Raw genomic sequence first — 288358 nt, 5'->3', positions numbered from 1 at the left:
TGATGCTGGGAGGGATTGTGGGCAGGAGAAGAAGGGGACAACAGAGGATGAGATGCTGGATGGCATCACCAACTCGATGGACATGTGTTTGTGTGAACTCCGGGAGTTGGTGATGGACAGGGAGGCCTGGCGTGCTGTGATTCATGGGGTCGCAAAGAGTCGGACACAACTGAGCAACTGAACTGAACTGAACTGAACTCCTGAACAAAATTTTGTCATTTTCTTGCAAAAAAAAAAAGTCTTTCCTCTTATCTAACCCTCACCCTCACGCTTGGAACCTGCTTAACAACAAAGCTAAGTTCTTCTTTACTGTTCCTCAGGGTTAATCTTTCACAGATATTTTGGTAAGAAGTTGGGGATTTCTCTCTGAAAGTCCATCCAAAGATAAACAGTACTGCTTTGTTCCTTCCTATGATTTCCCTCCTCACAAACAGTTTTTTTTTTTTAATAGATCAAGTGCATTTCTTTTTATCATATGAGGTTATATAGCCTGGACTAGATGATAAAGCTTCAGAAAGTCTCTTTAGCCACTGTGACTCAGATTCCCTTGAATTCTGAGGCCCCCTGATAAGATATTTGCCACTGAGATCAGTTGTATTGTCCTTTTTTTTCCTTCTTGAAATGAAAAGAACTTTATTTTTTGTCTTTATTATTAAGCTTTGTAACAATCCTCCTTTTTGTTGCCGTGGTTTTGGTTGGTTATGCCAAAGATCAAAGCTTATGCATCCTTTAGCCTTCTGGGATTCTTCCTTTTTTGGTTACCAGGCAAAACCTGCACTGATCCATCCCCTCTGCCATTTTATTCTCTTGTTTGGAAATCTTGGGCTGATCTTTCTCCTTATTATCAGAACATAGCTTTTTTTTTTTTTTCCTACAAATGTACTGAGCTGAACTGATTGTCTCTCCCTGAAGTACTTTGGGACTCTCTCTTCTGCTTTTCCACCAATAACATGAACATTTAGCACATAGTCTACAAAGTAAAAATATAAAAAAGAATTGAATTCATCAGATATCAGTAAACTTTTGAAGAAGAATTACTTCTAATTTTCTAATAAATAAGCTTGGAATTAAAACACAACGAGTATTTTTCAGAGTGATTGTTTGTTAACTTCAATTTATTTTTGATTGAATTCATTTTAGATTTTTTAAAAATTCCCTTTTCATTTTAGTCTTTGAATAGGCAGTGTTTATATGGTTCAAAACAGAAAAGTATATTAAAAACACATATTCAGAGAAGTCTCACTATCATTTACTCATTTCCACATACATGCATATTTAACCTTTGCCAATAGTTTCTGGTTTATTTTTCCAGAAATTTTTGTCTCTTTTTGCAAAAGTAGAAAAAAATGTGTTTGCTGCTGCTGTTGCTGCTGCTGCTGCTAAGTCGCTTCAGTCGTGTCCGACTCTGTGCGACCCCATAGACGGCAGCCCACCAGGCTCCCCTATCCCTGGGATTCTCCAGGCAAGAACCCTGGAGTGGGTTGCCATTTCCTTCTCCAATGCATGAAAGTGAAAAGTGAAAGTGAAGCCACTCAGTCGTGTCCGACTCTTAGCGATCCCATGGACTACAGCCTACCAGGCTCCTCTGTCCATGGGATTTTCCAGGCAAAGTACTGGAGTGGGGTGCCATTGTCTTCTCCAAAAAATGTGTTTATGTATTATTATATATATAATCTTTCTTTTTTCTTATACAAAAGGTAACAGTGTATACATTCTTTTATTCTTTTTATATTTATTCATTCCAGTGGGATAAACACCTAGGTCTAGAGTTACTGTTTCAAAAGGAACACACATTTATAAAGTGGACAGATCATGCTACAGTACTACCCGAAACCAGAGCAGACACATCTACACGGGGAATGATGACCAGCCTCCTGTTTTCCACACTGATACAGGTATGGCATATTAACCAGGTTAGACTTTAATCCATCTGAGAGTCAATGTTTGTTATAAATTTCTAATTGTCTGACCAGTGGGGTTAAGAACCTAAGACACTTTCTTTACTCGAGTTCTTCAAGCATGACACACCTGTTGGTATGCACCGCCTGTGTGCCTGGCTGCTTTGTGTGTGTCATAGCACTCTGTTCTTAAACGACGTGTGTGTTCATACCAGTTGTGATTTTCTGCCGGTTATCTGTTACATCTTTTTGGCAGCTTTTGTCATACTGAAGTTTATTTAAGTCTTTGTAGGGCCAGGTTCACTCTCTTCATGTCTTCCAGGACTCCATGTCCTACTCAGTAAAGTCTTCCTCCTTTCTGTGTTTGTCTCTAACATTCCTTCATAATTAGAGCTGCTAATAAAAATAATTGTCTCATATTTCTTTGTAAGGTCTAGGTATGCTTTCTTTTCTTTCTTTTTTTGGAGAGTGGACAGCCAATTGTTAAAAATTTCCCCAGTGATGAAAGACTAATCTTATTACATGTTGTTTATTCACTAAGTCGTGTCTGACTCTTTGGGACCCTCTGGACTGTAGCAGCCAGGCTCCTCTGTCTGTGGGATTTCCCAGGCAAGAATAATACTGGAGTAGGTTGCCATTTCCTTCTCCAGGCATTCTTTTATTCTTTAACAGTAATAGTAGTTCATACAGATCTTTTTGGCTTTTTGTTTGTTTCTGCATATTACTGCATTATATAAATATTATAATAAATATTTTGGATAAAATTATTACCAAATAAAACTTTGTTGTTCAGTCGTTAAATCATGTCCAACTCTTTGTGACCCCATGGACTGCAGCATGCCAGGCTTCCTTGTACTTCACTGTCTCCCAGAGTTTGCTCAAACTCATGTCCTTTGAGTCAGTGATGCTATTTAACCGTCTCATCATCAGCCACTCCCTTCTCCTTTTGCCCTCAGTCTTTCCCAGCATCAGGATCTTCTCCAGTGAGTCAACTCTTCACATCAGATGGTCAAAGTATTGGAGCTTCAGCTTCAACATCAGTCTTTCCGATGAACATTCATGATTGATTTCCTTTAGGATTGACTGGTTTGATCTCCTAGGAGTCCAAGGGACTCTCAAGAGTCATCTCCAGCACCACAGTTTGAAAGCATCACTTCTTCAGTGCTCCATTTTGTTTATGGTCCAACTCTTTCATCTGTATATGACTACTGGAAAAACTGGAGCTTACAGTGAAGAAAATGAAACATTATAAAATTTGTTAAAGATTAAAAATCTGTGGAAAAAGAATATTGGGGTAGATGAAATTAGAATTTGTAAAAATACTTCTCATAAAATAAAAGAGCTAGAATTTTACATGATGAAGTTTATTAGTCACTAAGATCTGATAACCAGAATCAAATATTTTTGACATTTAAATATATCAAATTTGACATAGAGAAATTGGTCTTGTTAGAAGAGCTGCCAGAGAAAGTCACAATGGGGAAGCTATAATTGGGAAAATACAATGTTCTCAATAAACTCAGCAGAATAGTCATAACTTCTGAGTACTACATAAATTAGAAAGAGTCAATCTCAACAAAAGTGATTTTAGTTATATTAAAGATAAAAATGAAAAAACTACACTGTTATAAAATTCACCAAAGAATCAAGTCGGTTTAATGGAATAGCTCTAGAAAATATTTTCTTGATGAAAATCAATTGTGTTTTTAAAATTCTGTTTAAAATACTATACTTACTACCTAGGATCGAATTACCTGCTGGTGCATAAAGTGGTCTCAAAACAAACTATACTACCCTGACCTGGACTTTTGCTCTGTAAGTTCTGCCCTTAGTTTTTTTTTCATCTCCCTCTGTCTTTGCGAGTCTTTGAAGTTTCACTTCAGAGCTGCTTAGCTGCTTAATCTTTTCTTTGAGGCAGTTCTTTCTCTCTCCTGCATCCTAACAACTCAAAGCTGCTTTGCTTTTCAAGCCCTTGGTGTCATCAGGTGGGTTAGATGCTCCCTCCTTCCTCCTGTCCCCATCAGGAGTCACAGCTCATCTTGGCTGACATTTGCATACTTAAATATTCATTAGCATGTTGAAGGCAGCAACCAGCCTTCCCTGCAAGTGCCCTTACTGACTTCCATTAAACCTCATCATGACATTTCTGGTTCCTTTCCCCTCTCTTTCTCCTAACCTGAATTCTTGATTCCTCAAGGCATGTTTTGTGTGGCTCTCACTGGGTCCAATCCTATTCTTGGCTAGGGGAACTCTAGAAGCCCTTGGTGAGGAATTCCATCCTCATCAAGCATCCTCACTAAGAATCTCACTAATTCTGCTGCCATTTCCAAATTGGCACTGTGCCCTGCCTTGGTGGTCATATTTAGGATTATGCTTTGATAGACCTCCACCTTGTACCCCAATTCCAGACTGTATTCCCATCTTCTCATTTGTGCCTGAATTTCTGTTTTGATAACCCGTTACTCTTGTTTCACGATGACTTCATTGTCAGTCTTTGTAGGGGTGTGGAATTCTACCTTTGAACTTGAGCTTCGAGATTTCATTTCCTGTTTCCAGAACTACCTGATGCCCATCAGCTACCTACCAGACTAAACCTCTGAGTATTACCTGCTTCAGACTACCCATCTCCAGGTCCTCCTATCTACTGCAACACTCATCTTGTATCTCATGTTGAGACTCTCATGGAATTGATCACTTGACTAGAGTCCTCCCCTCATCCCCACACAGTTTTCTTCAGGTAGGATGTAGGTCAGCTTACACTTCTTTCCATTACTGATAACTGGTTTTATACTGTAGCATCTGCTTAATTCTAGGAAGTAATTTCTTATCCAAGTCTCAGGTTAAGACTTCATTCCAAATTCTCATTTTGAAAAAATGTTTAACATATTTAAATACCTAGATTAACATTTTATTATGTCATTCTCCACTGTTTTTGGGGGTTTATCCATTAATGCTTATTCCTTTTTGGGAGAAGTTTTTTTTTTTTTTAAAATATTTTGTTCATTCTACAATGCTCCTAAATATTCTTAAAGTAACAAATCATTCACCTACTGTATACATTTGTCCAAAGTTTTCATGTCATCACTTTTCTTAAAATATAAAAATGGTCCATTATTTATTAAAAACTTGCTCTGTGCCAGAGCATATGGAAGCAAAGATAATAAAGTATAATCCTTCTCCTTAGGAAGTTTGCACACCCCACAATTAAAATATAGTATGATAAAATTTCCATCAGGTGGGATATGTGAAAAAAAAAACAAAACAAAAACCCAAGAGGTAAGCTTGACTTACCTCCCTTTGAGTAAGAGCCTCAAGGATTGCTTCACAGATTATTTAAGCTGGTTCCTGATGGATGAGTAAGAATTTACCATAGAGAACAAGGCTATGCCTGGCAAAAGAAACAGGACCAGAGCACGGCCAATTCCACTGGAGGAAGTATGAATAATTTGGGCGGCCCCATAGTAAACTCTGCTGAAGGGCAAGGGGCAGGAAATATGGCTGGAGCAACAGGTTGTGGGGACTGCTGGTGAAAAGATCTTACAATCTATGCTAAGGAGTTGGAACTTGATTATGCTGGTGATAAGGACCTATCCCTAATAACTGAGCAGTATCTCAGCTGCCTTATGGGTTAATCCAATCCTTCTAGCCTGCTAAAAAATATATTCACAGAATTTTAAAGAATCAGCTTTGGAAGTTATACTGGGTTGGCCAAAATGTTTGTTCAATACTTTCATAAGATGGTACAGAAAAACCTGAATGAACTTTTTGGCCAGCCCAGTGTGTTGGTATGATTCTTGCAAAAGGTAGGTACCACTGTAGACTTTATCCCTACAAATCGTTTCTCACATTTTATATACAAATATTATTCCTCACTTTGTGAACACCTTGTAGAAAACTACCTTGATACTGGTTTGTTTATTTAAATGTGAATTTTATGTTGAATGTAGAAATTTTTTAATGGAAATAGTAACCATTCATGGGTGTATATGTTTGAGAAAGAGGGGGAAAGAGAGAGAAAGTGTTTCCTGGTTTGGCAATACATGTTTTGTGTTTCTCAATGTAAGACTTCTTCCCTGTATTATTATTAGGACAAGCTCTCAAAATTTTGTGACAAAAGACTAAGAATTTTAATTTTATCATATAGTTCTATGAAAGGAATTATCTGTCAAATAACCATGAAGATATTTTAAAAACTCTTCCTTTTCACAGATATTTTTCAACAGCTGTGCTTTAGAGAAGCATCAGAAAAGATCTCCTGAGAATGGTTGATTTTCTGCCTTGTTTGTTTATTCATGTGAATCTTAGTGAAATACAGCAGGAGAGATCATTTATTTGTTCCACATATTTTTTAGCATTGGAGAAGGAAATGGCAACCCACTCCAGTGTTCTTGCCTGGAGAATCCCATCGATGAGGGAGCCTGGTGGGCTATAGTCCATGGGGTCGTAAAGAGTAAGAAACGGCTGAGCGACTGACACTTTTTTTAAGCATTCAGTGTACACCAGGCATTTGGTTAGGTGCTAGGGGTGAGGTTTACAAAGATAAAGGGTGATTCCCATTTTTATGGTGCTGGCTTGATCTCTACTAGTCACTTCCTTCTCTGTCCTCACAGCTTGAGCCTGCTTCATTCCTGTGGACTTGGCCCTGTATGCTTCCTCAGAAGACAGTGTTTGAGCCATTGACATCTATAGCTAGGACCAACCCGGAACAGAGTCCTTCCAGGAAGGCTGTAGGACTTCAGCTGAAATTGCTTCTTGCCTGGCTTCCCATTCTCTCTCTTGCTTCCCCCACTCCCTACCAGTTTCTCCTTGGAACACCAGAAACAATTCATTACCTGAGACAGTTGCCATGTGCATCAGAGTTCTCCAGAGAAAGAGAATCAATAGAAGATAGATAGATAGATTATACATATGTATGTACACATATATGTGTATACAGCCAGTTATTTTTGTCCACAATCCACAGTAGTTATGTTCTGTTAAATTGCTGTGAATGCTGAATTAGCAAACTCTTTTTTTTTTTTTTTTTTTTGAATTAGCAAACTCTTAACCATGCATCCTAAAGGAAGTACAAGGATGAGTTCCTGGAGTCACTGGTCCCAACATTTTCATCACCTGATCAATATGTAACTTTGTTTTATGTGTGTTTCTGTTTGAGGAAAACGTGTGTGTGTGTGTGTGTGAGAGAGAGAGAGAGAGAGAGACAGAGAGAGAGACAGAGAGAGAGACAGAGAGAGATTCATTAACATTGAACTCATGGCCAACAGAACTGTAATTCAAGCCTGAATAAAGCTTACTTCACAGGCTTCTTTCACTTAGAAACATAGACAGCACTTCAAGTCTATGCTGGGGGCATTTTAAATGGTAAAATCAACAAAAATACAGAAAAAGCAACCCTAAATATAAGAAAGGGAAACTTGTTTACAGTATGAGAGCTGAAACAAAAAAGATTTGACTGTTTGACCTCAGATGGGAATGTGCACACTGGACAACTCAAATTTTTTGCTATTACATGCATGTCAGTGAACGACTGCAAATCACCACAAGTATTGGTTTTGGGGTTACTAATAAATTTTGGTGGATTGGCAAATTATCAACTACATAATTCATGAATAGTGAGGATATATATCTATATATATATATATATATATACAGTTGACCCTCATTTTATATATATATATATATATATGTCTTATATATATCAGTTCAGTTCAGTCGCTCAGTTGAGTCCAACTCTTTGCAACCCCATGAATTGCAGCACACCAGGCCTCCCTGTCCATCACCAACTCCTGGAGTTCACTGAGACTCACATCCATCTAGTTGGTGATGCCATCCAGCCATCTCATCCTCTGTCGTCCACTTCTCCTCCTGCCCCCAATCCCTCCCAGCATCAGAGTCTTTTACAATGAGTTAAATCTTCGCATGAAGTGGCCAAAGTATTGGAGTTTCAGCTTTAGCATCATTCCTTCCAAAGAAATCCCAGGCTTGATCTCCTTCAGAATGGACTGGTTGGATCTCCTTGCAGTCCAAGGGACTCTCAGGAGTCTTCTCCAACACCACAGTTCAAAACCATCAATTCTTCAGCGCTCAGCTTTCTTCACAGTTCAACTTTCACATCCATACATGACCACAGGAAAAACCATAACTTTGACTAGACGGACCTTTGTTGGTAAAGTAATGTCTCTGCTTTTGAATATGCTATCTAGCTTGGTCATAACTTTCCTTCAAGGAGTAAGTGTCTTTTAATTTCATGGCTGCAGTCACTGTCTGCAGTGATTTTGGAGCCCCCCAAAATAAAGTCTGACACTGTTTCCACTGTTTTCCCATCTATTTCCCATGAAGTGATGGGACCGGATGCCATGATCTTTGTTTTCTGAGTGTTGAGTTTTAAGCCAACTTTTTCACTCTCCTCTTTCACTTTCATCAAGAGGCTTTTTAGTTCCTCTTCACTTTCTGCCATAAGGGTGGTGTCATCTGCATATCTGAGGTGATTGATATTTCTTCCTGCAATCTTGATTCCAGCTTGTGCTTCTTCCAGTCCAGCGTTTCTCATGATGTACTCTGCATAGAAGTTAAATAAGCAGGGTGACAATATACAGCCTTGACGTACTCCTTTTCCTATTTGGAACCAGTCTGTTGTTCCATGTACAGTTCTAACTGTTGTTTCCTGACTTGCATACATATTTCTCAAGAGGCAGGTCAGGTGGTCTGGTATTCCCATCTCTTTCAGAATTTTCCACAGTTTATTGTGATCCACACAGTTGAAGGCTTTGGCATAGTCAATAAAGCAGAAATAGATGTTTTTCTGGAACTCTCTTGCTTTTTCTATGATCCAGCAGATGTTGGCAATTTGATCTCTGGTTGCTCTGCCTTTTCTAAAACCAGCTTGAATATCTGGAAGTTCATGGTTCACGTATTGCTGAAGCCTGGCTTGGAGAATTTTGAGCATTACTTTACTAGCGTGTGAGATGAGTGCAACTGTGCGGTAGTTTGAGCATTCTTTGGCATTGCCTTTCTTTGGGATTGGAATGAAAACGGACCTTTTCCAGTCCTGTGGTCACTGCTGAGTTTTCCAAATTTGCTGGCATATTGAGTGCAGCACTTTCACAGCATCATCTTCCAGGATTTGAAATAGCTCAACTGGAATTCCATCACCTCCACTAGCTTTGTTTGTAGTCATGGTTTTTAAGGCCCACTTGACTTCACATTCCAAGATATCTGGCTCTAGGTGAGTGATCACACCATTGTGATTATCTTGGTCGTGAAGATCTGTTTTGTACAGTTCTTCTGTGTATTCTTGCCACCTCTTTTTAATATCTTCTGCTTCTGTTAGGTCCATACCATTTCTGTCCTTTATTGTGCCCATCTTTGCATGAAATGTTCCCTTGGTATATCTAATTTTCCTGAAGAGATCTCTAGTCTTTCCCATTCTGTTGTTTTCCTCTATTTCTTTGCATTGACCACCGAGGAAGGCTTTCTTATCTCTCCTTGCTATTCTTTGGAACTCTGCATTCAGATGCTTATATCTTTCCTTTTCTCCTTTGCTTTTTGCTTCTCTTCTTTTCAGAGTTCTTTGTAGGGCCTCCCCAGACAGCCATTTTGCATTTTTTGCATTTCTTTTCCATGGGGATGGTCTTGATCCTTGTCTCCTGTACAATGTCATGAACCTCCATCCGTAATTCATCAGGTACTCTATCAGTGTAGTCGCTTAAATCTATTTCTTACTTCCACTGTATAATCATAAGGAATTTGATTTAGATCATACCTGAATGGTCTAGTGGTTTACCTACTTTCTTCAATTTAAGTCTGAATTTGGCAATAAGGAGTTCAAATCAATTCTTTGGCGCTCAGCTTTCTTTATGGTCCAACTCTCACATCTGTACATGACTGCTGGAAAAAAACATAGCTTCGACTAGATGGACCTTTGTTGACAAAGTAATGTCTGCTTTTAATGTGCTGTCTAGGTTTGTGATAGCTTTTCTTCCAAGAAGCAAACATCATTTAATTTCATGGCCACAGTCACAGTCCACGGTGATTGTGGTACCCAAGAAAATAGAATCTACTGCTGTTTCCAGTTTTCTCCCCATCTGTTTTCCATGAAGTAATGGACCACATGCCATGATTTTAGTTTTTTTAATGTTGAGTTTTAAGCTAGTTTTTTCACTCTCCTTTTTCACCTTCATCAAGAGGCTCTTTAGTTCCTCTTCACTTTCTGCTGTTAGGGTGGTATCATCTGCATATCTGAGGTTGTTGATATTTCTCCTGGCAATCTTGATTCCAGTTAGTGATTCATCCAGCCCTATATTTCACATGATGTACTCTGCATATAAGCCCAATACTATATGAAAGTGAAAGGTTTAATCGCTCAGTTGTGTCCAACTCTTTGCAACCCCATGGACTGTACCCTGCCAGGCTCCCATGTCCATGGAATTCTCCAGGCAAGAATATTGGAGTAGGTTGACATGACCTCCTCCAGGGGATCTTCCTGACTCAGGGATCGAACCCATGTCACTTGTGTCTCCTGCATTGGCAGCCAGATTCTTTACCACTAGTGCCACCTAGGAAGCCCAATATTATGTGAAAGTGAAAGTGTTAGTTGTTTAGTTGTGTCCCAGTCTTTGCAATGCCTTGGACTGAAGCCCTCCAGGCTACTCTGTCCATAGGATTTCCCAGGCAAGAATACTGGAGTGAGTAGCCATTCCCTTTTCACGGTATCTTCCTTATCCAGGGATTGAATCCAGGTCTCCTGCATTACAGGTGGATTCCTTACCCTCTGAGCCACCGGAGAATCCCATGGACAGAGGGCCTGGCAGTCTATGGTCCCCAGGGTTGCAAAGAGTTGGACACAACTGAAGTGACTTAGCATGCTTGAAGAATGAATAGGATTGGAGGGGGCTGAGATAGACTGGGCATGATCCAAGGGAAGGGACAAGTGTGACTAAAAGTACAGGAGTAAGTAAAGTGCAGAGGATAATTATGGAAGAGAAATTGGTCTGGACTGACTAGACATTAAAACTCATGTGTGTGAGTGGTGGGAGCTGGAAAGGTCGGAATGGTCCATACTGCAGAGATTCTTCAATGAAATGATGAGTTATGAGAAGTTAATTGTATAAACACAGCAGCACAAACATTGTGTTTTTATTTTCATTTTCACCTACCCTTGCCAGGGATCATCCCCCTCCTCCCTCCTTAAAGAATTCCCTGCATGTTCAGCCATAAATTCTTTGAATGCAGACTTCTGCTATGCTGCTGCTACTGCTGCTAACTTGCTTCAGTCGTGTCTGACTCTGTGTGATCCCATAGACAGCAGCCAACCAGGCTCTGCCGTCCTTGGGATTCTCCAGGCAAGAATACCGGAGTGGGTTGCCATTTCCATCTCCAGTGCAGGAAAAGTGAAAAGTGAAAGTGAAGTCGCTCAGTCGTGTCCAACTCAGACCCCACAGACTGCAGCCTTCCAGGCTCCTCTGTCCATGGGATTTTAGTGCAGGCTAAGTGTCTAGGAACCCTAGATGTAAAGGAAGAAAAAGATAATAAAACTGAAAAAGAGGATTTGGGGCCTAGACATTTAATAAGTTACTAAAGATATTTACTCCACTTGTCACACCATTTGAGTGAAAAACTGGGAGAAACTCTTACACCTGCAAATCTGGCTGTCAGGAAAAGTTGCAGCAGACTGAAGGGAAAAGCACTTGAAAATGTAAAAAACAGCCTTTTTCTCCCCATTTCAGAGAGTGACCCCAAAGAGAGCTGAGTGCATCCTCTGTTCTATTCTCCAGCTTGTGAAATACGAAATCACAAAGCGCTGGCTGAAAATGGCTGTTGCCTTTGTTCTCCCTGGTACAGCTAAGGGACTTTGGGAGGTATTTACAGGCAGTTCAAGTGCAAATGGATGTTGAGTAGTTCTCACTTTCCAGAAAAAAACCTCAAACAAGTTGCCTCCAGGTGCATCCCAAATGGCGTGTTGATTGACTTGGTTCAAAAAGAAATTAGGGATATAAATGTGTTTAAGAAATTATTATCCAAATCACAACATCCTCTTCAGACAGTTGTTTGATTGAATACTGAACAGAACATTAAAAATTTTCCAGCAAAAGCCTTTGCCTAAGTATTAAGTGATAAACTGGTATGAATTCTCTTCTTGCCCTCTGAGAGAAAGATCCTCCTTGCCTTTGATATTAATTCAGGTTGTTTGCATGTATAATTCAGACACATTTGTAGGTGGCCTTCTATCAAAATGTCATGAGATCTCATATTTAAAATTACTAGTACTTGAAGTGATATAATGAGTATCAAACTTATTGGCCAAGACAGCTGTCACTAGTGTCTTAAAGCAGATGGGTATAGATACTCCCAAGTGAATATCCTCAGCCTAAACTGACAATAACAAAAATATTTTTCATTTGTGTATTAACCTTTTCAAAAAGGTTTTACTCTTATTGTCTTTTCTATGGAGACCTGAAGTTTCCCTTGATCAAAGGTTTCTGCCTTATTAATCGACTCTCTCCTACAATAAAGGTCAGTTATGGTCAGACGCTAGAGATATGGGGGTGAACGCAACAGTCAAGACAGGGTGCTGTTTTTGTTTGAATTCCACTGTGGAGAGACAGACAGTATGAATTAAACAAATGTGTAAGGATGTTTCAGAACCTGAGTTTCAGTTCTCCCCTTCTATCATTAAATCTGCCATTGAAGAGTCATTTCATTAAAAAAAAAAATCCATCATTTTAAATTATTGCTGTTTATTTGATGGAGTTGCAGCAGTAATTCTGTAACATGCATGTGTGGAGTTAGGAAGAATATTTTCTGATGTTGACCTTTATAAGCATCTAGTAAGTTGGACTTTCCTGTTCTCTCTCAAGGATGGTTAATGGATAATTCTGGAAAGATAATGCTGTTATTTTACTATTACGTGAGTGGCCCTTTTATGATACTTTGTTCTTGAGACTTCTAGGGACTACAGAGCATGTATAGAAGTCCATAAACAACAACAAAAAACCTATATCAATCTGCAATGCATTAATTTGGTTAGTGAACCAAAATTATTTATCGCAAACCTTTCTAAACAACATCCTGTAACCAATAACTGTAGTTTTCTCTACTCAACCAAGTGAAAAAAATCCATTATCAGTTCTTATTTGGACTGAGTCTCTCTCTCTCTTTCTCTCTCTCCCCCTCACCTTTGTTGTTCAGCAGTCTCTCAAGAACTGCAAGATAAAGGCAGGAGGTCAGCATCTACAGGGCAGGGCCATCTCTGGCCTTAAGCCATTATTCCTTTTGTTGGGACTTTGCACTCTTTCCAGGAACAGTACATAATTTATTTTTGGAAGAATGAATAATTGCATACCAAGAACTGACATTGGGTTGCACAATGAATTTAACAGTTTGAGGTTAGAGGGCAAATCTTCTTAGAGCAAGCCATGCAGCAACCCACTTAACTGAAGAACCTGCAATGTCCTCCTGTATGTAAACGTCACACTAAGTGCATGTTTTTTATTTGGTCTTTGTGCTGGTGTAACTTTTCAGCTACTAGAGGTGAGAGAGAGACAGCCTGTCTGAGAAATAATAATGGATTTTTTTTTCATTTGACTGAGTTCCGAATATTACCAAATTATGGTTGCTAGTAACAGGACACTATTTAGAACAAATTGCATTTTAATGACATTTTCAAATGTACACCTGCTCCCCCCCCCGCCCCGCCCACTATATCATAGTGTTTGAACTGTACATTTTGGTCTATATTCCTTCTCCGCTTTGGAAAGAATAGCAAAGTGTACTTTTGTAGGGAAAACAAAAAACAAAAAACAAAAAAAACCCAAACCAAAAGCACTGCATTTGGCAACAAAAGATTAAGTTATAAAATTTAATAATTCTGCGGCTTCTGGCAAGTCACTTCACATCTCTGGGCCATAGTTTTCTCATCTGTTAAACAATAGAGATCCTTCGATGATCTCTGAGCTGTTTCAATCTTACTAAGTTGAGCTATGCTAGCCTCCCAGATTCTGTCTCCATCTGAAATCCACGTCCTCTGCTGGGGGCCAGCGTGAGGAACTCCGCCCATGGCAAAGGCCATGAGGAAGGAGGCTTGGCATACGCAAAGGTGTGATCAAGCCTCAGGAAACCCCCTGTTCCCAAGCATCTACCCCAAAACCAGAGTCTGTTTTATGCTCTCACCTACACCTCTGACTTTACGGGGGGCTCTCCCCCATCACCATTTCTCTCAGAGAAGGAGTTAACGTGCAGCTCCAAGGCAATAAAAATTCCTGGGCGTGACAAGAGTGTTTCAGCTTACAGACTCCTCTGAAGGTTATCTAGCCCGCCTGTATAGGTTTGTCTGGCCACATGTGATTGTTTACAGCCTCCCAACCTGAGAGGCACGAGATGTTTTAGACTTATTAAAGGCAAATTCTTTTGGGAAATTGTCAGTATAGTGGGTTGGTTAGGAATTATATTGGTGAAGGGTTTTTCATTTGTTGTGCCAATAATTGCTGCTGATTCCCTGCCCTGGGTGTGACAAGGGTGTCTCAGGTCAAACCTCTCTGCTGACAGACTAGCTTGTGTGACAGGATTATCCATACTCCTGCCACTACGCACATGACTGTTTACTACCTCTCAACCATAAACAGCACAGAGAGTTTTGGAGTATTTTGAAAGTCTTAATTAGCATAGGGCTTTTCTCATTGTTGAGTCAATGATTGCCGCCAGGCCTCCATATCCTTAGGCACCTGGGAATATATTAATCAATGTATTTGGACTACAGGAAAGGAAATATAGCAGTTTTTAAGGTTAGCAATACTAGATTTTTTGAGTTAATGAATTTTCTCTTTTGTAATAGATCACTATACTTTGTTATAAATCACTGTGTCCTTGCTATGTAAAAATGTAACTCTATCACTATCTTAAGACTAAATAGATCTTAAGGGGAACATTGGTGAAAGGATTTTCATTTGTTGGGCTGATGTTTGCTGCTAAATCTCTATGTTCCCTGCCCTTATAATGAATATAACTAGCATATAGGAGAAATAAGTATTAACCTTTAAGATTAATCATGTTAACCTTGGGTTAAATAAATTCCTTTCTTAATTGTAACTCACTACACCCTCACCCTATAGGAATGTAACTTTATTTGGAGGGTGGTGCCTGGTTTAAGAAAAAACACCCTTGGAAAAAATAAGTTTTTTGGTTATCAGAAAGAAAGGATCATAAAATGTCAGCAGGTCTCATGGCCAGAAGATGATGTAATATTCCTAAGACCTTTTTTTTTACATTTATGTGAAGCACCTGATTTTGATAAAGGTCAGGACTGCTGACCCCCGCATGACTCTGTCTTCATCCCTATGTGTAACAAAAGGTATATAAGCAAACCCAAAAATAAAGAAATTGGATCAGGAAAGACTGATTCCCCCATGTCGCTTCTTTCTTGCTCCCTGTTTCTCTGGCTGAATTCCCATCTGGAGCATGGATGCCATTCCACATAAACCAAGTTATTCAGCCTCTTTTTCTCCACTAATTTTCCTACTACACTATCCATTTCTAATCTCTCTATATATCTGTAATTAAATATGTATTTTTCTAAGGACGCCGACTCCGTCCCCACCTTCGAATCACCTTGGATCCACCGGGGCTGGACCCCGGCAGTCCTCCTTGAAAATGAAAGTGTTAGTCACTCAGTCATGTCTGACTCTTTGTGACCCCATGGACTGTAGCCCACCAGGCTCCTCTGTCCGTGAAAGTCTCCAGGCAAGATTACTGGAGTGGGTTACCTTCTCGAGGGGATCTCCCCTACCTGGGGATTGAACCTGGATCTCTGTCATTGCAGGCAGACTCTTTACCAACTGAGCCACCAAGGAGGCCCACTTCTTCTTCCTTATCCTCTCTTGTTAGGTTTGACAGTTGTCCTCCAGTGAGTTACAGCATTATCCATACTGTGAGAGGGGAGAAGACATATTAATTAATTATTTGGCCTATTTCTGTGAATATATTGTGTTTATATATTTTTACTGAAAATTATTTTCATATGGAACAACTATATGAGAATGCTAGAGAAAATGCTAAGTTCATTTAAAATCAATACCAAGCACATTTTATTTTTCTTGTTGTCTCCACCTATTTGTTGCATGGAAAATTCTTTCTGTGATTGCTTTCCAGAGACAGAAATCAATGAGCAATTCTGAAATGATTTCTTAAAATAAATTAAAACTGATTCTCAAGTAAAGAAATGCTTCCTTTTTTTCATGACTGTACTCATGCCTAGCCTATATCATAGAGAATTCCCTTCTAATGATCTTTTCCTTGTGCCCTGCCTGATACCATGTTTCTTAGATCTGCTTGTCCTTGGTTCCTAACCAGTTTTGAGTCTAAATTCTCCTAGCTTTTCACATAAATTTAGACTGCTGACCTCTAGGTGAATCTGCCACTCTCTTCATTTTAAACAAATCTGGTTGTAAAGCTGTACATATTTTTACATTTTTTCAATTCACTTTTTTAAAATGTAGAGTTAAGTTCTAATAGATTCATAGCCATATATAACTAACACCACTATCAGGATACAGAACAGTGCCGTAAGACCAAAGATTTCCTTGAGCTGTCCCTTTGTTCTCAAATCCTTCCTTCAGTCCTAACCCTTGAAATTATGGATTTGTTTCTGCACTGTAAAGTATTGCATTTTCCAGAATGTCATATAATTGGAATAATATAGTATTAAGCTCATAATACATTTGAGATTCATTCCTTTTGGTTGGTGCATACCAATAGTTCGCCCCTTCTTATTGGTGAGAGGTATTCCACCACATAGATGTGCCATAGTTTGCTAAAAGAACATTTGGGTTACTTCTAATTTGGGGAAATTATAAATATATTATAAATATTAATTATAAATAATATGCTGTAAAATTCAGAAAAACATGTACTTCTGCTTCATTGACTATGCTAAAGCCTTTGACTGTGTGGATCACAACAAACTGTGGAAAATTCTTAAAGGGGTGGGAATACCAGACCACCTTACCTGCCTCCAGTGAAACCTATTTGCATATCAAAAAGCAACAGTTAGAATCAGACATGGAACAATGAACTGGTTCCAAACTGGGAAAGGAGTACATCAAGGCTGTGTATTGTTACCCTGCTTACTTAACTTATATGCAGAGTATATCATGCGAAATGCCAGGCTGGATGAAGCACAAGCTAGAGTCAAGATTGCTGGAAGAAATATCAATAACCTCAGATATGAAGATGACACCACCCTTAGGAAGGTAAAAGAGGAAAGTGAAAAAGATGGCTTAAAACTCCACATTCAAAAAACAAAGATCAAGGCATCCAATCCCATCGCTTAATGGCAAATACTTGGGGAAACAATAGAAATAGTGACAGACTTTATTTTCTTGGGCTCCAAAATCACTGCAGATGGTGGCTGCAGCCATGAAATTAAAAGACATTTGCTCCTTGGAAGAAAAGCTATGACAAATCTAGACAGTGTATTAAAAAGTGGAGACATCACTTTGCTGACAAAGGTCCATCTAGTCAAAGCTATGGTTTTTCCAGTAGTCATGTATCAATGTAAGAGTTGAACCATAAAGAAGGCTGAGTGCCAAAGAATTGGTGCTTTTGAACTGTGGTGTTGGAGAAGATTATTGAGAGTTCCTTGGACTGCAAGGAGATCAAACTAGTCCATCCTAAAGGAAATCAACCCTGAATATTCATTGGAAGGACTGATGCTGATGGGAGGGATTGGGGGCAGGAGGAGAAGGGGACGACCCAGGATGAGATGGCTGGATGGCATCACGGACTCGATGGATGTGAGTCTGAGTGAACTCCGGGAGATAGTGATGGACAGGGAGGCCTGGAGTGCTGCAATTCATGGGGTTGCAAAGAGTCAGACATGACTGAGCGACTGAACTGAACTGAACTGAACTGATGCTGAAGCTCCAATACTTTGGCCACCTTATATAAGGAGCTGACTCATTAGAAAAGACCCTGATGCTGGGAAAGATTGAAGACAAGAGAAGAAGAGGGTGACAGAGGATGAGATGGTTGGATGGCATCACCAACTCAATGACATGAGTTTGAGCAAGGTCCAGGAGATGGTGCTGGACAGGGAAACCTGGTGTGCTGCAGTCCAAAGAGATGCAAAGGGATGGACATGACTGAGTGACTGAACACCAACAACATAAAATTCATATACAGGTTTTTGTATTAATGTAAGTTTTTATTTCTCTTGAGTAAATATCTATGAATAGAATTGCTGGGTTGTGTGCTAAGTAGTATATGTTTAATTTTATTAGAAACTTTCAACCTTATTTTACAGAGTTGACTGTTTTGCATGTCCACCAGTGATAAGAGTTACAGAAACTCTTCTGATAACACTTAGTGTGAGCCAGGATTGGGTTTTATTTTAGGCATCCTAACAATTGTTTAGTGAGGTGTACCTTTTTTAACGATAAGAACATCTTTTACAGTATGAACAAAAATACTTACCAGTCCAGCTTGGTGTAAATCACCAGTATCTGGAGCAATCCCAAGGACCCTAACTGGGTATTTGACTTAAATCTCATCATTCAAGAGAATATATAAAACAGGTGCATCCCACAATAAAAATGGGCTCCAACAAAGATAAATTACATATCTTAAGCTATAGAAACCAGATGTACAGTAAATAGATAGCTTTAGACTAGCTTTCTTGTCCCTGTAGCCTATTACCAGGGATTCAGAACTGACTGAAAGCTCCTCAGATCATACCACTACACAATTTAGAGAATATTTAAGATAAGAAAAGAGACATTTATTTATAGCACAAGTTAAAATACAGGACTGCCAAGTTTAGTATCAGATACATGACACCTTTAGTTCTATTTTTGTAGTTTATTTTTTAATTGAAGGGTAATTGTTTTACAGAATTTTGTTGTTTTCTGTCAAACCTCAACATGAATCAGTCATAGGTATACATACATCCCCTCCCTTTTGAATCTCCCTCCCATCTCCCTCCCCATCCCACCCCTTTAGGTTGATACAGAGCCACTGTTTGAGTTTCCTGAGACATACAGCAAATTCCCATTGGCTATCTATTTTACATATGGTAATGTAAGTTTCCACGTTACTCTCTCCATACATTTCTTCCTCTCTTCCTCTCTTAATAAGGATTACATCTGCATTCTTTCTTGGAATTGTCCCCTCATCTACTATCTGTTGACTACACAGAACCCCTGGTCTTTGAAATGAGGGAGTCCTCACTTCAAATGTATCCCAGTTACACATTGGAATAGCTAATATCTTCCTCATGGCTTTTGTTCTCCTAGCATCTCAAAATCTTACTAACATCCTCAGTTAAGAAACTAGCCAGTCCTCTTAGATTGCCCTATCTAGAGGCTGCTGATTAGAACTTGGTATAGCTAGGTTTGTGCTCAGTTGCTCAGTTGTGTCTGATACTTTGCAACATCATGGACTGTAGCCCTCCAGGCTCCTCTGTCCATGGGATCTTCCAGGCAAGACTATTGGAGTGGGTTGCCATTTCCTACTCCAGGGGATCTTCCCGACCCTGGGATCAAACCCATGTCTCCTATGGTCTCCTGTGTCTCCCTCATTAGCAGGCAGATTCTTTACTAGCTGAGCTACCAGGGAAGCCCCATAACCTAGTTTATTAGAACCTGGGTTTGTCAGTGGCTCAGTGGTAAATAATCTGCCTGCAATGCAGGAGACCCCAGTTTGATTCCTAGGGTTGGGAAGATCCCCTGGAGAAGGGATAGGCTACCCTCTCCAGTATTCTTGGGCTTCCCTGGTGACTCAGACAGTAAGGAATTTGCCTGCAATGTGGGAGACCTGGGTTCGATCCCTGGATTGAGAAGATTCCCTGGAGGAGGGCATGGCAACCTACTTCGGTATTCTTGCCTGGAGAAATCCCCAAGGACAGAGGAGCCTGGCGAGCTACAGTCCATGGGGTAGCAAAGAGTCGGACCCAGCTGAGTACTAAGCATAGCACATAGCTAAGTTACATCTTAGCTCAAGGTTGGGTTCTCAAGTTGGCAAGAAAGGAAAAACTGCCGATTAGTTAGTTACTATCAAAACTCCTTTTAGAATGACGCCAACTGGAGGCCACCAAACCGTCTTGTGGTTGGGATTGGCTCAGCCAGTGTTTCCTTGTGGTTTGGAATACATTGCTTTATCTTCTGTTGAGCGCCAGATGAAGAAGTTGGCTTCTGTTTAGGGGCCATGTTGTAAGAAAACTATCTTGGTGTCTGAGTAGCAGAATTCTATTTAGTGCATCTGATTCTCACACTATGAGAAGCTCAGAGGAGCTAAGATAAACTGAGAGAACAGATTCATGTTTCTGCTTTTACTTATCTTGGGCTTACACACTCAGCATATTGAGAGAGATGGCAGGTGAGATTTCTGGCTCCATCTTATTATTTTTCTGTCTTTCTTGCTACCTTTTGCCCACGTTCCCAAAGTATATAGTTGGATTTCCACACACACACACACAAAATGTTAATAGGTATCTGTAATGCTCCTTTCCTGTACTGGCAGTGTAGTAACTGGCTACTGTATTTTTTTTTTCTCATTTCCCCACAATGAAATTGGAAAAAGTTGATGGATTTTACATATCTCTTAATGTCTAGTGGCAAATTTGGCGAACTCTATTCCCACCCCGGCTGGTGCCCCCTGCAAGTTGCCACAGTTGATGAGCTTGCCCTCAGAACAGCCATACCCAGCACTGTTGTTACACTAGTGAGAGACATTCTCTGCTGCTACTTTAGCCTAAAGCTCTAGAGTTCCCCTCCCAAGGTCTATAAATGCTCAGGCAGATTATAGAGCTGGGCTCATTAAAATCTGGCTTTCAAGCAGTGGTGGTAACAGAATATGATGCTATCACTTCTATTTTCATTTTCTGAAATGACTGTGGTATGACTCACTGGAGGCACATTGGACCTTTTGAACATGTTTTTATGCAATTAACTTCACAGACATTAAAAGTGCCAACAAGATTTTCAAAATACAGCAAAGCAAATTTCCAAATCTGGTTTAATAATACAAAATAACTGCTGTTTGTATGTAATAAACAACAGTATGTAAAAGAGGTAGACTTATAAATACATTAAATAAACAAACTATTTTTAAAATAGGTAGAGAAAAATTTTAAAATTGTTAGTACTGAGCCTTACATAAGTAGGCGTTCATTAAATATTATTCCCTTTCATTTGCTTTCATTTTTAATCCTCCATATTTAGAAGATGGGTTTTGATAAAGGACTTTGATGGTAGAAAGGAGAAAAACTGCTTAGATAAGAAGGGTTAGTCCTTGTATCACCCATTTCCTTGTTTATTCTGGGAAGGTAATGAGGCACAACAGAAATACTCTGAATCAGACAAACCTCTATTGACATTGAAGCTAGCTGTGTGACCTTAGGCAAACTATTAAATTTTCTGAGCATCAGCTTCTTATTCTTAGAATAAGAGAATATTCTGAATGTTTAAGGCAGTGAATAATTACACTGCCTTGCAGAATCATTGTAACAGTTTAGGATGAGGTCATTGAATTTGTTTACTTTTGGTTCCAAGCAACCTTCTTAACAGTGTAGATTTTGTGGCAAGTGCATGGGCTCTGAAACTTTCTAGCAGTTTCTCAGTGTAAGCCAGTGATTCTCATTTGCCTAACCATATTGCTTTCCCTTAGAAAAGGAATACACCATTTTTGCAGATACAGGCATCCTGGCTACCAGAGTGGTGAGGTCTCATCCTAATTATTATACCTCACCTCATGAGTGTGATTGAGTTTCACTCCTTCCAGAGATGAACCTGATTTTTATGTGCAGGCAAAATGAAGTTTTGAGCTTGCAAAGTCAGAGACTAGAAGCTGAAGGTTATATATTCCGCATGGTGAAGAATGTTACCCATGGAGACCTTGACAGAATGGGCAAACCTCTTTCCAGACTACTCTGCTTCTGTGTACCCATTAAAATTTAAATTTAATCTCTCCATATTAAAGTAATGACTGGACATAATTTAAACATAAAAAGTAGTACTTTACTTATAATGAAAAACTCCCAATTCCTGCTATTTCAACCACTTTCAACTCTTTAAGCTATTTCTTCTTCCTTTCATTGTCTGGTGGTTTCTAATTGTTCATTTGTAAAGAATACATTACTGGGAGCTCTGTTTCTGGACATGGTTGGCCAGTTTGTGGCCCTTGCCACAGGGTGATGGGATATGGAGCCTGGCTGTCACACTAGGATACTCTCAAAATAATTTCTGAAGGCTTTTCTTATTTTGAAATTTTTAACTTTTATTTTATATACAAAGAGCTAATATTATTTCTGTGTAAAGACTCTGCCTGCAATGCAGGAGACCTGGGTTTGATCCTTGGGTTAGGAAGATCCCCTGGAGAAAGAAGTGGAAACCCACTCCAGTACTCTTGCCTGGAGACTCCCATAGACAGAGGAGCCTGGCAGGCTACAGTCCATGAGGTCTCAAAGAGTTGAACATGACTGAACGACTAAGTACACAAGGTAGCTGTGCTGAATGATCCATTCAAGGAGGTTCACTTGGTCCAACTTAATGAAGCCAATGTCACTGTACTGGCAGAAAAACTGGTGACACATATTGAGGCCGTATTTCCAGATGAGATCGTGCTAGTGTGAGCATACTTGGCAGGAGCGAGAACCCTGGCTGAATTCTCTCAGATGGCTCCAGTAGAGCTGCTGGTGACCCATGTTGCTTTCTCGGCTACAAGGAGATGAAAGGAATGAAGGCTGAAGTCTTTTCTTTTGGGTGGATCTGTTTCTTCAGAAAGATAGTCTCCTATTTCCTACCTGATGATATAAAACTGGCTGCACGCATTTTGGGAGTCCAGCAGGGGAAAGGTGCTGGTGAAGGGAGTGGGTGGGGTGCATGGGCAACAGACATTTATCAGGGCTTGCGGTCAGAATCTGCCTACCAATGCAGGAGAGGTGGGTTGGGAAGATCTCCTGGAGAAGGAAATGGCAACCCACTCTACTTTTCTTGCCTGGGAAATCCCACGGACAGAGGATCCTGGTGAGCTACAGTCCATGAGGTCCTGAAGAGTCTGACATGGCTGACTCAACAGCAAAAGTTATGAAATCTTTGGAGAATGAGCTGGACCTTATTCATCTGGTATTCCTTGTGGCCCTGAGCTAGATGTCTTACACATCCTGACACAGAAATGTGTGAGCAGATTGGCTGGGATATTTGTCTCACTATTATTTGTTAGGAGCTGAGTTGAGTATTTGCTTGATACTCCATGTATATTCCTTTGAAAACTGGCTGCCCTTCCCAGCAGAGAAAGACTGCTCTTTGATCACAGTGAATACATTGCTGAGCTGCCAGCTATATCAGAAAATAAAGGAGTCAACATATGTATAAAGTGCTTAAAATAGTTTTTGGTATAAGAAGTATCATTACATTTATAGCTATCAATAAGTTGAAATAATTTATTAATTAAACAAATAATTCTTTTAAGCCCACAGTTTTGCTAAAGTGGTCCTTAATTTGAGTAATAGCCTATCCTCAGGTAGCATACATTCTAGGAGAGACACATGAAAAACTGATAAGCTAAATAATTAGATTCACAATAGCATTGAAAATAATAAAATACACAGGAATAAATTTAACCCAGGAGGTTAAATTTGATTTGTACATTAAATTTGTACATACATTTATTAAATTTTAACACTAAAAATTATGTCATTTATGAAAGAAATTGAAGACACAAATAAATGAAAAAAAAAAAAGTCCAGAATCAGAAGAATTAATGGACCCCAAGAATTAATATTGTTAAATGTCCATACTCCCCAAAGCCATTTGTAGGTTCAGTGCAATCCCTATCAAAATTCCAATGACATTTTTAACAGAAATAGGAAAAAATCCTAAAATTTATATGAAACCACAGAAGCCCCTGATAGTCAAAATTATCTTGAGAAAGAAGAACAAAGCTAGAGTCATTACACTTTCTGATTTCAATCTTTATTACAAGCTGTAGTAATTGAAATCATGATGGCATGAAGATAGACATATAGTCATCCAGTAGAACAAAACTGAAAGCCCAGAAGTAGAAACACACATATACAGTCAACTAATATTTGGCAGTGGAGCAAAGACAACTCAGTGGGGGAAAAGATAGTCTCTTTAAAGAATGGTTTTGGGAAAACTGGATAACCACCAGAAAATGCAGAAAACTGGATAACCACCAACCACATGCAGAAAATGAAACTGGACCCATATATTACACTCTTCACAAAAATTAACTTGAAATGGATAAATGACTTAAATGTAAGGCCAGAAACTATAAAACTACTAGAAGAAAAAATATCTAAAAATCTTCTTGATTTTGGTTCTAACAATAATTTTTTTAGATGTGATACTAAAAGCGTAAGTAACAGAAGCAAAAATAAAACAAGTGGGACTACATTAAACTATTGATTTAAAAAAAAAGCTTCAGCACAGTAAAAAGAAACAATTAGCAAAATAAAATGGCAACCTCAGAATGGAAGAAAATACTTGCAAACCATTTATCTGATAAGGGGTTAATGTTGAAAATATATAAGAAGCTTAGACAACTCAATGGCGAAAAACCAATCCAATTTAAAAATGGGCAGAGGAACTGAATAGACATTTTCCCAAAGAAGACATACCAATGACCAACAGATATATGAAAAGATGCTCAACTTCCCTAATCATCAAGGACATGCAAACTAAAGCCACAATTATACATCATCTCACACCTGTTAGAATGGCTGTTATTAAAAAGATAAGGGATAAAATAAGTGAGGTTGTGGAGAAAAGGAAACCCTTGTATATTGTTGATGGTAATGCTGATGCAGCTACTATGGAGAATAGTAAAGAAGTTCCTCAAAAAGTTAAAAGTAGAACTACTGTCTGATCCAGCAATCCCACTTCTGGGTGTATATCCAAAGGAAATGAACTATCTCAAAGAGATATCTGCACCCCCAGTTTATTGGAGCATTATTCTCAATAGCCACAATGACATCAGAACAACTTAAATGTCTGTCAGCAGGTGAATGGATAAAGAAAATGTGATATATATATACATACACACACACACTGAAATATTATTCAGCCAATAAAAAGACAGAAATCCTGCCATATGCAATAGCAGGGATGGACCTGAGGGCATTATGCTAAGTGACATAATTCAGACAGAGAAAGACAAATACTGTATGTTCTCACATATGGAATCTAAAAAAAGCCTAAACTCAAAGAAGCAGAGAGAAGAATGGTAGTCGCCAGAGGCTTGGAGATGGGAGAAATAGTGTTTGTCAAAAAGTACAACTTGTAGCTCCAAGATGAGTTAGTTCTGGGAATTTAGTGTAGAGCATGATGAGGGGATTGATCGAGGTGGTGGAGTAGGAGGACATGGAACTCACCTTCACCAACAAAGACTTAAAAAATGCATCCACTATGGGAGAATCCTCATGGAAGACCAACTGGAGACTGACAAATATTTGTACAGCAAAGGCTGTAAGACAGATCCACACGTAAGCAATCAGGTTGCCGTGGGAGTGAACTCAGAGGAAAAAGGAGGATACACAGGCACAGACCCACCCTGGAGAGTGAGTGGTAAGAGTCAAAGATTAGTTCCTTGAGTCCTGGGTCCTACACAAGGAAGATGAGCCCCCTTGGCTGGTTGGAGGACTGCAGGGACTAAAAGAAGGGCTGCAGGAAGCCTGGACTCCTCTTGTGAGGAGTGTGCTTGCACTGGCTTGACCCCAGGTGAGGCAGAAGGTGAACAGATGTTTCTTAGGATCACCTCAGTGAGCACCCCAGCCCAATCCTAGTGAACATTCCATAAAAGGTTATAGCCCTGAGGTACCCACAGTTTAAGGGTTAGAGCCCCTAACCCTGGGTTAAAGTGCCAGGCCTTTGGATCTCTTTGTCCATGTTTGTCTTTGTCTGGCTGTTTTATTTGTTAGTGTTGGCTAATAGGGGTTGGCTCTTGGTTGACTATAGCAAAATTTTATTAAACCTTATATGAGGGACTTCCCTGGTGGTCCAGTGGTTACAACTCCATGCTTTCACCGCAGGGGGGTCAAGTTTGATCCCTGGTTGGGGAACTAAGATTTCACTTACTGAGACATGCAGGCAAAAAATAAAATAAACCTGATATGAATGAGGATTCTCTGACTCAGGAGATAAAAGACATTGCTCTGTGACTAGAAAAATTGCCTTACAGAGGTGATGGGATTTTTTCACCCATGCCTGAGATGATTGTCTGGAGGTATTGATACAGGCATCAATTCTTCTGCACTCAGCTTTCTTTATAGTCCAACTCTCACATCCATACATGACTACTGGAAAAACCATAGCCTTGACTAGATGGACCTTTGTTGACAAAGTATTGTCTTTGCTTTTTAATATGCTGTCTAGGTTGGTCATAACTTTCCATCCAAGGAGTAAGCGTCTTTTAATTTCATGGCTGCAATCACCATCTGCAGTAATTTTGGAGCCCCCCAAATAAAGTCAGCCACTGTTTTCACTGTTTTCCTATCTCTTTCCCATGAAGTGATGGGACTGGATGCCATGATCTTAGTTTTCTGAATGTTGAGCTTTAAGCCAACTTTTTCACTCACCTCTTTCACTTTCATCAAGAGGCTCTTTAGTTGTTCTTCACTTTCTGCCATAAGGGTGGTGTCATCTGCATATCTGAGGTGATTGATATTTCTCCCGGCAATCTTGATTCCAGCTTGTGCTTCATCCAGCCCAGCATTTCTCATGATGTACTCTGCATAAAAGTTATATAACCAACCTAGACAGCATATTAAAAAGGAGAGACATTACTTTGCTGACAAAGATCCATCTAGTCAAAGCTATGGTTTTTCCAGTAGTCATGTATGGATGTGAGAGTTGGACTATAAAGATAGCTGATTGCTGAAGAATTGATGTTTTCGAACTGTGGTGTTGGAGAAGACTCTTGACAGTCCCTTACAAGGAGATCCAACCAGTCCATCCTGAAGGAAATCAATCATGAATATTCATTGGAAGGACTGATGCTGAAGCTGAATCTCCAATACTTTGGCCACCTGATGCGAAGAACTGACTCATTTGAAAAGACCCTGATGCGGGAAATATTGAAGGCAGTAGGAGAAGGGGGCAACAGATGAGATGGTTGGATGGCATCACTGACTTGATGAACATGAGTTTGAGCAAGTTCTGGGGAGTTGGTGATGGACAGGGAAGCATGGCATGCTGCATTCCATGGGGTCACAAAGAGTTGGACATAACTGAGTGACTGAACTGAACTGAACTGAATTGAAATCAGCTTCCAAGTTTGAAATTCCCCTTACTCCTTAAATTTTACCTGGGACCCTGGATGAGGAGACAAATTTGAGACCCTCACATCTTGTCTCCATGCTAGTTGGCTTCACAATAAAGTTCTTTTCTTTCTCAAAAGCCAATGCCGTATTATTGGCTTCTGTGCATGCCAGGCAGCGAATCCTTGATGCTTAACAGTGTTTATTAACCTTATTGTGGTCATTATTTCACAATGTATATCCACTTAAACTTTAATATGTTATATGCTAATAATATCTCAATAAAGCTGGAGATAATCTAAATAAATAATTAGGAAAAATCCCAGAGGATGAAACAGAATGCAAGATAAGTATTTCTATTGTTAAAGAAAATAACAGAGACCCAAAGAAATCATCTTGCTCAAGGATAGAACAAATCCTTTGTGTGCTCAGAGAGAATCCAGGGGTCCTTCTTTTCAGGTATCAGGGGTTTTAACCAACACACTTCTGCTCTTCTTTTTATTCTACTTCAGAGAGCTGCTCTGAAGTCCTTTCCTACATGTAACTCAACTATTTTCTTTAAGAGGTGGACTCACTCAAATGTTTGTTTCCTCCTTGATAGATTTATATTTTTAAAGATGTGCTGACATTTAAGGACAGGTTTTATTTTTATGGAAACGGGAAGCATATACTACCCAGGATACTTTTGATAATTTTATCTATTTTCTGTTGCCCTTAAAGAAACAAGAAGTCCAGAAGACTTTAGCAATAGGAAGCTGAAATAGTTAGCATTATCCCACAAGAAGATTAAAGAGGGCAGAAGAAAGCATTAGCACATAATGTAAAATGATGTCAATCTAGGTTAGACCTTTTAGCAGGCTGGACTGTTGTCTTTTGAGGGGTGACTCTGAGACCTACTTATGGGTTTCCACAATGGCTGCCGATCATCACTGCATTTCTACTCCTTACTGAGATCAAGGGCAGCTTGTGTTCTCAGTAAAGATGCCAAACTCAAAAAGAAGTTAGTTTTGCTGTTTTTTCTTAAATCTTATTTGAATAAAACTCATGCATAGCTATAGCATCAATATACTGCTTTCTTGTTTGTAATGTGAAGTTAGGTCATGCAAAAAGGGAGATTCACTTGACTTAACTTGACTACAAGGAGATCAAACCAGTCAATCCTAAAGGAAATTAGTCCTGAATGTTCATTGGAAGGACTGATGCTGAAATTGAAGCTCCAATACTTTGGCCACCTGATGTGAAGAACTGACTCATTGGAAAAGACTCTGATGCTGGGAAAGATTGAAGGCAGGAAGAGAAGGGGATAACAGAGAATGAGATGGTTGGATGGCATCACCAACTCAATGAACATCAGTTTGAGCAAGCTTTGGGAGTTGGTGATGGACAGGGAAACCTGGCATGCTGCAGTCTTTGGGGTTGCAAACTGTTGGACGCACTACTGAGCAACTGAACTGAGCTGACTGCCTTCAATTAAAGTAGTAATGATTTAAGTAAATACTATTCTTCAACAGAAGTTTATTGACAATCTCTTTTGGGTAAGGCACTGTGTAAGGCCTGGGACACAATGTGACCCAACACATCAAGGATTCCAATATGTTTAAAATCCAGTAAAGGATACGGAGTGATCAAAAAACCACACACAAAAATGTAAACTGCAGCAACAGTAAATGCTGTCAAGATCAGTGCAGTGCTATGGATGTTAGAATAGACATTTTTAAGAAAGCAACCAAAAAAAAAAAAAAAGAGGGGGTGGTGTAAGTAGGTACTAATTGGAAGAGGATAGGAGGTATGTGTAAGGCTCTGCCCCTGGGGTGGGAGCAAGCATGGTGATGAGGCACTGAAGGAAGATGGTGGAGAGAATTTGGGAGGGTAGTATGAAGGTAGGCCTCAGACCATAGTAGGTTTTGACCACAGCAGATTTTGTGGACCATTAAGGAGTTTGATCTTGGTCCTAAACCCAAAGGAAAGGCATTCAAGGGCTTTAAGAGGAGTATGTTATGACATTTTTACATGTGTGTTTCAAAAAGATCATTGTGGATACAATCTGGAGAACAATTTGGAAGGGCAAGAATGGATGACAGAGCACATATCACTGATCAGACCTTACTGAGAACTGTTTTATGAAAGCAGCATTCAGTTTATAAGAGAATAAAGCTGTAAAGGATGTCAAGAAATTTAATCCAAAATTCTCCTTTCAGACCAGTGAATGTTACAAACTTTCAGGACAAATGACTTCATAAAGTCTCCCAGAAGAGAAAAATCTACCATATCTCTGGGGAACAGATACTGACATTTGACTTTATTATAGAGGAACCCATTTCAGTGTTTTAGAATGCTGTGCCTCTTACTGGATAACCTTCACAACAACATTGAGAAGCAAGTCGGTATCATAATTTTGATTTTACAGACATGGATTTTAAGAATTCAGATGCAGAGAGTACTGACATATCCTGGGTCATGAAAAGAATTTAGTACCTGTGCTAACTGGTGTCTTTCCTCCTAACCTTCCAGTTCTCTAAGTTGTCTAGATGACTTCGCATTCATTAGAAATGTCCTGGAGCACATAAAGTTGGACAGAATTCAAGTTATAATGTTTTAGACTTGTTGGGTGTTTACCTTAAGTTATTCTAAGTGTGAAGCTATACTCTTGACCTCAGCTTATACTTTTTATGTACACGTGCATTTTCCACCAATCTCAATATGCTTGTTAACTTTTAAAGATAAGCTGATATACAGTAGTTTTATGAATTTATGAATGGTTTTGCTACGTTCTCAGCCCTACTCCATACAGACTCACAAAAACTGTGTGTTCAGTGTAGTGCAAGTGATGGGGTCTTCAAAGGGTTAATGCATGTTAATCTCAGGGAAAGTCATGTACATAGGCATTCTATGCTGAATTTCTCCTTTTATCCCCCATTAGGTAATAGCACATGAATTCTATGAACTGTTTTTAACTTAAGTCAAATTCTACTAATAACAGTAATATTCTTCCCTACTGTATCTTATTTGACCTAATTTGTGATATTTACTCCTCATTTTCTAGAGTTTCTAAGAAACTTTAAACGTGTGTTATGTTCTAAAATAATTCCTGGAGAATGTCAATGGGAACATGTTCCTAATTTCTTTCCCTTCCCAATGCAGGCACACTTCTAGCCTAGAATCTGAACTCAGGACTTTTCATTAGCTCCTTTTAAATTGCATTATGAAAAGTAGTTTGAATAGTTTGGTTATTCACAATGGTAAGGCATTATCAGAGAAGAAAATAATTCCCATCATAAAAGACATTTTAATAGATACTGAAATGCATCTTTGAAATGCTGGCAAAGCATATAATGCTACATCTAGGTCAATTAACTATAATTACCTAATTTAGGAAAAAGCTATTTATTTTTAACTAAAACTTTTGAGAACCAGAAAACCCTGGACTTTATCAAAATTATGTATATTTTTGCCTAAACCTCTATACTATGTTAGGCTAGTACTTCCTGAAAAGATTTCTAACTTTGCCATTACTTAGTCTCAAAGTAGTTTTAATTATTTGGATCTTTTAATTGGCTAAATAGAAGTCTAGAAGAGTGAATTTAGTGTGTAAAATTAGTAGACAATAGTAGAAGGAAGAGCAGTATAGTAACATAGCCGCAAAGTATCTCTCCCCAAATAGGAACTTTACTGGGTAGAAACCTAGCCGATTTGGTTCTCAGTGTTCATCTGTTCTGAATTCTAAGAATTCAGTTAGCATTCTTATTACTAATGCTTTGAATCCTTTATCTGATACACGTTGTTTGTTTCTGTTTCATTTATTTTTCGGGGGTTTTCTCTTGCTCTTTCAATTGAGAACAGTTCCCTTGGCTTTTTATTTTGCTTAACTTTCTCTGCTTTTATGAATTTAGGTTAAAATTTATCTAGTGCAGTCTTGAAAGTGTGTCCTTATGTGGGAGCATCACCTATACAGTGTGCGTACCTTTGGTAGGTGGGCTGGACTTAATATGAGCAGAAGTCACCTCTGTCTTCATGGTACGCTGGTGGCTATCACTGTGGTAGGGAGGGGAGCTGGAGACAAAGGAGCTAGAGCTGGAGCCAGTTGTGAGGTAGGATTTCCCCTCTGCTCAGTGGCTGTCACTGTCTTATCAGGGGTGGGGTTAGATCCCAGGTTGATGGAGCAGAAGCTCTGCAGATTGGGTCCAAGTTGACTCTGTTCCCTTTAAATATGTGTTCTCCCCTTTCCCAGCATTGGCACCCTTGCCACAGAGGGGAGCAGTGTTGGAGCAAGAGGGGCCCATGCAGACTCTAGGCTTGTGACCAGTCAGGGGCTATGGCAGGCCAGCCACAGAGCTCAAGTGGCCTCCAGTGTGCTGCCTGTGCCAGCGTCATCAGCAATGGCAGCCCCTGCTGTATCTGAGTTTCCTTTGCTCACCACAGCAATCAGCCTCCACAACCACCAGTCTGTTGTGGAGTCATGCTGCAGGGCAGGTGGGGCCCAGGTGGCTCTTGGAGAGTCCTGGGCATGCGTTCTGGAGGTCTGGCTGCCATCAGAGATCAAGACCACCCCTGGTGCACTGCCTGTGTAAATACCAGCTTTGGCTGCCCATGCCTGTGCAGATGAAGCCTGAGGTCTGAGTCACCTCTGTGTCCTGTGTTTGAACTCTCTTCCCAGCCAGTCACAGCAGCCTTCGCTCTTATGTGGAGCTGCAAGGTGAAGTAGGTGGGGCTGGCATGTTTGCTTGGCTCAGGCTGGGATGCATGCCAGGGTGGTCTCAGGAAAACAGGAGCAGTCCTCAGTCTGCCCTCTCCACCCTGCACTGGAAGCAAGCCAGCACTCACATACTCCTCACAAGCGGAGCTCAGTCAGGCTTCCCACAACCCTCCGCTTAGTCCCTGCAGCCCTTCAGCCAGCTGAGGGGGCTTCTCTTCTCTATGTGGGACCCAGGATTGGGACTCCTAAAATGTGGCTCAAACCACTCCTGTATTCTCCTCAGAGTGGATCTCCACTCATGTATTCTCCCTTTGTCTCTGAGTCTCCTCTCTTAGGGGAATAGATCCCAACCTGACTGCTTCTCTTCCGTTCCCTTCCTACCCAGTTACATGTGGATCTTTCTTATAGCCTTGTTTGTACAAAAGTCTCTCTGCCAGTTTCCAATTAGTTATCAATGAAACTTCTTCCACATATGGATGTATTTTTGATGTGTTTTTGGTAGAAAGTGAGTTCCACATCTTCCCACTCTACCATCTGGATTGATCTCCTACAAAGAAAGGTGGGTTCTATTAAGTATGGGAAGGTGCTACACAGAGGCATGAATACCAGGATATGAGACCCACTGGTCGCCATCCACACAGTCTGTGTAAAAACACAAACTTGTGCATTCTCTCTTAACACTCATATTAACTGTCAATCTATTTTCATAGTTACTTAAAGACTTCAAGGTTCTTAATAACTGTTTTTTTTTTTACATTGAATTAATAGCTTCCAAAGCACACCATTGTAGCAACATTTTACTCTAATAAATATATATATGTGTGTGTGTGTGTATGTGTGTGTGTGTTAATTGACACAGAATTTCAGTATGTAAGCCAGCACATAAATTTTTATTCCGAATGATATCTAGAAAATTTGCTAGTATTTAAAAAGAACAATGAAGATAATAATAATACATCCAAGTGACATTTATTACTGACCATGAAATTCTGGTTAGGTACAATGGTAACATACATGATGATATAATACAACCATTAATCACACTGGTTCAGGGATACCTGAAATGAGACTCAGTTAAGTATTCAATGCTTCATCTTACAATGGCTGAGACTGTGGGGCATATTTTAGTTAAATAATGAGACTAAAGCCACAGTTCAGGACAGTTCCACTACAAAAGACCTTGGTGAATTCTGATATGAAGCTCCATTTCCTCCTTATCAAAGAACTAATGCTAACTCTTAAAGGACTCTGGCTGTCTTAGGGGGTCAATCTTAATCAGTTGAGATCCCCTTTGTCTTTTCCTTCCTCCAAGCTTACTCTGTGCCAGAAGGTTTGATGTCTGAAAATGACTGAGGGTCTTAATTCCTGATTATAAATGACTCAACTTTTGTTTGACAGGAAAACCAATCTCATTCTTTTAATTTTATGCTACATTTTATCACCTACACAACAAGGAAATTTTGCTTGTACTCAGTGTTTAATGAAATCTCTTGTGAACATTTCCATCAGTTTTTGGTTCTCAACCCTAAAACCTCAATGATTCAAATTTAGTCCAAGTTATCTGAAAAGAAACAGATGTCACACATTCCATTCCATTGTCTTTCTATTCTAAGGCATCCTTTAATCTCTCTTGCTATAATTTTAAAACAAACAAACAAAAAATCCTTTAAGTATATGTGAAAGTGTTAGTAACTCAGTCTAACTCTTTGTGAGTCTGACTCTTTGTGACCCCATGGACTGTAGCTTGCCAGGCTCCTTTGTCCATGGAATTCTCCAGGCAAGAATACAGGAGTGAGTTGCCATTTCTCTCTGCATTTAAGTATATTCCTGAACACTATTCAAAGAGCAGGTTTTGGTAAATCTTTTGACATAGGTTACTACCTCAGTTCCAGTTATTTCAAGAAAAGAGCCCAGAATACTTATATTATGATGAAGTTGAAACTTTACTCATGCTGCTATTAAATGTGTAACTAAATTGCAGCTTCTTTTCTCTAATAGAATAGATCTTTATAGTATTTTAGTTCACTGGATAACATGGAGGGGAAAAAAATTCTACAAGCTTGCTGATAGGCAGTTTAACAGTCCTTTCCAGCTTAAATAATGTCTTTATGATGCTGCATGTGTTTGGAATAAAGCCTCAGTCTTTTAAATTTCTTCTCATTCCTTGTGATCGATCCTCTTCAAGATGATGAGGGGTTTATTGAGCATTGGTTTTATGATCTGGAAGTATGAAGAGCCAAGGTAATGGTGGGGTTTGGGAAATGGGAGGCTCACAGATCCACATTTGTTATGGATCCTTATTGGTTTCTACTAGAGTGATGATCTTGTCTGTTCTCTGGACTTGTAACCCCTGAGACAGTTCTCTCACAGTTTGGAAACTCATTCTTGTACCCACCGCTAATGGCTGTTTGCTAAAATTATCTCTTTAGTGTTAGTTTCCCTACACTGCAGTCTCTTTGCTGTTCATCCAATATAGTTTACAGTAATTGTCTGAAACTTACCCAGTTTTATGATCAATAATGCTTCTTCATAAGAAGTAGATACCATTTTTTTAAATTTACTGAAAGCAAGTTCTTTTTTTTTCTCTCAAGTATTTGAATATAAGCATAACTGTTTCAGAAACTTTTTTAAAAATCAAGGGTTTAAAAAAGAAAATATGTGAGAAGTTAGTTTTTAAATAACTACCAAGTTCTTTTGGATTTAAATTTTTATTTGATATTGATTCCTTATGATTGCTGAACATATACATGTCATCAGATTACTGGGGCACTGTATCACTTAGGGTTCTACCAGAAAAGCAGAACCAGCGGGAGATCTATGTTAAAAGATTTATTACAAGGAATTGCTTATGCAATTGTGGGAGTTGGCCAGGCAAGTCTGAAATCTGTAGTACAGGATGTCAGGAAGGACAGGCTGGAACTCTGTGCCTGAAGCTTCCATCCACAGGCTAAATCTCTTCTTTATTAGGGAAGCCTCAGTTTCACCCTTAGTCTTTTAATCATTGAATCAGACCCACCCAGATTATCTATTAATATCATACTCTTACTTAAAATTAAATGTTTATGGAATTTACTATTTACAAAAAAAAAAATACCTTCACAGCAACACCTAGATTAGACTTTGAATGAGTAACTGGAAATTGGGCCTAGACAAGTGACCCATATAGATCATCTCAGGTCCCAAAATGTCCATCTCCAGAGTTTCTCAATGTTGCTTATGATCTAATTTTCTGTCCTTCATACCTTTAATCATAGATGTTATGTCCATTTACCTGCTATTTTTTGATATTTAAGTGGATTGATTCTAACCAACAAAGAAGAGGCAGTATAGTCAGTACATTCAAAATGTAGGAAATGTGTGTTCATACAAACCATACATGATGGTATTAACTATTTTAAAGCTTTGAAGCTGTTAATTAATTAAAGCTTTTAATTATTTTAAAGCTTTGAACTAACTTTGCTAGCTCAGACTTTATATTTAATCAAAAGCCTTGAAAGACCAATATTCTCTGAATTTAAAGTATAACCAAGAAATCTTGGTTTATAGAGTGTCGTGAACAAGTCATTTCCTGCTAATTCTTTTGCTCTGTGCTGAAATTATAATTTTTAAAAAACATTTGTACATATTTGTTCAACATTATCATGAAAGTATAATTTCAGCATTAAATCTACTTCCACTTTTTCTTACTCACTGTAATTAGTCTTTTTATTTGCTTCACTATATCATGTTAAGGACTTAAAGCCTTAATGTATATCAGAAATAAAAAAAATTCAGTTATAAATATTGCCACAGAGTATTAATTTTACAATTTGAAAGGGAATTTAAAGATTCTTTTCAGTTTTAGTTATAATAAGAGATATGTGGTGATGGTGGTTTAGTTGCTAAGTCATGTCCAACTCTTGTGACCCCATGGACTGTAGCCTGCCAGGCTCCTCTGTCCATGAAACACTCCAGGCAAGAATATTGGAGTGGATTGATATTTCCTTCTCCAAGAGATATGTGATAATTGGCATTTTCACATTAGAAAAAGGATCTAGATAAGTTTATCAGTTCACTCAAAGGTTGAACATTTTTGTCATATCATTTGACACTTAATTGTTCATAAGATGGTCTTCCAGATAAGGTAGAATAAACTTACTTTAGCTTTTCAGAGTATCATAAATATGAAAGACCCAAGATATTAAATCTTCAAAAGGAATTCATGGGCCCGTGAGAATATGTCACAGATTCCAGAAGGGTCTACCCTTCTACTCAAACTCCCTTGGCCATAGGAAACAGAAAATGACAGTATCTCATATATTCTGCTTTATGATTGAATGTTACTTTGAATTTGAAATAACTGCTATGGAATTAGTCTCATTATATTCCATGATTGTCATTGTTCTGGAGGTTCCAAGTAATCAAGCATTATTTTAGCCAGTAATAATAGCAATCAACTGTAAGGAGTTTGTGAAATTTTCCCTTCTTCGGAAGCTACCAGAGTTTCTTATGGTGAGAAAATAGCCTTATTCTAGTGACTGGTAAGCTGGAGTGTCAATGCATCCCTCTAGCATCTGGAGGGAAGGAGGCATCCAGGCCTCAGAGGAGGAAGTAAGGCTACTCAGCGAGAGAGAGGGAAGACTTTAACTGTCCCAGAATAGGAGGAAGAGGAGTGGAATGGAGAAAACATGAAATGGGAGAGAAGAAAGGGTACATTGGTGAGACTGAGAGGTCACACACTCTCCAGTTTGTGAGCCACTCATCTCCGATAAGGGCAAGCTTTGTTTTTATTTTTCTATACATACCACCAATGGGTTGAATTTCTTATCTGGATTATGTAGGGTGTTATTTCAAGCCACAAATGCAGATGTAGGAACTGGGCTCAGGAAGGACCTAGTTAATATTTAGCTGTCTGCATTTGTTGGATCATTTAATTTAATTCCCCAACAAATCTGTGGGCTAAACATAACTCTTACCCCACTTTCTGGATAGAGCGTTGGAGCCTCCAGAATTGAGGAAAAGTGGCCTCAGTGTCTGTCTCCTCGCTAAACTCCCTCTGCTCTTTTCCTCCAAATGCCCTGCTTCCTTGTTTGTCCAAACAGGTCTTTTAAAATAAGCTCTTGTAGTATTCTCTCCTTTTACAATAAGTCAGTGTCTTCTCTTTCAACATAATTTGACACTTCTCACTCGGCCCCTAGTTTAGGGAATGAAGTTGCTATATCAAAGTGGCATCTTGCCAATGACCTCCCGAGGCTGCAGAACCATAGTATCAAAAGAACTCCATTTCAGGGGCCCCTGGTGCTACACAAAATGCTTGTTGTTTGCTCTAAGCAATGAACTTTCATTATTGAAGGCAGGCTGAAGATTTGAAGGTCAAGCTGTAGGTGAGAATGGGATTATGTTTCCCATAAGAGCCTTAGTTGTAAGAAAGTTTCTGCAAGCCTCTCAAAGAGTTTTGAACAAGTTTCTTCTTTATTGTGGCCTTTGTATAGATCATAACCAGCTTTTAAAACAGTTCCATGGTCCAAAGAGAAAGCCTGAGTAGTAGCAGAATGAGCAAGATTAGCTTCATTACAGTCATTCAAATTGTCATTTTAGATTGAGATATATGTATTTTGTGCTACGTGTGTTTCCCCTAGGAAGAAGTTTAACGTATAAACAATACAAAATTAACAAATGTTCAGTTATTGAATTTAAACTGGTTTTGAATTTGTGAGTTTAGAAAAATACTGTGGGTAAATCTAGATGCTACAAAATTTGGTTCAAAAGATCTGTCTGGTTCTCTGTAGCAAGACTTCACTGATATGCCATATGCTCCATTTGTCACATGCTATCATTAAAGCACTCATTAAAATGCAGGTCTGGAGGGCCAGATGTTTCATTTTTATTATACATCATTTTCTTCATATTTACAATCCATGTGTGCTTATATAATGCCTAAAATTTAGTGAATTTTTTAATATACTTATGCATATGCTTTTGTATCTGTAAAATCTATATGGGCATTTTTTATATCTATATACACACATACAGAAATAGATTTTTTGAGTATGGACCTGTGAATTTATTCCATTCTATTTAAAAAATACATTCTCTTGTTCAGAAGTCAAGCTATCATATATCAATATACATGAAAACAAATTACTCCCTTCCGTTTCTCTCTGTTATCTTTTCTTTTCCTTCATTCCAAATATGGCTTGTGGGGCACCCAATGAAAGGGAAATGCTGTTAAAGGAGCCACATGAAGGGGCATGAAAAGAGAGGCTTTAACTCTCCATATGTGACAATTAGTGCTTGAATCACCAGACTTTTAAACAAAAAAATTTTGTTTTTGGTTCCAATTGAAATCATTGACCAGTCCCTTCTCTAATCTAGGAGAAGTGTTCTCTCCTAGAGAGAGCAATAAAGAAGTAATACTAGATAAAAACACAGATTTGTCTTTTAAGCTGTCTTAGGTTTTTTTGTGGGGAAAGACACAAGTTGAGAAGAAAACAGTAATAGTATATTTCATTTTCACTTTTTCTTCTAAAATGGAGAATTGATTAAAACTTATATTGCAAAAAGTGAGTGTGGGGGGTTGGGAGGGAAACTGATAATATACATCAAATCTTCCCTTAAGTTTTAATGGGTTGACTAAAAAAGGAACAGTTAGCTTCTGTTTCTTATCCCCACAAGATTATAACATCATATGTAGTAAAATTAATTCAACACACTTTACCAGTTTGACCAAGTAAATTGCTACTCATCCTGGATGAGTGGGTGAGTAATTCTTTGCAAGATTGTTAATCACTCTATAATTCCCAGAGTCACATGGCTCAATGATAAGGTAATCATTAGTTATTAATATAAAAATTGTTCTTCTTACAAGACCATGTTGTTTGTGATGGGGCATTCTGTACCACTGTATCATCTTGAAGAGAGAAGCTGCCTTTTAACTTAGCTTGAAGTGAGTCTTGTGTAAACCTGCTTAAAATATGTTTTACTTCCTGATTTTGTGAATCAGATTTGTACCAGTTGCTTCTTGACTTCCCTGGTGGCTCAGACAGTAAAGAATCTGCCCTCAATGCAGGAGATGTGGGTTTGATCCCTGAGTCAAGAAGATCCCCTGGAGAAGGGAATGGGTATCCACTCCAGTATTCTTGCCTGGAGAATCCCATGGACAGAAGAGCCTGGTGGGCTACAGTCCATGGGGACACGGCTGAGTGATAACACTTCTTAACGCAATTCTAACCACATACTCATCAGCGTGTCTCAGTGTGGATAAAGCACCTGCAAATCCTGAATCTGATACCTTCCTCACACCTACCTGTTTCATAGCATTGTCTATCACCACCTTTCATCACAGGTCGATCTTAGGTAATGAGGTATTAGCAATTAGTGCCTCATTATCATAAGCCTCTGTTGGAACCCCACCCTCCTCATAGAAGGATGATGCTGTTATTTTTGCCATGAGTTGGCTTCAGTTTCCCAACTTATTTCACATTTCCACCTAGGTTGAATGCACACACTTGCCGTGTTTTCTTATCCATGCTTGCCTATTGGAGAACAGGTTTTGCAAACACAGAGACTTGGGTTCAAATCACTGTCCTTACACTCATTAGCTGTGTAACCCAGAAAAGCTACTTGACCTGTGCCTCCTTATCTATACAGCAGAGGCTATAATCTGACATCACAAGTTTATTATAAACATTAGATCCTAGGTGTGATGGGCAAATCATAGCATCTAATTGAAAAAGTCAGTGGTGAGGAAAAATATGTTGTTACTGATGCTATAAACAAAAACCAATTTGGAGGTGAAGGACTAAAATTATGGATCTGGTTCCCATAAAAATTCCTAAACTATTTCATTTCATCATTAACTCATTTCCACATTGTTTTCTCCCATTCAAAACAAGTTTCTGGTCTCAACCTGAATTTGTCATCCTGCTACCTTTTTTGTCTTCTCACAGCCTCAATTTCATCCCATCTGTTTCTTTAGAAGAGTTGCCAGAAACTTGCCGTTCTAAATCTTCAGTATGGCATCCTCTGATCTTCAATGTTAAGGTCCCCCACTCTACAAACTTTGTTGTCTACTACTTCAAACCAGCTCTTAGATTTAATCAGGCCAGAGTTCTCACCATTTTCCAGGGATGTAGAATTAATCTCTAACCCTTAGTTTTGATAGGGTGCAGTCCTTTTCTTCAAGGGGCTCAGAATATAGTTGAGGAGGTCAACTGACTGTGGCAAAGGCTAATTCAGGAGTTGACTCTGAACAGAGGTCTATGATAAAACAGATGAAGGAGTGATTAATTCAGCCAGGAGTGGCAGTGTGGTGGGTGGAGGGGCTGGGAAAGGCTTCAGAGAGAGTAACAGTTGAGTCAGTCATAAGGAGCATGATTTTATTTTGGGCAGAGGGAGACTAGTAACCAAAGCTTGAAAGTAGATAGTCCTCATCCAAGGCATTACAGCAGATGGCAGGAGGGGTGGCTGAGACTGGAGAGACGACACCTGATGAGGCTGGCAAGGACCAGGCTGAGAAGTTCTGTGATGCTCTACCAAGAAGCCTGAAAAGAGCAGTGTTCCTTTTTCCTGAATTCCTGGTGTAGTTATTCTTTGTATGCTTATTTTTGGCATTAAAAAAATTTAATCCATGTGATTTGTAGGCCCCTGGAGAACCAGAAAAAAACCCTGAAGCTCTCTGCATTTCTCCTCAGCTCTCCCCATGCAGTGCATTGCACAGGACTGGAGATAGTGAGACCCAGAGAGGAAAAATACAGACATAGAGTTTGGGTTCCCTTTCTGCTGTTTCCATCGACCCCACTTCTACCTGGGTGAACTTAGGCAAGTTAAAGCATCTCTGTGAATGTGACTTTCTTCCTCTGAACATGGGGATGATGCCAGTTTCTATATAATTGACCTCATATAATGATTCAACAAATGTGTCACAAATGTTTGCTACTCAGTTGTTCAGTAAACATTAATTGACCACCTACTGCAGGATGAGACCTGTGCTAGATGCATATTATATAGTGATTAGTTGACTATATACAAGATTTTAAGATCTAGTATTTATTATTATTATTACTGTAGACCTTTAACGTGTGTGTGTGTGTGTGTGTGTGTGTGTGTGCTCAGTCGCTCAGTCATATCCAGCTCTTTGTGACCCCATGGACATGGCTTGCCAGGCTTCTCAGTCCATGGAATTTTCCAGGCAAGAATACTGGAGTGGGTTGCCATTTCCTACTTCATGGTATCTTCCTGACTCAGGGATTAAACCCATGTCTCTTGAGTCTCCTGCACTGGCAGGTAGATTATTTACCACTGTGCCACCTGGAAAGTCCTTTAATAAATACTATTTTAAAATTAATGTATTTCTGCCACATTAATATCTTACCTGTGGTTGGATCAATTCCCTCTTGCCCTGGTCCTGGAGTGTGTTATTTGACTGTTTGACTGGCAAAAATGGCCACATCCAACATTTAATACAGCCCACCAGTTACATGATTGTATAGCTTTATCAGAACTCTTACCCTAATTAGGTTTAGTAGATTAAACCAACCTTAGGAGGACGACTATGCATGCTCAAATCTAATCCTCAGTATGGCTTAATTCTCCAAAACTTGGGCTTCCCAGGTGGCACTAGTGGTAAAGAACCTGTCTGCTAATGCAGGAGACAATAAAAGATGTGGGTTTGATCCCTGGGTCAGGAAGGTGCCCTGAGGAGGGCATGGTGACCCACTCTAGTATTCTTTCCTGGAGAATCCCCATGGACAGAGGAGCCTGGCAGGCTATAGTCCATAGAGCCACACAGAGTCAGATATGACTGAAGCGACATAGGATGCACACACACCGAAGGCAGAAGTCTAGAAACCTTGAAAAACTAATTTTGCACAAGCTATTCCACAATAAAGCTATAGTTTTATTTTTATTGCTGGAGAAGTGAGTGTAAGCACTGTGCAAGTTCTGGCAGGTGTGATGACCCCTTGCTTAATAAAGGGATGCACCTTTCAGTTCCAAAGACATAGAGTCACTAACAGCTGAAAAGGGTGGGGAGCAGATATTGTGGACCAAGAATTTAAAATCATGACTACTGGAAAAACAATAGCTTTGACTAGATGGACATTTGATAACAAAGTAATGTCTCTACTTTTTAATATGTTGTCTAAGTTGGTCTTAACTTTTCTTCCACAGAGCAAATGTCTTTTAATTTCATGGCTGCAGTCACCATCTGCGTGATTTTGGAGCCCCCCAAAATAAAGTCTGACACTGTTTCCATTGTTTCCCCATATATTTACCATGAAGTGATGGGACTAGATGCCATGATCTTAGTTTTCTGAACGTTGAGTTTTAAGACAAATTTTTCATTCTCTTCTTTCCCTTTCATTAAGAGGTTCTTTAGTTTTTCTTCTATTTCTGCCATAAGGGTGGTGTCATCTGCATATCTGAGGTTATTGATATTTCTTCTGGCAATCTTGACTCCTGCTTGTGCTTCATCCAGCCCACTGTTTCTCATGATGTACTCTGCATTAAGTTAAATAAGCAGGGTGACAATATAGAGCCTTGACGTACTCCTTTCCCAATTTGGAACCAGTCTTTTGTTCCGTGTCCAGTTCTAACTGTTGCTTCTTGACCTGCATACAGATTTCTCAAGAGGCAGGTCAGGTGATCAGGTATCCCCATCTCTTTAAGAATTTTCCAGAGATTGTTGTGGTCCACACAGTCAAAGGCTTTGGCATAGTAAATAAACCAGAAGTAGATGTTTTTCTGGAGCTCTCTTGCTTTTTTGATGATCCAATGCATAGACATCACCAGATGGTCAATACTAAAATCAGATTGATTATATTCTTTGCAGCCAAAGATGGAGAAGCTCTATACAGTCAGCAAAAACAAGACCGGGAGCTGACTGTGGCTTGGATCATGAACTCCTTATTGCCAAATTCAGAGTGAAATTGAAGAAAGTGGAGAAAACCACTAGACCATTCAGGTATGACCTAAATCAAATCTGTCATGACTACACAGTAGAAGTGAGAAATAGATTTAAGGGACTAGATCTGATAGACAGAGTGCCTGATGTTATGGATGGAGGTTCGTGACATTGTTCAGGAGACAGGAATCAAGACCATCTCCAAGAAAAAGAAATGCAAAAAAGCAAAATGGCTGTCTCAGGAGGCCTCACAAATAGCTGTGAAAATAAGGGAAGAGAAAAGCAAAGGAGAAAAGGAAAGGTATACTCACTTGAATATAGAGTTCCAAAGAATAGCAAGGAGAGATAAGAAAGCCTACCTCAGCAATCAATGCAAAGAAATAGAGAAAAACAATAGAATGGGAAAGACTGGAGATCTCTTCAAGAAAATTAAAGATACCAAGGGAATATTTCATGCAAAGATGGGTTCTATAAAGGACAGAAATGGTATGGACCTCACAGAAGCAGAAGATATTAAGAAGAGGTGGCAAGAATACACAGAAGAACTGTACAAAAAAGATGTTCATGACCCGGATAATCACGGTGATCTAGAGCCAAACATCCTGGAATGTGAAGTCAAGTGGGCCTTAGGAAGCATCACTATGAACAAAGCTAGTGGAAGCGATGGAATACCAGTTTCTATTTCAAATCCTGAAAGATGATGCTGTGAAAAAGTGTTGCACTCAATATGCCAGCAAATTTGGAAAACTCAGCAGAGGCCACAGAACTGGTCAGTTTTCATTCCAATCCCAAAGAAAGGCAATGCCAAAGAATGCTCAAACTACCACACAATTGCACTCATCTCACACGCTAGTAAAGTAATGCTCAAAATTCTCCAAGCCAGGCTTCAGCAATACATGAACTGTGAACTTCCAGATGTTCAAACTGGTTTTAGAAAAGGCAGAGGAATCAGAGATAAAATTGCCAACATCCTCTAGATCATCAAAAAAGCAAGAGAGTTCCAGAAACACATCTATTTCTGCTTTATTGACTATGCCAAAGCCTTTGACTGTGTGGATCACAATAAACTGTGGATAATTCTGAAAGAGATGGGAATCCCAGACCATCTGACCTATCTCTTGAGAAACCTGTATGCAGGTCAGGAAGCAACAGTTAGAACTGGACATGGAACAACAGACTGGTTCCAAATAGGAAAAGGAGTACGTCAAGGTTGCATATTGTCACCCTGCTTATTTAACTTATATGCAGAATACATCATGAGAAATGCTGGGCTGGAAGAAGCACAAGGTGGAATCAAGATTGCTCAGAAAAATATCTATAACTTCAGATATGCAGATGACACCACCCTTACGGCAGAAAGTGAAGAAGAACTAAAGAGCCTCTTGATAGTGAAAGAGTGAAAGAGCCTCTTGAAAGTGAAAGAGGAGAGTGAAAATGTTGGCTTAAAGCTCAACATTCAGAAAACGAAGATCATGGCATCTGGTCCCAACACTTCATGGCAAATAGATGGGGAAACAGTGGCAAAAGTGGCTGGCTTTATTTGGGGGGCTCCAAAATCACTGCAGATTGTGACTGCAGCCATGAAATTAAAAGACGCTTACTCCTTGGAAAGAAAGTTATAACCAACCTAGACAGCATATTAAAAAGCAGACGTTACTTTGCCAACAAAGGTCTGTCTAGTCAAGGCTATGGTTTTTCCAGTGGTCACATATGGATGTGAGAGTTGGAGTGTGAAGAAAGCTGAGTGCCAAAGAATTGATGCTTTTGAACTGTGATGTTGGAGAAGACTCTTGCGAGTCCCTTGGACTGCAAGGAGATCCAACCAGTCCATTCTAAACGAGATCAGTCCTGGTGTTCTTTGGAAGGACTGATGTTGATGCTAAACTCCAATACTTTGGCCCCCGATGCCAAAAGCTGACTCATTTCAAACGACCCTGATGCTGGGAAAGATTGAGGGCAGGAGGAGAAGGGGACAACGAGGATGAGATGGTTGGATGGCATCACCGACTTGATGGACATGGGTTTTGGTGGACTCCGGGAGTTGGTGATGGACAGGGAGGCCTGGTGTGCTGCGGTTCATGGGGTCACAAAGAGTCAGACACAACTGAGCGACTGAACTGAACTGAATGCATGTTGACAACTTGATCTTTGGCTCCTCTGCTTTTTCCAAAACCAGCTTGAACATCTGGAAGTTCACGGTTCAAGTAGTGTTGAAGCCTGGCTTGGAGAATTTTGAGCATTACTTTGCCAGCGTGTGAGATGAGTGCAATCGTGCCATAGTTTGAGCATTCTTTGGCATTGCCTTTCTTTGGAATTGGAATGAAAACTGACATTTTCCAGTCCTGTGGCCACTGCTGAGTTTTTGAAATTTGCTGATATTGAGTGCAGTACTTTCGCAGCATCATCTTTCAGGATTTGAAATAGCTCAACTGGAATTCCATCACCTCCACTAGCATTGTTCGTAGTGATGCTTCCTAAGGCCCACTTGACTTCACATTCCAGGATGTCTGGCTCTAGGTGAGTTTCACACCATTGTGATTATCTGGGTCATGAAAATCACTTTTGTATATTTCTTCTCTGTATTCTTGCCACCTGTTCTTAATAACTTCTACTTCTGTTACATCTATACCGTTTCTGTCCTTTATTGAGCCCGTCTTTGCATGAAAAATTCTCTTGGTATCTCTAATTTTCTTGAAGAGATCACTAGTCTTTCCCATTCTATTGTTTTCCTCTATTTGTTTGCACTGATCACTGAGGAAGGCTTTCTTATCTCTCCTTGCTATTCTTTGGAACTCTGTGTTCAAATGGGTATATCTTTCCTTTTCTCCTTTGCTTTTTGCTTTAGGCCTCCTCAGACAGCCATTTTGCATTTTTGCATTTCTTTTCCTTGGGGATGGTCTTGAGCCCTGCCTCCTGTACAATGTTATGAACCTCCTTCCATAGTTCTTCAGGCACTCTGTCTATCAGATCTAATCCTTTAAATCTATTTATCAATTCCACTGTATAATTGTAAGGGAGTTCATCTAGATCACACCTAAATGCTCTAATGGTTTTCTCTACTTTCTTAAATTTAAGTCTGAATTTGGCAATAAGGAATTCATGGTCTGTGCCATAGTCAGCTCCCCGTCTTGTTTTTGCTGACTGTATACAGCTTCTCCATCTTTGGCTGCAAAGAATATAATCAGTCAGATTTTGGTATTGACCATATGGTGATGTCCATGTGTAGCGTCTTCTCTTGTGTTTTGGAAGAGGGTGTTTCCTATGACCGATGTGTTCTCTTGGCAGAACTCTATTAGCCTTTTCCTTGCTTCATTCTGTACTCCAAGGCCAAATTTGCCTGTTATTCCAAGTATTTCTCGACTTCCTACTTTTGCATTCCGTCCTCTATAGTGAAAAGGACATCTTTTTGGGTGTTAGTTCTAGAAGGGTTTGTACATCTTCATAGAACTGTTCAACTTCAGCTTCTTCAGCATTACTGGTCAGGGCATAGACTTGGATTACTATGATATTGAATGGTTTGTCTTGGAAACGTGTTCTTTCATGTATTGTATTGTTCTAACTTTGTGTATTTGCTGCTCAGTTTAGTTTTTGCTTAAAAAATGTGTTTTTCATTAGCTGTGTGTCCTGGGTCCAGCATATTTCTGGTTGCCAAATTTTTCTTTCTTCCCTCAGGGGAAAACTTAAAGTATCTGTTAGTAACATCCCAGTCTACAGTCAGGAGTGAGGCACAAACCTATATCTTCCTCTATGCAAAAAATAAAACAAAATTCATTATCTTTCATCATCTTGTACATTTTCTCCAACATTTCCTTTTGGTTGGTCTAAACATTACTTAAATCTATTTTTTCTTTTTTGGACAGGAAGGTAGGATTTATTGGTGAGGATGATTAAGATGGGGACAGCCCCAAAACTCTCATGAGTGTAGGGCCCACCATTTGTCCAGAGGGCCACCATTACAGATACATTTGACCTCACAGCCATCTGGGATGAGCTGATTTTCTGCCACCATATTTTCAAATTCATCTACATTAAACTTAGTAAATCCCCACTTCTTGGAGATGTGGATCTTCTAGCGACCAGGGAACTTGAACATGGCCCTGCAGAGGGCCTCAATCACATGCTCCATGTTCTGCAACTCGGTGCAGATGGACATTACGACTCGGCCCATGTGGACACTGGCCACTGTGTACGCATACCTGTCTGAAGCCTAGGCTGGGGACAGCCTGCCAGTCATGAATGTCCACTGGAAACGTTCTCTCCAAGGTCCCTTGGCAACCAGTACAGGCATCAGGCTGTGTAAACTACCAAGGAGGCTGCTGTTTTCAGCCATTGCACACTGGGCCTCTGTGGGGAAAAGAGCGCTGTGGGCTTAATAGGCTGCAGATTCAAGTTCTATTTTGATCAGAGGTTATGATTCCTATTTATGTAAGATATAGATTCCAAGAGTAATGTTAAGCAAGGCTTTTTCCTCAATGGAATTTTAAAAGATGGTTTTAAATTCAAATTTAAAATGAAATCAGAAGATTGGGATTAACATATACACACTACTATATATAAAATAGATGATCAACAAGGACCTACTATATAGCACAGGGAACTCTACTTGATGTTCTGTAATAACCTATATGGGAAAAAAATCTGCAAAAGAATATATATATATATATATATACACACACACACATATATATATATACACACATATAATTGAATCACTTTGTTGTACACCTGAAACTAACACAACATTGTAAATCAACTATACTCCAATATAAAATAAAAATTAAAGAAATAAAAGGAGATTTGAAAAGCTTAAAGAAGATATAAATGCCAAAACACAGATATTCAGAGTGGGGCAAATTTTGGAGATGTGATTGTCTATGTCATCCTGCTTAAAGTATTTTGAATTATGTTTTGTGAAAGATTATCCCAGTCTTCAAGGAAATGTAGGTGATGTCAGGAGCTATTGACATTGTTTGCCATCAAGTATAAAGGGATGAGTGCTGAGTGCTAAGTCACTTCAGTCGTGTGCAACTCTTTGTGACCCCATGGACTGTAGCCTGCCAGGCTCCTCTGTCCAAGGGATTCTCCAGGCAAGAATACTGGAATGGGGTGCCATGCCCTCTTCTAGGGTATCTTCCCAACCCAGGGATCAAACCCACATCTCTTTATGTCTCTGCATTGGCAAGCGAGTTCTTTACCACTCGTGCCACCTGGGAAGTCCATATAAAGGAATATCTTACATATATTAAACACCTCGTATCATTTTGAGATCACTTTGAAGAAATAGATCTCCTGGGGGTCAGGGATCATAACAAGATACATTATCTTCATCAGAATATTAGAGGTAGTAGATGAAGGTATATGAGCAAGGGGACATCCCAAGAGAGAATCTTGAACTGAAGTTAAAAAAAAAATCTCTATGACTTCACTGAAGAGATCATGAGCAGCTGCTGGGAAAAACCATCTGGGACTCTCTGAGCTGACTTCTCATCTGCATCAGTGGCACAGTGAGTCAATGCTTTTTAACTTGAAATAAGCTGAATGAATAAACTGATTCTGTGTCTATAATGTCTCTCTCGATATATGGAGTCATATCCCCAGATCCCACCCTGTTTCTCAGCTGAGTAATGTTTATTTGTGAACCAAACCATCAGTGAGTCGTAAACTGTGACAGATGGCAGAGAAAGAATTCGGGGAAGCAGGAGCTCAAGTCATCAGCAAAGCTTGAGAGAGCCAGATAAATTCTGGACACTGCATCCCAGGAGTGGTGAAAAGGAGGGTATTTTTGCCACGGTCCTCAGCTGTCTGAAGAGCACCTTGTTTTTAATCTTGTCCAGAAAAGAATTAAAAGGCCAATTTCTATATATTCAAGACTGCCTGCCTCATGGAGATTGGGCTTAAAAGGGATTCATCACAGTAGGGAAAGAGCCAGAATTGGAATAGGCATGTGCCAAAATGGCTCCAGTCGGCCCTAGGCTGGCTGCCATCAATATAGCAGAGTTGGCATGGGGACCAGGAAGCTGAATCAGCACTTGCTCTGGGTTTGAAGGGAAAATTCAAACATTGCTTTAACTTATTTCAGAGTCTGGAGCAGTCATGGAAAGGCGTGAGGACCAAAGTGGAGTTTCCCTAGTCTTGGCTCAAATATTGTCTTCCATTAAATTCAGCAGCCATTATTGAGCATTGATCATGTGTAAAATATTGTGATATAAATTAGTCTATTCTCTCAAAGCATTTACAATCTAGTGTGGGGAAAAATGATTGTATAAAAATCACAATCAAGCAAAAATGCAAGTTCATTGAAAGAAATATGAACAAAAAACTATACTGGATTCAAAGATAGGAGAGAGGATATCCTCTGGGGTATACCTACAAAGCCTTCATGGAAGATGTCAATTTGGGGATAATTTTGAGAGGGAGGTGCTTTGAGAGGGAGGGATGCATCCCAAGTAGAGGAGTTAGCATGAGCAAGTCTGGATGGGAAAGCAGAGGTTATATTTGCATATTATGATATACACCAGTTTGGCACGTGGGCAGGCCTTTAATGATAGACTATTGGATTATAAAATTGGACTATACTGGCTACAGGCAGATAGTATAGGCATTGAATATCAGAGGGAATATGTTGTCATTAAGATGTTAAAGCAAAGTTATTCCTAAAAGTTTTTATGGCAGTCTTCTGGATTGTATATACCTTAAATCACAATTAAAATTTGTTATTTATAATAAAATTATATTTATAATATCATTAAGTATACGTAATTATAAAGTACCTTGAATAATACAAGCACAAGTCCTTTTTCTTTTTCCTTAATCACCAGTAAATTCCTTCTGCTGATTTAGAGATTTCAAGTGCAGTTAGAACTCACTCATTATATCATAGCCTCAGAGATATCCTGGGTCAGCCTATGTCTCCTTGGACCATGAAGTCTGAAACAACATGGCTCTCCTGTAAAAGACACATGAATCCCTGGCCCCCAGATGAGGGAATCCACTGTATGTCATTACTGTCACCTACAGGTTGCCTTTTATTTTCTGCATATTTTATAACCTAGCAAATTATGATAGAAGCCAGCATAGTTACTTTTGCCCAAATCAAAGCATTAACTTCACTTTAAACTAAACATTGAAACCTTCTCTAGGATATATCATGATGGGCTGAGCCTCAAAGTGTTTCAACTGAGCTCTGGCCTCATGGATGTAAAACATCTAATGAGACTTTATTATATTATGAGAGTCACTAGTCCCAGAGTCTGTAACATGCTCTCTGTGCCCTGCATCTGCCAGAGCAGGCACTATGTAGCGAAGAAGGTGAGAGAATGTAGGACAAGTCCTACTGGCCTGGCAAGGGTCCCACCTAATTCCTGTGACGTGTCCAGAGCAGGTGACACCTTCTCGAAGGTGTGGATAGGCAGTTAATTTTATGGAGAGTAGGAGGTGTGGGCTCAGCTTTTTTTCCAGTAGGGCATTATCTGTATGATATTCATTCTCTCTTGAGTCTGGACTTCATGCAACAGGCAGCTACTGGATGTTATTTTAAAATAAGCAAACACCACCAAAAGATCCTGGCCTGGATCATTGTTTGACGGGAAGAGCTGGTTGAGAAGTGCTCCTTGGGCAGGATTAACCCAAGAGAAAAATCCAGCAGGAAGAGAAGATCTGTGGGTTTCTTACCCCAGCTCCCAGGAAAGCTATGCCATGAATAGGCTTCTGACCCATTGACACACAGCAAGTTGGACGGGGAACCAATTCTTCTTTTGAGGGGTGGAGGAAAAAAGAGGAATTCTCTTGTTTGTGGCATCTTGAAGGATGGCTTCCCAGTTTCATCAGCTTCGGGTTCTGGTCTGGAAAAACTGGCTGGGTGTCAAAAGGCAGCCGGTGAGTAAAACAAGGGAATGGGGTCATGGGGGCAATGTTCCAGACCATTTTAAAATGTAGAGTTAATGAGAGGTAAAAAGAGAAGAGTTTTAAATCACTTTCTAAAGCAGGAATAAGACATTTAGAAATCATCTCTGCATCTGTTTTACAGCTCATGGGACGAGTCTAAACATGCTCCCAAATCTGCCTTTTGATTTCAGTAAATTAAAAGAATAAACCAGGACATGCCCCGGGGAAAGAAATGGATACATCTTGTTACTGGTTGAATTAGAACTTGTGCTGAATTTTAAATTTGGGGCCAAATGCTTTCAGGAATTTTCTTTACAAATTCTGTTAAAAATGAGATGAAGAAAAGTTTCAGATGAAAGTTTTCAATAAATGGGACTGAAATGTACTTGAAAACCAAAAGTAATAGAAATGTGGATTGATAAAAAACATATAGAAAGAAAGTAGTTTGAGGGCTGTTGGTATAGAAAATCATCTAAGAAATTTTGAGTATTTAAAAATTATTGACTTTAAATGCCAAAAAAGGGTCAATATATATGCCAAGCTTTAAGAGTGTTATTGACTCACTTTACTGCTTCAGTCTGCTTATTTTTTGAGCTCTTACATTCATGTTTGCTTTATAAATTATATAGCCAGCTGTGAAATCCTTACCAGATAGGGTGCCAGGAGAGACTGAGAAAGGACCTGACTTTAGTGAGGTATTGCATATTGAGAAGAATGTTAGAAAATTGGAGAAATCCAAAAAGGCACTCAGTATCCTTTACCCTAGCCTAAAATGAATAATATAAATATTTACAAATAATATGCCAAAGTTGTGTCTATATATCTTATCTCACTCTAGGTTTGCTTGCAGTGCCTGACACCTTACTAAAATGTTCTGATGTCTATATTAATAGGGAGAAGTTGATTTGCTTTTGTGAATTTGGTGGGTAGGATCTAAAATCACAAGGCATTCTGTGATTGTATGGGTGTGGGTATTGAATATAAAATTTTAAATCATTAATATTTTAATTTCAGTTTTTAAATTGGAAACAACACAAAAGTGAAACTTTATATAATTTTTCCATGGTAGGTTCTGTGTGAAATTTAGCAGGGAAAGAGTCTGGTGCTTGTGGTCAGAAGACAAGAATTAGCTTCCTGGTTCTGTTCTTCACCGGCCACATGACTTAAATGTCATATCACAATTTCTCTGAGCACTGGTTTTCCCATTTCTAAAATGAGCATCAGGTCTACCGTATCTAACTCATAGGATGGAAAGAACCAAATGTGCTATATAAATGGTGAAACATTTGGCAGATAAATTATAGATGGATTTGGGGAAATGTCCATGTCATATTTTATTTAAAGAAATGGTGAAAGGAAATTCAGGTGAAGAGAGTATGCGAGAGAGGAAGAAATTTATATACAGTAAAATTCCTAAGTGATGAAAACTCAGTAGCTAAAAGAATAGAGAAGTTGAAGACTTGTAACTGTTGCTGATAAGCTGAATGCTGAAGTGGTACATTTTCCTTACAACTCCATTTTACCTAAAAATTAAAAATCCCTCAGGTAAATAAACTTTTTCGTTGAGAAATTTTATCTTTAGAAGCTTTAATAAGTTCCTTCCTATTCTGTAAAGTAGCTGGCATATCAACATTCTACTTTAGTGCTTTTCTCCATTTTAGTCGATTTCTGCTGGGCATGGCACATTTAAAGAAGATGGACGTCAGGCATGCTAACATGTTTTCATTATGATGACTTATATTATTCCTATATAGCCAGAATCCTTGAAAGTCCCTAGTAATATACTTTGACTAGGGAAAGAGAATACATGAACTACTAGTTCATTTTGTGACATCAAATGATTCAGATCTTCAGTTCAGTTCAGTTCAGTCACTCAGTTGTGTCTGACTCTGCGATTCCATGGACTGCAGCACGCCAGGCCTCCCTGTCCATCACCAATTTCTGGAGTTTATTCAAACTCGTGTCTATTGAGTCGGTGATGCCATCCAACCATCTCATCCTCTGTCGTCCCCTTGTCCTCTGTCGTCCTCTTCTCCTCCCACCTTCAATCTTTCCCAGCATCAGGGTCTTTTCAAATGAGTCAGTTCTTTGCATCAGATGGCCAAAGTATTGGAGTTTCACCTTCAGCATCAGTCCTTCCAATGAATATTCAGGACCGATTTCCTTGAGCACTTTAAAAGAATGTGACCTAGGTCAGATAAGTCTTGGTTTGCAGAAAGTGAGATCATTAAAGTCTAAAATTTGGAACAGTACCAAAGGCCCACTTGAATCCATTATGAGCAACTAGAGGGACACATGAGACCTTTAGAAAATGGTGGTGCCAAAAGGAGAAGGAAGGACAATTCTAAGTGGAGGGCTAGAGGACAAATAAAGGTATACTTTCTCATAGCTTTTAGGGCTTCCCTGGTGGCTCAGATGGTAAAGCATCTGCCTGAAATGAGGGAGACCCAGGTTCAATCCCTGGATTGGGAAGATCCCCTGGAGAAGGAAATGGCAACCCATTCCAGTATTCTTGCCAGGAAAATTCCACGGACAGAGGACCCTGGTAGGCTATAGTCCATGGGGTCACAAAGAGTCAGACATGACTGAGTGACCTCACTTCACTTTCTCATAGTTTTACCTGGAGCCAATCTATCTTGGTATCGAAAAAGAAGCTTGATGATAAAATAGGTGGAAGGACATACATGGATCAGTGTCACTTATGAGGGAAGAAAGAGAAACTCAAAAGGTCGGAAAATTAGACTTGAAAAATATTGAAGGAGATAAGAGTTTTACAAACGTTAAAAGAGAAAATATAGACAAATTAGAAGACTGAACGTGAAAAGGAGTATATAACTTTGAGAGAGGACATAGTCTGTGTATAGGAACTGGACTTTTGTCATCTATCAAACAGTTATTTAAAGTGCAAGTATTTTTATCTCTACTTAGCAATTGTTCTGAATATGGCACTTTAAAAATATACTCTTAGGAAAATAGAAATTAAATTGTGTGCACTGGAGATGTATAGTCCTTGTGTGTGTGCATGCTCAGTCACGTCTGACTCTTTGCAACCCTATGGACTGTAGCCCTCCAGGCCCCTCTGTCCATGGGATTTTCCAGGCAAGAATACTGGGGTGGGTTGCCATGCCCTTCTCCAGGGGATCTTCTCAATCCAGGGATCAAACCCACTTCTCCTATGCCTTCTGCATTGCAGGTGGTTTCTTTACTGCTGAGCTACCAGGGAAGCCCATGTATACTCCTTAGTGAATGTTAAAGAAAAATGCTAGCATCACCTCCATGACATCCTCTTTCACTTTGTTTTCAAGCGAGTCTATCACAAAGCAAGGCAATGGGAAGGATAGTCTAGAGGAAGAAGTTAGGAATCTACAAATGGAGAAACAAATACAGGGAAAAAACAAGTAAAAATATAGTAAAGTTATTAAAGTTGAATGGTGATTAGTTAGGAAGTTTATTATAAAAGTATATATTAGACTAGAAACTGGAAGAACAATTTTAAAACACTGTACAGTCTCAGAGGTGAGCTGGCTGCAAAAAAGGGAAGACAGACTCTTTAATTTTTGAGGTGACTTCCATCACAATTATTCTTAGAGCTAATGTTTCTCTTTTGTAAAATCAAAAGTCAGAATTCTGAACTATTTGGAATTGTCTAACTGCCTTGATTTTACAGGATCCCCGATAGCTCAAGGGAAACTGTCCAGCGTCATACAGTGAATTTTAAAATGCAAAGTTAGATTTTACGAAAAACGGATCTCTTCTTTCGATTACCTCCTGCTGTTTCTCTGTTGCTCCTAAATTTAGTTTCCTTTCCCAATATTCTCTAATCCCTGCTCAGAGTTCAGCCCATCAGCAAAGAGATCATATTCACTAAGGGGACTTTAGATATTGCTGTTTTTTAACATTAGTGGTAATGTCAATTCTCAATTATATTGCAAAAAATGAATACTTGGAGGAGTGTGAAAAAAATACATTAGACTCCAACAGAAATGTTAGGTAATAGAGAAAATCAATTAGATGGAGTTGCTACCCTGCTGAGCTTGTAATTTAACTCTAAAAAATAATGGAAAAATGAGCATACATTCCACCGGGGATAGTTAGCAACATGGAGGCTCACCTAATAAGATGACAGTTAATGACAGGAAACAGAGTCCTGGGACAGCAAAGAGACTGGAGGCTTGAAGACTGGGTAGTGCAAGATAAGAATTTATCCTTCATTAAGAAGACGGGTTCTAAATAAGCATATCAAGAAGTGACTACAAGTCTCTATAGAAGTGGACTCTAATTCCAGACTCATGACCTGAAGAAAGAAAGTAACTACACCTATTTATTTTCTACTTTTGTAATTATTTAGCTGGCAGATCACATTTTAGCTCAGTTGATGACAGATCTAATTTTTCTATCATGGATATTCCCACAACTTGATAAACTTTTAACCTTGGATCAAATTTGACACTTCCTCCCTAATCCTCACCTTGCACATTTAACTTTCTCTCACAGTAGCTAAAGAAACAGGAAGACTTGAAAATTTTGAAACAGGTTGGTCCATGCATTAAAATAATGTTTGATTAAACAATTTAGAATTAAACTGAAATTCCAAATTGAATTCTAAATCAGATTAAAATGAATTTGATCTTGCACGATTCACTCAGCTACATGGTCAGATGTTCTAAGCCCTTTTATGTCTTTTGGATCCATACACATTTACTCCCTTAAGCCCTTTTAATTGTTCCAAACATTTGAATCTGCTTGTTCTTTATGGTGCCTGACACATAACAGACATGCACATTTTATTAGTGTCAGTTCAGTTCAGTTGCTCAGTCGTGTCCGACTCTCTGCCACCCCATGAACCGTAGCACTCCAGGCCTCCCTGTCTATCACCAACTCCTGGAGTCCACCCAAACCCATGTCCATTGAGTCAGTGATGCTTTTGTATTGTGGTGCTGGCGAAGACCCTTGAGAGTCCCTTGGACTGCAGGGAGGTTAAACCAGTCAATCCTAAAGGAAATCAATCTTGAATATTCATTGGAAAAACTGATGCTGAAGCTGAAATTCCAATACTTTGACCACCTCATGCAAGGAACGGACTCACTGGAAAAGACCCTGTTGCTGGGCAAGACTGAAGGCAAAAGGAGAAGAGGGCAACAGAGGATGAGATGACTGGATGGCATCACTGATTCAATAGACATGAATTTGAGCAAGCTCTGGGAGATAGTGAAGGATGGGGAATCCTGGCGTGCTGCAGTCCTTGGGTTGCAAAGAGTTGGACAGGACTTAACCTATGAACAACAGACAACAACATGATTAAGACTAGAGAGTGAATATCTGATTCACAGGCATTCAAATAATGGTAATTTTCTCAAATTTTTAAATATATAGTAATTCAGTAATTTAAAGTTTACTGTATCTTATTTTATTATTTACTTTTAATGAAAATAATAAAAATGGTGGCTACATACAGAATTAGGAGGATTAACAATAATTAAAATAAAAGGTTCTAACAAAGTAATGGAATGTGAATGACATAAAGTTGAAATTATGTGCTTTGCCAAGTTTTTTTTTAGAAAATTAGATTTGAAAGTTTTTCAAAGATTTGAAACAATAGTTCTCAGCAAATACAGAGGTAAATGTTTCTAGGTAATTCAATTGAGTTAAAAATTACTACAGATCAGCACTAAATGGAAAATTTAGAGTGAATTTACATTTGGTTTATTCAAGCAATTTATTAAGATTTAAACTTAGAATTTTCAGTGGATGGCCTCACTGATTTCAAGGCCACTGAAATATGTCCTGTTATCATCATTAATTCTCCAAACCTTACCATATGCATGCAAAAGATAGACATCCTTGGATATAAAGCATTTTGTTTTTTTAATCTCTTTTCTTGGTCCTTCATCCCTTCTCTTTTGCTGTCTTTAAAAAAGTGGTTCTGGATTTTCAGAAGGAAATACTTTTAAAATAATTTCATGTTTTTTAAATTTTAAAATAATTTCAAATTTAAAGTTGCAAGAACAGTACAAATATATATATTTTTTGAGAGCTTGTTGAGGTTGATGCCCTATTATCTCAGATAATTCGGTGTGCATACTTCATAAACAAGGACATCTTCCAACATAAGCCAGTCATTGTCCTTCAGTTGCTCAGTTGTGTCTGACTCTTTACAACCCCATGAACTGCTGCACGCCAGGCTTCTCTGTCCATCACTATCTCCCAGAACTTGCTCAAACTCATGTCCAATGAGTTGGTGATGCCATCCAACCATCTCATCCTCTGTTACTCCCTTCTCCTGCCTTCAGTCTTTCCCAGCATCAAGGTCTTTTCCAATGAGTCAGTACTTCACATCAGGTTGCCAAAGTATTGGAGTTTCAGCTTCAGTATCAGTCCTTCCAATGAAGAGTCAGGACTGATTTCCTTTAGGATTGACTGGTTTGATCTCCTTGCAGTCCAAGGACTCTCAAGAGTCTTCTCCAACACCACAGTTCACAAGTGTCAATTCTTCAGTGCTCAGCCTTCTTTGGGCTTCCCTGGTGTCTCAGTTGGTAAAGACAATTGCCTACAATGCGGGAGACCTGGGTTCAATCCCTGAGTTGGGAAGATCCCCTGGAGAAGGGAACAGCAACTCACTCCAGTATTCTGGCCTAGAGAATCCATGGATTATATAGTCCATGGGGTTGCAAAGAGTCAGACACTACTGAGCGGCTTTCACTTTCACAACCTTCTTTATGATCCAGCTCTCACATCCATACATGACTACTAGAAAACCATAGCTCTGACTGTACAGACCTTTGTTGCTAAAGTGATGACTTTGCAATTTAATACACTGTCTAGGTTTTTTTATAGCTTTTCTTCTGATGAGAAAGCTTCTTTTAATTTCATGGCTGCAGTTGCCATCTGAAGTGATTTTGGAGCCCAAGAAAATTAAGTCTGTCACTGTTTCTATTGTTTCCCCATCTATTTGCTATGAAGTGATGTGACCGGATGCCATGATCTTAGTTTCTTGAATGAATGTTGGTGGCACATAAGCCAGTGCCACCGTTAAATTCTTAGATCCAATTCAAGCATCACCAGTTCTCCCAATCATGTCCTTCATAGAAAAAAGACATGATTCAGAATCATGTTCTGTATCTAGTTTTCATGTCTTTAGTTTCCTTCAGTCTGTGATTGTTCAGTAGTCTTTCCTTGACTTTCATGACCCTGACACCTTTTGAACGTCTAAGACCAGTTGTTTTGTAGAGTTTCTGTTGCTTTGTAGCTGTGCTTAGTTGCTCAGTCATGTCCAACTCTTTATGACCCCATGGATTTTAGCCCACCAGGCTCCTCTGTCCATCAGGATTCTCCAGGCAAGAATACTGAAGTAGGTTGCCATGCCCTCCTCCAGGAGTTCTTCCTAACCCAGGGATCAAATCCAGGTCTCCGCATTGCAGGCCAATTCTTTACCCTCTGAGCCACCAGAGAAGCCCTGTTTTGTGGAGACTTGGGTTGTTTATCTCTGGAAGGAATACCACAGAATGATGCTCTGTTCTTCATATTTCAACCCATCAGGTGGTGCATGGTGTCAATTTGTCTCACTTTATGGTGGCTCAGAGGGTAAAGTGTCTGCCTTCAATGTGGGAGACACAGGTTCTGCTCAGAGAATCTCAGAGAATGTTGGAGACACATTAATGAAGCACATTCTCTGAGATTCTCTGAGCAGTGTGTCTGGCACCCTTCTATCTATTGATCTGCCTATCTGTTTCTTTAGATTTATGTATGCATGTATGTATCTAACTATCTCTGTATCTGTACACATTCTACATATATTTTATAGCTCTCTTCAGCCTGGAAAACAGTGATAGCCCAATAGCAACAAGCACACTTATCTTTCATCCTCTAAAAGAAGCTAGTCTTTCTTGAAGAAATAGGTATTCCCAGGACTGGGACACAGAAATTATACAATGAGGCAGAAACTACTTTTGGGACTGGAAAGAAACAAATAAGCTGTATACACATTTCTAGCTATAGTTCATGAACTAGTAATTCACAGCCTTTATGTCTTTCCTTCTAACCCAACATTACAGAGTTCATTCTAGTTTCCCCCTTTTCCATGTTTATAATTTCCCTGTTGGATAGTGAGAAGCCCAACTCCTCTAATGGGGGATATACTTACTTCCGATGAACCTTCCTATGTGAAACCAATCACCTGCTCCTTGCCCTGCACAGATACCCTCCTTACCCAACTTGGGTCCTGACACCCCAATGCCCAGCTGCTGTATTGTGGGTATCCTCTTCACCTTGGTAGGGATCCAGTTCCCTCACTGTGTCACCATGGTGCCCTGAGTCCTAGTGTGGACTGACCTTGCTTGCTCCATCTAAGGAATTTTGGGCACTGAATTTTTCAGAAAAAAAGAGTGAAGAGGGAAAAAACAGAAGGGAACATATCAATAGAAAATAAACTGTGGAGAGATAAAAAGAGACAAATGCCAGGGTCCACTGCTGCTGCTGCTGCTGCTACGTCGCTTCAGTCGTGTCCGACTCTGTGCGACCCCAAAGACGGCAGCCCACCAGGCTCCCCCGTCCCTGGGATTCTCCAGGCAAGAACACTGGCATGGGTTGCCATTTCCTTCTCCACATGGTCCACTAGAAAACTGTAAATTACTCAGTGTGCATATGCCATTAGATGTCAAGAAAGCAGGGGAGGTGGAATGCAAGTGAGGTATAGAGGCACATGAAATAAGATTAAAATGTTAGCAAAAGTATGAAACTCTTAAAAACTACTTTTCCCAGAGTTTTCAAGTAGCCCTGATGTATGTTTATGTAAAATCAATATTTCAGCATTTATTCCAAACAAACAAAGCTATGGCTCATTGGTTTAGTATTTAGATCCATGGCATTGCATTTGCTTCTAGGTTGTTTATGATAATATTTAGAATGGTGTTGCAAGCAATCCTGCTGGTATGAACATTTAAAATTTGCTTATTTCTTGGTTTTATGATTAACTTGTCAACCTTAACATTTCCAAGATCACAATGTGGAGGGCTTTGGATTTATTATCCCTCTATAGAGCTGTATGCAGAAATGTTCTCCAGACCTCTCTGACCTAAAATCCTGAGGGAAATCTTGTGATAATACATTGTTTATGGGCTTGCTGTGGATTTTACCTGTAACAAGGTCTAAATTACCTTAAATTACTCCAATACAGATTGCATTTTTTGTTTGGATTTAAATCATGTCTAAAATTAATCTCAGAATTTACTGAAACGTACTCATGAAACCATCAAATTAGATCAACCAAAGGATAACTTAAAGATAACCCATGACAAATGTCCCTTATTTGAATGTGAATGTACATTTGTGTTGGTGTATTTGATTTCAGTTGCTCACTGAATTCTCAAGAGGTTGCTATGGAAAATGAATAGATGTTCCTAAAAGTAGCTTTGGGGCACTAAACCTACTCAGATGAATAAATTTTTAAAAGAATAACTATGACTTTAAATATAAAACCAGTAAACCCACAAACATCAAATATTTTTAACCTTAATTCCTTATAGTCTACTTTTCAAATGAGTCACATAGGATAAAAATGGTAACTTGTATCTAGGATCTTCAAAGAATAGACTAATTTTTGAACATATCAGAGACTAGGCTAGAATAGTAACACATCTTATATTTTCATAGCACATATTATTCCTATACACTTCCTGTAGTACTTTCTTATTTGTTTCTTGGAGTGGTATGATTTTTTAAAATGCTAGTTTAAGTATCAGGTGTCCAGATCCTTGTCCCCTGCTCTGCTTCCCAACTGGGTATCTAACTTTGGATTAATTATGCTAACCTTCTGTGGCCAAAGAATAAAAAAGGGAGCTGGATCAGATCAAGGCTTCTTAACCATTTCTGTGCTATGAATGTCTTGGCCAACATGGCAAAGCCTATGGTCCTTCTAAGAATAATGTTTTTAAATTAAGAAAAAGATAGCATTACAAATAAAACCAATTATATAGAAATTCAGTTGTTAAGTATCAAAATGCAAGTTCATGATATGATAATATATGTTTCACTTCAGTTCAGTCAGTTCAGTCACTCAGTCGTGTCCGACTCCCTGCGACCCCGTGAATTGCAACACGCCAGGCCTCCCTGTCCATCACCAACTCCCGGAGTTCACTCAGACCCACGTCCATCGAGTCAGTGATGCCATCCAGCCATCTCATCCTTTGTCGTCCCCTTCTCTTCCTGCCCCCAATCCCTCCCAGGATCAGAGTCTTTTCCAATGAGTCAACTCTTTGCATGAGGTGGCCAAAGTACTGGCGTTTCAGCTTTAGCATCATTCCTTCCAAAGAAATCCCAGGGCTGATCTCCTTCAGAATGGACTGGTTGGATCTCCTTGCAGTACAAGGGACTCTCAAGAGTCTTCTCCAACACCACAGTTCAAAAGCATCAGTTTTTCGGTGCTCAGCCTTCTTCACAGTCCAACTCTCACATCCATACATGACTACTGGAAAAACCATAGCCTTGACTAGACAGACTTTAGTTGGCAAAGTAATGTCTCTGCTTTTGAATATGCTATCTAGGTTGGTCATAGCTTTCCTTCCAAGGAGTAAGCATCTTTTAATTTCATGGCTGCAGTCACTATATGCAGTGATTTTGGAGCCCCAAAAAATAAAGTCTGACACTGTTTCCACTGTTTCCCCATCTATTTCCCATGAAGTGATGGGACCGGATGCCATGATCTTTGTTTTCTGAATGTTGAGCTTCAAGCCAACCTTTTCACTCTCCTCTTTCACTTTCATCAAGAGGCTTTTTAGTTCCTCTTCACTTTCTGCCATAAGGGTGGTGTCATCTGCATATCTGAGGTGATTGATATTTCTCCCGGCAATCTTGATTCCAGCTTGTGCTTCTTCCAGTCCAGCGTTTCTCGTGATGTACTCTGCATAGAAGTTAAATAAGCAGGGTGACAATATACAGCCTTGACGTACTCCTTTTCCTATTTGGAACCAGTCTGTTGTTCCATGTCCAGTCCTAACTGTTGCTTCCTGACCTGCATATAGGTTTCTCAAGAGGCAGGTCAGGTGGTCTGGGATTCCCATCTCTCTCAGAATTTTTCACAGTTGATTGTGATCCACACACTCAAAGGCTTTGGCATAGTCAATAAAGCAGAAATAGATGTTTTTCTGGAACTCTCTTGCTTTTTTGATGATCCAGCAGATGTTGGCAATTTGATCTGTGGGTTCCTCTGCCTTTATAAAACCAGCTTGAACATCAGGAAGTTCATGGTTCACTTATTGTTGAAGCCTGGCTTGGAGAATTTTGAGCATTACTTTAGAAGCATGTGAGATGAGTGCAATTGTGCGGTAGTTTGAGCATTCTTTGGCATTGCCTTTCTTTGGGATTGGGATGAAAACTGACCTTTTCCAGTCCTGTGGCCACTGCTGAGTTTTCCAAATTTGCTGGCATATTGAGTGCAGCAGTTTCACAGCGTCATCTCTCAGGATTTGAAATAGCTCCACTGGAATTCCATCACCTCCACTAGCTTTGTTCGTAGTGATGCTTTCTAAGGCCCACTTGACTTCACATTCCAGGATGTCTGGCTCTAGATGAGTGATCACACCATCGTGATTATCCAGGTCGTGAAGCTCTTTTTTGTACAGTTCTTCCATGTATTCTTGCCACCTCTTCTTAATATCTTCTGCTTCTGTTAGGTCCATACCATTTCTGTCCTTTATCGAGCCCATCTTTGCATGAAATGTTCCCTTGGTATCTCTAATTTTCTTGAAGAGATCTCTAGTCTTTCCCATTCTGTTGTTTTCCTCTATGTTTTTGCATTGATCGCTGAAGAAGGCTTTCTTATCTCTTCTTGCTATTCTTTGGAACTCTGCATTCAAATGGGTATCTTTCCTAGTCTCCTTTGCTTTTTGCTTCTCTTATTTTCACAGCTATTTGTAAGGCCTCCTGAGACAGCCATTTTGCTTTTTTGCATTTCTTTTCCATGGGGATGGTCTTGATCCCTGTCTCCTGTACAATGTCACGAACCTCATTCCATAGTTCATCAGGCACTCTATCTATCAAATCTAGGCCCTTAAGTCTATTTCTCACTTCCACTATATAATCATAAGGGATTTGATTGAGGTCATACCTGAATGGTCTAGCGGTTTTCCCTACTTTCTTCAATTGAAGTCTGAATTTGGCAATAAGGAGTTCATGATCTGAGCCACAGTCAGCTCCCGGTCTTGTTTTTGCTGACTGTATAGAGCTTCTCCATCTTTGGCTGCAAAGAATATAATCAATCTGATTTCGGTGTTGACTATCTGGTGATGTCCACGTGTGGAGTCTTCTCTTGTGTTGTTGGGAGAGGGTGTTTGCTATGACCAGTGCATTTTCTTGGCAAAACTCTATTAGTCTTCGCCCTGCTTCATTCTGCATTCCAAGGCCAAATTTGCCTGTTACTCCAGGTGCTTCTTGACTTCCTATTTTTGCATTCCAGTCCCCTATAATGAAAAGGTCATCTTTTTTGGATGTTAGTTCTAAAAGGTCTTGTAGGTCTTCATAGAACCATTCAACTTCAGCTTCTTCATCATTACTGGTTGGGGCATACACTTGGATTACTGTGATATTGAATGGTTTGCCTTGGAAACAAACAGAGATCATTCTGTCATTTTTGAGATTGCATCCAAGTACTGCATTTCAGACTCTTTTGTTGACCATGATGGCTACTCCATTTCTTCTGAGGGATTCCTGCCCACAGTAGTAGATATAATGGTCATCTGAGTTAAATTCACCCATTCCACTCCATTGTAGTTCGCTGATTCCTAGAATGTCGATGTTCACTCTTGCCATCTCTTGTTTGACCACTTCCAATTTGCCTTGATTCATGGACCTGACATTCCAGGTTCCTATGCAATATTGCTCTTTATAGCATCGGACCTTGTTTCTATCACCAGTCACATCCACAGCTGGGTATTGTTTTTGCTTTGGCTCCATCCCTTCATTCTTTCTGGAGTTACTTCTCCACTGATCTTCAGTAGCATATTGGGCACCTACTGACCTGGGGAGTTCCTCTTTCAGTATCCTATCATTTTGCCTTTTCATACTGTTCATGGGGTTCCCAAGGCAAGAATACTGAAGTGGTTTGCCATTCCCTTCTCCAGTGGACCACATTCTGTCAGACCTCTCCACTATGACCCACCGTCTTGGGTTGCCCCCGCAGGCATGGCTTTGTTTCATTGAGTTAGACAAGACTGTGGTCCTAGTGTGATTAGACTGACTAGTTTTCTGTGAGTATGGTTTCAGTGTGTCTGCCCTCTGATGCCCTCTTGCAACACCTACCATCTTACTTGGGTTTCTCTTACCTTGGGTATGGGGTATCTCTTCACGGCTGCTCCAGCAAAGCACAGCCGCTGCTCCTTACCCTGGACGAAGGGTACCTTCTCACCACCGCCCTTCCTGGCCTTCAACATGGGATGGCTCCTCTATGCCCTCCTGCGCCAGCGTGGCCACCTCTCCTTGGACGTGTGTTGTTCTTCCCGGCCGCTGCCCCTGGCCTTGGGTGCGGGGTGGCTCTTCCCGGCTGCCTACCTTATATAGCATTAAATAAATAAAGGTGAATCCGTGACAATTCTAATTGTAATTCTGTGATGAGTATAAACAGTACTTTGAAGTATCTGTAATAGCGCTAATATGATTTGAAAATATCTGTGGTTTCTATAGGTGACAAGGTCACAGGTGCTTCTAATAATCTTGTAGTTCCTAGCCTACATTTGTCATTAATGGAAATACTACATTAATTTCCATTAATGGAAATATTATTTCAGTCATAAGCAGGAGAAATTAAAAATATAATTTTTTTTCTATCCAAGTTTACAAATGCCCAGAATTCTGTTCAGTAGGTGAGCTCAAAGGAACTTTCCAGCAAAAATATTCCAGCACTAAACAGTTCTGCTAGTTCAGTGGGGTAAGATGCATTTAGAATCACTCTATTCCAAAAGTGGTCCATGGACCACAGCAACAGCAGCATGTACCTGGAGCTTGTTAGAAAGAAATAAAGTATCTCTAGCCAGCCTTAGATCTACTGAATCTGAATCTATGTGTTTACAAGATCCTTAGGTGATTTTCCATGCATATTAATGCTTTGAGAAACACTGCTGTAGCTGTGAGCCTGTCTGCAAGCTTTTACATTGTGGTTAAACTTAGTACCTTAGGATTGACAGTCAACTTGCTCCATTTTTTAAAACGGCCCTTAAACCCAAAGCCTAAGAATTTGGTGACATATCTGCCAGCAAGGAGGTCAGTGCTAACGGAGACGCATGGAGATTTTCATGGAAAATTTAGGTTGAACATTACTTAAGGATTGGTAGCTGAATGGGTCTAGATTGTTTCGGAGAACTGAAGAGCCCCAGGCAGTACATTGAAATTTGGCAGAAGCACATCATCTCTGAAAAATGGGGGAGGAATGAAAATGCATCTGACTGCATAATCAGAAACATAGTTCAAGTTTGACTTACAGAAAAATGTTCTGTGCGGTTTGGTTCGAGCACTCTAACTGCTTGCATATCACAGTTAATGTTCTTGTGAAAAGAAAAGTGGAAATCACTCAGTTGTGTCTGACTCTTTGTGATCCCATGGACTACAGTCCATGGAATTCTCCAGGCCAGAATACTGGAGTGAGTAGACTTTCCATTCTCCAGGGGATCTTCCAAACCTAGGGATCGAACCCAGGTCTCCCACGTTGTGAACGGATTTTTTACCAGCTGAGCCACAAGGGAAGCCCAAGAATACTGGAGTGGGTAGGCTATCCCTTCTCCAGGGCATCTTCCCAACCTAAGGATCAAACTCAGGTCTCCTGCATTACAGGCAGATTCTTTACCAACTCAGTTATCTTGTGAATACATGTTTTTCACTGCTCTGGAACCAACTTTATAGGCATGTACAATATTAAGCTGATGGTGTCTTATGAACTGAATCATGTTTACATGGGGAGGAAAGCTGCTCCTTAAGTGTCTTACAGTGAAATTCTCTAACAGAAATTTCTCTAACATTCATTGAGGGCTTCCCTGGTGGCTCAGCAATCATTCATTCACTTGTTCAATAATATTTATTGAGTCATTATCCAATGTCACAAATTAATCTTTATACCTGGGCTTAGCATGCTAATACTGGAAGTGGTAAGATATGTCTTGGTAGAAATTAGGTTGGGTTTTGTATGCCTTGTTTATCATGTTAAGCCTTATTCAACAAATAACTGGGAAGCTCTAAAAGATTTTCAAGTTAGGAATTTCCTGATCATACTTGACTTTTAAGATCATCATTCTTGGGGTAGTTAAGAAAGGTCATTGGAAAGCAGGCTTCAGAAGATCATTTTAAGGTTTTAAACCTGGAAAATTCCTTCTTGAATTTATTTCAAGGTCTCTTACATTAAAAAAAAATCTCATTCCTTTCTTATTAATAACATTTATAGGCAAATATCTAGCTTGTATTGGAATTTTGTAGAATAATGTACTTGTCAGATGTTTTGGTTTAGCAATATAATTAACATTTTTTCTGTCATTACTTTGCAGCTTTGGACACTTGTCTTGATTTTATGGCCAGTTATGATTTTCATAATTTTGGCTATTACCCGGACCAAATTTCCTCCAAGACCAAAGCCAACTTGTAAGTAAATAACATTTATTTCTCTAACTTTTGGATTCTGGTTAAAATTTATTTTGCTACCACTTTAGTGCTTTATTCTAAAATTCATTTTTTAAGTAATTTTTCCAATTGGAAATATCAGTATTTGTATAAATACTTAATATGTCTTTTCCTCAGTCTTTTGAATTAAAAGAGTAAGGAGTTGAGCCTGTACCATTTATCTAGAAAAATATAATATGTAGAAGCCAGAATATATTTTAATCTTTATAAAATTTTAAATCACTTATCATTTGTCACAGATAACTCATAAATATCACCATGTTGTATGCAAGACAAACAGGCAGCCATCTCAAGCTAGATCATCCTTTGCTTTTGTATCATGGGAGAAGCCATAGACTGGAATTTAATCAACTGAATGATGAAATCCAGAGCATTATAAAAATCTCATCTCTCTTCTGGGCTATATTTGAATGGTGCATATGTATCAAAACATTTAGTTTAAAAGAAAATTGTTTTCCAATTAATATTGGTTAGTTACATTTAATAATTACCAAGTTATAAAACTGGCACAGTGCCCAACTCAGTTCATGATTTCTTTTGGATCTTGGATGAAACGTGGAAGAGATTCAGAAAAGTCTTCAGAATTGAGCAGGATGAGCTTTTAACCCCGCAGATTTGACCAAGGTTGTTTTTACTTTCGGAGAAGGCAATGGCACCCCACTCCAGTACTCTTGCCTGGAAAATCCCATGGATGGAGGAGCCTGGTGGGCTGCAGTCCATGGGGTTGCTGAGGGTCGGGCACGACTAAGCGACTTCACTTTCACTTTTCACTTTCCTGCATTGGAGAAGGAAATGGCAACCCACTCCAGTGTTCTTGCCTGGAGAATCCCAGGGACGGGGGAGCCTGGTGGGCTGCCCTCTATGGGGTTGCACAGAGTCGGACACGACTGAAGTGACTTAGCAGCAGCAGCAGTTCTTACTTTTGTTTTTAAACTTTGGAGTCAGTTTCTTGAAGAGGAGTAAAGTCAAGTCAGATGTCTCATGTTTCACAAAGCAGCCATCTCCTAGAAAGCTTGTAAATATGATTTCTGAGAAATCAAATTGCATTTCAGATAAATTACGGTAACTCACCAAATAAAAGAATACTGTGCTGAATTATTTGTAAAGAGAATAATGAGCTAGTGGCTTTTAAAAATAAGTACAGTGCTTTTCAATCACCTGATCTTAAGAAGATGAGAGCCATGGTGGAATCTATTTGAATCATACACAATATGATAATTCAAAAGAAAATATTGATTCAGTTAGTGTGAAGCATTTAAACTCTTGGTGCTAGAATAAATAATTCCTTACATTCGAATTGCACTTAATCATTTCTAAAGGACTTTTGCACAAATTTGTTATGTAGAGTTATTGATGAGATTTTATTAGGTTGTTTATAAAAACACTATAATTTTATTTTCTTCATATTGTGCATATATTAGTTCCTTATAACAGATTTATTCCATTGCATACTGTTGGAAGGGCTTCCCTGGTGGCTCAGATGGTAAAGAATCCACCTGCAATGTGGGAAATCTGGGTTTGAGCCCTGGATTAGGAAGATCCCCTGGAAGAGGACATAGCAGCCTGGAGAATCCCCACAGACAGATGAGCCCGGCAGGCTACAGTCCATGGGGTCGCAAAGAGTCCGACACGACTTAGCGACTAAACACAGCACAGTAAGATCTAGTGGAAAAGGAAATGACAACTCACTCCAGTACTCTTGCCTTGAAAAGCCCACGGACAGAGGAGCCTACAGACCACGGGGTCACAAGAGTCAGACACGACTTAGCGACTAAACCACCACCACCAATAGAATTTAGAGATTCATGGGGGAAAATCATGGAGAGCTCTTATTATCCCACTAACTTATGAAGAAAAGCTTGAAAAAAAAACTATGTGACAAGTGCTTCATAGACCAAATAAAAGGCTGTGCAAAACACACAGTCCAAAAGGAAATGAATGACCATTTTTAACTATGAATCTGTTATCATACTCTAATGATAATTGGTTTTGAGGTGATTGTTTGTGGGGAGGAGGGAACAAAATTATAGAAAAAATGAAACATTCAAAGTATTTTTATTGGTCTCTCAGACCTTATAAGACTAAGTAGAAAATAGTCAATTTGTTTTTTATTAGAGCTGAATGGGACCCTCTTAATTTACAGATGGGAACACTGGGACCTAAAGATGCTTTAATTTGCCAGAATTCAGTCATAAGCAATAAGAGAGAAAGGCCTTAAAAACTACTTTTACTAAATCATTTTCCATGAGATTTGTGTGGTATTTTATCCTCTTATGAGTGTTAGTTGCTCAGTCGTACCCGACTCTTTGCGACCCCATGGACTGCAGCCCTCTGTCCATGAGATTTTCCAGGCAAGAATACTGGAGTGGGTTGCCATTTCCTTCTCCATAGATTCAAATGTAAAGTATGTCCAAGATTTCAGCTCACCCTATAATCAATAGAGTATAAAATGTAATTTTATCACTGGAGGTACTATTCTGTAGAGTAATGTAGAGAATCTAAAACTGGTATTGATGCAGTTACTTTTTTTCCCTCCCTTGTTATAGAGAGGGATTAACTTCAAAATGACAGTTTGAATTTAGGTTTTTTAATTCTGTTTTTTCAAATTGTTGTTTTTCTTTGTTTCTTACATCTACTATACCAAAAGATGAAAATGAGCTAGTAATAATCATGATAAATACTTCCTGATTTTCTACTATGTAATGGCTGTGTCATTCATTTCACAGTCAAGAAACCCAAGGCACAGAGTGATGAAGTAACTCATCCAAGATTGCACAGTTAATAAGTGGTGGTGTCAGAATTTGAACCCAGACATTCTGGTTCCAGAATATGGTTTTAAGCTTGTGGATTGGCATTTTTTACATCTAGTAGTCAGTACTAATTTTTTCATGTTTCAATTAGTTAGGTTTTACAAAAGTAGACTAAAAATTAGAAATTAGGGATATAAATTCCTTCTCCATCTCTATCATGAAATGTAAAAATATGGAAAAGAAGATTCTGAGGTATGTATAGTTTTTAATGTGAAATGCTGCCTCTGTTTGACAAATTCTGCATGAATCATTGCAGTTCTAGTATCACAGAAATCAACTCCTGCTTCGCAAATTAAAAGTCCTCTTCAGGCTACAGTGACTTCCTCAGTACTAGTTGGGCAATAGAGGAATGAGGATGAAACTCCAGACTACACCCCAGTTGAAACTCAGCTGTGGTGAAAATGGGAGTTGTCATCCCGTGGGCATCTTCTGCTCCCAGATTAGCCAGGCAGGTATGTAGGACTGATAAATCATTCAGAGTAAATATCATCAACTCAAAGGACTCCCTCCATAGTCTTTCTGACTGAGGGCTCTGGAGAAGACTGGGTTTCTGGTGAGTAAGGGAGCTGCTGCAGTCCCTGCTGTGGTGATCGCCAGACAGGAGGAAAATGTGTACTTTCAGCATCATCTGCCTTCACTTATTCCCTTCTGCACTGACACCAACAGCTTAGGTAACTTGCTCATGCAAATAATAAGTTCCAAGTAAAGAAAACTTTCCATAGGCTGGCAGGAGTCCCAGATGCTTCTTGTTCACATGGAGAAGAAATGGGCTAAGGCGCCAAGTTTGAAATAGCTCTAACCTCTTGTAATCGCTACAGGCGGTGGCTTGTCAAGAGGCAAACATTAAAGCCAAAATGTTATGCTTAGGGAGCAAAAGCAAAAAAAACAAAACCAAACTCCCAAATCACATTTAGGCTAAGTCAAGCTATAATGTGCAGTGAGTTACTTCTGTCTCCCTTTAATACGTACATTCTCATGAAAGGGCAGGCAAACAGTTCCTCATCAGTGAGGAGCTGACTGCTTTTCAAGAGTAGTAAGACCCTGCCATAGTGAGATAAGTGGTCTTCAAAAAAAATGTAGTCTTGCCAACAAAAAGACACATTTTTATGAAGTTAATGAGAAGCATTATTTTTCTAATGGAAATATCACTAAAAGCATAATGGAAATTCTACAAATATGATCATGAGATGAATGAAACTCCCACTGTCTCAAGACTCAGTTTCGAATATCCCTGCCCCCTCAGAAGAGAAGAAGCCCAACCCATCCCACATCTAGAGACAGGGACTGTTGGAAGGCAAGGGAAAGTGCCAACTGGAATGATATCCAAAATTGTGTTATCAGAGGGTGATATTGATTACACCCATCCCGATGTGACTCAGTAGCTTTGGGTAAATGCAAGGTCATCATTCCTACCATGTCTTTTGGTTTCCAAAGCATACTTTTTGGCTTCATGAATGTGATAAAAATAATAATTAGAGTAAACTTTTATTGACAACATCAGCAAGTACCTTGCTAAGTTCTTTGCATGGATTTCCTGAATTAATACTTAACATCATCTCCTTGAATATGACTATTCCTATTTTAAAGATAAGCAAGGCATAGAAATGTTAAGTAATTTACTAATGTTCACATAGTTACTATGTGCCTGAGCCTTCATTTTAACCACAGTTCCCTCCCTTCTCCCAGCCCACACAGTGGGTTTTTCCAGGTTACAAAGGCCAACAATAGCAATCCTAGAGTTTGACTCATTAGAGTTTACAACCTCTCCATTTTCTTCTTCATACCACCTGTTAGTACTATCAGAGATAGAACATGGTTGTAAAAGTGAACTCAATTTGTCCACGGCTCTAGGGAAAAAACGTAAGAAGAAAGACTGGAATTATTGATTAATTGGCAGTTTGTGGGATACATGGATGTTGTTATACTTTTGGGATCTGAATTGGTAAGAGGAAAGAGCTTATGAGGGCTCTCACTGATGAAGGCTGTGAAGGCCAAAGAAGTGAGGTTTTTATCTGGCCCTGTTCTTACTGCTGACTTTTTGTGTGGTGTGTTTTTATGGAAATAAAAACAAGTGCATGAGGACAGAATTCCAGGGTGTATCATGCTCCCCATAACACTCATGATTTAATAGTAATAGTTGAGGGTCCTACAGTAAACAATATGCTTTTCTATGTTGCTTGGCTGAAATTAATGTAGGCTTTGTTCTGGGAAGCTCAGAACTCATCATCATTCATCTTCTGCTGAGGCTTGCCCCATCGAATTTCTCCATTCTCAGGTGTGCCAGCCACACTAGGCTGTCTCTCAGGTTAGAACCATCTGAGTCATCTTGACTCCTCCCTTTACTTCACCTCCCCAAACCACTATCCTTCAGTTCAGAACCCATCTTGTGAAATGCATCCTGGAGTTATCCCGTCCCTTCCATCCTTCCTGCCACCCTTTGGTTCAAGATCTCATTGCTTCATGCCTGGATTTCTTCAAAAGGTGTTTTTTGTTTTGCTTTGTGTTTTTCAGGGGTTGTATCTCTGGAAGCACTGCCTCTAACACTTCCCACATTTTGTCATCAGATAAATCCCTAAAATATTCTTCAGGTCAATCAAGTTTCAACTCTTCTTTGTCTCACTTTCAAGACCTTCATAATCAGGATTCATCCAACTTTCTGTTTTTTCTGTTGGGCAGTATGTTGCGTGTGCTTAAAGAAACCGTGTCTGAAAGTCTTCTGCATGTCCCATGTTCATAGCTCCTCCTCATCATCTATTAAATGACAAGCTCCCATCTATGGCCTACTTTTTCACCTTCCTGACCATTCAAAGCAGCTATTTCTCCTTTATGTCTTTCTCGTGAATGTATTAGCTAGTAGTGGTTTTTGAATGACTTATGCTTAATCTTGACTCACTGGACAGATAGTACATGTATAGCAGAAATCATATCATAGCTTCAAATTCTTCTCAGATACAGCATAATTCCCAACATAGGGAACAAAATAGGAGTGCAATATACTTTTCAGAATTTGATAGTTTGAAAAATTGATATGGATGCTTGGATTAGAAAACTCACCCAGAGATGGATAATAATAAAAAAATTATCATTGTAAATCAGGTGAGTTAAGGACAAGAAGTTAACTTGTTTAGGGTTTGATTTTTACTTCTCTCCAAAAAAATATGACCGTGCTATCAAAAATGTCTATATGGTTATATTAGGAAAAGAAAATAGATATAAAGCTCTGTCACTCCTCCCCAGGTAGATTCACCTGGGAATTTCCTTCACAGATTAATAAGTCCTTGTGAATGCATACAAGAGATTTTTGTGTGGGAGAGATTTACAGTCTACTTCTTGCTTAAGGTCCATAAAATGTTGGAAGTTTTTGAATTTCAAAGCCCAGAGTCCTGTCGTTTACTTCTTCCATCTGTAAATCAGTAGTTAACTTTTTTTTTCTGAAACATTACTGACCCTTTAGATGGTAATACGGAGATAAATTCTGGAAATTCATAGACATTGAGTCTGGGATTAGTCTGTGAGTTGTGCTTTTGGTATTCGGGCAGATCGTGTGGAGCAGAAGGAAGGGGGACGTGAATACAGCCCCACCACTCTGTGCACAGGGCCGGCCACAGCTCCTGCTGGCAGTGGCCCATCTCTCTGACTTGGAATTCTGCCAGTCTCTCACACAGTGCAGATGCACACCCTAATGCTACATAACATGACAAAAGGATTTCTCAACTAATCCCCTCTAAGGCTTGGTACCCAGAGTTGCTCCAGAGAACCGGAAATACCTTCAAGTACAGTAACACTTAATTTAACAAGTAGAAAGATAAAGAGTAAAGAATAGCTGTTGATTGCACAGTGGAAGAAGTGAGGAGGAGGAGGAGATTTTTTTTTTCTGGTCATTTCACACCAGCCCTACTTTTGATGATTCACCTGACAAGCTTCCCAGAGTTATTACCTCAATGAAAAGTGGCTCTGGGAGCCACATGTCTTCTTTTTCACTCCTTTCCCCTTTTCTCCCCTTTTCTTCTGAACCAGAGGAATTCCTATTATGATCACATAGGGACCTCAAATATCCAAGCCTGTATGATAAATACAAATAAACAAATGATTTCTGATAAAATTCTTACAAGTATAGTAATGTCATTTGCCGAGGTGACTACTATCAGTTGATGTTTCCATTATACCCTTGAAGCTCAGAGCCTGAGTTAACGAAGTGATTTCAGCCAATTGTTTGCACTTGTCAGAGGGTATCAAGCCCACACACAGGCTCACAGGTGAGGCTCTGGCTTCATGGTTGGCTGACTGTGTGTTTTCCTGAGTGACTGCTTTATTAAACCTTCCTTTAAGCATCACCCAGGAAACCTGGCTTACCAAACCTTATTCATTTTTATACTACTCTCACTATTCAAAATTTTCTCATTCTCTTTGATTAGGTCATATCATGTCCTTTGCTTAGATAAATGAACCAGTGTATTTTTAGAGTGAAAGTATCTCTCATGGAAGAAATGTCATAGAATACAATATTGTCTTGTCTCAGGTCAGTTAGAATCTCATTGTGGGTTAGAATTAGATGACTTATGGACTTCTCTGGTGGCTCAGATGGTAAAGCATCTGTCTACAATGCAGGAGACCCAGGTTCGAGCCCTGGATTGGGAAGATCCCCTAGAGAAGGAAATGGCAATCCATTCCAGTACTATTGCCTGGAAAATCCCATGGACAGAGGAGCCTGGCAGGCTGCAGTCTATGAGGTCGCAAAGAGTCAGACAGGACTGAGCGACTTCACTTCACTTCAATAGTATTTTCACATTTAGAAAATAAAATCTTTATTTCAATTATATATTTGCATATTTATACCTATATATAAAATCATTACTATTGTAAGAGGCAATGTAGGGGCTTAGAGCACAGACTAGAGATCCAAACTGCCTGGATTCAAACACAAGCTTTGAGTAAACCTCTTGAATACTTGGAGCCTTATTTTCCATATCTGTATATTGAAGTTAATGACAGCACCTACTTTACAGAGTTGTGAGAATTAAATGAATTAATACTTGTTAAATACTTAGAAAAGTTCCTGGGACATAATAAGAGCTACATTAGTGTTGGATATTATTTTTGTATTATTTATGATATAAAATATTGTTTATATTTTAATATATAGAGATAGTATAATATCAATAATTGAGTATCATTGAGACAATCTAGTTTTTCATTATTTGACTGATAAAGAAACCAGCTCAGAAAATTTAAGAGGTAATTAAAGTTTTACATTTATTCTTCTTATTGTCACGTATTTAAAATGTATCTCTTATGTCTGTGCTGATTCAAAACATCATGAGGACTCAGAGCAAAAAGTTTGCACCAGACTATACATTAGGAACTATAATCAATAAATATAAATGCAATAAATTCCACAGTGGAGCTAGGACCAAGACCAGAAGCAGCAGAGAAGATGGAGTCCAGAAAATTTTACCTGGAATCAAGGCTGGGGCTACAAGGAAGCATATCCAAGGCAAAATTTGAAAGATTAACAATAACTCATTGATCAAGTTCAGTCATATTTTATATTCTAAAATATCAATTAATTTTAAAATTCTGTATACAGAATACCAAAATTTTAAATAAAATCAAGGTCAATATTACTGCTCTTTCTTTTGCCTTTGGCTCCAGTGTGGCTCATATAGCACTGCCTGGGGTATCAGGAAAGGCTTCATAAGAATATCTGATGTCTTAGCATGGCTCTTGAGTAATGAGTAGGAGTTTGTCAACTAGACAGTGTCTTTGCATTCCTAACAGAGAGTGGTCAACATGATTGAGGGCACAGGACATGAAAGAGTTACATGTGCCAGGAATTTGGAGTTTGCTTTGTCTGAAAAAAAGAGAATGTTTATTGTGAGCATTGGGAGATGAGGCTTTTTCGTCAATATTTTGGACTTTATTTTGAAGAGGATGAACTTTTTAGTAGATTACTTTTGTTTAAATGTATTTTTTTCTGACCATAGAAATACACACTTACTGTTCAAAATTTAGTAACAGAAGTATTAATGTCTCAGAAAGAAGTAACACATAAGTTTCCTTCTAAAGATAACCATTGTTAACAGTTCAGCATACTTTTTCTTATACTTTTTTCTATGCATGTAACACAAAAATGTACACACAACTAAAATCTGAACATTGGGGTCAGATAACATTTTAGAAAAAGCTCCTGCAGCAGAATGAAAGATGGTTTAGTAGAAACTGGTAAGTGGTTTGAGCAGAGTTCTGGTTCTAAAACTTGCACTTCACTTTTCATTTTCATGATCTCTTGATTGCCCTGGAAATGGTAAAATTTTAAACACCTCCTCCTTCAATTCCTCACTTTCTTCCCAGATTTTCAAATCCAGATTTCTTTAGACATTCCATGGGATCGATAAGAGTTGGACATGACTGAGCAACTAAACCACCATCACCACTCTTTATAATATGGAGGTTTTCCATGCACAACTAGCTATAATCCTCTAATTTCATACTGTCCAGATGAGAGTAACACAATTTAGGGCAACTCTGGGGAGTGGAATTATAGCTAAAGAGAAAATGATATAGGAATCACAATACTGACAGTAGTTTTTATTATCTTTTCTCTACCTTCATGATTTGCAAACAGATACCCTTAACTACTCTACCTTAATCAAAATCATCTAAAGACACTTGATGAAAGATGTAGGTTTCAGGGGGTTGACTCTAGGCTTTCTGAACTGTCACCCGGTGATGGTGATGGAGAACGTGGTAGAGATGATGAGGTGATGAGGTGCCGAGTGTGGTGACTAGGGGTGGTGTTGGGGACCTGACAGTTTAAAGAACTCCTTAGATGATTCTTATGCAACCCAATGTTTGAGAGCTATCTTTTCCTTTCTTTTTAATTATCTTTTCTTATTTTAAGTCAGTTGCATTTTCTACTAGCTCCCTACTACTAAAGTGAATCAAAAAATGAATTTAATTCTTTGTGTAATCTTAAAGAAGAATCTGCTTTCACCTTCAGTTATCTTGCAGCCATTCCCAGCATTTTCTGCCTCATTTTAGCATTGAATCTCTTGCTGCAATCCTAAAGATGTCCACAGGTTTACCACTTTTCATGTCTCATGTTGAAGACAGCATTTTCAGGACAGTTGAAAAGAAGGCCTCATCTCAGAGAGTACTGTCTGATTGGTGACTAAGGAAGGAAGTACTCATAATTTCCTGAAGTTTTCTGCACAGGTGTTTCTCCAAGATGATTTCATGTTTAAGTTACATACCCTGGGGAATCCAGTTTCACTTAAACAAGTGCTTCACACTGTAACACTGCAACACTGTCCTGCTAGTTTCATAGATATTAGGAGAATGAGAAAACTGTCCAAAAAGTTGTTTCATTGTTTTGGAATTGCTGCCTTCTGTGGAGATGATACAAAAATGTTTCTGGAGATTCATATCTACATGGCATGCCTACATCTGTAACAAGCAGGTCGCTGTTGTTCAGTCACCGATTGTGTCCGATTCTTTACAACTCCATGGATGTAGCAAGCCAGGCTTCCCTGTCCCTCACCATCTCCCAAAGTTTACCCAAGTTCATGTTCATTGAGTCAGTGATGCCATCCAACCATCTCATCCTATGTCGTCCTCTTCTTCTGCCCTCAATCTTTCCCAGCATCAGGGTCTTTTCTAATGAACCAGCTGTTCACATCAGGTGGCCAAAGTATTGAAGTTTCAGCATCAGCTCTTCAAATGAGTATACAGGATTGACTTCCTGTAAGATTGACTGATTTGGCCAAAGTAGAGTGCTAAAGAGTAGAGGAGATCAACTTGGGAGTCATTCAATCATGTAAGGTTTGTGGTTTGTTTTTTTTCTTTTAACATTCAAATTTTCCTGGGTCACACTCAACTCTTTTTTTTTTTTTTTTAATAACTTTTTATTTTGTATTGAGTATAGCCAATTAATAATGCTATGATAGTTTCAGAGGAACAGCAAAGGGACTAAGCAATACATATGCATGCTCAGTCATTTATTCCCATTCAACTCTTTGAGACCCCATGTACTGTAGCCTGCCAGGCTCCTCTGTCCATGGGATTATTCAGGCAAGAATACTGGAGTGGGTTGCCATTTCCTCCTCCAGGGGACCTTTCCGACCCAGGGTTGGAACCTGCGTCTCCTGCATCTCTTGCATTGACAGGCAGATTCTTTTTTTTTATTTTATTATTATTATTATTTTTACTTTACAATATTGTATGGTTTCACAGCACTGTTTATAATAGCCAGGACATGGAAGCAACCTAGATGTCCATCAGCAGATGAATGGATAAGAAAACTGTGGTGTATATACACAGTGGAGTATTATTCAGCCGTTAAAAAGAATATGTTTGAATCAGGCAGATTCTTTATCACTATGCCACCTGGGAAGCCCAGCCATACATATACATGTATCCATTCTTCTCCAAACTCCTCTCGCATCCAGCCTGCCACATACATTGAGCAGAGTTCCATGTGCTATGCTGTAGTCCTTGTTGATTATCTGACAATCATGTACGGTTTTTAATACTAGACTTAGGAATTTGGATATTTTTCTGTAGTAATAGAAGCCTTGTGAAAGTGAAAATCACTCAGTCATGTCCTACTCTTTATAATCCCATGAACTATACAGTCTGTGGAATGATTTATACAGGCCAGAATCCTGGAGTGGGTAGCCTTTCCCTTCCCCAGGGGATCTTCCCAGCCCAGGGATAGAACCCAGGTATCCTGCATTGCAAGGGGATTCTTTACCAGCTGAGCCATAAGGGAATCTCAAGAATACTGGAATGGGTAGCCTATCCCTCTCCAGCAGATCTTCCCGATCCAGGAATCGAACAGGGGTCTCTTGCATTGCAGGCGGATTCTTTACCAACTGAGCTATCAGGAAATTGTGAGGAGGTATTTAATTTTTCTTTTTCCAATACAGAAGGTTCACTTAAGGGAAGTTTGAAAGATTTTCTGCTATAATTGTTTATCTTCATCCAGGTGTTTCTATCACAGGCTGTATTAGTTATCTATAACAAATTGCCTCCCCAAACTAGTGGCAACAGCAGTAAATATTTTTTTAATTTATTTATTGGCTGTGTTGAGTCTTTGTTGCTGCGCACAGGCTTTCTCTAGTTGCAGCAAGCAGGGGCTACTCCCTCGTTGTGGTGCCAGGGCTAAGGGCTTCTCATTGTAGTGGCTTCTCTTGTTGCAGAGCGTGGGCTCTAGGGCATGGGGACTTCAGTAGTCAGACTCCAGAGCATGGCTCAGTAGTTTGATGCACGGGCTTAGTTGCCTCACAGCATGGCAAATCTTCCTAGACCAGGGACTCAAACTCGTTTCTCGTACACTGCAAGGCGGATTCTTTACCATTGAACCACCGGGGAAATCCAACAGCTAACCTTTATTATCTTCCAGTTCCTATGGGTCAGAAATTTTGTTACTACTTAACTTTAAGTAATTACTTAACTTTAAAACAGACTCAGTTTTAGCTTTGAGTCTGTCATGAGATTGCAGTTAAAATTTGGCTAGGGTTGCCTTCACATGACAACTTGACTAGGGCTGGAATGTCTGTTTTCCAGGTAGATTGCTTACCTGACTAACGGGTGGGTACCAACTGTTGATGAGGAGCCTCAGCTTCTGTCTGTAAGTTGTTTCAGTGTCCTCTTGACATGGCAGCCGCTCCACCAGACCAAGCAATGAAAGAGACAGTCAAGTGAAAGCTGCCCTTTTTGTCATCTATCCTGGGAAGCCTCAGAGCATATTATCTACCAAGTTCTATTCGTTAGAAACAAGTCACTAAGTCTGACACATGTTCAGGGGCAAAGGAATTAGGTTCTGCCTTTTGAAGGGAAGAGTGTCAAATATTCTGTGAACACATTTAAAGACCATCACATGGAATAGCAAGAGCCAGTGGTACAATAATAACATGCACTTGACATGCTTGAAATATCCAGCCCCATCATGGCAGAGTCCTCATCTGCTGGAGGCTATGCTGCATTCCTTGCACCTGGCACAGATGTCCGCACGTGGAAGCTTCATTAAATATTTTTTGAACTGTTGATTTTGAAAGGTTGTTGTTGAATCATGACGCCGGGATTCTTAGCCCCCGGAGGAGAAGAATTCAATCAGGGGCCAGAGACGAGGCTTGATCGCTCAGAGCTTTTGTGTAATAAAGTTTTATTGAAGTATAAAGGAGATAGAGAAAGCTTCTGACATAGACATCAGAAGGGGGTAGAAAGAGTACCCCCTTGCTAGTGTTAACAATGGAGTTATATACTCTCCAAAGAATGTCTGGAGGTTGGAAAGACCTCATCAGACCTACTCCCATATTTTAAGATAACAGAATTAGCCAGAAGGTTTAATCCAGAGGCTGTCCTCAGGCAGAATACATTGTTGTTATATAATCCTTTTAAAAAGCAGGTCTACTCCCATAATTTACAGAATTAGCCAAAAGGTTTAATCCAGAGACTGTCCTCAGGCAGAATACATTGTTGTTATATAATCCTAAGGAATGTAGAGAAGGAAAAAAGTTTGTCCTTTCTTCCTCCTTGAGAATTCCAGACCCCTCTCTCCTTGGGGACCCCTAGACTTCTTATCAACCTGCCTAGGAAATGACTCTCTCAGTGTTTTGTAGATGAAGATATTCATTTTCAGATGTTTCAGTGACAGATCTCACTAAGTAAGTGTTGAAGCCAAGATGTAATTCGATCTTACTATTCAGTTTCTCTTTCTACTCACCTTGCTATCTGTCAAACAGAATCACTCATCTCTATTAGAAACACTCACTTTGCTCTTGGCAAAGCTAACAGAATCACTGTCTGGAATATTGCAGGGCATTTAGTAGTTACCCAACAAATATTTGTTGAACGAATGAACAAATTTGGTACAATAATACATGAAGACTTGAAATATGAAAAAATCCATTCAGATTTAATTACAAGTCAAAGAAAGACTGGGGAGAACAGGCCAAAATACTTATTTCTTGTGCAGGTTATTATTTTATCATATTCGTTGAAAGGACATTTTGTATAAAGGGTAGAAGTTATAGATATAAAAATTATAGGAGCTATGGAACTCCAGGATTCTGTGTAGAATGAACTTTATATCATTGTGCCAATATTTTGGATGTAGTCTTTTAAGAGTGAAAGTAGATTAGAGGGGAGAAATAAGTGTGGTTCAACTGGAATTTCTCTCCTATGAATAGTACTATGCTTTGATATTTAACCCACAGACAAAGGGAAACAAATGAATCCCAGAACAATATGGCATACCTAAGCCCTCATACACCTCTCTACAGAACTCTAACGCTATATACTGTGGCAAAATTTTGTACCAAAATTGAACTCAATCTCCACTGAAAACTTCACCCACCTCCACTGAATCCTATTACTTTCAATTAGCTGTTTTTAAGATTGCAAGCTTGACTTCCCTGGTGGCTAACTGGTAAAGAATCCACCTGCCAATGCAGGAGACAAGAGTTTGATTCCTTACCAGGAAGATCCCCTGGCAACCCACTCCAGTGTTCTTGTCTGGAAACCCCATGGACAGAGGAGCCTGGCGGGCTGCAGTCACAAAAAGTCAGACATGATTTAGCAACCAAAAAAAAAAAAAAAAAAAAAAAACCCAAACAAACAAGATTGCATGCTAAGCAGAGCTCTGGAAACCAGGGAAAAAACCCACAGAGCTTTGTTACACGGATTACATTCCTCTCAGCAACATGCCAAGGGCTGAAACTTAAGGTCTTTATTTTGGTGAATTATCTTTAGTTTTTTGTGGGAATTTAGCACTAAATATCCCTGGAGAAGGAAATGGCAATTCACTCCAGTTTTCTTGCCTGGAAAATCCCATGGATGGAGGAGCCTGGTAGGCTACAGTCCATGTGGTCGCAAAGAGTTGGACACTACTGAGCGACTTCCCTTTCACTTTCATTTTCAGCATTAAATATATAATCTGGAGAGTAAACGATAGAGACCAGTGAATTTCCTAGGCTGGCTCAGTTTTGGGGTTACTATAAATTCTGTGTTAACATTAGGTAACGTTGAACCAAACCTCCAGAACAATAGGTTGTCAGTTTTTCTGCAATGTTAATACAAAGATTATCAATTTTAAACTCAAATAAAACCTAAAGCAAATGAGCAAGAGTGAGTGACGTTTCTCAGTCGTGTCTGACTCTTTGCAACCCCATGGACTGTAGCCTACCATGCTCCTCTGTCCATGGGATTTTCCAGGCAAGAATACTGGAGTGGGTTCCCATTTCCTTCTCCAGAGGATCTTCCTGACCCAGGGATTGAACCCGGGTCTTCCACATTGTAGGCAGACGCTTTACCGTCTGAGTTTAGCTTAATCTCAAACATTAGGAAGGTTACTTAATGTATTAGAACCATGATTCTGGTGCCTACTTTTGTTACTTAGATTTTAGAAATCTAGCTGTGTACAGCTCCTGAATATTCAGCTATTCATTAAACAAACCCTCATTTATTATAACTCTATGTGGAATCTAGAAGAGAAGAACATGGGGTTTTTAGATATATGCATCTGTAATCAAGTTGTGGGAGCTGTTTGTTGTTTAGTCACCCACACCTCACCCTGAAACCCATAATCTACTGCATTATCAACAGATAGCAGGAATGAAGAACCACAAATGCATGAAGATTTGTTAAAAAGCTCAATCTTTGGAGGCTGGAGAAGTTAGCAAAGCTTAATATTTGCATTCTGAGGAAGACTAAAAGGATTGTTGGATTTGCTGGAAAGGATCAGAAGTTTTTCAAGGGAAGGAAGAGAAGAACTAAGTTCATGGTGGTAGGGAATGTGAGATGAATGGTCTTATTTTGTTTCAGGGAAATTTCCCTGAACCGCTATACTAGGTTAGCTTTCACACTCATACCGTTCTTTCTTTATCATTGTAATTTACTATGTGTGTATTTGTTTGGTGTGGGTCCTGGTGTCCCTTTCATGAGTTCTATGTCGAAGTCTGTGTTTTCCACCACAGAAGAGCAAGGCTTCACACAGGACAGATAATGTCCCCTCCCAATTCCATTAGATTCTCCTGAGAAATGAGTTTGAATACATAATATAAGACCAACGGACCCAGAGTTCTAAATATCAGGGTGATGATATTAGGATGTCTTTAGCTAATAAACAGTAAAGAGCGACACATGATAACGGAAATATGGTGCTTTGTGTATATTAATCAGATAGTGTGAGAAGACTATATCAGGGTGAGGAAAGCTTGAGCAAGAAAAATAACCACACAGTTACCAAAATTTTAAGAAGTGATGAGCACTCTCACTTGCATAGTTGGAGAAACAGAAATGGAGAAGAATGAATAACTCTTGAAGATATTAGGAAGAATGGGTCAGTAGGATGGGAGGGTATTGAATTTGGGGGACAAAAGAAAAAAAGCTTTCCCCTATCTTTCAATCTGGGAATCAGAGACTAGGACGACTATAACAGTAATCCCTTTTTAAAGTAATATTGTGTTTTATAATAATTCTTATAAAAATCCTGAGAGATTCATGACTATGATTTCTAGTTTACAGATGAGCAAATCAAAATTCTCAGAATCACAAATAGAGCCTAATGACCAAACCCATGGACCTTTGTTTGGGGTGCTCAATTCAAGTTCCAGTTTGATCTTGAGAAATCACTTAACTTCTCTGAGTCTATTTCTTCATCTGGAAAATGTGGATAATCATAGTATCTACCTCAGAGCATTTTGGGGGGAGTTAATATAGCACATCTAATATGATAGCATGTCATAAGATAGTTTGTGATATTATAGAGAAGGATGCCTATAGTCTATAGAAGTATACAGTAAATGCTCTAGAAAAGATTATTATGATTAGATGACTTTCCCAAGTTTATACAGCTGTTAAATGGAAGAGCTTCAGACTTGAACTCAGGTTCCATGATGTATTTGTTATACATATCATGTTGCTATTGGGGAAAAAATCAAGACACAGACTAGAGCTATGAAAATATCAGTCGTTTACTACCTACATGACACTACTTATTTATTACAGTCCATGCTGTAAGAATCTTTGATCCAGCATTTGAGACAAAAAGAAATCAATGATTCTTATCTTAGTTCTGGCATTCTAAATTATCCTGAGATCTGAGAAAGGATATAACTTGTTCATTGGTTTCTATATTTATGTACTAGATCATATATGTGAAGTTGTGTCAAGAAAAGCACACTGGATAAAGTCCTCTTAATGTGAGATTTGTCCTGTAATCTTTAGTGACAACCACTGTTAATGGAACTTTTCTCTTTTTGAGTCTGTACTTTAAAACTGCAGGCAATGAAGTTTGCTGCATCAACTGTTTATAGTTGTGAAGCCAAGTACATTTTAATAGAACCAACATTTGAAAGAATTCTACTCCCTCCAGTAGGCCCTAGATAGCAATCACACAGAATTAAATTGATGAAAAAATGTTTTCTGAGAGCAGAAATATTTGGAGGCTTTCTGGTCTGCGCACTGATCTGTAAAAGGGAGTCTTTGTTTTACTATCATATTTTTGCTAATATTTGTCTTGATTTTCTTAAACATAAAGATTCCTAATAGTTTTAGAGTAATAGCAGTCACTCTTCTCCTTTTGACGTGCTCTTTTCCCATTCTTAGAAGAAGGAATATGAGTATCATGAAAAAAATAAGCTATATATATATATGGTTTGCTGCTGCTGCTGCTGCTAAGTCGCTTCAGTTGTGTCTAACTCTGTGCGACCCCATAGATGGCAGCCCACCAGGCTCCCCCATCCCTCGGATCCTCCAGGCAAGAATACTGGAGTGGGTTGCCATTTTCTTCTCCAATGCACGAAAGTGAAAAGGGAAAGTGAAGTTGCTCAGTCGTGTCCGACTCCTAGTGACCCCATGGACTGCAGCCTACCAGGCTCCTCTGTCCATGGGATTTGCCAGGCAAGAGTACTGGAGTGGGTTGCCATTGCCTTCTCCAATATATATGGTTTATAAGGACCTTATTTGAACATAACTAAACCTTGAGAAAAAACAAAAAATGTGAGCCATAGCTAAAATAGTCCAGTCAAACCAGTGCTTGTGCTTAGTCGCTCAGTCATGTCTGACTCTCTGTGACCTTGTGGACTGTAGCCTGTCAGGCTCCTTTGCCCATGGAATTTTTTCAGGCAAGAATACTGGAGTGAGTTGCCATTTCCTCCTCCAGGGGATTTTCCTCCTCCAGGGGATTTTCCAGACCAAGGTGTAGAACCTGCATTTCCTGTTTGTCTCCTGCATTGGCAGGCAGATTCTTTACCCACTGAGCCACTGGGGAAGCCCCAGTCAACCCTGAGTAGGTGTTAATTCACTTTAATTATTCCTGTCATATCTCCGGATTCCGTATAGAATGGGGGTCTACATCTTTGAGTCTTCTGACCAAGATTTGTTGTTGCTTTTCTTTTAAAATTTGTCTAAACTCTCCCAACTCTTTCAGTATGTATGGCTCTTAGCAGATAGTCAATAAATATTTATTGGATGGATGGATATACCAGTGCTTTATGGAATGACTACATCAGCACACCACTGAAGTTTCCCCCAAAGCACCAAATCCCCATTTGCTCATTTGAGAGCCTCTGTGTTCCATCACCAGTGTTGTTCAGCATGACCAACGACAAATGCAAGACCATAACTAGGAGTTAACAGGCTTCTTTCAAGAGCACTCATCTTCACTCTTGTTTCCTTCTCCTTTAATGAAATAAATTTTGCCTTCTCCCACTTATTAAAATTCTACTTTTTTGTGATGACAGATATCCACAGACTAAGCTTCCGACAGCCCCATTTTCAAATCTCCCAGTCAATTCATGATAAATGAATCTAATCCCACTCAGTTCTAGCTATTGAAATCTAATGGTTTTTGCCATGTTAGACTAACCCAGTTGCAATACCCAAAGAGAGGTAATTAGGAAATGTGGCTTAGTTAAAATTGTTCAACAAATCTGTTACTAAACTCCCTACTAAACTCCTTTCAGACTAACCATTTCATAATGTGGGGAATGGATCTACTATCCTCCATGTCACTCAAAGTTGTAAAATGGTAACCATTTTTCCTCTTCACTCACATCCTTTAGTCACCAAGTGATCTCAGTTTTTTCTTCCAAATGTCTCTTGAAATTTTCTTTTCTCCATTTCCACCTCACTGCCTTAGTTTAGATCGTTATCCTGTTCCTTTGCTCTAACTACGATAGTTTTTTATCTGGTTTACATCTCCCTGTCTTAGCCCCTTCAGTTTATCATTTATCCTGATGCCAATTATTTTTCTAAATGGATATCTATACACACTGATTCCATGCTTTATATCCTTCTGACTCAACATTACTTTCAGGTTGATACCCAGACTGTCACATGCCACCCCAAGTCCTGTTATAATCATGCCCGGAACTAATTCTTCAGTGCCATCTCTGGCCATGAGCCTTTCCCCATCACTCACAGCCATGTACTTCACACTCTAACCGCTTTCAGTGAACTAAAAGAAATGCTGCCATATCATCATAAGTGGGGTCCGGAACATTCAGCCATGTGAAATGCAGAAGCCTGTTTTGCAGGGATAATGAAATGACCTGGTGAGCCAATGCTTTACATTTGAATTCAAGTTATTGCGTTATCATGAGGCTTTATTGTACTTCAGATTCCTCAAGGGCTTTCTTACATTTATGCCTTTGCATATATTATTCTTTCCCTATCTTGTCATTCTCTCTGCTAGCTTCAAGTTGTCCTTCAAAACTCATGGCAGGTAGCACTTCTCTAACCCCCACTTGTCCATATTACCCTCTGCCAACAAATGGTATTAAGAGTCCAAATTTCATACTTTAATAGATATGCAGTGCACGACCTCATTGTCATAGCAAACATTAGACCAATTGTAATTGTTCAGACACAAGCTTTTCTCTTTTCGATCTTCTTGAGCCCCTCAACACACAACACACATACATGTTCACTTGTGTGAGCACACACACAGAAAGCCTATATGCCCACTTTGGTTAAGAATTTTATTTTCCATATCTATATTTGCTCCTAATACCCAGCCCAGAGGCAGGCACAAAGAATAAATTTGTGGTCTAAATGGAACCTAAAGATTTGGATTTCTAGTCAACTATTTGAATAAATATTTGCTACTTTGTGCTTTCCTGTCTGTTTAGAATTTCCTAAGCCAATTTGGCCTTTCATAGTTGTTAGGATCTTCTTGGTAGACACCAGGAATAATTGTCTGATACCTTGAGAGAAATGAGTTCTATGGGTTCCCTCCCTGACAACCTTGCTGGCAACTAGTGTATTTATAATGAAAACAAGTTCGTGGTTTGCCATCCATAAAAACATTTATTAGCAAACATGCAAAAAAGAGGTCACACGAAACTGTTCATGAAGCTTAATGCGGTCCCAGCTCTTCATAGTTATAGGCACTCTGACAAGGACCTTGCCAGAAAGGTGCCCTGGAGACATATGCAGCACTCATTTAGCAGCAGTGGGCATTTGCCCCAGAATCATCTGGTTGGTGTTGGAGCACAAGGCTGAATGGAAATGCCAGCCTACCGCCTGGTGATTCTTACACCCTGTTCATGTAAACATGGAAGTGCATTTGCACTATTTCTAGCCAAGCCACATCAACTTGAAGAGCATTCATTACATTGACGAAAATGTACTTCTGATGTCCCTTATACTACCTGACACATTCTAGGACTGACTGAAGTTAAGGCCAGAGAAGCATTGCCCTTGCAAAATGCCACCTTGGCTCAGGTCCTCCTAAAGTTTTTCATTTAGATTTAAATATCCAAGGGCTGTGTGTTCCTGATTTGGGAACGGTTTGAATGAACTTCAAAAGTTAAAGATAGTTGCTAGGTTAAAATTAATGAACACACAACATACTGTATCCTGATGTATTTTAAAATATAAGCTGTATGTATCCGTTAACTTTTGGATCCTTTGATCAGACACAATGGTTTTTGCCAACCTCCTCCTAAAAATGGTGGACCAGCACTGGTGCACTGCTGACAGCACTGGATTCTGACCAGGATAGGTTAGCTGAACAAATGCTCTCCTTTCATAGCTTGAATCTTTCCCATTCCTTACTCTCTCCCTGTTTTACTGTCGCTTGTCTTGTCTTTAATCCTGGTGTCCTGATTCTTCTGCCACTGTTATTATCTTCTGTGTTTTATATTAATATTAAAATTACATATTTTTTTTCACTTACACTTGAGGTTTGTCAGTTACATATTTCTCGATTCTCCAAATGCCTATGTGCTTGAATTTCCTTGTGGAAGCAGAATGATGCTTCGTTAGACATTTCTGCCCTTCATCCTCCCTTCTAATTTCACCCTTCCTAGTAACTGTGCCCAGCAGGCACTCTAACTAGTGCTAAACTATCTATAGAATGAATAGTTATAGAAGGGAGAAACAGAAGGGAGAAACTTATGCTTGTGTATATAATATTAAAAGGAAGAAGACAGAATTGCTCCATATAAAAGCAATGAGCTTAGGCCAGGTTTTGCTGAAATAAATCCCATTATAAAAAATATTTATATATGAGGAATTGACATTTATTGCACCCAGGACTATGGATGAGCTTTTACATACAACATCTCTTTTGATCTTAACAATATCACTCAAGGTATATGCTGTTGCCTCCTTTTTGTCCCTGAAGAAAACAGGAGGTGAAGTCAACTCAGCTAAAGTCATGCAGTGACGAAACTGGAGCAGCATCATACAGATCCTCATTGTAACCTGTTGCCAAACAGATCTTGAAATCTTGATCTGGTTCCCTTCATTTCAGTTAGTGTTTACAACAGTGAAATCTGGCACATCTGAAATTCAGGGAGCTCATTGTAAAGCAAGTGTGGATATCACAGCGTTAGATTCTTCTATAGACGCCAAACACTGTGTTGTTCATTTGTCCATTCAGGTATAAGTTTTGAGCTCCTACTCTAGCCATCCTATATATGGCATGTATACACATAGAACTTTACCAGTAGGGCAAACTGACCTTCATGGAGTTTTAACTATCCATGCATTCCTGGGATCAAATTGGCACATTGCTCTTCATGCAGTTGGAATAATAGTTATGAAAAGTTTCTGGCCAAGCTCCCTCTTTTGAGAGTTAAAGATTTTAATTTGGCCTTGGTAGTTGAAGAGCTTTAATCTTGCAGCCATTTCAGATCCGCAGAAGACTGTCTTAGTTCCTTCTCTAATTTTCCATTTTTTATTTTAAAGAATTACAGGAAGACAACGGCAACCATTTTGTTTGAGTAGTAAGACAATAAACTATATAGTTGTAGCTCAGATTGACATTTAATAAATAAAGGATCATCACATTTTATGGTGTCTGAAAGAATCCTGTCTGTAAGCATAAGGTGTGATTCATATGTAAGGTACATATTGATGTTTTAGGCACTGATTGAAAATATTCTTTATAAGAAACATAAAATGTAAAAAGAGTAACTCCATAATAGTAAACATGAAAATCATAAAGACCAAGTTATACCAAAAATATTTCCATTTTGAAATGATGGCTTAAGGAGAAAATATGCATCACAGTTAAAACTAAGGCATTCGGCATGAAATCCCATTTACCCTAGTCACTAGATTGAATACATATTCTAAACCACTTGACATGCTACTTCTCTGCCTCAGTTTACCCATGTGACCTGTGGGTTTTAACCTCCTTGTCCTCAAGAGAGCACCAAGATTGGTAAAGTATATAGGACTTTTACTTAGCATACTCTAGAGAAATAATGAAAGGCTGTATTACACTTACCCAAAAGGACAACTGAGTGTGGTTAGTTTTTTTTTTTTTTCCCCCTTTCTCTCTTCTTGCAAATTCTTTCTGGTTGTAAAGGGACTTTCCAGTGTAAAGGGACTTTGACATATAATCGCTTTTGATTCCCAAAGACAATTAGTGTTTTCAGACCATGGGACACTCCCAGCCTCTCTCCCTAGCTTCCATGAATCATTCCAGCCCTCTCTGACACTTTTGTATTGAATCTAGAGCTATAATTCAAATGTCCTATTTAGGGACAGTTTCACGCTTAAGACAGTTCCCAGACTCCTTTCTCTGTCAAACTTTCACTTTGCACTATTCATTGGCACAGAGAGCTGTTCTCTGGTAGGTGACTCTACATGTTAACCATCTGAGCCCCCAGGGAAGCTCATGTTCATGACTAACAGACAGTAATCCCTGTGGATATGTCAGATACCCAGTGTCTCAGTCACATAATTCATTGATCTGGTTTAAAAGCACACATATCTAGAGAAATGCCTATAATAATAGGCAAGTTAGGAAGAGATTTAATTAGAGGTGGGTTATTCTATACTTCAATCAGCTCTCAGATCACACAATGTAAATGATATGGGAAAGAGTGTGAGATTTGGAACCACAACTTGCAGTTTTTAAGTTACTACTTTGTTTACTTACAAATACCACTGAGCTTTTAATACCCAATCCATAAAAGGGGAAATGATGTTTAGCTTCCATAGTCATGTGAATGAGGCTCAAATGTGATGTTATTTGTAAATGTACCTTTAAAGCTAAAGAGCATTAAAACACATAAGAGTTAAAAGTAGTTAACGTGTTGTGTGTGTGCTAAGTTGCTTCAGTCCTGTCTGACTCTTTGTTGTCCTATGAACTGTAGCCTACCAGGCTCCTCTGTCCATGGGTTCTCCAGGCAAGAATAATTGAGTAGGTGGTGATTTCCTTTTCCAGAGGCTCTTCCCAACCCAGGGATCAAAACCACATTTCTTATGTCTCCTGCATTAGCAGGTGGGTTCTTTACCACTAGCGCCACCTGAAAAAGACACCCTCTTGAGCCAACTCTTCGGGGATATATAACTGATTATATATTCTAAGAACTACAGGACTGGTGGTTAGCAAGGGGCTTGTGTGTGGAACAAACAGACCTGATATTTATGTGCAAGCCTCATCTTGACTCTTCATGGGTCATTGATCTTTATTTCCTCTCAGTTCATCAGTCTTAGGACCTTCAGGCTAGACACGGTGAAGAGAAAGAAGGCAAACAGTTAAACAAGGAATATTAACTTCCTTGAGCCTATATTCCTATAAACTCTGTGGCACAATTATAAAGTCTTATTGCAAAATAGAAACAAAACTATTTATCTTAGTTGGTGGGAGAGCCATCCTGCAGTTGGGAGTTAGTAGAGGGTGGGGGCTTGCAGCAGTTTTACTCAATGCTGAAGTTTAGACTTTATCCTGAAGATGAGAACCCTGCTCAGAAAAGATGGCATTAGACTGTTATTTAAGCATAATACCTATCTGCATTGTACTTGTTAAGAGGGAGTCTTTTCTTTATCTGAGGTCTACACAATTTGTGTAACACTCATAATGAGGACAGTTCCAGTCATCTAGTAACAGAAATGTATTCAGGGCCTTTTTGACACTGACTTTGTGTTAGAAACTTCAAGTTCCTCTACTGATTTCATGGAGGGACAAAACTCCATTCTGAAACTCTTCTTCCTAAATGCCTGCCTGTTCCCTGTGTCAGTATTCCCTCTTGCATTCTCTTGGGCTCTCCTAAAGACATGTGTGTTGTGTGGGTATGTAATATGTAAACACACAAATATACTTTCAAAATACTATTTAATAAATAATAATATATATACAAACATACATACACTTAAATGTATTAAGTTTTTAAATATTAAATTGAACATTCAGTTCAGTTCAGTTCAGCCACTTAGTCGTGTCCGACTCTTTGCGACCCCATGAATCACAGCACGCCAGGCCTCTCTGTCCATCACCAACTCCCTGAGTTCACTCAGACTCACTTTCAGCAAGTCAGTGATGCCATCCAGCCATCTCATCCTCTGTCGTCCCCTTCTCCTCCTGCCCCCAATCCCTCCCAGCATCAGAGTCTTTTCCAATGAGTCAACTCTTCGCATGAGGTGGCCAAAGTACTGGAGTTTCAGCTTTAGCATCATTCCTTCCAAAGAACACCCAGGGCTGATCTCCTTCAGAATGGACTGGTTGGATCTCCTTGCAGTCCAAGGGACTCTCAAGAGTCTTCTCCATCACCACAGCTCAAACACATCAATTCTTCGGTGCTCAGCCTTCTTCACAGTCCAACTCTCACATCCATACATGACCACTGGAAAAACCATAGCCTTGACTAGATGGACCTTAGTCGGCGAAGTAATGTCTCTGCTTTTGAATATGCTATCTAGGTTGGTCATAAATTTTAAGTTAACATCAAACTGTATTTAGTTCAGTCCAGTCGCTCAGTCATGTCTGACTCTTTGCGACCACATGGACTGCAGCATGCCAGGCTTCCCTGTCCATCACCAATTCCTGGAGCTTACTCAAACTCATGTCCATTGAGTCGGTGATGCCATTCAACAATCTCATCCTCTGTCGTCCCCTTTTCCTCCCTCCTTCAGTCTTTCCCAGCATCAGGGTCTTTTCCAATGAGTCAGTTCTTTGCATCAGGTGGCCAAAGTATTGGAGTTTCAGCTTCAACATCAGTCCTTCCAATGAGTATTCAGGACTGATTTCCTTTATTAAGTTGTATTAATGTATTTAAATGTATTAAATGTTGTTCAGTCAGTAAGTAGTATCTGACTTTGCAGTCCCACAGACTGCAGCATGCCAGGCTTCCCTGTCCATCACCAATTCCTGGAGCTTACTCAAACTCATGTCCATTGAGTCGGTGATGCCATCCAACAATCTCATCCTCTGTCGTCCCCTTTTCCTCCCTCCTTCAGTCTTTCCCAGCATCAGGGTCTTTTCCAATGAGTCAGTTCTTTGCATCAGGTGGCCAAAGTATTGGAGTTTCAGCTTCAACATCAGTCCTTCCAATGAGTATTCAGGACTGATTTCCTTTATTAAGTTGTATTAATGTATTTAAATGTATTAAATGTTGTTCAGTCAGTAAGTAGTATCTGACTTTGCAGTCCCATAGACTGCAGCGTGCCAGGCTTCCCTGTCCTTCACTGTCCCAAAGTTTGCTCAAACTCATGTCCGTCAAGTCAGTGATACCATGCAACCATCTCATCCTCTGCTGCCCTTTTCTCCTCCTGCCCTCAATCTTTCCCAGCATCAAGATCTTTTCCACTGAGTCAGCTCTTCACATCAGGTGTTCAAAGTACTGGAGCTTCAGCTTCAGCATCAGTCCTTCCAATGAATATTCAGGGTTGATTTCCTTTAGGATTGACTGGTTTGATCTCCTTACAGTCCGAGACAAATGCATATTTTTTCTCCAGTTCCATTCTTCTTTCTCAAGATTGCTTTGGCTATTCATGGTTTTTTTGTAATTCCATACAAATTGTGAAATTATTTGTTCTAATTCTCTAAAAAATACTGTTGGTAGCTTGATAGGGATTGCATTGACTCTATAGATTGGTTTGGGTAGTATACTCATTTTCACTATATTGATTCTTCTGATCCATGAACATGGTATATTTCTCCATCTATTTGTGTCCTCTTTGATTTCTTTCGTCAGTGTTTTGTAGTTTTCTAAATATAGGTCTTTTGTTTCTTTAGGTAGATTTATTCCTAAGTATTTTATTCTTTTCATTGCAATGGTGAATGGAAGGAATTGTTTCCTTAATTTCTCTTTCTGTTTTCTCATTGTTAGTGTATAGGAATGCAAGGGATTTATGTGTGTTAATTTTATGTTCTATAACTTTACTGTATTCATTGATTAGTAATTTTCTGGTGGTGTCTTTAGGGTTTTCTATGTAGAGGATCATGTCATAAGCAAACAGAGAGAGTTTTATTTCTTCTTTTCCAATCTGGATTCCTTTTATTTCTTTTTCTGCTCTGATTGCTGTGGCCAAAACTTCCAAAACTATGTTGAACAGTAGTGGTGAAAATCATCATCCTTGTCTCATTCCTAACTTTAGGGAAAATGCTTTCAGTTTTTCACCATTGAGGATAATATTTGCTGTGGGTTTATCATATATGGCTTTTATTAGGTTGAAGTATGTTCCTTCTATGCCTTCTTTCTGGAGAGTTTTTAACATAAATGGATGTTGAACTTTGTCAAAGGCTTTCTCTGCATCTGTTGAGATAATCATAAGGTTTCTATCTTTTTATTTGTTAATGTGATGTATCACATTAATTGATTTGCGAATATTGAAGAATCCTTGCATCCCTGGGATAAAGCCCACTTGGTCATGATGTATGATCTTTTTTAATATGTTGTTGGATTCTGTTTGCTAGAATTTTGTTAAGGATTTTTGCATCTATGTTCATCAGTGATATTGGCCTGTAGTTTTCTTTTTTTGTGGCATCTTTGTCAGGTTTTGGTATTAGGGTGGTGGTGGCCTCATAGAAGGAGTTTGGAAGTTTACCTTCCTCTGCAATTTTTTGGAAGAGTTTGAGTAGGATAGGTGTTAACTTTTGTCTGAATTTTGGGTATAATTCAGCTGTGAAGCCATCTGGTCCTGGGGTTTTGTTTGTTGGCAGATTTCTGATTATGGTTTTGACTTCTGTGTTTGTGATCAGTCTGTTAAGATTTTCTATTTCTTCCTGGTTCAGTTTTGGAAAGTTATACTTTTCTAAGAATTTGTCCATTTCTTCCAAGTTGTCCATTTTATTGGCATATAGTTGCTGATAGTAGTCTCTTATGATCCTTTGTATTTCTGTGTTGTCTGCTGTGATTTCTCCATTTTCATTTCTAATTTTGTTGATTTGATTCTTCTCCCTTTGTTTCTTGATGAGTCTGGCTAATGATTTGTCTATTTTATTTATCTTCTTGAGGAACCAGCTTCTAGCTTTGTTAATTTTTGCTATGGTCTCTTTTGTTTCTTTTGCATTTATTTCTGCCCTAATTTTTGTGATTTCTTTCCTTTTACTAACCCTGGGGTTCTTCATTTCTTCCTTTTCTAGTTCTTTTAGGTGTAGAGTTAGGTTATTTATTTGATTTCTCTCCTATTTCTTGAGGTAGTCTTGTATTGTTATGAAACTTCCCCTTAGCACTGCTTTTACTGAATCCCATAGATTTTAGGTTGTCATGTTTTCATTTTCATTCATTTCTATGCATATTTTGATCTCTTTTTTGATTTCTTCTGTGATTTGTTGGTTATTCAGAAGTGTGTTGTTTTGCCTCCATATGTTTGTATTTTTACTAGTTTTTTTTTCCTGTACTTCACATCTAATCTTACCACATTGTGATCAGAAAAAATGCTTGAGATGATTTCAATTTTTTTGAATTTATCACGGCTAGATTTATGGCCCAGGATGTGATCTATCCTGGAGATAGTTCCATGTGCACTTGAGAAAAAGATGAAATTGTTTTAGGGTGAAATGTCCTATAGATATCAATTAGGTCTAACTGGTCCATTGTCTCATTTAAAGTTTGTGTTTCCTTGCTAATTTTCTGTTTAGTTGATCTATTGATAGGTGTGGGTGGGGTATTAAAGTCTCCCACTATTATTGTGTTACTGTTAATTTCCCCTTTCATATTTTTAGCATTTACCTTACATATTTCAGTGCTCCTATGTTGGGTGCATATATATTTATAATTGTTATATCTTCTTCTTGGATTGATCCTTTGATCACTATGTAGTGCCTTTCTTTGTCTCTTTTCATGGCCTTTATTTCAAAATCTATTTCATCTGATATGAGTATTGCTGCTCCTGCTCTCTTTGGTTCTCCATTTGCATGAAATATCTTTTTCCAGCCCTTCATTTTCAGTCTGTTTGTGTCTCTAGGTTTGAGGTGGGTCTCTTGTAGACAGCATATATAGGGGTCTTATTTTTGTATCCATTCAGCCAGTCTTTTGTCTTTTGGTTGTGGCATTCAACCCATTTACATTTAAGGTAATTATTAATAAGTATGATCCCATTGCCATTTACTTTGTTGTTTTGGGTTCGAGTTTATAAACCTTTTCTGTGTTTCCTGTCTAGAGAAGATCCTTTAGCATTTGTTGAAGAGCTGGTTTGGTGGTGCTAAATTCTCTCACCTTTTGCTTGTCTGTAAAACTTGTGATTTCTCCTTCATATTTGAATGAGATCCTTGCTGGGTACAGTAATCTGTGTTGTAGGTTTTTCTCTTTCATCACTTTAAGTATGTCCTGCCATTCCCTTCTGGCCTGAACAATTTCTATTGAAAGATCAGCTGTTATCCTTATGGGAATCCCCTTGTAGGTTATTTGTTGTTTCTCCCTTGCTGTATTTAAAATTTGTTCTTTGTGTTTGATTTTTGTTAATTTGATTAATATGTGTCTTGGGGTGTTTCACCTTGGGTTTATCCTGTTTGGGACTCTCTGGGTTTCTTGGACTTGGGTGGCAATTTCCTTCCCTATTTTAGGGAAGTTTCAACTATTATCTCCTCAAGTATTTTCTCATGGCCTTTCTTCTTGTCTTCTTCTTCTGAGACTCCTATGATTCAAATTCTGGGGCGTTTAACACTGTCCCAGAGGTCTCTGAGGTTGTCCTCATTTCTTTTAATTCTTTTTTCTTTTTTCCTCTCTGCTTCATTTATTTCCACCATTCTATCTTCCACCTCACTTATACTATCTTCTGCCTCAGTTATTCTACAGGTGGTTCCCTCCAGAGTGCTTTTTATCTCAGTTACTGCATTATTCATTATTGATTGACTCTTTTTTATTTCTTCTAAGTGCTTGTTAAGCTTTTATTGCATCTTCTCAATTCTTGTCTCCAGACTATTTATCTGTAACTCCATTTTGTTTTCAAAATTTTGGATCATTTTTACTATCATTATTCTGAATTCTTTTTCAGGTAGACTCCCTATTTCCTCCTCTTTTGTTTGGTTTGGTGGGTTTTTATCATGTTCCTTTACCTGCTGAATGTTTCTCTGCCTTTTCATCTTGTTTAAGCTGCTGTATTTGGAGTGGTCTTTCTGTATGCTGAAAGTTAGTGGTTCCTCTTTATTGTGGCAGTTCCTCCCTGTGTGTGAGGTTGGACAAGTGTCTTGTCAAGGTTTCCTGGTTAGGGAAGCTTGCGTCAGTGTTCTGGTGGTGGAGCTGGGTCTCTTCTCTCTGGAGTGCAGTGAAGTGTCCAGCAGTGAGTTTTGAGGTGTCTATGGGTTTGGTGTGACTTTTGGCCACCTGTATTTTTGTGCTCAGTGTTATGTTCCTGCTTTACTGGAGAATTAGCTTGGTATGTCTTGTTCTGAAACTTGTTGGCTCTTGGGTGGAACTTGATTTCAGTGTAGGTATGGAAGCTTTTGGATGAGCTTTTGTTGATTAATGGTCCCTGGAGTCAGGAGTTTTCTGGTGTTCTCAAGTTTTGGATTTAGGTATCCTGCCTCTAGCTTTCAGTCTTATTCTTACAGTAGCCTCAAGACTTCTCCATCCGTACAGCACTGATGATAAAACATCTAGGTTAATGGTGAAAAGATTCTCCACAGTGAGGGATACCAAGAGAGGTTCACAGAGATATGTGAAGAAGAGAAGAGGGAGGAGGGAGATAGAGGTGACTAGGAGGAGAAGAGAGGGAATCAAAGGGGGAGAGAACAGTCTAGCCAGTAATCAATTCCCTGTTTGCTCTCCACAGTCTGGAATACTCAGAGAGGTTCATGGAGTTCCATAGAGAAGAGAAGAGGCAGGAAGGAGATAGAGGTGACCAGGAGGAGAGGAAGAGCAGTCAAAGAGGAGAGAAACCAATCTAGCTTGTGATCAGTTCCTTAAGTTTTCTCCATGGTCTGGAACACCCAAAGAGGTTCACAGAATTAAGTAGAGAAGAGAAGGGGGAGGGAGGAGATAGAGGTGACCTGGGGGAGAAAAAGGAGAGTCAAAAGGGGAGAGAGCAATCAAGCCAGTAATCACACGCCTAAGTAAAAATGGGTTCTGAAGATTGGATTCTTAAAGGTACAGAAATGATAACAAATACCAAAAAGTAAAGGTTAAAAATCTAGAATAGAGGTTAGACTCTCACAAATACAATATTAAAAAAAACAAAACAAAATCACAAAAGTTATATAAAAAATGAAATTTGCTTTAAAAGTAGGGTCTTTTTTCCCCCAAGGTAATAGTAGGTTTTAAAAATGAAAATTAAAGGAGTGATAAAGAACTTAAAATTTTAAAAAATTTAACAAATTAAAAATGATAATAGTGAAATATATCTAGGAATTTCTCTGGAGCTGTTGAGGGCAGTGTGTGGTCAGTCCAGTTTCAGATAGTTCCTTGTTCCACCTTATACTTCTACTCAATGTCTATAGGTCCCTTCCAATGGAGCCAGTGCTAACTACAGGGTTTTAACTGTTACACCTATCATTTCCAAAGCCATTCTCTCTTTGTTTGTTTTGGCTTCCTCTTTTTGCAAGTATCTTTAGTATCTAACTTGCTCCCTAACAAAAGGAGGTGAAGGTGGTCACTTACTTAGACTCACTTGTTCAGTTGTGCTGCAGGGAGGGAGGAACACTGCAAACAAATATCACTGGCGTGTGTGGGGAGTGCTCACGGTGACTGGGCCACACTGGGTTTGCTCCCACTCACGGCGTGTGTGTGCTTTCCCAGTCTACACTGCTCAGGCTCCAGGCTGCTCTGCTGGGGAACTGTCTAAAGCAGGCCCACAGTTGTGTGCAATTCCCAGATCTAGGGTGCTTGGGTTCAGGTTCTTGGGTACTTCACAAAGCCTCTGTTGGGCCTGCATTTTGTGACCTTCCCAGGTCCAAGCAGCTCAGGTGACCAGGTGTTTGGCGAGCGCACTCTTCCCAGCTGGTCAATGCATCTTATCACCTCCCTAGTCCGAGCTGCTCGGTTTCCTGGGTGCGCAGCGGGAGCTCCATCTCAGGTGTGCTGTGTGTCTCCTCTGGGGAGCTGATATCTGGCTGCAACCCTCCTGATGGATGTCAACCATCCAGAATCCCAGGAAGACTTGATTAGCAACTGGGATGCTATCTCTGGGGCTGAGTTTGCCCCTTGCCTTCCAGCTCTGGCTGTCGCTGGCCTGCTTCCCTGCCTCCAGCGGACGATGGGCTGGTCTGCAGCTGGCTAGCTCTCCTCTGGTATTCTCTCAGTCCTTTGTTTTGTGAGCGGGATGGGCAGTGCCTTCAGTTCAGTTCAGTTCAGTTCAGTCGCTCAGTTGTGTCTGACTCTTTGCGACCCCATGAATCGCAGCACGCCAGGCCTCCCTGTCCATCACCAACTCCCAGAGTTCACTCAGATTCATGTCCATTGAGTCAGTGATGCCATCCAGCCATCTCATCCTCTGTCGTCCCCTTCTCCTCCTGCCCCCAATCCCTCCCAGCGTCAAGGTCTTTTCCAATGAGTCAACTCTTCACATGAGGTGGCCAAAGTACTGGAGTTTCAGCCTCAGCATCATTCCTTCCAAAGAAATCCCAGGGCTGATCTCCTTCAGAATGGACTGCTTGGATCTCCTTGTAGTCCAAGGGACCCTCAAGAGTCTTCTCCAACACCACAGTTCAAAAGCATCAATTCTTCGGCGCTCAGCCTTCTTCACAGTCCAGCTCTCACATCCATACATGACTACTGGAAAAACCATAGCCTTGACTAGATGGACCTTAGTCGGCAAAGTAACGTCTCTGCTTTTGAATATGCTATCTAGGTTGGTCATAACTTTTTTTCCAAGAAGTAAGCATCTTTTAATTTCATGGCTGCAGTCACCATCTGCAGTGATTTTGGAGCCCCCCAAAATAAAGTCTGACACTGTTTCCACTGTTTCCCTATCTATTTCCCATGGAGTGATGGGACTGGATGCCATGATCTTCGTTTTCTGAATGTTGAGCTTTACGCCAACTTTTTCACTCTCCTCTTTCACTTTCATCAAGAGGCTTTTTAGTTCCTCTTCACTTTCTGCCATAAGGGTGGTGTCATCTGCATATCTGAGGTTATTGATATTTCTCCTGGCAATCTTGATTCCAGCCTGTGCTTCTTCCAGCCCATCATTTCTCATGATGTACTCTGCATAGAAGTTAAATAAGCAGGGTGACAATATACAGCCTTGATGTACTCCTTTTCCTATTTGGAACCAGTCTGTTGTTCCATGTCCAGTTCTAACTGTTGCTTCCTGACCTGCATACAGATTTCTCAAGAGGCAGGTCAGGTGGTCTGGTATTCCCATCTCTTTCAGAATTTTCCACAGTTTATTGTGATCCACACAGTCAAACAGAGCTTTTCACAGGAAAGTTCTCTCTCTCTCTCTTTCCTGTTTTTTTCCTCTCTGGCTATCCCATGGTTTGGGTTGCTATCTCACGTTAGCTCCCTCAGATTGCCCTTAGGGTATTCAGGCCTGGTCCTTGCCCTAAGCAATGCAGCCCATGCCTCCCTGTTGAGCCCCTGCTTGCTGGTGGCAGAAGCAAGCGAGTGTCTGGGCTACTTCTCTGCTGGGAGTTGCAATTAGGCATGCAATCTGTGGGTTTTATTTATTTGTTTTTTTCCTCCCGGTTATGTTGCTCTCTGAGATTTCAAAATTCCCCACAGACCCGCCGGTAAGAGGGTTTCCTGGTGTTTGGAAACTTCTCTATTAAGACTCCCTTCCCAGGACAGATCTCCATCCCTCACTGTTTTGTCTTTTTTTTATCTGTTATATTTTGTTCTACCTCCTTTTGAAGACAAATGGCTGCCTTTCTGGGTGCCTGGTGTCCTCTGCCAGCGTTCAGAAGTTGTTTTGTGGTATCTGCTCAGCGTTCAAATGATCTTTCGATGAATTTGTGGGGGAGGAAGTGGTCTCCCCATCTTATTCCTCTACCATCTTAGGACCGCTCCAGTCTCTGATGAATTATAAAGCAATAATGTATGCCAAAGCAATCCACTGTTTTAAATTCACTGTTATTTAGGGGGAAACTAAATCAAATCCTTCCCTCCTGAATTTTTGTTTGTTTTGTCAAGAAGTGAAGGGAGGGAGACTAAGGAAAGCTAATCAAGATGAATTTTAACTGGAGCTTTTGAAGATAAATATGCAAAACAAAAAAATTTAGACAAGATAATTGATATCTTCCTTTTCCTGGACTGAAATTGGCACCATAAAACCAAGCATAGTGTAGGAAGCGAAAATTAATGATAAGCCAAACAATTCTTGTCTTCAATCAACTAATTCTCTTTCTTCAATTAACTAATAGGAATAGGAACATCCTAGAACTGGTCCAGAACAGACTAAAAATGACATGATTCTGAGGGGAAAGGAAAGAAAAGCTTGATTTACAACTACTCCTTTTAAGGGTTACTGCGTACTTCTACTACTGTCTATATGAAACTTCAGTTACTGCAGCAAGTAGAAAAATGGAGCTTTGAGTGGAATAGGGCACTTAAAACAAAGTCTTGACTTCCCAATCGAGCATCCCACTGGACATGGGAAGGAATGGATATTCCAGGCCACTCACTGACTGGGCTGCCTCTGGCATGTCATTGACTCTGGCAGTGTCTCTCTTTTTTAATCTATAAAGTGTAAATAAGTAATGTTTCTCTTTTAAATAGCCCAGGGCAGTTGTTTTTTAGATTTATAAATGCTTTTGATAGTTAAGAATATGTCTTAGTCCTATGCTGCATGAATACTCAGTTGCTCAGCCATGTCCGACTCTTTGTGACCCTATGGACTGTGGCCCCCCAGGCTCCTATATCCATGGAATTTCCCAGGCATGAATACTGGTGTGGGTTTCCAATTCCTTCTCCAGTCTTAGTTTTGTGATAGATCCTTTTAAAGTTCATACTCATCTAGTTACATCTAAAAGAAGGGGTTCCACTTTAGTTTTTTAAAGGAGATTTTAAAAATCACACTAGAAGTTACTTATGATAGACCTCATTTTCCCATAAGCAAGCTGGAAAAATGTTTTGGGACTAAAAATGCAAAACAAGCCTTCCAAATACATGCAAAATTGTCCATCCAAGTTACTACATGTTATAAGGAAAAAGTCTCCACCCAGCAGAGCTGTTATGAAAATAAGAAACAATATATGTTACATGAAGAAACACATATTAGGAATACAATAAATGTAGCCATCCGGTTATCAATTAAAGAATCCTACCCCAGTCAGTATTTTGATGTTAATCCTTTTGGTACATCTGACTTATTTCTTCCTAATTTTTTATATTGTACCTGATTTCCTCACCTTTTAAAAATGTTGGCAGTCTCTTGCTTGGAGTTTAATTCCATTAATTTTTTTCCTATACATTTTATTAAGGAACACAAAATAAGATCTGTGCATTTTCCCAAAAAGTTATTTTTTTAAGTCTGATGCTTATGAAGAAATTTGTGCATGCCTAGTAGCATTAAGTAAAAGCTGGAAACTCATTTTGTTGACTTGAATGACATAAAACAACAGGGATAATGATCAGGAAAAACTAATGTTGAACTGGAAGAAATTAACTATTCCTTTAAGCATAGTAAGCAGTCAGTAAAATTTTATCAATCTTCAACTCAGTTCAGTCACTCAGTCTTGTCTGACTCTTTGCAACCCCATGGACTGCAGCATGCCAGGCATGCCTGTCCATCACCAACTCCCAGAGCTTGCTCAAACTCACGTCCATAGAGTCAGTGGTGCCGTCCAATCATCTCATCCTCTGTCATCCCATTCTTCTCCTGCCTTCAGTCTTTCCCAGCATCAAGGTCTTTTCAAATGAGTCAGTTCTTAACATCAGGTAGCCAAAGTATTGGAGCTTCAGTTTCAGCATCAGTCCTTCCAATGAATATTCAGGACTGATCTCCTTTAGGATTAACTGGTTTGATCTCCTTGTAGTCCAAGGGACTCTTGAGTCTTCTCCAACACCACAGTTCAAAAGCATCAGTTCTTTGGTGCTCAGCTTTCTTTATAGTCCAACTCTCACATCCATGCATAACTACAGGAAGCACCATAGCTTTTGACTAGATGGACCTTTGTCAGCAAAATAATGTCTCTGCTTTTTAATATGCTGTCTAGGTTGGTCATAGCTTTTCTTCCAAGGAGCAAGGGTCTTTTAAGTTCATGGCTGCACTCACCATCTGCAGTGATTTTGGAGCCCCCCAAAATAAAGTCTGTCAATGTTCCCATTGTTTCCCCATCTATTTGCCATGATGCTGAAGAAGCTGAAGTTCTGTGAAGACCTACAAGACCTTCTAGAGCTAACACCCAAAAAAGATGTCCTTTTCATCATAGGGGACTGGAATGCAAAAGTAGGAACTCAAGAGATACCTGGAGTAACAGACAAACTTGGCCATGGAGTACAAAATCAAGCAGAGCAAAGGCTTACAGAGTTTTGCCAAGAGAACACACTGGTCATAGCAAAATAGCAAACATCAATCTTGTTTAATGATCTTGGAGATCATTATGAACTTTTGGATATCTTCCCTGTTTTATTACTATTGTTTGTCAATATCCTCAGGCCTGGAGCTGAGTATTTGATATTGAATATTTAGTAAGGCTCCCTCATTTATACTTTATTGTCTCAGAGTCAGAAAGAAAGTGCTGTGATTTTCAAGTTTTAATTCTTCAGTTTCACATACTGTCACCTTTTTCTGGAAAGAAACCCACCACTGTCTACAGAAGGATTTTCTCATGTGTTATACAGCTGCATTGTGTTTCTTTCACCTTTTCCAGAAATTGAATTGGGAAGACAGGATAGTGTGAGGAAGGCAATTTTTATTATGTATCATTTCTGAAAGCACTTGAAGAATTTTCACATCCTTCTGTTTCTCTCTAAGTCCTTAGGCTAAGACAAAAAGCATCTGCTTGCCTCTGACACAAAAAGGGCTTCTTTGAAGTTCACTGAATATACCTAAGAAGGGACAAGGAGGAAGAAACATAATGCACTATAATACTCACCTAGTTCATGTGCTGATTCTCATCTCAGTTTATTTTAATTATTCAATTTATGAGAAGAATTTAATTTTATTGTTGCCTCAGAAAATCTAATCCTGGAAGGGCAGTTCCAAAATACAAAAGAAGGGATAAATTGCCTGGAGGTTACTGATTCAATTGGATATAATTCTCAGGTATTAAAGCCCCAAAATAAAGATGGGGGTGACCAGGGTTCATTTTGCTAAATGGTGAACTCTGTGCTTTTTTCATATCTCTCATTAGTCTCTCTAATGAGAGGGAATTAGGGTAGAGACAGTTACAGGTCTCTTGCCCACCAATAACATTTCCGTGTTATGTACATACAAGGTGTTTGCTGGTCATTTGCAGATTGATTGAGTGAATGAGTAACAATGTTGTATTGCTGATATAGAAATGCATATTAGAACAATATTACCCAAGAATGGATAGCAAAAAAGAAACTTATCATCTGGGGCTGCATAACCTTAAGGGGGGATTAAAAGACAAAATTTCCCACAGTTTAAAAGAGTAACAGGAATTCTCTGATAGCATCTGTGTGGTAAAATCTCTTAGGTCAGTTCTGCCTCAGACAGTCCAGGCTAAACACTGTGCTTCACGATCCTGCAATACTCTTGTCTGCATGATGGTGGAGACCACTGACCTGAGTGGTAGTGAAAGCTATAAGAGTCTGGGGAATTGAAATGGACTTGCTTAACTTGGTTATCATTTTAAAAAATCTGAAGAGATTGCAGAATGAAACTAACTCACTAATAAGTTATATCATTTACCAGTAATTGTGAGAATATCTTTAAAGAGCTGCCAGCTGGCTAATGGCTAACCTGTTTCTAAAATGCGAGGAAAGAGATCCTGGGAATTCACATTAGGTGTGAGCACATTTTTCTTTTAGCAAGAAAAAGAAATGACTTCCCAAGCAGCTCACTTGGTATAGTTTTAATAAGGTAAGTTATGTCTTTCTAACCTGCTGCAATTCCTTGAAAGGATTAACTGAAAATTTGCAGTTGGGAAAGCCAGTGGTTGGCACTCTGTTGTGATCTTCCCACAAGGCTCACCATGTAGGGTTCTTTAAATAAGTTGCAGTATAACTTAATAGTGAGGCTCCCTGGTGGCTGAGATGGTAAAGAATAGCCCACAAAGTAGAAGACTTAGATTTGACCCCTGGGTGGGGAAGATCCCCTGGAGTAGGGCATGGCAATCCACTCCAGTATTCTTGCCTGGAGAATCCCATGGAAAGAAGAGACTGGCAGAACCCAGTCCTTCAGGTTGCAAAGAGTCAGACACAACTGAGCGGCTAACACTGTCACTTTTCACTTTCATAACTTAATAGTAGATGAAAGGTTAGATCCCAGGAGAGTTTCAAAAACCAGATAAGGTAAGCAAAAATGTAGAGAGCATGGCAATCAGTTTAAAGAGTGAGATGAATTTTAGAAACCAAGAAACAATTTAAAAACATATTTATTAATAATTCAGAAGCAATGCAAATAAACGGTACGTATTTGCCAAACATGTTTGGAGGATTATGAGACACTCTTGAAGGACTTAATTAAGCTTGGTGATGGAGTAAACACAATAGCAGATGATGCTCAATGGAGAGAAGATGGAGGTAAAATATAATGAACAGTTTAAAGTCACGCATTTAATGAGTTATGAATTAGCCATGCCTCTCAGGAAGAGAGATTAATACACAGGGCAAGGACAGTAAGCAAAAAACCTAGGTCAGTGAGTTACAACATTCACAAAAAGTGGATGGAATTTATCAATTCAAAGAGGATTGCTTTAAGCTATTTTTAAACTGGCTTGTGGGTAAAATTGCATTTTAATGAGTTTTCTCTGGTATATTAGTAACTAAAGTTCAGTTCAGTTCAGTCGCTCAGTCGTTTCTCTTTGTGACCCCATGAATCGCAGCACGCCAGCCCTCCCTGTCCATCACCAACTCCCGGAGTTCACTCAAACTCTAGGTCCATCGAGTCAGTGATGCCATCCAGCCATCTCATCCTCTGTCGTCCCCTTCTCCTCCTGCCCCCAATCCCTCCCAGCATCAGAGTCTTTTCCAATGAGTCAACTCTTCACATGAGGTGGCCAAAGTACTGGAGTTTCAGCCTCAGCATCAGTCTTTCCAATGAACACCCAGGCTGGTCTCCTTCAGAGTGGACTGGTTTGATCTCCGTGCAGTCCAAGGGACCCTCAAGAGTCTTCTCCAACGCCACAGTTCAAAAGCATCAATTCTTCGGTGCTCAGCTTTCTTCACAGTCCAACTCTCACATCTATACATGACCACTGGAAAAACCATAGCCTTGACCAGATGGACCTTAGTCGGCAAAGTAATGTCTCTGCTTTTCAATATGCTATCTAGGTTGGTCATAGCTTTCCTTCCAAGGAGTAAGCGTCTTTTAATTTCATGGCTGCAATCACCATCTGCAGTGGTTTTGGAGCCCAAAAAAATAAAGTCTGACACTGTTTCCACTGTTTCCCCATCTATTTGCATGAAGTGGTGGTACTGGATGCCATGATCTTCATTTTCTGAATGTTGAGCTTTAAGCCAATTTTTTTACTCTCCCCTTTCACTTTCATCAAGAGGCTTTTTAGTTCCTCTTCACTTTCTGTCATAAGGGTGGTGTCATCTGCATATCTGAGGTTATTGATATTTCTCCTGGCAATCTTGATTCCAGCCTGTGCTTCTTCTAGCCCAGCATTTCTCATGATGTACTCTGCATAGAAGTTAAATAAGCAGGGTGACAATATACAGCCTTGATATATTCCTTTTCCGATTTGGAACCAGTCTGTTGTTCCATGTCCAGTTCTAACTGTTGCTTCCTGACCTGCATACAGATTTCTCAAGAGGCAGGTCAGGTGGTCTGGTATTCCCATCTCTCTCAGAATTTTCCACAGTTTATTGTGATCCACACAGTCAAATGCTTTGGCATAGTCAGTAAAGCAGAAATAGATGTTTTTCTGGAACTCTCTTGCTTTTTCCATGATCCAGCGGATGTTGGCAATTTGATCTCTGGTTCCTCTGCCTTTTCTAAAACCATCTTGAGCATCTGGAAGTTCATGGTTCATGTATTGCTGAAGCCTGGCTTGTAGAATTTTGAGCATTACTTTACTAGCGTGTGAGATTAGTGCAATTGTAACTAAAATCTCCTCCTTATTGTTGTTGTTTACGCTATGTTGTATTTGACTCTTTTGCAAGTCTTGTCTGACTCTTTTGCAATTCCATGGACAGTAGGCTGCCAGGCTCCTGTGTCCATGGGATTTCCCAGGCAAGAATAGTGGAGTGGGTTGCCATTTCCTTCTCCAGGGTGTCTTCCTGACCTAGAGATTGAACCTACATCTCCTGCTTGGTAGGTGAACTCTTTATCACTGTGCCACCTGGGAAACACCCCTAGTTCAACCCTAATGTGGTGGTGGTGGTGTTTTACTCTCTATGTAATATCTGAATCTAATGTAATTCCAGCATATTATCATTAAAATAAAGGTGTGAAGTATTTAAAACCCATTGGGAAGAAAAAAAATGACATATTTACATATCCACTACCTAACTTTATCAAACCCTAGCATTTTTATGTCATGTTTTTCAGAATTTTTTGGTTGTAGTTTAAAAGAGATCAAACCCTAAGGTACCATTGAGGCCCTGTGTAAACTTCCAGCATCATTTCCTCTCCCTTCCTTTCTGTCTCCCTCCTTCCCTTCCTAAAGGAAAGCTTTGTTGTTAACCCAGTGTGTAACATTCCCACGCTTATATTATATTTTCTACTATGTATTTTTTTCCCCTCACTACATTATATTATTTTCCTGCTTTTAAGAAAAAAAAAAGCTTTCATGATTTCTGGACTTCATTTAATTTTGTTGTTGAAAAATCTGACTTTGTTAATCCTTGGAACTAGGGAGAGTTCACACCATGAGGAACTGTGATTATGTCTCAGTGAGAGAGTGTTAAAGAGAACTTCTTGAAGGATTTACTTTGGGTGATAATTGAGGTCCTAGAAAGCAGGGCTTTGTTCTGAATGGACATTGTCAGGAATCAGGGACAATTCTACAATTCTTTGCAGAAAACTGTTTCTGCTAATTTCCTTCCTGGCATATTAAGTGGTTCTATTACTTCTTCTTCTGTTATGAACAGTGCTAAATGAACCTTTATCTTATATGTCTCCTGGCATAACTATTAGTGTTTTTCCAAGTGTTAAAGAGCTATAGTTGATATATAATATTAGTTTCAGTTATATAGCATAATGGCACAATATATGTTTATATTGCTAAATGATCACCACAAGGAGTTAACATCCCTTGCCTCACATGGTTACAAATTGTTTTTCTTGTGATAAGGACTTTTAAGATCTACTTAGCTGGAAACTTTCAGTTTTACAATAAAATACTGTTAACTGTAGTCACCATGCTATATATTATATCCCCAGGACTTGTTTATCTTATAACTGGAAGTTTATGCCTTTTGACCACAGGGTTTTAAAATGTACATAAATGGTACCCCACTCTAGTATCCTTTAGAGTCATAGTTTTGAAGCTGGATATTATGTTTTGCCTCAGTATTGTATTTTATATGTTTATTTCTGTTGATTTATACAACTTTACTGAATCCAGTTTGACCATGTGCTCCATGCATAGATATATTACAATCTACTTAACCTTGGACTTTGATGATATCAATTCTTCATGTTATTTATTTATGATGGTATTGTGATGCATATTCTTTTATGTCTTTGTGCATATGTGCACATGTGGTCTAGCGTATATACCTAGAGCTATGAGTATTTTCAGTGATGTTGAATGTGGCAAGATGCTTTCCACAGTGTGTGTGTGTGTGTTAATTGCTCAGTTGTGTCTGACTCTTTGTGACCCCACAAACTGTAGCCTGTGAAGCTTCTCTGTCCATGGGATTCTCCAGGCAAGATTACTGGAGTGGATTGCCATTCCCTTCTCCAGAGGATCTTCCCGACCCAGGGATCAAACCCTGGTCTCCTGCATTGATACACTTCCGCAGTGTAGCTTTACTAACATACTTCTTCCCCACCATGGGATGAGAGCTCCCACTGCTGCGTATCCTCTCCAGCACTTGATGTGGTCAGACTTTTTAAAGTTTGGCCTATCTGATAGGTGTAAAATGGCATTTCATGATTTCAATTCTATTTTTCTGAGGTACATTCTTTTCAGAAAAAAAGAACTTTTTTTCTTAGAAAAAATGGGAAATACTAATTGCTATGTTAATATTTTTGACTCTACAACTTAGGAAAATGCCACTGGGGAATTTTTCTCTTTTTCTCTCCTAATGAGACAGTGGCTTTGATGAAAAGTTGTTCTACAGAGAGGGAGGGGGAAGGCCAACAGAGCAAGCCATGGGTCACTTAAGTTGCCTCTGTGATTGGCAGAAGTCTTAGTAAGAGAATTGGCTTAGGAGAAAGTCAAGTTTGACAAGAAGATGAGACTGCTACTTGTCAGCAGCGCTGCTTGGAAGAAAAGGTTGTGACATACATTTTCCACTGGCAGGTTGTCACAAGAATCATTTGTAAATCTATGTAATATGAATACCAAAGATACGAATATTATACAAGCTGTTGAGGAATGATCAGATTTGGAACCCTGTGATCAGATCCTGTTCTTCCCAAGACCATCTATTGAATCAGAGAAGTTACTGTTCTGCCTTTATAAGACCTAAGTCTTTTCTATACAATGCTCCTAGCAATGCATTGCTCTGACTTTTATTCTTATACTGTAATGCACAAAATTCTCTGTGATCATAACTGAATCAGATTTCTGAATAAAAAAAAAAACCAGTTATTAGTAGCATACTTCTATAGGGATGACAACTGAAGTTCTTTTCTCCATGTCATAACTCTTAATGGGTTATTGAGATCACATTTTAATTTTCAAACATAATTTTCATCTTAAATGCTTAATGCTTCAACATGGCTAATCACATTTTATAGGAGATTCTTCTTGTTGTAATAGTTATGATGGATAGGTATCCAGATTTATTTTTCCTGCATAAGTGAGGAAAGTGAGGAAATGACTCATGGTAGAGGTCATGGTTACATAGTAAATCACTTGCAAAGCTAGGATTAAAAAGGGTAATTTTAAACTCTCGTTCCTGTCCTTTACTTCACTCACAAGAGTAATTCATAAAAGTTAACTCAGAACTTAACCCAGTTATCAGATAAGCAAAGATTTGGGGGAAAGTTTGCAGGGGATGTTTCTATCTAACACCAAACAGCTTTACGCTATTTTTATTGCCTTAATCAGTATTTTGTATACAAGTACTATGATGATGGTGCCCCAGCGTGGAAATGACCTCTGTTACTAAGTGGTACTTTGGCCACCTCATGCGAAGAGTTGACTCATTGGAAAAGACTCTGATGCTGGGAGGGATTGGGGGCAGGAGGAGAAGGGGACGACAGAGGATGAGATGGCTGGATGGCATCACTGACTCGATGGAGTGAGTCTGAGTGAACTCCGGGAGTTGGTGATGGACAGGGAGGCCTGGCATGCTGTGATTCATGGGGTCTCAAAGAGTCGGACATGACTGAGCAACTGAACTGAACTGAACTAAGTGGTAAGGGAGCTCAGTTCCTCAGTTTCTCCCTAGTCTTTGCTGCTTAGTGGCAAACACTCTCAGGGGCTCTCAGTCACTCACCATTAAGGATGGGTTACTGGACAGTTAGTCACTTTCAAAGATGCTCCTGTGCTGGGTGGGAGCAAATGCACTAGGACCTACTGAAGTATAGCTCTTGATGCCTGAGAGTTAGTATTTCTCTCAATATAGGGAAAGCTGTACCTCTCCCAAAGCATTTATTTATTTTTATTAATACTGTGAACTGGCTAAATGATCATTTCTTTCAGTTCCTTAGGACATTCAGGCTCAAATTTGTGGTCCACCTCTAATAATATACAGACATTTGGCACCTATTATGTGCTGATTCTGTTTTTTCTTGATCTTTGTTTGTTCTCATTCAGATTTCCTCATTACCTTATTTTTTTCCGTTATAGAGTGTGTACTTTTAAAAGCCTCCCTAAATCCTTCTGGAATGAAATTCCCTTCTCCAAACAGTGGCTTAGGTTTTGCTGAAGGACTCCCACGTTTGTAATGCACAGTTGTAATGGACTCCTACAAATAAATACTAGAGTATTTGCTGAATTACTCTATCTAAGCTAACTTGGTGAAGGGAATTTTAGTATGGTGAGACTCAAAGCCAATACATTTCATTATATAAAAATTATACTCTTGGAAGTGGCGGGTGGGGGTTAGGGGGAAATCTTTCCAGTTCCAGGTCACTTTTCAGCTGGGAGTTTGTGAGGAAATGGGTTAAGGCACTGTTTCCCCATGAAACATTCATTCGCAAGATAGAAGCCAGTGCTACCTTAAGAAACAAGAAAAAGAAAGGAAATCAATTCTTTTTCCTAAACTCATTTGGTCCCAGAGTTGATGGAAATCCTGATGCTCCCTTTCTTCCTACTCCCCCAATCCCAAACATCACATGGAGAGAGGAATCAGTTCCTCAGTTCATTCTTCCAGTGCAGGCTTTGTGGGTTAACTACCCACGTACCTGGCTGATATGCAGTGTAGGTAACAATTAGCACAGTCAGAACTCCTGCACAAGTCAGAACAGATGTGGTGGCACTGGGAGAAATATCGCTCTTCTGGAGTACCCCCTTTTTTTTGCTAAATTTTAGCTGATATTGCTGGATCTGTGTGGGAGGGGAGCTTATCTTAGGGGAGAGCCTGCAACTGATGTGGCTCAGCACAGTGGCTCTCAGCCCACGTCTCTATCAGGTCTTTTTGATATGACCAGTCCACACAGTCATACCAGTGTATACTCAGCTTCATATCAGCCCTGTCCCACAGGCCAGAAGGCTCTCTCTTGGTCAACCACATCCAGAGAGAATTAAGAAATTAAGCTTAATAGGAAGAATGTCCTGAAACGAAGTGAGGAGTCAGGATTAATTTTTTTTTTCTTTTAACTTTAACTTAGAAACAAATAAAACGGTTGCCAAGATTCTGTTTGTGAATGCCCATGGCAGGGAGTTTTTAAAAATGTAATTATGAGTCCCTCTGCATAAAAGACAAGTTTTAGAAAGGCAAAATACAGGTTATGGTTAGGCCATCTAACAGGACAAACAGACCCCACTCACCCAAGATGAATTGTAGAATTCAACATTCTTTGCCAAGTGGGAATATTTTTTAATAGTATTATGGAGATTCTTACTTTTAAGTTTCTCAAGTCAGTCCATATGGGAGTTTATTATCTAGCATATATGTGTTCCTGTTGTGTGTCCTAGCCTTGAATCAAATCATTTTGTTTATGATTTGAATAGATCAGACCATGCCCTTTGGAAGCCATCACCCAAAGGGTCCCCTTAATATTCAGAAAGGAGGGCTGTTCATTCTGTTCCAGAAACTTAGTAATGTGACTGAAGTAATGTGACTGACACTTAGTAACTTTTGACTGAACATCAACTCAAGTGTGTACTTTGAGGACTGAAGAGATAACATCCAAAGAGACTGCAAAATCCCTAGTCCAAACTGCCTCACCCTGTTATCTTAAAAAATATTAATAGTAATAAGCCAAAGATGCAAAGCAGGCAGGAATCATTCCCCACTTCCTCTCATGCCTGCAACTGCATAGCCAGAGCCCAAAATTGTCTCCACAGGGACATTTTTTGCATCTTTCAAAATCCATTGACTGTGGTTCTTAGAAGCAGCTCCAGAGAGAGTGGGAGATGTGGGAAGGATCCCAGCATGCAGAATGTCATCTCAGTCAGTTTGTTGTTGTTGTTCAGTTGCCAAGTCATGTCTGACTCTTTGAGACTCCATGGATTGCAGCACACCAGGCCTCCCTGTCCCTCATCATCTCTTGGAGTTTGCCCAAGTTCATGTCCATTAATTTGGTGATTCAGTTCAACTGATTGGTCATACAACCATCTCATCCTTTGCTACCTTCTTCTCCTTTTGCCTTCAATCTTTCCCAGCATCAGGGTCTTTTCCAATGAGTTGGCTATTTGCATCAGGTGGCCAAAGTATTAGAGCTCTAGCTGTTAGACATATACAGACGCCAACCTTTTGTGTATAGGACCTCCTTACCCACCGCTTTAAGGATTAGGCATTGTGCCTCAGCCCTCACTGCCAGGAACAGTCTACATTTGCCAATGGATTTGAACTTGGGAAAGCACTTGTGAAGCAAGACTTGTCTGGGGAGAATTAGGAAGGATGTGTCATGACACCACACCCACTGAGCATGCAGTAATTGAAACACTACACCAGCTGATACAGGTGCACATTATGAATTACTAGGGGAAGAAACATGTCATGCAATCCTCTTATCCACCCATTGGTTCACAGCACAGAGATGAGAGACCAGGCAGAACAACAGAGCCCTAGCCACTGTGTGTGAATTAGACAAATGTTGTAATAACAGTGAGCATTGGTAACTCATGATTCTGTGTGGCCTTTCCTTCCTCAGCTTTCATAGGACTTTACACAAGCTGTATCCAATTAATCTTCCTTGTACCCCATGAGGTGACAAGGCCCATTATCCTCAATTTGGTGGATGTGAAAATAGAGACATAGACAGATTAATTTGCCCTGGGAACTCAATGAATTAACAGCAAAACCAGAGGTGGTACCTGTTTGTCACAGTTTAAGTCTGTTCATTCCAAGATGTACTGAAACTTAACTGAACAAAATATTTTTTTCATTATTGTCCTATGTCATATAGCTCTAGATCCATCCCTGGCATCTTGTCTTTTACGTGACCTTGAGTAAAATTGTTTGGTCTCTCTGAGGTTATCTGTGAAATGGGTGTACACTAGCCTTACCTATCCTATAGAACTCTCATGGGGTTCACATGAAATAATAGCTGTTTAATTCTGTCAGATGTGAATCTTCTTTTTAAACCAATATTTTACTATGTATTTTCAATTGTATTTTATTCATAGTATTTCTGACATTTCAGAAAAACAAATGACTTCTATATACATTTTATTTACTAAAACCATGATGAGCTTTGAAATCAGACACTAATTTGCTTTCTTTCTAACACAGACACACACACATACACACATACAAATAACCCAGAGTTATATTTTAAAATGTAAACATGAAAGAAAATTTAATAGAAGAATGAACCTTACTTAGCACCTCCTCAGTGCCAGCCACACAGTATCTGCTCAGTAAACATTTATTTAATAGATGATGGATGAATTCACTTTGTGGATAATAAACTGAGCAGTTGGTGTTAGAGATGTCAATGTGTACTAGCTAGATTTTTACAGAAACCAAGAACTATAGGGCCTGCAACAATGAATGTTATTGATTTCATTAGTCAATATCAGTCTATCTACTTTTATAAGATACATGAATATAATGCAATATTATCCTTTGTACTTATCCCACTGAGCTTACTGTTAATATATTCATTGTTATCCTCTGAACTTACTATACTTGGGTGATAAAATTGGAAACTTTGCCTTACAAATAATAAGGATGTATATTATGCTAAAATTCTAAATCATTCTGTCTTACTGTGACCCTCAGGGGTTCATCTATTCATTGATTGATTTATTAATATAATTAATAATTGCTTACAATGTGCCAAGCATTGTGCTAAGAAATATGTTAGAACTTTTCTTTCTTTCACATGGCTTATTTTTCAGTCTTTCAAAAGGGCAATTTTATTGAGCTGATGTCTCTGAAGATTCTCAGTCCTATCAGTATTTAACCCCAAGCTAAGGCCTCTGTGGCTTCCCCGGTGGCTCAGGGGTAAAGACCTGCCTGCAATGCAGGAGATGTCAGCAGACTTGGGTTCAATCCTTGGGTCAGGAAGATCCCCTGGAGGAGATGGCAATCCACTCCAGTATTCTTGCCTGGGGAATTCCACGGACAGAGGAGGCTGGTGGGCCAGAGTCCATGGGGTCACAAAGAGTCAGACACAATTGAAATGACTTAGCATGTACGTATGCAAGGTCTCTCTGGGCTGTGAAGGTAAAAAAAATAAAAGAAGTTTCTCAGAAGGAATACAGTCAGAAAGATCCGCTGTATTTGATTTTACCTTGTGATGGGCAGGGAAACAGGATCAGGACAAGCTGATCCTCTAAGTGGAAAGTATGTGGGAAGGAGAACAAAGACAGTCCTGTAGTGCCTGACAATTTGAAATGTCAGGTTTTATGTTGTTCATAATTTTGAATATGTCTTTTACATGTAATTGAGAATAAAATTTGCTCAAAAACTAGAAGAAGAAAAGGACTTACTTAACTAAATTATTACATCTTTACTTCTGAGATTCATTTTCTTTCTCATATTTGTTTAATTCATATCAGGTTATTTGATCATTTGTAGGTAATGTTTCTAAAAATATTTGTCCTATTTTGTGTGCTTGTCATGATGACAGATTGTTGCTGTGATGTTTCACAAGGCAACTTACCATTCCTGCTTAGAAGGACTGATACTTTTTCTACAAATGTGACGCTGTATCCAAAAAGTTAAGAAAAACATAACCCCTCAAATGAATAACTCCATATTTTTAAAAGCCAGGATTTTATTCCAAAATTTATCATTCACCTCTTCACTAGGGTAAAGAACAAATTCCTTTCACCTGAAAACACAAAAAATCACCTAGGTTGGGTTCTGACCTGCTTTGAGAAAAACACAAAGAAACACAGTGGAAGTTCTCCAATTCTACCATTATTATAATATTTACAAATGTCACCAAGGCAGCCTACAGAATGCTTTCTGAGCCTAATGATGTCAAATGGAAGTAGCTTCATTACCAAAAAGGCTGTGACATTTCTTTCTCTAAAAATACAATAAGTAGAAAATAGTACTTCTATAGATAGTGCCTGTGAGCAACAGGCTCCTGAATTTATTATGGAAGTGGGCAAAAATCCTTCTGTAGTGATGAAAAAGAAAAAACGAATAAGAGAAGATGTTGGGGAAAATGCATTTGTGGCTATATCAGTGATAAAGAGATAGAGGGCTAGGTGAGAGAAAGGGCAGTAGCAGGAGGAGGAGAGCAGAGAAGAAATGGAAACAAGAAGGCGGTGTGTGGAAAGGAAAGACAGAAGACTGAGAAATAGAGAACAGGGAAGAGTAAATAGATTAGTTGAGACAAGGGAAGAGGAAAAGGAGTGAGGATGAGTGCAAGCAAGAAATGAACGAGGGACTTCCCTGGTGGTCCAGTGATTAAGAATCTACCTTCCAATGCAAGGGATGCAGGTTTGATCCCATTCAAAAAACTAAAATCATAGCATCTGGTCCCATGGCAAATAGGTGGGGAGAAAATGGAAACAGTGACAGAGTTTATTTTCTTGGGCAACAAAATCATTGCCAATGGTGACTGCAGCCATTATTAAAAGACACTTGCTCCTTGGAAGAAAAGCTATAACAAACCTAGACAGTGTATTCAAAAGCAGAGGCATCACTTTGCCAACAAATGTCCGTATAGTCAAAGCTATGGGGTTTCCAGTGTCATGTATGGATGTGAGAGTTGGACCATAAAGAAGGCTGAGCACTGAAGAATTGATGCTTTTGAACTGTGGTGCTAGAGAAGACTCTTGAGAGTCCCTTGGACTGCAAGGAGATCAAACCAGTCAACCCTAAAGGAAATCAACCCTGAATAGTCATTGGAAGGACTGATGCTGAAGCTGAAGCTAGCTCCAATACTTTGGCCACCTGATGTGAGGAGCTGACTCATTTGAAAAGATCTTGATGCTGGGAAAGACTGAGGACACTAGGAGAAGGAGGTGACAGAGGATGAAATGGTTGGATAGCATCATTGACTCAATGGACATGAGTTTAAGGAAACTCCGGAAGATAATAAAGGACAAGGAATTCTGGCATGCTTCAGGCCATGGGTTGCAGAGTCAGACACGACTGAGTGACTGAACAACAGGGAACTAGAATCCCACATGCTGTGGACAACTAAGGCCATGCATGACAGCTAGAGAGTCCCTCATGAAGAGCTGATGTAGCCAAATAAATAAAATAAATTTTTTTTTTAAAAGAAATGAATGAGGTGGGAGAGGGAGAAGGACATGTGTAAGAGGTTATCCTCCTGAGGGTTCAGCAAACTAAAGTCTATGGACCATATCGAGTCCATTGTCTTTTCTTATAAATTAAGCTGTATTGGAATACAAGCTGGCCCATTGATGTGTATATTGTCTATGGCTGCTTTCATGCTACAATGGCAGGGCTGAGTATTTGTGATGGAGCCACAGCTTAAAATATTTACTATCTAACTCTAATGGAAAAGTTTGCAATCTAATGTTCAGTTCAGTTTAGTCACTCAGTCGTGTCTGACTCTTTGCGACCCCATGGACTGCAGCAGGCCAGGCCTCCCTGTCCATCACCAACTCCTGGAGCTTGCTCAAGCTCATATCGATCAAGTCAGTGATGCCATCTAACCATCTCATCCTCTGTCATCCTGTTCTCTTCCTGCCTTCAATCTTTCCCAGCATCAGGGTCTTTTCAAATGAGTCAGCTCTTTGCATCAGGTGGCCAAATTACTGGAGTGTCAGCTTCAGCATCAGTCCTTACAATGAATATTCAGGATTGATTTCCTTTAGGAAGAACTGGTTGAATCTCCTTGCAGTCTAAGGGACTTGCAAGAGTCTTCTCCAACACCACAGTTCAAAAGCATCAGTTCTTTGGAACTCAGCTTTCGTTGTAGTCCAACTCTCTCATCCATACACGACTGCTGGAAAAACCATAGCCTTGACTAGATGCATCTTTGTCGGCAAAGTGATGTCTCTGCTTTTGAATACACTGTCTAGGTTGGTCATAACTTTTCTTCCAAGGAGCAAGCATCTTTTGATTTCTTGGCTGCAGTCACCATCTGCAGTGGTTTTGGAGCCCAAGCAAATAAAGCCTGTCAGTAATCTAATCTTATTGTTCTTAAACTTTAGTGTGCATCAGAATTTCCTGGAGGGCTTGTTAAAATAAAGATTGCTGAACCCCATTCCCAAAGGTTTTGGTTAAGTAGATCTGAGGTAGGATCTCAAATTTTGATTTCTAATAAGTTTCCAGGTGATGCTGGTTCTGTTGGGCCAGGGCTTGCACTTTGACAACTACTGCTTTTATTTGTACATAATGTCACACACCAATATTGTCCTGAATAAGGACATTTGTGCAGCTAGGGAAAGGAAAACCAAACTTGATCCTCTTTCTAGATAAACATAGATGTACAGATGGATATCATAATTCTTTACAAAGTATCTTTTTAAAAATTCTTAAACTGGATTTTTTTATAATGCCTATTTCATTCTTAAAACAATGACAACTGAATTTGATTTAGTTAAAAGCTTAGTTAACTGGTAGTTTACTACTAAAAATGTTTGGTTTGCATCCATTCCCTGTAATAACATTTCATGGCTACATGGGATACAATAGGTGCTTAATAAATCAGTGTTATTGTTGTTGCCACAGACTCTCTTATTTTAATGAGTATATGGTACTTGTTAAAAGGTGATGGTAAAATACACAATTCATGTTCTTCACAACACTGTGTTAACTTTGTACACACATCAGCCTGTTCCTCTTTTCCTTGAACCCGTTGTAACAGGTTAAACATCAATTATCAAAAAACTGTGAAATGTGAACTGTCTATATTTTTGAACACAATAGGGTCTTGTTTCTGAAGAGATTCCGTAATGAATTTTCCCATAAAATAGGCATATCTATTATTAATCACATCAAGGAATGTTGTAGGTTTAAATTCTTTCAAATCTTTCTTTAATAATTTACAAACTGTGATTAGTTCCAGAATAAGTAACACTGGCTGTAATCTTCCACCTCTTCCTAGATCTTTTTCCCCTGACATCTTTTCCTTTCTTTTTCTCAATTCCTCTTCCTCTATTCCTCTGTTCCTATGGCTGAACTGCCATTGTTTTAAGCACTAGGTCAGTCACACCATCTGCTTAATGAGTGCTTTAGGGGAGAGGGATCATCTGTAGCCCTTCTATCTGCCTTCCATTCTGATGACCCCCTGCACATGCTTGAGATGGACTAGGGATAACCCCATACCCCGAATGAGTGGTTCCAGGTGGGATCTGTGTAACAGGGTGACTTACCATTCATGGTGAAATTCCACTGCAGAACTGTAGAGGTCTGGTATGGCAGAATGTGACAGAGTGATGTGAATCGCAAACAGGCAGTTTGGTGCTCTTGAGCTTATTCAGGGAATTGTGCTACAATGAAAACAGTGAAGGTTCAGTCCCGGTATCACTTGTTTAATATTAGGGAAGACACTGGTCTTTCTGGTGTCAGACAAAGAAGCTTCTTAGAAGGTAATAATGAGTCAGTCAGTTCAGTTCAGTCGCTCAGTTGTGTCCGACTCTTTGCGACCCCATGAATCGCAGCATGCCAGGCCTCCCTGTCCATCAGCAACTCCCGGAGCTCACTCAAACTCACGGCCATCAAGTTGGCGATGCCATCCAGCCACCTCATCCTCTGTCATCCCCCTTTCCTCCTGCCCCCAGTCCCTCCCAGCATCAGAGTCTTTTACAATGAGTCAGCTCTTCGCATGAGGTGGCCAAAGTACTGGAGTTTCAGCTTTAGCATCATTCCCTCCAAAGAAATCCCAGGGCTGATCTCCTTTAGAATAGACTGGTTGGATCTCCTTGCAGTCCAAGGGACTCTCAAGAGTCTTCCCCAATACCACAGTTCAAAAGCATCAATACTTCAGACCTCAGCTGTCTTCACAGTCCAACTCTCACATCCATACATGACCACTGGAAAAACCATAGCCTTGACTAGATGGACCTTTGTTGGCCAAGTAATGTCTCTGCTTTTCAATATGCTGTCTAGGTTGGTCATAACTTTCCTTCCAAGGAGTAAGCGTCTTTTAATTTCATGGCTGCAGTCACCATCTGCAGTGATTTTGGAGCCCCCCAAAATAAAGTCTGACACTGTTTCCACTGTTTCCCCATCTATTTCCCATGAAGTGATGGGACCAGATGCCATGATCTTCGTTTTCTGAATGTTGAGCTTTAAGCCAACTTTTTCACTTTCCTCTTTCACTTTCATCAAGAGGCTTTTTAGCTCCTCTTCACTTTCTGCCGTAAGGGTCGTGTCACCTGTGTATCTGAGGTTATTGATATTTCTCCCTGCAATCATGATTCCAGCTAATGCTTCCTCCAGCCCAGCATTTCTCATGATGTACTCTGCATATAAGTTAAGTAAGCAGGGCGACAATATACAGCCTTGACGTTCTCCATTTCCTATTTGGAACCAGTCTGTTGTTCCATGTCCAGTTCTAACTGTTGCTTCCTGACCTGCATATAGGTTTCTCAAGAGGCAGGTTAGGTGGTCTGGTATTCCCATCTCTTTCAGAACTTTCCACAGTTGATTGTGATCCACACAGTCAAAGGCTTTGGCATAGTCAATAAAGCAGAAATAGATGTTTTTCTGGAACTCTCTTGCTTTTTTCGATGATCCAGCGGATGTTGGCAATTTGATCTCTGGTTCCTCTGCCTTTTCTAAAATCAGCTTAAACATCAGGAAGTTCATGGTTCACGTATTGCTGAAGCCTGGCTTGGAGAATTTTGAGCATTGTTTTACAAGTGAGTGAGATGAATGCAACTGTGCGATAGTTTGAGCGTTTTTTGGCATTGCCTTTCTTTGGGATTGGAATGAAAACGGACCTTTTCCAGTCCTGTGGCCACTGCTGAGTTTTCCAAATGTGCTGGCATATTGAGTGCAGCACTTTCACAGCATCATCTTTCAGGATTTGAAATAGCTCTACTGGAATTCCATCAGCCCTACTAGCTTTGTTCATAGTGATGCTTTCTAAGGCCCGCTTGACTTCACATTCCAGGATGTCTGGCTCTAGGTGAGTGATCACACCATCGTGATTATCTTGGTCATGAAGATCTTTTTTGTACAGTTCTTCTGTGTATTCTTGCCACCTCTTCTTAATAAGTTCTGCTTCTGTTAGGTCCATACCATTTCTATCCTTTATCAAGCCCATCTTTGCATGAAATGTTCCCTTGGTATCTCTAATTTTCTTGAAAAGATCTCTAGTCTTTCCCATTCTGTTGTTTTCTTGTATTTCTTTGCATTGATCGCCGAAGAAGGCTTTCTTATCTCTTCTTGCTATGGAAATCTGCATTCAGATGCTTATATCTTTCCTTGTAGTCTGGTGGATTTCTTTCCACTTCCGTTTGAATTTTCAAAACTTTAATCCATACTGGTGTTATTGTGTTAGTTTTTCCTGTAGTTGCTGTAACAAATTACCACAAACTTTGTGACTTAGAAAAAGCACTAACTTATCAAGTTACCGTTCTAGAGTTCAGAAGTCCAGGATTTATTTAATCTTTGTGAGTTAAAGGTGTTGGCAGGGCTGCATTCTTTCTGGAGGCTTTAGGAGGATCGTTTTCTGGCTTCTAGAGGGAGAAGGCAATGGCAACCCCATTCTAGCAGTCTTGCCTGGAAAATCCCATGGACGGAGGACCACGGTAGGCTGTGGTCCATGGGATCACGAAGAGTTGGACACGACTGGGTGACTTCACTTTCCCTTTTCACTTTCATGCATTGGAGAAGGAAATGGCAACCCACTCCAGTATTCTTGCCCTGGAGACTCCCAGGGACAGGGAGCCTAATGGGCTGCCGTCTATGGGGTCTCACAGAGTCGGACACCACTGAAGCAACTTAGCAGCAGCAGCAGAGGTTGCCCACTTTCCTTGGCTTTTGGCTCTTTCCTCCACGTTCAAAGTCTACAGTACTTCATCTTTCAGTCCCTCCGTTTTGTTTCCTCTTATTTCCTGGCCAATTTCCTACTACCTCTTCCTTTTTATTTTCAATTTTTAAAAAATATCTGTATTTTGTGTAAAAAATATCTGTTACTTAAATTTCTACTTATTATTCTTTCTATTAATAATGCATACTTAGCCTCATTGCTCTTACTATTTTTTTCTTTTTTAAAAAAAATTTCTTTATGTTTATAATGAAAACATCTGTACTGCCACTCATTTAATTGGTTCATGAGAAACTTAAGGTTTCGCTTTTTAGTCTTTTGTCAAAATTATCCTCATGATTTCTAAACCGTTTCTGAAAACTCATTGCATCTGTATTCCCCAAAGGGAGGAAGCCAGTGTTTTAGTACCAAACCTAATTTTGTGAAAAGATTTGTAATTCACAGCTTGCATATTGTCTTAACTCGTGTATGCTATCATCATATTTTATAAAGCAAATGTTAAAGGTTATAAAACTGGTTAACTGCTATAATAATTGTGTCTTTAATATTAGGGAAAATCTGCATATTCATTCATATCATTATTATTGATTTTTAAATGGGAAGAAAATATTGTGTGTATAGGATAATTTAAAATTTTGAGGACATCAAAGATATTTCCTGTATCTGGAAGATTGGCTGCATTTATAATGCCTTTGATTACAAAAGCAGATATGTATAGTGTAGGAAAAAATAGTTAATATAGAGTCAAATGAAAGTAAACAAGGTCATGTGAAATATACCACTAAGGAAAAATAATTCCTCCAATTCAAAAGAAATGATACAAATGAACTTATTTACAAAATAAAAACAAACTCACAGATTTAGAGAATGAACTTATTTTTTATTTTTATTATTAAAACTTATTTATTGTTTATTTGACCTTGCCACCTGGCATGTGGGAATCTTAGTTTCCTGACCAAGGATCAAACCACTCTGCTTGTAGTGGAAGCACAGTCTTAACCACTGGACCACGAGGGAGGTCCTGCTCCAGATTTTTTAGTATACTACATATATTTTTGAAAAAATTATGGCTATTCTGGTCATACTATTTTCTGATCTACTCTTTTAAATTAGCAATGTATTATAAATATCTGTATTATTTGACATTTTTATTGGTTGCATTGTATTTTATTATATGGATAATATAATATGGATTTATTGTTAACACTCTGGCAAACATTCTTGCAGCTAGTTCCTTAGAATAAATCCCAGGAAGAGAAATTTGTGGGGCAACAAGCATTTTAAAGTCTTTTGATCCATAGGGGACCCAAACAGTCATAATCCAGAAGATAATTTCACAGAATGGTTACTGCACTTCTTTCCCTTCCCAAGGAAACATCATAGTGATTTAATTACTGTTTTTTTGTTTTTTTTTTTACTTTCAGGTTACCTTGCACCTCGAAACCTTCCTAGTACTGGATTCTTCCCATTCCTGCAAACCCTACTCTGTGACACAGACTCCAAATGCAAAGACACACCCTATGGGCCACAAGACCTGCTTCGTAGGAAAGGAATTAACAGTGCACTGTTTAAAGACAGGTAGGGGCATTTCCCAAGTGTATTCAGTCACTTTGAGAGATCAAGTCTTGTTTCCTTATGAAATATATGGGAAGCCATCCTAGGTTAGGTATACAATTTTATTTTCTATATCTACAAATGTGATTGATCTAAATATGAAAGAACAAAGTGGTTACAAACTGGAATTACCATGTTTATGTGGAATTAGGCATAATCTACTTTGGATGAATTACTCAGTTTTTGCTTATGCTCCTGTAAGGGATAAGAGAGGGCTATAAAATAGATGGCTATAAGAACCTGCTGTATAGAACAGGGAACTCTACTCAATACTCTGTAATGGTCTATATGGGAAAAGAGTCTTTGAAATTGGTGATTATATGTATATACATCTGTACACCTTTGCTATACACCTGAAACTAACACAGCATTATAAATCAACTACTCTGGTAGTTTAGCTGCTAAGCTGTATCCAACTCTTGTGACTCCATGGACCAAAGCCAATTAGGCTCCTCTGTCCATGGAATTTTCCAGGCAAGAATACTGGAGTGGGTTGCCATTTCCTTCTTCAAGGGATCTTCTGGATCCATGGATCCAACCCAGGTCTCCTGCATCACAGATGGATTCTTTACCAACTGAGCTACCAGAGAAGCCCCCAAAAATTAACTATAAAAAAATCAACTATAGTCCAGTTAAAAAAAAAAAAAAACTGGATAGTCAAGGCAGTCATTCTTAACTTCCCTCAGGGATTCTCTATCCTACTTCAAATTGTCAGTGGCATTGCCCTAAGACTCGATCACAAACGTAAGATACAGGACAAAGTCAGGGATATTATCTTCTATGTGGTACTTCTGGATATAACAGAAACCAGGAAATGCAAATAAGGAAATTAGGGATCTAGAAATCAAAGTAATAAAGTTGGAAGTATACTTAATTGAAGAACCACCTTTAAATGAGGTTAATGTGTCCTATTTTATGGTATGAGAAGAAGCTGAAGAATAAAGATAGGGAATCTAGACCATTTGCAACCTCAGTTTTCCATCCTGAGATTTAAATCTAAAGAGTCAAGAGCCTAACCATTTGTAGAACTAATAACATTGTAATCTGAATCAACCATGAGATTATTTTGGTAGAGATTTTTTTCTGTGTTTCTCAAGAAAAGATTATATTTATCTGTAATCAGAGATATTTGGTCCCTCAAATTTTCATTTAAATTCACTGGCATGTAACACCATTTCTCCTTCAGTATTATCATCATGATTTTGATCATCAATTAGTATGGGTAATACTTTGAGAGAGTAAGTAACTGCAAGCTATTTAACATAAAATATCAACACGTCAAGGATTATCTTGGGAAATGACTTGAGATAAAATGTAATTGTTGGGTTGCTGATTCACTCCAGTTTTTATTGTGTCAATAAGTTATTTAGTCTTTATGCATAGAGCATTCTGATGTTCACTGATTTATTTATCAAGAAATTCAAGAAATAGTGGCTGAGAAATTTCTGTGTGCCAGGCATCATTCTAGGCACTATAATACAGAGATGAACCAAACAAATTCTCTACCCTTTTGTTACTTGTATTCTAATGGAAAAGCAAAAAAGCAGTCAAATGAATAAATAGCATAATCACCAATGATAGTAAATGTTCCAGCAAGAAAATAGAGCAAATTAAGAGGTAGAAACTGAAAGGTGAGAATTAAATAGCAAAAGAACGTCCTCTGTTGTAAGGTGACAAATGAGTGGAGACCACGAAGGACCGGGAGAAGCCAGCACTCGCATATGAACATCTAGAAGAGAAAGTCCCAGGCAGAGAAGCAGTCAGTGATCCTGAAATGGGGACACACTTGATCATTTAGAGGAATAGAAAGTTGCCTAATATGGATAGAACATAGTACAGGATGATGAAAGGGGCAGAGGATTTGTTGAAAAAATGAAAAACCCCAGACAAACAGCATGAAGCATCCAACAGGTAAGAAAACAGAAGGAATTTGCCTTCTGTTTTTAGTATAATGAGAAGCCATTGGAAATTTTTAAACAGGGAAATGGCATGACATATTGTCTGTGAGACTAATGTTCTAAGCATATACAAGCATTGCCTCAACTAGCCACTAGTTGTGTATCTCTGCAAGGATACCAAAAGATGACTAGAGCCTATTGTCCCCCTGGGTACTCAGTGTAGAGATAAAGTGAATGAATACTTTATTCATTCACCTAGTTCACAGTCTCTGTGTCCCTGTGTGAGTGATGAGTTAGGCATGATTTATGCCTGTGTTCTAGTAGGAGAAAAGTGAAAGTGAAAGTGTTAGTTGCTCAGTTGTGTCTGACTCTTTGCAACCCCATGGACTATAGCCCATCAGGCCCCTCTGTTCATGGGATTCTCCGGGCAAGAATACTGGAGTGGGTTGCCATTCTCTGCTTTCCGACCCAGGGATCCAACACAAGTCTCCTGCATTGTAGACGGATTCTTTACCATCTGGGCTAGCAGGAGAAGGTAAATGTTAAATGAGTGATAATAGGAGATAGTGCAAAAAAAGAATGCCAGGAGGAAATTGAAGCAAGACATCTCCATATTTAAAGTAGAAAGAGAGCTTTCAGCTGATGTAATCAGGTAAACCTTCATGGAGAAGTTGTACTTGAGATGGACATTTTGTGAACCAAGTGTTAGAGAAGATATGAGGAAAATTAATGTCCATTATTTACAAACTGGATCCACTTGGCACTCTTTTCTTTGTATCTTTTTTATTTTTCCTCATGAAGAACTAAGTAACAACAAGGAGAACAGCTATCAGTATTTAAGAAGTCTATCTATACATATTACCACCCCCAAAAAAGTATTTTTCTGTGTATTTCTATGTATATGGTCCTCAGTAACATAATAGAGGACCAAATTCATGGAGCCCCCTGAGATGAAGCATTGAGTTGATTTTAGAACTAAGATTAAAGTCCAAGTTTATTTTTACCCTCTGTTGGTTACTCTCTAGATCGCTGATCATATCTCTTTTTTCACTTTTATTCTAATCTCCAGGTATTATATTGAGCTCAAGCTGTATATTGCTGTATATTCAGTATTTTCTCTAAACTACCAAGTAATTGGAGCTTAATTTGGAAATTACATGCACTAATAAAATTGCATTAATGATATCTCCCACCATGCTATTAATTTTTATGTATTATATAGCCACACAATGAAACTGGGACGTGGTTACTAGGTAAGCCGTTCCATACTGGGTAAGGCATTTCACTAAATTGCTTCCCTTTGGTGAAGAAAAATTCACTAGCATAGCCACATTAAGAAACAAACCATCTTCCTTTTCTGTTTTCTAAGTGAGGGGAAACAATGCTATCTTTGGCCTTATCAAAGGAGGCCCAGCATGTTTATTTTAATAGAATGCTCTTCTGAAAGACATGATCACACTGAGGTCACTACTTGCTGGCCAGTTGCCAGGTGTTTTGATGCATTTTTGCATTAGCACCAGTCTTCTGTTATTAAATTCATACTTCTTTAAACATTAGCTTCAGGATGAGGTGGTTTAAAAAAAATTCAACCATCAACTCAGCATCAACTGTAACTAGCTGTCTGAAAGAAGAGATGATTACATTTATTGTTTTCTTGCTCTTTTGCACAAGGGATGATCCAACATCATGGGACTTACCCTTATGGTCCTTCCTCCCTGCACTGCCTCTAAGAATACGTCAGAACAGTGGGGGCTCTTGACTGTGCTGTTGCTCACACAGCTGGCAAATGGCAAAGATCATCTTGCAGAGCTCACAGGGTCATTATTTGGAGAAACAATTCAGCCTTCCTGCAGCTCCTGCTGGGGAATTGCCTCTATGGATTTACTCCTTGTCTCTGTCGTGTTGACACTCATCCATGACCCATGGTTTCCAAATTCATACCTTTGTTCGTAGTGTCGAATGGCTCCTATAGAACCTGAAACACAGCTAATCTGATTCTATTCAGAGGCATTTTTTTTTAAAGTACCACAGCTTTTGTTTAGTAGTGAAAAATATGGATGTGTTTAGAAAGTAAAGATATTATTGGGAATCTAGGGTAACTGGAAGTAGAACAGGTATGCATCCTCATTTGACTATAAACATGAAGTAAGATGTATTAGGTCTCATAACTGTATTAATTTCAGAGTAATGTATAACCATCTAGTAATCATTTTAGTGAGTATCTGTATAAAAATAAAGGTGAAAACATCATTTATCAAAAACAAAGTAGAAGGAAGTCTTTAACTGCCATGCAGGCAAAATTGTTAATTCATTGAGTTAGAATGTATTGAACATGTACCATGTGCTGGAGACTATCCAAGTTACTGTGGATACAGATGACCTTACATGCTAGATTCTCATAAAAACTTAAAATCTGGTGAGAAAAAGACAGAAACTACTAAACAGGTAAATTAATCTGTCAAATGGTAAATGTGATGACTATTTGTTTTGTTCTCACTGTGCCTAAAACACTAGACAACAGACGGTGAATAGTTATATAGGCACTCTGAGACATTGTTTCTGTCTGAAGAATATATATCTTACTATTGGATATTTTATTGGAGTGGAGAGAGGGTTGGGTGGGGAGATATCAGAAGAGTTCTCCAGAGACCTGTATGGGTGAGATCATGAAGGTCAGATAGGGTGGTAGTTACCAGACTAGAGGAAGGTGTGTTGGAGATAGAAAAAGAAGGGCTTTCCTGGTGGCTCAGTGGTAAAAAATCTGCCTGCGGATGCAGGAGATGTGGATTCAATCCCTGGGTCGAGAAGATCTCTTAGAGAAGTAAATGGCAACCCACTCCAGTATCCTTGCCTGGAAAATCCCATGGACAGTGGACCCTGGCGGGCTACAGCCCAAGGGGTTGCAAAAGAGCTGGAAACTACTTAGTGACTAAACAACAGCAACAAAATAGAGAATCTCAGAACCTAAGAAAGAAATTAATGGTGATCCTTGTATAGTCGGTTTAGAGGAATAGGCAGACAGCTTTACTACTGACTGTGATGGCAGAATTACAAATTCCTTTGTAATGTTGCCAGATTAATCTCTCTGTGTCAGGGCTAGGTAGAACACAGTATGTACAGGGTTATCTGAAAGCTACTGCAAAGTTGTCTCCTCCCCCATATTCTATGTGCTTCTGATGTACATCTGCCCCAAAGACATTTCCTCATCTGCCCCATCACGGTGCCTCTGAAAACTTTTAGAAATGTATTAGCTCAGATATAACATCTCCAAAGTCCCTCCAAAGAATATAAAAAGCCCTAGGACAGAGCAACATATTAAGGCATTTCTAAATCTTAACACCTTGACTGATTGTTGATTGGCAAGTGAGCCACCTAGAAGAGAGGTGCATGTTGAACATGGGCATGCAAGGATTATATCTGAATATGGAAGACCCTGAAGGAATGAACATGAGGATGAAATTCAAGAAATTATGAAAAAGTTAAACTTTTCCTGTGAATGACTTATGCTTGGGGGTAGTCAGGAAGGACGACTGTATAACCAAGGAGGCCTCAAGGCCGTTATAACATTCTTATTTGTCCCTAAAGTTAGTAATGCCTGTCATGGGAAGCTGGAGTCAGAACTGGGCCTGGGGCATATTTCACACCTTCTTTCCAGGTGTCACTGCATTACCTGTATAACTATATTTCAGGGGGAAAATGAAAAATAGAATAAGTTTAACTAATCCTTAGAGACAAAAAAAAAGTCAGAATTTTCTTTTTAGGATTTGCCATATGTGTCTTTCCTAGACACATATTCCTTTCAAAGACAGAATTACCATGGTGCACATTGATGCCACCCACACAAGTAGTCTTTCCCACTCACAGGAAATACAAAGACATTCGGTATAAGTGCATAAATCCTACCGCTATGATGGTATCTATAAATGTGACATTTCCCAAATGGAACTGTTGGTAGACATGTCTGAGAAGAAATAAAACTACTCAGCCTAGTTTCCCTCCCAATATCTTAAGTTTAACATTTTGAATCCAAGATGTTCCCCTTATTAAGTCCCTTTTGAAGTAGAGCACTATAAATGTGGTAGAGTCAGAATCTACTTCTTCAGCATCTTAGAGGCAATGCTCTTAACCATCTCCATGGTCCTGGACATGTGAGCTGGGTCTGGAAAAGTCAAAATGATGCCATGGGCCACTTGAAGATTTGACTCAGCCTTTCTTGCCTCACCCAGAAGATTGAATTTTCTGGATCCAGATGAGCTTACATGCTGGATTCAAGAGGCACCATAATATACCTCCCAGAGATATCTAGTATGAGAAAGATTCTCTCAGACTTCCTTACACCTATTCTGAATTCCTGAATAGGATTTTTAAATTTCCTGAGTTGGTCCTAGGGAGTTGATGGGGGCTGAGTTGTCACTGAATAAGTCCACTTCTCTGTCATAGCGTAGTACTTGGGGCCAGATAATTCTTTGTTGTGCTGTGCATTATAGAATGTTTAGTAGCATCCCTGGTCTCTACCCTCATCCCTGACCTCTAGATACAAGTAGCATCACTCCTATCCAGTGTAACAGCCAACATGTCTCCAGATATTGTGAAATATCCCCCAGGAGCAGGGGAGGGGCCAGAAATTGCCCCCAGTGGCAAACCACTAGTGTAGTGAAAGGATGAACAAAAAGATTTTAAGGTGGCAAGAGCCAAGAATTAGGTAATGATTCTAGGACCTTCTCTATACAAAATGCAAATGATAACTCTAATTTAGCACCCCCAGTCATGTGTAGTCATCATCCCCTGGCCATATCCTCCCTTAGCTATTACCATTAACATATTATAATCCCTGTTTAATTTTTTAAATTTGTCTTACCTGTATATGTCCTGGGAATTTAATAAGTGTTTTTGAGCTTATGAATAAATATGGTGGCTACAGTGAAGATTGATTATATGTTTATGCATGTGTTGCCATCTTTGAGTGCTTCCTCTTTCAAGGATCTTTGCAGAGCCAGGTGTGCAACAAGGGAGGCAGACCAGGCTATTTTAAAAAGTTGCTTTTTTCAGGCAAAACTATACAGCAGGGCAAAGACAGCCTCTTTAATAAATGGTGCTGGGAAAACTGGAAACTATAAGCAAGATGAAAAGACAGCCCTCAGAATGGGAGAAAATAATAGCAAATGAAACAACTGACAGAGGATTAATTTCCAAAATATACAAGCAGTTCATACAACTCAATGCCAGAAAAACAAACAACTTAATTAAAAAGTGGGGAAAAGACCTAAACAGACATTTCTCCAAAGAAGACATACAGATGGCTATCAAACACATGAAAAGATGTTCAGCATCCCTCATTACTAGAGAAATGCAAATCAAAACTACAGTGAGATATCACCTCACACGAGTCAGAATGGCCATCATCAAAAACTCTACAAACAATAAATGTAAGAGAGGGTGTGGAGAAAAGGGAACGCTCTTGCACTGTTGGTGGGAGTGGAAATTGATACAACCACTATGGAAGACGGTATAGAGATTCCTTAAAAAACTAAAAATAAACCCACCATATGACCCAGCAAGCCCACTCCTAGGCATATACCCTGAGGAAACCAAAATTGAAAAGACACATGTATCCCATTGCAGCACTATTTCCAATAGCTAGAACATGGAAGCAACCTAGATGTCCATTGACAGATGAATGGATAAAGAAGTTGTGGTACCTGTACACAATGGAATATTACTCAGCCATAAAAAGGAACACATCTGAGTAAGTTCTAATGAGGTGGATGAAACTAGAACCTATTTATTATACAGAGTGAAGTGGATCAGAAAGAGAAAGATAAATATCATATTCTAACCCACATATATGGAATCTAGAAAAATGGTACTGAAGGATTTATTTACAGGGCAGTAATGGAAAAACAGAGGATGAGATGGTTGGATGGCATAACCGACTCAATGGACATGAGTTTGAGTAAGCTCTGGGAGCTGGTGATGGACAGGGAAGCCTGGCATTCTTGAGTCCATGGGGTTGCAAAGAGTCAGACATGACTGAGCGACTGAACTAATGGAAAAACAGACATAGAGAATTGACTTACGGACATGGGAGAGGGCAGGAGAGGGTGAGATGTATGGAAAGAATAACACAGAAATTTATATTACCATATGTAAATTAGATAGCCAACAGAAATTTGCTGTATGGCTCAGGAAACTCAAGCAGGGGCTCTGTATCAACCTAGTGGGGTGGGATGGGGAGGGAGATGGGAGGGAGGTTCAAAAGGGAGGGGATATATGCTTATCTATGGCTGATTCATGTTGAGGTTTGACAGAAAACAACAAAATTCTATAAAGCAATTATCTGTCAATAAAAACAATAAATTAAAGTTTAAAAAGAACAAAAATAAATAAATAAAAACTTTGCCTCCTTAGCTATCCATTCTTCCAGACTATAGCCTTCATTATTAAATGTTTGTCATGTGCCATCTGCCAACAGAGTGCACTGTAGATAGACTCTTCCTAAGAGTTTTACCGCCCAAAGAGAAAATTGATCATTCCTCCAAATGGTAAATTCCTCTTATGAGTAAACTTATAAAGAAATTAAATTTGAAAATGAAGAAAGGGCTATAAAATTCTGGGTTAGGCCCTTTGCCTCTTCCCACCTCACCAGCCAGTGTGTGCAGGCCCCAGTTTATGAATAATAAGGGTGCATCCATTTGGTGTCCAGAGATCCTGAAGCTTCTAGTATTCTCGAAGGATCTTGTGAGGACGATAGATACATAAGTGTGGGGCTTCAACTGCATACTGATGGTGAAGCCTGTGTCTTTGTACATCTTTGTGGGCGCTTTGACAGTTAATGTTGGTGAGTATCTATGATGACAGGGCCCCAGTGAGAACTCGATCAGCACACCTCACACAATATTCACAATAGCTTTGCAACGTGGGTGTATCATTCTTAACTTATAGATGAGGCTGCAATTTTTTAGGAAGAGGCAGAGATGGAATTTGAAAGATACCTACTAACTCCAAAGTTCTTCTACACTCTGGCAATACCATCTATTTTTATTTAATCAGCTATTCAGTTTTATGGTTCAGAACCATACTAGATATTTCAAATAAAAAGATCATCATGGTGCCTACTTCCAAAGTTGTCACAGCCTAAAATGGAAAAGTGATAGGAATAGGTACACAAGCAAACATAGTACACTTAAAATCGATATAAACTAAGTATGTACAATGGGTGCAGGAGGGGAAGGGGACGACAGAGGATGAGATGGCTGGATGGCATCACTGACTCGATGGACATGGGTCTGAGTGAACTCCGGGAGTTGGTGATTGACAGGGAGGCCTGGCGTGCTGCGATTCATGGGGTTGCAAAGAGTCGAACACGACTGAGCGACTGAACTGACTGACTGACTGAAGTATGTACAAAGTGCTTCAGTTCAGTTCAGTTCAGTCGCCCAGTCATGTCTGACTCTTTGCGACCCCATGAATCGCAGCACGCCAGGCCTCCCTGTCCATCACCAACTCCCAGAGATCACTCAGACTCACGTCCATCGAGTCTGTGATGCCATCCAGCCATCTCATCCTCGTTGTCCCCTTCTCCTCCTGCCCCCAACCCCTCCCAGCATCAGAGTCTTTTCCAATGAGTCAACTCTTCTCATGAGGTGGCCAGAGTACTAGAGTTTCAGCTTTAGCATCATTCCTTCCAAAGAAATCCCAGGGCTGATCTCCTTCAGAATGGACTGGTTGGATCTCCTTGCAGTCCAAAGGACTCTCAAGAGTCTTCTCCAACATCACAGTTCAAAAGCATCAATTCTTCGGCGCTCAGCCTTCTTCACAGTCCAACTCTCACATCCATACATGACTACTGGAAAAACCATAGCCTTGACTAGATGGACCTTAGTCGGCAAAGTAATGTCTCTGCTTTTGAATATACTATCTAGGTTGGTCATAACTTTCCTTCCAAGGAGTAAGCGTCTTTTAATTTCATGGCTGCAGTCACCATCTGCAGTGATTTTGGAGCCCCCCAAAATAAAGTCTGACACTGTTTCCACTGTTTCCCCATCTATATCCCATGAAGTGATGGGACCGGATGCCATGATCTTCATTTTCTGAATGTTGAGCTTTATGCCAACTTTTTCCCTCTCCTCTTTCACTTTCATCAAGAGGCTTTTTAGCTCCTCTTCACTTTCTGCCATAAGGGTGGTGTCATCTGCATATCTGAGGTTATTGATATTTCTCCTGGCAATCTTGATTCCAGCTTGTGCTTCTTCCAGCCCAGCATTTCTCATGATGTACTCTGCATAGAAGTTAAATAAGCAGGGTGACAATATACAGCCTTGACGTATTCCTTTTCCTATTTGGAACCAGTCTGTTGTTCCATGTTCAGTAGTAACTGTTGCTTCCTGACCTCCATATAGGTTTCTCAAGAGGCAGGTTAGGTGGTCTGGTATTCCCATCTCTTTCAGAATTTTCCACAGTTTATTGTGATCCACACAGTCAAAGACTTTTGCATAGTCAATAAAGCAGAAATAGACGTTTTTCTGGAACTCTCTTGCTTTTTCGATGATCCAGCGGATGTTGGCAATTTGATCTCTGGTTCCTCTGCCTTTTCTAAAACCAGCTTTAAATGCAAATCCATTCATTGTCTAAGAAGCATAGAATTCTCTGTCTATAAGCATGGTCAGAGATTACCCTGAACTCAGTAAGACTGGTTACCTTCTTGTCCTCCTTTAGCAATTTAATAGGGAGCTAAAAGAACCAATTGCCTTTCTTGGAGGAAATAAACTGAATTTCACCTTAGAGCCTTAATTCATGTTTTTTCCCACAATGCTTGCTGTTGTACATTTACTTTCGGGTTTCCATTTTGAGTTTACGGATAATAATTGTGCAGTGGCAGAGTACACATGCCGTCATACTACATGCTGTAAATACAAAATAAACCGGGGAAATTTTCAGGATGATGAACTGCAAAGCACATATGATATCCCATGCTCTCTCCCTGACAAAAAGCCATAACAGGACCACCTAAGAGGAGGTGAACCACCTCCCCACTCCTGTAACATGGGATGCATGGACCACCATGTAACTATGGCCACCTTCCGGTCAAGGCAGGTCCCCTTAGAAAAGAAGCCTCCAGAGTTCCTCGTCCAGAGGAGCCATTTTCTGTTGAGTAAGTTCAGAACTGCTGAGCCAGTGGCTTGCTGGGAAAGGGATGAACTTGTCTTTGATTTTGAAAGAATATTTGAAGGAGTAGTTTTAGGGCTTTTACCTGAATGTGGGGAAATGGGCAAGATGGCCCCTATGGAGGAGATGCGGCTTTTGCTTTTCCAAGCTCATACTTCCTTAGTTTCTTATCACCTCTTGTTTTCCTCCCCCACTCCCATTTATTACTCAGTCTTTTCTCTTGCTCTTTCTTTGCTCTTTTTCATCTTTGTTGCTTTCCCTTTGGTTTTTGTTGCTGTCCCTATTCCTTAAAATTTTTATGAAGGTAGTTTTCCCTTTATTTCACAGTGTGTTGATATTCAGTAGTACTCCTTACAGTATTTCAAGCTGAACTAGAAAAGTGTCAAGAAAAAGAAAAGTGAAACTGACTTTCTCAAACTGTCTAAAACTTTCTGTTTGAGAGAAAGGAAAAGGTCCAGGTCAGTTCTTATTTTTATCTGAACAGTTTTCCCATCCAAATAAGGAATATAAGAAGATTTAGAGGAATATATTCATGGTCATGAATAATTCAAATAAATATACATTAAGAATGCAGAACTTTGGGAGCAACCAGTACATTTTATAGAGGATACTGGAAGAACACTAGGGAATGAAGACAAATATCACCTTTTCTTATCATTTTTATTAAAAGGACACACTGGGGAAAAAAAGAGATTTTTTTTCCAATTATAAATCATAAAGTACCCTGGAACCAGGATTTGGATCTTGTTTCTTAAAAGGAAGTCAAATCAAACCACAATAACAAGCAGAACTTCTTGCTTTTCTGCTCTTGTCTTTTTATATCTATTCTTATGTACCTTCAGTAAGCTTTTTATAAACAATCAGACAAAACACATTATTCACTCCAGACATCTGGACTTATCTCATTCTTGAAATAGGTACATTTATTTCAGATACGTACTTTAGGTATATCAAGTTTTCAAGAAAATGTGATTATTTCTATTTTAAAAATGATAAACAGGAAGTTATTTAAAAAGAAAAAAAGAAGATTGCTGAACTGTGGGATGGTCCAATAGTGTTTTCTGCCAAAAGGTGGTGTGATCATGTTGTACAGAGATTCCTGGCATCATATGCTATCATTACAGCCTTGATATATTCAGTGAAATTAAAACGCTGCATGCATCGTTCTTTCTTTGACATCTGGTGCCACCTGCCATGACACCAACCATAGTACCTAGCACAGATTAGATATTCCATAGATGTGTGTTCTTCCCCTTCTTCTTTGAATCTTTCTTGAAAGTGTTCATCTTTGATAATCTTCAAAATAGCATCTGTAATTTAATGTAGAAACTTGTTTTCCTTTAAAGGTTGACAGATAAGCAGACCTTTATTTCAGTACCCAAAGCAGTCTTTGACTCTCATCTGTTTGGGATCCACCATCTTTTTAAAAGAAAATATATATATTGTAAATATTTTTAGTGTTTAGCTCTATGTCCTTTTTTACTGTAAGAATATAGTAAAAAACAAACAAACAATTTCAACCTTATCTAGGCCATTTTCTCTGAAGAAAAATTTACTTTGTAGGACACTTATATATTCATTGATAAATGGTGAAGTGAGTTTTGTCATAAAGTCCTGGAAAGTAGATTAAAAATTTGAAAGTCCTAGGAGAGCCCTGGAATCTGCCACATAACACTTTGCTGTAGCTAACTGAAATTAATGTGAGTGATACAGAGTTCTTGCTTTTTCTTCTCTAGTGAAATTCTGAGAAAGTCATCCAACCTGGAGAAGGACAGCAATTTATCACTCCAGAGTACTGAAGTTCCACAAAAAAGGCACGCATCACTGGGTAAGCTATCCTCTTCTATCCAGTTTAGAACAGGCCTTTTGGAACAACCAGTAAAGGTCTCATCTTTAAAAGTTGTACTTCTAACAATTCGAGCAAAGATGGAATGCCTAGCCTGTCCTGAGAGATCTAATCACTCCTTACAGTTGCCTGAGTGTGGTGGTACAATTATGCAAAGGTCTTGAGAATAATTGGAAATTAAGTTATTACTGTGATACACACTAGAACCAAAGGCCTATAAGTGGTACTAATATAATGTTAAGAATTACACACTGTCCAACAATTGACCAGGAACTCTTCTATTGTCTACAGTTAAATGACACTGGGATGGTTAGAATGCCTAGCAATAAAACATATTGAATGGAGGCTCAGAGATTTGTCTGAGCTTTACATTTTATTTGTGAGGAACATGAAGCCCAACAAGGTTAAGCACCTTCCCTGTTGCAGTCATCCAGCTGAGCTGGTACTAGACCAACTGTCAGGGTGGGACTTTCCAGCTGATGGTCTTCTTCCTCCCACTCCACTACTCAGTGTCACAGTCATTCATCGTGCCTGTGTGCTTCCTTCATTCACAGCTAAGCCAGTGGCCCTCAGATGTTAGTGTGCAGAATACCCACATGCTGAGCTTCCTGAACCTTCTGCTCAGGTACTTCTGCTGCAGATGTTCCTGAGATACAGTTATTAGAAGCCACAACTTGAGAATAAACTCTCAAGACAGCAGGATTGTTTCATATTCATTAGCAAATATTCATTAGGTGCCTGCTATCGTGTAGGTACTGTCTGAGCTATTGGAGATATATTAGTGAACAAAACAGAGATTCCTCTGTGTCAGAATATGATTGGTGCTCTGGGGTGGGGGGGGGAAAGAACCTTTAAAAATGCCATGTGATATTTAAGATTCTATGACACTAACATTCCAGTGTAAGTTGATGAGCCACATGAAAAAAAAATATTTTGTTATTGTAGTAGGAATATGTTTGCAAATGGTTTTGAGGAGTTAACATGCTGTGGTGAATGATCTCTGGGTGTCTGATGGAGTAGGGTAAAGAACAGAAGAATAAGATCATACTGTCGTGGCCCAGTTAGCTTTGCTCTGTGCAATAGCCATGTATTACATTTCTGGCCAGTCATCTCACAAATGTATTGCTTTGGTCTAGAGGAATGTAAATTCTTCAGCCCCGTGAACATTTTAACACAGTCTACACCCCGCTGATGTTGGTCACTCTATCTTTGAATATTAAGATTCTTTGTTGTGAGGATAATAAAGTATTTCTATCCAAAATTTATAAGTCAATACACTGGCTAACGAATGCTATAGATCTGAACATAATTTTCCAGCTAATGCTCCTAACCCAGAACACTGTGCCACATTATAAATGGTATTGGATGAGACCACTTTGGGAATTACTTAATTAGAGTATACTGTAGTCTGAACTAATTGCTTCCTCCCATTTATTTGATCTGAATTATCATTTAGAAACCACTTTGGGGAGGAGGGAATTTATGATGTTAAGCAGATTTTAGCCTCCCAATTGAATAATTAAAAAAAAAAAACCATTATCACCAGATGTGTATTGCTCATTGGCAAATTCTTCAAGCAGATGTTGGGTGTGATGGATTGTGGGGCTAGTGGAGCCACCTCAGATCCTCTTGGCTTGCACTGAAATGATTCCGTTTATTAGGCAATAATATTGGTGATAAAGTTTAATGATATATACTGGAATGAAAGCAAATGACATCCAGAATGATTGGAAAGAACCCAAGAGCAGACCAAAACCATCACAGTTTTATGTGAAAGGAAAAACTGATGGAATTCAGCATTTTGCCAATAGGAAAGTTTCATGGAAAAGGTGCATATTTGAACACATTTCTTGTTGTGGAGTATATGAAAGCATAAGTGATATTTATGGATTATGTGTGTGTGTGTGTGTATGTGTGTGTAAGTTTGTGTGTTTATTTTGCTAATCTTTTCTTTCTTTTTACAACAGCCACAATGTTTCCTAGTCCAAGTGCTGATTTGGAAAGTACTGAAACAGATATTTTCAATGGTAGTCAAGTGCTTGCCCGGATTCTTAGTTTGGAAAAGGTAATTTCAATCAGTTTGTATTGAGCTCATAACAAAAAGCAGGTAAACAAGCACCTCTTAGGTTAATAGAGGACTCTTCCAAATAGGAAGAGCACTCCCATTTGGAGTAATATCTCAGAGAGATTCTTTTCTTAGGAGCTGTTTGATAAAAAAGCTTAATTTAGAGACATTCTAAATTCCTTAAAGTCTTGGATATTTATTTACTTCCCTGTTGAGTCCCTTAATTGAACTTAAGATTTTCATTTGGTAAAAAAAAAAAAAATAGGGTGGCATTATATGTGATCTTTTAATTTTCTGAAGCAGGGAAGAAAAAATGCTGTATGAAAGCAAATGAAGCTATAGCAGCCATCAGACTTGCTGCCTCATCCATACTAACAATGCTTTTGGAAAAATTGGAGCTATAAAAAATCTCTCCCAAAAGTAATAAAAATCTCTTTCCTTAACATGGCTTAAAGAACTTACCTATGGGTTTCTGTCTGGTTTACTCACCTTCTTCTCTAAGATTCCAGATTGCAAAATGATAAACATCATTTCTAAGAGGTGTACACTGGCAACCTATGAGCTACGTGTGCATGTGTGCACATATACAAGGATTGTTAAGAAATTGAATTTGAATGCCTTTAGGCTGAAGAGGTACCCTTCTGTTAACTGAAATCCCCACTTTTCCTTATGGTCTTTTATCCAACCAGATTCATACATTTAAGTTACTTGGCTGGCCCATGGACATTTGAGTCCTGCTTTGCATGCTCTTCAGAAATTCAGAGGCGATCACTTTCAACATTTTGCCATAGAGGGACTGTTTCTCTCTCAGTCTCTATCTCTTTCTGTCTCTCTCTCTCTCACACACACACACACAAAAGAATTTTAATAATATATCTACATCTTATCTAGATGTAGACATTTCTTCCATCTGAAACATGGAGACATAACTCTGATCTTTATTCATGTTATTCATATTCCTATGACCTTAACCACTGCTACTTAATATGTGTCTATTAGTTCCCCTTGAGTTGACATTATGTATAACTGAGGCATCTTAATAAGCTTGTTTATGTCAGTAAACCAAAGAACAATTCAAAATGTATGGAAAAGGCACCATGCCTATCAAAGCAATTCTGCCAGTGCTGGTTGATATATAAGACCTTCACAATCAGTTCAGTCTAGATTTTGAAATCCTGGTTTATATAATAGTTGAGGTACCTAAATCACCCTGTGTAACTGAGGAAACCCCACCATGTGCCCACTTAATTCCAGTATAAAGCCTCTACAAGTCACATCAGGGTGTAAACTAGGAAAAGTTACTTTATTCCATTCCATTTCTTCCATATTCTAATAATTTTATTTTATTTATGATTTTATTCCAATCCAATCCTTCTAAATTCTAATACTAGAAGCAAACAGTCTTGTATTATATCAGTTAAATTCTTTAATAGCTAAAATAGCAATGCTATTCTCAAAAAAATCACTGTATTGTATTGAAATTCCCAGGTTCTCTTTCTCAGATGGAATAAAATTTAAGAATTTTGTGAGGCAGCACAGAGTCATATATCCAGTGGAGATAAGTAAAAAATGAATTTTCTATGTATAGATACATATTTTCAGAGTAGTTGGAGCAGAGAAAGGATATAAAAATTAGAATGACATATTGATGTCTGTGTCAGCAATCTCTCTGATTCCTCTTTCTTTCTGTTTACTGCTTTCTGCAACCCTTGCAAGAATAAGCGGAGAAATCATTTTGGAGTGAATTTATACGTAACGTTCGGAAAAAGATATAGATGAATGACTAGAAGACCTGGCACTTAGAGTATATCCTAGAATAAATGGATCCTGTCTTATTTCATTATATTTAGAAGTTGAATCACTGGAAGGCATAGTGTAGATTTTGTGATATAAAAGGGGAAGGATGAAGGTAGTTAGCCTTCACCTGACAGGTTGTAAGAATTAATTATTAGGAAGGGTGCATTAAATATTGCAACTCACTGTAATTGGCTCTATAAATATCTAAACAACTTAATAATGGTGAATGTAATCAATATTATAGCTGAAAATAGTGCTACATTTGTGACTAGTCTGTACTGTGAAATATATGGAGGCCCTCCATTATAAAAATGCTTTCTGATTATTGCCTTTGGTAATTACACTGAACTAAACTGATGTATCTTCATATATGTGTTTTTCTTTTTTCTTTAATGCATAACTCATAAATGAAATTATTGCTTTTCCAATGAAACATAATCCATGTTTTTCTACTTCTAAATAAACACTGTTGATCTTGAAACTAGACTCTGAAGCTTATCCTCTTTGGAAGTCTTCCAGAACTCCTGGCCAGTTTCCCATGAGGTGTCACAAACTGTTAGGACCCCTAAATCTCTGATGCTACATGCCCAGGAAAAGCTAAGATTTTTAAGCCTGAAGATTTTTGTCAGAGAAGATCTAGTATATTAGGTTGTCTCATCAGATACAAGAAATGAGTTCAGTTAAAAAAAATCATATGTAAATATTTTAAATCATATAGATGACAATAATCACTATATTCACATATTCTCTCAGGGATTTTCATGGGCAAACCCAATGTATTTTAGTTTTAATTTCATAGTTGCTATAATGCAGGAACCTAAAATGGCTATTATGTAGACAGGTTTGTTTCCTTGAAGACTAGTATATTTGATATCTGTATTTACTAACATTGTTATACCGCTTTTCTCACATACATTTTTAGCTTTTACAGCAAAATTCAACTTCAGAAGATATACGGAGAGAACTGTGTGAGAACTATCCAGGTTATATTGCTGATTATGCCTTCTCTTGGACCACTCTAGGGAAAAATGTTCTCAATATATTTTGCCTATCCAACAAGACCCTTTTAGAATCTTCTCTCCAAGAACTAACAAACCAATTCTCTCAGGTGAGTGTAAACATTTTAACATGATCAGGGTCTCATAACAATAGCAGAAAATTTACAAAGCAACTCAAAGTGATTCAAAGAGCAAGTCCATAGGTCTCATGGACTAGAAAATGCTGACTGAAATACTGGCTCACATTTGGCATGAATTCATCACACAGAGGTTCACATATGATGTCAAATTCTAAGCAATGACTACTTTCCATTTAAATGTGCTGGATTGAAATGATCCATTAAACCAAAAATATTCAGTTCAGTTCAGTTCATTTCAGTCGCTCAGTCGTGTCTGACTCTTTGCGACCCCATGAATCGCAGCACGCCAGGCCTCCCTGTCCATCACCAACTTCCGGAGTTCACTCAGACTCACGTCCATCGAGTCAGTGATGCCATCCACCCATCTCATCCTCTGTCGTCCCCTTCTCCTCCTGCCCCCAATCCCTCCCAGCATCAGAGTCTTTTCCAATGAGTCAGCTCTTTGCATGAGGTGGCCAAAGTACTGGAGTTTCAGCTTTAGCATCATTCCTTCCAAAGAAATCCCAGGGCTGATCTTCAGAATGGACTGCTTGGATCTCCTTGCAGTCCAAGGGACTCTCAAGAGTCTTCTCCAACACCGCAGTTGCTTTATGGTTAATATAGAGATGGAATCTCATCTTTGTAGATGAAATTTGACTTTGGTTTATGGTGAATGAAGATTGACGGTTTTTTCTGAGATTTTTAAGTGAGATTACTCAGGATGTAATGTAAGTTTAATAATTAAACTCTCAGAGCCTGGTAATTCGCAGAAGCTAGAATAATGGGTAAATGTTTCTTCTGAGATAAAACCTAATTTAAAACTTTGATTTTTACGAAAGAATATATCCCTCTTTCCAAAATATTATACACTAGAAACAAGAACTTCATAATATGAAGTGCTAATGACCTTTTTTATATGCTAAATTATGATGTGAAAATAAGAAAATAAGATGCTGATCATCTTTTTTTAATGAAATTCCACATACAATAAGAGTTCACAAAATAAAAATTTTTGAGTTCCCTCAAAATTTTATAAATGAGAATAAATTAAACATGTTCACATCTAACATTTTCCCCTTTGATCCTATGAATTTTATTGCATGGATGGAGGTTTGTGACATTCCAGGAGGCGGTGATCAAGACCATCTCCAAGAGAAAGAAATGCAAAAGGCAAAATGGTTGTCTGAGGAGGCCTTAAAAATAGCTGAGAAGAGAAGCTAAAGGCAAAGGAGAAAAGGAAAGATATACTCATCTGAATGCACAGTTCCAAAGGAGAGATAAAAAGTGAATAATGCAAAGAAATAGAGGAAAGCAATAGAGTCGGAAAGACTAGAGGTCTCTTCAAGAAAATTAGAGTTACCAAGGGAACATTTCATGCAAAAATGGGCACAATAAAGGACAGAAATACTATGGACCTAACAGAAGCAGAACTTATTAAGAAGAGGTGGCAAGAATACACAGAAGAACTATACAAAAAAGATCTCCATGACCCAGACAACCACAATGTGTAATCACTCACCTAGAGCTAGACATGCTGGAATGCAAAGTCAAGTGGGCCTTAGAAAGCATCACTATGAACAAAGCTAGTGGAGGTGATGGAATTCAAGTTGAGCTATTTCAAATCCTGAACGATGATGCTGTGAAGGTGTTGCACTCAATGTGCCAGCAAATTCGGAAAACTCAGCAGTGGCCACAGAGTGGAAAAGGTCAGTTTTCATTCCAATCCTAAAGAAAGGCAATGTAAAAGAATACTCAAATTACCTCACAATTATACTCATCTCATCTCCCGGCAAGGCTGCAGCAGTACATGAACCGAGAACTTCCAGATGTTCAAGCTGGATTTAGAAAAGGCAGAAGAACCAGAGATCAAATTGCCTACATCCGTTGGAGCATCAAAAAAGCAAGAGAGTTCCAGAAAAATATCTGCTACTGCTTTATTGACTACACCAAAGCCTTTGACTATGTGGATCACAGCAAACTGTGGAAAATTCTTCAGGAGATGGGAATACCAGACCACCTTACCTACCTCCTGAGATATCTGTATGCAGGTCAAGAAGCAACAGTTAGAACCAGACATGGAACAATGGACTGGTTCCAAATTCGGAAAGAAGCGTGTCAAGGCTGTATATCTTGAACTTGCTTATTTAACTTATAGGCAGAGTACGTCATGGAAAATGCTGGGCTGGATGATGCACAAGCTGGAATCAAAATTGCCAGGAGAAATATCAATAACCTCAGATATGCAGATGATACCACCCTTGTGGCAAAAAGCAAAGAGGAACTAAAGAGCCTGTTGATGAAAGTGAAGGAACAGACTGAAAAAGCTGGCTTAAAGCTCAACATTCAAAAGATGAAGATCATGGCATCTGGTCCCATCATTTCATGGCAAATAGATGGGGAAACAATGGAAACAGTGACAAACTTTATTTTTTTGGGTGCCAAAATCACTGCAGATGTTGACTGCAGCCATGAAATTAAAAGATGTTTGCTCATTGAAAGTAAAGCTATGACCAACCTAGACAGCATATTCAAAAGCAGAGATATAACTTTGCCAACAAAGGTCCATCTAGTCAAAGCTATGGTTTTTCAAGTAGTCACGTATAGATGTGAGAGTTGGACCACAAAGCAAGCTGAGCACCGAGGAACTGATGCTTTTGAACTGTGGTGTTGAAGAAGACTCTTGAGATTCCTTTGGACTGCAAGGAGATCAAACCAATCCATCCTAAAGGAAATCATTCCTGACTATTTGTTGTAATGACTGATGCTCAAGCTGAAACTCCAATACTTTGGCCACCTGATGTGAAGAACTGACTCACTAATGCAGGAGGAGAAAGTGAAAACAGAGGATGAGGTAGTTGGATGGCATCACTGACTTGATAGACATGAGTTTGAGCAAGCTCTGGGAGTTGGTGATACACAGGGAAGACTGGCGAGCTGCAGTCCATTGGGTTGGAAAGAGTCAGACACGACTGAGCAACTGAAATGAACTGAACTGAACTGAAGTACAGAATGCTTAAATTACTCTTCATTAACCTGAGTTTTCTGAATGAACTGGATTAGGAACACTGTTATGATAATGCCAATTCAACGTAGAGCACTTAGAATTCTATCTCAACAAACTCAGAAGCCATATAGAATGTGTGGCTAAGAATACCTTGTTCAAAATCACATTTTCAGCATGAAAGTCCTTGAATTAAGATCCAACTAAAGCCTGACTACTAGTATGAATGAGCTTATTAAGAAAATTGTTTGGGGTGGGAATATAATGAAGAAAATACTTCTAAAGGTATTATCTGGGACCTGGGATCCAGAGCAAGAGTAAAGATCATGACTTTCTTTTATTTGTTTGCTTAGAGTACAAGATGTGACTACAGGATATTCACTATAAATCATTATTATAACTAAAGTTCCTTGTATTGCAACAGAACGTTGGAAATATTTTGTTAAGTATATGTAATTGTAATAGTAAATATTTTCATATATTTGTATATATATATTCACACATTTATACATAAAACACCTAAATTTTAAAGGTTTTCTATGCAAATAATATAAGGTCTACTAATGGATTTGCATGAGGAAATTGCAGCCCACTCCAGTATTCTTGTCTGGAGAATCCTATGGACAGAGGAGCCTGGTGGGCTAGAGTCCATGGGGTCAAAAATAGTCAGACACAACTAAGAGATTGAGCAGGCACTACTAATGGATATAGAGAGTATTTTTCTATATGTCCTAACCTAGATCCTAGAGAAAAACAAACTTATTACTCAGAAGCTAATTTTATTTTAAGAAATTAGTTTTAATTTCCCAAAACCCAATTTCAAGTGTTTTGTTTAAATGGTTTTGTTAACCAAACATTAAATACGCCAACATCTAAAATTATAGGAAAAAATTCAATTACATGTAAAAACATTTGAAATGGTTACAGTTTTTCCAAGTAAAGGATTGCTAAGTCACTTCAGTCATGTCCGACTCTGTGTGACCCCATAGACGGCAGCCCACCAGGCACCCCTGTCCCTGGGATTCTCCAGGCAAGAACACTGAAGTGGGTTGCCATTTGCTTCTCCAATGCATGAAAGTGGAAAGTGAAAATGAAAGGGAAGTCGCTCAGTTGTGTCCGACTCTTCATGACCCCATGGACTACAGCCTACCAGGCTCCTCCGTCCATGGGATTTTCCAGGCAAGAGTACTGGAGTGGTGTGCCATTGCCTTCTCCGAAGTAAAGGATTACTTCAAACTAAATGAAAATCTGAATTACTTAACTGAAACTCTAGACTTTCAGTGTTTTCAAAGACAGTCAGCCATGTGGTTACAGATATTGAAGTCTTGTCTCACCCTGTCTGTGGTTTTATTTTTTTAAGCTATCAAGTGATCCAAACAACCAGAAGACAATGTTTCAGGAAATGGTTAAAGTGCTATCCTTTTTCTCACAAGTACAAGAGCAGACAGCTGTGTGGGAGCTTCTCTCTAGTTTTCCAAATGTGTTCCAGAATGACAGCACACTGAGCAATCTATTTGATGTGCTTCGAAATGCAAACAGGTAAGAATTACTGTTCATAACGAAGTCTTTTTTTCTTCTTCTAATGTTACCTTGAAGATCACTGCTGCTGCTAATTTGCGTCAGTCGTGTCCGACTCTGTGCAACCCCATAGACGGAAGCCCACCAGGCTCCTCTGTCATAGCAAATAACCTTTCAGCACTTACTGCAGATTTTGGCAGTGAACGTGAGGGTATTAGATAAGCAAAGGAGAAAGATACACTGTGATCATCAGGGTTATTGACATGTATATAGGGAAATGAGGAACACTAATCATAACATCAGTAATGTCAGTTCATATCCCAGAACTCTGAAAAGATGGTAGAGCAGGACCAACGGTTGATTGGAATGGCACAGTCTTATTCACGGACAACAAAGGCTCCGTGCATCTAGTATTTTACATGCTCAAGATGAAAATATTTCATTGGATTTTTGGTACTACACGGTAAAAAAAAATAACCTTGCATATTGGGTTGACTTTATTTGACATATATGACACAAAGATTTGAAAAACTTGCAGAAGAAATCCCTTTAAAGTCTGTTTTCCTCAAAAACGAGATCTGAGCATGCTAGCATTTAGAATTTGATGAACACATACTTAGGTTTTGGCTGTGATGCCTAGCTAATTTGGAAATGTGCATTAAACAAAACAACTGCATTAACAATCAGTAATTATTGGTGCCTGTTACATGCCAAACACTTTACTGGACTCTTCATATATTTCACATTGAACCTTAACAACAGAACTATCATTTATTTCATAAATGAGATAATAGAGGGTTTTAAAAATTAAATAATTGATGATTTTGCAGCTAAGAGAGTTTGAACCTGGGGTTTTATACTCCAGAACCCAGATGCCTCTCTAATATGTCACTAAGAGCACAGTGGATTCCATTGTTAATGTCTGAAGCACCAGAAAAGAGTTTTCTCATCTTCTCTGGAGAATCTAAGTGTTTATATTTGTTCAAAGACCTTGTAATAAACCCTCATGTTGGTATATTAATTTCATTTGATTCTCATAACAGTGCTTTGAGATTGAGACCACAGATATCTGCATTTATTAAAAAGAAAGCACACCTTCATGGAGGTCAAATGACTTTTTCAGGAAGGTCAAAAGACTTCCTTAAGGTTCTACAACTAAGTAAGTGGTAAAGCTAGAACCTAAACTCAAGGAATCTGAATCCAAGACCTGTGCTCTTTTCACAGTAAATAACATGTTGTAACTAAACTATAAAAGAAGTAAGATACTAGTAAATTTGATTTGGTCCTCATTTTGGCTCTTTGGGATATTTTCATTCACTCAGAATTTTGACACTTGGTTCTCTTCCTCCTTTGTATATTCTATTTTAGAAAACAAACAGGTAAATCGATTAAAGGAGAAATGGGATTGTTTGAGCTGTACAATGTAGCAATGAAAGGAGTCAAGATACTCTTGAGACCACAATAAGATATCACTAACACTCACTACATTGGAGAAGGAAATGGCAACCCACTCCAGTGTTCTTGCCTGGAGAATCCCAGGGACGGTGGAGCCTAGTGGGCTGCCATCTATGGGGTCGCACAGAGTCGGACACAACTGAAGTGACTTAGCAGCAACACTCACTAAAACGGGTTCAGTTTTCAAAGATGAGTGACCCCAGTGGCTGGCAAGAATGTAAAGCAAGTAGAATTCATACATTGCAAGTTAGAGTGTAAAGTGATATAACCATGTCAGAAAACAGTGTGACAGGTTCTAAGGAAGCTAAAAATAGAACCATGTGACATAGCATTCTACCCCTGGTTATTTACCCAAGAAAATGAAAACATATGCCCACATGAAGATTTGTATGCTAATGTTTACAGCAGATTTATTCACAATAGCTAGAAATTGAGAGAAAAGCAAATATCCCTAAACAGAATTGATGAAAAATTGGAATTCTACTCAGTTAAGAATAATAAACAGATTACTTAATCACACAACAGCATGGATAAATCTTATGAATATTATGCTGGCAAAAGAATCCAGACCAAAAAAAAAAGGAATACATACTAGATGTGTAGATATTGTATTATTAACAAAATTAATGTACAGTGTTAGAAATCAGAACAGTGGATATTGGGGCAACTGTTGGAAGCATGACAAAACTTTTTTAAGGTGATACTTTATATCACCTTAAAATAAGATATTTTATATCTTATTTAGCATGGTGGCTACATAATTGTATATATTGTCAAAGCTTATTGAATAATAACCTTAAATACGCTCATCATGTTGTATGTGAATTATACCTTAATGAAATTTGGTTATTAAACAACAAATAAAAACCAAACTCCCACAAAATAATGCTCACCGAAAGGTGGAAGATCCAAAAAGATACCCTTTGGTCAAAAGTAAATTAATCAAAAATACATTAGACATTATTTTGATAGAGCAAATTACATAAGGACATTGCACTGTGGCTATTTTAATTCCCTTAAAATTTAAAATAAAATTATTGCATTATACCATAAATATGTTCTCAGGTAATGATTAGAATGTTGTAAACCAGTCTACATAATAATGAAAACAGCTTTTAAAAGAAATAGCTGCAGATTATTTTAAAGCAGATGACATATGACTTTTTTCTAACCTGGATAACTTTCTTTAAAGCAGTTGATTTTTACTTATTTATTATTTAGCTAATTAATTAATTTAAAATTTTATTGCCAATTTATATAGTTCTTTCTAACATGAAAGCCTCTAGCTATTTGTGGGTTTTATATGTTGCATTTTGTAAATTTAAGGTGCACAGGGTGTCACATGATTTTGAGCACTTGGTGTGCTACTATCATCAAGGAATCGAATTTTAAACTTTATTCTTAATTCATTTAAATTTATTAGAAAAACTTTTAATATATTTGAAACAACATGGGTATGTGAATCTACTTTTCACTGGTAATTGCAATGAAATTCTAATACAGATTAAATATTTTCAATGAAAATTTAGCATCTGAGTTGAGATGCTTCATTAGTGTAAAATATACTTTGAAATCTGAAGATAATGCAATAAAAGATAAAATACTAATATATTTTATATTGATTAGATGTTGAAATGATAATATTTTGGATATATTGGGTCAAATAAAATATATTATTAAAATTAATTTCATCTGTTTCTTTAACTGTCTTGCATTATATTTATGTTAAAAGACCTTTTATGTCAACCATTTTTTAAAGTCAAATCTTCTTTACTATTATTGTTAAAGTGTCACTAAAAGCTGTTAATTCTTCACAAATGACTGTATTTTGTCACCAAGTCATTGGTTTATCTTACTCTTTGTTGATCAAGTAATATGAACAAATAAACTGTATAAAAACTCATTGCTGTCATTTCCTCCAGCAGTTTTGTAAAGCTGTAACTTGTTATATAGTTCAGTCACCAAAACCAGATTGCAAAATGTCAAGATTTATGACAGAGGTTAGCAAAAATGAGCAATCTCAAAAATCAAAAAAAGCATATGAAAAAACAGGTGATAGTCACTATTTATGAGGAGGAAGTGGTATACTTAGATATGAATCACAAAAACCCCTTTTTAGATTACCTTACAAGGAGACTTGTTTTGGATAACTTCTATTTGTATATGATGAACAGGACAGAAAAACAAAACAAATGAAGTGAAGTAAAATTATCTTCATCAATAGTTTAAAGGATCTCATAGAGGATGGGGGTCAAGTGTCGTTTTTTTGTCGCGTTTTGATAGAAAAAGATGAATTATGTCTACTGACATTTTTATTAGTTATATTAATAACAATAATGCTGACAATGAGATTGCCAAATGTTCAGTCTTTGAAGGTGTTACTTTGAGATGAAAGATCAGCTGAGTCAAGCAGAGACCAAGCTGGGCGAAGGCTGGCAGAAATCTCCAACCTCAGAACGTTTACCTGGTCTCCATACTCACCAGGATTCAGAAACAATTCAAAGTCTGAGAACCAGGAGATTCTTGGGGCAAATATAAAAATGCCTGACATATCAGCTGTTAGGTTTACAAAGCACAGGCGAGAAAAATTCAGCCATCCCACCATGGCCAAACACACAGCTGGAAAGACAAGCTAACAATGGCTGTAGCTCAGTGCAGAAATGGTCTGTCCTCTTCTCTGCCATGCTGGGGCAAAGCGCCAGTCAAGATGTAGAGGAGAAAGAGCAGAAACTTTGGAATTAGACACAATCAGCTTTATTTATTTGGATAACCTTGTGTAAGTTGTTTAACTTTTGAACTTTAGTGTTCCATAACAAGACAAACGAATTGACTTTATGGAATTACTAGAGAAGCAAATAAAATTATAATTCTATAAATATGCATGCTAAGTTGCTTCAGTCATCTCTGACCCTTTGAGATCCAGTTGACTGTAGCCTGCCAGGCTTCTCTGTCCATGGGATTCCCCAGGCAAGAATACTGGAGTGGGTTGCCATGTCCCCCTCCAGGGAATCTTCCTGACCCAGGGATTGAACCCTTGTCTTTCTGCAGCTCCTGCACTGCAAGCAGATTCTTTACCACTGAGTCACCAGGGAAGCCCATAAATAAATAGATATATGTTTATATATCCATACACATACCTACTAGAAATTAGAGAACATTCAAAAGTTAATGCTCTGAATATAATAGACATTCATGGTTAGGAGCTAAAATTAAAATGATCTTAATTTAAATATTAAAAATTCCAAAAATATTGTAGAAAGTATATGCACATGCTGTTGCTGATGTGACCTTTCAGTTGACTAAGATACATATGGAAGAGCTATTAGCTAATATGTACTACATTTAACTTCACAATAGCAAATCCTTAACAAAGCCTTTTGTTCTAAGTTACCACTCATATATATATATATTTATATATATTGCCTCACAGTATTTGTGAAATTCAAACATACTTATACAATGCTAACATTTTTTAAATGTACCAATGACAATAGGAGATAAAAAAGAGGCATTTCTTAAGTCGGTAATTGATTTTTTGGAAATACTGAATGAACTCAAGCATGAACAAGTAAATTTGCTGACTTTTCATTCCCAGTGTAGACTGCCCATCTTATTAGTAACATAAAAATCCTGGGAAGACAATGCCAGTTAGTTTGGATATTGATTTTGAGCTACCCCTTGGAGAAGTGCCTGTGGGCTACTTAGAGGATAGAATGCAATCTCTAATTAGGGCAAGCTCCCATTTAAAAAAAAAATTAACATTTGTTTAGCAAAAGATAAATATTTATCAAATAATTAATAATTATTCTTGAAAGTGGATCCTTTATCTGGGCTTAATTTTTAATGAAAATAATTTCCAATATTTAATTTTTTTCGTTTAAAAACAAAAAAAGAGGTATCCTTTTATTGGAAACTGCTGTTTCTAACCACTTATTTTTAGATTTTAACAACAACAACAAAAAAAAACTGATGTGAACTTCACTCCTTACTTTAAGACCTTTTAGGCTTTAGAATCCTGTATGGTTCAAGAATACTTTGTTGGGATTTTGTGCATGAACAAACAAGCAATTAAATGACAAAGCAGCATCCTGTCTTTTATGTTATAAGAATAATTTTCAATACTGTAGCTATTTTCTTCTTGAATAACCTTTTGTTTCTGTCTGCAAATGTTGAAATGCAATCTGGTTTAATTGTTTTTCGACTTGTTAGTGTGCTGCTGGTTGTGCAGAAGGTTTATCCACGTGTCACAACTAACGAAGGTTTCAGAACTCTCCATAAATCTGTTAAACATCTGCTGTATACCCTGGACTCCCCATCTGAAGGTATTATATTTCTATCTTTCTGTATTCAATTCTGCATTGCAATTCTGTATTCAGTTCCATTAGGAATAAAAAACAAAATGCAACTGAAGCAACCATTTATGCATGACATTATTCTTGGGTGGGAACATATGTTACCATTAAATCTGGATCTTTAGCTAACCAAAGTGTGGAGACAAGGAGAAATGGTTGGAAAAGAGGCTGTGACTTTCTAGGATTTTTATTTTTGTGAAAATGGTCTCTCTTAGCTATATTATAAAGCTATGTTTATGCTTGGTACGAAAAAATAAATATCAGAGAAAGGGACTAAGCCTCAACAAGTAGATTTCTACCACAACATTTTGAACAAATGCCTACACTGAATTGCAGTACTTTTGCCCTTTTTCCCAAAATTTGACTTTTTAATCAGAATGAGTCTTTGGATAAAACTCACCCTTCAGCCAGCCATCTTGAAAATTCATGATGGATATCAGAGCGTGAATAGATCAGTATAGTCCTACTGTCCCACCCAGTAAGACAAACGATAGCATCTTGCTAGTGAATCAGAAAAGATCATCTTTGCATATAGAGAAGTGCACAGACACACACACAAACACAGTCATATACAGACAAACATTTAGGACTATAAGGAATAAATCCTTACTTCACAAGTGAAATGTTTGGTTAGTATTTACTGCTTCTGAATGAGTTTAGGAATAGGCTTTCTCAACTGAGCTTGCCAGCTTTTAAGTATGTAGACTGAACTTTTGAATTATAGATAAGTAATCAGGTCACAAGCTGATTGTTTATTACAAGATCTTAAACTATTTTCATATAAAATGCTGGTTTTAAAGGATTTAAAGACTTCTTGAAGGAGGATCTAACATACTCTTGGATACCAATTTCTTCAGTTCAGTTCAGTTCAGTTCAGTCGCTCAGTCATGTCCGACTCTTTGCGACCCCATGAATTGCAGCACGCCAGGCCTCCCTGTCCATCACCAACTCCCGGAGTTCACTCAGACTCACATCCATCGAGTCGGTGATGCCATCCAGCCATCTCATCCTCTGTCGTCCCCTTCTTCTCCTGTCCCCAATCCCTCCCAGCATCAGAATCTTTTCCAATGAGTCAACTCTTCGCATGAGGTGGCCAAAGTACTGGAGTTTCAGCTTTAGCATCATTCCTTCTAAAGAAATCCCAGGGTTGATCTCCTTCAGAATGGACTGGTTGGATCTCCTTGCAGTCCAAGGGACTCTCAAGAGTCTTCTCCAACATCACAGTTCAAAAGCATCAATTCTTCGGCACTCAGCCTTCTTCACAGTCCAGCTCTCACATCCATACATGACCTGTGGAAAAATCATAGCCTTTTCAGTCACAGAATTAATGACTAGCTTGCAGGATTGATTGTTGTTAAACTCAGTGGTCTTCAAGAGCATTAGGGTTAAAAAAAAAGCCTTGTGCTTTTAAGAAAAGGTCCAGCCCAGAAAAACCGGACAGTACAATAACAAACACTAATTATTTCCTCTGTACATTTTTCTGTTTGCATTTTAAAGACTTGAGAACTTCAGATTTCTCCTTACCATTCCTTTCCTTTTCATCTTCAGACTCACACCTTATAATTGTATAGAGGGATAAAGTTGAAATTTTTGTTACAAAGGACGTAAGTTCTTTAGTGCCTTAGAAGCCAAAGAACCTCTCATTAACTGAGGCAGCAAAACACTTTTCCTGATGAACAATATAGCTCAATTTTCAATACTTAACAATGGCCATGTTGCATTTCTATGATTATGCTCATAATTTTGACATGTGTTAAACCATGCCATTGGATAATCAGAATGACAAGGAAATATTAATACATTAAGGATATATGTTTTTATTTTTAGAATTAGATGTGCTTATGTTTGTTTTTAAAAATTTCCTACACATGTGACTTCATCAGTCTAAAGATACCAATGCCGTAGTATTAAGGTCAGTTCCTATGTCACTAATCCCAAGCCCCCTGCATGCATGCATGCTTGAGCAGAAATTTCATGACCTTTGAAAAATTATTCTGAGTATTTTTGGGAATCCTTCAGGAAACCCAAACTTGTTTTGAAGTACAAATACCTGCCATGTTGCCCAAGCCACCCATGCTTACTCTTTATAGCATTTAGTGGTATTTGTGAACACATGTCCTCCCTTGGCTTTACAGTAAACAAACTGGAGTGAAATGGTCACTCAGATCAGAGTTGCTTGCTTGGGTCCTCTCTAATGATTGACAGGACTCAGATAGCTTTAAATGCCTCATTCTCTTCTTTCAAACGAAGAAAGTAGAAAAAATAAAAAGGTAGTGTTCTTTTTGTGTGTATCGAGGATAAATATTTTATTATCTTAAGTCCTTTCTATCACCAAAACAACTCTATAAGAGGTATTTATTATCCCATTTTGCAGACAAAACAACTAAGGCAAAGGAAGGCTGGGCACTTTGCCTATGTTATACATCCAGCAAGTGACTAAACTGAGATTGAGAGCCTGAATCTGTCTATGCCCAAAGCCAGGTCCCCAAGCTCTGTTAAATGGCCTTACTCATATTTACCATCTGAGACATGCACACACTTGCTTCTAGGATACTTCACACAAGTACTTGCCACCACTCAGCCTCAGAATGGCTCCACTTTCAGCCAGTCATAGAGTGCGATTCATTGTGCCAGCCTCCTTCCCACATGATCCATTTTTCAGTAGCCATCGCTCCATTCCTCTCTGCACTCCATGTCTATTTCTAATTCAAACTTCCACACCCCATGTCTACTTTTGATTCAGCCTTGATTATGAACACACTTCAAGGTTTTTTCGGAAGCCTCCTCAGCAACCACGACAATACGGAGATGCCAATAAACATTTGAGAAGATGTTTTAAGGAATCTAATTCTCAGCTCTGACCCAGTAAGGATCCCTGCTTCACTGTTTAGTATTTCCATTTGTAAAACTGAGTTTTGAGGGTGAAGATTACCTTTTTTGGCTCATTGAAGTTTATTCTTTTGCCAAGCAGTAAATTACATGAAATTGCATCTTTAAACAAAAAGCCATGTTTACTGGTGAAAAGAGGTATCTGTGCTCTAGATTTCTTTCTCTGTCTTTGGGCATCATTTTTATATATGACTACTTCTACAGATAAAAATTAAACCTTGCTTTTAAAGGGCTGTAACAATTTCCACTTCATTAAAACCCATTCAATACGGTACTTCTCAGATACTTTAAAGTCCAGAAGGACAAGTGCCCAGAGGGCAAAGTCCATACTTAACATCAAGGTCAAGCCTATAATTGATATATACAAAGTTAATTTCTATTAGCTATTCATTTTAATAATCTGATGAAGAAAAGACATTCCATAACCATATAGTATACAAATGCTAATGGACTCAGTCATATAGTATACAAATGCTGATGAACTCACAGGAGTTCAAAGTGAGCAAGATTTGATCTTGGAAAAATGGTTTTATATACTTTTACACTGCAGAAGCATAAATCTTCACAGAGTCCTATCCTGGATTATTCTATATATGTGCTCAGTTGCTAAGTTGTGTCTGACTCTTTGAGACCCCATGGACTGTAACCCACCAGGCTCAGACTCTGTCCATGGGATTTCCTGGGCAAGAATACTGGAGTGAGTTGCTATTTCCTTCTCCAATTCTATATATGGATGCCAATAAATAATGGTTATTACCATTATTAATTAGGTTTATTTATACTGAGTATCTTCTTCTTGGTCCTTTCACTCATTGATACATTGCTGTCTTTAGAGCAATAATACTTAGCTGTCTTGAGCAGAGAAGAGAGGGACTCCTGCCAGAGAGGAAAACTGAAAAAGCCATTCTGCCAAGTTACTAGGGATGGTACAGACATTACTCAGACATGACTGATACCGAGGAAGACAAGGAGGTTTTTAATTCTGTGAGTCTTTTACATGCATGCTTATTTAAATAAACCAAATGATCAGCAGGAGAAAAGTACAGATGGCTACCTAGTTTTGTGCTACAACCTTTTTAGAAGACTTTAGAACACACTAACTAGAGACAATGGGAGAAGTATTAAAGCTATCAATAAAGTACCCTGTTGAAAATGATAAGGCCAGTGTTGAAAAATGACAGCACTGGAACTTCTGGATTATTTATGAGGAATTAAGAGTGTCTACAAGAACAGTGAAATAAGTAATACCATTTCCTTAAAGGAGCTGAATGTGAAAGCATTGGATTTCTGATGTTTTTATTTATGCAATAGCCATTTTTAAATTTTGCATATGAATGTTGTTGGACTTATATATATATTTTTTAATTCAGGAAAGTGTATTTTTAGAAAAATTTTTAATTGGAAGAAAATTGCTTTTTGTGTTGGTTTCTGCCATACAGCAACATAAATCAGTCATAACTATACGTATATACTCTCCCTCTGGAGCCTCCCTCCCCTCCCCCCATCCAGCCCCTCTAGGTCAGACTGCATTCCCTGTGTTATATATGGACTATTAGTCAGGTGCACTTACCCTACAATGATAGAATGCTATGCAGCAAGCTGACTCAGGGACCCATTTAACTTCTAGGGGCAATTCTCTGTGTTGAGTTAGATCTTCATATATGGTTTCCATTAGACACAACTTAGTGATTGCCTTCCACACTCCAAACCTCACATTATTTGAGACCACTCAGAATGGTTCTATAGACATTAGTTAATTTGCATTCACAGCTGCATTCAATTGAAATCACTGGCTGGTTTTGAAAGATAAAAAATATAGATTCGTGATGGCAGATGTTTCCTAAGGCTACATTCTAGACAACTGAAGGCAAACAAACGAAAAAATCCAGGGACTCATGAGATTGAAATTGGTTTCATTTGATTAACAAGTCACCAAGGTAGTCAATCTGCATTATGATATTTGAGTCATCTATGCATATAGGATAAAATAATGTAATGGTTTGATGCCCAGAGAAATAATTTGTTAGAAATGCATATACCTAACCATTGGGATTATTTCAGTTGGGGGGCAATTGATAAATACATATTTTAACTGTTTCCAACTGAGCTTAGACATCTCTGTAAAGTCGTTTGGAGAAAAATTCTGCAGACTGCCTGCTTTTCTTCCCATTAATTTGACCTGGGATGATTTTTACTTAGAAAAATAAATCCTTTAATGAAATGCTAAATGTTATCTCTTTAGGTGGCTCTGATAATACAACACATTTGTGGGGTGAGGAAGATAGACAGTCACTATCCCCAAGCAGCCTGGCTGCACAGTAAGTCTTTGTTGGTGTTTTGGTTTGTTTCTAAATTGGTAAGTAACTTGACTGAATAAGCAAGCAGCACAATTCATAAACATCATTCTTTCATCAGTGTGTAGGACCATGGAATAGAAAAAATCAACTATTGACTGACGAAAGAAAAAGTTAAAGTTGAAGTGCAGTAAAGTTGAAACTTGTTTTTTGGTATTATTCAGTGATACTTTTAGATAACACGACATGAAGATCTGATTTTCAGTTCTAAGATTGCATAACTAGATCCCACATGTTCTGTCTGGATAGGTTACCTTATGTCTATGAGGAAAATCTAGCTGGAGGCCCAATTTCCAACTCTTTTCCAAGTCTCTCATCTTCATATGAAAGGTGTAAAAGTCTCCAACTTTTTACATTACTGTTGATCTCAGTTTTTAAAAATTGACATTAAAAATCAAAGCCCCAAGGTAATGCAAACTTTGTTTGCTTCAGTAGCATTCAAGTAGCCAAGACTGTTTATAAGTTATTTAATTTTGGACTGTTTGTGGTTCATGTAAATGTTTATATATTTACCTATTCCTGAGACAGTGAATAGGCAGTGGAAATAACAGCAGTAATGTTGGCTTCTAAGGACCATTAATATAAGCAGTTCTCTGAAGTAACTAACAGTTATGGTAGAAAATTCAAGCAGTTGCCTGTAGAAGCTCACTAAAGTAAATTCACGTAGTTCAAGGCAAATTTAGAGACTAGGTGACCTGTTATGTAAAAGTTGTTTTGGCCTGATAAATTATCCTATTGAAATTATTTGACTTTAGTTCCAAAAGATATGTTTTTGTGGGCTAATGAAAATGTAAACAAATAGTAGGAGTTATTTTTAACCATTCATTTCTTTTTCTAAAATAGAATCTATGCAATTGTTTATAAACTTTCTATTAATCAGTGAGAAGTTTCCCAACTCTGGGTAATTCTAGGAAAAATTCTTCCATCAACAACCACCTCCTCTTTCTGCCCCTATATCTCTCCTCTAAGGTGCCTGAACCAGATGGTTCTCCTTAGAGCAGTCTTGCAACCCTGGGCAATTTTCCCCCAGACAGGATTCCATATTCCAAATAATCAAGTCTTTTAAACACATTCCCTATATAGCCAGCAAAATATTTAAAAAAAAAAAACAAAACAAAAACAAAAACCTCTGACTTGAGACAACTGGATACTTATTGCTGAAGCCAGGTATCTTTATCAGAGCCTTGGGGGCATCCATAGCATTGATAGTGCTAGCTATTCAGATGTGAAAATTATACAACAAATGTAGCTGGTAGCTGACAGCTAGCTGACAGTTTATTAGGAAGAATTCATTACTTTTAAGTTAGCTCTTGTTGAGATTGGTGAAATTAAGGGATTTCTTACCTTTGGGCTCCCTTTCCATTCCCACTTTAAAATAATCACAGAATGGAAATACTTGGCATGAGATAAAAGTGTTTGTAGTCCAGAATTTTCTTTGGAAAGCTGCTCAAAAATATTTTTTCCCTCATAGCTCTTCTCCTTCCTCCTTATTTTTGTACTAAAGTTACTTCTTTTTTGTTGTGTGTGTACATGAACAACATGCACGGATATATCTGTAATTTCATCTTTTTTGTAAGCATTCTTAGGATGTAGGTAACATTTTATATAAAATACGTAAATTAAATGGTTTAAAGAAACACTTGAGATGTTTATGCCAAAACAGTTGGCATATATATATCTTAATTTTTGGTATATATTAAATATAATCTCAAAAATCTTGATAATCAAATATTCTTCATGGAACTAAGATAATGGCTGATATGATATTTCAAGGTCACTTTTAGCTCAGTATTCTATTTAAAGCTTGAAAATTTGTCATGAGAAGTTCTTGTGCTATTTCATTTGAAAAGTTAGAAAAATATGTTGCTATTGAACATGGCACTAAGATGGAAATGGCTCAGTGCTATAATAATTATGACAAAGAGGAAGACGAACACAAAAGAAAGAGAGCAATAATAAGAGGAGAGTGGTCAAAGAAGTGCCTGAACAAAAGCAAGAAAGCTCAGGAATGGGTGCAGTTTTTCTAAACATGGGAGCTATGGACTATATTTAAATGAAAGTCAGCCATCTGACCAATAAGCTGTGCCCTGACTGGTAATTGTTAGAGACTTTTCTTGCCATAGATTTTCTTGTTTAAGTTCCTCAAGGATCCAGTGTCATTAACCCACATCCAAATACCCTGAGACTTTAATGTTAGTGCAAACATCATCCTACATGTTTACTGGCTATGCCAGGATGAGTCTCTTCCATTAGTATTTGAATAAAATCTAAGTTAACATCTAATATAACTAGTTAATTTGTGTGCTGTGCAGTTTGATTCAAAATAGATGATACCCAAATCAACCATTGACATTTATTCTGTCTCTGCTGTACATCAAATTTAATAATAGACAGTAAGGGAAGAAATTAAAAAATAGAGATGCAGCTTCACAGATGAAGTGACTGAGCTTGTGTAACATGCACACATTTACTCACGTAGCTTTGCCTCAAAAATATTAGACTATGTCCTCACATGCAGTCGATTTGAAAGGAATATACAAAGTGGTTAATTGGGGAACTCTGAGTTGGTTGCTTAAAGAAAAAAAAGGAACTGACATTATTCAGTTGGATTCTACCATTTCTTTTTAATCACAACTACATGAATTTAAATTATTTAGAGAATGTTATAAGTGGAGGGGACCTAGCAGATCACCCAGCCCCCTGTCTCTCATTTGACAAAAGAGGAAGCTGAAGTCCAGAGAGAGGGTGGCCAGATTTAGAGGAAAAAGGAAAGGAAAGAAACATGCAAGACTTGTGGGATGTACTTACACTGAAAAATTATTTGTTATTTTGCTGAAATTCAGTTTTAACTGGGATCCCTGTCTTTTATCTGGCAACGCTAGCCCAGTGATTTTTCTTTCAAGTAAACATGCCTAGAAATGATCTTAAGATCACTTAGATTGGATATTAAAGTAATTAAATATAAAGGTAATGCCCATGGAAAAGGTAAATACTCAGAGAATCCAGAGTAGTGCTGTCATTGTGCAGTTGGGCTGGATGGGGGAAGATGTCCTACTTGCCAGGGTTTCAATGCTCAAGTCAACCAAATGCCAGACAACTAGGGACTCACAGAATCGAAACAAAATAGCTTTACTTTATTTCTATATGACTTAATTTGCATCTTCTTTTCTAATTCTATAGGCTCCTAATACTGGAAAAGTTTGAAGATGCCCTCTTAAATATATCAGCAGATAGTCCTTATATTCCTTACTTGGCATGTGTGAGAAATGTCACTGGCAATTTAGCCAGGGGATCAAAAGGTAATGCTCTTCTTTCTTAAGAGTCAAAGTGCTACTCATGGTTTCTAATTTTGTTCTAAAATAAAGTCTTATGTTTGCTTTAAACCAGAAGAAACTTTTAAAACCTTCGTTTCCATATCCATCTGTTTCAGTGGTTTGATATATGAAGTAATATCTAATCATATTATTATATTACTACTCCTGTTGCAGCTGCTAGTACCACCTGGCCACCTGGACAAAATTTAATGTATAATAGCCATATAAGAAATAATGTGAGAGTAAGTAAGTGAAAGTCACTCAGTCATGTCTGACTCTTTGCAACCCCATGGATAGTCCATGGAATTCTGGGTAGCCTTTCCCTTCTCCAGGGGACCTTCCTAACCCAGGGATTGAACCCAGGTCTCCCTCATTGTGGGCAGATTCTTTACCCGCTGAACCACCAGGGAAAACCCAAGAATAATGGGGTGGGTAGCTTTTCCTTTCTCCAGTGTATCTTCCCAACCCAGGAATCGAATCGGGGTCTCCTGCATTGCAGACAGATTCTTTACCAGCTGAGCCATCAGGAAAGCCCAAGAATACTGGAGTGGGTAGCCTATCCTTTCTCCAGCTTATCTTCCTGACCCAGGAATCAAACCAGGGTCCCCTGCATTGCAGGCAGATTTCTTTACCAACTGAGCTATCCGGGAAGCCCAAGGTGACAGTGACCACCTAGATAAAATTTCCATGTCTCCAGAATTAGGAGTTCACATAACTCTCCCTGACATTTTCTATACCTTTAATCTTAGTTGTCAAAAAATAAGAAAAAGGATAATGAAGACTTCCAAAAACAGATGTAAATTACATAAACAAAGGCATTTTTGTAGCAGACTATTTTTTACTTCCTATCCTTACGCACTTTGTTTTCCATCTTCTACCTACACGGACAACTGTGAAGATTACATTTAATCAAATATTTCTTTTTCTTTTTTAAAGATAAAACGTCTATTTGTAGGAGATATACATTCATTATTCCTACACCAAAATAGTTTTTTTTTTTTTTTTTGAGACTTAATGGCAAGCAAATAGCACAACAAATATTTGAGTGTGATCTCTCTATACTGGACCTGAATTAATCAAGGGTGGAAGGGCATATTTGTATCACAGTGATTATACAACCTATTCTCTCTCAAACCCTTCAGCTTAATAATATACCCCAAATAAAAGCATATTCAGTTCACAAAGAACCAATACTGTGTAGCAACTTTGCTGGAAATATTTTTGTCTCTAAGCAGAATATCTATGAATATTTTAAAAATAATGAATTCTATAGCCTCCATGGTTCAAGTAAAGATTAAATTTTCACTCATTTTATAGTTAGATTCAAGTAGGCTATTATCTTAGAAAAAATGTAGTAATAAATTAGGATGAAGGTGTCTTTCAAATAGATTTCCTAAATGACCTTACAGTTCACATAAGGTAATTCTTTTCTCCTCTTTTACAGAAAGTTTAAGAATGCTGCACTCTACAATTCGATTTAAAAAATCTTTTCTTCAAAATGGTTCCTATGAGGATTACCTCCTTCCAGTTTCTGAAGTCTTGAAATCAAAAGTAAGCCATGAAAGGGGGGGAAAAAAAAAGCCCTCAATACTTCTTGTAATTCTATAGAAAGATATATTTGTCATTTTTAAATCTTTATATTTATAAGTCCTATTCTTATTTGACTCTGGATTAGTGCTAGAAAGGGGGTGATGAGTTCTGGTTGGTGCTATGTAATTGTGTTTTGTTTTTAATTGGTGTCTATCTCTATCTGAAATGACCCATAAAAGCCTAATTACAGAATGCAATATGTAAAGGAATGACTGCTGATATAGTCTCATTAAACTACATGATTTTAAAAGGCATTAAAAATTTGATTTCTAATTTGAGATGTCCCTAGATTTTAAAGCTATAAATGTTAATTTCAAAGCTAAATGTTTTAGACTTCACAGTATACAAAAATCTCAGAAATTGACTCACCTTATTTTTATTATCATCAGAAGCAGAAACCCATAAATCATATTAAAATGTATGATATTGAAGAAAGGGGGAAGAAGCCACAGGAAAAAAATGTTAACTCTGAAGTTTGAATTCGTTGGCATTAGTCTCTTTTTCTTTGTTTAGCTCATGCATACACTATGCAGGTTCCCATGAAATCCACTCTATTTCTTAAATAACCCTATTAAATTTTGAAAGCAGCTGTCTGAGTAAGAACAGCAGTTTAATTGGATTTATGTAGCCATGGATAATGTAAAATTAGAACTGGTTTATTCAGTGCAAGCAGGATGATGTCTGTATAGTCAACATGGTTTAATTAAACAGGCATAGAAAACATGTGTCCCTGTATATTACAAATAAATATGCTAGTCATACTAGACTGCCTACATTGTAAGCTTAGTCTTCTACATGAATCAAATTTCTAGTGTACTTAATTTAGCACTATCTCAGTTTATATGAGAGACCCATGTCTTAGTTAAATAGGAAAGAAGTTTTACATTCATCTGGAAAAGACCTGCTCATCCTTCAAGGACAAGTTTAAATGTCACTCCTATAATATCAGAGTATCTCCTTTCTCCCTGTTTTCAAATAAGGATAATGACTTTGTGCACATATCAAATTTACCCATTCATTCATTCCATCCACCCTCTGTGCTCCCATAATGCTACTCTATTTATTTAAAAGATATAATCTCTAACCCCAGAGTCCTTGTAATCAATCCAGTGAAGGAGATGGAAAAGCAGACCAGTGATTATAACACAGTGAGACAAGTGTTATGGTATGTGGTTGGACAGGATTCTGTATATGGAGGTGGTATATCTGACTTCGATTGCAGAGGATGAAGGTGGAGAGAAGAAATTTCATGAAGGAGATACTCTTTGCCAGGCTGTGTAGGATTATGTTAATAGTCCTACATTCCAGACATAGAGATGTAAGTTGTTAAGAAAACAGAGGTGTGAATCTGAAGGACAGCTAAGGGTTACCTGAAGTCATGAGTCCAGCTAGAGCACAGGGTGCTTATAAGAGAGGCAGGAAAGGAGGCTCAGATCCTCAAGGCCTGGGGGATCAAGGAGTTTGTTTAGTCAAGGAGTTTGAATGTGATCCTGAAAATTGTGAATTTGAAGAAGGTAAATTCCTCATTTTAGAAAAAGATCTCTCTAGGAGACTTGTGCAGGACAGACTGAGAGAAAGCCAAATGGGCTATTTTTGCAATAACCTAAGCAAACCGTGAGGCCCTGTAAGATGTCAGTGGCAGAGAACAGAAGAAAAAGAATGTCAAGAGCATTGTAGGAGGTTGAATTGACCCAGCTTGGCAGCCAGTGGCATGTGAGGCATAGGGAAGTGGAGTCTCCAATTACAGTGAGATTTCTGGCTTTTGGAATTTACTACTTAGTATTATAACTTCTTTTATATGTGGGATCTATTTCTCCAACTAGAGTGTAAAATCTGATGAAATTGTGCCTTCTGCTTTTTCAAAGTATCACATCTAGCAGTAGCAGGATCTTAAGACCGGACTCACAAATGTGTGAAGAAATGATGGTATTAAAGCAGAGCCCTGGTGATATAATAGTGTTACCAGGGTAATTACTCACTGTAGTTCTCAACTTGCAGACTAACTGGGCAGCACACAATGTACACTGGGAAATGGAAACAACACATGCTCAATCATTTGCACTAATGTCCTGGGAATGGAGCAAAGGATAATTTAAAACAGCAACCACATTTTGAGTATTCTGCTCCCCTTGTAGGTTATGTTATGAAAAAAATTTGAGAAGCCACAGAATGAATAAACTATAATTCTGTTCCTTAGGTCAGAATCTTGTGCTGTTTATAACAAGCATGGCTGCAATTTGCAATTGACAGAACCCATTCATTCCTAGACTACAAGCTCCATAGGAACATGAATAAGTGTGTTGTTTTACTGTGTACGCTCAGCACCTGGCATTGAGTCCAACACATGGAAAATATTCAGTACATATCATTGAAAGGATGAAGACAAACACCTAGAATTTGCCTAGAAACTCCTAGAACAAGATATGTTTTGCTCCCCGTTTTGTCCTCCCTGGTAATTAGTATCTTGATTGTGATAGTCAGGGCCCACCCTAACTTCTTTATTCATGATATTTCTAAGAAGGTTTAGACCCTCGAAAATGCCAAATGTCTGTCACTCATTGGTAACTTTTTTTCTGTTCTAGCACTGAACTTTCTACTCTTCTTGAGCTTTTGAGTTTTCTCCTCCCTTCATTGTCTGTTTTCTCTCTTCTTTTCAGCCTCTCAGGTGGGAAGGATAACCTCCTGATTGAGAAACTACTCATAAAATGGATATTCCCCACATTAAGCAAAAATACAGATAGCACACTATTTATACTGTAACACTCTCACATTTTTTAAGAGGCCTTTTTTTTTTCATTCAGCTGCTAAGAGCCCAGGAGCATTGCTGTTTCAGCATTTTTATGCATATGATATTTTGAGATTTGTGCCATCATGTTACTTACAATTCTGATTCAGATGCATTAGGAACGGTAGACAAAAGTGAATTCAATCACAGCTGGACATGGAATTAGTTATGGGTCATTGTTCAAGTTTAGGCTGAGACCTTACTATGTAGGTCAGGGTCTTGATACATAAGACTTTGACAAACCTGTAATCTGGACTTAACACATACTTTTGAAGAAACAATTATAATTCTCTGAATGTATGTTGATTACTAATAAACTATGAAGTTTCTAAAAGTTTAATGCATGTATTATTTTTACAAGAAAGTAGTTGTTCTTCAGCCACTCAGTCATGTTCAATTCTTTGCAACCCCATGAACTGCAGCACACCAGGCTTCGCTGTCCCACACCATCTCCCGGAGTTTGCTCAAATTCATGTCCATTGAGTTGGTGATGCCATCCAACCATCTCATCCTCTGTCATCCCCTTCTCCTTCTGCCTTCAATCTTTCCCAGCATAAGGTCTTTTCCAATGAGTCAGTTCTTCGCATCAGGTGGCCAAAGTATTGGAGCTTCAGCTTTAACATCAGTCCTTCCAGTGAATCTTCGGGGTTGATTTCCTTTAGGATTGACTGGTTTGATCTCCTTAATGTTCAAGGACTATCAAGAGTCTTCTCCAGCACCACAGTTAGAGGGCATCAATTCTTCAGTGCTCAGCCTTTTTATTGTTCAGCTCTTAATGACAAATACTAAATGACCATCATGTTGCTCCTTGGTGGCTGTGCCTCACAGTGCAGGGCACATTATTAATCCTGAATTAAATCCTTATTTCAGAGGACAAATTCTACTTCAGTAGCAGGGCTAGATTTCCAATTTATCTTTCTATATATGTTGCCTTATCAAGCCAAGATTATTCTATATGGACATTTATTGGTTTCTGATACATGTATGTCAAACTTGCAATTAAAAAATATATTTCAGCCTCTACTGAGTAAAGTCATTCAAACTTACTACACCCCTAAAAGCTCAATTAGAAAAATAAATTGAGTTCCCAGTACTTCTCTTTTTATTTAAGAAATCACCAAAATAAAAGTCACTGGCAGAGAAGTTTGGCTCTATTCATTAAAAGTTTAATCATATCTAATATTTGGAAAATCAAAGGAATAAGTGATAAATATATCATTACATCTGGTAAAATGATTGAGTTTGTTGCAGAATGGAAAGTTTCTCATAACTAGACTAGACTAGTTTCTCATAATAAGACTAGAATTTTAATACAATGAAACCGTTTTATATAGTTCAAACCCAGAAGTCAATTAGATATTAAATAGACCAATGATATTTACTGTCTAAAATGATTTGTGTTTAATTGCTAGTGCCTACATGTAGTTACTATAAATCTCTCACCCAAGACACATCATTGTACCTTTCCCATTTGACATATGCAAAGAAATATTCCTGAACTTTTTCTTGTATCATTTCTGTCAAAATGCAGCTGCTGATTAGAAACTGAGCTGTAATGAATGGCACATATATTTGCTTCTTTAGATGTTGCTCCAAATTATTTCACATCTTAAAATGAATAGCCCTAGGGTTGCTTCTGAGCACAACAGAACTAGCTTTCCCAGAGGCATAATGTTTTCCCCTAGGATATACAACTTGGGGATATATCCTCAGAACACACAGAGCATAGTGAACTGCAAGGAGGAATATACTTGACTGGGTAGGAAATTAGTTGATTTTCATTTTTCTCCTTTTTTTCTGAGTAAAGGATTTTAGACCCCTTTAAGCATTCCATAGAACAGAAGTTTCCCTCCATAAATAAGAGGATAGAAGATAATGACAGTCAGTAGCAGTGTAGACACTTGAAAAACCAGGTATATACACATCCATATTTTAAAATATGCGTGATTCTCATGCTGCAGTTTTAAAAAGTCGTTTTTTTTTTTTTGTCAATTAATTCTTTTAAACTTGTGGTAAAATGCATAAAACAAAATTTACCATCTTAACCATTTTTAACTCTGTAGTTCAATTGTGTTAAATATACACACATTGTAGAACTCTTAAGCTTGCAAAGAAAAATCCTGTATGCATTAAGCGCCTATTTCTCATTCCCCTCACCGCCTAGTCCCTGGCCCCTGCAGTTTTACCTTCTGTTGCTATTAATTTGACTGTCCTCAGTACTTCATATAATGGAATCATTCATTATGTCTTTTTATGACTGGCTTATTTCACTTAGCATAATATCCCAAGACTTATCTACATTGTAATATGTGAGAGAATTTCTTTAATTTTTAAAGCTGGATAGTACTCCATTATATGTGTATACCATATACACATTACACATATGCAAATTATATGTGTTTATCCATTCATCTGTCAATGCACATGGAGTGCTTCCACTCTTGGCTATCATGAATACAACTGCTATGAACACGAGTCTACAAATATCTGTTTAAAACCCAGCTTTTAATAAATACTTTCGAGTATATTCCTAGAAGCAGAAATGGTGAGTATTCTGGTAATTCTATTTCGAATTTTTTGAAAATGCACTGTACTATTTTCTTTTATAGCGCTACATCATTTTACATTCCCATCAGGAGTGCAAAGGGTTCTAATTTCTCCATATCCTACTAACATTTGTTATTTTCTGGCTTTATTTATTTGTTTGTTCATTTTTTTGTTTTGATAGTAGCCATCTTGTGAGTGTAAAGAAAACCTTTTTGAAGTTTCAAATCAAATCTGCTTTGCTGTCTGCCTTTACACATAATTTTAAAAAGATGCTAAAATGTAAAATTAGTTTAAGTATTTGTGGTTTAAGTGAGATTAAACTACATTTTTTTTAACCTGTGAATCTATAAGTTATGAATACTGTTGAGAAAGAAGTCTAATAGGTTCAAAAGTTTTATAAAACTTCTTGAGAACAATAAACTCAAATGACCGAAAACAGTGCTTTGTGGTAAAGCTGTTGCCACATGCCAACTAACTAAATACGTAAGCAAAATGTTTTTAGGAACTAAATCAATTTTAGTTGCTTATTATCAAGAACTAAATATTTAGAATAATGTCACTAATATTTCCCACTCTTTCCCCCTCTGGAAAGCTGTCTCAGCTTCGAAACTTGACCAAGCTTCTTTGTGAACCTGAAACTTTCAGTTCAATAGAGGAAATGTGCCAGCTCTCCAGTATGGACTTTGGGAACCTATGTGAAGAGAGTGCATTTCATGTGCAGCTCCTGGAAGCAGCAGAGCTTGGCACCAAAATAGCCACCAGCTTACTGTATCACGACAATGTTCTGTCTGAGAAACTGAGGGATTTGCTTTCTGGGGATCCAAGCAAAATTAATTTAGATATGGATCGGTGAGTTTTTTTTATCGTCTTCTTCCTTGGCAAAATCTCTTCTCAAATAATTACTGATATTCCGAGTTCAATTTCTCTTCCTCTTCTGCTTTGTTTCAGGTTTCTAGAACAGGCATTGCAAATGAATTACCTGGAAAATATCACACGGTTAATACCAACCATAGAAGCCATGCTGCATGTCAATAACAGTGCAGACACCTTTGAAAAACCAGGTGTTTCCCCATCCATATTTTAAATGCTGTCTTATTAGAATGTGTGTGATTCTCTTGCTACAGTTTAGAAAGGCTATTTTATTTTTTTTAAATATAAATTCATAGGAAAGGCTATTTTAAAGTTCCTAATGAAAGCTACTTTGTATCTGCCCTTATATATGAGACACCTAAAGCTTTCAAATATGGTCACTTGTCTAAAATAAACACAAAGCAAGCCAGCAGAGAATGAAAGAGTGAAATTTTATTTCATAGCAAAATATCTTCAAAAATTTTACTAGTTAGACTATTCACCTTTTGTTTCTCTCATATATTAAAGTGCATTAAATAATAGGTTGCAAGAGCAAGGATGAAATTTATTTACTTCCATGAGAAAATCTGATTTTAAAAATAAAAATGCACTGCTATCTACAGAAATATTGATTCAGAAACTCCTATTAGTATTCTGAGCATGACGCATCATGCAATACATTTCTTCTTTGCATAATACCTCAATACTGAAAAGAAAGACATTCAGAATTTTGGACAACAAGCAGCCACAAAATTGGAAGGGCACTAAATCCAAAATAAAGAAAGTATATTTGCATGAGGGATATTTCATAAAGAAACTGAAAAGGCATTTACAAAATGGAGATCACAATCTCCTAAAATAAAGTCAAAATATCATTTGTTATTCATCAAATGACCCAGATGTGAAATGATTTTAATAACTATTCTAAAAGAAGAAGTTAAACACATTCTATTTGAAAATTGAAATAATGATTGTGAAAACCCTTTATAAAACAAGGTGCTGGGCAAAGTTAAGAAAAAAGTGCACTGTGGCGTTATGTTTCAGATTTAGCACACTTTGTCCCTAGCTGACAATATTATGTGATCTGAGGTGAAAAAGCATATTGAATTTGTGTGATGTTTTAAATCAAATAGAGAGATATATATTTAGCAAATTGTGTGATCAAAGTCTGCAAGAAAACCATATTTTCTTTGAATCAACCTTGCATTGTACACATTTAAGGAAAATTTATAATCCAGAGCAATATGTTACCTTGGGTTAATGATATCATGCAGGAATAAGTCTAAATCAGATAGAAATATATCCTAAAGATGCAAAGTTTGCCAAAACTGAGAGACATCTGTTCCTGACACAAGGCTTATATGTTGAATATATATTTTAGTCTAGAAGCTTTCTTTATACTGGAATGACTAAAAAGAATTACATTGCAACCCACATGTGAGTTTTGTTTTGTTTTATTTTCTTGCAGGCCAGTTAATAGAAATGTTTAAAAATGTTGATGAGCTGAAAGAAGAACTGAGGAGAGTAACAGGAATGTCCAATGGGAGTATCAACAATTTGCTGGCCATTCCCATCCCTGACAACAGAGCTGAGGTGGGATGGAATATGTTTGTACTTACTTCCAGGTTTTTAAAAGTTTAAATAGCTTTTAGTATTTGTTGAGCACTTATCAGCAAAACCCGGAGAAGCTGAATGCAAATCTGGTGAATTTTCCATGCAAATGATAAAATTAGAAGCCTAATTCTTAGGTGAAAATAGAAGGAAAAGTCCTGAAGCAAGAACATTACTACTGTCTGTTCCTTCCCCTCTACTTTTCCTTCCCCTTCCTTTGCCCTCTTTGTCTTCTGTTTATCTTCACCCCCAGATGCTTTTTTTTAAATAAGTGGTATCATCAGTAATTCTTTCGGTTCACTATCACAATCACATTAGCTGAGGTCAATTTTCACATTTTATTATGATGATATCAAAGCAAGTTTCAGTAATGTAATCAGGGGAAAAAAGGAAGACCATTTACAATTCGTTGAAACTAAAGTGAAAATGAATACTCTTTTCTTTTAATCTCTGAGATAAGACTGAGTATATAAATAGATATGGTTGTGACAACTCTGGATAAGTTCGTAGGTATTCCAAACATATTTTGCTGTGAAAATGAGTAATGGCATTTCCTCATAGGCTGATAATAGGGCTTTCCATTTGAAATGTTTTATCTTTTATCCCTTTTCCAAGTTCATTGTCTGAAAGTGTCATAGAAATTTTCCAAAAGAACTGCAGAGCTTAAGACCTCATCCATTCAAAACTTACATGTGACAGAGTGTGTCATTTCTAAACACAACCCAGTTATTCTCCAATATGGGATAAAGTTTTTAAAATCCTCTAAGGCTGACTTTGGAATATTTATGTTTAGTTGTGTCATTTTAATTGGTTCCCCCAGACAAAAATTAAAACTGCTTTACCTTCACTTTTCTTCCTCTAGTTCTAAAGATTAATATTTCTTTACCTTTACCCCTTGATTTCACCTTTCACTCATAAGATCCTAAAAGATCTAATTTCAGAAATCACATTTTTGGCTTCTGAAGAATGGGTTCAGTTTAGTAAATAAAAGCAGGTAGACAAGAGAGCATACATTCATATTACTTTTAAAAGGAAAGAGAGAAAAGTTTCTATATTCTTGAATTTCATAAACATTTTGTTAACTTCACCTCGGTGGAAATAGAAATTACATCTTAAGTTCCCGTAGTCACATGTCACTTTCCAAACAAGATTTACTGTCCAGGATTCATACTATTGTGTGATTCTAGATTTTTTTTCTTCACCATTCACCTCTGGACCCCAGAGTTTACTGGGTAAGATTGTAACTTCAAATGATTATATAAATGAAATGCAACTTAAAGCAAGAATAAAATTTTAAGGCAGCAAGAGTTTTAAACTAGTAATTTTCCCAAACTTAATCCAAACCAATTTTCTTTCTTGATACCACTATTTACCAAGTCTTTCAAGCAAGAAATCTTGGAATCACTATGGATTTCTTCTGTCTCTTTTCCCATGATATCTCTTAAGCTTTCCAGTGAACTATGTACTCTTTAAGGACTTCCCTCATAGCTCAGTTGGTCAAGAATCTGCCTGCAATGCAAAAACCCCGGTTAGATTCCTGGGTCAGGATGATCCGCTGGAGAAGGGATAGGCTACAGACTCCAGTATTCTTGGGTTTCCCTAGTGGCTCAGCTGGTAAAGAATCGGCCTGCACTGTGGGAGACCTGGGTTCGATCCCTGGGTTGGGAAGATCCTCTGGAGAAGGGAATGGCTACCCACTCCGGTATTCTGGCCTGGAAAATTCCACGGACTCTATAGTTCATGGGGTTGCAAAGGGTCAGAGCAAGCTTCACTTTCACTTTCATGTACCCTTATGGGCTTCCCAGATAGCACAGTGGTAAAGAATCCCCCTGCCAGTGCAGGAGACATGAGACTTGGGTTTGATCCCAGGGTGGGGGAGATCCCCTGAAGTAAGAAATAGCAATCCACTCCAGTATTCTTGCCTGGAAAATTCCATGGAGAGAGGAGCCTGCGGGCTACCGTCCATGGGGTCACAAACCGTTGGACATGACTGAGTGACTGAACACACACATGGACTTTTTATAGGACTATTGATAGCAATTAGTGTTTTAGACAAAAAATTATTTGATATTTAAGGCTTATTTGTCTTATTTTTAAATGAAGTCTAAAAGGATAAGAAAACTCCAAGTGGACAGGTGGCTTGAAAGGATTCAGAGCTAAAGTATTTTTCTTCTTCCAATTTGCAGATTATTTCTAGTGTGTTCTGGCTGCATTCTTGTGATGGTAATATGACCGATCCCAAATTGGAAGATGCAATGAAGGAATTCTGCATCATGCCTCTTCCAGAGAGATCCCGTCTATCTTACCTCATTGGACTTACATTTCTGCACTACTTAGACGTTTACAACTTCACATACAAGGCAAGTTACTGTGGATGAAATGCTTTTAAACTTATTGTTTAGTATAAAAATATTTGATTATACCTGTATGTTCTCTGATACTATAAGGAATGCAATCTATTTATGCAGCTTTTGGAATTAAAGCTTTTAGAACTAAGTTGAACCTAATTTTAGAGCTAAGTGGAACCTTAGAGATCATATATTGCAAATTTGCATGTTTAATAGATGAGGAAATTAATCTTATGGCCTTATTGACTCTCAATTTGTATATTCAAGGCCAAGAATTAAACTTAATATACACTAGACAATGAAATACAAATGTTACAGTAACTTTTTTTTAAGTGAATAAGCATTAATTTGATAGGATAAAAATAAAGATTAGAACAAAGTTTCTTTTTCAAGTGAAAGAATTGAGGGATTTTTTTTGTATTATAAAAAAATTTTTTTGTCTTACCTTCATTAGATTTAGATAGAAGCTATCATTATTTATCCAGTTCAGTTCAGTTCAGTTCAGTTCAGTTGCTCAGTAGTGCCCGACTCTTTGCGACCCCATGAATCACAGCACGCCAGGACTCCCTGTCCATCACCAACTCCCGGAGTTCACTCAGACTCACGTCCATAGAGTCAGTGATGCCATCCAGCCATCTCATCCTCTGTCATCCCCTTCTCCTCCTGCCCCCAATCCCTCCCAGCATCAGAATCTTTTCCAGTGAGTCAGCTCTTTGCATGAGGTGGCCAAAGTACTGGAGTTTCAGCTTTAGCATCATTGCTTCCAAAGAACACCCAGGGCTGATCTCCTTCAGAATGGACTGGTTGGATCTCCTTGCAGTCCAAGGGACTCTCAAGAGTCTTCTCCAACACCACAGTTCAAAAGCATCAGTTTTTCGGTGCTCAGCCTTCTTCACAGTCCAACTCTCACATCCATACATGACCACTGGAAAAACCATAGCCTTGACTAGACCGACCTTTGTTGACAAAGCAATGTCTCTGCTTTTCAATATGCTATCTAGGTTGGTCATAACTTTTCTTCCAAGGAGTAAGCGTCTTTTAATTTCATGGCTGCAGTCACCATGTGCAGTGATTTTGGAGCCCCCAAAAATAAAGTCTGACACTATTTCCACTGTTTCCCTGTCTATTTCCCATGAAGTGATGGGACCAGATGCCATGATCTTCGTTTTCTGAATGTTGAGCTTTAAGCCAACTTTTTCACTCTCCACTTTCACTTTCATCAAGAGGCTTTTTAGCTCCTCTTCACTTTCTGCCATAAGGGTGGTGTCATCTGCATATCTGAGGTTATTGATATTTCTCTCAGCAATCTTGATTCCAACTTGTGCTTCTTCCAGCCCAGCGTTTCTCATGATGTACTCTGCATATATCCAGTCGAACTAAACAAATTGTCATTATTAGAGCTGTAAAGTCAGCAGTAACTCCATCTTGCAATAAATAGATGCTTAAGTACATAGTGAATAAAAAACTGAAATAAAAATGTAAACATAAGAAAATTAAATACCTATATTCACTCAAATCTCTACTAGGTCAAAATTATTTACATGTTATTAAAAACACTGAAAAAAAATTTTCTCTTTAAAAGAAAATCAGAAGCAACACAGCAGACTTGTGTTATTGAAACATTGTAGCAAAGGAGATGAAGACTTTTTAGGATTAGTTGTAAATATCCTGTTCCAGGTCATCATTATCCTAGTTTATATTCTGCAGTGACCTCCTAACTGATCTCCTTGCCTCTGTGCTTGTTCCCACCACTCCAACCCCACCCTACCACTCCCTAAGCAGCAAAAGCAATTCTTTTGAAACTTGAATCAGATTATGTCATTCCTCTGTTCAGCACCTCCCGTGGCTCCTCATTTTATCCCAGTAACCCTCGATTCCTGCAGGGGCCCCAGAGTCTGCACATCCTCTCCTTGTTTCTCAAATCCCATTTCCTATGTGGCCACTCCCTAGGTCCAGGGCTGCTGCATAGGACCCTTCTAGGAGGTGTCCTCCCTGTGATTTCCAGAACTATGTGTCTTTATTCAACATTGACCTCAATAAGGTACCATGAGAGACCTGTTTAAAATGCAACGAACCTCATCGACAGCACTCTCAAACCTCCTTTCCTTGATCTGTTCGTTTTCTATTGCACCTCCAGCGTACTATGTATTCTATTTAAAATTCACTTTTGTTTATTTTCTGTCTGCCTCTATTTGGCTATAAGCTCCATAAGGGCCTCTTTGTTCACTGAAATGTTTCAAATACCAAAAACAGTGCCTGGCCCATAGAAGAACTTAACAAATACCCATTAAATAAACAATAGTTATTTTACATAAACCATGAAACGTATGGCTTCCCAGGTGGCGCAGTGGTAAAGAATCCACCTGCCAATGCAGGAGAAGCAAAAAATGCAGTTTCAAACCCTGGATCAGGAAGATACCCTGGAGTAGGAAATGACAACACACTCCAGTATTCTTGCCTGGAAAATTCCATGGCCAGAGGAGCCTGGTTTGCTACAGCCTAGGAGATCACAAAGAGTTGGATATGACTGAGCATGAACATGACTTAAAATGCAGAAAAACTACAATTATTTTTTTCATCTAAAATTATAATATTTATCTTACAATATTTCTGCAGTGCATATATCAAACTATTTCTTATTGAGTATAGTAATTAAATATGTGCATTTTACAAGCAGAAGACCATTCCTAGTTCTTTCAGAACTGCAAATAAAAATAATGAAAAATTTCTCATCATTAGTCAATTTATTTCAAATTAATGTAGAATGCCTAGAATTTTAGCAGTACTGGAAGAAAAAAAATGAATCTGATTTCAGTTAATAGCTGTGTTATAGAGACAGCTCTGTCTTTGTAACATTTCTTCAACTGAATCTTGTGCTCAGAATAGTGGTCTTTGACCCCCTTGTACATGCCAACAGCTTTCCCTCTTCAGGAACTTCATAGATCTTTACCCCTCTACTACGTATGTCTCCTTATTCTTCCTATGGTTTGTTCATTCTCTCCTTTGTGGTGTCATCTTGGAAAGACTTCTTTTGATTTCTCAGCTAAACTCCATACCTTCTCATATTACCCAGCCTTTTATTCATTGATTTGTCTCATTTGTTCCTCCTATTAATACAAAACTCCCTGAGTGAAAGGATGATGCCAGTTTGGGCACTACTATATCCATCACCTCACCCAGTGCTGGGGACATAACAGGCACTCAATTAATGTTTGTTGAATAAAGGAGTGAATGAGAGTATAAAATGTACACTAAAAAAATAATTTCAGTGTTATTTTTCCTGCAACAGAAATGCATTGTGGGATTATGATTTAGCCTGATAAATCATGTGAGCTTTTTGACAGAGCTTTTCTGATTTTAAGGAGCAATTGTGATTTTTGAATAATAGTGTATATGAAGAATTATGTAATTGACATTTGCCTTTCTGACTTTTAAAATCACTTATTTTTGGCAAATTTATTGAGGTATAATTTATATATTATAAAATTCACCCACTGTAAGGGTATAGTTTAATGGGTTTTTTTAAAGCCAATTATAGAATTGTGTAACTGTCACCACAACATGATTTTATAACAATCCCAAACGCAATTTTCAACACAAAAAGAAGCTTTCTGCCCATTAACAGTCATCTCATTCTGACCTCTAGCATAGGCACCGCCTAATCTATTTTATGTCTCCATAAATTTGTCATTTTTAGACATTTTATTTAAATTGAATCATACAATTTGTGGGTTTTATACCTAACTTTTTTCACTTAGTATAATGTTTTGAGTTTCATACATGTTGTAACATGTCAGTGTGTAATTTCTTTCTTTTATCAAATAGTTTTCCAGTTTACAGATATGCATTTTGTTTATCCATTCATTTGAATTGTTTCCACTTGTTGGCTATTCTAAATAATGCTGCCATAGCCATTCCCATACAAATCTTTGTGTGGACATATTTTTTAAATTTCTGTTGGGTAAGTATCTAGGAATCAAATTGTTGGTTGTATGGTAAATTTATGTTTATTTAGTAAGCTTCCAAAATATTTTACAAAATGACTGTATCTTTTGCTATTTTCACCAACAGTGTGGGAGGGTTCCAGCTTCTCCACAAAAAAAATCATTTCTTTTCTTTTTTGTTCCTGTTAGGTATTTTTCCCTAGGGAAAATCAAAAGCCAATAGAAAAGATGATAGAACTCTTCATAAGGCTAAAAGAGATCCTCAATCAGATGGCTTCGGGCACACGACCGCTGCTAGACAAAATGAGATCCCTGAAACAAATGCATCTGCCCAGAAGTTTTCCACTAACACAGGTAGAAAACTCACCCAGTTATGTTCTTGCTGGAAAATTCCTTTTGTCACCTTAACTTTTGCTGCTGCTGCTGCTAAGTCGCTTCAGTTGTGTCTGACTCTGTCCGACCCCGTAGACGGCAGCCCACCAGGCTCCTCTGTCCCTGGGATTCTCCAGGCAAGAATACCAGAGTGGGTCTTAACTTTTGAGATTAGTTATAATACATTCAACTACAGAGAGAGTACATTGTCCAAAGTCACTTACAGAAAAATTCCTCTACTATGGCAAAAGTTTTGCCACTTGAATTGGAGAAGTTTAGCATTCTGCATTTACATTTGCGATACTATTTTAAAGAAATTGTGGAATTGAGAGAATTCTCCAAACATTATCAGGTTTTCAATATTGTTTTCACTAGCATTTATAGCTCATATAATGTTAATAAATCATGTATTTTTATCTCACAGGCAATGTACAGAAACAACAAGATAAACACTCCCCAAGGATCATTTAGTACCATTTCCCAAGCACTGTGCTCCCAAGGAATTACCACTGAATATTTAGTTGCCTTGCTGCCCTCTTCTCAGAGGCAGAAAGGCAATCACACTAAAGACTTTTTAACTCATAAATTAAGTAAAGAGCAAATTGCTGCAAAGTATGGAATTCCCTTACATGCCAGTGAGTATACTTCAAAATCAGCATGGTAATATCACCTCCTAACATTGTCTACTAAATCTTAGTCTTTTTTTTTATTGGCTGTATACCCTCTGTTGTACAATATATCCTTGTATCTTATTTTATACATAGTAGTTTGTGCCTCTTAGTACCCTACACCATCTTGTCTCTTCTTCCTTCTCTCTCCACTGGTAACCACCACTTTGTTTTCTATAGCTGTGAGTCTGTTCCTTTTTTGTTATATTCACTATTTTGTTGTGGTTTTTGGTTTTCACATATAAATGATATAAAATATTTGTCTTTGTCTGACATTTCACTTAGCATAATGTCCTCCAAGTCCACCCACCTTATTGCAAATGGCAAAATTTCGTTCTTTTTTATGACTAAAATTCCATTGTGTATATATATATACCACATCTTTACCCATTTATCTGTTGATGGACACTTAGGTTGTATCCATATCTTGGTAAATGTAAAACATGTCTTTATGAACATTGGGGTGCATGTATCTTTTTAAATTAGTGTTTTGGTTATTTTGGGTATATACCCAGAAGTAGAAGTGTTGAGTCATAGAGTAGTTTTATTTTTAGTTTCTTGAGAAAAACTCCATAATGTTTTCCACAGTGGCTATAACAATTTACATTCCCACCAATAGTGTGCCAGGGTTCCCTTTTCTGCACATCCTTGCCATCATTTGTTATTTGTGTTCTTTTTGATGATGGCCATTATTACAGGTGTGAGGTGATATCTCATTGTAGTTTTGATTCCTAACTAGCAATGTTGGACATCATTTCATGTGCCTATTGGCCCTCTGCATTTCCTTTTTGGAAAAATGACTATTCAGGTCTTCTCCCCATTTTTAATTGTTTTTTTTAAATGGTGAGTTGTAATCTTAGCATTTTATTTTAAATGAAGCATTAATTTTCCCAAAGAAAACATTCATATAGCACTTGCCACACATCAAGCATGTTCTGCATATCAACTCATTCACTCTTCACAACAACCCTAGGAGGTAGGTGCTACTATAGCTGCAACTTAGCAAGAGAAATGAGGCACAGAGTAATTGAGTAACCTGGCCACAGTTGCCCAACATGAAAACATCAAAGCTATGATTTGAACCCAGGCAATCTGTCGCAAAGTCTAGCTTCTTAACCACTACACCTTGCCAGTGAATGATACAATAACATGCCTTAAATCTGCTCAGCACTTTTTCTTAACTTTTTAAAATTAGAAATTTGTCTCACACATAAAAGAGTTTCATGACTGTAGGAGAATTACAAGTGTTCCGTGGCACATCAAAGCTGTTTATTTGATCTATAAGCTTTGAGATGTGAAATATGATCAGCTGAGTTCTTCCAGGCAATATGGGGTGTTTAGTAGAGCAATTGGATTGACACATTTATACATCTTTTTATTCATCCAGCAAACATTTATTGGACAGCTCTTATGTATCTGTTGTAATAGCAGAATTTTGTATATTCTGTAAAATTAAGTGAAGAAGATCTGTTGGAAAACATTCTGAAATGTGATTTTCAACCTTTCTAACCTTTCCTCTTGGCAAAATGCCATCACTTATTATGCACTTTCTTGTTAGATTAAACTTACACCCAAAAAGGATGTGTTACTACGCTTTCTTACTTTGATACCAGATGTCTTGCATTTGTTGATAGCAAAGGACATACAAAACATGTATCTTGGGGTGTTGTAGCAATAATTTTTGTCAATTTACCATAAATAAATTTTAAATATATATATTAAATGATTTTATTGTGCTTTCTTTTTCCAGCACCATTTTGCTTTTCCCTTTATAAGGACATCATTAATATGCCTGCTGGACCGGTGATTTGGGCTTTCTTGAAACCCATGTTGTTGGGAAAGATTTTATATGCACCATACACTCCTGTCACAAAGGCAATAATGGAAAAGGTTTGACCATTAATACTCAAAGTTTCTATCTTAAGTATTAGGATGATTTTTAAAGTAGTCAGCTTCCAAATTTACTCTAGTTGGCTCAGATATTTTTCTAGCCTACGTACTGTTTACCTTTGGCTTTCTGCAACTCTTAATTCCCAACTTCTGCCCTGTATTTGTGTAACGATGTAGATTGGATAGTAGCTCCTTGAAGAGAAATGAACCATATTGACACTTGAGAATGAGGTTAGTTGTAGCATGACCTCAGACTTTTCAATTTATCACCCAAAGCAGGAAATTTTTCTACAGCTGGCATCTAACTTTCAAAGTGTGTAAAAATAATGGCACTAGAAAAAATAATATTGGGCGTATATAGCTAGTTTGAACAAAAACAATTGCTAAATTATAGCAATTCATATAGGCTTCATATTTGGTTGTACAATTTAACATCCTATAATTATATACAAGATAGATGTTGAGAAAGACAGCATTATTAACTAACTATACTTATCAACTACATAGTATAACCATAATAGCCTTCTTCTCTCATTCTTAAAGTTGACATTAGTGATTTGAATTATAAACTTGATGCTTTCAAAATGATAAGAGTGAAGGTGAAAAAATTATACTTTATCATTACTTGGTCATTAGACTGTATGTAAATATAAATTACTTTTAGGTCTATATAAAAATAGACATGAAGTCATCACTGATTTCTGGAATGATCTTTGCTTTTACTATCTGTGTTTTAATATCTTATTTGCTTTATTGGCTGCACACTTCTCCATAATTTTACACAAATGAAGTCATTAAATGCTTATTTTCTAAAGGTAGTTTTTTTGTTTTGCTTGCCTCTCATCTTTTTCTCCTTGCTTGATCCTGCTCTTCCTTTCATGTAAACTAATGAGATGGGGCTGGTGCACGGGGATGATCCAGAGAGATGATATGGGGTGGGAGGTGGGAGGGGGGTTCATGATTGGGAACTCATGTACACCCGTGGTGGATTCATGTCAATGTATGACAAAACCAATACAGTATTGTAAATTAAAATAAAGTAAAAATAAAAATAAAAAAAAAAGAATGCTAACTTTCAAAGATGTGGCTTTTGATAATTTATGTACATTCCTCTAATCCTTTATATATTATTATACTGGATGCATTTATATGCAGAATGGTCACTGTTTGGATTATTAAAATAAGGCTTCATTATAATACTTTTCTACATATTACTTTAGTCACACAGCAATACCTTGTGGAAATTCTTCCAATTCAGTAGATATAGTTTATTCATTCTTTTTGAAGACTGAACATTTTTTCATACTCAGTCAATTCTCAATTTTTGGACATCCTTTTTGTTTCTAGTGTTTACTTTTGTTCTTGTTGTTCATGTAAATAATGTGGTGATTAATACTTTGTGTATATAACTTTACACAGTGATATTTTTATTTCACTGAGGTGAATGTTCAAGATTGAGGGACTGAAGAATATTGTATTCTATTTTAATGACTGTCATTAAAGATTGCTTTCCAGAAAAAGCTATACCCATCCCTTTCCACCAGCATTACATGAAAGCATCTGTCTTCTTATATCCTTGAACTAGAATGTTTCTCTAGTAGTAAGGTTAAATGTACCATTGGTAAAAGTGGGTAACTTGTGAGAATTCCAGAAAGATGTACTTTCCTTTCAGCTATATATTTTCAGTGGACGTGAAGTAAACCTTAAATTTTCCAGAATTTTTTTGTGTAACCTTGACCCTATAAAACCTGCCACTTAAAAAATTTTGACCACGTGGGAAATTTCTGACAATGCTTTACTAACTCTACTTTTTAGAACTGTTTCTTAGAGTTATATAACAAAACAACCTTGAGATATCTTTTAGAAATACCAATGGCCCAGATTTATTTCTGTTTCTTTGTCTTTTAGTCTAATGTAACCCTCAGGCAGTTGGCAGAATTAAGAGAAAAATCTCAAGAGTGGATGGATAAGTCACCACTTTTCATGAATTCCTTCCAACTATTAAACCAGACGATTCCAATGCTCCAGGTAGGAGACAGTTCTGTCATTCCCTTTCATATGGATTATGATTCTTTGAGATTGGAATCACCTTCATTAGGAGAATGGGCAGTTAGTAATATAGAATCCATATTCAACAGATTAAAATTGCCTCTCCTCCAGACAGCATGTGTGAGACAGGATAACAGTTCTGTCATTCATGTTTGTAACCTTCCTCACCTCTTATACCACAGTTTCTCTGTATGTAATTCTGAGATAAATCATTTTACAAGTTAATTCTGACACACACCTAGTGATATAAATCTATTTTCCAAAACTAAAATGCCATAAAATCTACTTAAAATATGCTTATTTTATTTCTCTAAATTATGTTTTGCTATTTAAACTGAACCAGAATTTCTAAAGTACTGATATTCTGAAGAAGAATGTTAAATTTGAGGAGTTCTTTGGTTGAAATATTTGACAAAGTACCTCAAATACAACACATACTAGTTGAAAAGTATCACCTCAATTCTCATAAAAGATGCAGAATTCTCTGAAAAGGATGCAAGTAGTGTTGGGAAATGTTCCAATCACCAAGAGAGCTATTGGCAGCTAAATATCAGGCTAGTGATAAAGAACCCACTTGCCAATGCAGGAGACATAAGAGATGTGGGTTCAATCACTAGATTGGGAAGATGCCCTGGAGGAGGGCATGGGAACCCACTCCAGTATTCTTGCCTGGAGAATCCCATGGACAGAGGAGCCTAGCAGGCTACAGTCCATAAGGTTGCAGAGAGTCGGACACGACTGAAGCGACTTAGTATGTATGCACGAACGTCAGGCAGCAGAGTTACACCCATTATCAGTGGGAGAAGAGAACATTTTCAGGAATGGTGACAACTTAGAAACTTCAAAATAGTACTGATTGCATATTCAAAGAATTGATAGAGGCCCTAAAATTGATTTTAAAATTGATTAAGCCCTAGAAGATTTTTGCATCAGCAACAACAAAAATGCCCTTCTTTATAATCATGGCTCAAAAAGTTAAACATAGAACAAAGAATTTGTGTCATACAACTTTGGTAAAAATGTTGTACCCAAAAGATGTTTTACCCAGTCTTTGTTTTGCTGAATAATTACTCATAATTACAATTACAACCTAAATTTTATTAGAAATATAACTCTAATTTCTAAATAGATATTTAGCACATTAATATAAGTGAAGTGAAGTGAAAATCATTCAGTTGTGTCTGACTCTTTGCAGCCCCTAGGATGGTCCATGGAATTCTCCAGGCCACAATACTGGAGTAGGTAGCTGTTCCCTTCACTAGGGTATCTTCTCAACCCAAGGACTGAACCCAGGTCTTCTGCATTGTTGCTACTGCTGTTGCTAAGTCGCTTCAGTCGTATCCGACTCTGTGTGACCCCATAGACAGCAGCCGACCAGGCTCCCCCATCCCTGGGATTCTCCAGGCAACACTGGAGTGGGTTACCATTTCCTTCTCCAATGCATGAAGGTGAAAAGTGACAGTGAAGTCGCTCAGTCATGTCCGACTCTTCACGACTCCATGGACTGCAGCCTACCAGGCTCCTCTGTTCATGGGGTTTTCCAGGCAAGAGTACTGGAGTGGGGTACCATCACCTTTTCCGTCTGTGTTGCTGAGCACCAAAGAATTGATGCTTTTGAACTGTGGTGTTGGAGAAGACTTTTGAGAGTCCCTTGGACTGCAAAGAGATCCAGCCAGTCCATCCTAAAGAAAATCAGTCCTAAATGTTCATTGGAAGGACTGATGCTGAAGCTGAAACTCCAATACTTTGGCCACCTGATGCAAAGAGCTGACTCATTTGAAAAGACCCTGATGGTGGGAAAGATTGAGGGCAGGAGGAGAAGGGGACGACAGAGGATGAGATGGTTGGATGGCATCACCGACTCAATGGACATGAGTCTGAGTAAACTCCAGGAGTTGGTGATGGACAGGGAGGCCTGAGGCCTGGCGTGCTGCAGTCTGTGGGGTTGCAAAGAGTCAGACATGACTGAGAGACTAAACCTAACTGAACTCCCGCATTGCAGGTGGATTCTTCACCAGCTGAGCCAGCAGGGAAGCCTACAAATACTGGAGTGGGTAGCCTATCCCTTCTCCAGTAGATCTTCCCGACCCAGGAATCAAACCAGGGTCTCCTGCATTGCAGGTGGATTCTTCACCAGCTGAGCTACCAGGGAAGCCCATAATTTAAAATAAACTTTTCATCAAATGTCTTCCCCACAATTTTTATTTGTTCTGATTTTAAATATGTCCATTTTAAAAATATCCTACTTTTCTCTGATTTTAAGCACAATATTATCTTGATTAAATCTCAGTTTTCTCCCTCTCCCCACAGTTTTACTGAGAAATAATTAACATAATCAATGTATCAGTTTAAGGTGTAGAGCATGATGGTTTGAGATATATATAGAAATGATTGGGCTTCCTAGGTGGCGCTCATCGTAAAAAGCCCACCTGCCAATGCAGGAGACAAAGAGACACGGGTTCAATCTCTGGGTCAGGAAGATCACCTGGAGTAGGAAAAGCCAACCCACTCCAGTGTTCTACCTGGAAAATTTCACAGACAGAGGAGCCTGGTGGGCTACAGTCAGTGGGGTCACAAAGAGTTGGACACACCTGAAGCAACTGAGCATTCTTTGGCATTGCCTTTCTTTGGGATTGGAATGAAGCCAGGCTTCAGCAATACGTCAACTGTGAATTTCCAGATGTTCGAGCTGGTTTTAGAAAAGGCAGAGGAACCAGAGATCAAATTGCCAGCATCTGCTAGATCCTAGAAAAAGCAAGAGAGTTTCAGAAAAACATCTATTTCTGCTTTATTGACTATGCCAAAGCCTTTGACTGTGTGGATCACAATAAACTGTGGAAAATTCTGAAAAAGATGGGAATAACAGACCACCTGACCTGCCTCTTGAGAAACCTATATGCAGGTCAGGAAGCCACAGTTAGAATTGGACATGGAACAACAGACTGATTCCAAATAGGAAAAGGAATACGTCAAGGCTGTATATTGTCACTGTGCTTATTTAACTTATATGCAGAGTACATCATGAGAAATGCTGGGCTGGAGGAAGCACAAGCTGGAATCAAGATTGCCAGGAGAAATATCAATAACCTCAGATATGCAGATGGCATCACCCTTATGGCAGAAAGTCCAAGAACTAAAGAACCTCTTGATGAAAGTGAAGGAGGAGGGTGAAAAAATTTGCTTAAAGCTCAACATTCAGAAAATGAAGATCATGGCATCTGGTCCCATCACTTCATGGGAAATAGATGGGGAAACAGTGTCAGACCTTATTTTTTTTAGGGCTCCAAAATCACTGCAGTTGGTGATTGCAGCCATGAAATTAAAAGACACTTACTCCTTGGAAGGAAAGTTATGACCAACCTAGACAGCATATTAAAAAGCAGAGACATTACTTTGCCAACAAAGGTCCATTTAGTCAAGGCTATGGTTTTTCGGTGGTCATGTATGGATGTGAGAGTTGGACTATAAAGAAAGCTGAGCACTAAAGAACTGATGCTTTTGAATTGTGGTGTTGGAGAAGACTTTTGAGAGTCCCTTGGATTGCAAGGAGATCCAACCAGTCCATCCTAAAGGAGATGAGTCCTAGGTGTTCATTGGAAGGACTGATGTTAAAGCTGAAACTCCAGTACTTTGGCCACCTCATGCGAAGGGCTGACTCATTTGAAAAGGCCCTGATGCTGGGAAAGATTGAGGGCAGGAGGAGAAAGGGATGACAGAGGATGAGATGGTTGGATGGCATTACTGACTCAATGGACATGGGTTTGTGTAGACTCTGGCAGTTGGTGATAGACAGGGAGGCCTGGCATGCTATAGTTCATGGGATTGCAAAGAGTCGGACACGACTGCATGACTGAACTGAACTGAAGCAACTGAACACACACACACATTATGAAATGATCACCATAGTAGATTTAGTTGCCATCCATCATCTCATGTACATACAATAAAAGGAAAGAAAAAAAGATTTTTCTCTTTTTGATGAAAACTCTTAGGATCTATTCTAGCAATGTTCCTATGTGTGATACAGCGGTATTAATAAGTCATCATGTTGTAGATTGCATCCCTGGTAGAGATGTATCTTACAATTCAAAGTTTGTATCTTTTGACCACCTTCATCCAATTCCCCATCTACCCTCTCCCTACATCTGATAATCACAAATGTTCATTCCAAGTGGCCTTTTTTAGTGAGTTTCAGATAATAAGGGCTACGTAAACAGTACCTTATTGACACATGTATTTCCTCAGTGAAAAATTGCTCTTTTCTCCTGAAACTTTTTTTCAGTGAACAGATCAAAATCCCACACATGTTATTTCATTAAGGAAAGTTTTGCTGGCTAAAGAAGTGAATTAACAAGGGACATGATCTATGCATAATAGTTCCAAAGTACAGTAATTTGGTAAGAAGAAAATTGTGTGACCATGTTCATAAAGGGATCATCATTCAATTCTGTGACCATGTTCATAAAAGTATCACCATCTAATGGGAGTATCTTTATTCTGTTCTAGACCGAAATAAATTATCGTTCCCAATTACTGAGGAAAATCTATTCCTGAAAATGTGTACAGAATTTGATATTTCAAGATTTTAGTACATGACCTGGCTTTGCCATTGTGAACTCATAGGCAAATGACTTAAAATACGTTTTACAATTTATGAAACTCTAAAATGGGTCTATTGATAACTGCTTCACAGACTTATGAAGATTACATTGTGTGGAAGCATTTGAAAATAATATTATATATCATAGACAAGTTTGATTATAACAGGAACAGTAAGAGAATGGAAATAATTTGATGGATCATCTCTGATTGGAACTAACATAGTGCTTTGTTTATTAGTAATGCTCTGATTCAGATTTTCTACAATGAGCAAATACCTAGTAAACAATTAGATTTTAAAGAACTTGGATTATCATGGTCTATAGCTGTGTGATAGCCATCTGTCTTCATGCTGCCAACTATGCTTAGATTCCTTAGAAGCTATATGTTTAGCAAATTGTATTATATATGCTATATTAATACATATTACTTTTAATCATTTACCTCCATGATAACAAAATGAGATATTGGTAAGAAGGACAGAATAATAAGTGGTACTGAACTATCCTCTAAGAAGAAAACAACTTAAGCCTAGCTCGCATAAAAACGAAGTCATGAATTCATACATAAGATGAATAAACATTTCTTTAATCAAGTTGAAGTCTCTCTCTTCAACTTTCCCCTTGGCCATTATTAATTTTACATTCTTAAGGAATTTATATAGCTTCTGGAGTCCTAGCCTTGTCCTCTATTAACTGGGGATAGTAATAGTACTTATGTCTAGGTATTAGGGAAAACTAAGTGAGAAAATCAAGGTATATTCTATTAGACAGTACCCAGCACATAGTAAGAACTCAATAAGTATTACCTAGTAGATAACTTCAGTGGTAGAAGTTATGTCTCCTAATTTGGGAGATAGCTATAAGAGTCTTTATATTTTGAACACTTTTTTTTTTTTAAATTTTCAGTCTTGCCATCAGTATGGAGTAATTTAGTGTTATGATCAGTTTATTTTTTCTGTGTTCACCTAGCTGCACTTATTATAGAATAAAACAATACCATAATAATTTATGTTTGACTAATCTGGTTAGATTCTACTTTACACAAAAATAACCTGAAGCTGGAAAAGGCTGAGTGCTTGCTGAAAGCCTCACAGCTAGGAAGTAGTAGGACTAGAATATAAATCAGTGTGATGTCAAATTCCACATAGACATCATAGTTTTTAAAGCCTCTTTTGTTTGTTTCAACTGAACAAAGTTCAATTATGAACCATCAAAATTCTGTAATGTATGTTAAAAACAATCGATATAGTAGCTATGGGGGGAAAGCGTTTTCAGTTTAAACATGGTTTCCCAATGTTGTTAATTATGGTTATATCTGGCTACTTCTACATGGTGACAAATTTGTGTCTACAGAGGAGCAAAAACTCAGAATTAGCAGTCACAAATCTTTTTCTTTCTCAAAGATTTGTATGGGACCCTTTATAAGATGGTGGACTGAGAATGCCCAGTAGTGATACCTCATTTCATTGTGGTGTTATTAAAGAGACAGTGATTAAACATGTTCATTGAAACTGACCGCCTATTATTGTTTGTTAGAATACTCTAAGGAATCCCTTTGTGCAAGTTTTTGTAAAATTCTCCGTGGGACTTGATGCTGTTGAACTTTTGAAACAGATAGATGAACTCGGTGAGTCCAGATTCAAAAAAACCTTTATTTACCTGTCATGTCAGAAATGTGATAAGCATTGTCCCATATAAGATCTTAAAATCCTGAGTATATCTATCCATCTTTCTCCTGGTAAATTGTACAGTTAAATGTAATGATTATTTGGATACCCAGTTTGCGTAGTTGGTCTCAATAATTATAATGCAATGTATTCCGTGTAAATGCAGCTTGTCCTTCAATCACAGGTAGATTTCTACCAGAGGACACTTTTTGGGGGGTAACTTGGTGAAAAGCAAGTCTTTAAAAGCAGAAGATGAAATGGTTTATTTCTGCTACATTTATAATTTTATCTCCACTGGCCTTAGTATTGCTTTGACTAACTCAGAATGTAACCAGAAGAGGTTATAGAGTGAGAAAAAAAAAAAGCAATGTGGAGACTCAAAAGAAAATATATCTAAATTACTGTTCAAGGTCAGTTCCTCCTCTCATGATCATTTAAAAGGGACAGGCAGAAGAGAATCAAAGAAAGCTGTCTGAACTTATGCCTTCCCTCTACCACATTCCTACCCTCAACCTAAGGGATGCAAGATACCTAATTCACTCTGTGTCTGATTCCTGGTTGCTATGCAACCATGGGTAAGAGGAAGGGATCGAAAACATCAGAATTTGCCAGCAGTAGAGCTAATGCCCCTCTTTCTCCTCTGCAGCGCTACTGGGACTTAAGTGTTTAAATTGTAAAACAGTGGGGAGGAATTATGCCTATTTATATTATATATAATTGTATGTATTTTATGATATGAACCTTGTTTGTTTAAATGAAGATATTAGTGATTTATTCTCTAAAAGTATCATTTGGGTAAGGAAACACTTGATCAAAATATTAGGGATAAACTACAAAGTTCTTATATAGTTTTCTTCATTCCTAACTTTAGATATAGGAGATGAGTCTCAGAGTTTAAAATAAGATTAAAATAACCATATAAGTGAGACTTGCTATCTGTATAATTGTATATTTAATTTAATATCAAAGAGATTTTATACTGTTCAAATTTGGAGGCTACTGACTCTTTATAGCTTTTTGATTCCATCTACCAGCATTTCTGAAGAATCCTTTGCAGGTGTGTTGATTTTCAGTGGCCGCTGGAGGCCACTCTTCAACCACAGTTTTACCCCTCCCCCACAAACATCTACATCAAGCAAAACATTTCAAGTTATAATGAGAGATGTCCTTTAAGAAGCTGGCCTCTGTGAGAAATTTAATCATCTATTGGATGATGGTAGAGACCTGTCTGGGTTCTGTAAAGAGGAATTTATGACATTCACAGCCTTCTCAGTATTAGTGATCAAGTCAGTGAAAACTTAATTGGCCAAGTGATTTATGAACTTACAATTTTATATTTACCCTTTGTCTCAGTTGATTTCCTCATGAAGATTTATGAAATTGAAGAGCAATTAAATTCTTTTTCTTCCAGAGTAATTACCTGAAATAAAATCTTGATCATCTAGATTAATACAGATATGAGTAGAGATAACTCACAGAAGACTTTAAACCAAACAATAGCAGAAAGTTGTAACTATGTGTCGTAGATTGTCACAGTCTCCTAAGAAGTGCTTCTGTATTACAACTTATTGAATGATATTTTTTATTTGTTCCACACATGCTGCATAGACTTTCTTTGCTTAAATTCTTACATCAACACTCTCCAAACAAAGCAAGCATTTCTGTTTATTCAAACTTTTCAGCTCTAGTTTTTAGTTTTCTTCCTAAATAATGCAGGTAGAATAATTTTAAAATTATTCACCATTCGTCTGTGGTTAATTAAACTGTAGCAGAGTAGAATTAGCTTTTGAATTAGCTTGTATTGAGCACACATGCATACATTCTTTGTATGTGAGTTTACTGTATCTATAACTAATTCAAAATTCTTCTCAATAAGCGTTTGTACAACTGGCTACATCTTCCCAGATATAGAGTATTTTACATTTTTAGAGTAAAGTCTGTAAGTTTATATTATTTATAATCTAGTTTAAGGTTTAATACTTACCAAAAAATCAGTATTTTTGTCCCATTACTACTAGAAACAACATTATAATATGTTTTGTGTCTTTTTTTCTTCTTTAGATATTCTAAGGCTGAAATTAGAGAACAGCATTGACCTCATTGATCAGCTTAGCATACTGTCTTCCCTGACAGTGAATATTTCCTCCTGTGTATTATATGACCGTATTCAGGCAGCAGAAAGCATAGATAAAATGGAAAGAGAGGCTAAAAGACTCTACAAAAGCAATGAACTCTTTGGAAGTAAGTGTTATTCTACTAGAATTTGAGCTTTTCTTTGTACTAAAATTGGCCAAATTCTTGTCGTCACTTCTTTCATCCAGACCTCAAAAAAAGTAGTCAGGGATGGGGTGAGGGCACTGTCCCCTTTGATGTCCTTGGAAATAAGAACCTTTCATGTCGTCAACCAACTATCTTGGTTGAGGAGCCTTCAATATGTGTAATTTTGTTGATATGGTTAAAATTAAAGCTGAAAAGAATTACATATTACAGGGTAAAGTTGAGTCTATCCTTATAATCAGTCAAGATTATTCATTTTAATGTATATGTGTGTTTAATTTCAGTAAGTGGCTGAGAGTGAAATATTTAACCTGGCCACTTAGTTTGTGATTATATTCTCAAACTCCTGCTTTGAATCTCTGAGATTGTCACTTTCAATTAACCATCTTTTCTGTAAATTAAAAGTCTGAACTTACTGTCACATTACTAACTCAATTGCCTGTTTGGCTGCCCCCATGTGAACCCTCCAAACAAAGAATAATGTCAACCATAAATTAACCTTTCTGATGTTGCCATTTTATTTTTAGGTGTTATTTTTAAGCTTCCTCCTAATAGCAGCCGGCACAGAAGCTATGACTCTGAAAACGTCTCTCTTCCTCCAGTTGTAAAATACACCATCCGCATGAGTCTCAAGACCTCACAGACCACAAGAAACATTAGAGCCAAGATTTGGGCCCCAGGGCCACACAATTCTCCATCACACAACCAGATCTATGGCAGGGCTTTTGTCTACTTACAGGATAGTATTGAAAGAGCAATCATTGAATTGCAGACTGGAAGGAACTCCCAGGAAATAGCAGTCCAAGTCCAAGCAATTCCTTATCCCTGCTACATGAAAGACAAGTAAGTCCATGCACTTGCAGGCATTTTACATAATCAACCACTTTTTTTGGAATTCATTTCTTCTCATTCATTCATATGCTATCAAGTGGAAGGGATAGTATTGATCAAATCTTTGTCAAATGCTTGTTTCCAGGGAGAGTTTCACAGTATAGGGCCCAGGTTCACTATAGCTGCTCACTGTTACCCAAATGATGCTAAAGTTCTTACCAAATGATCCATGTTTTCTTTATCATAACCCTTACCCTTCCAAGTACTTTGGCCCCAAAGTTAGGAGCTGGACTCCAGACCTGAGTGCATCACTGCGTGATTTTGATGTTACCCACTGGTTTTACTTTTCTCTAGTCAAATGAGAGTATTAAACAAAATAATCTTAAAATCCCTTCCAACTTTCAAATTTCATTAAAAATCTGTGAGTGCAGGGTTAGTTTTAAGGAAAAAGTTTAATAAAACACAGTATTGATCAACTCTCTAAGATAAATATTATGCTATCTGAAACTGTCTATTTGGTAGGAATCTTTCTCTAAAAAGTTTTTTTCAAATGAACAAAAAATGTAAAGATCTTGCTTTTAAAAAGTTGACTTTGAACAGTATTTGCCAGTCAGGTGGGCACTGGATGGTTCCTCCATATCTGACCACAGTGAGACAATAAGTTTGGAGGGCTGAGTTTTTCAAGCTCATTCTCCTATACAAAAGCTTGAGGCTGAATATTACTTTAAACAAATTGTACTTGTTATTCAGCCCAGTTATAGCAGTTTATATACAATTCAGATGAGTCTGTTTTTTTGTTTTTTTGTTTTTTTCTGTTTCTATCAATGCTTCTGTCTCCTTTGACTGCTTCAAGAGCATTAGAGGAGATGAGTTTATGTAGCCCTTTGTGCAACAGTGATACGGGATGACAGGATTCTGTCTTCCCTGACAAGCGAGGATTCTATCAGCCTGCTGTCAAGGTTAGCCACTTCTGAGCAGCCAGTTTAGATGCATGAACCATGAGTGACTTGCAACAGCTTGCATCAATAGTAAGGACTTGTGGGTTCAATTAAATGAAAATCCTTGTCTGTTTTCCTGCTGACTTTTTCCCACTTGTAAATTTTAGTACCTAGAATGGTGGGTACCTGGATGTGTCTTTTGAGAGTAAAGTAGCTGTACTCTGCATTCTTCATGGGAGACAAACTAACATCTCAATGTACACATATAAACTCTCTGTTGCATACAAAGTGCTTTCACATATATTAGTTCATTCATTCCACCAAACAACCTCATAAGGTGAGAGCAAATATTATCAGCCATACTTTCCAGATGAAAAAATTGAAATCCAAGTAAATTGCCCAAAGTTGAATACCTGGTATTGCACTGGTCCTTAATTTACAATCCAGAATTTTCTCTTTCATACTATATCAAACCTAAAATACACAATCACTTGAAGAAACATTAGTGGAGGGTTGTTATTAATGAATGAAGTCCTTTGCCTAATTCTAGAGCCAGAAAAAGCATCAAGGCTGGATCTGATCCAAGACAAAATTCATTCAGCAAGTATTCTTCAAGTGCTTTCCCCATGCTAGACAGTTCCCCAGGAACCAAAAAAAACTGGATATGGCCCCAACCCTCACTCCTCACCCACCAAAAATCCTTCATATCTCTGATGGTGATGCACTTCTGATGCTAAATTGAAACTGAACGATGGTGATGTCATGTTCCATTAATATTTGCATTTTTCATGGGGAACTTGAACGTAATTCCTTGGTCTTTAAGATTAAAAAGAAAATGGCCTTGGGACATTTCTGCAAGTGAAAGTGTCAGTGGAGCCCAAGGTGTAAAACAGCTCAATTTAGAGTTTCTGTCATTGAAAGCTATTCCATTGCCTTAGCCCATAGACAGTGGCTAATGTAAGAATAATGGTTATTAGAGTGTGGTTTCTGGACTGGCAGCATCAGCTTTACCTGGGAAATTGTTTAAAATGCAAATTCCTCACCCTACCTCAGATATAATAAATCAGAAGCTAATGGGTAGGGCCCAGGAATCTGTTTTAATGAGCCCTTCAGGTGATTCTGATATATGTTCAACTTTGATAAACACTTCATTTGAACATTCAGATATCATGGGCCAATGATTCAGGAATATATTTGTGGTCCAATGAAGTGTTCTAATGACCTGCTAGTTTAGCACATAACCAGAAAAACAAACATTTCTATACTGTTTATGAAACATCCCCTGGAGCATTAGTTTGAGGAATCCAAGTTCTTTGCATTTTAAATATTATTTGAGTTTTATTTTATGTCATTTGGGAAATTTGGTTTAATAACTATGAGCTTCTGCTGCTGCTGCTGCTGCTGCAAAGTCGCCTCAGTGGTGTCTAACTTTGTGCGACCCCATAGACGGCAGCCCACCAGGCTCTCCCGTCCCTGGGATTCTCTAGGCAAGAACACTGGAGTGGGTTGCCATTTCCTTCTCCAATGCATGACAGTGAAAAGTGAAAGTGAAGTCACTGTTGTGTCCAACTCCTAGCGACCCCATGGACTGCAGCCCACCAGGCTCCTCGGTCCATGGGATTTTCCAGGCAAGAGTACTGGAGTGGGGTGTAATTTGAGAAAATAAAGCTTTTAGCTAGATAAACCAATCATCATCTAACTTTGCATCTGCCTTTTACATAAGAATTTAGACAGATGGCCTTAGAGCCTTGCAGTTAGATCTATAGAATAACTATTTTCCTGAACAGGACATACTCAAACACCCTTTAAACAATTTGGCAATTTTATCTAACAATCTAGAACTGTTTTACTCTTATAGCATTACAGCAAGAAAATCATGTACCTACTGTTAATTCAGCTTCACACTTCATAAATAAAATAGTCATATTAATAATTATTCTAATATTAAAAAAGTATAATTTCAATATAGGAGGGAGTGTGTTCTTTGTATACTATAATCAGCAAATGCGGCATTCGTTTTGGTTACTGAATTTTTGTTTTTGTTTTTCCTTACAGCTTCCTAACCAGTGTCTCTTATTCTCTTCCAATCGTGCTCATGGTTGCCTGGGTTGTATTTATAGCTGCATTTGTAAAAAAGCTTGTTTATGAGAAAGACCTCCGGCTTCATGAGGTATGTTGAGAATCTCTTATTACAAATAAGTTCTACTTGGATATATAATTAATGACTATGATTTTCATAATACCTGAGCAAACTCAGAAAGCCTAACCCATATCTGGTGAATTAGATGGGAAAATATTTTATGAATCATTAAGACAGCTGGTATGGAAATATTTTGTCTTCTCAAAAAATTGCATAGAAGTTGTCTTATAAGTGTTTCTGAAAACCAAAATCTGAATATAATCTGAATACAGTTTATAATTCTGACGGTAATTTTTGCCCAAGAAGTTACCTGTAAGACTTAGACTTTAACAGAGGAAGTTTAAATGCTAATAATAATAATAACTCCTAAGGCAGGAAAACTGTTGGCATAGTAATTAAGCCCAAATAAAGATGTATAGATATAGATATAGGTATAGATATACACATGGACGTGGGCAAAGATATATGTCTTGTTTCATCTCTCAAAAAGCAAATTCTCATTCTAGTATACTTTGTCCCCTTCAATTCTCTCTCACTGAATTGTGCTTTATAGAGACTAAGAATTTCATGTTATGCTACTGATTATGTTAAAAATATTACAATGAAAGACATGACTTGGGATATAAGCATGATCTCTTCTGGAGCATATTCTTAATCATTATCCCCAAATCCAAAATATCTTACTTCTTTTTAGGATTTATGAAACAGCATTGTGTGATTTTTGGATTGTATTGTAATAGAATTATTTTATCTGCTAATTGTATAATGAACCCATTCTTACACTCATGAAGTGAGGTGAAAACATAGGGGAAATGTTTCAAAGCCAGGGCACAATAATTATTGCAAGGCCTGCCTGACAAGCTGAAATAATGAGATTAGAGTAACCTGTTAGCCCTTGTACTTTTCAGACTTACATTGCCAGTGCTTTTAGGCAATTGATTATTTCTCCTTACAAAGTACAAAACACTGCTTCATGTTTTTGTTAGTTCAACATCAGACTTCCAGGGTTGCCCTAGAATTTGAGCCTATACTTCTTCAGGTCAGTTCAGTCACTCAGTCATGTCCAACTGTTTGCGACCCCATGGACTGCAGCATGCCAGGCCTCCTTGTCCATCACCAACTCCCAGAGTTCACTCAAACTCATGTACATTGAGTCGGTGATGCGATCCAACCGTCCCATCCTCTGTTGTTGCCTTCTCCTCTCTCCTTCAATCTTTCCCAACATCAGGGTCTTTTCAAATGAGTCAGCTCTTCACATCAGGAGGCCAAAGTATTGGAGTTTCAGCTTCAGCATCAGTCTTTCCAATGAACATTCAGGGCTGATCTCCTTTCGGATGGACTGGTTGGATCACCTTGCAGGCCAAGGGACTCAAGCGTCTTCTCCAACACCTCAATTTAAAAGCATCAATTCTTCGGCGATCAGCTTTCTTTGTAGTCCAACTCTCACATCCAGATATGACTACTGGAAAAACCATAGCCTTGACTAGATGGACTTTTGTTGGCAAAGTAATGTCTCTGCTTTTGAACATGCTATCTAGGTTGCTCATAACTTTTCTTCCAAGCAGTAAGCATCTTTTTATTTCATGGCTGCAGTTACCATCTGCAGTGATTTTGGAGCCCCAAAAAATAAAGTCCGCCACTGTTTCTACTGTTTCTCCATCTGTTTGTCATGAAGTGATGGGACTGGATGACACGATCTTTGTTTTCTGAATGTTGAACTTTAAGCCAACTTTTTCACTTTCCTCTTTCACGTTCATCAAAAGGCTCTTTAGTTCTTCTTCACTTTCTGCCATAAGGGTGGTGTCATCTGCATATCTGAGGTTATTGATATTTCTCCCGGCAATCTTGATTACAGCTTGTGCTTCTTCCAGCCCAGCGTTTCTCATGATGTACTCTGCACAGAAGTTAAATAAGCAGGGTGACAATATACAGCCTTGACATACTCCTTTTCCTATTTGGAACCAGTCTGTTGTTCCATGTCCAGTTCTAACTGTTGCTTCCTGACCTGCATACAGGTTTCTCAAGAGGCAGGTCAGGTGGTCTGGTATTCCCATCTCTCTCAGAATTTTCCACAGTTGATTGTGATCCACACAGTCAAAGGCTTTGGCATAGTCAATAAAGCAGAAATGTTTTTCTGGAACTCTCTTGCTTTTTTGATGATCCAGCGGATGTTGGCAATTTGATCTCTGGTTCCTCTGCCTTTTCTAAAACCAGCTCGAACATCTGGAAGTTCATGATTCATATATTGTTGAAGCCTGGCTTGGAGAATTTTGAGCATTACTTTACGAGTATGTGAGATGAGTGCAATTGTGCAGTAGTTTGAGCATTCTTTGGCATTGCCTTTCTTTGGGATTGGAATGAAAACTGACCTTTTCCAGTCCTGTGGCCGCTGTTGAGTTTTCTAAATTTTCTGGCATATTGAGTGCAGCACTTTCACAGCATCGTCTTTCAGCATTTGAAGTAGCTCAACTGGAATTCTATCACCTCCACTAGTTTTGTTCGTAGTGATGCTTCCTAAGGTAACCTTCAGCTGTGTTTTTATATTTCAGTTATAATTTAGTAAAGGTCTCATCAACTGGTTTGAGCCGTGTTGTTTTCAGAACTGTGTACAATGTTTTCTTAACCCCAGTTTCAAAGCTCAAGTCCACATCCTGGACCATAACTTTGGTTGCAAGCTTGTACCTTATATTTTTCTGTCTGATTCCTAGTACTTAGAAGTGAATCTTTACAAATTAAAAGAAAACTTTGAAGTAGAGAACTGTGATAGACTCTGAGTTCTTTTCTATAGCAAAATAAACATCCACCTTAAAATGTTAGAAATGCAGTATATGTGTACATGTGTTATGTATCTGTCTATTCTATATGTGTGTGTGTGTATAATACATGCATATTATGTTATTTTGGCTTGAAAATGGTACTCTCTGAATGTAGAGATATTTTGGGTTGTCACCAAAAAATATCAAAGCACAGTAAAGAGTTTTTCTCAATAGAAGATATGAAAGGCATTTTTAATGGTGAACTAGTTTCTGTTTGGTAGCTCTGTGTCTTCATTTTGCAGGCATCCACTTTCAAAATTTAACCAGCTAGTCTTGGGAGTCAAAGTTACATAGTGGAAGATTATTGAACTTGGAATCAGAACATCAGGATTTGAGTCTTTCAGTTGATATTCAATTGTGCCCAATCCCTAAACTCTTCGAGTCATGTCATCTAGACTTTACTCAACCTTATATTTCCAGAATGTACTTTCTCACTGCCAGAACAGAAGAGGCATTCAATTATTCATTTTTTATCAATTCAAAGATAATGATTTTTTGTTCACATTTTAAAGCTTCTGAAATTGAGATGTATTTGATAGGGTGTCATAATTCATTTGGCAGTGATTTTTCTTTCTTGGTGGCAGTTATAGTAATGACACATCTTAAGATCAGCAGTGTCCCAAATTTAAAGGAATATGCTCTATTTGTGAGATGAATTAATGGAAGCAAAATATTCCTAATACGCCTGCTCACCTCCTTCCACCACTGATGGTTCTAAACTAGTCTCCTCCTTTTTCGAGATGAAAAAGCTGAGCCCAGAAAGTGAGAGATGACTTGCTAAAGACTATAGATTAGTGAATGGTGGATCTGGACTGGCTTTTTCTTAACCCCAACAGACAATGTGTGTGTGTGTGTGTGTGTGTGTGTGTGTTCATCTCTGTGTTGTATTTATTTAGAGTAATTTTTGGTTAATAATAATTACAAGGCACACCATTTCTTGAACTTTGCCATGCTAAACTTTTTTTTTTTTCTTTTACTTTATTTTACTTTACAGTACTGTATTGGTTTTGCCATACATTGACATGAATCCACCACGGGTGTACATGTGTTCCCAAACATGAACCCCCCTCCCACCTCCCTCCCCATATGCTAAACTTTTTTTTTTTAATTGAGCTTATTTATTTTATTCTATTTATTTTTTACTGAAAATTTATGTATTACATTATGCAAATTTAAGGTGTACAAATTGTTGATTTGATACATTTATGTTTTGCAATAATATTTAACACCCTAGAATTATGTTATACCTCTATTCACATCATGTAGATATCTGTTCTTTTATGTGGTGAGGACAATCAAGATATGTTAACAGTTCTTTAGCACTTCTGACTAGTCCTTTTCCATATCGTAGCTACCTTCCCTCTCACAATTTTATTTTAGTAGCATAGACTACTTAGGACTTTTGAAGATAATGGTGGACAATCTCTTAGATTACCAGCAACTCAAGATCATTTCTTAATATTATCATTTTAATATTCACTAAGATCTAAAGCTGCCCATTCTTTACTTCCTTCTCATTCCAATTGAATAAAAAAGTAAAAAACGAAACAAAACATCTTTTTTCCTTCTGTAATTGTTCTCATATTTGGACAGAGAAATCAGGTCAGTTGCTAATTCAACAAAGGCATTCATTTTGACCTCATTATGGTATGATTCTAGTAAATTCCTTTAACTTGTTGAAGAGACTTAGTACAAATACTAATGCCCAATAAGTTTACTGATAAAATTAATTATATAGTTAGAAAACTATTTCAAAATGCCCTTCAGTTGAGCTTTATTCTGCGTTTCTTGCTTTTTAAAATTTAAATATAAAACTATACAAAGGCTGATTTTATATCATGCAGAAGAGTTGTTTTTCACACTGTGTTTCGGTTTTATGGTTATTTTCATCTATTTGGTCTAAAATAAGTCACTTATGGGGATTTCATTGTTTATATTCAGTTTGAGACAAAATTTTGGAGTCCTTTCTCTCAGTTCAGACAGGTATCCTAAAATATCTGTAGTCTGCAGAATGATTGCCAAAAATTATGCAAAAGTCTGTAGTTCTATGGTACTTCACTTGAGACAAGTTTTTGTCTCCTTTTTTTGAATACCAGTTTACTCCTTTTTATGTCTTATTGGTATATGCTATTCATCCTACTCGTAAGAATATGGAATATTCCAAGTAATGATCACAATATCCTTTATATCCTACTAAAAACAATAACATAAATATCTATAACTGAATATAAAATTTGAAGTACAAAAATATTATTAACCAGTTCTTGACATTCTTGCTGAATGAAAACATTGCTGTCAAGTAAATATATGTATATTTATGATTTCTTTTTTTGATAGTATTTAATGTCAGTCCCTGTGCATAAGCTTCTCTTGAATATGATGACTCATTTGTCTAAAATCTCACAGAATCTCTTTCTTCTCATTATTTCCTGCTGAGAACTGGAGCAGAGTTTGATACTGTGCAGAGGGGTTTTCCTGAGCAACAGGTTATCAGATATTGATGAATTGCTCCAGCAGGTTTGGGAGACTTGAGACAAGTGGCTGTTTGATTACAAGCTGGCACTTGCATCTGTCACTCTGAGGCGACACCAACGACATCCAAGACAGCACAGCCATTCGTTCTCTGTGGGCCACCTTCCATTAGCAAGCTTGGTCTTGCTGATTATCACAAAGTTGGCAGTGAATCTGGATAATTTATGGATGGCCTACATGCACTCATTGCTTTTTCTTTTTATATATAACAGCTGTTCTTCTCATGGCATACAATCCTGAAGTTTAATTCTGAAGTTTGATGCTAGAATGCTAAGTAGTAAACACTGTTGAAAACACCTAATCTGTTCTATTTTGATAAAAAGCAATGATCAGTCTCCAATTTTTACCAGTTCTTGGGAGTAGAAATCTGATCATGAGCCTTGAAAACTTCCAAATTACCTTGAGCCTTGAAAACTTCCAAATTACCTTGAGCCTTGAAAAGTTCCAAATTACCATGATAAACACCTTCACTCCTGCTCTTTGGGTTTGCTAAATTATTTTTAACAAGGCTATGAATGGAGAATTGTCTAGATATATAAATGTTTTATACTGAAGCTATTCACTGTCAGGGAAGGAAAACACATTTATAAACATGAAGTCAGCTCTATTTCATGTCCTTGATAGCATTCTGGATACTTCATATCCACTTTGTAAAATATAGTGATACTGCCTCCTCCTGACATACATTCCTGTTGGGTGGAGGAGAAAATTTTTGTATAGGCCAATGAAATTAAGTGGTGAATATCAGCTTTCAGATAGTTACATGGGTTCTATAACTTCTCATATAATTATATTCAAATAACATTAAAAACATTAAAATACAAATAATGGGAAAGGCCAAAATACAAAAAAAATTGGTATCTATGAAATGAAGGCATCAAACATGACACAGTAATTTTGCAAATTAGGTGGGGTACAGGGAAATTGCTAAAATAAGATCTATGAGGTCTCTTTCACACCAAAATCTAATTTTCTTTTCAATGATAGGTACATAGCAATTGGATAAAACCTTCCATAGTGAATCTTTACTCCATGCTGATTTTTTTTTACTTTAACACACACATCTATTCCTATAGAAACATAGGTTGAATCTTTACTGCAAAGTGTGCAGGGTCTGGGAGGAAAGGAGTAGTAGGGAGAGAAGAGGGTGAGGAAAAGGGCAAAGTTAAGAGGAAAAGACACAAGACTTCCTTAGTGGTGACTAGCTTAAGGCCCACAGCTTAGACTAGTGGCAGTCAGGGAGCTGTTTCCATGGTAACAACTGGAGCAACAGAGTTATCAAAACGTGATAAATTGCAAAGGCAGAAAGTAAAAATCATATTTTGCTTGTATAGTAAAAGATTTGGCACATTCCCTATTTTTTTTTCCTAGACAAGTTAGATTTAAATGGGAGGACATTGTACATCCTTGATTTTTCAAAAAAAAAAAAAATAGTGGATTACAAAGCTGTTAGTGGAACATTTATTTTGTTCTTTTTAAGATGGAATATTAGATTCATAAACTTACTATTAATCAAGAGTTGTTACAACTAGAAACCGGGTATAAACTCAAGTCACTGATTCAAAACACCCAAGATCCTGGGGGCTTCAGATCATTCAGAATCCTTTTGAGTTAATGCAAAAACACCTCATGTTGGTCTGTCTTTCCACCTTGATGGAATGTCTTGACCACTAAGGATATCACTGAGATAATACATAATATCAGTTGAGAGAGAGGTAGAGATTATCTAAGATGTATGTGTTCATTTTGGGTGCATGGATATTTTTTTTTATTTTTTTGGAAAACAAAGATAACAAACCTGACCTAGATTGTTAGTGATTTTAAGGATAGGGAAATTATGCCAAAAAGTAGAAAGTCTTCTTCAAAGTTTGCATAGTTTAACATCTTAGGAATGTAGTCTACTTTATTTCTTACAGGAATATGAATAATTATTGTGTTGTTCATTAATGTTTAGCTGAAAATAATGGAGTTTTATTATCTCAGTCCATATATTGAATTTGAAATAAATCATGAGTTTTCACCAACTTGAAATATTCTTACCTGCACAAATATCAAATTCATGTTGTAAAATTCTGCAGGGGATAACCTAAATTTTTGTCTATTCTCAACTAGTTTAATCTGGAAACATCACTTAGATACCAGTTATAAAATGAGGTTGTCAAAAAATAAAACAAACCTCACCATCCAAATCATTCATTACATTGGGGCAGTCTGGGAGCTACAATCTAAGATGGACTGAAATAAATAGCCATGTTAATGTCACATAGTGAGTGTGGACAAATGCTATACTTAGAAACATCATTAAAAAGCCTAGTTTCATGTGTTTGAAGAGTCTCATGGACATTTTGGAATGGTACAGGAATAATTGTCATCTGAGAATATATTAGCTTAAGAAGAAACTAACACATTTTCATTTTTACAGTACATGAAGATGATGGGAGTAAACTCCTGCAGCCACTTTTTTGCCTGGCTCATAGAGAGTGTTGGATTTTTGCTGATTACCATTGTCATCCTCATCATCATACTCAAGTTTGGCAATATTCTTCCTAAAACAAATGGGTTCATTTTGTTCCTGTATTTTTCGGACTACAGCTTCTCGGTTATCGCCATGAGCTATCTGATCAGTGTCTTCTTCAACAACACCAACATTGCAGCTCTGATCGGAAGTCTCATTTACATCATTGCCTTTTTTCCATTTATTGTTCTGATTACCGTTGAAAATGAGTTGAGCTATGTAATAAAAGTATTCATGGTAAGTCAGCTGTCACAACTGAATGGCCAGGGTATGAAAGGAATGAACTTTTTTGTGTGTGTTTAGACCCTCTAAATGTACAAGTTCAGTAATTACAAAATATGCATAACTGTCCTAATCATTGTCTGCCATACAAGCGTAAGACTATGAAAAGAAAACTTTTCCTCCGCTGTTTCTAAAATCATAATGATGCTGTAAGAAAGAGCAGTTAAAATGTAATATATCATGTTTTGAAAATCATCAAGAATTCTGACTTATCTCTGGCCCAGTTCCATACATAGCTTAGAACATCTATTACTGGCATTGTTCTCATATATGACTAATTTTTGTGGTTTTTATGACATGTAACCTACAGGCATAAATACAAATGCACTGATAACATATAATCAATTTTGAATTCTTTTCTGCTTTTTCAATTCAAAGTATCAAATTAATTTAAGAATTTTAATGACAGCATTAAGTTCACTGATATTGAAATTTGGAAAGCAGAAGTAAAGTTCACCATTGACTGAGGCTCATATTAGAACTTTGTTGTTTGTGGAAATAGAAAGGGATAAATAACTTTCATTTGACATTGGCCACCTTGTATTTAAACAACATTTAAACTTTTTATTTGTTGCATTATAAGTACTCAATTGACATTTTAATATATTTTCATGAGTAAAACTTCTATTACTTGAAGACAGTCTATGAAGTAAAAACATCTTCTGGCCCCTAATATTTCATTTGATGTTAATCTTACATTGCATTACTCTATAATTACCAATTTTGTAAATTGCTGAACAACATTTAATATGTTTAGATATGTATTTTGGATTTTTGACAAATATTTTTCAAGTTATAGTTTTCCTGCTTCTGTTTTCTGCTATTTCCTCCCCTCTTCCTCCAAAGTTGTAGTGTGCTTGGTAAGAGACCTCTGTGCTTTTAAATATGATTAGAGAGTTAGTGTCAGTTTTACCTATATACAGGCCTAAAGTTTGAAATAGGTTAAGACTTCTCTGGGTGAAATGTATGAAATCTACAAGAACTATCATTGTGGTTGATTTTATTCACAGAGCCTGCTGTCTCCAACAGCTTTCAGTTATGCAGGTCAGTACATTGCACGCTATGAGGAGCAAGGCATTGGTAGGTTCACTTTCTTTTCAACTGGATTTTATCTTTCACACCTACAAAATGTTTCATGGAAAAATAAATGTATGTGTTCACTTAGGTCTTCAGTGGGAAAATATGTACAGTTCCCCAGTTCAAGATGACACCACTTCATTTGGCTGGCTGTGCTGTCTAATCCTAGCTGACTCTTTCATTTATTTCCTTATTGCTTGGTATATCCGGAACGTTTTCCCAGGTATGATCATTCTTCCTACACATACATGCTTTTCATGATTGTCATCATTATAAAACTGCTAATATATATTTTCTAATATTTTATTTGCCAAATATCATCTCCCAAAATACTTCAATCCCAAAACTAACCAAAATTTTCTAGCCTGAGATAATGCACTCTTGATTTTTTTTCCTCTGATATTCCTTTAAAGGATAGAATGAATTAAGAAGCATGGAGTCCGGTCTTTCTAAATAGGAGTATGAGATATTATAAAAGGCAAAAATCAAGTCTCTTAATTCTAAGGAAAATTTATCAAATTCAATGGAACAAGACTAGTGGGCTTCCCCTCCAAGGCCTCAAATGGTTAAAACTTCAACATGCTCAGAAGTTTTTCCATTAAGTCTTATTTATATTTGCATGTTTTTGATTCTATAAATTAATGAAAGATTGTTTCTCTATTCCAGTTATACAAAATTTCTGTAAAAGAGAAAAATGTGGAGACAAAGCAGATCAGTGGTTGCCTCTGACTTGGGTTGAAACCAAGGATTATTTGCAAAGCACATGAGATAACTTTTTGGAGTTATTGGAATCTGGGGATTGTTGTTCTGGTGGCAAAACTTTATTTACTAGAAATCATCACACTCTACATTTACAATGATTAAATTTTATAGTATATAACTGTACCCAGTGAAGCTGTTTATAAAGGAAAGAATTAAAAACTGCTTTCTTTTTTACTTTACTTTGGAAACTGAGACAACTTTAGTTTTATATAGTATCAAAAAAATGAAAATATTCCCTAAATATTGCATACTAAATACTGTTATTTTAACTTCTGATGCTTAATGTTAACAATAGATTTAAAACTACTTTTCCTAATACATTTTTGTTACAGGTACATATGGTATGGCAGCTCCTTGGTATTTTCCATTCCTTCCTTCCTATTGGAAAGAACGATTGGGATGTGCAGAAGTGAATCATGAGAAAACCAATGGGCTTATGTTTACTAATATCATGATGCAGAACACCAACCCATCTGCCAGTAAGACAAGTAGGTCAACAATATGCATTATTATGAGAGAAGTGATATAAAATTGACATGACTAGTGATCTTAATTATGTTTTTCTAAATGGCAAAATTATCATCCTTTTAGTCATGGATGAATATATCTACACATATGTGTTTGGACTCGTAGGGAGATTAAATCGTGGCTTTTTCTGGGCTCATTAACTCAGTTGGTTAGCATATGGTGCTAATTAGGCCAAGATTGCAGATCCCTTTGTGGTCCAGTTAGATTCACACAGAGAAAAATTTTGTTCCTTGGCCACAGTCTGCACCCCTCACTCCAGCCATCTGTCACTAGTCATAAGGAGTAACCAAGTAACAAGTATAGATAATTTAGCATAACCCATCACCAACCAAGAACAAACAATTTAAGGCTTGTGACTTACTGACATTGGGTGAACAGTGTCAGTTTTATAAAGTAAGGATGACCCATATAACTAGTTCTTTTGTAATACACGAAGGAAATGTAGAGAGTAACTAATGAACTGATTCTATAACTACAGATCTGAGTAAGCATTGTCCACCAAGTATAGACATTTATTCTATACATAGGTATCACCCTGTTCAATTGGAAGACCAAGCCTTAAACTTGTATTTTGAATATTTGAGATCTTTGATTTTAATAAAGGAGAATTCAGTATTATGATTCTATATTCTGAGGCTACTTTTTCTGACAGAGACAGGTAACATAAACCTTAGAGTGTGGTTCCAACACTCTCATTCATTTTTAAAACAAGTGAGAAGGCGGAAGACTATAATAGACCATTTATATCTGGAATTATTTTTTACTTTGAGGCTTGTATCTATAGTCTTCAGTTTTTAATTAAGGAAAAGTCTAAATCTGGCTGCCTTTGCTTTCCTTGTGAGCTTACAACTCTTCTCTTGATTTCTCTCCAGGTCCTGAATACAAATTTTCCTCCAACATTGAGCCTGAACCTAAAGATCTCACAGTTGGGGTTGCTCTGCATGGGGTCACAAAGATCTATGGCTCAAAAATTGCTGTTGATAACCTCAATCTTAACTTCTATGAAGGTCATATTACTTCATTGCTGGGGCCCAATGGAGCCGGGAAGACTACCACCATGTATGTTACTTTTCAATACTCAGGTGTCGTGGAAGCATATTACTTAATATTTCCTCAATCCTTTCATAAAAATAGAGTTGTTACAGCTCCCAGATAGGTTAAGATACCTCAACTTGCTTACTGTAGAAGCAAGGTCCAACCTGTGAGTTCAAAGTCTGGATCAGACCCACCAGATAGGTTCATTTTGGTCTACCTAATATTGGCCCACTAGTACTTCTTAAAATATTTTATTTCTGTGCCAGTTTTCAAATAAAAATAGGAGAGTTTTTAAATAAACATAAACATTCCTGTCATCTCTTAAATATTAGAAAGTTTTGGCAACATTGGACCTACAGGCTTAGATAGAGACAATTGTTTTGGACTTACTAGTGACTGTTCTTGAAGAGGGTATCTGCTTTCTGGTTCATCCCAGCTCCCCACCAACTTTACTGCCTCATACAGTCAGTCTGTTTCACTTATTTGCATTTTTATTCTGGCCTGTATACCAGTTTGGATTCACAAATCTTGGTATAAACACACGCAGCCCCACCTGCTCTATTAAATGGATCCTTTGCCTTGATTCATGAAAGAAAGAAAAAAGAAAAGAATCACTAGCTATCAGATATAGATCAAAAAGTTCACAAATAATACATGGGCTGTTCTTCCTCTCTCCACTTAACTAGCATTTTCCTGTGTCCTAATGGAGAAAAGATTTGAATGGTTTTAAAAGTGACATTGTTTTGAAATTGTTTCTGTGACTCACCTCCAGTGCTCCACTAGGCTTTGCTTGGAGTGAGCTCGAAGATGCTGCTGTTGTTCTAGCCTTATTTGGGAAAAAGTATCCATTGTCAGATATGCTGTTTACTGTCATCATGAGTAAGCTCAGTGACTTGCCAAAACATATTTTTCAGTAATTAAAAGGGGACAAAAGAGAGTTATGAAAAGAGCAAACATGCAGCTGCTCTCATTTATCTGACCTGTTTCAGTGCAGAGTTGGCTTTCTAGTGAGAATGTACTGTGCTTGTGCTAAGTCTCTTCAGTGGTGTCCAACTTTGTGACCCTATGGATTGTAGCCCACCAAGCTCTTCTATCCATGAGGATTCTCCAGGCAAGAATGCTGGAGTGGGTTGCCATGCTGAGAAAACAGTGCTTAAAAATTAAGATTTCTAATAAGCAATAAGAGGACAATAAAGAAAAGGGATGGAGAAAGATTTTGATGAGGCTATCATTTTAGCTGAGAAAGTCCCCATTGTAGTTTTCTTAGTATAAGGAATATATAAAGAAATATGTTATTTGATTTTAATGCATTTTTATGGGAAGAATCACACATTGTATTGATTCTCTATTTAATCCACAGTAGTCCTTTAAGATCTGTTATGTGTAAGACACTAGTTAGATGGTAAGAGTGGTACAAAAAATATATATATATGTCCTTTCCTTGACTTCATGGGGCTTACATTTTAGTGGAGAAGACGGATATTAAATAACTGCCCAGTTTACTGACCATCTGAAATACGATGAGGAGTTCTGTAGGTGAGAATATTCTAGTCACACGGTAGAGTGGGGGACTGAAGATGACCAAAGTTCACGCGGGAAATAGAAATTTGAGTCTTAATGGCCTATGGGAACTACCTGATGCCAGGGATGTGTGGGAGTTTGCTGAAGAAGGGAGTGCATTTGCAATTAAAAAGCCCAACCCTTTCAGTCATTATTGCCACCACCACCCACCATCATCATCACATGTAGTGCTTCTGTAACACTAAAGTATTAGAAGCTTAAAAGCAATTTTTATTCTTACTCCCAATTAATCCAATTTTACTTCATAGCTTGACCTGCCCTGGGAGGATACACTGTAACATATTTTTGCTAACAGCTAAGATATATTTAGTCCAAAAACCTAGATCAAAGTTTTGGTTCACACCTAACTTAATGGTTTCTTCATTTCCAGCTCCATGTTGACTGGACTGTTTGGGGCCTCAGCAGGTACCATCTTTGTTTATGGAAAAGATATCAGAACAGATCTGCACATTGTGCGGAAGAACATGGGCGTTTGCATGCAGCATGATGTCTTGTTCAGTTACCTCACCACCAAGGAGCACCTTCTCCTCTATGGCTCCATCAAAGTTCCTCACTGGACTAAAAAGCAGCTGCATGAAGAAGTGAAAAGGTCAGATATGACAGGAATGAGAACATGTGCTGGTTAACTTCTCTCAAAAAGAAGTCAAGTTACAATAATAATACCAATAGAAACAGTTTCTCAGGAAACAATTGTTTTCAGTTTTTCTACTTTCCTGCTATTGCATACATTTAAGGGCCTATGGGTTTGTATAAGGGCCTATGAGAATTGTATACATTCTCCTCAGCAGCCAGTTATTACACTGGAAATAGCTGCCTTCATTTCTGGTTCCTGTATTGCCCCCATTCCTGTTTACAATCTCCATGGCCACTATACAAGTCTTAACTGGACCCCTGGCTTCACTTTCCCTTGTACAGTCTATTCTTCAAAGAACAGTCAGGGTGACCTTTTTAAACTACAGATTAGAACATGTCATTCCTCTGTCAAAGCCCTCTAATGGTTTCTCACCACATTCAGTGTGAAACTCAGGAATGTCCTTATCGAGGCCTGTGAGACTCTTCCTGACCTGCCCTCAATCGCTTTTGATTTTATGTCCTTCTGCTTCTTCCCCATTTACTCTGCTCCAGGCATGCTCGCCCAGGTGCACGCTCAGTTACGCTGGGCCTGCTCCCGCCTCCAGGCTCCCCATGTTCCCACTACTTCAAGCAGCCTTCCCCAGACAGCCCTTAGACTTACTCTGCCCCTTTCTGGTCTCTGCTCAAACATCACCTTCTCTGAGGGAGCCACCATGTGTAAAACAGATGCCTAAAATAGCACACCCCAGGCACTCATCTCATGTACCCAGTGTTATTTGTTTTTTTATTACACTTACCATAAAATAGAAAATTATAACCTTCTTGGGAATATGTTTATCAACTGAATTGCCCCTGCCTTACTCCTGATACACAATCATACTATATCATCATCTCCTTGTGGGTTAGGAACATTATCTGCTCGATGCTGTTCCACAGCACCTAAAACACAGTCTGGCAGAAAACAGGCAGGGACTCTATAAATAAAGACTTGTCAAATGAATGAATAAAATAATGAACCATATAGTCCTTATGGTGTTTTCTTAGTATTAATTTTATACCTCCAACTAGATGATAAACAACAGAAAACTGTGTCATGAATCCTCAATAGTTTACCTTGCTGAGCACATAATAGTTGTTCAATGAATACCTCTTATTTAGAGTGCTTTTTTTCCAAAATTCAAATATTCTGTGTGTAAAACATAACCACTGTCCATAATTTCTGAAGGACTTTAAAAGATACTGGACTATATAGCCATCGTCATAAGAGAGTTGGAACACTGTCAGGAGGAATGAAGAGGAAGTTATCCATATCCATAGCTCTCATCGGAGGATCAAGGGTGGTAATTCTGGATGAACCATCCACTGGCGTTGACCCATGTTCTCGGCGAAGTATATGGGATGTTATATCCAAGAACAAAACTGGTATGAGTACCTTCTTATAACTTCTCCAGCCAGCAGTGATAGTTTTGCCCTCTGGGATGCAAGCACACAAGTTGAAGTCTTTTCTATTTATAACCTCCATTAAACATCTAAGGTGTGTTCTTCCTTTTCCCAGGTCTTGTCTTCTAGCTAAATTTCTGGATCAATTAGTGTGTAATTATGTAGAGCCCACTGTGAATTGAGCTCTTAACTGACCTTTGTGAGAATATGCAAATCCAACAGAAGTTCCAAATTCTGCCTAGAGGAGCTTAGAATCTAATTAGAGATACCAAACATACACAAATGAAAATAAACTGAAAACAGACTAAGTAAGTGCTAGCAGGATATGAGGCAAAGGAGCAATCAGAGTGGAGTGGATTAATCAGAGACAAATTTTCAAAAAGTCTTTAAAATTACTGCTTTTTCATAGTGAAGAAAAAGAGGGAGGGAGAGAGAGAGATAGAGAGAGAGAATGGAAGTGAAGGCAAGGAAGCAGAATAAGGGATTAACAGATGTTGCCCCCACTACAGAGTATGGACATTTAGCCTTACAGCATATTTGCTGTCAACTTATAAGGACACCGCCCCCGCCTCAGGTATTTAGGAACACCCCTTCTGAATTTCTCTTTGATCATTTTGGAAGCCCCTCTGATCAGTGTTTCCGTTAGCTCATAAAATGTGACTCTCCATAAATCACAGGATTTACTTGTTTTAACTCAGTATATCTTGGCAACTGTAGCTTCATTTTTCATTTTCGGTTGTTCTCTGTGTTTTCAAGCCAGAACAATCATTCTGTCGACGCACCACTTGGATGAGGCTGAAGTGCTGAGTGACCGCATTGCCTTCCTGGAGCAAGGAGGGCTGCGCTGCTGCGGGTCTCCGTTTTATCTCAAGGAAGCATTTGGAGATGGGTATCACCTCACACTCACTAAGAAAAAGGTTTGTAGGAGAGAAAGTTGGAGAAGGCAATGGCACCCCACTCCAGTACTCTTGCCTGGAAAATCCCATGCACCGAGGAGCCTGGTGGGCTGCAGTCCATGGGGTCGCTAAGAGTCAGACACGACTGAGCAACTTCACTTTCACTTTTCACTTTCATGCATCAGGGAAGGAAATAGCAACCCACTCCAGCAGTCTTGCCTGGAGAACCCCAGGGACGGGGGAGCCTGGTGGGCTGCCATCTATGGGGTCGCACAGAGTCGGACATGACTGAAGTGACTTAGCAGCAGCAGCAGCAGCAGCAGCAGGAGAGAAAGTATACCTCATTGTAGGGTCATATTCAGTTTGGTGTGAAACAGAAGTAGAATCTGTCCAACTTCATACATTGCTGAAATTCACTGTTAACATGTTAGATTCATGTTTCTCAAACTTGAGCAAATGTCAGAACCGCTGAAGGTCTTGGTTAAATCCAGACTTCTGGTTCCACCTTTGAGTGTCTCTGATTCAGTAGATCTGGGAAGGGGTTCCAGAATTTACTACACTTCTACCAATGTCCACATATGACACTGATGCTGCTGTTCTGGGATTGCACATTGAGAACTAACGTACTAGATAAAAGAAAGTCTATACTTAAAGCTAGTGATGAAGGATCAGCCTGTTAGTTTCCCTACATTTCAGCCTGTAAGGCTAAAAATTAGATTTTCCACTCTATAAAAAGCAAATGAAGGAATATACAGTCACATATTCACTTTCTGATCAGTGTTCCTCGACTGGTAATGTGGAGACTAATTCAGACAGACCAGTGATGCTTTCACATCAAAGAACAAAACTGCTTAGTTACTAAGGCTCCTTTACTATCTCAAATAGTGCTATGTATCTATGTTGTGCAAAATGTATATGCTATGACTACTCTCATTTATTTTACATCTTATCATCCTAATGTGACTTCCAAAATATAAAAAGTAGTTTGTTGTCACATTCCTTAATTCAGTTAAAATTTTATTTGTTAGTTATATATGATATCTTAATATGTGCCCAAGACATTGTCTTAGGCACTGGGGATATAGCAGTGAACTGATGATGCTAAGATCTCTGCTCTCGTGGAGTTTATGTTCTGATGGGAGTGTGGGGAATTCGGGTGGTAAAATTGATAAGTATATAATTTAGAATATTAGCAAGTGATAACTACTATGGGTAGAATAAAGCAGAGGAAAGGGCATAGGGAATGCTAGGAAGTGCCATTTTAAGTAGACAGGGTCTCTGAGAAGGTGACAGATGAGCCAGGAGTTAAGGCCAGGCAGAGACTGAGCCCTGTCACTATCTGGGGCAAAGGAACAATTGCAAAGACCCTAAGGAGGGAGCGTGCCTGAGCCTGAAGCATTGAATAACCGAAAGTTTGTTGTTGCTGGGATGAGAGAGAGAGGGAGGAGGTGAGCAAGGAGGCTGGAGAAGGGACAGGGTGAGGTGGGAGACGAAGCCAGGAGAATAGTGACTGACAGACAACCGTAGGGACCCTCAGTGGGACAGGGAGCATGAGAGAAGTGATATACTCCCTGGCACAGGTCTGTACTGGCCTAAAAGAACTCGCCACCCTCTGACCGGGGCCCTTGGGCCCTACAGTGTGAAGACAAGGGTGTTTAACTTCTCTTCTCATCTCTAGAGTCCAAATCTAAATGCAAGTACAGTGTGTGACACCACAGCTGTGACGGCAATGATCCAGTCACATCTCCCTGACGCCTACCTCAAGGAGGACATCGGGGGAGAACTTGTCTACGTGCTTCCTTCATTTAGCACCAAAGTCTCGGGGGCCTATCTTTCACTCCTGAGAGCCCTGGACAGTGGCCTGGGTAACCTCAACATTGGATGCTATGGCATTTCAGATACTACTGTGGAAGAGGTACACCTGGACATTTCCTTTTTGCTTGAGGCTGATTAATTTGCTGTACCCCTAGAATAAATATGAACAGTTCTTTTTAAAAAGAAAAAAAATTAATGAATGTTTTAAGAAGTAAAGGGAAACAAAAATAAAGATGCTTTTGATTATATAAAAATTATAAACAAACATTTTACCAAATCAGAAAATCTTAAAATTATCTCAGTACCATTCTTATGTAAGACTGACTTCTGAGAACAAGCATGTTGCTTCAATTAGAGAAAACATATCTTTTACTACGAATATGTTCCTTTAAAGTCTCAATAAATGTGACAAAAATTTAAAATAAAAATTGAGCTTAAAAGCTAGAAAACACATACATTTTTTATGCTAATGAAGTGTTCCTGCTTCTCTTTCTAGGTCTTTCTGAACTTGACTAAAGAGTCACAAAAAAATAATATGAGTCTTGAACACTTAACACCAAAGAAAATTGGAAGTTCCTGTACCAGTGGCATCTCAACCCCTGATGATTTATCTGTGAGCAGCAGCAATTTCACAGACAGAGATGGTAAAATAAATCTAATGTACACATTTTGCTTAATTCCAATGAACAACATAAATGAGAAAATCACAGGACAGATTTTTTTAAATTCAACTTTATACTTTCTAAATTTAGAAAGACTAAAGAAATATAACCTTTATTTTTATATACAAAATATTTATCACACCAAATTGAATTCCCTATGGCAAAAATATTTTGAAGAACATGAACTTCCTTGTTAGGGTAGTGATGTGTATCCTGTCTAGCTATGAGAAGTCATTTTCAGGATATGACTTATTCCAACTTGTGTTCAACAAGTTCAATACTTCTTATAACTGATGGTGTCCAACAGGGCTTCCCAGGTGGCAATAGTGGTAAAGAACCCACCTGCCAATGCAGGAGACATATGAGATGGAGTTTCGATCCCTGAGTCAGGAAGATCTGCTGGAGGAGGGCATGGCAACCCACTCCAGTATTCTTGCCTGGAGAATCCCATGGACAGAGGAGCCTGGCAAGCTACAGTCCATGGGTCGCAAAGAGTGGAACATGACTGAAGCATCTGAGCATGCACTGAATTCATGAAGTCGGACTTAACAGTGAAGAATCTATAATAATAGGTTCCCTCCCACCTCCAGTTCTTCACACAAGATATGTTTGGAAAACGCTGTTACTTGTCACAGCTTTGAGGAATTGGGCTCTTTTGAAAATAGCTTTTATCCTGTCTTATATTCTTTCTGACAGTTTATGCCTTTGGAAATACTATTTACTTAAGGAAGCATATAGTAAAACCATGTATAAATTATGGAGTAATCATTTCAATAGTTTGCTTAAATTGGGAAAAATATCTAGGAATAGAGCTTATGATTAAACGTTTGCTTGACTCTAAAATTCAGAAAATATAATCTCTGGTGTTTGTATAACTCTGGAACTTGGGAGTCTCATTTTTCCTCTGCTAGATTCCTCAGATGTCAACTTTTGGAAATATAATTGTTGGGACTATGGAATTGAGAACTTAGAGTGGGGTCATCTGCTTCAGGAAGCAAATGTTATGCATTTGCCTCTGCATTTGTCTCCTAATTTGAAACTATTCTTCAGTCAGAACGTTCCCCTCCTTGACATTATCATTTAGAAAGCACGTATTTGCTCCATTTGATACACCTGTAAGTCATCGACATGTAATTTCTCAAGAAACAGAAAAGCATACTAATTAACTTACAATATTTAGCTCCTTCTGCAATTCCCCTTTGCAGAGATATGAGTTCTCATTTAAACTTGTTCACTCTATTTAATTGGAATTCATTTTAAATTAAGCAGCTTTGTATTTTTTCTTATCAGCTAAATGAAGATCATAATTTTTGTGCCACATAATTTGTGATGGAGGATTAAAAATATCCACAGAGTTGACAAATACTGTCATTTTATCACATGTAAAGGAATGCTTGGTGGCAGACCTTCAGAAGAAATGTCATATTTGAAACTATTTTTAGAGGGGACTGCTGAAATTACTTGTTGTATGAGCACTACTGAGACATGCATTCGCAGTCACTAAGTTGTGTCCCAACTCTTGCAGCCCCATGGACTATAGCCTGCCAGACTCCTCTATCCGTGGGATTCTCTAGTCAAGAATACTGGAGTAGATTGCCATTTCCTTCTCCAGGGGATATTCCCAACCCAGGGATCGAACCTGTGTCTCTCCCAACCCCTGCATTGGCAGGTATATTGTTTACCACAGAACCACCTGAGAGGCCCAAGCCACAGTTTATGACCTCCACCACTGTGCAGCTCTCACTCTCAGAAGACGTGGGAGTGGGGTAGGCTTTTTGGGGAGGAGGGTAGGCAGTTTTTCCAATGAGCTCTTTTCTGTGACTGAAGTGGTAAAAATGGAGTTTTAAAATGCTATGTAGTCAGTCCAGATTTCTAAATACAATGCAACAAATAAGTACTTGAACTAGAATTGTACTTTGGAGGAGAGCATTTTGCTTTTCCTACGTTTAAGGTGACTTCATTGGGCCCCATGCTGCTGCTGCTGCTGCTGCTGCTAAGTCTCTTCAGTCGTGTCCGACTCTGTGCGACCCCAAAGATGGAAATCCACCAGGCTTCCCCATCCCTGGGATTCTCCAGGCAAGAACACTGGAGTGGGTTGCCATTTCCTTCTCCGATGCCTGAGAGTGAAAAGTGAAAGTGAAGTCGCTCAGTCGTTTCTGACTCTTAGCGACCCCATGGACTGCAGCCCACCAGTCTCCTCTGTCCACGGGATTTTCCAGGCAAGAATACTGGAGTGGGGTGCCATTGCCTTCTCTGATTGGGCTCCATAATGAGAGCCAATTAGACTTACCGTCACCAAGTTACTGACAATAGGGATGAGTTATACTGCTGCTACTGCTGCTGCTGCAGCTAAGTTGCTTCAGTCGTGTCCGACTCTGTGAGACCCCATAGATGGCAGCCCACCAGATGTTTTGCTCTCTTGTTTATTTTATTTGAATTCAATCTTTTGATAGAAGCTACTTCTTTAATATTAGTAGTCAGTAATACATATTGATTCTGCACTGAGACTTTAGGAGACTGGTGACAATATTCACTTATATAATTCTAGAAGTCTCACTTTGACATTAAGATTACTATGTATATGACAAAGAATATTTTGTCTATAATAATTTATAATTTTCAAAGAACTTTTACATATGCTTCTTAAGATGGAGAGACTCAGGCCCATAGCTGATCAATGAAGAAAGTGAAAGTGTTAGTCGCTCAGTCGTGCCCGACTCTTTGCGACCGCATGATCGCAGCACACCAGGCCTCCCTGTCCATCACCAACTCCTGGAGTGCAATCAAACTCCTCTGCATTGAGTTGGTGATGCCATCCAGCCATCTCATCCTCTGTCGTCCCCTTCTCCTCCTGCCCTCAATCCCTCCCAGCATCGGAGTCTTTTCCAATGAGTCAACACGTCACATGAGGTGGCCAAAGTATTGGAGTTTCAGCTTCAGCATCAGTCCTTCCATTTAACACCCAGGACTGGTTTCCTTTAGGATGGACTGGTTGGATCTCCTTTCAGTCCAAGGGACTCGCAAGAGTCTTCTCCAGCAACACACTTCAAAAGCATCAGTTCTTCGGTGCTCAGCTTTCTTCACAGTCCAACTCTCAAATCCATACAAGACCACTGGAAAAACCATAAGCTTGACTAGACGGACCTTTGTTGGCAAAGTAATGTCTCTGCTTTTGAATATGCTATCTAGGTTGGTCATAACTTTCCTTCCAAGGAGTAAGCGTCTTTTAATTTCATGGCTGCAATCACCATCTGCAGTGATTTCAGAGCTCCCAAAAATAAACTCTGCCACTGTTTCCAATGTTTCCCCTTCTATTTCCCATGAAGTGATGGGGCCAGATGCCATGATCTTCGTTTTCTGAATGTTGAGCTTTAAGCCAACATTTTCACTCTTCTCTTTCATCTTCATCAAGAGGCTCTTTAGTTCCTCTTCCCTTTCTGCCATAAGGGTGGTGTCATCTGCATATCTGAGATTATTGATATTTCTCCTGGCAATCTTGATTCTAGCTTGTGCTTCCTCCAGCATTTCTCATGATGTACTCTGCATATAAGTTAAATAAGCAGGGTCCATAGTCTTTGAAGTTACTTTATTTCTTGATTTATCAAGATTTCCCATAACCATGTTAAATCTCTCTCTCTTTTTTAAAATCAGACAAAATCCTGACCAGAGGAGAGAGATCGGTTGGTTTTGAACTGTTATTGAAGAAGATTATGGCTATTCTCATTAAGAGGTTCCATCACACCCGCCGGAACTGGAAGGGCTTCATAGCACAGGTTATTCTCCCCATTGTCTTTGTAACAACCGCCATGGGCCTCGGCACGCTGAGGAGTTCCAGCAACAGTTATCCAGAGCTCCAAATCACCCCATCTCTTTATGGTACCTCAGAACAGACAACGTTCTATGCGTAAGTGTCTTTCCTTTAACTGAAACAACATTTTCCCAATGCCTCCAGAGGTGCATTGTGCCTGAATGAATGTCATAAAATGCTGAAGAATAAAGAACTCAGAGCCACAATACCTGATCCTGCCAAAGAAATAGACAGTTTGATTTATCACAACATGACACTTCCCTCACCAGCAAACAACTGTAAGAATTTTTGTATTTGTCTAAAAATAAAGTTAAGGTAGATTTTTATTTTTAATGAATATTTAATCAGGAAAACAAGATTAGGTATGGGTTCTCAATCTGTTGTAATACATGGCAAATAACTTTTTATTAAATACAGAATAGCAGTATCAGAATTGTGTATAATATAATGTTATGTATGCAGTAGGTGATCACTAAATGCATGTGACAGGAAAATAATAAGACAGCCAAATAGAGACATGTGCTTATTTTTTTGCGTGACCTTCTTTCTGAGTCTACATCTCTCTTAGATTTTTAAGACAATAGTCCTGTATTCAACATATGTCATTTCTTCAAATTATTCATGAGAATGAGTTTAATATGGAACTCTAGTGAAAGAAACATGAATTTGTTTCTGTCCTTTAATATTATAGAAATTATCACCCAAGCACGAAAGACCTGGTCTCAGCAATGTGGAGCTTCCCTGGCATTGACAACATGTGTTTGAATATCAGTGATCCGTAAGTAGTTCTTTTTTTTTTTCCCAGCATTCCAGTGTGTGTGCACGTACATGCATGTGTGTGCATGTATGTGGCAGAGTGTGGATGGGTGAGTGTGTGTTGTTTGACTGAGGAGGTCAGCACTCTGACTGAAGTCTATCTTTTAAGACTTTATTTATCTCCTTTAGTTCATTCCGTGGTGATGCTATACTGAAATAGTAAGAGGTGCTTTATAACTTGTAAAGTTTGTTTGTATACATATTTTCATTAAACAATCACAACCACCCTGTGAATTGTTAATCTCATTTTTAAGATGAAAAAAACTGAGGCTCATGTGAACTAGGATACTTGTCAAAAGAAATCTAAAGAGTAGGTTGTGTAGCTAAAGCCAAGACATGTCTTCTGACTCCAGTCCCCAGACTTTTGCACTATATAGTGTTGCTTATTCAAAATGATGTAGTAACTGAACAGCAACAAAAATTCAAATTTTCAAAATAGTATATGACACATGCAAACTTGACATTAGTGCATTATTTTTCTAAAAATCCCTTTCCCTTCAGAGGAGAGGATGAAAAGAGCAAATAAAATAAAGGGATCAAGAAGTTCCATCCTGCCACATTGAGGCAATGAGCTTTGTTCTCAGCACTGCTTAATTGTTAAGTGCTGTCCCTCATTCCCCCATAAGACGTCAGATCACTTGGAAATGGAAGTGCATTATATTTTCAAGTTGTGAAAAATCAGTAAATTGAACTGAGAACTATACCTGAATTCAATACTAAATACCCACTTATACATAAACATAAGAATGTACACACACCTCACTTTAATATCATTCTTACTTGCAGGAGGTGTTTAAACAGAGACAGTCTGGGAAAATGGAACAGCAGTGGAGAACCTATCACTAATTTTGGAGTTTGCTCCTGCTCAGAAAACACCCAGGTAAGATGGAATTTGCTTTCAGTGAAGTAAAAAAAAAGGGAACAAATATCAAAGCTTGAAAGATCTTTCTAGGTTCCCAAAGAGGGGATATAGTTTCATTTTACAGAAGCTAGTAGCTCAGCGATGTGGATCTGAACAGCTCAGAAACACTGAACTTCAGGTCACTGTTTTAAATCCATCTTAGGACAAACTTCCTGGGGTAGGTAACTCTATGACAGTCTTTGTGGAAACTGACTAAAAGTGAGTTTTGGGGCTCAGTTCAGTTGTAACCAGAAAGCTCTGTGTTTCACACAACAAAATGCCTCCATAATGTAATATTTGAAAGCACAGTGAGATTTCTATCATAGTGGTCAGCTGGGAAGTTAGTAGTGTTTAAGTCCAGAACAGAACTCTGTATGCCTCCAAGCAGCACCTCCAGGATGTGAGAATAATTCATGTCCTGAAAGAAACATTAAAGATTTTCCAACAAACACCCTGTCTGTATTCTATAGAAATACACTTTTGTTTTCTGTGCTTAGTTGCTCAGTCATGTCCGACTCTTTGCAACCCTATCAACTGCAGCCCGCCAGCCTCTTCTGTCCATGGGCATTCTCCCGGCTGCAATCCTGGAGTGGGCTGCCATCCTTCTTCCAGGGGACCTTCCCAACCCAGGAATCAAACCCAAGTCTCCTGCATTGCAGGCAGATTCTTTACTGACTGAGCCACCAGGGAACCCCTAGGTCTATCAATTCAGTAAACTTTTAAGAAATTAAAGATTGCTGAAGAAAAGAGGTCACTGTTAGTTTCTGAGAGTCACTATGTTACCAACACTTCCCTATGGGGAGGAATCTAGCAGTATTCTCTTCAAAGTGCCATATGATTACATCTTATATTGTAAGTGCAACCATTTTTTGTGGCCTCACGTAAGACAGTTACTAACAATAAAAACTAGAATCCAGCAAGCATCTTTTGAAATCCTTGCATTATAAGTATTATTCTTACCCAGTTCTCAAAGTGTTTTCTAATCTCTCATCTAACCTAACTAATTCTTTGCATGTTTTATTTAGTTCATAGTAAAAGTCTACCAACTTAGTATTTAAAAATAGAATCTGGATAGATTTTATTTTTTTAAAAAAGTAGATTAAAATTTTTTCAACTTAATAGTCTGCTGATGGGAATCCACATTTATGTAAACAATTTTTAAAAGCATTGATAGTATCTGCTAATGCTGATGATATACATACCCTCTGGACTCATCAATTCCATTCCTATTATGTACCCATCAGAAGTGCTAGTTCACCGAGAGACATATACTGGGATGCTCATAGTAATAATATTTGTAATAGCCTCCCAAATTCCCAGCAACAGTAGAATCAGTTCAGTTCAGTTCAGTCATTCAGTCATATCTGACTCTTTGCGACACCATGGATGCCTCCCTGTCCATCACCAACTCCCTGAGTTTACCCAGACTCATGTCCATTGAGTCAGTGATGCCATCCAACCATCTCATCCTCTGTCATCCCCTTCTCCTCCTGCCCTCAACCTTTCCCAGCACCAGGGTCTTTTCCAGTGAGTCAACTCTTCAGATCAGGTCGCCAAAGTATTGGAGCTACAGCTTCAGCATCAGCCCTTCCAATGAATATTCAGGACTGATTTCTTTTAGGACTGGCTGGTTTGATCTCCTTGCAGTCCAAGGGACACTCAAGAATCTTCTCCAGCACCACAGTTTGAAAGCATCAATTCTTCGGTGCTCAGCCTTGTTTATGGTCCATGTCTCTCATCTGTACATGACTATTGGAAAAACCATAGCTTTTGACTATAAGGACCTTTGTCGGCAAAGTGATGTCTCTGCTATTGAATATGCTGTCTATGTTCGTCATAGCTTTTCTTCCAAGGAGCAAGCATCTTTTAATTTCGTGGCTGTAGTAGCCATCTGCAGTGATTTTGGAGCCCAAGAAAATAGTCTATCACTGTTTCCAGTTTTTCCCCATCTACTTGCCGTGAAATGATGGTACTAGATGCCATGACTCTTTTTGCACAGTTCTTCTGTATGTTCTTGTCACCTCTTTTTAGTATCTTCTGCTTCTTTTAGGTCCATATCATTTCTGTCCTTTATTGTGCCCATCTTTGCATGAAATGTTCCCTTGGTTTCTCTGATTTTCTTGAAGAGATCTCTAGTCTTTACCGTTCTATTGTTTTCCTCTATTTGATCTACAACTATACACATCATGTTCTCACAAACAAATGATCAGTGAAAAAAAGTCCAGATATGAGAGAGTACATATGATACAATTATATTTGTATAAAATACAAAAATGGACAAAACTCTTCTGTGCTGGTTACTTTGGGAGTTGTAGGGTTGAAAGGAAACATGATAAGAGGGGCTTCTAGGGTACTAGCATTGTTTTGTTTTCTGATCCAGTTGCTGGTTCAAGGGTGTTTTCAGTTTGTCAAAATTTATCATACAGTGTTCTTATAGTATATATGCTTTTCTCTATGTATAATTCAATAAAAAATTAAAGCTAAAAATAACATTCATACATATCTCTTTTTATGAAACCAGAGGCATTATAGAATGTGATCTTCAAATTTTATAACTTGATGCAAGGTGAAATTCAGCGTTCTTTTTTTAGAGCAAGCTGTAACTTTATGCTCTTGATCCACACATGTGGTGCTAGTCTCAGGCTCTGAGACACTATGTGGAAGATGGGAGGAAAAACTGGAAAAGTGCTAGGCTTTTTCCAAACTAAAGTTTGTGGCAGTGAAGCATGATACACTCCAATGGAAAGTAAGAAGTCAGGGAGTGCAGAAAGCTAAAAACTTATGAATAAGGGGTTTAAACTAAGCTCTGAGGTTGGTTAATAGTAATGGACCCAGGCACTGAATTTTGACGGTGACATAAGATGCTAACAATGGGGAAAACTGGGTGACAGGCATACAGGGACTCTCTGTACTATGTTTGCAACTTATATATGAATCAGCAACATGTATATAAGACATATATATAAATTAGATTTAGATATGGGTAAAATTGGAATCTGACACCTAGGTTTAGTCCCTTAAAACTAATATAATATAAACTTGACTTCCCTGGTAGCTCAGACAATAAAGCATCTGCCTGCAATGCAGGAGACCCGGGTTCAATCCCTGGGTTGGGAAGATCCCCTGGAGAAGAAAATGGCAACCCACTCCAGTATTCTTGCCTGGAGAATCCCATGGACGGAGGAGCCTGGTAGGCCATAGTCCATGGGGTGGCAGAGTCGGACACAACTGAGTGACTTTTCTTTCTTCTTTCATCCACTGTTGTTCATCCCTGAGAACTTATCTCTGTTAATGTAATGTTTTCAATTTGCTGCTGCTGCTGCTGCTGCTAAGTCACTTCAGTCGTGTCAGACTCTGTGTGACCCCATGGACGGCAGCCCACCAGGCTGCCCCGTCCCTGGGATTCTCCAGGCAAGAACACTGGAGTGGGTTGCCATTTCCTTCTCCAATGCATGAAAGTGAAAAGTGAAAGTGAAGTTGCTCAGTCGTGTCTGACCCTCAGTGACCCCATGGACTGCAGCCTACCAGGCTCCTCCGTCCATGGGACTTTCCAGGCAGAAGTACTGGAGTGGGGTGCCATTGCCTTGGGGCAAATACTTTTTTATTCCCTGTGAATAACAGAGAATTTTGAGTCATCATAAACTTTAATGTTGTTCTCCAGACATAGCAAGCTTGTCAGTACAGTGAAAGAAATATCTAACATTGGTTAACTTGTGTTCTGTTTTGGCTTTAAGCAAGTCTTAAACACAAGTATGTGCTCTATATAAATAATAACTTTGTGTTATTTCTTGGCAAAGGCAAGATGACTTCTTTTTCACAGCTCTTCAGAGGTAAAAGACACCCTTATCACACTCTACCAGTTGCACTAATAGACAAATCATGAGACTGAAGCTTCTTGACATGGTCTATTTAATTTGTACAGCATTGTCCCAAATGAACTTTTTTAACCTTATTTTTCAGGAATGTCCTAAATTTAACTATTCACCACCTCATAGAAGAACTTATTCTTCCCAAGTAATTTATAACCTCACTGGGCACCACTTGGAAAATTATCTTATATCAACTGCTAATGAGTTTACACAAAAAAGGTAAAAAAAAAAAACCTGTTTATAAAAAATTTAATATAGAATATCTTGTTTTCTAATTTTAAGTTAACTGTCTTGAATTTGTGACAATAAAATGCAAATTTCTATTGATTACTTATGTGGGTAAATTCTGTTTTATCTAAACATCCTTACATATTAAAATTTAAGTAAATTAACTTAATAACTAAATTAAGATTTATTTGAGCACATTGTAAAGCATTGTTTTGGGATTCAAAAATGTATTGTTAAATTTGTACTTTTTTTTTCTCAAAGCGAAAAACAAGTTATTGACTGGATTGTGCAAACCTGGAGAGTTTTAAGGCATGGCTTTTGGTGGCAATTGTCCTTAGTTCCAATTTGAACATCTCCAAGCTTGGAGTATGATATCTGCGTGTGAATAAAATGTGTTCTTGTATAGCAAGTTCACAGGCTTGTTCCTAAGCCACCTGAATACTTGCCGTAGAGGCAAGTGTGGCAGGATTACATTTTCAACAGCACGGATGGACCTGGAAGACATTATACCAAGTGAAATAATAGAGACAAATACTACATGATTTCAGTTTTATAGGGAATTCAAAATAGTCAAATGCATAGAAACAGAAGAGTACAGCAGTGGTTATTAGGGTCTGGGGAAAGGTGAGGTGGGAAAATTTTGGTCAAAGGGTACAAAGTTTCAGTAAAGCAAGATGAATACATTCTGGATGTCTAAGTACAGCAAGTCTAGTTAAGAATACAGATTATTACATGAAGTTTGTTAAGTGGGTAGACCTTAAGAATTCTCAACATACACAAGAAAATGGTAACTATGTGAGATAATGGATATGTTAATTAGCTAAGATTGTGGGGATTATTTAACAACATATACATATATCAAAATATTGTATGCCTTAAATATATACACATTTTACCTGTCAATTATATCTTAATAAAGCTGGGAGAGAAAGGTGGCAAGTATACTTGAATACATATTAAATATTTTCAACAAAATGAGGTTTATTATAAACAAACCATTCTAAAACCTACTTTTAAAAAAATGTGAATAATATCCTGTAGTGTTCTTTGCACATCAAAAATATAGCTCTGCAGCATCACATTTAGGGTAATAGTCACATGAAAATTATTTTAGTATAACTACTAAAATGTTATTTAGTATTTAGTATTTAACCCATTCTTATTTATTTAACCCATTCTTAATTTGGTCAATGTTTAAACTAACCTTTCCTTAAAATTTCTATTTGAATTTTTAAAATACACTTTTTATTTTTAAGAGTCCATGACTTTCTAGTTATAATATGCATTAGACTAAAATATAATAAAAGAAATTGATAAAACTGTAAAATATTTGTCAGATCATATTTATTTCATACTGCAAATGTATTCTTAGTGGAAAGAAAAAAGTGAGCTCTTAGTTAAACATTTTAGATTTATTTATGAATATTTTCTCATTAAAACAAATATCAATTTTTCCATGTAGATATGGAGGTTGGAGTTTGGGGCTGCCTTTGACTAAAGACCTTCTTTTTGATGTAACAACTGTTCCAGCTAATAGAACACTTGCCAAGGTAAATTGTGATTTTTCTTTTGGGATATCATACAAATGAGAATATGAACTTTAAATGTTCAAGCATTTTCAGGAGTTGAAAATAAAACATGGGTCAGTTGATTTGAAAATCATTTGGAATAATGTATACTCCATAATACAATGGTTCCAATCTTCTGTATTTAACCTAAGGAAGCATGTATACACAAGTACCCAGTTCAGTTCAGTTCAGTTGCTCAGTCGTATCCAACTATTTGTCACCCCATGGACTGCAGCATGCCAAACCTCCCTGCCCATCACCAACTCCCAGAGTTTAGTCAAACTTATGTCCATTGAGTCGGTGATGCCATCCTCATCTCATCCCCTGTTGTCCTCCTTTGCCTTCCACCTTCTATCTTTCCCAGCAACAGGGTCTTTTCAAATGAGTCAGCTCTTCTCATCAGGTGGCCAAAGTACTGGAGTTTCAGCTTTAGTATCAGTGCTTCCAATGAATATTCAGGACTGATTTCCTTTAGGATGTACTGGTTGGACCTCCTTGCAGTCCAAGGGACTCTCAAGAGTCTTCTCCAATACCACAGTTCAAAAGCATCAATTCTTCGGCACTCAGCTTTCTTCTCAGTCCAACTCTCACATCCATATATGACTACTGGAAAAACCACAGCCTTGACTATACTGACCTGTGTTAGTAAAGTAATGTCTCTGTTTTTCAATATGCTAAGTTGGTCATAACTTTCTTTCCAAGGAGTAAGTGTCATTTAATTTCATGGCTTCAGTTACCACTGCAGTGATTTTGGAGCCCCCAAAAATAAAGTCATGCCATGATCTTAGTACCAGGTTACATATACAAAAATGCACATAGTAGCATGTCTCATATTAGCTGAAAATGCAACCCCAAATGTCCATACACAGTAGAATAAATAAATAAATTGTTATATATTCATTCAATAGAACTCTCAGCCATGGAAATGAATAAACTCATTTCCATACAATAGTTCAATGCTGTAAAGAGCAATATTGTATAGGAACCTGGAATGTTAGGTCCATGAATCAAGGCAAATTGGAAGTGGTCAAACAGGAGATGACAAGAGTGAACGTCGACATTCTAGGAATCAGCAAACTAAAATGGACTGGAATGGGTGAATTTAACTCAGATGACCATTATATCTACTACTGTGGGCACGAATACCTTAGAAGAAATGGAGTAGCCATCATGGTCAACAAAAGAGTCCAAAATGCAGTACTTGGATGCAATCTCAAAATGACAGAATGATCTCTGTTCGTTTCCAAGCCAAACCATTCAATATCACAGTAATGCAAGTCGATGCCGCACCAGTAACACTGAAGAAGCTGAAGTTGAACACTTCTATGAAGACCTGCAAGACTTTCTAGAACTAACATCCAAAAGAGATGTCCTTTTCATTATAGGGGCCTGGGATGCAAAAGTAGGAAGTCAAGAAACACCTGGAGTAACAGGCAAATTTGGCCTTGGAGTACAGAATGAAGCAGGACAAAGGCTAATAGAGTTCTGCCAATAGAACACACTGGTCATAGCAAACACCCTCTTCCAACAGCACAAGAGAAGACTCTACACATGGACATCAACAGATGGTTGACACAGAAATCAGGTTAATTATATTCTTTGCAGCCAAAGATGGAGAAGCCCTATACAGTCAGCAAAAACAAGACCAGGAGCTCACTGGGGCTCAGATCATGAACTCCTTATTACCAAATTCAGACTTAAATTGAAGACAGTAGGGAAAACCACTAGACCATTCAGGTATGACCTAAATCAAATCCCTTATGATTATACAGTGGAAGTGAGAAATAGATTTAAGGGACTAGATCTGATAGACAGAGTGCCTGATGAATATGGACAGAGGTTCATGACATTGTACAAGAGACAGGGATCAAGACCATCCCCATGGAAAAGAAATGCAAAAAAGCAAAATGGCTGTCTGGGGAGGCCTTACAAATAGCTGTGAAAAGAAGAGAAGTAAAAAGCAAAGGAGACTAGGAAAGATATACCAATTTGAATGCGGAGTTCCAAAGAATAGCAAGGAGAGATAAGAAAGCCTTGATCAGCAAAGAAGAGAGAGACTAGAGTTCTCTTCAAGAAAATTAGGGATACCAAGGGAACATTTCATGCAAAGATGGGCACAATAAAGGACAGAAATGGTATGGACCTAACAGAAGCAGAAGATATTAAGAAGAGGTGGTGAGAATATGCAGTAGAACTGTACAAAAAAGATCTCCATGACCCGGATAATCACGATGGTGTGATCACTCACCTAGAGCCAGACATCCTGGAATGTGAAGTCAAATGGGCCTCACTATGAACAAAGCTAGTGGAGGTGATGGAATTCCAGTTGAGCTATTTCAAATCCTGAAAGGTGATGCTGTGAAAGTGTCACACTCAATATGCCAGCAAATTTGGAAAACTCAGCAGTGCCCACAGGACTGGAAAAGTTCAGTTTTCATTTCAATCCCAAAGAAAGGCAATGCCAGAGAATACTCAAACTACTGGACAATTGCACTCATCTCACACACTAGTAAAGTAATCCTTAAAATTCTCCAAGCCAGGCTTCAGCAATACGTGAACCATGAACTTCCAGATGTTCAAGCTGGTTTTAGAAAAGGCAGAGGAATCAGAGATCAAATTGCCAACATCCTCTAGATCATCAAAAAAGCAAGAGAGTTCCAGGAAAACATCTATTTCTGCTTTATTGACTATGCCAAAGCCTTTGACTGTGTGGATCACAATAAACTGTGGAAAATTCTGAAAGAGATGGGAATACCAGACCTGCCTCTTGAGAAACCTGTATGCAGGGCAGGAAGCAACAGTTAGAACTGGACTTGGAACAGACTGGTTCCAAATAGGAAAAGGAGTATGTCAAGGCTGTATATTGTCACCCTGCTTATTTAACTTCTATGCAGAGTACATCATGAGAAACGCTGGGCTGGATGAAGCACAGGCTGGAATAAAGATTACTAGAAGAAATATTAATAACCTGAGATATGCAGATGACACCACCCTTATGGCAGAAAGTGAAGAAGAACTAAGGAGCCTCTTGATGAACATGAAAGAGAAGAGTGAAAGTTTGGCTTAAAGCTCAACATCCAGAAAACTAAGATCATGGCATCTGGTCCCATCACTTCACAGCAAATAGATGGGGAAACAGTTGAAACAGTGGCTGACTTTATTTTTACGGGCTCCAAAATCACTGCAGATGGTGATTGCAGCCATGAAATTAAAAGATGCTTACTCCTTGGAAGGAAAGTTATGACCAACCTAGACAGCATATTGTAAAGTAGAGACATTACTTTGTCAACCAAGATCCATCTAGTCAAGGCTATGGTTTTTCTAGTGGTCATATATGGATGTGAGAGTTGGACTTTAAAGAAAGCTGAGTGCCAAAGAATTGATACTTTTGAATGCGGTGTTGAGGAAGACTCTTGAGAGTCCCTTGGACTGCAAGGAGTTCCAACCAGTCCATCCTAAAGGACATCAGTCCTGAATATTCAGTGGAAGGACCGATGCTGAAGCTGAAACTCCTATACTTAGGCCACCTGATGTGAAGAGGTGACTCATGGGGAAAGACCCTGATGCTGGGAAAGATTGAGGGCAGGAGAAGAAGGGGATGACAGAGGATGAGATGGTTTGATGGCATCACCGACTCAATGGACATGGGCTTGGGTGAACTTTGGGAGTTGTTGATGGACAGGTGCCAGGGTCCTGCCCTGGTGGATCCAGGGAATTCGAAGGGGAGACGGCGTAGGCAAGGAAAACTTATTTATTTAGAAATATAATAGAAATTAAGAAGAAATAGTATAGTAGGAAAATTTAGTGCAGAAAAGAGGCTGAGTAACCTGGTTTACGTTAAGAACTAATAAAATCTCAGGACAAGAGGTTTGCACCATCTACATTGGGCCACCGGCACCCGTTTGAATAGCTAGGGTGCCCCGCCTTGGGCTCCCTCTCTCATGGATCTTAGAAGCTGGGGCAAGTAAGTAGACATGGCGAGCCTCCCCACTCCAGATGGGAATTCAGCCTGAAAAGGAGAGGGTGGGAGTGGGAGAAAGAGAGAGAGAGACACCAGGGGAGCCAGATTTCCAAGAAACTAGTTCGAGAGACTAGTCCGAGAAACTGGTCCATCCTTTATTGTTCAGAAGGCTTTTTATACTTTTTGGTTGTACATAGAGATCAATGGATAATACAGAATTATGCAGTGTCAACAGCCCTGACTCTGATCGAGACCAGGCTTTCTCTCTGCATACCTAGTTGTATACATAAGTCCTAGGTGATTTACATCATCTTCCAGCCAGAAGGCTAATTAACATTTTACAGCCCTTTTCTGATAAGGGTAATAGTGTTGTTCTTCCCAAAGTCTGGTGCCACTCTCAGAAAACACTAAATAAAGTTACATTCTTACATAGCAAGGATACAACAATTTATAGCAAGGAAAAAGGAGTACAGTGATTTATAACAAAGAGAAAATTAATTAACTCAAAAGTCTAGTATTGCTAACATCAAAACTACTATATTCCTATTTCTGCATCTCGTTTACATTGATTAATATCCTCCCAGGTGCCTAAAAGATAAAGGATATGGAGGCCTGGCAGCAAACATTAACTCAACAAACTCTTCACCAAACTAATTCTTAGCTCTAAAAGGCTCTATATCTTTAAGATGTTTTGAGCTTCATGCCTCTCACGGTTGGGGGCTGTAAAGACTGGTCAGATAAGTTAGAGCCATCAAAGGGGTTTTAAGCTGAGACATTCTTTTTATATGCAGGAGACTATTAACTGGAGCTCTGAATTAACTCTTCCCAGAGAAAAGGTGGTAATGTCAGAAGAGCATAGTATAGCAGACAGTAAACAGACAGATTTTGGTTTCGGGGTAGATGCTCAGACAGAGGACCCCTTGAGACCTGACTCGCCTTGCCCATCAGGCCTCTCCACATGACCTTGTCATGGGTGGGACCTCCCGTGCTGGCTCCCGGCAGACTGATAGGCCTGGCGTGCTGCAGTTCATGGGGCTGCAAAGTGGGACACAACTGAGCGACTGAACTGAACTCTTCCAAACACTGTTAGTAAGCAAAAGCAAAACCAAAAAGGAATACACAACTGTAATTGCATTTACTATAAACTTCGACAGTAAGCAAAACTACCATATAATCTAGAGGAGAGAGAGAGTACATTGTGATTTGAAAGGACACAGAGTATCAAAGAGAAGATGTTCTGGATGCTGGCAATTTCTGTTTCTCAACCTGAGTGATGGATATGTTCCCTTTGTAATATTTTCTTAACTGTGCATTGATGTTTTAGGCATTTTCCCTTGCATATGTGTCATATACATTTAGCTTTGCTTCTTGTGTGTTATTCGCTCAGTCATGTCCAGCTCTTTCTGACCCCATGGACTGTAGCCCGCCAGGCATCTCTATCTATGGTATTCTCTAACCAAGTGGGTAGCCATTCCCTTCTCCAGGGAATCTTCTTTACCCAGAGGTCGAACCCAGCTCTCCTACACTGCAGGCAGATTCTTTGCTGTCTGAGCCACCAGGCAATGCTTTTAAAGAACATGGAAACTTAACAGAATTTGATGATATAAACAATTCTGTTGGTGTTTTTCTTCTAGACTATATCTATGCTTTGAATGTGAAACAAGCTAGAGTCACAGAATCAGACACATATGATTACCCATATGATCACAAGTAGTCTTTAAATCTTAAATTGGTCGTAACACTTTTCTCATTTGTTAGTATGAGACATGTACAAACTTGTGGGAAGTGAAGAAACAAATACTCATTTAGTGACTTATAAACGAAGCACTAGTGTCACATTTTACACCAACTACCTATACATCCTCACAACATCCCTAAGAGATAGATACTATTGAGTATATTTTAGCTGGCTTTTATAAGGTCATATAGAATGTAAACACTACTGCCATGGATTTGAAAGCCACCCCTTGTTTCTTTTCTTGCTCTCTCCACACATAGAGTAAATATTCTTAGATAAGGGAGTTCTAACATTAAATTATTTCTCTCTAAATCAGATTTGTAATTTCGAATTACTAATTGCCTTTCTTGATTTGAGGTATACCAATATTTTAAATATGGGCTTCCCTGGTAGCTCAGTGGTAAAAAATTTGCCTGGCAGTGTTTGCCAGTGCAGGAGATGTGGGTTTGATCCCTGGTTCAAGAAGATCCCCTAGAGAAGGAAATGGCAACCCACTTCAGTATTCTTGCCTGGAAAATTCCATGGACGGAGGAGCCTGGTGAGCTACATACAGTTCATGGGGTCAGAGAGAGTTGGACATAACTGAGCGACTGAGCAACAACATTTTAAATCCCTTTCTTTTCGACATAGAAGATAAAGTAACTCGCTTTCTTTTGGGTTATAACTAGGAATAAAAAGTTAGTGGGGGTATTTCAAAGTTATCAATCTTGTTGCTAAGAACACAATGCTTGTAAATGTATTAATAATTTATTTCTTGCTACAGCCTTGCCTATACGCCATTTGTTTTTGTTATTATTATTATTATTTAGAGACAGATTGCCTTACTTCTAGTTCCAGAATCACCATAGACCAGTCACAGAGATGAAGATAATAATGACTTCTGTTTATTTCAAGCTTTACCTGGAGAGAAAGTCTAGGATAACTACTGACTTGGTGCTATCAAGCAGGAAAAAGTTGGTTTCATGATCTCCACCCATCTCTAGGTTGGAAACTTAGAGTTTTGTGGTCAGCACTCTGGTGGATGGTTCATAATCTGCCAAGATGAAATAAGTTAGTGGGGAAACTGGTGCATTTATTTTAAATATAAATTATATTGCCTTAAGATATAAAGACTGTCTAATTTATTTGAACACCCTACTGATCTTGTCTTCTTTTGGAATGTTCAGGTATGGTATGATCCAGAAGGCTATCACTCCCTTCCAGCTTACCTCAACAGCCTGAATAATTTCCTCCTGCGAGTTAACATGTCAAAATATGATGCTGCCCGACATGGTAAAGTTATTTATATAGAAGCTCCTTGTCTTGAAACTCTTGCTACTCTCCATGTGAAAATGTGCATTAGACCCCATTTCCTCCCTGTGGCAGCTATTTTATGGTATTTAAACCACAGATCTTTAAAAGGAGTTTGAAAGTAGTAACTACCACCAGATGGAACATTCTAGATAATCCCCTCAATTTCAGGTTAATTTAGCCTCTTAATTTATCAAGTCAGGATAATAATGCTGACTTTATACTTATTTCTGTTCTCACACCTTGTAGTTATATCTCACAGGAAAGCATTTTATAACTATTTACTTGTACATAGGCTAAAAAATAAAGTGATAATGTCAATAAATGTTATACACAAATCTAAATGTGAAAACTTCAGAAGTTCTACCAGAAATGAAGTGTTACCATTAATTGAGTACTTACCATAAGAACACATGCTTTGTGTAAAATATTGCTAATACTTAGCAGCCTCTCATGATGAGTGTTATTGTTTCCTACTATTATTTCTCTGGGAATCAGAAGTGGGATTTGAACCCAGGTTTGTTTGGCTCCTGCCACTTCATTTTCCCAATACTTCTCTGTACTCAACAAAGTCAACTTTTGGAAGCTTCTGCATAGTCTTTTTAAAAAATATTTACTTCTTTGTTTGGCTGCAGCAGGTCTGAGTTGCAGCACATGGGACCTGTTAATTGCAGCATGTGGGATCTAGTTCCCTGACCGGGGATCGAACCTGGGCCCCTTGTATGGGAGGGTGGAGTCTTAGCGAACAGGACCACCAGAGAAGTCCCTTCCACATAAGTTTTTTTTAAACGGTTTGGAATTCAAAAGAGGCTGATTTTTTTTTTTTCTAATTCAATTACTCTCTATTTCATCTTCTTAAGCCTTGCTCAGATTATTTCCCCATACAGATCCCCCAAAATAATAATAAAGATGGAGAAAATGGAGTAACATATTTGCTTGCCAACAGTTTCTAGCCTAATAAATAGGCTAACAGACTGTTTAAAAAAGAAATGCTGTTGTCTTCTCTTTCGTCTCCCTATTGTCGGGCATAATAGCATGTGCTGGGCGTTCTGGCAATTGTGGAAGTAAACTGTGGAGTCGAATACTCATTCTAGGGACAGATTCTTTCAAAGTCTTCATTTCTGAGAAAACAGTATTTTTCCCCACTGCTTTGACATTTTCCTAGCAGCAGGAACCATGAAGAAAATAATAAGATTGATAGATAGTACTTAGATCCAGAGCATCAATAAAGAGTGTAGTCAAAGTGGTAAATTAAGTTAAATGATGAGTAAAGCCAGGTGAGTCTAGCGCAACCTGGTTTGAAATACTATTGAATGTTTGACTTTCACTAGGATGTCTTATTGAGAGCAAAAGATATTTGTTGCTGTGACAATATAGGAACCATAGAAATGACTAGGAAGAAACGTTGCAAAGGTATGTAGGTAAGAAAAAGAGGCAATGCCACTTTGAAGAATCAACTTTTGAAACCTATATTCAGGTTTCATTTATTATTTGTGTTCTTTACCAAGATGAAAGCAGTCAGAATCACTCTGGATCCTGGCAGGCTTGTATTTCTAAGTTACAGAGTATAAAGAATTAAGAATTCTGGAACATAAACTTTATGTATTGACCCTAAAAACAAACATTTTTAATTTAAAAATAAGGCTTAGCTTGAGTTACATGTGGAGACTGGTAGTAGTGTGCCTTCTATTTTTTTTAATTAACTTCTTATATAGGCTTGTGAAAGTGGTAACTTTCTACCCTATCAGTAAGGAGCTTGTTTTCTTTCAAGGAAGAAAACCATGTCACCTTAAAATACTTTTATTATATTGTAATGAGTGTATGGGATATACCATAATAATGTTGTTTTTAAAAATCAGTTAAAATAGCCTCCTGCCACCTCCACCTACTACACAAGCTGTTTTAAGTCATCTTTGTTGGATTCTACATGAATTGAGATGTTGCCTTTAGTTGTAAAATTGATTCTCTGAATTTTAACATGCTAATAAAAACCTTTTAATTAGCTTTCCTTTCCAAGTCAATATCTGTTATATTCATGTGGTTCCCTCTAGTGGTTAATCTAACTTGAAAATTCTGTTTTCCTCCCCTAGAATACAAATTTACTTGTTTTCACTAGCAAATGTTGTACAACCAGTCTCTTCTCCAAAAATATTGACACACTGTTCTCTCTACCCTAATGTTTATTCTTATTGCATTACTAGCATTGGTCAATGGGAAATTACTCGTTTTAGGCTTACAAGTGTAGAAACTACAGAAAATGCATTATTTTTCATGTATATTGTATATGGGGGGATAATTGACATTTTGAGGTTTTATTAGAGTCAATAAGCATTCATCGACTAATCACTGTACTCAAGACTGTGCTAGTTGCTGTAGAATCCACAGAAAAGATGGTAATGTAGATTCCAAACTCTGATAACTTGATGTTGCTGCCAAAGATATAGAAAAAAATTGTTCCCGCAGCATTTTTCATATTGGAGTAAATGTATTTGTAAAGATTTCTCCGGTGAAATAGAGTATTTCTTGATTCTGAAATATCAATATAAGTCAGGAATAAGAGAAATGACTTCCCCTTGCCTATATTATAATCCAGCAACAAAGTTTAAGTAGGTCCCAAGGAAAGTTGAGTCTCAGTAAAAGACAACTCATTAATTTACACAAAAGATAAGAAAGATGCATTCCCCCAATGATTTAATTAAAATTATACATCAAATTGATTATTATTGCTGTTAGTTTCTTCGTTTTGCTTTAACTTTTATATATTTTTCTTCAATACAGAACAGTTGCAGATTTTAACCTTAAAACATGTCATAATCTACTTAGTAAAAATTATAAATTTAAGTTAATGGAAAGAATAGAGCTTTAGAATAATCTATATTTGGTACCATGAAACAGTCTTAATATCTAATGTAATGAACATATACTATATAAGCAGTAAGTGAGAAAGTTCTTGCTCAGCTTTTGACTATATGGGGGAAAGTACGTAAGAGATATCCTCACTCCTACCCCTACTGTTTCCAAAGTTACTCAGACAGCATAGGCTTTGCCTTCACATCGTGGCCCCTTGCAATACGTCCCAGCCCATCTGGACCCTGGCTAGACAGTATCTTCTTGGGAAAGGAAGGAAAGCACTGTGGTACCTAACTCAGAAAATACAACCAACCCTGGGAGGTACAAGTAATCTAGGACTGTATCAGAATTAATCGACTACTTTTCTGGAGCCAGCTAGTTTCTCTGAATCCTTTTGGATCTTTCTGTCTCAATAAAAACCCCTCCAGAAGCTGAAGCTCCCCAACTCTACTCCTGGTAGAGTTCTAAAGCAATAGGTATCTTAGAAGCAGTAAAGGAGGAGAAGGGATCCTTTCAGGCTGCAGTATTTCCCTACGATGACCAATGGCACAATGAAGGGCTGGGTGGAAAGCGTCTGTTCTTTAGGGGATCCTCATGTAACTGGTCTCCCTTTGACTTGTTTCTTCAAATGTCATACATTTCTAAAGGGCCATAATACAAACATACATATTGCCAGATGGAGAGAAGAAACTGGAAAATAATAAATGTAGTAGATGGGAAGCATGCTATATAAAAAGTGTAAATTCTTATCCCTTCCCCCCAAATTCCAAGCACAATGTGAAAAATGGTTTGGGTTTTTTTCTGTGTGCATTTGCGTGCCATCAGTTGTATGGTATTGATGAGGCTGGGGTTGGGGGGCAGAGGGGATCATTTTATTTTAAAAGGTAATCACCAAAGTAAAATTCTTTTATAAGTATTACATATTATTCATGTAAAAATTGGTATTTCTTTTTAAAATTTTTATTGGAGTATACTTGATTTATAGTGCTATGTTAGTTTCAGGTGTATTGCAAAGTGAATCAGTTATATGTATACATATATCCACCCTCTTTTTTTTTTTTTTAAGGTTCTTTTCCTATGTAGGCCCTTATAGAGTACTGAGTACAGTTCCCTGTCTGTGCTATACAGTAGGTTCTTATTAGTTACCTATTTTATACAGTAGCATGGGTAAAAATTAGTGTTTCTGATTAACTGAATACATACTAATGGAAAGAACTGTCTCCTCTTTAAGGTATCATCATGTATAGCCATCCTTATCCAGGAGTGCAAGATCAAGAACAAGCCACGTAAGCAGATATATCTGGCCTAACTCCTTTCTCCTTGGCATATTGAGAAGTGCTACAATTAGAAATCACAGTTGTATCTGAATGAATGTTAATCTAGAAGAGCTGGTAATATAAGTCACTAACTGGGATAAAAGGCAGTTTCTGAAAGCGTGTAGAGTGAGGTTGTGAAGTAGAGCTTGTTGACTGTGGCTTCACAGAATCTACTGCTTTTATAAGTCAAGTGCATAAGTGCTTCATCATTTCAACTTCCCTGCATAGCATTTAAGTATTGTATGATTCCTATGCTCAAGATCTATGTATCTCTTGCATACACCCCATAACCCCTGGAGACTCAGGTTTTTCTATCAAATATCCCTAGTCGATTCAGATCCCAGGGTCATAGCCGAGTCATGTGCAAGATATTATCTGGCTGCCTTGTAGGAAGACTTATTTGTGTCACAGCCAACTCTGGTACTGTTTTGTTGATGGCTTTTGCCATGAATCTTCCTGGAAGGAAAAGAGTTTCCCAAGCTTATGTGTGCTCTCGTCTCCCTATTGCTCACTCCAGAATGAGCAGCTTGATCGATATTTTAGTGGCGCTCTCCATCCTGATGGGCTACTCTGTCACCACTGCCAGCTTTGTCACCTACGTTGTACGGGAGCATCAGACAAAAGCCAAGCAGCTGCAACACATTTCAGGCATCAGTGTCACCTGCTACTGGGTAACTAACTTCATTTATGACATGGTGAGTCACTCATCTTTGCAAGAAAGACAGGACTGATTTGGATAGTTGTTGTACAACTGCTAAGTCATTTGTGTCTGATTTTTTGCGACCCCATGGACTGCAGCACAACAAACTTCCCCTCCTTCACTGTCTGCCATAGTTTTCTCAAACTCATATCCATTGAGTCCATGATGCCATCCAACCATCTCATACTCTGTCGTCCCCTTCTCCTCCCCTCAATCTTTCCCAGCATCAGGATCTTTTCCAATGAATCGGCTTTTCTCATCAAGTGGCCAAAGTATTGTAGCTTCATCTTCAGCATCAGTCCTTCCAACAAATATTCAGAGTTGATTTCCTTTAGGGCTGACTGGTTTGATCTTCTTGCAGTTCAAGGGACTGTCAAGAGTCTTCTCCAGCACCACAGGGAAAAAGCATCAATTCTTCAGTGCTTAGCCTTCTTTATAGTCCAACTCTAGAAGACAGGTTTTTGTTTTTTTTTTAAAAACAAGTTCACACTTTATTTCTCAGGCATCCTGCTGAAAGCTGCTGGAAATAGGGATTACAGCTTTGACAGAGGGCAGGGGTGGGGGAGACCAATCTCCTCTGTCCATGGAATTTCCCAGGCAAGAATACTGGAGTGGGTTGTCATTTCCTTCTCCAAGAAGACAGTTTTATGTTTGAGACTTATTTGTCTCAGTTTGTTCAGATTATTACCACAAAGACAGAAAATTAAGGAAAAAAAATTCACATCAGGCTTCTATTCATCCAGTGGTTGGAAGAAAGAGAAATCCACCTGCCCTGCCCTTATCTCCATGGTCTGAGGACCTTATATCAGATTCCCCAGGATATTTGTTAGAATGCAGGTCACTGGTCCTCACTCCAGACTCATGTGATCTGTATCTTGGGAGTGGAACCTGGAAAATATGCTCCAACCCCTTCACCAAGTTATTTTAAGTATGTTGAAGTTTGAAATGAGAGAAGTGGAAGCTTAAAGCAAAATAGTCTTGCCTAGTGGCAACACATAAACAAGCTTATAAAAATTCAATCAAATAATATGAAAAATCTGAAGTAATAGCCTCTGCTGAATGACACATTAGAGAAGATTAATAGGGAAAATAAAAGATGAATTTCATTGATAACTCTCTTATTTGCATAAATTGGTCTCAAAGTTCAGATGGCTTTTCTTGACTCCAAATGTGCCAACCTTGACCAAATGCCTGGGATGGGTATGCATTTGCCTGGTAATTATGGCAAAATTGTCTGAGTTGCTGTAAAGACCATTGGCTTGAAGGACTGAAGAGTAATTAACTGCCTATCCATTTGGTTAATGACTCCAGTGAGGTCTGAAATGCATTTGCTGTAGAAGTCAAATCTTAAAAAAAAAAAACGGTAATGAGTCCTGTGGACTTAATAGGAGCTTTAATGTGTCAAGAAAGCTTAAGTGCACACTCCTATGAAGGGCTACTTACTACTCAGATTCTGTTGTTATATTTCTGGTGCTCATTCCAGTATTAGGACAATTTCCTCCCTAATTAAATTCCCATCTCTTTCACTGTGTACATCTTGCCGCAAACTCCTCAGCATTTACTGTTTCTCTTGCCAATGAAACACTGAATTCTTTGTTCATATCCCTGTGATTCCAAGAATGTGTAGTACCCACCATCCTGCTGTTTTGCACAGAGTGGCTCACACTGATAACCAAGCCTTAGAAATCGGCCATCTGAGAGAGTTCCAGCATTCAAAATAAAATCAATACTTTGAGGACTGACTCTAATACCAAGATACCTGGCTGTCTTATCTTTTTCACTGAACCTCTGTCACCAAATGATCCCAAGTCTCAAAGTCTGGAGGCAGGAATGCCAGGGACTCGGAGTCTCTCTATAAAGATGGAGACTAGCTTGAACTCTTATGGCAGGAGGTGAATTCAAGAGTGACATCAATGTAAAATGAACTGAACATTACAAGCAACAAGAACATAGATAATAATTCATTTCTCAAAGTGTTTCTAGGTCAATTTGTTACAGTTTTAAACTAGATGGGCTATCGATTCAAAAAAAGAAAAAACTTGCCATATGTTAAACGTTGTTTTACATATTCCCATAGGCCTTCTACTTGGTGCCTGTAGCATTTTCAATTGGTGTCATTACAATTTTCAAGTTACCTGCCTTCTACAGTGAAAACAACCTAAGCGCTGTATCTCTCCTACTTCTGCTGTTTGGGTAAGCTGCAGTGAAAGAAGAATTTACAAAATTAAATGCTCCTAGATGCAAACCTAAATCTCATTAGCTAATTTACAAATGTCTTGGGGTTTCATTAGCCAAGAGTAATGATTAGCAATATATTACACTTGCTAGTCCATAGTTTGTAAAGTGTAATACTTGTGAAAATTAATGTTGTTATTAATAGTATACTTATTATTAATGAGCACTTACTGGATGCCAAATGTTACACTTAGCAATTTACATTCGTAATTTAATTTACATCAAATGGACTCTTTAAAATGATCAGAAAAATGTATAGACGTGTGAATTTATGTATTAACAAATTGTGAGTATATATAAATATATATGATGTTAAATAGTGAATATATTCATGTATATTTATTTTTATTATTATGAATGCCTAAGAACACAGACATAAAATTGTTTCTGAATTAGGGTAATTAATAGGAGCAGTACAGTTCAATATCAATACTTTAGTAGCAGTTCTTTTTGCCCTGAATGCATGAGTAGTATCCATTTAGTTAGCAACTGTAGCTGATGAAGGATGTCTTTGTCTCTAGTTTTACTTCTTTACCCCAAAGGTTACTCAAGTGTTTGCCCAAAACAGGACATGCAGTTTCTAAGCATGCTCTGTCTTCTTAGCTAGCCAACAATGATATCATTTTTTTTTCTCAACTTTAAATTATAATGCATTTATCTATTAAACTCATATTTCCATCCAAAAAAAAAATCTTGCCTGGGTGAGGTACCAGTATTATATTGTTTAGTTGCTCAGTCATGTCTGACTCTTCATGAGTAAAAATTAATTTGTGGTTGTAACAACTACTCAAGATTCCTTAAAAGTATGCTTCATGATTTAGTCATATGGTGACATTATAAAATACATAACATCTTTATTGTGGGGGTAAAAAAAATGTGCGCTTCAGTTTTTTTTTTTTTTGGCTGTTGTTAAAAAGAGATAAAAAAGAGGTCTAACCACAAGGCTTGACAACTCATCCTAATGTTTATTTTCACTTTGGAACACCATCTAAGCTATTTATTTGTTTAGTAAAAGAGTAATCATGGTATGATTTTAATTCTTAGTATTATTAATATAAAGGTATGCCACATTTTCTTGGATGTACTTGCTGGCTGGGTTCTTCCATGATACAGGAATGGCTTTCATCACTTATGTCTGCATCAACCTTTTTTTTGGCATCAATTCCATTGTTTCCCTGTCGGTGGTGTACTTTCTTTCCAAGGAAAAGCCTAATGATACGGTAAGGTCCTTTATTAGTCTGCTAAACTTCAGTGATTGGATCAAATGCTTCAACACGTTCAAGGTGGACAGATTTTTTTGTACTTCACATTCTCTAAGTAGAATAGAGGAATTTCATTTGATTGTATTAAACGTAGTGGAAGGGAAACTACAGCCTTTAAAAATTCTTTTTAGAATTTTTAATTTAATATCTCTGGTTGTATTTATCTAGTTTAATGTCTCTGATTATATTTTTTGGTGAAACACTTGCATCATTTTATTGTAGAGCACCAAGCAAGGAGTCGAGTCAGCTAATACTTGAAGGGCCTAAATTCCCCTGGTGGCTTTCAGAGAAGGGTTTTTAAAGACAGGGTGAGGGAGACGGAGGTTGTGGGGTATGTGATCAGCTCATGGACATTCTTCTGATTGGTTGGTGGTCAGGTAATTGGGGTCAATCTCATCAGCCTTCTAATTCCAGTCATCTGGGGTCTTTTTGCTTGTGGGCAGCTTACAGGTTAACTATTACCACCTGGTGGGGTTTCAGTATCTACAAAACAGCTCAAAGAATTTGGCTCTCTGATTGTATTTATGCAATGACAAAACTATTGACATTTGATAGGGCTTGAGTAGGGGAATGGAGATATTCAGTCAGATACTTTGTATGACACTGGAGAAATCATGCAGCCAATCAGTCAGCTAAACTTCTTACTTATTAACAAATTGTTATGGTATGGTAGGGACAAAGACAACATGTCTTAGTTGTATGACTATGAGTTAAGATTCATTTGAACATCCCTAGAGAAAAAACCTAACTCATTCCCTTTCAGTCATGTATTGGAATCTACTTCGTTGTAAGCATCACTTTCCATTCATAGCTAACAATTATGATTAGTGAGAAGGGAAACCCTAACAATGCTGGACAATTGAATGGAAAAGAATAAAGAGAAAATGAAGTAAGGAATAGACAAGCATACTCCAGAAGGAATAAGAAAATTCATGAGCTGCAAGTGGTTGGTCCCAAGTGTAAATAGCATGAAAATGTGCCATTTGCTCCTCTTTGAGATAGGTTGTTTCTCCTTCCATATCATTTTACCATTTTATTCCCTCTTCAAGTAGGAATTACCTTAGTTTCAAAACTTTACTAAATCCCTCTTTACTCAAGCACCTACCTATGTGTTAGTTGCTCAGTCATGTACAACTCTTTGTGACCCCATGGACTATAGCCCACCAGGCTCCTCTATCCATGGAATTCCCCAGGCAAAGATACTGGAGTGTACAGCCATTCCCTTCTCCAGGGCTTTCAGTCCCTACCCAGGGACTGAACCTGGGTCTCCCACATGCAGGCAGATTCTTTATCACCTGAGCCACCAGGGAAGCCCCACAGATACTCTATCATACCCCAGTACCCTTGCTATTACTACATTCTGAAGTCCCCAGGGTTTGACCTGACACCTTAGACCATCTCGAATATATATATATATATAATCCTTTTCTGCTTTTATTTTGGTAATAAATCTACACCATTTGGTTATAGTAAATGTTTATATGAAAATTCAGCATGTACATGTAATAATTACCAATCTAGATAAGCTTCTCAAATTTCAGTATTTATCTACATCTAGTTCCAAATTTTCATCAATTTGTTGAAAACTTAACACTGAACTTTATTTTTTTTCTCTCTTATTTCAGACTTTAGAACTTATTTCTGAAACCCTCAAGCGCATTTTCCTGATTTTCCCACAATTCTGTTTCGGCTATGGTTTGATCGAACTCTCTCAACAACAGTCGGTCCTAGACTTCTTAAAAGCTTATGGAGTGGAGTATCCAAATGAAACCTTTGAGATGGATAAACTAGGTGCAATGTTTGTGGCTTTAGTTTCTCAGGGAACCATGTTCTTTTTCTTGCGACTTTTAATCAATGAGTGGCTAATAAATAAACTCAGGTAAATACAATGAAAACGGTGTTTGACATCCATGACAAAACCCAATTCAAAATGTTCAGAGAAGGGTCAATGGTCTAAGCTTTTCCATTAGTGAAATGGAAATGTTTTGCTCAAAAAACTTTAAAAGTTGTAGCACAATTCACAATCTCTTTCATTCAGTAAATAGTTCTCAAGCCTTACTATGGTTCTGCAAGTATTGTAAAATGAGGTAGTAAAATTAAATTAGCCCAGTTGTTAGCCTAAAAGAGATCAAGATTCAGTGGTAGAGAGAAAATATGTGCAAAAACAGAAGATACAGTATTTGACTTGTGTTTAGAAGGATAGAAAGTAGAAGTGGGAAAAGAGAATTGAGTGTGTAGATATTAGCAATGTATTCAGAAAAAGAAGATTGAGTAAAATGATGACAGAATCATAAATAAACATCATTGACCCAACAATTCTATTTCTAGGAATTTTCCCTACAGATATGCTAACAAATATGCGGAACTATGTATATATAAATTTGTTCATCATAGTAGCCATTCCTAATAGCAAGAGAATGGAAATAACCTAAAGGTACTACATTGGGGACTGGCTAAATAAATCATGCTCATAATTTATAAGTGAAACACTGTGCAGCCATTAGAAAGAATGGTGCAGTTCACTATGTCATATTTGGGATCACTTCTAATATTTGTTAAGTGAGAAATGCAAGGTTCAGAGCTACATATGAAGTATATTACCATTTGAGTTTTAAAAAGGAAATATATTTTTATGCATATATATGCTTAAACTATTTCTAATTATGAACTTCTGCTAAAAAAACTATGTATTTGAAGGAGACTTTTCACTAAATATTCTTTAGTACCATTTTAATTTTAATAAATGAAGTGCATGTGTTACTTATTGGAAATTAAGATTTAAATTAATAAAAGGAAAGATAAGAACAAAGATAGAAAAATTGGGGTGCATATTTAAGAAATAAGTAATAAAATTTGATTAGAGCATAGACTAAATATAATGAAAGAGTAGGAGCTGAAGCATGGGGTTGAAAAATTATGGAGTATACTGATTGCTTGGCTAAAGAGTGATAGCTTGGACTTTACTCAATAAACTAACATTAATAGTAGCACATTGAAGGTTTTTTAACAGAGACCAACAGGATCAAATAGTGCTTTAGGAGCTGTGATTTTGTGGAGGTAGTGCAGATTGGAAGGAAAGATTCAGAGACAATGGAGCAGTTTGATGTTCCTGGATAAACCTAAGTGAGAAAAAAAATGAAAGCCTGTAAGGGTAACAGAAACAGAAAATGATAAATAACTGGCAGTTTTTAAGATATTTCCAATATTAGGATGCTGACTGCATGAGTGGATTTTAGAATGGGGAAGATTCAAAGAAAATATCACAATTGGAATCTCTAGGGATGTCATTAAAAGAAACAGGGACATTGGGAGGAAGACCTAAATTGATTTGTTGGTTTGGTTTTTTTGGTGTTCAGTAGACAAGATACTGAAGTGGGTTTGAGATTTCTTAGCGTTTTCAGGACTGATAACCTTAATATACTGGCCAGGTCCTAGGTAAGATATTCATAGTGGAAAAAAAAAAAAAGACTATAGAATAACATTTGTATTATTGATGACCAAAGAATAAATAGGACAAACTAAAAAAAACAATGATCATTGATCATGGTCTTGTAGGTGTTGAGTCCTACTAAATGACTCTGGTCTCTCTGTTAGGAGTAACTTTCAAACCCAAACTAAAGTTCCTTGTTACTGAAATTAAGATTCTAACTTGTAATAGGGAATCTGTAAGTATTTAAGTCATTGAAAGCAAAAACTATTTCTCAAATATTATAACAAATATTATAAAGAACACCCATGCTAATTTTTAAGTTATTTAGCAAAATGCATGAAAAATTTAAAACAAACTTGGCACACTTTTGTGAAGTGAGAACTTTTAAAAAGATGTCAAAACCGAGTGGTGTCATTTCAAAATTACTGATGCAAAATCATCGGGTTCCTTTTTTAGACTCTTCTTTAGAAAATTTAGCTCTTCATCTGTTATTGAGACAATAGATGAAGATGAAGATGTGCAGGCTGAAAGATTTAGAGTTGAGAAAGGTGCAAATGATTATGACCTGGTCCAACTCCATCGTCTCACAAAAACTTACCAACTTATCCACAAAAAGATTATAGCTGTAAACAACATCAGTATTGGGATACCTGCTGGGGAGGTAAGGAACAATGTTTGTTTCTAACTATCCTTTATATGGAGGAGGAAATGGCAACCCACTCCAGTGTTCTTGCCTGGAAAATTCCATGGACAGAGGAGCCTGGCAGGCTATAGTCCATGAGGGTCGCAAAAGAGTTGGATATTACTTGAGCATGCAGGCATGCACGCACCCTTTATGTTGACTTGGTAAGTGACAAAATTGTACCGTTCCTTAATTTTTTTCTATAAATATGAAGTCAGCCTTTAAATATTTTGATGGATTCTATATATATAATTTACATGTGTCTATGTGTTACTTATCCTGTAGCCCTCCCCTCTTGGCAGGGAAGACTCACCATATCCTGATCCCCTTCCCAAGTTACTATCCTTCTTGAGTGGACTTTCAGTCAAGAAGTCTGTTCAGGGAGCTCTTTTCAACTCTTAGTTTTTAGGCCTCTTGGAGAAAGCAATAGCAACCCACTCCAGTGTTCTTGCCTGGAGAATTCCAGGGACGGCGGAGCCTGGTGGGCTGCCGTCTCCGAGGTCGCACAGAGTCGAACACGACTGAAGCGACTTGGCAGCAGCAGCAAAGACAGCATACAGAAATCAGTTGTCAGAACTGAGGTCCTAGAATTGCATTCATATTCATATTATTGCTGTTTTCATAGAAGCAGTAGGAAAGACAGTTTTGAAAGCAGAAAGAGAATGTATTTCCTGTTTTGCTGAGGCGGGCTGCAAACTAAACGCATCAAATTTATTCAATTGGATAAAGAGATTATTGCTTCAGTTGCTTATTTAGTAAAGTTGTGATTTTGTGTGAATAATTTTAAAGTTATAAATACCATTACTTTGTCAGGTTAGCATATCTGCTTTATTGGATATTCTATCATGTCGCACAGAGGCGTGCTAGAGTATAATATGTAAAAACAAGTCCTAGGTATATACACAAATATTCAGATGGTTAAAGGAAAAAAAAGATACTTAAGTACCCATTTGTTTTAAAAGTGAAAGCTTTATCCAATGCCAGCAAAACACTGCAATAGCCAGTGATTTATTTTTCTTGATAATTTATTTCACCCAAGGAAAGGAAGCAAAGAGATATAATAGTAACTTGTCTTTGGTTTGAATTAGTTTACATCTTTTTTTTCCTCCCTCAAACTAGTGCTTTGGACTTCTTGGGGTGAACGGAGCAGGAAAAACCACCATTTTCAAGATGCTGACTGGAGACATAATTCCTACAAGTGGAAACATTCTGATCAGAAACAAGACTGGGTATGAAAAACAAGTGCTTCAAATTACCAAACACAACATAATTAAATTAGAAAAATAATTAAAGTGAACTTTTGATGTTATTTTGTGGTTATATTATTAAATCCTTAGGAGAAAACCAGCTACTCAAGTGAGTAGAAATTTTTTAATTTTTCAGTGTGACTATGATGGTAGGATCATTTTATATCTTTTTACCAGACTCACCAATCACCACAACCCAAACAGAACTACCCTCTGAACATCTGAGGGGCTTCCCAGGTGGCACTAGTGGTAAAGAACCCACCTGCCAAAGCAGGTAGATGTAAGAGGTGTGGATTCGATCCCTGGGTTGGAAAGATCCCCTGGAGGAGGGCACAGCAGGCCATTCCAGTATTCTTGCCTGGAAAATTCCATGGACAGAGGAGTCTGGCAAGCTGTAGTCCATAGAGTCGCACGAAGTCAGACACAACTGAAGTGGCTTAGCATGTACACACACGCAGCATCTGAGGGCTAGGAAGGAAATGTCTTTAGAAAGTCATTCATGTTTTTGATGCTTTTTATTCAGGTCTCTGGCTCATGTTAACTCTCATAGCTCATTAATTGGCTACTGTCCTCAGGAAGATGCTTTGGATGACCTGGTAACCATAGAAGAACATTTATATTTCTATGCTAGAATACACGGAATTCCAGAAAAAGATATTAAAGAAGTGAGTATAAGTGTGAAGAACTAGTTTATTTGAAAACCGTTTTTGCTTATGCTTCCCACCTACCCACGCTCAAGACCAAGCTGGCATCTGGAAAACTATGACAATTTTCTCCTGACAGTGATAATGGAAGCAGTATTAGCTTGATTGTATATATATCATAAACACACCTATGAACTCAGCTTTAGAAACATCTTGGCCCATATTTGTTCCATTATCTTTTAAAAACTGTTGAATAAAGAATAAGATTTGCCTTAAGCTCTGGATTGAGCCTTGGTTGGTGATGCCTATATATCTTTTAGTGTTCAGATAACTATTGAAACATGGAATTACCTACAAAATGGGCTTCCCAAGTGACTCGTGGTAAAGAATTTGCCTGCCAGTGCAGGAGAAACAGGAGATGTGGGTTAGATCCCTGGGTTGGGAAGATCCCCTGGAGGATGGAATGGCAACTGAGTCCCGTATTCTTTCCTGGAGAATCTCACGGACAGAGGAGCCTGGTGGATCTAGAGGGTGTCAGAGAGTTGGACACAACTGAGTAGTTGACTGGGCATGTTCAAAATGCCCAAGTAAAATAGAATAGAATCCAATTTGCTTTTTGAAATGTGCTTTTGTACCTCACTACAATTATGTACCTTTTTAATAGAAAGACTAATCTTTTGGGCAGTTTTCTCTATTTTTGCAACCCTTGGGGACTTCTTAAATCCTCCTAGGATTCCACTATTTGCCAGAGCTATTTAACTACTGAAATAGCCACAAAAACCCAAGATTCCTAAGTTAATACACTATAGATTTGATACTGGGTCATTTTTAAATAAACTTAAAGCCTTTGTGACAGCTCACCCCAGAGTAAGAAAAAAGATGAAACAGTGATGACAATCAATAAGAAACCTGCCTTGTAAAGGGATGAATTCTGTTTTAGCTCTTTGAAACTTAAAAGTAAATCCTGTGTCAATACAGCAGAAAGAACCATTGTAAACACGTCAATGTATGGCAAAACCAATACAGTATTGTAAAGTAAAATAAAGTAAAAATTAAAATTAAAAAAAAATAAAAAATAACAAAAATAAACACATACACACATACAAGCACATGTATTGGGGGGACAAAAAATCCCATTTATGAATGAGCCTCCATGGAATTGTGTTTATCTTTAAAAGAACTATTCATCTTTAAGTGAACCTTTGAAAATAAAACTAAAATATGTATTTCTTCATTATAAAACTCTTCACAAGTAGCTCTTTTTCCATTTAATGCTTTAAGGGTTTTGGCAAGGGAAAATCAACAAATCCTTTTTTCCACCCACAGACTGTTCAAAAACTCCTTGGGAGACTTCACCTCGTGCCCTACAAGGACAAAGTTACCTCTATGTGTAGTTACGGCACAAAAAGAAAATTGTCTACTGCACTGGCCTTGATAGGGAAACCTTCGATTCTGTTGCTGGTAAGAGAATCATTGTGAAAAAGGGTACTGCCCAATTAGAATCACATATCCAATTGTGTGTATAACATTTCATTATCATTATTGCAATAAGCATTTACTGAGGTCTCATTAGGGGCTTCCCTGGTAGCTCAGCTGGTAAAGAACCCGCCTACAGTGCAGGAGACCTCCACTTGATTCCTGGGTTGGGTATCACTATGAGCTGGTTATTTTGTAAAGCACTTCACATATACTGTCTCATTAAGGAAATTTATACCAGGTAATTTGTTGCTATAATAATATGCCCTCAAAAATATTTTTTGTCTGAAGCTATGGCTCAGGTAATTTCAGAGGAAACATGGAAATAGGAAGTAGCTGAAACAAATTCAGGATATTCAGATGAGTAAGTAAAACTATGACAGAATTTGATTCCCAGCTATTGAAGGAATCAGTTCTGTTAGTAGCTGATCAGTTGAATTAACACATTTTTCAGCTTCTACTTAAAAGGAAATATACATTTTAGGACAATGTGTTGTACTAAAATGTTATCTCCTTGTTGCTTAAAAACATGAGTTACCTAGCTTGAGATGCAGTCTTGAAAATATGCCATTCTATTTTATCTGAATTTTTTTAAAGAAAGAAATACATGTCATGTTAATATTTTGATTAAAAGCTGAAAATTTAAATTGATCACCTGGAAATATAAGTTACCCTAGGGGTGACAAAGCATTCTGTTCCCCAAGCCAAACAAGCTGCCCTTTTTTGAAAGATCCCCTTCATTCAAGGACTTCCAAAACTTCAAAAGAGGCTTAACTATGCCATAAAATCACCAGTTATAAATCATCACATTATTTCAGGAATTAAGTAATATAGAATATCAAATCATTTAAACTGCCCAGATAGAGTAATGCATAAGCCCTCTCTGTATAATACCGGAAGCATATAATGCATTATGTTTCTGCCAATCGACACTCATAATGTAATTCTATTGTATAAATGTCCTTTAAATTTAAGAAAACAATTCTTAGGCACCTCTATGAGATAATAGATGTAAAGTACTTTAAAATGTTAAAAAGCTCTATGCAAATGTTATGCATTAATGAGCTGAATTGAAATTAGGCCATGAGAGAAAGATACTGTATATATTTTTTATATATACTCACCATATATGTCATTGTCTTCAAAAATAGGAACAGTGACAATATAATCTTTACTGTTTCCCCGAACTAATACTCATTTCTTTCTTTAAATTTCAATTTAACCCCTTGCTATAAAAATAAGCCTCTGCTGATCCTATCCGCATACTTTACATTTCAGACATATATTTTTAATTTTTACTTAATCTTGACCTACAGTTTGATTTTTTAATCATCTGTCAAGGTCTATTATTGCTTGTTTAGTTTTCCATTGCTACATTTCTAATTTTATGCCTGAATAATTTTTCAAAATATCATTTACTTTAAAATGCAATTTATATCTTTCTATTTGGCATTTTCTGCAAATCTTACATTTATTTCCCCAAGGAGTATTAAATTCCAATCAGTAACATAAAACTGAAAATGCACCTCAATCATATTAACAGAAAAATACATTCTCTGTGCTTCACATGGCATATTATCTATCACTCACAGGCACAATTCTACCATCAGGAGCAAGGCAGCAATCTTGTTGATGTAGCTTCAGATACATATGTGATGATATAGTATTAAATATTAAAACTCTGGCTTTGTCGGTAATTGAAGCAGATTTTTTTCCAAAGAAATATAAGAGACATGTGTAAAGTAACAGAGTGTCGACTTCACTGAGACACTGTTTAAAAGAGATTGACAATTTAAAATGATTAATTTTGAGCTTTTTGACAGCAGCAGAAAGAAGCCCATTAAGTATAAAATAAGTTAGTCACAGGACCTCGAAAATTGATTTCTCTTCTAGGCAAGTGAGATGCAATGATTCATGTAAAGAACCTCATCAAAATTTAATTAATTTGATAAATTCTTCTTGTAACTTTCTGTTAAGGATGAGCCAAGCTCTGGGATGGATCCTAAGTCAAAACGGCACCTCTGGAAGATCATTTCAGAAGAAGTCCAGAATAAATGTTCTGTCATCCTCACTTCTCACAGGTAAATTGGGTGTGGAACTTTAGAGTCAGATGACAGATAATCCTGTGTAGCATATACTGAGAGTGAATTCCACAATTGGATTAAAGTATTTTATGTTCATAGTCAAAAGAGGAAGTCAAGAGGATTTCCTGGTGAGATCCCAGCTCTTGTGGGGGGACAGGGCCTAGCAACCTATTAAAAAAATAGAATTTCCATAACTTTTGACCATCTTAACTCAATCATTCCTCTCTATTGCCTATCACATAAAATTTAGCATGTTTTGGCTTAGTATGCAAGGACTTTTATTATCCAACCTCATCTAACTTTCTAGTCTTTTCTTCCTATCAGTCAATCTGAGAGACCCATGGTTCCACATACACTCCCTGCCCTTCCCTATCACCATGCCCTTTCTTTGCTGTGCCTTCTACTAGAGTTGGTCTTTACACAAAATCTTTCCAAATTCTAATCTTACTAATCTTTTCAGACCTAGTCCACAGGCCTCCTCCATGAAGTAGACCCTACCAATCAACTAAGTATAAAAGCTACTAACGCTTTTTATCTGTGCCTTTCTTATAAGATTGGCCTTGTATTAAGTTTATCGTTTCATTATAATGATCATATAGTAGGAAAAGAACTAGATATGTTTAGAACTGAGGCTTATTTATATCCTATATACTAACCTTGCCCCCAAGTACAGTATATGTTCTGAAGCCAATCACTGATTTCCCATGAACTTTTGTGTTGAAGTGGACAGGGTGATACCTAAGATCTCAAGATGATACTTAAGATCTCCTCCAGTATCATAGTCCATGAAGTCAGAATTATATAATCAAGTACAGGTTAACTGGTTAGAAATACAAAAACATAAAAGCCAACTGAGGGACTTCCCTGATGGCCCAGTGGTTAAGATATGTGCTTCCATTGCAGGGGGCACAGGTTCACTCTCTGCATGCTGCAGGGTATGGCCAAAAAAATAAATAAATAAAAAAGTTATCTGAATATTGAGTATAAGGCATGATGAAAACAACTTAGTATTATTTTGGAAATATTTCTCATGAAATGTAGGTCTTAAGTCAAAGCTTAAAAGAGCTTGAAAGAAATACTGTTTGATAGAGCAGCAATCCAGGTGAGAAAGATGTCCCCAGGTTTGAAAAGAAACAGTAATAAACCCTATGCAAAGACATTTACAGTATATATTAAAAGATTTTTTTGTTCTTCAAAGGAAAAGACAGTTTAAGGACTCAAATATTCAAACAGTATTCCTAAGGTGCCATAAAGAAAAGAGTTAAACTTACGCTTATGAACTTAAGCCAATTTTCTGTGCCCAGAATCCTGACATGATTCTGCCTTTCAGCATGGAAGAATGTGAGGCTCTCTGTACAAGGTTGGCCATTATGGTGAATGGAAGGTTCCAATGTATTGGATCATTGCAGCACATTAAAAGCAGGTAAAGAACAAATGCGTTGTTTAACACACGGTGTAATCAATCTACCAGTTCTATACTTGCCTTCAAAGATTATCTCAGCAGCCTATCCTACAATGCGTAGTAAAACTGGAATGGAGAAGCTAACCATTGATTCATCTTGAAGTTAAATAATAGTACTGAGGATTGAATGCTTTTTAATTAATAACCCCCAAACCTAGAAGGCCTAAAAGCTAATAATAATGATAATATAATAAGGATATGATTATTATTCCCCAACCAAAATACTCTCAGGAAGTAGTTTCAAGAGTTAACTCTGTAACAAATTAGATCTTGACAAGTACATGAAGGCATTGATTTTTGTCTAGTATGTTCATTTGTCATTTGCATAGGCTTTCAGTAAGCTATTTAACATTTTTACTACATTTAAAACCTTTTAACCAAAAATACATTGGGGAGATATACATAAATGTCATACTATCAAATTAAAATTAAATTAATATATTTGCCAGAGTACATATGCATTTATACATATCCATGTTAATCTTCAAACACCGTGATATTCCTTTATATGTTTATCTGTACAACAGCTTGACTTTCTTATAAAACAAAGTTGATCAAGATACGAAAAAAGGATAAAAAAGAAGTTATATGTTATTCTCAGAGAGTCTGCTGTGACTTGTTTACACACACTACTTTTGATGCGAAAGTATAAAGTATAAAAGTTAGCAGTTATATTGGTTTACTATTTATTTTTAAAACCCTAATGATTTTAATCTTTACAGTTGATACCAAATCTTCAATAACTTTCCTCTCAAGACCTTCTTTGCTTTAAATTAGAAAGTATTTAGCCCCAAAATTTGACATCAATTCCTGGTAGCTTAGATGGTAGAGAATCTGCCTACAGTGTAGAAGACCCAGGTTCAATCCCTGGGTTGGGAGGATCCCCTGGAGAACAGAATGGCTACCCACTCTAGTATGCTTGCCTGGAGAATTCTATGGACAGAGGAGCCTGATGGCCTACAGTCCATGGGGTCACAAAGAGTCAGACACAACTGAAGGACAGAAGACACACCAATTCATGGATGCCAAAGAAAGCCAAGACTTTATGTTTCATTTCTAATGCAGCTTTTGTCCAAAGGATCTGACTTTATATTCAGTTCAGTTCAGTCGCTCAGTCGTGTCCGACTCTTTGCGACCCCATGAATCACAGCACGCCAGGCCTCCCTGTCCATCACCAACTCCCAGAGTTCACTCAGATTCACGTCCGTCGAGTCAGTGATGCAATCCAGCCATCTCATCCTCTGTTGTCCCCTTCTCCTCCTGCCCCCAATCCCTCCCAGCATCAAAGTCTTTTCCAATGAGTCAACTCTTCACATGAGGTGGCCAAAGTACTAGAGCTTCAGCTTTAGCATCATTCCTTCCAAAGAACACCCAGGGCTAACCTCCTTTAGAATGGACTGGTTGGATCTCCTTGCAGTCCAGGGGACTCTCAAGAGTCTTCTCCAACACCACAGTTCAAAAGCATCAATTCTTTGGTGCTCAGCCTTCTTCACAGTCCAACTCTCACATCCATATATGACTACTGGAAAAACCATAGCCTTGACTAGATGGACCTTAGTCGGCAAAGTAATAGCTTTTCAATATGCTATCTAGGTTGATCATAGCTTTCCTTCCAAGGAGTAAGTGTCTTTTAATTTCATGGCTGCAGTCACCATCTGCAGTGATTTTGGAGCCCCAAAATATAAAGTCTGACACTGTTTCCACTGTTTCCCCATCTATTTCCTGTGAAGTGATGGGACTGGATGCCATGATCTTCGTTTTCTGAATGTTGAGCTTTAAGCCAGCTTTTCCACTCTCCTCTTTCACTTTCATCAAGAGGCTTTTTAGCTCCTCTTCACTTTCTGCCATAACGGTGGTGTCATCTGCATATCTGAAGTTATTGATATTTCTCCCAGCAATCTTGATTCCAGCTTGTGTTTCTTCCAGTCCAGCGTTTCTCATGATGTACTCTGCATAGAAGTTAAATAAGCAGGGTGACAATATACAGCCTTGACGTACTCCTTTTCCTATTTGGAACCAGTCTGTTGTTCCATGTCCAGTTCTAACTGTTGCTTCCTGACCTGCATACAGATTTAGTGGTAGAAATAAAAAATCATAGCAGTGCACTATTTCTAGTTTGCAATATGCCCTGAACTTTTTATTGCAAAGTGATACTCTTTGTATAGGAAAAGGGCCCATAACTGTCAGCTTGGGTCCTGTTTCATTATCTAGAATTCCAGAATATCTATTTCAGCAAAACATAACTTATATTGTGTTTTGCACTTCTTTCTAGATTTGGGCGAGGATTTACTGTCAAGGTTCACGTGAAGAATGCCAGAGTGAGCATGGAGGCCCTCACAAGGTTCATGCAACTGCACTTTCCAAAAACATACTTAAAAGTAAGTAAGAGATTGACTGGTTTTGATATTTGTAATAGGGTAGTGGATGTTTGTCATTTTCAAGTTGACCATACCTTTATTATTCATCTTAATATATTTATTAGTTCAAGATGGTTAAGATATTCTGAAGCATACTTAGTATGAACAAATAAAATCTTCAAATTAAGTTATAAATTTTTGCAGCTGCTTAAGAGTATCATAATCCTTTTACATACCATTATTTCTTCCTCACAAGGGCTTTATGACCATATTGTATTAGTTTTTAGGTTGGATTGTATACCTAAGTAGTTTATTGGTTATATATGTTAGAGAAGTGAGGGATGACAGATACATATGACCAAGGGCTTTCCTTCTTAGGAAAAAAAGAAATTACAGAGTTCCTGTCTGTATGTCACAGCTAGAAGAGATTATCTCCTTTGCTTTCCTCGTTTGAAAAATAAGCCCACAAAGTTTTGAGGAGAATTGCTTGTAAATCAGTTTCTTCAATCCACACTACCTGAAGTGAAGTGAAGTGAAGTCTCTCAGTCGTGTCCGACTCTTTGCGACCCCATGGACTGTAGCCTACCTGGTTCCACCATCCATGGGATTTTCCAGGCAAGAATACTGGAGTGGGTTGCCATTTCCTTCTCCAACTACCTGAAACATCACTCAATTAATTTAATCTTACATATATGTATTAACAGAATGGGCACACACAGATGTATACACATAAATCTCACATAATGCACATTTAAATGCACTTGATAAAAAAAGTTATCATTATATCATCTCTGATGTGCAGGTAATTGGTACAAGATGATTATAGCAAATAATTGGTTTAAGATGAAAATTAGGTGTGGAATGATGAAAAGAAATTAGAAGACTTGGCGTGAGATCCAGCTCTACCTGTGTGATTCCAGCAAGAGATTTAAAGTCTCTAAGCTTCATATTCCTATTTTATAAATGCTTTTGATATCTACTTCACAAGACTGGTGTGAGAACTAAATGATAAAATGTCCACAAAGATGCCTCATGAACTGTCAGGCACCGCATTAACATAAAGTGATTCTGGAAAGCAAAATAGAGAGCATTTTTAAAAACAATTCTTTTATCTGTACAAAATACTTTTGCCTCAACCTCTGAAACCTAAACTAAGTTCTCCAGGAAGAAATAGCTTTTATGATTCTTATCAAAGACCATTTTCTATCATCTAAATGAAAATCAAATTTAAAATTAAAGAATGCTTTATTTTTGCACAGATCTCATTGGTCATAGTGCTTTTTCTTTCAGTGAACTTGAGATTGTATTTGTCTTGGTCTGTTCTTCATGGGACTAGAGCTTACAAGACAAGTGCAGAGATGATAAAAGTTGGATGTCTTCCTGTGTAGACCATTCTTTACCAGCTTATGATGGTTTCCAGATCTCTAAAAAGGGAGATAGCAAAACAATAATTTGAAAGTAAAAATAAGTAAGATGGCCTGACTGCAGTGACAGGTGTGATATAAACACAAATCAATGAGAGGGGCTAGACAGTAAGCAAAGGTGTGAGAAGAGGGGTTTCCAGTACGTAACAATCTTGATCTGACCCATATAGGTTACAGGGGTTGATTATGGAGTTAAAAAACATTCTGACCAAACTAGTATTTAGGAAAGATTATTCTAGCTACTTTGTGCTGGAACATATGAGTATATATGGTTTCTAGGCTTCTGAAGAAGCTGTTGCAATAACTCAGATATGGAAGGATAAACATCAAGTTAATAATATTGATGGTGCACAGAGAGAGGAATGGTTACATTTGAGAGTTATTTTAAAGGGAAAAATAAATGGGACATGATAACTGATAAAATATTCAGAAAAGCAAGATGTTAAAGATACTCCAAGGAAATAAGAATAGAGTACTAAATTGATGGTAATACTATGGTCTAAATAAATTGAAAAGATTTTTAGAGTTAAGAAAGAATGTGGCATTATTTGAATGAGATTTCCCCTAGATAACGCTTTTGAAATCTGCCAACTTGAGCCAATATAAATTGAACAACTAATCCTTAGCCTTTCAAAACAATTCTAACTAAAACAAATTTTTAAAAGTTATCTCTGAAAGAGCTTATGTGAACTTATTGTAATCTGACATCAGCAATATCATTCCACGATATTTTTTCTAGGCAAAACTATAGTCACTTTCTAAGTACACATGAATGTAAAATGTTTTGGAATTTTTATTAGCTTTTTAATTTGTTTTCTCTCAGACATTCACAAAACTTATCTCTTCTTCAAAAGCTGTTAGTTTCCAAACTACACATTATTTTTCCAGTTGATCTATTTCAAATCCTAAAAGATGATGCTGTGAAAGTGCTGCACTCAATATGCCAGCAAATCTGGAATACTCAGCAGTGGTCACAGGACTGGAAAACATCAGTTTTCAGTCCCATTCCAAAGAAAGGCAATGCCTAAGAATGCCCAAACTACTGGACAATTGCACTCACCTCACATGCTAGCAAAATACTGCTCAAAATTCTCTGAGCCAGGCTTCAACAGTACATGAACTGTGAACTTCCAGATGTTCAAGCTGGTTTTAGAAAAGGCAGAGTAACCAGAGATCAAATTTTCAACATCTGCTGCATCATCAAAAAAGCAAGAGAGTTCCAGAAAAACATCTACTTTTGCTTTATTGCCTATGCCAAAGCCTTTGACTGTGTGGATCACAACAAACTCTGGAAAATTCTTAAAGAGATGGGAATACCAGACCACCTGACCTGTATCCTGAGAAATCTGTATATATGCCAAGAAGCAACAGTTAGAACTGGACATGGAACAACAGACTGGTTCCAAATTGGGAAAGGATTATGTCAAAGCTGTATACTCTCACCCTGCTTATTTAACTTATATGCAGAGTACATCATGCAAAATGCTGGACTGGATGAAGCACAAGCTGGAATCAAGATTGCCAGGAGAAATATCAATAATATTTGATATTTCACCTCAGATATGCAGATGACACCACCCTGATGGCTGAAAGTGAAGAATTAAAGAGCCTCTTGCTGAAAGTGAAAGAGGAGAGTGAAAAAGTTGGCTTAAAGCTCAACATTCAGAAACTAAGATCATGGCATCCGGTCCCATCACTTCATGGCAAATAGATGTGGAAACAGTGGCAGACTTTATTTTTTGGGGCTCCAAAATCACTGCAGATGGTAACAGCAGCCATGAAATTAAAAGGGCTTGCTCCTTTGAAGAAAAGCTATGAACAACGGAGACAGCATATTAAAAAGCAGAGACATTACTTTGCCATCTAGTCAAAGCTATGGTTTTTCCAGTAGTCATGTATGGATGTGAGAATTGGACTATAAAGAAAGCTGAGCACCAAAGAATTGATGCTTTTGAACTGTGGTGTTGGAGAAGACTCTTGAGAGTCCCTTGGACTGCAAGGAGATCCAAATAGTCCATCCTAAAGGAAATCAGTCCTGAATATTCATTGGAAGGACTGATGCTGAAGCTGAAACTCCAATACCTTGGCCACCTGATGAGAAGAGCTGACTCATTGGAAAAAACCCTGATGCTGGGAAGGATTGAGGGCAGGAGGAAAAAGGGACAACAGAGGATGAGATGGCTGGATGGCATCACCAACTCAGTGGACATGAGTTTGAGTAAACTCCGGGAGTTGGTGATAGACAGGGAGGCCTGGCATGCTGCAGTCCATGGGGTTGCAAAGAGTCGGACATGACCAAGTGACTGAACTGAACTGATCATTTCCAGAGGAATGAATTTCAGTGTGTTTCTTAGCTCTTGGTCAAGTTATGTCTAGGCTACTCAGTATTACCTGACATTGAGAAATAAATTTTTTCCCCCTTTGGTTCCCGCAGGATCAGCACCTCAGCATGTTAGAATATCATGTGCCAGTCACTGCAGGAGGAGTAGCAAACATTTTCGATCTGCTGGAGGCCAATAAGACCGCTTTAAATATCACAAATTTCTTAGTGAGTCAGACCACTCTGGAAGAGGTAAGCTGGATACCGTGGTCCCTGTACACAATCTCACATTAATACATTCTGATTATTTATTTTTTTAAAAAATTTAATTGTACATAATTACTTCTTTTTAATGGCCTTCAATTTATTTTTAGTTGAAGCAATATCTAATCTTGCACCTGAAAAACTTAGCTTAATTTATTTATAAGTGCATTTTGGGATGTTATAAAAAAATGTGAAGAGTTAACTAATTTTAATGGAGAAAAAAATTTTTTTTCCTTCTCTAAGACATCTGTACCCATCGGTTGTCTGTATATGTAAAGCAACAATTATTTTCATCTATAAAACAAATAGCTGTTATCACTTTCCTTTCTTTCTCCTTGGAATGTTTCTGAAATAACATTTCTATTGATTGGCTTCCTAGATTAGGGGAGGATGGGGTTATCTAGTGAGATATTTAGATCTGCTAGATTCAGGCAACTAAAATGGTAAATGCAGGATTCTTTTGTTTCATCCAAATCATCTGTCTTAGTTACATTTATATACAGTAACTGGCTTCATATTACTGTATATACTGTTATATACAGTAACTGAGGCTTCATGGAGCATCCTCCTTCACCTTTACACTGTTTTAGTTTTATACAGTTCAACCAACCTGACATATAGAGCATCAGATTGTACCTGTCCCTGGAGAGGGCCTGAAGGGGAAGCTAAAGTGGCCTCCAAATCTTGCTGCATCTTAGAGTTTTATTTATGGAGAGTTAAGGCAATTATGGCTTTGCCAGCACAGATTTATCCTTGGACTTGTAACCAATTACCAGGATCATGTCTCTCAATATTTTCTGGATGAATCTATGACTAATAGAATTAATGATTTTAAACAAAGTCATAAAGGTCTGCCTGTTAAATAGCAAGCATACAAAACATACTGTGATATTTGTATACAAATTTTATTTCAGTGTATTAACTCTCAAAACTAGTGAAATTTCTCTCAACATCATCATGGAAACATTTCATAGGAGCTTGGATTGGGCTCTTATTTATACTTGAAAGATACTGATGCAGATCAAATAGATGCAAGTATGTGGCTGCTGCTGCTGCTGCTGCTAAGTCGCTTCAGTCGTGTCCAACTCTGTGTGACCCCATAGACGGAAGCCCACCAGGCTCCTCTGTCCCTGGGATTCTCCAGGCAAGAACACTGGAGTGGGTTGCCATTTCCTTCTCCAATGCATGAAAGTGAAAAGTGAAAGGGAAGTCGCTCAGTCGTGTCCAACTCCGAGCGACCCCGTGGACTGCAGCCTATCAGGCTCCTCCTTCCATGGGATTTTCCAGGCAAGAGTACTGGAGTGTGGTGCCATTGCCTTCTCCAAGTATGTGGCTATAGGTATTCAATTATAGCTTTAGATTTTATCATTTATTATGATTACAAATGTAGTTATAGGTACTGTTTTCAAACTCCGTTTAAATTTCAATACCTAAAGGAAAGATTCCTAATGAGAGTTTGTGTATATATTTGGGTGTGCCCCTCCGAAATCTGGGGCTTCCCAAGTGGCACTAATGGTAAAGAACCTGCCTGCCAGTGGCGGAGTCATAAGAGACACCACCAGTCTGATCCCTGGATCAGGAGAAGCCCCTGGAGGAGGAAACGGCAATTCTCTCCAGTATTCTTGCCCAGAAAACTCCATGAACAGAGGAGCCTGGTGGGCTACAGTCCATGGAGTCACAAAGAGTTGGACACAACCAAAGCAGCTTAGCACTATGAAATCTAATTTTCTTTTTATTTGCTCTCCCATTGTGCACACACCAGACATATGCACACCCGTTATTTCTTCCTTTGGTTTACAAGTGCTAATGGCTTCATTTCCCTTGAAAAATCAGGTTTTCATCAACTTTGCCAAAGACCAAAAGTGCTATGAAACTGTCGACACCAGCAGCCAAGGATCCGCCGTAAGCACTGATTCCCAAGACGACCAGCTGTAGACTCAGCACCTCCAGCAAAATCAGTCTCAGCAAGTGGCCAGTGACTTCATTTTGGGGAAGAGGCACAGAAGATACAAATTCCTAAAATATTTAATCTTAAAGTATGATACTGTATTGGAAAGTTGCAACTGTGTAAGACTAGCCAGTAATTATAAATGGAAAGTTTTCTTTCTAAGGTCAGTGAATGTTTTTGCTACTGAATTGAATTCCTATCTGCTTAACACTGTGAGCATGCTAGTGTGTAAGTTGCTGATTCTTATGCAATGGTGAAACCACTGAAGATGAATGTCTTAATTTATTACTTTCAATAAAATGACAGCTTAAAAGGCATGGTTATGAGTAGTTGAAAAGTAAGAGTGGAGAAGAAAAGTAAGGTAGCTTGGAGAAGGTAGAATTGGGAAAGCATACAAAGTAATTTATTTTCAGAAAATAGCAGGATAGATATCATCATGAATACATGAATCTGTTGTGAGGTCTAAAGTGCCAAGGACCAGATTAAGTAACCTTGGCAGTAAGGAGTGGGCGCAATGTCTAGAGTGTGTGTGTGTGTTATTTTCAGTATCTGTAAATAGATGGAGACTTTACTGAACCCCCCAAAATGCCTTTCTGCAACCCTGGTGGTAAACAGAACTACAATGTACTCCTGCACCGCCTTGCCAATAGGAAGGCACAGGGCAGAGCAAGAAGCTACTTGCTCTTCAGGGGAAATGGATGTGTCAGCTGGGTGGATAAAAGTCCTGAAAGACAATAGAGAATTCACATGCTGCTGGCAGGCAACATTTTTCAAAACTGTTCGAGAAAGCTTCATATTCTGGGTCTTTCTGCAGGAAACATTCCTGGGGAGGAAAAATGAATATGAAGATAATTTTCAGTTAATTACCCAGCTGACCCAGAATCATATATATGGCTATAGAATAGACTTTGTAATAATGCCAAACTATATGGCCCTCGGGGAAGGTGCTCTATATTATGTGTGTGGAGGCAGTGTGTGTGTGTGTGTGTGTGTGTGTGTGTGTCTGTCTGTCTGTCTGTCTGTGTGAATTCTCAGCTTTAGTGCAACTGTTTCTGTTTTGAAAGTCAATAAAGTCAAAATTTAGTAAAAATAATTCATGAAGTCATTTTGTTAGAGAAGAGCCAGAAACTTAAAAATTGGAGTCATATGGATGGCAGTGTCCCATGAGACCTAGCTACTGCTTACTTCTCCCCCCTCATCAGTTTCTTTCTCCTCTTCCTCTTTAGGGTGTAGCCATACTGCCCTCTCTGGTTTTCCAGTACATCAAACTCCCTCTCCCCACGCTTTTGTGTGTATTTTACTATGTCCCCCTGCTTGAAGTGCCCTTCCCCCACAATTTGTGCCTAGCTAATGCACTTCAGAAATGCTGTTCTTTCTCAGGGAAACTCCTTTCCCTAATTTTTCAGTTTAACTCCCCAGTCCTAAAACTGTATTCTGTTGTACTTCGTAACTTTCTTTGGACTACACTAAAGGCTTTGACTGTGTGGATCACAACAAACTGTGGGAAATTGTTAAAGAGAGATGAGACTATCAGACCACCTTACCTGCTGCTTGAGAAACCTATATGCAGGTCAAGAAGCAAGAGTTAGAGCCAGACATGAAACTGGATTAGTTCCAAACTGGGAAAGAAGTACATCAAGGCTATATATTGTCACCCTGCTTATTTAATTTCCATGCAGAGTACATCATGTGAAATGCCAGACTGAATGAATCACAAGCTGGAATCAAGATTGCCAGGAGACATAGCAATAATTCAAATATGCAGATAATACCACCCTAATGGCAGAAAGCTAACAGGAATTAAAGAGCCTCTTGAGGAAAGTAAAAAGAATAGAGTGAAAAAGCTGGCCTCAAACTCAACATTCAAAAAAGCAAGATCATGGCATCTGGTCCCATCACTTCATGGCAAATAGATGGGTGTGGGGGGGCAAATGAAACAGTGGCAGATTTTATTTTCCTGGACTCCAAAAGTCACTGTGGATGGTGACTGCAGTCATGAAGTTAAAAGACACTTGCTCCTTGGAAGAAAAGCTATGACAAACCTAGACGGTGTATTAAAAAGCAGAGACATCACTTTGCTAACAAAGCTATGGTTTTCCCATTAGTCATGTACACATGTGAGCATTGGACCAAAAAGAAGGCTGAACACCAAAAAATTGATTATTTTGAACTGTGGTGTTGGAGAAGACTCTTGCAAGTCCCTTGGACTGCAAGGAGATCAACCCTGAATATTCATTGAAAGGACTGATGCAAAAGATGAAGCTCCAATACTTTGGCCACCTGATGCGAAGAGCAGACTCATTGGAAAAGACCCTAATGTTGGGAAAGATTGAGGGCAGGAGGAGAAAGGGATGAAAGAGGATGAGATGGTTGGATGGCATCACCAACTCAATGGACATGAGTTTGAGCAAACTCAGAGAGATAATGAAGGACAGGGAAGCCTGGCATGCTGCAGTCCACGGGGTCACAAAGAGTCAGATACAACTTAGCAACCAAAAAGCAACAACTTTCTGTTAGAGTGTGCATCCTAATTTGTAATATATCCTGATAAACTCTATATATATACAGAGAGATATAGATGTAGATAGATAGATATATCTTAACAGATGGCAACAGAATTTCTCTTAGAAAATATCCTTGTTCCATATAATACATAGATAAGCCTTTTGGAGTAGAAAGTGTGATTCTGAGTATTTTAGGAATCCAACTAAGCAAAAAAATGGTCAGACTCTATGAGAGAATAAAGGGATTTGTTTGCTGTTCATTGTGTTCGTTATTGGGGTGGTTGGTTGCTTGCTTCTGAGCAGTTGTGGGAAGGGAAACACAGGAGGAGGAGAGAAAGGAAGTGGAGAAAGGAGGAACGAGTGATATGATAGAAGGCTGAGTATTGTAGAGACATGAAAGTCCAATGAGAAATTCAATGGTTGAATGGACTTCTAAAATCATGAATATCCAAGTATGTTTTCACATTCATTTGCTGTGCCACCATGCTGTGGACTGTCCTCCTACTCCCAAATCTTGCTTAAAGTCAGTCCTACTTACAAACACTTTATGTGAATGAGTGTCCAGTGGAAACTGAGGAAGAGATGAGTTAATGTCTTCTTTGAAAGAACCACAGAACAGTGGAGGCTTCATCCCAGAACAGGAGAAGCCTGGCAGGAGGGAAGACCATGAGTAACATGGGTCTGGATATGTGCTGAGCGGAGCTTCTGACCACAGGATGTGGATCTGGGGGGCTCCAGCCAATCATTCTTAGTAGGCAGACAAGTTCAAACTGGCCTCTGGAAGACGGGGATTGCACTACTGGGTATTTATGTAGTATTTCTCTCCCTCACTAGACACAAAGCTCTATGAGGACAGGAGATCTACTTAGATCTTCCTGATTTCCCCATTAGTACCTACACATATGATAAATATTTGTAACAATAAATATTTGTTGGTTAAATGGATGAATATATAAATAAATGAGAAACAAAGAGAAGCTGGCATGGTTGGTAAGGAAACCAGGAGTTTCTATTCTGTTTATGAAATGCAGTGAAGTTTCCCATGAGGCAGTTTACTTATGAAGAAGAAAAAGGAAAGATGACCATAATACATTCCATAATACAGATATTACAGTGAATCCATTCGAATAGGAGGATTTAGGTACCTTCTTTGGAATCAGAATTCCAATGCTTTGCTTTTGTACACTTCTGCACATTTATTTCTTGCCTTTTTATCTGTAAAGATGTGCTGTGTAAGAGTTTCACAGCACATTTTTATGTATAAGTAAGGGACATACATTAAGAAACTATTTCAACCCACATCGCTTTCAGGTTCTCTGCAGTAGAGAAAATGTTTTGAGAATTCTCAGTTCTCAGAGGACTGTCTCCACTCTGAATAACCTGTACAGAACCTGCTTTTTCATATGAGTCACCTGAATTACCTCTGAGAATGGTGGCAATCTTTGCTTTACCTATAAAACCTGATTTTCATAATACTCAAACTCTTGGGGAAATTATATATACAACTACTCTCTCCAAATATGCTCTCTGCCTGAACAATTCATTCTTTTCCTTGGAGATGACAGTTCCCTGACAACAGCAAATACTCTCCTGGGTGCGGGCGAGGGAGGTGAATCAGGCTTGCATCTCCTTACCCCCAGGGGCCCCTGGGAGCCTGCTTGCTTCATTAAGTTTTCAAGTGTAATAACAAGGTAAAAGGGAACCAATTCAATGGCATGAGTTTAAGCAAACTCTGAGAGATGGTGAAGGACAGGGAAACCGGGTGTGCTGCAGTCCATGGGGTCACAAAGAGCCAGACACGAATTAAGGACAGAGCAACAAAAGAGAATGATACTATTTCCTCTGGCATCATTTGCGACAGTTAATCCTATCCCTCCCCATTTATAAACCCAGACTGGTTTTCCACACTCTGTGGAATGAAATGCAAACTCCTTAACTGATCTGCAGAGTCTTTCATAATCCAGCCTTACCACAGTCACCTATCTCTTCCTCATGCAGTCTATGCTTGACTTCAATGCCTTTCTTGCTGTTTCCTATGATGACAGATCTTTTCTCACACTTGTGCTACTTTGCTCACACTACTTTTTTCCTGAAAGATCTCTTTCCTATTCCCACTTAGCTTTTACCTAGAAACTCCTCTTCTTCACCTTTCTCGTGGGTCTTTTCCTTAAGGAAATCTTTCCAGAGAGCCTCAGGCATTGTTCCACCCTCATTACAAAAGCTGCTCAGGCCTCTGCAGAAGCATTTCCCACTGCATTATAAGCATCTCTCTACTGTCTCTCTCTTCCCATTACACTCCAGGGTCCTCAAGAGTAGTGACCTGTTATTCCTTCCTCATTGTATCCACCATACCCAGCACAGTGCTAATGTATGTTTTTCCACAAATCTTTGAAGGACCAGTGAAGTCTATTTCAATTGAGAAATATTTTCATAATTTTTGCTTTGTATTTTTTGCAATTATTTTGTTTTAGCTTTATAAGACTAGCTATTATACTTTAATGTTAACTGCTGGGGTAAAATGTGCATATGACCAAACATTTTATACAAATGTTTCTACTAAAGCACAGTTCATCAAAATGCCAAGCATTGAACATATCATTATTTTATTAATAGTATTGCTTAATTGGCATTTTCCCAAAGACAGTAAAATACATATTATATTTAAAAGCAAATACTTTTGCCAATATAGAGTTATGTTTAGTCACTCCCATTGCACAAGTGGAAAAACTAAGGTGAAGACACAGAAATAGTTATAAAAACACCAGCTATCAATTACTCAGAATTTGTTATGTGTGAAATACTAGGTCAATATTCTTACTTAATTCTCATAACATACTTTCAATTCATTAGCCCCTTTTTATGGATGAGGACACTAAACTTTGGGAAAAAAAGTAATTATCTTGCTCAGAATCATATAACAAAAAAGTAAATTTGACTCCACAGACTATATTCTGACATAGTCTCCCTCCCCCCAAAATATAAAAATAAAGTCTTTAATATGTTGACATTTTCATATGTAAATTCACTAATAATTTAAGAATGAGATGCCTTTATGTCTTTATTAACTTGATAAAGGAACTACTAACCTTATTGGCCCCAATTACTGCTCCCTTGACTTCTGAAGTACAGACTCTGGCACAAACAAGAGGACTCTGTCCCTGATTACACTTTCCCCCCAGAAACCCTCAGGAAGGCTCTAATCTTCCATCCTACCTCCCCCACGTCAAAATTCTTCACAAAGAAACCCAGGACCATGTCACCTAGATCTAAAAAGATTTATTAATCCTTTACATTTATTTAAGCTCAAAAGAGTTTGCTTTATACTTACTGGGATTTTATGTTTGTTTGTAATTGAAATATGTAATTGCAGTACAATATTATATAAGTTACAGGTTTACAATTTAGTGATTCACAATCTTTTAAGGTTCTATTCCATTTTACATTTATTATAAATATTGACTATTGTTTTTAGTAAAATAGATAATTTTTAATTTACTTTCCCATATTATATCTATTTCCACTTTATGTTTTATTATTCTATTCAAATGGGAATAAAACTCCCAGTGTAATGGAGCCAGCACTATGAAAAGGTCTATGCCCTGAACAAGTTATGTCCAAAGTGGCTCTTTTAATACCTCAGAACAGATTTTCAATTCTTGTTGCACAGAGTCCATTGAGAAATCTCTAGTAAAAACGGAAAGCCCTCTTACTTAAACTATCATTCTTGGCAACTCAGTAGAATAATAGGCCAAAATCCTCAAAATTTCCAATAACCAGGCTGAAAGAAATATTTAGTTACTATCACAGAAGTTTTCCCTGCCTTTGTCTACAGCAATTCAGTACTAAATGAAGATATTTATTAACTAAATATTATTGGGTTAAAATATCATAAGTAAGATGTCCCAACCAATGTACATTATAAATTAAGAAGGAAATAAATGGAAAGTCTTACCAAAGGAAACCCTTAGATATGATTCCAGAAAAACCCTAAACCTTCTTATCAGATTCTTTGGTGAGATGCACAAACTCACATTAACTAAGCTAGGGAATGTTCTTTTTTATGCTAACTTTTTATTCTCACTACTTCAAGAACTTTTCTGACTCCTTCTCAAGTTGAACTTCAAAAGCATTCTCCCATTATGGAAGTCCCAAACTCTGGATGATGAAATTAACATATAGCTTATTTTGTTAAATAATTTATCTTTATTTAAAGAGATAATTGATCATCTTTTTAAATAAGTGTGACCTGTCTAGCATTTCAAGAACCCTCCCTGAATAAGGGAGCTATAACATGATGTGAGAGTTGGACCATAAAGAAGGCCGAGTGCCGAAGAATTGATGCTTTTGAACTGTGGTGTTGCAGAAGACTCTTGAGAGTCCCTTGGATTGCAAGGAGATCCAACCAGTCCATCATAAAGGAAATCAGTCCTGAATATTCATTGGAAGAACTAATGTTGAAGCTTAAGCTCCAATACTTTGGCCACCTGATGCGAAGAACTGACTCATTTGAAAAGACCCTGATGCTGGGAAAGATTGAAGGCGGGAGGAGAAGGGGATGACAGCAGATGGATGGTATCACCAACTCGATGGACATGAGTTTGAGCAAGCTCCGAGAGATGGTGAAGGACAGCAAAGCCTGGCATGCTGCTGTCCATGGGATCGCAAAGAGTCAGACATGACCGAGCAACTGAACAACAACCACAATGAGACTTACATATGTAGTGTATCATCTATTGAGTATAGAAAGTTAAGCAAGTTTTTTTTTTTTTTAACATTTTTTCTGCAGATCTGATCAAGGAAAGAAAAATAGGCTGCCATAGTACAGTACATAGTCTAAGATGGCCCCTAATTATCTTCACCTCCTGTTTTCCTGTTCTTAAATGATCAATTCCCTTAACTGAGTTTAGGCAGGAATCATTTCTTGCGAAGGTGATTACTTACACACAGTTGTAATATTTTTCTTGTTGGGAGCCTCTCTCCCTTGTGGCTTTGATGAAGTAAGAGACCATGTTAAGGGGGCCACATGGCTGGAAATTGTGGACAGCCTCTGGCCAACAATTGACAAGGGACTGAGATGGTCTTCAGCTGATAGCCAGCAAGAAGCTGAGACCCTCAGTCTGACAACTTGCAAGGAACTGAGCGCTGCCAATAAACATCCAAGTTTGAAAACAGACTCTTCCCCAGTTGAGTATGCTGATAATAACCCAGCCCTGACCAGCACCTTGGTTGCAGCCTTGTTTGATAACATTTTCCCTCAAATAATCCTTCCCAAAACAGTCATCACTTGCTGTAATGTATAACTAACAATCCTATTTACCCTGGCTTTCAAGATAAGTTTTCTTCCTCTCTCTCTTCTTGAGGTGTTAATCCTTGGTTAACTTTTGTCCATACTCATGCCACTGTAGTAAGTCATCAAGGGTTGTCCTCTGTATCCATCTATATTTCATCAGCCACTGATGGGCTAATCTCAGTTTAATAATAGCTAATGTATAAAATATTGCATATAATTTCATATTTCATGAAGCAACCGTATTTGGACCTCCTTACAGCAACCCTAGGGTTATTGCCCCAAGAGGCAGAAATCAAGAAATAAACACAGTGTATTCAATTATGGTAGCTAGCTAAATTTTCTGTCTGATCTAAATTCTTTCCCTTTTCTGATTTCTGAGGTCCTCTTGCTGCTGTTCCAGGTTGTCTCCGTGAGGTTGTCAATGACTGTGACTTTGCTCCATCCCAGCAGTTAAGGTGGTCATGTGACCCAGGATGGCCAGGTTTCTCATGACCACTTTGATTAGCATAGAGGTTGACACATGAGTCTAATAAAATGAGTCAGTCATCCTTGAATTAATATTTAAGTTTGGGGAGAGAGAGAGTTTCTTTTCCTGGGATTGCTAAACTAAATGGAAGTGAGTCAGTCTAGGGCTCACAACTGCCATCTTGTTTACAACATAGGAAGAGCTCACATACTTAATAAAGTCAAGCAGAGACCAGCAGAACTGAAAAAGTGGCATAACAAACCATGTGCTAAGAACAGAACATTTTGTAATCACAGGTACAGCAAGCCTGAAGGACCACTCTGATAGCTTGGAGGACAGACTACAGGGAGGCAAAGGGGAAGTCAGAAACTAGCACAGCAGAATAAAGGTGGTGGCTGTGGAGACAGTATGACATGGTCAGATTCTAGATGTATTACTTTGAAGGCATAGCTGATAGGACTTACTGCCAGATTAGTGAGAAATGTGTAAGAAAAAAAGTCAAGAATGAAGCCAAGGTTTTTGACCTGTGCAACTGAATTAATAGAATTATCATTTATTGAAGAAGGTGGAAACTGGAGAGGCAAAGGCACGTTTAGGAGGGAATATTAAGAGCTGGATTTAAGGCACATTAAGTTCAAGATGCTTATTACACATCTAGAGGAAATGTTGATGAACTGATGGCTCTATATACCTGGAGTTCAGGAAACGGTCCATACTGAAAAACTAAAGCATGAAAATCATCGGCGTAGAGATGGGCATTCAAGCCATAAGTCTGAATGGGGTTATTCAGGGAGATGAGTGTGTCTAAAGCAGAGAAACCATCTAAAGAGAGCATCCTGGGGCAATGCAGTATTTTTGAAGCAGAGAAAGAACATCCATAAATAATGTGTAACACGCAAACTGAGAAGTGTTTCTAAAAAGGAGGGAGTGGCTGACCTTGTCCAGGCAGCTGCTGGAAGGATTAAAATAAGAACTGAAAACTGACCACTGGATTTGACACACTCATGAGTGACCTTGATAAGAGACATTTCTGTGGAATGATAGAAGGAAAAAAAAAAAAACCTAGGGATAAGTTTAATAAAAAAAAAAATAGGAGTTAAGGTGAAGATGAAATATATAATTAACTTTTTCAAGAGAGTAAGAGGAAAAAAGGGCTTTCTCCAGTAGCTCAGTGGTAAAGAATTCTCCTGTAATACAGAAGACAAGGGTTCAATCCCTGAGTCAGGAAAATCCCCTGGAGAAGGAAATGGCAACCTGCTCCAGTATTCTTGCCTGGAAAATCCCATGGACAGAGGAGCCTGGCAGGCTACAGTCTATGGGGTTGCAAAGAGTAGAACACAACTTAGAGATTCAGCAACAACCACAAAAGGAAAAGGAAGCAGAGAACTATTAATAGGTGGTGGTTGGAGGGGAATTTCCAGTTATATCAGAACAGGGATTTTATGAGTGAAGATCTCCTAATGAGTGAAGGAAAGGGTCAAATTTGTCATGGGCAGTGTCCTCTGCCTACGATAGTCTCTGGGGTGAGCAATGTCCCCTGTTCCCTGGGCACTATATTCTGTTAGGATTAATGACTGAAGTTGGGCTGACATATTTAACAACTTGTGATCTGGTCTTGTTGGCTTGATCAGCGTGTGGTAATATCAATACTTCCTGGCTGACTCATCCTCACCCTCGAGTGTTTGTTACATCTTCCCTTTTTCCCATAGGCACCACAGTTCACTCTTAGCTCAGAGGTCCCCTAGTCATGCCAGCGTTAATACAGTGTTAGGAACACTGATCTCAAGTCCGAGACCACGTCACACTCAACTTGAGGTGGCTAGCTTGAGGCCTGATGTCTCCTTCATTGTGTCATCCTGTGTGGTCTAGTTCACTTTGAAGTGGCCAAAATGATACACTGGGGCTCACCTTCCACATTAAGCTCATTCAATAAATATTTAATACAGAGAGACACACACTCCTGCGTCAAAACCAGAGCAGAAAATTAGCACTACGTTCACTCTTTTTACCATTTACCTACTTTCTCCTTTCTCCTGCCTTTAGTTACCCAGGATGGAGGACAAGCGAACTTTGTCTACATCTGATCCCCATTCTACAAATGAACAGAACATCTTAAGACAGAAAATGTGTTTTCTTTACATGACAAGAAAACTCTGTAATTCTGAACTTACTCCCTAGTTTTCCAGGCTAGATTGTTAGTCTACTAAATGGAAGGAGAAAAGTCAAAGAAATTTAGCAAATCCCTTCTTAAACTAATACTCTGTCCTCCTGGGTTACAGTCCTGCCAGCTCACCCTACTAGCAGATAAATGCCTTAAGCTACAGAGGAAACGCATGGTAATCAGAAAGGCAAATGAGAAGCTTCAAAGGAAGAGGGCTGGGTTAAGTGTATCCATGCAAGTGTTTCCCACAAGGAATGACAGGCATTACTTCACATCTCACCTTGCCTCTGAGGGCTCAGGATCATACCTTACCAGCATAAAGGGGCATATCTCCCATAAGTGAACTGATACTAAAGCCCAGAACACTGATGGTTAAAATCTGAGTGCCCAGTTATAGATTCACCAATGAGAACTGTAACTGAACTTTTCTATTCCCCAGCCAATGCATTTTCTTTCCCTGCAAGCATAATACACAGGAAGTCAAGCTTTAATCAGAAGGTTGCTTGCTGACCAGAGAGACTCAGGGCAAGGCAAGTTAATTATATGACTTCATGTTCAATGTCATCAGGCTTCTCCAGCCTGAAGCATCCATCTCCATGGTAGGATACACCTTCAAAATATGCATCCTTGATTCTGGAAACTTTCCTTCCTTATCAGAGCTGAGTGAGCCCTGAGCTCTGACATCAAAAGCTTTGTCTCTGAGAAGTTCTTTTCATTTCTTCTATGGTCAACCAACTCCCTTTTGATGGACCTATATTTCTTTAGACATAATAATAGTACTTTTGATCAAGATGTAGTTTTTCAGAAGAAGTGATTTTATATCTTCATTATTTATTGATTGAAAAACTTAACTCAGAGCAGTATTTCCAAACTTCCCTCCTAAAAAGCATCACTTAAAGCCCTTTGTTTTCAAAAAAATTACAGTTTTCTATGCCATTCCCCTGGATATTATGATTTAGTAGGTTAATGATTAGGGAGTATTTCTTAACAAGTGCCTAGGTGATTTTTATCTTCAAGGAGTTTGGAGGATCATTGTTTTAGAGAAGAATCTAATTTACCTTATTTCTATAACTAGGCTTCTTATTATGGCCGACATATACCAACAACATGTACATTAATTAAATCTGCACTTTTATAAGCAGCTCATAAAATTGATCCCATCAGACCTGGAAGGCACTATAAAACAGGGATTTAGAAAATAGCTTTTCAAACTTCAGAATACATATGAATCACCTGGGTATCTGACTAAAATGCAGGGGTTGGTGAATAGGTCTGTGCAGGAGCCCAGGACTGTTTCTACCAACCTCACAGGGATGCCCACTGCTGCTGCCCCCTCAGACACACTTTGAGGTTAGAGGCAGGCTTTTGAACCAACCGCCTTGGTTCAGTTTCCAGTTTTGAAGCTCATCACCCAGCTTTGCGGTTCACTTTCAGTTTTCCTGAGTGATCTTGGACATTCCACTTGTCCTTTCTGTAACTCAGTTTTCTTGTTTTAAAAATGGAGTTACTGCTAGTATCTACTGCACAGAACTATATTCCCTGGTGGCTCAGATGGTAAAGCGTCTGGCTACAATGAGGGAGACCCGGGTTCAATCCCTGGGTCGGGAAGATACCCTGGAGAAGGAAACGGCAACCCACTCCAGTATTCTTGCCTGGAAAATCCCATGGACGGAAGGGCCTGGTAGGCAACAGTCCATGGGGTCGCAAAGAGTTGGACACGGCTGAGCGACTTTTCTTTCTTTCGCTCTCTCTTTCTTTCTTGGTGCTGTAGGAAAAGAGCGAATTAGCCAAGATAGAGGTGGTCAGGCTGTCTCGCCGGACATCCTCTCGCTCACGCCCGATGTCCGGTAAATAATGACTACATGGTAACAGCTGAGCTCACTTATAGCACTGCGCGTGTGCCTCAGGATGCTCTCGATTGGCCACGGGACACTTATGTTCTGTAAACCTACCTGAAAAGCCCTTGTGGCTGCATTATGGCTGTGTGTGCTGCCATCAGAGAATACAGCATGGCTGCGTTCTGGCAGCTGCGCCAGCCATTAGAGAATAAACACGTCTATGGTTCCTATGGCTCCTTGAATCTTCTTCCAGTTTCCCAGCTTACTCCATGCCTACCCTGGGTTCAGCAACAGCGTGAACAGCGAGACGGGTGCTTAGAAGAGACCCTATGGTAAGTTCTGTGCAAATAATAGCTCTAGTGGACTGTTGGTGCCCTGGCTCGGTTCCAGCTATCAAGACCAGTAATAAATGCAAACTGAAGAACATTTTTGCTCACAGTGCCTCTTCAAAAGGAAAATCTTAAAATCAAATTTTTCTATGGATGACATGAGTATTTTCACATAACAGTTTTACAAACTTTCTGCAGTGTTGAACAATTTGAGAGACTAGATCTTTTTAATATATAATTTTATGTATTTTTGGCTACGCTGGGTTCATCGTTGTGTGGGCCTCTCTTGTTGTGGAGCAGGCGCTCCAGAGCAAAGGTTCAAGAGTTGTGGCTCATGGGCTTAGTTGCTTTGTGGAATGTGGGATCTTCCTGACCCAGGGATTGAACCCGTGTCTCCTGCATTGATAGGTGGACTGAGGCACAAGGGAAGCCCTTGTACTTTGTTGATTCCAGGAATCCTTTTAACTAGATTTTATTCATTCCATTCTCCTCAAAGCTAGAGTCCTCAACCCCCTGACCTGGGACCACTACCAGTCAGCCACCTTTTAAGAACCAGGCTGCACAGCATGAGGTGAGCGGCTGGTGGATGGGCAGGCAGACAAGTGAGCGAAGCTTCACCTATCTGCCACTCCCCATCATTCACATTACCATCTGAACCATTCCCCCTCATGCCCCATGGAAAAAACTATCTTCCATAGAACTGGTCCCTGGTGCCAAAAGATTGGGGACCACTGCCTTAAAGTGTCCGTTCAAAGAGAGAAGTGTCAAAACAGAAGATCTCTAGTCAACAAAATTATTTCCACCTCAGTCTGAGCCCCAGTTGTCCCAAAACTGTTCCTTCACTTTATTTCTTCAGATTAAATTTTCCCAAGAAAGGATAAGTATAGTCTTGCCTTTAAAAAAATAATTACCCTAAATTAAATTAAAACTAAGCCAAATTTGGCACATATCAGAACTTAGTAAGTGCTTGTTGAATAAATCAGTGTATAGATGGACAGATGAAGGTATTAATATAATTCCTAAAAACCCTGTTTCAACTTTCCTCTCAACAGAATCTGAGTAAAACTCATATTTTATAAGGAGAACATTATTTTAGGCATGTATTTTCCATTATGGTATATGATTCTCAATTTGAACTGCACATAGAAATTACCCAGGGAAATTACACTGACTTCAGAGCTTCACCTTTTCTAGAAATTTTGATACAATTGGTCAGGGTATGTTGTAGCTACTGGGAGTCTTAAAAGGTTTCCAATGTGCAACCAAGGTTAAAATCCATGGTTCTATCTGCAATGGATAACTGATATCTTATCAAAAAATTTTCAAAAATAATATAAAACTCCCCAGTCTTAATAAATTTATATTAGTCTTTGGTTCCATAGATAGAATTACATATTGTATTGCTGCAATATAGATCCAAGGTACTAATACCCCTTGAAAATGTGTATTATAATCATGTCACTAATATCAGATTTGGAAAGAAGAGCCTTTTGAGACATCAAACAGTGGTTTTAAATGATGTGGAAATCAAGTTATACCCTCACATTCTTTTTCTTTTAAAATTATATTTTAAAACTAATGGAGCTTTTTTAACAATGGAAATGCACCCAACTGCAATAGTCAAGAGGAGGACACCACAGACACTGCTGAGTTAGTTTGGGGTCATTTTCCAAAAGAAGCTTTTTCCAACCACTCCGCTGTATAAGACTATTATGATGAACATTCTTTTGCTTCTTTAGCCAGGTGGTTCTACAGCACTTACAGGTGCTGAGAAATCTTCTAAAGTATTTTTCCCATCTGCTTTCATAGTCATTGCTCTATTCTTTCTTGTTTTCTTAAAATATAGCAGAGTATGAATCATGTTGAGCTGTTCTTAGAGAAGAGGCTTTGTCTCAGCATCACATGTGAATCATTTAAATCCTACCTAACAATCCAGTTAAGGCATTAAGGCATTATGTTATGTATCAGTGAGTAAAAACTACTGCAGAGAAATGAGTTTTCTTAGTAAATTGATTACTTTCAGAAAAATGGCAACCCAGATGTATACTTTTATCTCTGTAGATTTTAGTACCAGAAGAGTAAATGGTTCATAACAATATTTCAGTGAGTTGTTCTTTGTGAATAATTTTTCTATTTTTAAAATGTAAACATTTTAATAAAAAGTACAACAATGATATATATTTTTAAGGCTCCATTAAAGTAACATCATGTAAATAGATGGACTGAGGTTTAATAAAGGTACAAATCATGCTTCTAAGTTAAAATTTGAAAAGAATAAAGCAACAGTTATTTATAAAATATCTCCCCTCATTCATTATGTTTTATTTCATTTATGTTTAAGTGAATTTTAAACTACCAAATTAATATTTCTATAGTCTTCCTTAAAAATAGTACAGATAAAAGTGATTTTGACACTGCTTCCAATTTGAGCATCCTCATCTCCCCAGAGAAAAGAACCATCATGAATTTAGTGCATTTCCTTCCAGAACTTTTTAGAGTTTTAAATAACATTACAGACAGGCACATATATGTACCTGCCAATAGAATTATAGAGAAGCTGGCTTGCAGTCCAAGCTCTGCCAGACTAACCTTTACTGCAAAAATAGAATAACAGATAAAATGCAAAAGCTACAACAAACCGTAACTGGTTTCAAAAACAAGATAAACATGCTTAGAGATCAGAAACAGCTGAAATAAAAGCAAGGGTAAAACTAATGGTAATCATCAGTAATATCCATTATACCTGGTACCTGGCTTGCTGCTCAAGCTGGCTTTAATTTTTGCTTCAAAAGACATTCAAGCATCACCTGCAAACAAGAGGTTTGCCCAGTTGATTTGCAGGTGCTAGGACTCAGCTGTGTCTAGTTTGAGCTTCAGCTGGTTAAGACCAGTTAGGACCACGGGCCCTCTAACTCTGAGAGTGATGGCTCGGTGACCTTTTGAAGTCATAGAACCCTGAGCTCTGCCCTCAGAGCAAGTTTCTGCTGCCATTTTTCTGGAGGAGCATCCTGTGAAGACAACTATATCTTGTGCCTGTGCAGACCAATGATTCCTTCAGCTTTTCCTATCTCCAGTTCCCTTTCTCCATGCTCCCCAGCCTCAGCTTCATCCCATAAATACCCAGAGCCCCTCGACTTTAGAAAGGCGAGATTTGTTCTTCCATCTTCTCAGTTATCTGCTTCATGAATAAACCCCTTCTCTGCTGCAGGCGTTGACATTTCAGCATTTGGCTGGCTGAGCATTGGGCGATACTAGGTTACGGAGCTCTGAGTTCAAATGCAGGCAATGGTGGCCCTGAATTAAGCCCCTGGGGAACAAAGGGGATTAAAATGACTTCCAGTGAGATGAGGGGTACAAGAGCTCACTTATTCAGCATCCTTAGTGAATCCTTCTTTAAATAAAAACAATGACTTACCTTAGCATTTGTAGGCATCAGATTCAGAGAGTAAACATGAGACAGTCTGCAAATATCTCCTGGAAAAGTGGAGAGGGAGAATGTGGGAAAGATCTTGCGAGTATATCGTACTCTTTCTCATGTATTTCTTGTCCTCCCTCTGCTTACAACTGCTTTCTTGTGACATTTCAAAAGTGGCAGTGGAAATCTACCTCATGCAGATGAAATTCAATTCAGTTGCTCAATCGTGTCCAGCTCTGCAACCCCATGGACTGCAGCATGCCAGGCCTCCCTGTCCATCACCAACTTCCAGAGTTTACTCAAACTCATGTCCATCAAGTTGGTGATGCCATCCAGCCATCTCAGCCTCTGTCATCCTCTTCTCCCCCTGCCTTCAATCTTTCCCAGCTTCAGAGTCCTTTCCGATGAGTTGGTTCCTCGCATCAGGGGGTCAAAGTATTGGAGTTTCAGGTTCAACATCAGTCCCTCGAATGAACACCCAGGACTGATTTCCTTTAGGATGGACTTGTTGGATCTCCTTGCAGTCCAAGGGACTCTCAAGAGTCTTTTCCAACACCACAGTTAAAAGCATCAATTCTTCAGCTCTCAGTTCTTTTTATAGTCCAAATCTCACATTGATACATGACTACTGGAAAAACCATAGCTTTGACTAGATGGACATTTGTCAGCAAAGTAATGTCTCTGCTTTTTAATATGCTGTCTAGTTTGGTTATAGCTTTTCTTCCAAAAAGCAAGCATCTTTTAATTTTGTGGTTGCAGTCACCATCTGCAATGATTTTGAAACCCCAAAAAATAAAGTCTGTCACTGTTTCCATTGTTACCCCATCTATTTGCCGTGAAGTGATGGGACTGGATGCCATGATCTTAGTTTTCTGAATGTTGAGTTTTAAGCCAACTTTTAAGGAAATGGCAACCCACTCCAGTGTTCTTGCCTGGAGAATCCCATGGATGGAGGAGCCTGGTGGGCTACAGTCCATGGGGTCTCAAAGAGTCGGACATGACTGAGCTACTTCACTTTCACTTTCACTTTTCCCCTCTCCTCTTTGACTTTCATCAAGAGACTCTTTAGTTCTTCTTTGCTTTCTGCCATAAGGGTGGTGTCTTTTGCATATCTGAGGTTATGATGAGATTAGGAATTTTAAAATAATGATAGAAACACTTAAAGACTCTTAAAAATTTCATCTAGTTCCAGCAACTCCAAACATCAGTGATAAAATACTCCTGCCCAAAACCATTTTTTGCCATAAAAGTTCTAAACAATTGGTGTGGTTACTAAGTTTTAATAATATATATAAAAACTTCAAATTAGAAGTTAAATTATTTATCCTTTGATAAATATTGTATTCTACATGAAGGAAAATTTGGAGAAAACTGGGTTATACGATGAAGAGAGTTCAGAATCCTTTCAATTTGCCTCAGTGGGATTTTGCCTCCAATGCCTCTGAAATTATGTATTCCAGCATTTATACAGTAGGTTTTAAATAAATAATGGTAACACTGTAATTGTAAAGATGAATAAAGGGCATTTTTTACTTCAATTCTGTCATTCTATGTAGGTTCCTCAGGTTTTTATGTTCAAAAAGTTTTGACTACATAAACATCTAAAGGCTGCTAGTATCAATCCCACAGAAATAAAAGATGCGATGAGTATTGACTTAGCTAAATTTATTGTGGAATGAAATTTTTAGAAATCTATGCCAAAAAAATGTTAAGGCTTTTCCTGCCTATATAACTGTTGCTCTGAGTGAGGAAACTATTTTGACATTAAAATTAAAGTGTTCTTTGATCAGCTGTGAGCAAAGATAGATTACTGGCTACACTTGCTAATGAACTTAAATGCACAAAAATTATTTTGATGAAGTCATTGATAAATTTGCAGAAGATAAGGCTTGAACACAGAAAGTGTATCATTCATTTAGCAGCAAATTGCTCAGTCATGTCTAACTAGTTGTAACCTTATGGACAGTAGCCTCTGTCCATGGGATTCTCCAGGCAATAATACTGGAATGGGTAGACATTCCCTTCTCCAGGGGATCTTCCTGACCCAGAGATTAGCCCAACTAGAAAGGTGTTTTTTCCCTTTTTCTAACAAACAGGAATTAAGATCAGATCATTAAAAAGTATCAATCCACTACTCTTTTCTTTGTTGAACATGATTTTATTCTCTAAATTTATTAATTTTCTGTTTTTTACTGGCATAACTTTATGTGAAATTCAATAAATAAGATAAATTCAATAAATAAGATAATAAATTCAATACATAAGATAAATCTTCAGTTTTCATTGCTTTTTAAGCTACTATTCGTTTTATTTCATGATAATTTTTAAAATAATTTTGTTATTTTGAGAAGGGAGACATAAATGATTTTGTCATGTTGAGAAGAGAGATGTTTATAAATAATGATCTATTCTCAAAGTCAAGTATCTTATAGGTAAGCCCCTTTTCATCCCACAGTCAAATATCCAAGTTCTGGCAGTTAATAGCTACAAATATATTGATGCAACAAAAGTCATTGTTTTGGAATTGAGAATAAGAGGGATGATACTCTCAGCATTATTTATATCAGGAAAGAAGAATTAATTCATCCTAGTGAATTTCAGTGGATGGAATTAGGATTCCACCAGAGGTCAAAAATGTGCAGCTGAAAAGCCAGTTTCCACATGAGATAGGTTTCACTTAATCTACACAGTATTATAGAAAAGATTAAAGATTAGAAAGCCAACACATTGCATCCTAGGTATTGACTTGAGATTCAAATTTCTGGTCTTGAAAACTTGCAAGATCTGATAGCACTGGACTCTCCACCTTTATTTATTTAGCTCTGCTACTGGCTAGAGCTGGTGGGCAGCTGCAGGTTTCAGTGGACCACAGCCCCTGCAGCCCCCACGTTGTAGGCAAAAGGATTTCTTCTGTAGTCATTTCATTCTTTACCTGCCCTAATAGACACTGAAAATTGTGGCCCAACAAAACCTTGCCAAGAATATCATCCTGTCTATCTCCTTTTCAGCTTTTCATTGAATAATACTTAGTGCATATGGACTTTCATCCTTCATTCATTCAACAAATATTTGTTGAGCACCTAATATGTTCTGGGCAGTAGGAAGACAGCAATAAACAAGAAAAAATGTTTATGGGGCTCACATGGGCAGTTGGGGAGAAGTAGGGGACAGAAAGCAAACTGGAAAACAAATGTGCAAGTGATATTTTCAGATAGTGGAAAAGAGTGGCGGAGAGAGCAGAGCAAGAAGTTCTTGTACACTGTCCCTCTGTTTTGGCGAAGTAGTGATGTAGTATGGTCTAGTTACGTGCACATTGGAGTAAGTTATTGATACTGAAAGTTTGAGTAGACAGGGTTTTGCTATTTGAGGGATTTGGGAATTGATTGTTTTATTTGCTTTCAAATATGAACTCTAAATTCAAATGAGAGAAAGTTGCCTGCTTGGCTGAGGAAACTTAACTCTTCTTTAGCTTGAGAATGTGTTTGAGAAGCAGGGAGAACACGCCTGCTGTTTTGCACAGGACAGTCCTGGCTTACATCCTTGGACTGAGCTTGGTTACTCGTAATGCTCCTTTACACTCCAAAAACCATTCAAAAACTTTATGGGCAATCTTTTACTATGAGGGTAATAACATATTAAATTACTTCAAATCTTTTTAAAATTATATGGTTACATGGGGGATTATTTAGAGGGCAATAAAATATCACATAATATTAATTATGTCAAATACCACTAATTATATGTAATGGCAATGCATTCCAGTATTCTTGCCTGGAAAATCCCATGGACAGAGGAGCCTGGCAGGCTACTGTCCATGGAGTCTCAAATCAGACACAACTTAGTGACTAAACCATATGCATCCTAACCCTAACTTGGAGTAAACAAAATACTTTCAGATATTATATATTTCCCAATAGCTAATAATTAATTGGTCTCATGCTCATTACATCATTGTCATTTCCTGTGATAGGGATGAAACAAAAAGCTTGAGGTTGAGAAATGAGAACTTGTTGCTTAGAAGAAGGGTATTGACACTAGCATGTGTGGATAAAGAAGGAAATGGAAGTTCCTCCCATCAGGTGTTTTAATCTCTGGATGGAGCACATTGGTTAGATTATGGAGCAGGTTTTATTTTATGCTGAAGGAAGGAATGATACGTAGTTCTTTGGTGATAAAATGGTAGTAGTTTGAATATGGGAAATTTAGGAGGGTTTTTTGAGAGCTTATAGAAACCATGCACAGGAAGTCTGGGAGCTGAGTGCGGGGTTCACTCAGCTATTTGTTTACATTTTTTATGGTTGTGCTGGGTCTTTGCTACATGTGGACTCTCTCTAGTTGCCGAGTGGGGGCTGCCCTCTAGTTGTGGGCTTCTCGTTGCAGTGACTCCTCTTGTTGCAGAACACGGGCTCTAGGGCAGGAAGACTTCCATAGTTTCAGCTTGCAGTCTCTAGTCGGCAGGCTCAGTAGTTGTGGCACAGGAGCTTAGTTGCTCCACAGCATGTGGGATCTTCCTGGACCAGGGATGGAACCTGTGTCTCCTGCATTGGCAGGTGGATTCTTAACCCCTGGACCACCAGAGAAGTTCCATACTTGTTTATAATCTAGATGTGACTTAACAATTAAATACTCCGCAGCATCCAAGCTGGAAAAAGATCAGGACCTTAAATATCTGCTTCCTTAGGCACGGTCCAAACCTGCCTGACAGCTCCATCCCACAAGCAAGTCCACACCCACAGCTCCCATCCAGATTCCAGCTTCTCTAAACAGTACAAAGTCTTTGTTTAAACCAAGATCTAACTTCAGTACAGGCTCATTTTGCAGAAAGAACAGCTTGAAGCCTATTATATGTCCAAACAGACAGTATGACAGAGAGGTCAAAAGGCATTGTTCAAAAACAAACATTTCTCTTCAGTTTCTTAGAAAGGAAAGTCTATGCAGAGGATACTTTCTCCCTGAATCAATATAATGTATTTAAACCTCTTCAGAGCACTAAGATTTTCAAAATTAAAAAAAAAAAAAAGCAATTTGGAAGTGGTTGCATTCAGGTCATTATTGTTCTAGCTCCTCTCCTGGTCTCAAGAATGACAATGAAAATATAGAAAAGTGAAAAGCAATCAGCTAGAACAAAGAAACTAAAACCAGTTAAGACTTTTGAGTTGAGGGTGATTTTCATACCTGTGTGTAATCTCATAGGAGGTAGTCCTAGATTTTCATTCAAAATGAATTGGTTCACGTGGTAGCTTTCTAGCCACAGGGCAGATTTTTATCCTTATCCTCATCATCACTGTTATCATCACTGTCATTAGTGTGATGGAAGATCCCATTGCCCTTAACCAATGCTATCTGTCCTTGGTGAACAGAAAGTTTCCTCAAAAAAGATGTCTGATACTCGTTTCCTTTCTTCCTCTTTCTTGTTTTCTTTTTTCACTTTCCTTTTTCTCCTCTGTCATCATAAACTAAAATCTAAATGGGGTAATTATTTCAATTATTAAATATATTTATAATGTAAATAATTTGTTTTATAAATTAGTTATCCTGGATAGTTTTTACTCAATTATTTTAATAGTGCTTTTCAAAGAAAGGTGACATTATTTAAGAAATTTTAGAATATAAGTAATTTTCATCAATTTCTCTAAATCTGACATGTTTAAAAATAAAAAGAAAAACAAAACTTGGGTCAAAAGTCATCCAGAAGCTATAAAATTGAAAATAATGGAAGAAAAACTGTATTTACTTATGGGAATACATAGAAGACTGTCAATTTTTTTCTTTACAAAACAAATAGAAACAAAACTAAACATATTTTTACTACACTATCAACTGTGCTCCTCAGTATTTACCAAAAAGAGTTGAAAACTATATCCACACAAAAACCTGCACGTAGGTATTTATAGAAACTTTATTTATAATTGCCAAAACTTATAAGGAACCAAGATGTCCTTTTGCAGATGAACAGATAAATATACTGTAGTTCAGTTCAATTCAGTCGCTCAGTCGCATCCGACTCTTTGAGACCCCATGAACAGCAGCACACCAGTCATCCCTGTCCGTCAGCAACTCCTAGAGTCCACCCAAACTCATGTCCATTGAATTGGTGATGCCATCCCACCATCTCATCCTCTGTTGTCCCCTTCTCCTTCTGCCTTCAATCTTTCCCAACATCAGGGTCTTTTCTAATGAGTCAGCTCTTCACATCAGGTGGCCAAAGTATTGGAGCTTCAGCTTCAGCATCAGTCCTTCCAATGAACACCCAGGACTGATCTCCTTCAGAATGGACCGGTTGGATCTCCTTGCAGTCCAAGGGACTCTCAAGAGTCTTCTCCAAAACCACACTTCAAAAGCATCAATTCTTTGGTGCTCAGCTTTCTTTATAGTCCAACTCTCACATCCATACATGACCACTGGAAAAAAAAACATAGCTTTGACTAGACAGACTTTTGTTGACAAAATAATGTCTCTGCTTTTTAATATGCTGTCTACGTTGGTCATAACTTTCCTTCCAAGAAGTAAGTGTCTTTTAATTTCATGGCTGCAGTCACCATCTGCAGTGATTTTGGAGCCCCCCAAAAAATAAAGTCTGTCACTCTTTCCACTGTTTCCCCATCTATTTCCCATGAAGTGATGGGACCAGATGCCATGATCTTCGTTTTCTGAATGTTGAGCTTTAAGCCAACTTTTTCACTCTCCTCTTTCACTTTCATCAAGAGGCTCTTTAGCTCCTCTTCACTTTCTGCCATAAGGGTGGTGTTATCTGCATATCTGAGGTTACAGATATTTATCCAGGCAATCTTGATTCCAGCTTGTGCTTCTTCCAGCCCAGCGTTTCTCATGATGTACTCTGCATATAAGTTAAATAAGCAGGGTGACGATATACAGCCTTGACGTACTCCTTTTCTATTTGGAACCAGTCTGTTCTTCCATGTCCAGTTCTAACTGTTGCTTCCTGACCTGCATATAGGTTTCTCAAGAGGCAGGTCAGGTGGTCTGGTATTCCATTCTCTTCCAGAATTTTCCACAGTTTATTGTGATCCACACAGTATAGCCAGACAATGGAATGTTATTCAGCAATAAGAAATGAGCTTTCAAGCTAAGAATATACATAAAGGAAGCTTAAATACATACTACTAAGTGAAAGGAACCAATTTAAATTATTTTATATGATTTCGATTCCATGACATTCTGAAAAGGGCAAATCTATGGAGACAGTAAAAAGATCAGTGGTTACGAGGGGGTTAGAGGAGGAGAAAAGACGACTAGGCAGAGCACAGAGGATTTTTAGGGCAATAAAAATATATACTCAGGGTGATACTATAATGATGAATACACACTATTATACTTTTGTTCAGATCCATCGAATGTACAAAACTAAGAGTGAACCCTAAGGTAGCGTACAGACTTTGGATGATGATGATATGTTCATGCATTCAGCCTTGCTTAAAAAAATATAGATGTGTCCCTCTAGTGAAAGATGTAGCTAATGGGGGGGTGGGCTGTGCATATTTAGGGGGCAGAGAACATATGAGAAATCTGTGTACATTCCTCTCAATCTTGTTGTAAACCTAAAATTGCTCTCAGTTTAAAGACAGTTTAAAAGAAAGAACTAATAGAAAATTACTTCTGATATTTTCTGTGCTTCAAGTTGAGAAGAGTACAGGCTCTACTTAGAAATGGTGAGGCATTAACACTATGTGACATGATTTTTTCCAAGAAACAGAACCAAGGTCTGACATTTATGCTAAGACATGATGAAGGAGTTAGACAGATAAAAGAGGCAATGGAAAATGATTCCAAGTAAACCTAAAAAGGAGCAAAACTGAAAATGCTACAGTTAAATATCATTTGCTTCTTGCTATAAAGCATATGTTTTAATTTAGTTTCATTAAGGATTATTGACAATATCTACATAATATTTCCTTATTAAACCAAGTAAGCTGTGTCCAACTTTTATTTTCTTTCCTTCCACTTTTATTTTCTTTCCTTCCACTTTTATTTAAACCGTAAGGGAGGAGATGACCAAGAAGGTAACACAGTTGGAAATATACTTACAGTGATCCACTAAAAAAAAAAAAAACACAACTCTGAACAATCTTAATCATCAAGCTAATTACCATCAGTTTAGTTCCCATTGTTTTTGTGTCCACAGGTAGAGGGAGCATTACAAGAGATAAAGTGGGTGGAGGTCTATAGCTGTGACTTAAGAGAGAGTGAGCCAGAACACTCTAGATCAACAATCTCCTTCCAGCCATGTCTTACAGCTCACATTTTAAGGGACGTCCCAGCCAAACTAAATATCATCTCTAGAAGATATGTCTTCATCTGCCATTAATATTTTTTGCCAGATTATTTTATTAGATTGGTGTTGGTGGTTTAGTGACTGTTGTGTCCAAATCCTGAGACCCTATGGACTGTAGCCCACCAGGCTCCTCTATCTGTGGGATTCTCCAGGCAAGAATACTGGAGTGGGTTGCCATTTTCTTCTCCAGGAAATCTTCCTGACCCAGGGATCAAACCTGGGTCTCCTGCATTGAAAGCATATTCTTTACTGACTGAGCCACCAGGGAAGCCCCCAAAATGCCACTAAGTGGGTATACTGAGTAAGAAACTGGAGATGCTGGGGATTGAACCTGGGGCCACATACATGCAAAAACTGTGCTCTACCACTGAGCTACATTTTTATTCAGTTCAGTTCAGTCGCTCAGTCGCGTCCGACTCTTTGCAACGCCATGAGTTGCAGCACATCAGGCCTCCCTGTCTATCACCAACTCCCGGAGTTCACTCAGATTCATGTCCATCAAGTCTGTGATGCCATCCAGCCATCTCATCCTCTCTCATCCCCTTTTCCTCCTGCCCCCAATCCCTCCCAGTGTCAGAGTCTTTTCCAATGAGTCAACTCTTCGCATGAGGTGGCCAAAGTACTGGAGTTGCAGCTTTAGCATCATTCCTTTCAAAGAACACCTAGGGCTAACCTCCTTTAGAATGGACTGGTTGGATCTCCTTGCAGTCCAAGGGACTCTCAAGAGTCTTATCCAACACCACACTTCAAAAGCATTAATTCTTGGGTGCTCAGCTTTCCTCACAGTCCAACTCTCATATCCATACATGACCACAGGAAAAACCATAGCCTTGACTAGACGGACCTTTGCTGGCAAAGTAATGTCTCAGCTTTTCAATATGCTATCTAGGTTGGTCATAACTTTTCTTCCAAGGAGTAAGTGTCTTTTAATTTCACGGCTGCAATCACCATCTGCGATGATTTTGGAGCCCAGAAAATAAAGTCTGTCACTCTTTCCACTGTTTCCCCATCTATTTGCCATGAAGTGATGGGACCAGATGCCATGATCTTCGTTTTCTGAATGTTGAGCCTTAAGCCAACTTTTTCACTCTCCTCTTTCACTTTCATCAAGAGGCTCTTTAGTTCCTCTTCCCTTTCTGCCATAAGGGTGGTGTCATCTGCATATCTGAGGTTACTGATATTTCTCCCAGCAATCTGGATTCCAGCTTGTGTTTCTTCCAGCCCAGCATTTCTCATGATGTACTCTGCATATAAGTTAAATAAGCAGGGTGACAATATACAGCCTTGACATACTTCTTTTCCTATTTGGAACCAGTCTGTTGTTCCATATCCAGTTCTAACTGTTGCTTCCTGACCTGCATATAGGTTTCTCAAGAGGCAGGTCAGGTGGTCTGGTATTCCCATCTCTTTCAGAATTTTCCACAGTTTATTGTGATCCACACAGTCAAAGGCTTTGGCATAGTCAATAAAGTAGAAATAGATGTTTTTCTGGAACTCTCTTGCTTTTTTGATGATCCAACGGATGTTGGCAATTTGATCTCTGGTTCCTCTGCCTTTTCTAAAACCAGCTTGAACATCTGGAAGTTCACGGTTCATGTATGGCTGAAGCCTGGCTTGGAGAATTTTGAGCATTACTTTACTATCCCTAAGTAATATGGACCCAAAGAAATATGTAGAGTAGAGATTCAAAGTACAGGCAGCCCTCTACCCTGATCCCATGGACTTATAGTATTAATTGGCAAAATATTTTAAATTTTATTTGACAATATTTTGAAAACAATTTTCTTTGAAATCAAAATCTCTGGCTTCTCTTGGAGCAGCCACATCTGGCACTGTGGTCTCCCCCACCCTGCCCCATATCCCTTCATGACCAAGTGGAATTAGTCGGCACAAGTTCAGTGGCCCTGTGGGTCTCAGATGAAGCATTCTCTAACTTAAGTTTGTTAAGTTGCCTCCACCTCAGAGTTTCTTCTAGTTCTGAGGCTAGTGTCAGATCCCTTCAAGTGGCCTTTTTTGATCATTTGAGCTAAAGAACTCCCCCACCCCCTGAGCCTGGTAAGTTTACCCCATTTCACCCTCTTTTCTTTTCTTGATGTTATGTCTGATTCTCTGAAATACCCTCATTCACCCACTTGCTTACTTATTTATTCTCTGACTTCGCTTCCACTCTAGACTCAAAGTTTCAAAGTTCCCCCAGCACTTAGAACACTGCCTGGTATACTGCAGGCACCTGATAAATATTTGTCAGATAAGTGAACAAATTTATCATCATGCCCACATTGTTCTTTCTCACAGAGCAGAGAAATAGGTCTCCATACCTACACCATGATTGAAAGCTCTTAAGGGAAGAAACTCCAATATAAGAAGAGAAAATTCCAACAGAGCTTTGGTTCTGTTGGTTTCTGGTCGGTTGGCTGCTTGTAAGAACAATGGGAACTAATTTGATGGTAATTAGCACAACAATCAGGATCCTTCAGAGGTTTTATTATTGGCCGCTGGGGATATACCTCCAACATTTCTCAGTCATTATCTCTCCTTTAATTAAATTAAATGGAGGGAAATATTTTTAGAGAATACTGGAGTTTAGGAAAGTCTGACAGATTTATTAAGTTATGTGTTTGAAGGAAGGTCTAGAAAGTTTCTCTGTATAAGCTTTACTTGAGCTGAAAACTAAAAGATGTATATGTCACCCACATGAGCGATTGTTGTTTAGTCACTCAGTTGTGTCCAACTTTTTGCGACCCCATGGACTGTAGCTCTCCAGGCTCCTCTGTCTGTTGAATTTTCCAGGCAAGAATACCGTGGGTTTTCTTTTTTTTCTTTTTCTTTTCTTTTCTTTTATTTTTTTTAATTTTAAAATCTTTAATTCTTACCTGTGTTCCCAAACATGAACCCCCCTCCCACCTCCCTCCCCATAACATCTCTGTGGGTCATCTTTCTAAGTAGGTTGCCTTCTTCAGGAGATCTTCCCAACCCAGGGATTGAACCCTCATCTCTTATGTCTCCTGTATTGGCAAGTGAATTCTTTACCACCGACACCACCTGGGTGATTATGTTTTTAGATCTGTTAGCATCACTTGAGATTCTTGCAAAAACAGGTTTTAGAATTCTTCCCTAGATCCTAAAGAACAAGACAAACGAGGGGAGGAAGGGGACTGGAAGTTGAGGGCAGAACTGAGGATTCATTCATTCACTGCTGTGTCCTCAGTATCCATGTACACTTGTTGTTCAGTCACTTAGTCATGTCGGACTCTTGGTGACCCCATGGACTGCAGCATACCAGGCTTCCCTGCCTTTCACTATCTCCCAGAGGCTGCTCAAACTCATGTCCATTGAGTCGATGATGCCATCCAACCATCTCATCCTCAGTTGCCCCCTTCTCTTCCTGCCTTCAATCTTTCCCAGCATCAGGATCTTTCCCAATGAGTCGGATCTTCACAACATGTGGCCAAAGTGTTGGAGCTTCAGCTTCAGCATTAGTCCTTTCATTGAATATTCAGGTTTGATTTCCTTGCTGTCCAAGAGACTCTCAAGAATCTTCCGCAACACCACAGTTCAAAAGCATCGATTCTTTGGCACTCAGCCTTCTTTATGGTCCAACTCTCACACATACACTAGTGTTCAATAAATATTTACTGGATTTTTGATGGTGGTGGTGGTTTAGTCATGAAGTCATGTTTGACTCTTTTGCAACCATATGTACTATAGCCTGCCAGACTTCTCTGCCCACAGGAAATCCCAGGCAAGAATACTGAAGTGGGTTGTCATTGCCTTCTCCAGGGGAATTTCCTGACCCATGGGTTGAACCCTCGTCTCTTGCATTGCAGGCGGGTTCTTTATCCACTGAGCCACCAGGGAAGCCTTTTGACGGACAGGAGGAACAATCAGATGCTGGATTTTTCATGACTGCTGCTGATTCAAACACTCCACAGACTTAAATCTAATACCTTAGGTTCAATTAGTCTGCAATGAAATGACTACTGGTTTTGCTCTGTCGTCTTGGAGGGAAAGAAAACGGTTTGTTACTGTGAACAAGCTTGATTCTTTTAAGATCTTTGAAATGGCCTGTTAAAGTACATCCAATCCCAGCATGAGTGTGATGCCAATCCTATTTTTCACGTGAGGTTCCATGCACTGTTTAAAAAGCATATAAAAATGTTCTGTGTCCTGTCACCAAGCAAATCCAGAGAGAAGTAGATATAAATATTCATTAGAACTTTCTTCTACCTCCCCTTAAAAACCCTTTATTGAAATGGAGATTTTGACTTTTAGAATAATGAATAAAAAGGCCTTTATTCTTGAAAATTTAATGGATTAATTAAATGGTATTTCTCTATTTTCATTAGGATGAGCTTTGTTTTTAAAGAAAATTCCAATGTACTATGCTTATTTTCATCAGAAAAGCACCTTATCTTTCAGGGGGTGGAATGGTTCCTTAATAATGTGCTGTAATTTCTGCATTCTCTATTAATCCCCAATTAAATGCAGCCAGAATAGCATTCATGTTGGTGCTTAGAGGAAACTTGGAAGCTTGCCTTTGTCTTTCATAAATATATAGCTGGGTTTAGACTCCGGTCCTATAGTAAGGGGCTTAACAAACAAGTCATTTCAAACCCCCTTTGCAACTCTCAGAATTCTTTTCTTTTTTTTTCACATAAAAGAGGGAAACAATAAAGGAAGTCATTCTGAGGACTCATAAATCCTTGCTTACACAGTGTTCTTGAGTAATATGTTGCATTAAACCTTGTTTTATATTCATTTTGAGTAAAACTAGAAAATTATGAAAAGAGAGATATGCTTTCCAAATATTTTGGAATAGAAGCATCCAGAAGAAGGAGACATCTCCTGGCTTTGGTGTTTTATCTTCATTGTTGAGCTCTTTTCAGTTGTCTCTTTTCCCGAGTGGAATCGTCCCACCCTCAGAAAATCTAGATGCTTCCCCAGTGAGTCAAGCCACATGAAGAGAGATGATTTGATGTTGCCCTCTGCCTCTTAAACCATGTCTGTAAAATCCAGCTTTTATTTAAACAAAACAGGTGTCTTACTGTTTTTAGTTCTACATTTGCTGTGAAATGTAATAATAAGACTGATGTCTAATTAATCTGATTGTTTTCCATTATGCCTTGTTTATGTTCAGGCTCTTTTTTCCCTAATTCTTTACTAGTCAATTGATCTTTGCCACATTCCATTGAAAGAGTGTGATTTGGTTTCTCAATTCATCACATCCTATTTTTTTTTTTTTAATATCTTGGAATAGTATATCACCATCAAGTTCCTTTTCTCTTTCCAAGTACATTTAAAGGGGACTTCTAAACTTTACTTGAAAGGAATTCAAGAAGTTTAATTAGAATTGCTCTGTGACTCTCTTATGAAAAATATCTGCAATGTATTAATACAAATTTATTTGCCAAAAGAAAAAATGTTTAAATAAAATTACAGTTAATTTTTGGTAACTTTATTTTACAAAAATAATGGCAAAATGTCATATAAACTATAAGTGGTGACTGATGTCTTCAAGTGGCATACTTCTCATTTTTCCCACTTCTTTTACTCTGGGGTAGTGTTGGAGAGGGTTTCCCAGGTGGTGCTAGTGGTAAAGAACTTGTCGGCTAGTGCACGATACATAAGAGACATGGGTTGGATCTCTGGGTCGGGAAGATTCCTTGGAGGAGGGCATGGCAACCCATTCCAGCATTCTTGCCTGGAGAATTCCATAAGGCCTGGTGGATTACAGCCCATGGGGTCACAAAGAGTCGGATGCAATGGAAGCAACTTAGCACACACGCAGGTAGGGTTGGAAATGTTTCTACAAAATCAAATAAATAGAGCTCAGAATGAAAACACACTAACATAGGAGTTGTTGGGGTTTTTTTATTCTTAAGATTTTGTATAATTGTGTGGGAACACACCCAACACTGAAAACTACAAATTACTGATGACTGAGCAGTTTTTAAAGTGTCCCCTAGTGTTACAGCACAGTTAGTTTTGAGTACACAAAGAGGTCTTTCCTTATTTTTCTCACAATCTTTAACATACATTTCTGAAAAGAAAAGCTTCCAGTTATGTTAACACCAACAAAACAGGTGGTTAACTTATAAGCCTGCTGCTGCTAAGTCACTTCAGTCGTGTCCGACTCTGTGTGACCCCAGAGACGGAAGCCCACCAGGCTCCCCTGTCCCTGGGATTCTCCAGGCAAGAACACTGGAGTGGGTTGCCATTTCCTTCTCCAATGCATGAAAGTGAAAAGTGAAAGTGAAGTCGCTCAGTCATGTCCCACTCCTAGCGACGTCATGGACTGATTTTCCAGGCAAGAGTACTGGAGTGGGTTGCCATTGCCTTCTCTGAACCTATAAGCCTATCACTACACAAATTTACTGGTGACTCAGATGGTGGTGGCTCAGATGGTAAAGCGTCAACATAGCGAGAGACCTGGGTTGGATCCCTGGGTCAGGAAGATCCCCTGGAGAAGGAAATGGAAATCCACTCCAGTACTATTGCCTGGAAAATCCCATGGACAGAGGAGTCTGGTAGGCTATAGTCCATGGGGTCACAAAGAGTCGGACACGAATGAGCGACCTCACTTTCCTTCCCTTTCCTTTCCTTTCCAGATGGTAAAGAATCTGCCTACAGTGCAGCAGACCTAAGTTCAATCCCTGGGTCAGGAAGATCCCCTGAAGGAGGGCATGGCAACTCACTGCATTATTCTTGCCTGGAGAATCGCATGGACAGAGGAGTCTGGCGGGCTACAGTCCGTGGGGTTGCAAAGAGTCGGAACGACTGAGCAACTAACGGTTGCACACACACAATCCAGAGTAACTGAGTTCCCTGCTTTCTTGAAACAAGGTCAGAATAGAATCTAATCTACTGTAGGTAGTTTGGATGAAGAGGTGGACTTTAAGAAAAAAAATAAACAAGCACTCCACTTTGGCTGATAGCCTAGATAAATTTAATGTGTCAGTGGAGTCACAGAAATGGGATAAGGATTAATGGAGAGAACGAAACATGAATTTCACATTAAAAAGATTAGGGAAATCCCAACTTTTATTATAAAATATCTGTGAGCCTATAAAGATGATTTATAACAGTGGAAAAGCTTTAGATATGCTCTGGCTAATGCTCTTGGGAGGCTCAGAAAACATAATCCAATTTACTGGTGTTATACCAAAGAGACATACTTTAAAATAATTGCAATTTTAAACTGTAACCTTCATGGAGCCATTGGCATCTAAGCACAACATAAGGGTACCAGGAACTGTTAAACTACTGCTTTAAAATGTGATATTTTTGCATCCATATTCCACAGTGGAAGGCATAGAAAAGCCAACTGCATTAAGGAATTATTGCAGTTAGTGTGTACACCTTACCTTGGCTAAGTCACAGGAAACAGAAACAAACTGGGAGTCAGGACCACCTCTCAGTAATCTTTTTGAGTCATCTAACCACTCTTTGGGAAAACAGAGCTGAGGCTATCACACAAGGACTTAGGTTTTCAAAAGCACATCCTTTCTTTTGCTGCTGCTGCTGCTGCTAAGTCACTTCAGTCGTGTCCGACTCTGTGCGACCCCAGAGACGGCAGCCCACAAGGCTCCCCCGTCCCTGGGATTCTCCAGGCAAGAACACTGGAGTGGGTTGCCATGTCCTTCTCCAATGCATGAAAGTGAAAAGTGAAAGGGAAGTTGCTCAGTCGTGTCCGACTCTTAGCGACCCCATGGACTACAGCCCACCAGG

At 38.3% G+C, this 288358-nt stretch overlaps 1 protein-coding gene and 1 non-coding gene across 2 annotated transcripts; one reads left to right on the top strand and one right to left on the bottom strand.

Moving 5' to 3' along the window:
* Positions 1-46987: 46987 nt before the first annotated feature.
* Positions 46988-47120, bottom strand: LOC128044036 (small nucleolar RNA SNORA70). The gene has a single exon (XR_008199020.1). It is a non-coding gene; the product is annotated as a small nucleolar RNA SNORA70 (small nucleolar RNA).
* Positions 47121-50543: 3423 nt separating this feature from the next.
* ABCA12 (ATP binding cassette subfamily A member 12) lies at positions 50544-256321 on the top strand. Its single transcript, XM_052661512.1, has 53 exons — positions 50544-50612; positions 66140-66233; positions 121873-122026; positions 134862-134953; positions 136939-137036; positions 139756-139941; positions 144312-144490; positions 150134-150246; positions 155408-155483; positions 158700-158818; positions 160278-160384; positions 166348-166604; positions 166704-166816; positions 168073-168197; positions 170402-170575; positions 174697-174861; positions 175304-175514; positions 177298-177437; positions 179346-179465; positions 185624-185714; positions 187816-187995; positions 188559-188874; positions 191856-191970; positions 199711-200040; positions 201096-201165; positions 201251-201385; positions 202257-202412; positions 203325-203511; positions 205439-205657; positions 206867-207063; positions 207838-207998; positions 209656-209892; positions 210289-210436; positions 214106-214358; positions 214954-215040; positions 215865-215958; positions 219940-220067; positions 221539-221626; positions 228510-228615; positions 232715-232769; positions 233317-233494; positions 235577-235692; positions 236795-236954; positions 238622-238875; positions 240883-241087; positions 242228-242337; positions 242879-243020; positions 244326-244460; positions 246453-246556; positions 247890-247982; positions 250294-250399; positions 254237-254374; positions 256220-256321. Exons 1-53 carry the CDS (start codon positions 50544-50546, stop codon positions 256319-256321), a joined length of 7788 nt encoding a protein of 2595 aa, XP_052517472.1.
* The last annotated feature ends 32037 nt before the right edge of the window (positions 256322-288358 follow it).

The sequence above is a fragment of the Budorcas taxicolor genome, chromosome 2 (assembly GCF_023091745.1).
Source record: "Budorcas taxicolor isolate Tak-1 chromosome 2, Takin1.1, whole genome shotgun sequence".
Taxonomy (NCBI): domain Eukaryota; kingdom Metazoa; phylum Chordata; class Mammalia; order Artiodactyla; family Bovidae; genus Budorcas; species Budorcas taxicolor.
This window is presented reverse-complemented; position numbering and strand designations above follow the sequence as displayed.

Coding starts and splice junctions, on each gene's coding strand:
- ABCA12 (XM_052661512.1), top strand. CDS start 50,544: ATGGCTTCCCAGTTTCATCAGCTTCGGGTTCTGGTCTGGAAAAACTGG. Junction 215,041..215,864: donor TGTTTGAATATCAGTGATCC/GTAAGTAGTTCT, acceptor TCTTACTTGCAG/GAGGTGTTTAAACAGAGACA. Junction 233,495..235,576: donor CTAACTTCATTTATGACATG/GTGAGTCACTCA, acceptor ATATTCCCATAG/GCCTTCTACTTGGTGCCTGT.